Source organism: Lycorma delicatula, chromosome 7 (assembly GCF_047948215.1).
Source record: "Lycorma delicatula isolate Av1 chromosome 7, ASM4794821v1, whole genome shotgun sequence".
Classification (NCBI taxonomy): Eukaryota; Metazoa; Arthropoda; class Insecta; order Hemiptera; family Fulgoridae; genus Lycorma; species Lycorma delicatula.
In genome coordinates, this window is record NC_134461.1 from 45,712,469 (window position 1) to 45,933,662 (window position 221,194).

The window sequence follows — 221,194 nt, forward strand, 5'->3', positions numbered from 1 at the left end:
TTTCATTAAGTTTGTAAGTTCTTCTACGTTTCATTTGTAAGTTTATATTTCGTATATACATACGATATATATATATATATATTTCTTTTGTTCCACCACTTTTTAATAAATAAAGTTTTTCTAAATTTTCTCCACTAAGTAAGGAAGCTCCAAAAATTAAAAATGTTTATTCAGAATGTGGAAATTTTGATGCTTAAATGTTGTTTAGGTAATCATGATTTGATCGGCATGGCCGGGAAAGCCAACATTTTAATTTAATTTTGTGCTCAACAATTATCTAAACGTCTTTTCACTATTTCTACAATTCAACTCATATTACACACAACTGCAATATGTCCACCTTATAATAACATATGAAATATACTACCTCATTAACAAATGGGCAACAGATAAAATTTACAATCATATTTTTAGATACATATATACGCGTAAATATATATATATATATATAAATGAAATAGCAGTGTACTTTATTTTGTTTAGAATACATAAAAAAGTGCGTGCAATACACTTTAAATAGACACAGATATATAAAACAAGATTAATCAATTTAATATATATCATGCGAATGTTAATGGACTCTAACCGACAGAATAGATTTACTAGAATCGTTCAGAAAGTTCTCGGCCAGCCTCAGAGATGGCGCAAGAACGATTATGATGATATTTTTCATGTATTATCTTTTAGTTTCTTGATAATTGTAGGGCAAAATTGTTGTTGCTGCGATAAACAATTCAAGAGGTATTAAGATAAAATTTTAGATGTTTATATTAGACTCAAATCTTACATATAAAGCCGAAAGTTTGTGTGTCTGTTTGTTTGTAATAACACAGCATTACGTGACAACCCACCCAAACAATTACTTTCAAATTTGTAGCGTACATTCGTGTTATTGCTGGGAAGGCTTTAAGTCTTAGATTGAGGCTCTAGCCCTCTTGGCGGTAAAGTTGTAAATTAAAGACATTCATTAAAGAAAAAAAAATTATCCTTCATTATTACATTTCTTTCACCATGAATGACAACATGGGAACAGAAACAGATTATGAGCCTTTCGTCGTCAAAGGTGTGTGTACTTTACCATAGTTACTACTATTTTATCTTTTGTAATTTAGTTTCATTTTCAGGTTTCTATAAAGCCTGAATATCCTAATTATTATTTAGCAGTATTATTCTCACAACCATGAGGGACGTACAGTAGAGGAGTGGAGCCCTCTGGGTAGATGGGAATGGCGAACGAACGCTGGGAATTCACGGTCCACGGGGCGAGACCTCTGATTTGACGGTCAGGCAGTGTAGTGAGCCCCATCTGCTAGTTGATTTATATATGCAGTCTACCATTGAATTTATTTGGTGAATAATTATTTTGTGTTTGTCCTTCGGTGTTAGAGTGAGGTGCAGGGATCGTGCATCCGCGAAACGGTTACATATTTGAGAGGGCTAAAAATTGGAGTAGGTGAACGAAAATGTTTTGGAAGAAGCCTACAGCGCAGGCGATAGTAAAGTTGAACTGAAACAAACTGATGGAAATGTTTACTGAAGCATTTGCATCGGTGAGGGAGGCCGAATCGATGAGTGATATGTAATGAGATTTAGAAGGTCTATAACACGACCTCCGGTAAAGCCCATCAGGTCTACGAACGCAGGAGAAGTTATGGCGACCGAAATCATCACAAAGTGACGATTCCGTAGAGGAAGGTATCTTCCTTTACGGAAGATACCTTCCTCTACGGAATCTTCCTCTTTCTCTACGGAATCTACGTATCTTCCTCTACGGGGGTCAGGATGCTTGTTTTCGGCGATCGTGTAAAGCAAACAAATTTTGACGTTTTCTGAAAAATGATTAAAATTGAAAGTCAAGCTAATGTAATTTATTTTAAAAGATTTAACCCCAGATGGACATACAAAAAGTGTTAGATTCCACTTTAATGGATTCTTCCCTTCGTTTTCGATGGTAAAAAAGTGGACTGCTGATTTTCAAATTCCAAAAATCGCTGCGACCTACGAAAGCATCACAGAAGTCCACAACATCGTATTAAATCACTCCTTCCAACTGAAGGAATGCGAGCTCGCTGACAATGCATATATCTCTCTATAGACCACGTTTACTACATTTCTTATTTATGATGTTTGGGTAGGAAAAGCTTTCTTTTCTATGGGTACCGTATTTGTTAACGATCAACCAAAAACGCACTAGACTGAACACTTGTCGAGGGTGTATAACATTTTTAAACTTGATTCCGCTGAGTTTCAGTTGATGAAACATAGATTCTCCATTACATGCAAGGACCAAACAGCAAGTCAAACAGAAGATGGGAGGAGATGAAGTTACTCTAAAGAAAGCGAAAACATTTTCCATCTGCAGGAAAAGTCATGGCTACATTTTGTTGGGGATTCTCGTGGTGTGTTACTGTTAGGTACCTGGAAAAAGCCGGTACCCTCATCAGGGAGTATTACATTTCACTAATGGACCAAGCTGAAGGTGATATTCGGGCTAAACATCCGCATCTGGCCAAAAAGAAAGTGCTTTTTGACCACGACAATGAGCCTGCGCGCACAACTCAGACTGTTGTTGCAAAACTTCATGATCTACTCTTTGAAGTGCTTCCATATGCGCCGTATTCGGCGGAATTGGCTCCTACCGATTACTTCCTCTTCCGAAACTGAAGAAATAGTCGCTGGATAAATATTAACTTCAAATGATGAGTTCAGTGCTGAGTCAACCGCTTATTTTGAAAAATTGGACACATACGTACTATTGAGGGTATTAAAAAATGGAAAGTCTTCGGTCTAAATGTACCGAATTTCAAGGTGACTACGTTGAAAAATAAAAAAAATTGTGAAAAATCCTATGTATTCTTTGTTAGGCCAAGAACTTTCCGGCTCTCTATAGCTCCGGTAATCCCTTATTCGATTAGTTTCTCTTAAAATTAAGACTAAGTAAAAAAAAAAAAAAAAAAATATTTTATTTTTCTAAGTCGTTTACCTATTTATGTTAAGACATAACTAACATTTCAATAATCTTCAGTAGTGGATTAAAACTTTATCTGGATTTATCTGCAAGATCCAGGAAATGAAAATTATACAACTCGCTAATTTTCTTACATTTTATTTATTCATACGCACGCGCACTGTTTTAATATGCATTGCTAATACGTGTACATAAATACATAATATAACAAGCTTTTTATTTATTTTTAAATAAAAATATGACATTTAAAAAAAGAACATGTTGCAGATTTTTGTTAATAATGGAAATTAACTCAGATGAATTACGCTTACAGATGAATTATGCTTCATTATCTACTGTAACTAAAAGTATGCATGCACGCATGGAAGGAAGAGTAGTTGTAAATAAGCAAGTATATGAAAACAATATTACTATATTTAGCATACTTTCAGTTTTCTCATGTTGTAGTAAAAGTGGATATATACTCGCTTTCTTCAAAAATATACACAAATTGACCTACGACCTCATGCATAATATTTAAACATCACAATTTTTTTTTTTACTACTAGACACCAAACGAAATATAATGTGTTTGATAGATAGTATATGGATATATACAGAACATACTTAATTCTCAACCACTACTTAGAAATCTGAAATAAATTATTAACCAAATCAAGAAAAATGTATACAACTAAATCGACTAATAAATGTTAAAGCGCTTTTCATTTCTCTAGAGAAATGTTCAAACACTGTAAAAACAAAAATCACATAATGTGAAAACAAATAAAATTACAGGCAAGGACTTACATCGATGAAAATAAAACTTTAGAAATAATGTAGTTGTAATACAAACCGGCAGATTAAATGAATGAATAAATACGGATTGATTTCGACTCATATAATGCAACCAATTTATTATTAATTTTTACTGTATTCCACACTTCCAAGAACTACTTAGCATATAAACCAAAATATAAATCTTTACATACAAAAAAGGTTCTCATGATGAAAAATGCGATAGCCATGGGATTTACAGAAAAAAGAAATATAATGATCTGTGATTTAAAGTACGTTATAAACAAAAGTATTTTTGGATTAAACGCTGATTTGAACTCGGGATCTTTCATCCGAAAGATTTCAGTTCAAATCTGAAAGATAGAGTTCAGATCCCTGTCAGGCATGCCAGTTTTCTTACACTATGAAATTTCCATTCTGTAATTCCAAGCACAAGAACTTATGTGGTTAATTTAATCATAAAAAATCTCAGAACACTTTTTTTTATTTATAAAAGAAAAACTAAAAAAAATTTATTTCATAGATGAACTATTACAACGTTAAACATAACATTATGAACTATCATAGTAATGGAAATCTTGACATATGCTACGATGGCTAAATTTAAAACACTGCTGGAGAAATATTTATCATAAATTGAAACATATTTAATCAAATTAACAACTAGATAATTTTTTTGAAAACGACCCACCAGTTTTTTAAATTTATGTTGGTAGCATTACATGAGTCCGTAATAAACACACGTACTATTATTTATTAACCGGCCAATGATGAGTAATTTAAAGTTTTATTTTTATTAATGTGGTTCTTAAACGTACATAATCTTTATGTATAAAAGAAAATGTCTGAGTGACTCATAATCAAAGCCCAGCATAAAGATTTGAAGATAAATTGATGGAAATTTGTATACACGTTCTTCTAACGGTGTAAGCTCACACTAAAAAAAAACATTTTTTTAAATTCTGAGTTAAAGAGTTAAAATGGAGTAACAATGAAATTTACTATTTTTTTTTTAATTTCTCGGTTACAAATGGAGATAACCTGATTGATGGTTTGCATAGTCTTCATGTGAATATTTAAAAACCAATTTCTAGATATTTTTGAAATTCGACTTTAAAAGAGGTAAAGTAAAATAAAAAATTCGAAAAATAATAGAAAATTTTCCTCGTTTCCGACTATACCAAACGAGATATTCATTCAGTTTGAGCTTACAAATATTTTTCAAATAGATTACTAAAAACCATTTTCGGTTTTTAAAAAAAATATTTAAAGGGGATATGAAAACATAAATTGTTTTTTATTTACATTTTTACCGTTTTATGCTACCACTAATTAATGTTTATGAGATTCGATAATATTGTGATGGTAATTTATGTTTGTAATTCTGATTATGTATTTCGTGACTGAAACCGCGGCGGGAAATTTAAAAACCAATTAGTGGGTCCTGTACTGACTAAACTGTTACTCAGAAGAAATTACATCATTACAATGATATTTTTTTATAAATTGAACACCATTTAATTTTAATTTAACATTATTATCCTCAAAAGTATAAGTTTAATGAACACAGGGGTCCAGAGAGCAGAGATCCCTAGCTACACAGGCCTGAGCCCGATGGGAAACGCAATTAATCTAAACGAGGATACATACTGTCGCGTGTTCGAAGCTTGACAAGGATATTGAGAGATTAACAATTGAAAATGTTTATATAACTACAATTTATTACTTTAAGAACATAAATAAAATAAAACAAATCAATAATAATCATGATAACAACAATAATAATAATGACAACAGTAATAATAATAAATTAAAATAATAAAACAAATAACAATAATAGTAATCACAACCATAACAATAGTAATAATAATAACGTCCATGCAATCATCTCTACGCACACGTCCGGGATGAGCAACGACATGGTACTTCGGTACCTTCACTTTTGTCGGCCAACGGGGAAATGGTTTTTGCTCAGGAGGTCCTCATGGAATACGGGATTGGCGATCCTGGGCTGTCCGAGCTGGCTGCGGTTGTTCTTCTCAGTTTCGCTGTTCGCAGCGGTGGTGGAAGGCATGACTGTGATCTGTTTGCCGACGCTGGGGGGCCTACCCCTCTTCTCAGTTGTGGTGCCGAGTTGAGGGTGAACTGCTGTGAGCTTGATCTGCCGAAGTCTTGCGCCGTCCAGTGTGTCAGTTGCTTTGGTCCTTGTTGATTGTCCCATGGGTAAGGGTGTCGGAGCCCTTCATGCTACGTGCGAGCCCCAGGATGTCGGTATCGTGGGTCAGGCAGTACCTGACTCCCCGGACTGTGGGAGGCGGCGGACTGGGGGAACCCAGGCAGGATCTATGATCCGGAGTACGCCCAACAGTCTCTCCTTCCGCACCTTTTGACATGTCGACTGGCAAAAATTTAGATTTACGGATTTTTCAACTTCCGTAAAATTCGTGACAGAGGGTCCACAAAAAACCCTCGTTCTGGAGAGCATCTGTCTTCACAGGCGAAGAGGAGGAAGAATGTCGAGCTTAGTGACAAAGAAGAGTTTATGGAAGTTTCGACCGAAAGACAATGTGGTAATACCGAAATATTTGGTAATTAAGAAAAGAGAAGGAGATTTTTAGTAAGACAAGTCCTTTTGTGGTAGCCCGAGGCATCACGGAAGCTGCTGGCGGACCAGTAAAGGATGTAAGGAAGACTGCAGTAAGACTGTTCGTTGAAACGGTCAAGACCTACAATCATCACGGTTGTTAAAGGCGAAGAAGATTGGATTATTGGTCGTTGAAGTATCACCATGCGGAACACTAAATACGTCGACGGGTGTAGTTGTATGCAGCGAATTGTTGAACTGTACCGAAGAGGAGATCGTCAAAGAACTCAGTGATCAGGGAGTTACAGCTTGTCGTCGATTGAACACCCGCGTAGTGGAGAAGTACAACCCTCTGCGTTGCACATATTGACTTTCAACAGGCCAAAGTGCCCGTATAAGATAAAGACCAACTTTCACAAGCTAGATGTTCGTCTGTTCGTCCCGATGCCATTGCGATACTTCGGATGTCAACGGTATGTACACATAGCGGCACGTTGTACTAGGAAACAGATCTGTGTTTGCGGTGAACCGCTCCATCCTGACGACCCTGTGGCCCTGCGACAATTGACGCAGGGATCCACCTGTCGGCGTCAATTGTCAGGGGAATTATTCAGCGCGATCTAGAAATTGTCCAATATATAACGAAGAGGTAGTAATTCAAGAGATCCAAGACCGAGTGGTCTTGAAAAGGTGAGCTACGTAGAAGCAAAGAAAATTGTAAAAAATAGATCGCCGAAGACAATTTTGTATGCACAAGCTGTGTCATCTCCTGCAGTTTTCTTCAATGGAAAGGATGTGATTGCGGAACTGGTTCCAGTATTAGCAAATATGGTTGAACGTATCATCGAAAACAAGCTTAGAAATCGTCCAACCACAGAAGTTAGTTTAAAACGAGAGAAGAACACCAGTTGTTAAGCAAAAGAGTTCGTCTCCTTTGAGGAATGAACCTTTGAAGAAGAAGGAAAGTAAATGCAGGCAAGAGAAGAAGGCTGAACCAAAAGTAGAAATCACCGAAATCTCCGTTCAGGGAAGTGACAAGATGAGGTGAAAATCCTAGAAAAGGAAGATTTACAAAAAACAAAAATGGAGCCCTCAAAATCACGGAGGCCTTTAATAGAGAGGGCGAGGACTTTGGACGTCCCACATTTTTTATCGGTGAGTGCATCCAGTTTGGACTGTGATATACTACTCATCGCACCACAGAAGCCGGTGTCGTCTGATACCGGCAGCAGGAGATACTCCGCGATTTCCGCCGGAGGAACTGAAGGATCGATCTCGGATGTATCAGATACCGCAGAATTTGACATACAGGCCTTCAGAAAAATGGAGAAGAAGAACAAAAAAGGAGCAAAAGGGAAACCAAGGAAATAGAATGAAGAAGAGAACTATTAGAAGTTTTCAGGTGAAATCTCTTAACTCACAGAGTTGACAGGGTCGTCTAGTATTGACTCGTCATCCCAAATCAGCTGATTTCGAATGACGAGAGTTCTAAGATTCAAATCCTAGTAAAGGCAGTTACTTTCATACGGATTTGAATATTAGATCGCGGATATCAGTATTCTTTGGTGGTTGGGTCTCAGTTAACCACACATCTCAGGAATGGTCGACATGAGACTGTACAAGACACTTCATTTATATTCATAAATATCATTCTCATTCATTCTTTGAAGTAATACCTAACGGTGGTTCCGGAAGCTAAACAGGTTTACTCTTGCAAGCCATTCAGCATTCTATCAAGAAAATTTTTCATGTTTTTTATTAGATCCAGTTTTACCCAATAAAATTGTGACCAACTTGAAATATTAGTTAATTATGTTCAGGCTCTATATCGAATTGAAATTAAATTAACATGAATTTTACTTAAAATTTCATTATAATAAAAAATTTCATAGTTCCTGAACGTGATATTTTCTTTAAAAGTATTAATCAACAGCACTAATTGAATTTCGTCTTAGTTGATGAATTTAAAGCATATTAACTGTCTTTTATGGTGATAGTAAATAACTGGGAGTTAGCCAACCTTTAACTGTTAACATTAAACAACTTTATTTCAAAATTTATTTTTTTTATTAAAAAACTAAACAAAAACTATCAAAAGCAGCGATTTTGTAATACTATCAAATTAACTTGAAAGAAAAGTTCTTCGTATTAATTGACTGATAATCTTTTATCATTGACCTTACAAATTTGGAGGTTTTGTGATCAACAATTTTCAAATTATTACGGATTTTTTTTTTATAAATCAAAACTTTGGAAAATTTAAATCAAAATATTACAACAGGAAAACAGATGATATTTGAATAAAAAATTATTTTAAAGTAACTGGTAGAAGAGAGGCAAGTACAATGTACAATAAGGAACGCATTGTGGATAAGACTAAATATCTCTAAATTCATAAGATAAAGATCCACCAATAAATAATTATGTTCTAGTCAATGTCCTTGTGTACTGTTCGTAATGACGGGAAATATTTAATCATAATTTTATTTATAACTAGCTGACGCGGCAATGCTTTGCTGTTGCTAAATTTGAGTATATATATATATAAATATATTTAATTATATAAACACAATTGAAAGTTAGATAAAACATTACAAAATTGAACATTACGGAACTTCACAAAATTTAACCTTTCACTTTTAACCTTTTTCCCTTTTTCCCTATTTCCTTTATTCTTATTTCCCTGTTCCCTACTTCCCTTTTAACTTCCTTCTTTTCCCCCAATCCGATTCCCCTTTTCTTTTCCCTTTTTCGATGTTCCCTTTCTCCTCTTTCCTCTTTTCCATGTCCTTCTTTCCATTTTTTTTCTTTTCATGTAACTAATATATATTCTGAATATAAGCCAAATTCGACCACAAATGCAATTTTTCCAAACATCTCAACCCCAGCGCCATCTAGCGGGTCCATTTTTTGCATAGGTATTTTTTTCCATGTAATACACATTCTGACTATGAATATATTTTTTCGAAATATCTCGAACCTAGCGCCACGTAGCAGGTTCAAACTAATTCAGAAACCTTCGCGGGCGTGCCCACAACAACTCACCAAAGTTTCATCGCAATCGGATGATCTGTATGAATATGTGTGTATATATATTATATATATATATATATAAAAGACAGATATACATCTGTACCTATAAGCAGACACGTCCTGACTGACTGACTGATTTATCAAAGCTCAGGAAAAACTACTGAAGATAAATTGATAAAAATTTGTACACATGTTTTTTTTCGATGTAAGTGTACACTAAGGAAGGATTTTTTTTAAATTCCGAATTTAAAGGGTTAAAATTGAGTAACAAAATGAAATTTACTATTGTTTTAATTTTTCGATAACAAATGAAGATATCAACTTGATTGTTGGTGTGTATAATTTTCATTTGAATATCTAAAACCTAATTTCTAGATTTATTTTAGTTCAGTACCAAAAACTGAACGGAAAAGTTGGAGTAGGGAAAAGTTCTCAATGAGATTTCCTATGACCATACATGATAATGATTGTGAAAACCACTAACAAAGTTTTGGCCGAAACGAAAGATTTTAAATTTGAACGATAAGAGAAAAACGTCAGGAAATAACGGTTCAATTATTTGAAATATTTATTTAACATCTTTAATTCGATTATTATATTTAGATTTTTAAACGATTTTAAAACCCCCACGGTCGAGCGATCGAAATAATTTCAAAAATCGCATCGGCTAGAAAAATGCAAATAAAACAAGTGTGGGAAATTGAATATAAAATAAAATGGGTAAATTTAAGAGGTTAAAAGTGCAGTGAAAAAAAAAAAATTAATTACGAGACTAGATTGAGTAGAATAAGCAAATGAAGTACGCCAGCTATTTCGGAGTCAGAAACGCACTGATTTATTGATTACAACGCCCTACGTATGTTTAATTAACGAGTACCCTAAGACACAAACATCAAGTTTCAACTTCCTGCATCACTGTGACTCACTGCATAAGCGCGTATGAAAAATACACCACTACACAGTCAACATAACGTCAAATTGAAGTTATGTTGTCTGTTATAAATTGAGCGTAACTGAAGAACAACTCGACCAATCTTCATCAAATTTTCACAAGCATAACGTCAAATACACTACTACAGCATATCTAAATTCGAGTAGTTTTGGAAATTTCGAGCCACAAAATGTTATTCATGAATGGTATTTTGGAGATTTTAGAACTACAAAATTTTACATATGAATGGTATTTTCGTACTTCTCACACCTCAAATCGTAAAGAAAATTAATTTTCACTCCCAAATTTCACCATACGACCGAAAGTTAAACGGTAAACCACTAAATCCCTCCTAAAAAAAAAAATCATTTATATATTTAAATTCATGAAAAATACACCATTACACCATACTAAAGTTTCTTCGTTATTATTTTTATCATTACCCATATGAAGCTCTACTGATGTAAACATTGTTGCACAGTAAAGTGAATCACAAGTTTTTACGTGAACAAATAACTGCACGCTCAAAACTTTATACAAATACCACAGCCAACTCACGTACAAAATGTAGTAATTCAGAAGACGGTATTACAACACAACACACAATTATAAATAAACTGACAAACGCAATGCCTTCAGTTTCTTGGCTATTTATGAAGTTGTCCTTAACCCAACGGCGTGTGCCGAAGCGAGAACATGCATTTCTCTGTTTATTTGTCCATATATCTGTTCCTTTATAATTTATTAAAAGATACATTAATTTGGGGAATGCAATTTTTACCTATGATAAGTTTATTTTGTATTTATATTCATTCAAATTTACTAATAGATAATTTGATAGCACAAAATACTCATCTTATGAGTGATCGGTCCTTCTGTACTCAAACGAACCTTCTTAGTCATGCCATTATCAATATTCATATGTATTAAATATGTTATTACTGAACATTTTTGTGATTATTTGAACACGTAACATAAATGTTCAATATATTATAATATAATGAACATATTTATTATAATAACATATAATAAAAAAAGAATAGAAAGTTATAGAAAATTAATTTTCACCACAATCCCACCATGCGACCGAAAGTAATACCATACTTTTCTTCAAAAAGTCGATATTTCGAGATAAGAAAAAAATCACAAACTCTGAGATCAGGAGATCTAGGAGGCCATTTTAAGAGCGCTTTATCATCTGCACATCGCCCGATCAAGCGGGGTGGGAGTTCTTCGTTCAGGAAGCCTCGTACTTCAACATACCAGTGAAGCGGAGTCCCATCTTGTTAGAATACAAATTTATTGGAGTTGTCTTTCAATTGAGGAAACAACCATAACTGCATCATATGAAAAAAATTATAGATTTTTTTATTTTTTCGACTTAATTTCGAAAAAATTATCGAGATATGAAATACCCGTCACGGTATTCTCCGAGAAGAAAAACGGTTCTTACACCTTTGTTTTAGAAATTGCGCTGAAAACATTAAGTTTTGGGGAATCACGTTCACGTTCTACTAAATTAGGTTGTTGAGTGCCCCATATCTTGACGTTATGGCGACTTATCTCTCCATTCAAATGGAATTTCGCCTCATCACTAAACATCAAACGGTCAGCAAAATCGTCATCCTCCATAGCTGTTTCATCCGAAACGCTTAGGCGTCCGGTGCTTTTACCTTTGCACAAACAACCAGTGTCTTTTAAACTGTCAATACCATTTTAGAATGCTTTAATGGCAGGGTGGTTCTGTTTCAAACCGTCCCGAAATAAACGCTGCTTGGTAATAACAGATAAATATTTTTCATACTCTAAGAATGTTTTCTGTTGCATAGACGCCATATTAGAAACTGCTTTGTGCTGTGCTTGGCGAACACTTAAAGTTTAATCTGAAACTTGAACAGTTTCTGTTTATTTTCATGTATTATTCATAATTTTATGGGTACTACGATTTTAGATACATACATTTAAAATCCTATGAATCATTTGTAATATCTCTATATATTAACATAATCGCTCCCAACAGTATGAAATCTACAACGGCCGTTTACAACTCTATTCTCTGAACAGGATACTATTTTTTTTTCTTTATACTTGATTAAAGTTTTAGTTATCCCTTATTAAAATAATTACAGGAACCCTCGCAATTTTCTTGAAAAAAAAAATTGTACTCTAACATCTACTGGCTCATGATTAACGTTACAGAAAAAATTTAAATAAAAATTTGTGATAAAGCAAATAAATTTACAAAAAAAAAATGTATGACTTTTTTTAACGAATGGTCATCAACTCTGCTCTAGCAGAAACAGGTTTTTTTGAATTATTAGCGGAAAATTCATTCAGAAAAAAATATTGTAAATAGATCAAATTAAATTAAATTTAAAGAAATTTTATAAAATCATTTATTTTTTTGGGAAAGGGAACTTTTTTTCAAGGAATAAACACGAAAGAACGTTGATTATATCAAGAGATATTTAAATATATATATATATATATATATATATATATATATATATATATATATATATATATAAGAAATGTAAAGGAACAGGAAAAAGAAATTGCCGATGTAAAAGATTTATTTAAAGATAGTTATCTCCTTGATTTGAGTGTTATTTTTGCCCTTCCTAGCATTGTCATTCTAATATTCGTAGTTGACACGTTTCGGTGTAAATTAATTCCCAAACTACTTTTAGCACTTAGTCTTCCTGCGAAGACTAGTGCTAAAAGTAATTTTGAGAATGGAAATACCCCGAAACGCGTCAACTACGAACGTTAGAACAACAGTACTAGGAAGGGCAGAAAATAACACACAAATATTATGATAATCCTAGCGGAAATATAAAATGTAGTAAAAAAAAAAATAGTCATCTCCAATCATTTAAAAGAGAAAGAGTCACTTAAACATTTTTGTTATCAGGTGCTACATTTAATTTGATTGTTATAGGCCAATCTGGCATGAAACATCAATAATCACCGAAAACGATAAAGCCATAAGGATAAAATGATCCTAAATCAGACTTGTTAGAAAACATAAGAGTGATTTATTTCCCCAATTTTTTTTTTCATGATTAGGCTGAGTGTACTGTTGAAACATGGCAAACCAAACAATATGAAAATGAGATTAAGCCATACATCTAAGCCATACATCATAAATCTTCACTCATTCACCAGAAGAAGTAACTATATAATAATCATCAGTAATCTCAGGGAAAGAACTTTGATATTCATGTCGTAGTTCAATTGCTGCAAATTATTAATTTATCATGCGTAGCGGCCATAAGAGAGAATACAACAGATAGAGTACCAGTAAGTCAACAGTAGTTTTTCTACGGGAAATAATTCATCTGTTTTTGAAAAAGGTATTTGTTTAGCATAAAAATTGTGTAATAAAAGATGTACGTAACCACAACCTATTAATTTCTTTTATGATTAAAAAAAAAAGCAAGAAATCTTACAAATTCCATAATATTTTACATTAATTGTTAATTATCTATCATTCAATTTTAAAATATAAATAATACATTAAGTAAGGAATAAATTCAATTATGACAAATAAATTTTACCTCAATTAAGCAGTAGAAAAACTATAATATCCAGTCAACCGCAATTTAATTAATTTTATTTTGATTTGTTTTTTTTTTGGGGGGGGGGAAGGTAACCTTACGGGAAATAATATATCTTTAGAAGTTTAATACAATTACAACATAATAATCATTTAAAAGTTTTAAAAAATTTTGATATCGTCTGTTACTAATAAATACAAAAAGAGGTGTATCTTAAGACAGCATACGGTGTATTCCTCTTTATAGTTAAAAGATATGAGGAATTCTCCGAAGTCTTCATAGCCGCATTCTAATGGAGAGAGGGGGTACTATCTGGTGTTGTGGGGTGCACGTGGAGTTCGTCCAGTAGCCGTTTAGCCGTTACGTCTTCGCGCACAGCTGACTGACCGACCGACCGCTCATCTGTAGGTAAGTCTCGTATTTTTTCGATTTTTATTTATTTTTTCTCGTAAAACATAATTATCATGTAACATAAACCAATCTTTTATTAGAAAATAATATTTTTTATAAAACATAGTTACGTAAACAAAGATTATATAATTTAAATGTTGTCATCAAACGAAGAATTTTTTTTACTTCCTTAACTAATAACTAAACTTATGTAAGTTGTATTTAAATTTAAAATCCAAAAAAAGTCATGTTTTAAAATTTTGATGAATTAAAACTTCCTGTAATTCCTTTGTCAGAAAAATAGTTTTTCTTAGAAAATACCAGTTATTAATGACGCTTGAAATAATGTCCATTCGCTTGAATATACAATGTATTATAGAATAGCATAAAACCACTGAAAAATTCCTGTGAAATCCTTTTTAAGAGAATTGTTGCTTGGGGTAATATCGAATAAATTAATGAATGCTCTTCTCAAAAATATTGAGTAAAACTAAAATTTTCGAATAAAGAATAAAGTGTATGTTATTAAAACATACACTTTAAGTAGGGAATCGCACACTATGGAGGGAATCGTGTGCCCTCCATTAATAAATAGAATATACTATTTAACTATTCATTCAACAACAAAAAAAGTAATTAACGTCTGGAAAATCTTTGCATCTTCAAATATTAATATATTCTATAACCTGAACTATTTTATTTATGTATTCTAATTTTTATCTTCTGTAAAAGATTTTATCCACTATATTGCCATCTATCATCTAATTTACTAACCCTAGATTCTTAATATACGGTCTACTGACCTATTTATTCTCTAAAAGATTTAACCACATGCTTTTCTCTTCTCCAGGCCGTCTAATGAATACTTCAGTTAACCCTTAATAAGAAGATTTTCTTTAATATTTGTACATAATAAATTTTTGTGAAATTCTTTTCTAAATGACTCTACATCATCAATATCGTATAAATAATATTTATTTAAAATAGTGATGCTTTGATGATGACTGTGATAATCTATTTTCAAATGTATTGTTTCACAATCATTTTCTAAATTATTAATAATAGAATACAACGAATCAATTGCAGATTTAATTTTAGATTCTACCGCCGTTGGATTCTGTTCATCATAGTCTAGCAGGAGAGAATATTCAATTCGTATTTTTAAAATTAATAAAGAACAGTAATGATCTTTAACAATACGTACGTAATAAAATAATATCTATTTTATTTTTGAGCCGTTAGATGCTGTAAGTAACGGTCATAAGCTGATTGGCACGAGACACGAGTAATTCTGAAAGTGACCCGTTCACTATCAACAATTATCTGGTTTAATACGGAAGATGAGAAGTGAAGTAGTTTCCCTTCTTCTTCCCTGCGCTAAATAAGAATCCCACATGACTAGGCAAAACCTACTGAAATGCAACTAACATTCATCTCTAAAAGCCAGTTTCATTTTTTTTTATCTGTGGGGACGAGCAATAAAGAACATCATGACTCAGGAAAAAGCATTTCTGGCTTCTTGTATCTTTGGTGCTTAACAAACGGCACAGTCGTAAAATAAATATTGTAAAGCAAACAATTTTTTTTTTAAATTTCTTAATCTGTGTATTTTATTAATACAATATAAAACTGACTAACTGGAAATTGTTGCAGTCTTCCACAATAAGAGGGCTTTAAAATATATTTTAAATGGTTTATTTTTCTTACGCAACCAAATAATTCACTAAAGAATTATACATGACTATGTATAACTTTTTGATGTTTGGAAAAACATTGATTGGGATTCTAATCCAGAATTTTCTGGTTAAAATACAGCAATTTTATCACTTCACTACAGGCAATATTGATTGATTAGAATTTTTTTTCAGAGGTACCATTAATTGAAAGTCAGCGGAAAACCACTAATAACAATTATTATTCTAAAAACCCTAGCATAGGATGCTTCTTATTCTAAAGAATGGTTACACCGTTTTCGGATGTAATAGAAATTAAAAAAGATAATAATTTGACATCTAAAAAAATCAGACTTTTTTTAAATGTGAATATTTTTACAAATTGTTGGAGGGTTTTTTTAAATTAAGGAATTCACAAATTCAAAATAAAGGGAAAAGTTTTAAGGAAATTTAAAATAACAAAAGAGAAAGAACGCTGAAGGGATATTTTTTTAGTTAGAACTAGGTTGACATATTTACATATTTTAAGACATATATAATTAGTTAATTTGAGGAATTTTTTAATACAGGCTTATGTAGAAGTTACAATTTTTATATAGCGGTTAAAAAATTGTAATAATTATGAGGTTAAAAGATTAGCATAGAGCATTAAAGAAATGGTAAAGGTAACATCAAACCAGTTAAACGACTGATGACCCACAAAAAAGAAAAGTTTAACTACGTTCAACTTTCTTACCATTCATGAAAAAATTTACTTTGCGTTCATTACTTGAAGTTTAATACCTCACAGCAAAAATAATTTTTTTCTGAAAGAAAATTTTTATTTAAACTTTTTTTCTCAAAGAAAATTTATTACTATAACTTTTATTTTGCAAGAACACTTTGGTGTTTTGTTTTATTTTACGAAATAAAACACAAAAAAATACAATAATTTACATAACAACTCTTGGCAAAGATATGAAATTAAACAAGTTATATAATAATCGCTATAAAAGTAGAAGTAGCCCTTGCATCATTTATTAAATTAAAATAACCGCAGTAATAGAGTAAAAAAAAAAAAAATGTAAAAAAAAAAATATATATGTAATATATTTAAATAAAACAGAAGGATATTCATTATTATTCAGCTTTCAAGAAAAGATTTGGCACGGAAGTTAAAAAAAAATTTAACGTAGATTTATTAGAAGATATGTAAAATAAAATTGAAATTCAGCAAAAAATACGGATTAATAATATTCAATTGCACGATATAAACTGAGACATAATTTTTATTACTCGTCTGGTGTGTTTTATCTCAAATCTAACTTCCTAATGCAATAAACAATCGTTTTATTTATAATAGAAAACAGCAATTTACATACAACTAGTTGTAATAATTACGTAAAAGTCAGAATGCAATAAACCTCATTAACTGTAGAGTCTTCCGTCAGACGGTACTTTACACTTTATTCATATTATATTTTATTTATCAAGATCTCAGAGGTATGTATGGAATGTAAATGATTTATTAAAACGTTAAGGCCAAACGATGTTCGTATAAACATTCCGTTTTAATGAATACTGATTACATTACGTTTAATTAAAAAAGAAGAGTATTGAAATTCCATTACGGCGGAATACACATTAAAGAGTGTAAATAATTCTATTAGTTTTGAAAAGGCGTAATTTTTTTTGGGGTTGTCACTAAACTGATTTCCTATTCTTGTTGTGAAAATTAAAAAAAATAACCGAGTGTTATTTAACCTTGCGTGGGTATAAACACGATTATTTTTTATTTTTTTAATAATAATTTCAAAACAAATGTATAGTAAAATAAAATGTATTATTCTAATCCATTTCAATGTATTGGGATCAGAAGTTTACAATGGAACAATGTAAACAATTACAATTGTTACAATGGAATAATTGGTTCGGAAATCCAATTTCAATTTCGAAAAAATAGTAACATTTTCACTATCTTTGGATTTAGGATTTGTATGTCCATTATACTTTTTACTTTCCCGTCTAGCGGTATAGTTGTAGAAGGGAAAGAATTGTAATCAGTCCAGTTTGGGCATACACGATTTTCACCGGATCTTGACGTTTTGAGAACTAAGGAACCCAAAAAAACCGGATGGAAATTTTCCGGATGTTCCTATGTACTTGTATGCTCGGTGTTAGCCTTTAAATCATCTTATATCTCCAGAACTACTGGATCGATTTTGACCAAACTTGGTCAGATTACTTCTATATATGGGGCATTGATGCCACTCAATTTTTAAAATAAAAGGTCAAGGGAGTAAGGATTAAGGTCACCCTCAGGATCTCGAGATTTCGCCTAATGAAGGTCATATATTTTCTTAGGTACATTTGTTAAAAATTAAAAAACAACGTCTGCAGAAAAAAGTTTTTCCAAATCGCACCCCCTCACCTCAAAATATGATTTAAACTAGTAATTAAGTGGTCATACTGCGTCAATAGTACCCTTTGTCACCACAAGGAGTGCTAGTGTAGCACTGACTTTCGGTATGCGCACGCGCTTTAATAGAATCATTAAATTAAATAAACAAAAAAATATTATATTTAAATAAAATGATAAATATTTGAAATCAAGTTTTGTGTGTGTAAATCGTGCATCAGAAACAAACCACATTAGCACGACTTTCCCGGAAAGTGACTTAAGCCGCGTGGTGGGAAAATCCTACAACTGTGTTGTAAGCTTTTCTTTTTCTGTTTAGGCTCCGGAACCACCGTAAGGTGTTACTTCAGAGGTAAATGAGGATTACAAGTATGAATGTAAACGAAGTGTAGTCTTGTACAGTTTTAGGTCGACCATTCCTGAGATGTGTGGTTAATTGAAACCCTAATACCAAAGAACATCAGTATCTACGATCTAGTATTCAAATCCGTATAAATGTACTGCTTTTACTAGGATTTGAACCTTAGAACTTTCTACTTCAAAATCAGCTGATTTACGATGACGAGTACAGCATTGGACAACCCGGTAGGTCATACCTATTATACTGGCCCATTCGAACAGTTAGAATTAAATTAACGGAACTGTCTCAGGAATGCTTGAAATCAGTAAAAATTATACTAAATGAAATCAACGCAAGGGTTTTATTAAAAAAATAAATAAATAAACAAAAAATAAATATTTACTACAAAATAATTATATAACTGATTTTATTAATTAATGAAAATAAACACGATTTATTGAAGCAATATTTTTATCAGATAATCACAGAAGCTTTTACATCAGAAAACTAAAAGAAAATATACTGTGTTTTGTATAAGAATGATCGTCTGTAAAACAAAAATTCTCCTTTTATAATAAACTCCTGCCACCAATGTATGCCCAATTATAAAATATTAATAATTAGAAAATAATTTTTTTCTTAAACATAAGCGTATGTACTCGTACATCCATTATCATTGCAGAAAGAAGTTTTTCAGATCGTGCTCAAATATCAATAAAACACTCATCAGTTGCCCACCATCAAATCAATACACTAAGGCTTAATCGCAAACCTTACTATTCCTATTTTAATGTTATTATATCACGAAGCGTTCGTGAGTTATTAAATTTATGACTATCCATTTACTCCACGAATCATAAGCACGTCACGAAGAACGGTTAGATCAAAGTCATAAGTTTCAAGCTTATTTTAACGGTTTAGCTTTGTTTAACGGTTACGGTTAAATAAAATATGTATTGTATTCAACAAGCAAAGCGAGGTTTTTTATCTCAATCCATTGATATTTTGTCTGTTTTTTAACGACGTAATTATAGATACGGTTTTCAAATTTTTATGAAATTTTGTAATAAGCTTCTTTCATATGAGGACGACGAATGTACGTCTAAAAATCTCATAAAACTTTGCTACCTTTTTTGACAAGGTGATGGTAAGGCGTAACGGAGGGGAAGTTAGCGCTACCAAGCCACCGCTGCTGACAGATTATACATATATTTGCCCCCATCACTTTTGATGCAACCTACTCCTGACATCACACACAATTTCTAATCTGTTAACGGCTGTATATCGTTCTAACAGGTTTTAATTCCTCTTCAACCGTAACACTATTTTCCGAAAATGTTCTTTATTGCTGTATACTACTGTGCATATCTCATTTCTACATTAAACACTTCAACTTTCTTGGTTTTTGATAAAACTTAATTTGTTATCATTTTATCTATCTATAATTATTTATTAAAAAATAATAATAAACGAAATTACAATAAAATTTAATACAAGAAAGCCAGTGATGAATATCATTGTATCCATTGGCTTATTAATTATTTTATTTATTTATATAGTTTGTAAATTTTATAAAATTTGTTCAATAAATTTTGTTATTATGTCGTTACCAGTTAAAATTATGTCCTTGAGAAATAAGAAGGATTAAATTAATGACCAAAGTCAATTAAATGATGATAATTCTCTGAATGGATTCAAGAAATTGTTTCGGTAGGGTCATTTGCATAAAATTGACTAAAATAGATATTACCTGAAAAATTTATTTAAATAATAATTTATATACTTTTATTTTCAGAATGTGAGTGTAATAAATTATTAATTAAGATATAAACAAAACTGAACTTCAAAGAAGTAAAACAAACACAAAAATATAAATTAATGCATTTTTTTATTGGATTTTCTTATTTTAAAGAGAAATTAAAAACAAAGTACATTTATGATCGTTTAATAAATCTGCATTTTTCAGTGTTGAATACAGGAAGGAAGGGCTATATTTGACTGAAACAAAATATCTCTTCTATTAGTTAACGTTCTCACACAATGAGAGCAGTATGTGCATCTTACACAAACTCCTACACTGCGGTAAGAAATTATTGCGCATGCGCAATGATTTGGTAATCTTGCATTTGATTGGGTAGTATAACCAATCCCACTGTGAAGTAAAGGCTCCCTCCCAGCCAATTCTAGCTTTAACTCTGAAAAATACGTAAGTAGAAACGTTATGTATTTTCCAACAAGTTTAAATACTGATAATTATCTTTATAGTAACAGTAAAAATCGAGAGTCCTGGTTTACTTTTCAATTACTTTTCTTTTGACTTCTATTTTGATATTTTGCTTAAAATAATAGAAGAAAAACTAAATATAAGTATCATTTTTCACTCCTTTTTAACCATACTTGACTTTATGTCCGCATGATACAAAAAAAAAAAATCCTTTCACATGTACAAGCCTAACTTGGACTTTTTTTAACCATCTTTGAGCAAACAGTTTTTTATTTTTTGGTCATTTTTCAGGTAACATCTATTTTAGTCAATTTTATGCACATGATCCTACTAAAATAACTTCTTAAATCAGTTAAAGGAAACATCATTATTCAATTGCCTTTGGTTATTAATTTTATCCTTTTTATCTTTCAAGGATATAATTTTAACTAGTACCAGCATAATTACAAGATTAGAAAACTGTCATTTTTAACTATATGTTAATTTAGATTTTTATTTCTGCAAAATAAGTAGTAATATTATACGATAGAATCGCATTAATAAATTATAATAAATAAAAATAGTTATATGTAAATAAATAAGAATTTTTATTTTCAAGTAAATTATTTTAATTAAAAATTACTCAATCTTTAAAAATAGACATGAATTGCAAAAATCCTATGCAACCGTTTTAAAATATGAACTACTTTCCATTATGGTGATTCGCTTCACAGAACATGAACCGTACTCATTATCATTGTACAGTATCTGTCATTTCAATTGTTTGTTATAAACAGTTACGTAATTACAGTTTATGAATAAATTATCAGAAACAAATAACATAAATATAAATAAAAATTACTATAGCTTACTTAAATTAGCAGTTTAAAATAAGATTATCTTTATCCGCCTACTCCAGGAAGAGGCTAATGTGTTAAAGGTAATATATATTTGTATTTATACCCTCGTAACTCCAAAATGTCCGGGCTAATTTTCTTGAAATACATGTCAAATGATACGTCTAAATCATTAAAGTAACTCTAATTATATGAAAATTTGAATAAATTACAATGACGAATGATAGAAGGCCATTTTCTTTTAAACATGAAAAAATAAAATTAAAGTTATTGAAAAAAAGAACCTACAAAAATATATACATATAGAATTAGGTTTAACTTAGAGAGTTTATATTTAATATACCGTTTCGTAACAATATTATACATAAAATAAGTTACGAAGTAAATTTTAAACTGCGTAAACGCTCAAAAACCGTTTTCAAAAACAATTTACTTATCTATTTTTTATTTTATAAACACAGTAACAAATAAATTTTTTATCTTTCATAAATATTGTTTACTTGTCTAAATAATATTTATTATTATCATTTTTTCATATATTTATTTATTTTCTTATGCTTATCGGGATCTACTGACGAAAACTGTTTAAAAATCGAAATGTTCACCTAGTTTTAGATTTCAAGTAAATTTTCTGGATCTAGTTTCTCATTTTCCCATTTTTATTTTTAACTATCTTTCTTCCTTTAAAAAGTTATGAAAGTAAAAACATAGTTAATTTTTTTACGAAATAATCATAAAGATATTAATAAAAATTGTAGATAAATTTTCATATTAATAACTGTAATAATAAAATAATTATTAAAAAACAAAAAACTCTACTATTAACTGTTCACATTTACCTTGAATAATTATGAAAAACGAACAAAAAACAATTAAAAAAGTGTTTCTTTATTTTCTTACAGGTATTTTTTCAGGGTACAGTAAGTTAATCAGCGATGAGAAATTTAATATTACTTCTACATTTTATGTTGTATTCGAGTGCTTGTTAGTCTTAACAAAGTGGATGACATTAATTCCAATTTAAGTCATCATCTCTTATAGCCTATACACCCGACTATAAGATAAAATGTAGATGAAATATTAAATTTTACGTTGCTGACTAACTTACGCGTACTCTATTGTGAAAAAATTCCTATAAGAAAAGAAAGAAGAATTTAACTACTTTTTGGCTCATTTTTCATTATTATTCAAAGTAAATACTGAAAATTACTAATCAGGTTTTTTGTATTTTAATAATTATTTTATTTAGCGCTTTTTTGTTGTTTCCATAATTTACCGTTCAACCTTATAACATATTCAATACTGGTATAAGTTTTTCGTTTTTTAGAAACGTTGTGCTACTTAAATAGAAATTTGAACGTTAATGTACATGCGTGTAACGCATACATCGCGTACCTGCGATGAAATATGTATATCGCGGCTAGTATGTAATTTTAAGGTTAATTTTTAATGAAATTAAATTAAATGATTTGAAATTTCTCTAAAAAAAAATAATTCGAAATTAATACTTAGCATAAAGAAAATTTATCTACGTTTCTTTAATATATTTCATTGCAAACAAGATATTCTATTCTATTTTATTTTATTCTACAACAAACTGACCGGATTGTTACAATACTTTTAACTCTATATCTGGTATATTGTATTAATAAACAGTCAATAAGGGCTGATCAATATCAAAGCTTTCATGGAAGCTTTACTACAGGTTAATTGTTACATTGAACGCAGTATAATTGTTTATTAATTATAAATTTTAGCGTAAGAAACAAAATGTATACATTCTAATAATTTAAAAAATACACTATCATTCCATTTTATCATTCTTTTTTTAGGTAGATTTCATAAGAAAGCTACCTATTGTAATGGGTACCATGATTCGACTTCTGGATAATTTCAACATATCTTCGCGTTTCACATTATCCAGACCCCAAAACCACCGTCAGTACAAAAGTTTATATATATGAAATATATATATATATTTCACTTTCTTGTGGACACGATAACTGCCATAATTTTGAGCCAATCACTTTCAAATTGATACATAAAATATAACGACCCAAAATCTCAGTCGAGTTTGTTAGTGGGCAAAATCGGACCATAGGAGTGGAAATGAGAACGCTTCTTGGAAAAAACAAAATATCGCTATAAATTTCTTATCAAGTAAAATATCGAATTCGTTTAATGTTCCTACTATTCTTTGGATAAAGGCATAAAACTTATCTAAGTAAAGTTTTTTGATATCACCAACCACTGACCCAGGGGGTGGAAAAAATGGAATTTTGAAAAAAAAATCATACCTCCCTTAGGCAAATTATCGAATCGTTTTAAATTGGTCGTTACTCCTCTACACATTACCTAAAACTTTTATCTTGTACTATTTTTGATATGACAACCTTTACGGTAAGAGTAGACCAAAATGTTGCTGGAATTGTAAGAAGATGGGGCTTGTCGTATGCCTAACTTGTGAAACGTTTTTCACATACAACCATTGTCGTATTGAGTAAATTTGAAGTTTTTCTTAACTTTAAGGTGGAAATCTTTTTACCCCCTACTTAGCACTGGTGAAATCTATCTCCGCCTTCCGGGGTGCCGTAAGGAATTTTTTTTATTGTTTTAGTTTATTAAGCAATCTATTACATTTCATAATTTTATTTTAATAGACCAAACCACCGTGTTGTTTTATAAATATGTATATTTATTTATAAAATATTTAAGATATTTTACGTTGAAAAATGTAACAGAGAATATCACCATTTACATTTATTTATTTAATTTGAAATAAGATTATTTTTTATTTTTCCAGTTCAACGGATACACAAATTACATTATATAATATTATATAATGAAATCACTTTTAGACTACAATACTACGATTATTCGTATTAAAACATTGAAGATTAATAATATAAAAATGTCAGTACACTTCAGTGAACAATAAAATGAATTTATCTATTAAATGAAAATGGATGGAAAAAAGTGTTTGATGTGCTTTAGAAGTACTAAGAAATGGGAATGATTTATGACTGCTGACTGCTTCATCAACGGATCACTAATTATCCTTCTCGATACATCCTTAGCAGTGGTACTAGAACGACAAATATTGAACTAACAAAATTCCTTTTAATGGATTCCTTTATTAATACGATTACTAATCTTGTAAAGGAAACATGTTGGTCTTATTAAAGTAAGGATATATTGTTACAAAAAAAAGAAGTAATGATTTCAAAGTTTTTTTTACAATTATGACCTGCCGATACATGATTACACAAATTATATAATTAAAATTACAGCTTAATAAAATTAATGTTATTTATTGGTTAATGCTTTATTAGAATTCTAAACAATTTTGTTCATGACTCTCGTACAAGAAAATCTTATAAAATAATTATATTTTAAACGTGCAATAAAATAATTTTTTAACGCAATGTTTTATATTATTACTATGTTTTTTTTACTTATTTTTCGAAGAAAAGTACGGGATTACTTGCGGTCAACGGTGTGATCGGTGGGTGAAATTGAATTTTCTTTAAGTTTTGAAATATGAGGAGTACGAAAATACCATTCATTTAAAATGTAATTTCCTTATTTATATATTTACGTTTAGGCCTATGTAAAACAATTTATGGCTAGAAAACTTCCAAAACTACTAAATGAATTTCATTGAATTTTTGATATGCTGTAGTAGTCTATCTGAAGTTGTGCATGTGAAAATTTGATTAAGATTGGTCTAGTCGTTCCTAAGTTAAGCTCAATTTAACGTCGACTACAAACAGCATAACCTCAATTTGAGTTTATCTTGTATCTTTCATACGCGCTTATGCAGCGATAGTGGTGGAAATGAGTTTAAACTTGATGCCTCGTGTAAGGTCTGCTTGTTTATTTAATTATTTCATCAAATTACAGTTATAATGATTTGATTTTATTATATATTTTTAATATTAAATAAAAAAATTATACCTCTTTTAGTTTCTTATTTAATTTACACTTTTCTATATTTCTTGCGCAAAAAATTATACAAAATAAAATAATGAAAAGTTGTTCATCTTATACAGAACTGCGGAAGAATCTTTTAACTTCATCTGCTGATAAAAAAATTAAAAAATGTGTTTGAAAAATACATTAAAAATTAAAAATACAATTTATTTATTTTTAATTACAAAGATGTATTTTCTTTCTAGAATATTTTTTTCTTTAATCGCTGTGTTCACACAGACAATATTCATGAATCAATGTAAATTTAAAAAATCTGATGTGGGCACCACATAACTTCCTCGTACGCCTATTAAATTACATATACACATTTTTTAAAATGAAAAGTACATAAAATTTTATTTCTTTAATAACTTCTGATATTTTTTCATTTCTTTTTTTTTATTGTTATTATTGAATTATTATTATTTATAGTACATTTTTTTACTTCCTTTACTTCGTACAAGAAAGTAAAAATCTATCTTTTTCTTATCCTAAGTTCAATAAATTTTTATTTTTGTCCGTTCTGTGGTTCAGAAGACAAACAAACGGTATTCAATTTCTTCATACTTGCTTTTCACCATATTAAAACTTAATGATTGAATGGTAATGACTACATGATTATCCCATCTTACAGATGGTCAAGATTATGCGTCCATATAAAAAATCAATGGTCGTAATGTCTGGAATTCGAAGTGGTACACGATCGGTTCTCAATTCATTTCGCAACTAACGCAGCCCGGTAATGAGGTGGAACATTTTTTGTTAAAAATAATAATAAATCGTTTTCTGCTGGAACTGTAAATTCTGACTTTATGACTTTACTTTTACAAATACAAATACAACTTTGAACCTTTTTCTTCGTTGTCTTCTCCGTTGAATTCATCGATTTTTTAATCGATGAATTCAAATCAACGATTAAATAAGAGTCAAAAATATTAAAACTTGTTTAAAAAGTATAGAGAAATCTTATTTTGATTTACATAGGAAAAAATTTATCTTAAGTTCATTAAATTTGTAGATTAGCTTTAAAGAGAATTAAAAATAAATTTTTGAAAAAATAGCTTACCAAAACATAATATCATTGTATTATTTTTAAAAAACAGCCAACCAACCGCTAATAAAGTAATTTTTTACATAACATACAGTTCTTTTAATTTTTCAAACTATCAATTTTTTTTATATATTTTTTTTCTCTAAACAAAACGTTACGCGTTATCATGATGGTAACATTTTTCAACCCCTAATGAAGGAGTAGGAAAAATAAAAGTAACAGAAGGTTAATAAATGTAATTAAAATAAAAATAAAAGTTTTAATATAAACCTAACTTTAACTATTTTAATTTGAAACATTTTTCATTATCTTTAACTTAAATGAGACATTGTAAAGTTTGAAATCGTTTTAGAACTTTGCAAAATGGGATATGCTTATTTTTTATGATTTTTAAGAGTAATTATTTACTCAAATACCCAAAGATATTTTTAATTCCATTTTATAATGCGTAATGACATATTAAAAATTAAACGGTAGTAGATTTTTGAATTTTTATTACTTTTCACTTTTTTAACACATCAATTTAGATGATTTACATCAAAAGTATTTTTATTTAATTAAGAAAATAAGTAAATAATAATAAAACAATAGGAAAATGGTAATATTAAATGTAATTTTTAATTTTATCACTGAGAAGTTATTATATTTAAGATTTTTAATATTTAAAAATATTAATACAATGTTTGTACGTAGACCTTCGATAGCACAACAAATTTTTAGATTTTTTCGCTTTGTTTCAAAGTGTATTCCCCATGATTGAACAAATGAATCAATTTTAATAAAACTTGAGGTGAAATAACGTAATAAATTATAAGATATTCTAAAATAAAAAACAACCTAACTTTTTTGTTGGGGGAGAGGCTTGATGATATCGCCACATAAGCTTGATACTTGTTCGTGGAATCTGGAAATGGAATTTTTTAGCGTATGAAAAATGTCATACCACATCGGAATTCGAATCCGAGACCTCCGGATGAAAGACCGAGACGCTACCACTCTGCCACGGAGATCGGCTTACTATTTGATTTAATATTTAGTAACATCTCTGATTACTCTTTCTAGTGGCGTTTAGATATAATAAATTAATATTTTTTGGGCATATTTTCATAAAATCGGTGAGAAAAATAATTATTTCTTTACACATTTTTAAAATATTAAATTTCAACATTCACTGATCAGCACTTACATTTGTGTTGATATGATATATAAATACATACATATTTAGCATTTACGAACACTTTTAAAAAATGATTGCAAAAAATCTTTTTCATGTTAATAAAAATTTAATCGATCTCCTTGACGAAGTTGTAGCGTTTCGGTCTTTCATCCAGAGGTCCTGGGTTCAAATCCCGATCAGGAATGCCATTTTTCATACATTACAAAATTCCATTTCCATATTACCGTGTGTAAGCTTTAAAAGCTTCTGTGGTGAAATTAATGAATAAATTCATCGCTACAACAAAAAAAAGCTGATAACACAGTTGTAGGGCTTTCCCGTCACGTATTTTCTAATGCCCGGCTTACATTTGCATACACACACAACTTAATTAAAAATATTTATCATTTTATGTAAATATAATAATTTTTGTTTATTTAATTCAATGATTCCAACTAAATCACGCGTGCATACCGCATTTCATTCGCACGAGTGTGGCGGTACTAGCGGCCGCTATAAATACTTTTTTTACACTTTAAATATTATTCATTCATTTAATTCTACCGCTCACCTGTGACGTTACAACATATTAAAGACTACAGCAAACCCACCGATTTGGTCTAGTGGTGAACTCGTCATCGCAAATCAGCTGATTTCGATGTCAAGAGTTCTAAGGTTCAAATCCTAGTAAAGGCTTTTATACGGATTTAAATACTAGATGTTGGATACCGGTGTTCTTTGGTGGTTGGGTTTTAATTAACCACAAGTGTCTGGAATAGTTGACCTGATACAAGACTATACTTCATTTACATTCATGCATATCACCCTCATTTATCTTCTGAAGTAATACCTTACTGTAGTTCCGGAGCTAAACAGAAAAATAAAAATAAGAAAGACAACTATAACAGCTGTACGTCAGTGTTACTACTAGCGCTCCTTATTGTGAGAGAGGGTACTAATGACACATTATATCTACTTAGCCAGTAGTTTATTTAGAGCATTTTTGAGTTGTGGGTGGGATTTTGGGAAGATTCTTTTTGGAAATATTACTATTTTTTAATTGTTAACAAATGTGCCTACGAAAAATATGACCTTAATTAGCGAAATTTCGAGATACAAATGATGACCTTGCTCTACAGTCTCATCCCCTTGACCTTTTAAGTTGAAAATTTAATGGCATCAATGCCCTGTATATAGAAGTAATCTGACCAAGTTTGGTCAAAATCGGTCCAGTAATTCTGGAGATTTAGGGTGCGACAAAAAAATCGAGTACAGACAGACACGTACAAATGAATATCCGGAAAATTTCCATCCGGTTTTTTGGGTTCCTTAAGTGTCAAAAGGCAAAGATTTAGTAAAAACCGTATATGGCCGAATCAATTACCATACTTTTCTTTCTATAGCTATAGTGCTAGGCGGGAAAGTTAAAATTCAAATTATATTTGTCATCTCAGAAATATTAAATCGAAGGAATTCCAACGATGGTTTATTCCTATAGAATAAAAAATATATTAATTTAATATAATCATGAAAAACAAGTTGACATACACATATATATACATGTATGTTATACATTGTATAATATATATAAATACAATGACTACAGAGTACCTAAAAAAAAAGCTATAAATCACTCGAAACTACTTCACCACCCCAAAAAAGTTCTCTTTTTATAAACCATGATTACATAATATACCTAACGTGTTAAAATAATCTAATCTATAAAAACCAGTAAAAATAAACAGCTATTATAAGCTATATTTTTAGAACAATTTTTTTATTGAAAAAAATTACCGGATTTATTTCATAAATAGTGAACAATAAATGTGTTTTTTTACAACCTAAATAAGAACAAAAGTTGTAATTACTCAATAAACATTGTATTATTCCTATCTGCCTGTAGATATTTTCAACAGATAAAAAATACAATCAACCAGTACACGAATGATATATAAATAAAATTATACACATACATTAAATTACTGCATAATATACAATTACACATAAATATTTAAATTAATTTCATTCATTGTAGCTATAGAATAGAAAATCCTATGTGATAATTTATAAAACTGACACTTTTTTTATTTAATTAGAAAAATTCAAGTGAAAGGATACTGCGACGTTACGTACACACCTTTTACAAATAAAATGGTGGAGAAAGTTCTTAAAAATATAAGTAGTACACACGTTAAAACAATTTGAGACCTTATAAGACATTATTAATATTAATAGAGATAGTAATTAACAAAGAACTATTATGAATGTTTTTCAACGTTTACGGTATCATTAATTAGCGGATGAATAGTATTTTCATACTGTAAAATATAAATAACACATTTGAAATGTAAATAATTATTTTTAATTCAGTGTATTTATTTACATACTAATGAATATATAAATGCTTATTTTGCGAATTTATAAATGCTTATATGTAAGTATTAGGAGACTTGACTTTTCCGACAAGTCTTTCCTAAACTTTTACTACAAAATGTTAATTTTGCAACTTCCCGTGCAGATGACAGTATAGTAAATGAACAGCAGATTAACACTCACGTAACACTTCCAGGCTTTTTCGTCTTGTATCTCGCCGATTCAGCCTGATTGCAGCACCGCGAAACCCTTTGAGTAAAGTCACTGTACTCGCCAACATCACTATTCCTGTTGAATGGAGTATCTGCCGTTACCATGGGAGATCTCAGACTATTTTCCTTCGATTCAGATGTCGCCGTGGGTTCTCAGAGATAAGTAAAATAAACCATACTTCAGGTATGCTGACGCCGAGAGCAAAGAATTTTTATCCGGAGTGGTCTTGATTCGGGGCTTATTAATGAAAGCAAGCGGGACAAACCTTATCGCGGTGTCATTACTCTATTCCAGCTGCCAATCTCCGAGAAAACCGTTTCTCCGCTGCGCAACCAATTATTGGAACATGATAAAGCCGGGGCTCATCCGCTTATATCCTGTAAAAGAGCAAGTCCACCATTGACAAATTCAAACTAAAACACGAGAGATCCTGTAATTCCAGAATCTGCTACTGGTTTGAGTACAGGTTTTTAAGAGAACATCTTGTTAAGAAACTATCTCGTATATATAAAACAAATTCATAAACAGACACTTCTCTAAAACCAGTCGACTAATACGAACACAAAATTTTACTGTATGCATCAGAACCTATCAATAAATAGGTGGGTTCTAGCCGGTGAAAATCCTGGAAAGAAAAGGATGACTGGTTTATTTATTTATTCATTAGGTTTAACTACAGAAAAAGCATTTAAGAGAGGAAAACTTAAATACATAAAATTCAAAATGACAGTGGAAAACTCAGTGGTCAACATTTTTGATCGGGAGTTCTTTCAAGTTAGATAATTCAACTAAGTCATATTCGAATATATGATAAAAATTGACTCATAGAAAGTCAGAAAGTTGGTACTACACGTACGTACACACAAATAATATAAGGATTAAGGATAAAATAAATTTTCTTTCCTTTTCAAAGTAAAATTCTATTTATTTTTCCGTCCTTGTACGAAGTAAAGGAAGTATTGTAATCGCGAAAAATTTCAGATTTCAACAGAAATATCCATTTTGATCATTCCTTGAATCTCGTTTGACTAGTTTCGACGTGACGTCTATACGTACGGTACGTATATGTATCTCGCATAACTCAAAAAGGATAATCTGTAGGATGTTGAAATTTTGGATTTAGGACTTTTTTACCATCTAGTTGTGCACCTCCCTTTTTGATTGCAATGGACTAAACCAAAAGTGTCCAAAAAAGCCCAAAATCCAAAAACATCTGGATTTTGGACTTTTTCTTAACTCCAATATTAAGCCCTCATTGAGATATTTTCAACGATATATCATAAGTGCTACTTATTTTCACTGGTTCCAGATTTACAGCCAAATGAAATTTTAATAAATTAAATATTTGGATCTTAGAAGGAAAACGCATATCGGTTCGAATCAACTTTATCTCCTTTTTATTTTTTAATTTAAATATATTGATTTATTATTAATTATTAATCCGTGATTGTAAAAAAAAACTTTTACAATAATTAATAATTAAATAATAACAATTAAAAAATATGAAAAAAAATCAGAAGTTATTAGTGAAATAAAATTTTATGTATTTTAAAAATGTGTATATGTAATTTAATAGGCATTATTATATATGTGTGTATGTAATAGAGTTGGTGAAACATCTGATTATTTAATATTAACTGAAAATTATAATTTAGAATCATATTATTTTTGGATTTTCTAGTTTAATTTCTGTTTAATTTTATTTAATTATTCTGAAATTTCTGTTTAACTTTATCTACGAGTACATTAAAGTTAACTACGGAGTACTGAAAAATAGATCCTCACAAGAACAATATACTCGTATAAACTGAGGAATGCATGCCTATCTTTAAAAAATTGCAAAAAATTCTTATCTTTTAGTTCATTACTCCTCTGATACTGTCGGACAATATTCTCCCAAGTCTTAATAGAACATCAATTCGTTTATTTGTTTTCTGTAGTCAGTCATTTAATCGCTCTTTGGTTTGATGAAATTCTTCTGATCTTAATTTGCGTACACGTTCTCTAGTTTTCAAATTTTCTTTCTCTTTATAATCATCATCATGTCTTAATCTTTTTATTCTTTCCTTGGTCTTAACGTCTTCTTCGTCTTTGTATTTATCATCTTCTCTTAATCATTTTATTCTTTCTTTGGTTTTAACATTTTCTTCCTCTTTTTATTTATCGTCTTCTCTTAATGTTAAAAGAACTTTTACTCAATCCTAATAATATTTCATGTAAGATTTTTGACGTAATAATTGTCTATATATTTGATGTTAATAAAAAATAATATTTCAGCAATTGTATAACTGTCCAGTTTATTAAATAAGTGGAATAATGTATCTCACTTTCAAATGAAATAAGTTTAAATGAAGTGCACGAAAAAATGTGTATATGTAATTTAATAGGCGTACAAGGAAGTCATGTGGGGTCTACATCAGATTTTTAATTATTAAATTTTAAAATTATATTTTCATAATATATCAGTAAAAAAGAAAGAAAAATATGTAGTGATCAAATTTTTTTGTATATGTTAAGATAAATTTTATTAATCCGGTGATTATGCATAATTACCGGCGAATTAGATTAATCGCCTACAATGTTGGAGAATTTAATAAATATAAAGCAATTTATTAAATATACCCATCATTTTACATATTTTCCATATTAATAAATTTTACCTATTACAAATAACAAAACTCAACTATAAGCAGTAATTACTGAATTTATTATTTAAATAATCTAAACATTACTGTTAATAGTCGAAGTTAACGAGCGTAGCATTTTATTGGTTAATTTAACCTACGCTCGTTAACTTTGTCTTATTAAATTAAATATACGAATTACGAGATACATATTATTCTGCAAAATTGAAGGGAAATAATCATATTCACTGGTAATTATGCATTATCACCGGATTAATAAAATTTACCGTAACACATACACCAATAATAATTTTAAAAATACTTTACGTTAACTGTTTAACCACCAAACATACAGACGCGTATCGTATTTTTAAGATGCATCTTCAGTAAAGAAAATTTATAAATTTAATATATTTAAAAAAAAATCGTATTACTAAATAAATATTTACTTCATTGCTGTTATTCTCTGAAGAAACTTTTAAAATAAGAAACACATCTGGATAGTTGATTGTTAAACAAATAATTTTTTTTTAATTATGTAAATATATATGTATATTTTTTAAATTATTGTATATATATATTTTACAAGTAATAACATTTTTATTAAAGTTTCTTGTAATAAAATACATACTGATAAGGTAATAATTACATTGCATTTATTGTTAAAATAGTCTTATTGAAAACTGACTGCAGTAGTAATATATGTTGTCTTGAATGTAATATATTATTTATTTGATACATATGAATGATAAATAAAACAATAATGATGAATTAAAATACACACTATAGTAAATAATTGGCTAACAACAGTAGGCAACTCATTTTATTACACATTACAAACACGTTGAACCATCATGTATATTTAACTATAAAATACATCTTGCAGCATTTCGCACTATAACAAAACTCGTCTACGACAGCTCATATCTTAAACATATTTAAGTGCATGAGCTCGTCTATGTACCTTAGTTTTAATCACTTTCTATGAACCTGAAAATTTACCTAAGTCGAATTATATAGTTACATTGAACAGCGCCTCCCTTCATTCCCGCACTAATCCACTGGTACAAAGGTAATTATATTAAGAGCTCATTGATTAGGACATTTTATAAAAGACGAATTGCACACCGTTTACCCGAGTTAAATAAATAAATACTAATCTACGTAGTATAGTAATAATTACATTTGCGTTAATTAATTTGCGTTCATTAAAAAATTAAGGCAAATTATACAATTTACTTATAAAATTTAAGACTCAAATTTAATTCATACCTTTAAAATAATTGTTTATTAAAAAATCTCAATTATTTCACATTCTGCAGTCTGCCCATTTGATGATATTTATTTATTTTGTTTTTTAAGAAATCATTTTAAAGTCTGGTATAAGATCCTTAATTCCAACAGGTTTGTTTGCTCTTTCAATTTCATATAAGTAATCTGTTTAAATAGTTTGGTAATTTTTTTAAAAATTATTTAAAAATGGTTGAGTTTTATGAAAGCTTCCGTTAAATTATGAAAAACGATTCGCAGCAGTTAGTTGTCCTTTCAAAATTAACTGTGATTTATGACATGGCCCATATCGTTGATGGAAACATTGAATTTTCCGGTACGTATCGAAGTAAGCAAAATATAAATATAAAAATATTTTTCACGTAATAACGGGATAATAATCAATGCTAGGCTTGATACGCCATACGTATTGTTCTCTACAGGTGCACCCAGTAGGAGTAAAAAGGGATTAAGCTAACGAACAGTTCATGGACGCTCATTTTGACTCGTATAAAGAATAATTTTCAGAAAAATATTTTTTTTTAATTCAAATTTTCAAAATTATTTTTTCACATATTATCGATTTATATCTTCGGCAGGTAACGTAGTAAATTTAAATAAATCTATACGTGCAATTGGAAAAAAAATCACTATTTTGTATTCAATCTACCTGCTGATCTTCCTAGCACGAAAAATATAACTTTCGTTCTTTGCTGATTACACGGTGATTATGGCGGTTAACATAACTGGACAGTAACGTCGGAAAAACTGCGATCGAAGTTACACCTTCTCAGTAAATGGCTAGTCAAATGGAAAGGCTAGTCAAATGGAAAGTACATGTTAATACTGCAAAGTCGTGTCATGTGACGTTTGCAGTGAGGAGGGGAATTTGGACACGAGTCTGCCTAGATGGAGTTCACATCCCTCATTTGGACAAAGTACGTATTGTACATTGTCCTAGGTATCTTACGACTTCATTTGGACCGTCTCCTAATATGTAAAAATCATGTGAGAGAAAAGAGAAAACAATTAAATGTATAGCTTAGACGGTTGAACTGGAAGGAAAGTCCGTGTTATCGTTAAATAATAAACTGCTGTCGTTCAAGGCGTTTGTAAATTCAATATGGGTCTACGGGATACAACTTTGGGGTACGGCAAGCGACAGCAATATAGATATCATCCAAAGGTTTCAGAAAAAAGTACAGAGGAACATTTCGGAGGTGCCATGGTTTTCGAAGAACAAGAAGATCCACGATTACCTAGGGATGCCATCTATTCGTGAAGAAATCTACCGGCTAAGTTCAACGTATGTACATATAGCTTAATGAGCACTAGAACCATCTAGCTGTTAAACTTCTGGGTAATAGTGAAGATGTGAGACAATTAAAGTGTCTGCGTCTATTGGATTTAGAGGCTGTTCTACGTTGAATATCATCCTTTTGTTACTGAAATTTTGCTGATACTACTTATGAATTATTTCATTTAGTAATAGTAATTAATTTGTTTTTATTGTTTATGAATTGTTTAAGTTTCGTAGTTTCGACCTTGTTTCTTACATCTGACCAGTGTTAACTTGTTATATGTCTTCTTTTTTTTCTCATACATGACTTGTGTCAATTTTGTTTCATATTCAATTGTTTGTTCTGTTTTGTTAAGCATTTAATTTTATTGTACTCAATACCTTTTTATTTTTTTATTTTTCCTGTTTAGCCTACGGGAATTACCGTTCAGTATTACTTCAGAGGATGAATGAGGATATGCATGAGTGTAAATGAAGTGGTTTGTACAATCTCAGTTCGACCATTCCTGAGGTGTGTGATTAATTGAAACCCAACCACCAAAGAACACCGGTATCCACGATCTAGTATTCAAATCCGTATAAAAGAACTGCCTTTACTAGGAATTGAACGCTGGAACTCTCGACCTCCAAATTAGCTGATTTTGGGAATTCGTGTTTACCACTAGACCAACCCGGTGGGTGTTCTCGTGAAACCCGGCTACGCTTATCGGCACTTGATGATCGTCCTACATTGGATCTCTTCTTAGAGGGTATAATGAAAAGCAGCTGATTTGGGACGACGCGTTCACTACTAGAACAACCCGGTGGGTTGTACTCAATACCTGTATTAAGTTATGTTACATTTAACTTCTTTTTTTGTTCTTAAAAGTTAATAATCGAATCGTTTGTACTTAGTTATATTTTTATTCGTTATACGTTTTATTGTGTATACTGTGTTTAAAACTTTATATTGTCTTGGAAGGTATCACTGGATGCCTCCCTTTCACGTTATTATAACTGTACAATTTACTTAGTTTCACTGTTCAGGAAACTGATTGTAAATAAGGCAATACACAAAAAAAAATATTACTATATTTTTATGAAGTAAACTTTATAATTTAAAAATAAATTTCACTTATTAACTTGAATTAATTTTAAAATATGGTAATAGATTTAATGTTGGGAAAATATGATAGAAAGAAGTTAAACTAACTGATTTTAATATTTTGCGTAACATACATTCTATTTCTGCAAAAAGTATTATTTTTTATCGGTATAATTACTGAAATCATATTTTTCAAACATCTTAAATTAAAAATAAAACATTATCACCTAAAACAAAATTAAATATAATTTACAAAAAAAAATTACATGGACATAATTAAAAAGGAATTAATGACTTCTAATAAGGCAAAAATTATTACAAGGTTGTATATTAAATTACTAAAATATAAATAATGATGAGTTTTTTCTTTTACTATAACTAAAAAAATTTATTTTATTTATATATACATTAAATTCATAACTTTAATTTTATTTTAATCATGTTAAAATGTTTATGCTATGTAATGTCACGAATATGAAGGGAAAACTTTACTGTCACATAACAATACAACTATTACTATTATGATTATAATACAGTATAGCATATACTATGCAATATTGTGTAATTCACGAGATAGATAATATATTGTGAAACATTTTATATCGTGGTTGGAAGACTAAATCATTTCACTATGAAATCAAGTGAGGACGGTATTCAAGTCATGTGTTTTCATGTAATTCAATTTGTAATATACATATAGCATGACAATTTTCTTTTTTTTTAGGCATGACCAAGGTTAGCAGGTTTAATATAAATAGACCAGTTATTAAATACAAATAAATATTTACCTACATTTTTTTAAAAGTAAAATAAATATTAATAAATACTGTAATATGTAAATTAATGGAACTGGTTTAATGAACTCGCTTTTATAGTGTAATCGTATACTTTTATAGTATAAATAAATGTAAAGAGCACAAATATTGATAAATTTCCAACTGTTTTATAAATACCTATTAAATATTTTATACTTACCATAATGAAAATATTATATATATATATATATAATATGTAATCAAAACAAAATTCAAAATTAAATAATTCATTCCACCGACCTTCGAGAATAAGTGGTTTAATAACCCTATTTTCATTTCAAATCCCAGTCAGACATTGCAATTTTATAATAATAAAAAATGTTCAATAACACATTACCATGATCAAGCCTTTCTATGGTGCATTACAGTTAAAAAAAGGGCTATTAATAAAGTAGGGTTTCTTCTTCTTTATCTTTCATTTTGTGCCGTTAAGTATCGGGTAACTAACCATTTCTTGTAACCTTTTCGATCCGTTGTCAATCTTCCCCCCTGCTGAAAATGTCATGCTCCAAAAGTCAATATTTCTTCGTCCATTTCAGGGCGATTCGTTTTATATTCTGTCCGACTACTTCCCTTTGTTTTCTTTGAATTCTTTTAATTCGTACTACGCGGGTAATTAGGGCTGAGGTAGAATGTCCAGATGAGGGGCTACCCTCTTAAAGCGGCGTCCTGGCCAGTCTGATAGTGAATTATCTCCTTTCCTCACTTCACAACTTTTATGGTCTAGGATGTTACTGGCTGAAATGTCTTTGTTGTGTTAAGATTATCAAGTTATGGGGATGTAGGTCTGGAACTAAATAGTCACCTCACGACATTTACCTACTCATCGATCCGATTTCCCGCTATGATTGGTTACTCAATCTTACACTGATTGATCGGCTTAACAGAGGCACTAGGTGTAGGTTAAGTGTTGAGATTGAAGAGAGAGAAACTAAGAGAATGCTCTTGTGTACATTCTTATTTCACGTGATGCGGATGGGACGTACCATTACGCTTCATCACTTCCATTTGCCAGAGCCAAAGCCATCCTGTAGGTCTATTCCCAGGACCCAAGTAAGGTTTCTGAGCAACGATAAAAGTTTCAAAAACTGAAAAAAAAAATTAATCAATTAAGGTGAAAAATATCTTTACCGGTGAGTGTGATAATTTTTTTCTTTCCAACGTTTGTTTATAGTTGCATCAACGATGATAGTCATTAGCGACTTAAATAAAGCTAAATGATTATAAATAATTAGACAATAAACACCAAGCATTGAATAACAAACGGGTAATAAATATAGGAACATCACCACTAGACTATTTTCACTACGAACACAATATTCCGTGAGGGATCTTAAATAAACAAAACCGCTAAATTAAGTTCTTAATCCCACTTTCACACAGAAATCGCAATGGTTTTTTTGTAATATATTTCTTCCAGTTGAGTAAAGGCTTCACATCTGAACCCAGGTTTAATTGTTGTCGAATAGACCCAAATATTGGTCATTCTATGAGTACGTGGTTTACGGGCCATTTTGCATTGCACGTCTCACAGTTCTGCTGAGGAGAGCCAAATATATTGGTGTGGGTTAGATTTGTGTGTCCAATTCTTAGCCGAGTTAGAATGACTTGGTCTCTTCTGTTGTTTGAGATAAAAAGTTTCTCGAAGACGTTCTTCGGGATGCCATGTAAGGCCGTGCGAGGACTCAACAGCCAGAACTTATTCCACTGAGTACGTAGTTTGACACTGACTGTCTTCAAGAAGTAGCTCCCACATAATCGGAGACCATTTGTTGCCGCTCTCTTGTCAGCCTGATCAGCCCCTTCGGTCCCGAGGATACCGTAATGGCTCGGAACCCACTGTCTTTAATCTTGAGAGGGTGTCATAGATTATTTGAATTATGGACTCAAACTGTCTGCAGCTCAAGCTATCAAGTACACTCATAGTGTTAGTTATCATCGGGAAGCTATTATCACTACGGATTTCAATAACTCTCAAGGCAAAGTAAATTGCGTAGGCCTCGCAAAAGAACACAAACGAATAGGCACTAAGCTTGTATATTATCTCGTTATCAGGGAATATTATTGAACAGCCACACCCGTCTGCCGAGACAGAGCCGTCTGTATAGAAGTGTGTGTAACCGTTCTACTTCTTACTCATCTTGCTAAATTGGTTCTTAGCAGATCGTAATGTGAGTCCGTTTACGTCTTTCAGATGGTAATTATTCAATCTGTAAAGATACGCGTAATCAAGGAGCGCCGCATCCTATTTTCTTTCCGATAATCCTCGGAACAGACAGTCCTAATTTCTGGAGATAGCAAAGCAGTCTCTAGGAACATTTATCATTTCATAACAAGGTTAAAGAAAAAAAATAAATATATATAACACACACACACAGTGATCCACGTAGTGTTATCGATGTTTTCTGAACTCATTCTACTAGTAAAAATAATGAAAAACGTTCACAATGACAATCCAGTATGACACCAATTAAAATAAACACACACACACCCACACAAACTACACTATTCTGGCAACAATTCACAACAGTAACATAAAACATGCACTGCACTGATGACGTGATATAAATTGCTTTGTTAGACATTGATATCTGTGTAACCAACTTACGAAATCACAATTTCTCAAATTTCCAGTTTGATAATGAATTCGAGAAAAATATATAAATTTTGTTGTTTGATTAACATTAATACTAGGTTTTTTTATTATATTAATTTTTTAATCTTTAAAACAACACTATTTTTTGAATCACTGCACTTTGTAGGAAAGCAAACGGGCTAAAATCCCTTCGTTTTCGTAGGGTAAATGTTAATAATAAAATCAGATTTCTTAAACTTGTATTTGTTTTTTATTGGGTTATTTTACATCAGTTCTCTCGTAATTAAATTCACTATAACGTTTAATAATAAATTTTACGCATTTACTAGTGATTTAACAAAGTTTTTGTTTTACAAACGTAAAAATACGTGTTTTTTTAGATAACAAACTTTGTGTTTTACATCGGATATTATGAAAACTACTGGAAATATGGTTCTGAGACCTGTTTTATTCAATTTATCAGGTCAAAAATCATAAGAAACCATCAAGTTTATCCTTTAATTTAGTTTCCTTGAATTTCAATATGGTTTTATTTCACTCTTTGCCCAGGAATCAGGGCGAAAATTTTCGCTAGCCGTACATCGCTAACAGAGCGTTTTCAGATCCATGTATATTTGTGATTTTTTTCGTTATTTTTGCTAATAGAATGAGTTCAGGAAGTGTCGGTAATGCTACGTGTATCACCACGTAGCATATTACTTCACTTCGCGTTGCCTGTGTGTGTGTGTGTGTGTGTGTGTGTGTGTGTGTGTGTGTGTGTGTGTGTCTGTATGTCTGTATGTGTATGTGTGTGTGTCTGTATGTATGTGTGTGTGTGTGTGTGTGTGTGTGATCATATATATATATATATATATATATATATATATAAGCAAGACCATATATATATATATATATATATATATATATATATATATATATATATATATGATCTTGCTTTATTACAAATTAATGTCAAATTTTTAATCTAATTTTTAAATAATAGCGATTTTGTTAGAAATATAAACTTAAAAAATATTGTACTCATTTTGATAAGCAAAATGAAGAAATGTGTGTGGTAACAAAAAACAACTATTTTCAAAGGTAACTACACTCGTAACTGAGAATATAAATTTAATAAATAATTCTTGTGAATACAGCTGATATGGTAGAATAATTATCCACTATTTACCTGACCTGAAAATTAAAAAAAATAGATCCCAGAACTGTATTTTTCGTAGTTTTTCAGAGATTTGATGCGTAAAATAATTTTGTTAAATGGATAATAGACAAATAAGAGTTTTTAAACAAAACTTGTAGAGAATTTGATTCCGAGTATGAATAAAGACCACAGAAACTTAATACGAAGGTAAGATCTTCGAAGTTTATTAAAAACAAATCACAGCAAAAAAGTGGCAGATTTTAAATACGTATTAAACGAAAGAAATTTTCATTTTGATATGTTGAATAAAAAAAATTGTGTAAAATAATTTTTTAAATAATCATTATTGATAGAGCAAAATATTTTTGTTTTTTTCAAGTTATAAACTAATAACTCATATTACGAGCAATGTACTAATGATAAAGTAGTAAGTAGTATCATTATTTTCCCGAAGGTACATCGCCTGCAATGGCATTAAATATTTAATTATATTTTATTTATAAATATCATTTCAACAATAAAACAATAATATTTTTGAATCGTAATTACATATTAAATATAATGAATCAACAGCGCGTTTTTATATAGTAATGTTATCAACACAAGATATCATCTATTTTATCGTATGTTGGTTAAAATTACCAATAAACGCTTATAAAATACGTAAAAAATCCACTACATTTATTTTACAATACTCTTTCTTTTTCATGATTGTACTTGAATATACTCAATTACTCGTTACGCTATTCGATACTCAGTACGCAGTTAATGTAACAAATAATTTTATTTATATGTTTTGTTACATAAAATTTCGTCGTTGTCTTAACTTTGATTATTTTTAATTAATATATTTTTCATTTAATTTATCTTACCAAAGATGTCATTTTTTTAATTTAAAAAAAAATCACTCGTTACTGAACTAGGGATTATTTAACATCAACTGATGAACATCAAAAGTGTTGATCAATCCTAATCCAGATTGGGATTAGTTATTGGCCATAAAAAAATGCCCTGATAACTAATAGGGATTTTTTTAAATAAATTTCAATAGGTTGTATATTATGTAATTTAAATAAATAATAGTACTTTATTTAAATAAATTTGGTACAGAAATAACAATACGATTTTCTGTCTATTTTAGTCTGTTCTGCTTTAATAAATAACCGAATTTTTTTAAGTTTTTATTTATTTTTTATTGGCTGTATTACATTAATTTTCTCAGAATTAAATTCTCTACTAGCTTTGATACTAAATCTACATTTTTTAGTAATTTAACAAAGCTAATGTATTACAAACTTAAAAAACACTTGCTTTTGGTTTTACGTCGCATATCTTAGAACTGAAGTTACAGTCTTGGATCTGTTAAATCCTACTTTCCAGCTCAAATTACATAAAAAAAAACCAATTTTACTCCGTAATTTGGATTTCAAAAGTTTCAGTAGGGTTTCTTTTTATTAAAAGAGCTGTAATCCGGGCGAAATTTTTCGAAAACAAATCTTTTCCAGACTTTTTCATCTTTTAAATCTTTTATGATCTTTTTTCATTATTTTATTCAGTAGAACACGTCCTAAAAGTTTTCCCTTTCTTCGTAAAGGGAAATTCTGTACATATAAGTACTAATTTTGAAGTCGGTTTGTTTATTTTCTTTAAATAGTTTAATTATTCTATTTTTATTGAAAACGAGTATGGTTACAGATAACGTTGCCTTTATGAAAAAAAAACATAAAAAGATGAAAACGATTTCAATTAAAAAAGAAGGGGAACAAAGAAAAAACTGAAGGCTACCAAATGTGAGATATGAGCCTGGAGTGCAGAATTATATACTTTCTTATTTCTGTTTAGCCCCCGGGAATTATTGTTCAGGTATTGCTTCAGAGGATGAAATGTATGAGTGTAAACGAAGTGTAATCTTGTACAGTCTCAGTTTGACCATTCCTGAGATGGGTGGTTAATTAAAACCCAACCGCCAAAGAACACCGGTATCCACGATCTAGTATTCAAATCCGTATAAAAATAACTGACTTTACTAGGACTGGAACGTTGGACCACTCGATTTCCAAATCAGCTGATTTGGGAAGACGCGTTCACCACTAGACCAACCCGATGGTTAATGGAAATATATACTGTATTTCTCGTATATTTCCCTTAATTTTATAAGTATTAGGTCTATATATTAAGTTCGATAACCATTATGAATTTGGGTGACCTGACATGAGTTACTAATAATTCCCGAAAGTAAACTCATTCGCAAGAATAACAAGCATCCCTAGCCAGGTTTCCCAGGAAAGTCAGGTATCTTGTTTTCATCTTCACTGAACCGAATATACAGTTGCCATATCAGCATGAAATATAAATCAACCAACCCAACTGTACAAGTTATACACTGTCTCTTTTTACCATAAAAACCTGTTATATAGTGAATATCATTACCGTTAAAGAAAGCAACTTGGACTTGTCTCCATCTGTACTCACTGTTTTACAAATGTTACACCCATAAGAAATACTGGGAGAGATAATATAAACCAAAAAATGATCTCTCCGCCTTTCTGTGAGACAATTTGTTATATACGCTGTTTCAACTTGAAAATGCAATTTAAACACGCATATTTATATGAAATTTTAAGTCAAATGAGTTTTTTTTCAGTTCGACTTTTCATATCTTTTAAATTCACTTTTTATATTTAGATCATGTTAATATTTTTTTAATTATTTTTGCTAGACATGATTTCCCAGGCTGCAAAATTTAATTAAGTATTTTATATAAACCTGGCTTGTGCTTTTCTACTTTTGATGTCATGTTAAATTCGTCCGTCCTTTGTAATTTTATGATCTAGATTATTATTAATACGAGAGCTGTCCAGAAAGCAAAAACCATTTTTGTTTTATAACATATTTATTGTACTTTAATATATGCATCATAATTTACTTTTTTTTTAGCTATTTTTCCAATAATTATTTCTTAAGTTCAAACATTTTTCAAATCGTGACACTAATTTTTGTATGCCATCTTCAAAAAGTCTGCCGCGAGTCCATTAAACCACTCACGTACAGCTGTCTTGATGTTGTCGTCATTTTCATGTAACAAGATCGTGATCATACAAGAGATTTATCACTAAGTTCATCTATCGTGAAACGTCGATTCTCTTTAAATGTCTGTCAATCTGCGAACACCTTGCGCATTCAGAAAACGTATGACCGAAAGTACCTCACTGTCGGCGGGATATTCAATTATTTTATTTGTTATAAAACACTCAAAGATATTCCGTGTCACAATATCGGTACGAAATTTCGTATAGAGCTAGCAGAACAGCTGGCCTTGGCCCACTGTTGTTAGTGAAGCTGCGCGCATGTGATGCGCAAACGGTTCTTACTTTCTGAACGACCCTCGTATAATATTACATAAATTTTTATACATTGTGTTTTATTTCGATATTTAATTTTTTCATTAACTTCCCTTTCTATCTAATTTCATCAGTTTCATATTAATCTTGTTTGCTTTCAAATTGATTTTCTTCCGAAGAAATGAATCCACAGCATTCATTGCTTTTTCAATCACGATAATTATAATCAGCCGATCTTAACATTTTAATTTTTTCCCCCAGACTTTTTCTTTCGCTTTCAATTGTTCTTTAGTTGATTTATTATTGCTCCCTTAATGCCTAGTACTTAATTATTCGGCGAATTCTTTGTATATAGTGGTGCCGGTTACATAAATGGAAAATATACAAAAGTTTTAAAGTGAAGCTATTATTTATTATAATTGATATTAGTATTATGATTAGTTATTATATAATATTAAACTGAAGATATGAGCATGGGTCTTACTACATTATATATACAATGACACTATTTATACAATGAAGAAGTTCACATGATATCAAGCTTGAACAACCGAACTTTTACTAAAATCTTAAATATTCAATTCCATTTTATATTGTTAAGATATAAAGTCAAGCAGTAGACAAACTGGAATTTAGTACGTTGAACTCAGGGGATCTCAGAACGTAGAGAAAAAATAAAAAGGAAAATTATTTATTGACCGATAGAAATTTCTTTTCCTCTGTTATATACTTAGTACATCCAAAAAAGTAAAATCGAACATTACTACAAAAACATTTTTTAACCTTTTTTTCTTTTAATTGTATCAATCCATTTTGAACGCAATAGAAATATTTTCCAGCTCCCTCCTTTTAAAATCCATTGTGAACATGAACTGCACAACATTATTTAATTTTTTCAAAATGTTACTGTTTTTTATTATTATTGTTATTTCCTGTAAGGTTTTGTGTTTGTTTTCATTTTATCATTACTATCAATCTAAGGATTTATATGAGATGAAAATATTATTATATTTCTTAACCATTAAAAAAGATTAATGATGACAGTAAAAGTTTTATATTAGATATATGTACGAATTTCATTCGAAGAAGTATATTCATTGTAGTACTTTATCATTATAGGATACAAGAACTTCTTCATAATAAGTGATCATTTAAAAGGAATAAGAGAATATAACAATGATTATAAAACAAGAAACAGAGAGAAGAATGTTATTATTATTATATAACGAAGCCGCCTTGTCCAGCTTGTTAATCCAGATACTATCTATGACTTTTCTTTTATATAAATGAGTTCGTATTTATTTATAAATGAACGACTAAGTAGGTAGATATTTAAAAGTGAAATGTTTTTTAACATAAAAATATCGAATATTTCCACTGATAACATTTAAAGGCGTTGTGTCCGACGTTTCTTTAGTGAAAAATGTTTTTAGTAGTAAGCTCAAAATCATGTAAGAGAAAAAAATGATGTAACAATGTAACAACAATGCTTGTACTTTTAGCAACATCCAAATCCAATCCTCCATCTTATAAATACTGATGGTGTTGCGTGGAAAGGGTGTATTAGGGGATGTCCCAACCTGAATATTTAAAAGAAGGAAATTCCATCGAATTAGAATATTAAAAAAAAATTGAAATTCAATATTCCCGATCTCTATTTGTAAAATAATCGTTACAGTTATAAAACTAGGGGTTTTTCTTTTCGAGAAAATTGAAAAGAGGAAAGTATATGAATATGATGTTACATATATATATATGAAATAACATGTTGTGAGTCATTCATAATCAACGCCCAGAAAAAACTACTGAAGGTAAATTGATGTAAATTTATATACACGTTCTTCTTACGGTGCACGGACAGACTAAGAAAGGAGTTTTTGAAATTTAAGAGTGTAAAAGGATAAAATGAGGTAACATTAAATTTTACTATATTTTTTTTAATTTCTCCGTAACAAATCAAGATATTAACTTGATTTTTGTTTTGTGTAATCTTCATGTGAACATCTAAAAACTATTTCGAAATTTTCTGAAATTCAACCTTGAAAGGGATGAAAAAAGGAGAAAAAATATTTAACAATGATTGCAAATTTTCTCCATTTCCGACTATACTAAACGAGATATTCAGTAGATTTGGGCTCAAATACTCTTCAAATAAATATCTAAAAACCATTTTCGGGTTTTTCTGAATTTCGATTTTTTAAGGAATGTGACGGTATACAGCGTGGAGGTTCAAACAAGATAGCCACTACTACTGTTACTATGTACGACGCGATTGGCTGCACCATTCTTCGGTTCTTGACTTTAAAAACACAAAACAAAAAAAAAAATTGACCGCGACGGGGAACACAAGTTACCATATAGAGCCGCGAGGGGAATGCTAATATATATATATATGCAGAAGTATATATACGACTGGCTTTATTATTTACAGCAACTGCCTTGAATTAATATAAACATGAATAAACCACTTATTTTCCAAATATTTTAATAGTGGTTACCGGCACATCTTAATAAATCAATTAGCCTACTACGCATTATATCTTTTCCGGTGAGCTTGATGCTGAATAATTCACTTCATAAAAACTGTAAAAATGTAGCTTGATCTTTTTTTTAACCTCCGGCAGTACTGTTAGGTATTGCTTCAGAGGATGACATGAATTATTTGTAGCGTGTGTGAAAATACCATGCCTGACCGGGATCCAAACCCAGGACCTCCGCAAGAAAGGCCGAGACGTTACCACCATGCGCCATGTAGGCCGGCATTTATTTTATGCCTTAATTTCTTTTAATTTAACTGAGTCATAAAAATGATAGAGAATACTTAAATAAATCATCGTCCATAAAATACAGAAGCTTTTTAATTAAACAGTCGTTTTCAAAGACGTGTGAAATTTTGCTGTTTAGTGGTGGTTGACAGCTGATGATTATATATCGAAATACCAAACTGTCAAGTTTATCTTTAGAATAGAGCAGTTATTTCGCAGATAATGTAACATTTGAAGCGCATCTAGTCAAGTAACAGTTAAATTTTAATTAATACTTTTGTAATTTAATTATAATTTTAAAAAAACAGATAATATATGTGTATACAAACACTTAGTTTAACCTCATCCCATATTTACATTGTTTCTTACGTTATAACGTGGGATATGCAACCATTTTGCAATTAATGATCCGTGTGTTTCATTACTGAGCCAATTGCTTCAAAATTAGCTTACCTGAAATATGTTTCATAGAATGAATAAATGTGCCTCAATAGGCAAATCTACATAGATTTAATTTACAAAGATAAATAGGAAGTTTTTGCTTCATATAACGAGAAACTGATACGTGGAAATTTTCATAGGTGATACAACATTCCGAAGAAGAGTATGAAATAGAAATTCTTAATGAAAGGAAGTTAACTGGAAAAGAAATGTTTACAACTTTTCACTTTATCAATGAAATATATATTTTAGCAGGCAACCGTAATCGAGAAGCGAATTCTAAAGTGAAATGGGTTCACACGGAGAACCTAAGATGATTCAAACTGTACTTTGAACAGAGAAACAGCTAAGGACGATATTAAATAGGCATCACTAGAGAGTTACTTTAAAAATCTTTTTCAGTAAATTTACTTTACTTATAGGCTTATTTCTCATTAACATAAATAACTAATAAATTTAAGTCAATATAATTAAAAATAGTAAATTTCAGTTAATTTTACGGTTTTGAAATATTAAGTAATTTATAAACTAAAAAGATTATAATAAAAAAGTACCTATAAAACTAGCGTGTATTTTAAAAGGAGTAACTTGTATAGACCCGATAACTATGTAATAAAACATTTAAAATATTTCATAATATTATTACATAATTATAATTTTTTTTAAATTGTGTGCTTAAGACCGCACGGCCGAAGTGAAAACTTGTACGGGATTGCAATCGTTTCGAATTAATATATATTATAAGTAGAATATAATGTTTACATTCAATAGCCACTTTAACCTTTGACCCGTAGAACCAATTTGACGCACATTTGAACGTATGGTTTCCACGGTTATCCCCTGTATGTAGTTAAATTTTTCACGCTGAAAGAGTGGATTTACTGCAAAATACATAGGAAAACACGGGTTTGAGATGCCCCCAAAATTACATCAAAGAACCAACAAAGAATGTGGCTATTGAACCTCCACGTCTCTTTTCACGGGTTTATTCGAATGCATTAAATAACGGCTACTTTCAATGATGAATGTGAATACACATTCATCATCGTTATATTCATCATATTTATTTTATTCAGTTACACAAATAAAATGTAAACAGTTGATTTATTGAAAAATTCATAGTACTACATATGTTTTAATTGCAAACAGCATGATTAATTTTAAATTTATGACTACGATGTAGGTCATCATTACTTTCAGCGATATGTGTGTTATATCATTGATCGTAAAATAATTTACGTTTCAAACTTCAAAATAATTGTTGGTTTTTACAATCTAACAGCTACTCATTTAACGCTGTAAATTTATAATGATGTTCTGCAACAATCAGTCATCATTACTTTCAGCGGAAGCAGGGATTGTGGATTTTTAATTTTTTATAGTTGTATAGCTAATTCCTGACAACCGATGTTATTTTATTTATATTTTACATAAGAAACGGGATTTTTCAGACATATTTTTCATTAAATAAAAAAAGGGCGTATCTCGAAAAAGGTGTGTCCTAGAGCATTTTTAAGGCGATTTTGAAAGGCTTAATCAAACCAGGTATGTTGCGATTACACGGAACGATAGGTCCTAGCGGCCTAGGTCCTAGGTCCTAGCGGCCACTCCAGCAGTGGCCGCTAGACGCATGTAGTATTCTCGAGATACTAGCGCGAGCGAAATTCGCCCCCACAGAATTGCAGGACCAAAATATTTTATATAAAGTAATTTTTTAACAATAAACAGCAATGTTTACCGACAATATTTTCTAGGTTAATGATTTTTTAATGTATATAAATTAGGTCTTGAAAAACTTCACATATGTTATCCATTATCAATAAAAAGATTTAAACAAACTTCATGTTGATTAAGAAAAAATTAGATGAATTCATTAATAGGATAACTTTTTCTTAATCTATATAAATTTTTTTTAAAGATTTTACATAATATTATAACGTATGTGCTTTTTGAATGTGTCATGTGCACACGTTATAACAAAAAATACAAAATATAAATATGAAATACATTTTTGATGTCCTCACTTTTTTATCTAGTATTCTTCACAAATATTATAATATATTACACTTACACTGAATTTAAATAATTATTTTATTATTATTATTATTATTATGAGTACGTATTGAAATATTTCATATAAACAAACAAACACTTTGACATATAATAAACAAACATTTCAATGTATATATGTATACAAGCACAACGGAGAAGCAACGTGGTACGGCTAACTATAATTCGCAGTCTATCTTCACCGTATACTAATGTATACGCATACGCGTGTATGGGCATGTATATTGAAAGAGAGAGAGATAGTGAGGGAGAATTATTGTGAATCACCGGCAGTTTTTTCTCCCACCTCTCATCTTCTGCTACTATATATTATGCTATACACTCATACATGTGTATATATATTCTCGCTCTATGCCTTTTTCTCTTTCATATATATTAATAATTAATTTAGTGGATGTTTTTAATTTATAATTATATTAATAAATATATAATTAATAATTATATATTATAAATATATAATAATTTTAATAATAATAAAAGTTTATAATTACAATAGAATTTCATCATAATTCACCACAACCCCCCAAAAAAAGAAATGTTAGGTAACTATTTATTGATAGTATGTTTTAGTGGATTTTTTATTAGTTTCTTCCATTTAATATAATAAATAGAGAAAAATCAAAAATGTTCTTGGAATGTGATTTTGGAGAGGGGAGCAGAAAAAAAACAATTTTTTTTGGTTTATTTAAACAAATTTAATAATTTTAAAATAAAACTTCATCATAAATTACCCCCACCCCAAAAAGAAATCTAAGGTAATTTTTTTCATGAATAATTATTTTTTCACTATATACGAGTAAGAATAAATAACCAATGCCAGGAAAGTATTACAAATTTATTGTCAGACTTTTTATTAATCATTTAAAAACCCAATTTTTATAATAATGATGCAATATGAATTGTAATGATCTCACTGTACTTTGTGTAATAGGTCACACTAAATTTTTATTAAATATCAGATACCATACATTCAAAGGTAGAAAATATTTAAAAAATGTAATTCAAGTTATTACTAATATAATTTATTTACAATTATTAATACTACCTACCTATCAATTAAATTTTAGTACTGTATTATTATATTTTTTTTACCTTTATAAAACTAAACATCGTTAAAAAATGGAATCAATAAAGTATGCTATTACGTAACGACATTAATCCGTTATACTGTTTGACCAGTTAAGAGTGATTTTTTTTTTTAATGATGATGAATTAGTAAAACGTAAACGTAAAAAATTAAAATAGATAAACACAATATAAAAGAAATGAGAGAATTTTGTTATTTAAAGAATAAAATTACAAAAGTGAACAAGGTAATACCGTAATCAAAAGCAAAAACAGATTTCACAAAAAAGAAGTCACTAAGTATGAAATATAGATTTGAAAATTATAAAAATATCTTTTGAAAATATTTATCTAGAGGGAAATGCAGTAGAATAACTCGGGACAATATGAAAAATAGAATGACAAAAAATATTTGGAATGTTACCTTACAAAGAGGATTTTAAAAATTAAATGGGTCGTAAAATTCAAGATAAAGAGATGTTAAAGCGAATAGGTGAGAGAAATTTATGGCAGAATCTTTTATAGGAGACAACTAGGCTATACAGAGTGATTCAGGAGGATAGGGCAATACTTTGACAACTCATTCTAGAGGCTAAAAATAAGAAAAAAGTTCATATAAACATAGGTCTGAAAAAAACTTCGTTAGCGAGTTATACAGGGTGAAAGATTTCGCCCGAGTTTCAGTTCCTCCGAGTAAATTAAGGCTTTCTGAAATTCTGGGAAGGTCAATTAAGGGGCAAATTCAATTTTTTTAATGTTTTTTGAGCTGGGAAATTGAAAAAATAGGTCCCAGAACTGTATCTTTCTTAGTTTTTAAGATATCCCAAGTAAAACGCCAAAAATAGAATCAAAAAACACATTTTTTTACGTTTGACGTACAATAACGTTAAATTGGCAATAAATCATACATTTTTTAAACATAAATTGTAAAGAATTTAATTATAAGAATATTGATGTAAATAATGTCAACGGAAAAAAAATAAAATTTTAAACATGTCGACTCTTATTAACAACAGAACCGACGAAAACGTAGAAGACAATGTTAGAAAAAAATAAAACAGATGTGTCTAGTAGGTACAATAATTTTAGACCTACGGAAAACAAGTTGGCAACACTGATTTTTTTCATCACAATTTGTTTTTAAGTACTACTCATTGTTGTCAGTTAATTGTGGTAATGTGTTAAATAACCTTTCGCTGATCAATCGTGTTTGCAGTATTACGTCGAATTCTTATCGTAAAAATTTCAGAAAACTGTTAAAAAGTGTAATTTTGTATTCATTTTACAGTGCATAAAAATATTGCTGGAAAATATCCCCTTAGCAAAACGAATTGAAATGTATTACCAACTTGATGGAGCTCCTACAAATTTCACTAATGAAGTAAGGCAATGTCTTGATGAAAAGTTTGTTTGCTGGTAAATGGATAGGACGTGGAGCGCCGGTTAATTGGCCACCGAGATCCCCAGACCTCACTCCGTTGGATTATTGTTGGTGGGAATGGTTGAAAAATGAGGTTTACAAGCAAAACGTAGACACACACGATGAACTGATTGCTCGCATTATCAACGCTGCAGCTATAATCAAGGAACGCAAAGATACCGTTAGACTGGCAACACAAAATCTAATACAACGCGTTGAAAAGTGCATTGAACACAACGGTAGCATTTTTGAAAGTTATTAAACCACATGAAATACTACTTGTAAGCAGCATTTTATCATTATCATTAAAAAAAAGTAAGTATTCTTTCTTCCTCCAATTATTTTCTACTGTACATAACGAAAATGTTTTTTCAATCTGTTAAAAATTAATCTGTTTGTTGTTAATAAAAGTCGACATGTTAAAATTTTATTTATTTTCTGTTGACATTGTTTACATCAATCTTCTTATAATTAAATTCTCTCCAATTTATGTTTAAAAAATGTATGATTTATTGCCAATTTAACAACGTTATTGTACGTCAAACGTAAAAAATGTGTTTTTGATCCTATTTTTGGCGTTTTACATGGGATATCTTAGAAACTAAGAGATATGCAGTTTTTGGACCTATTTTTTTCGATTTCCCAGCTCAAAAACCATAAGAAACAATTGAATTTGTTCCTTAAGTGACCTTCCCAGAATTTCAGAAAGCCTTAATTTACCCGGAGGAACTGAAACTCGGGCGAAATCTTTCACCCTGTATAACTCGCAAACGAAGCGTTTTCGGACCTATGTTTATATGAACTCTTTTCTTATTTTTAGCCTCTAGAATGAGTTGTCAAAGTATTGCCCTATCCACCTGAATCACTCTGTATACATACATGTAAAGAAGTTTATTTTAATAAATTTTCCGCGCTGTACGTAGATAGAATAGTGACCGGCTTACACGATAGAGGAGCTAAGGTTAGAAAAAGCCACGTGTGGATTGAATGTAATCATGTGTCATATAAAGTGAAAATAAATTAATTTACAAAGATTGTTAAAAAAAATTGACACAACAAAGAATAAACTTTAAATATCGTTTCTTTCTTTACAGGTGAGACTTTGCGTAAATAGTGTAAATAAAATTTAGGATTAATGAAATTAAAACTTTGTTTAAAAAGCAACGTGTTTATTTGTTTAAGTCGATTCCTGATAGAAGAAAAATTAAAGATTAATCTTATATATATATAATGTTGACTATAGTGCAAGATTTTTTCTCTAGATAAACAGAAAACTGATTTATCACATTGTTAATTTAGGCCAAGGAAAACAAGATGGTCTCTACGATAATGTGTAAGCAATGTAAATAATAATTATGATGAAGTTAAAATATGTTGTTTTAATAGCACAAAATATTTTACATTCATAAAATAAAGTAATTTAATCCTTTAAATTAAAAATTTATATACCGATCGCTTACGGAATGTTTATAATATAAACAGCAGTAAAATAATGACATTAATTGTAAATTTAATTCGTTTACTTCAATTGCTATTTTAATAAAGAAATTTATAAATATAATACGTAGTATGATAAACAAAAAAAGATAATTTAATGGCAAAATTGTTGTTAATTTTTGCCATATTATAACAAGAAAGAGAAAAGAATTTGTATTATAACAATTATGAAAAGTTATTAAATTTAAATTAATTATTTATTTTGTATATGCAGAATGATACCAAATTGGACGGCAATCTCTGGGAAGATGATTCTACCGCCAAAAATAAGAAAAAAAATTCATATATACGAAGGTTAGAAAACGGTTTGTTAGCAAGTTTCATCTCGCGAAACATTTAGCAGCCCTGCTTTCTGCTCCCTCTGTGAAATTAATCCGTTCTACAATTCTTGGGGTAAAAGTCAAGGGGTAAATTTGGTGCTTCCTAATGATTTTTGTAATGATAGTTCGCAGATCACCTTGGCTAAGTGGTAACGGATCAGCTTTTCATCCGCAAGTCTCGGATTTAAAACCCGGTCAGGCATAGCATTTTCATATATGTATGTCACAAGATTCCATTTTCATATTCCTACGTTCAAGCTTTAAAGCTTCTGTAGTTAATTAAAAAAAAAAAAAAAAAATGTAGTATATATATATATATATATATATATATATATATATATATATATATATATATATATATATATACTTAACTTCTGAAATGACACTGATGGATTATAATAAATCCTTAGCGCCACATTATACTTAACTTCTGAAATGACACTGACAATAATCCACAGATGGATTATACATAATCAATATCACATGATAAATGATATATTATATCACATATCAATATCACATGATTTTCTAAAATATTAAACCTTTTAGTTTGAACAAAATGACATTTCATTTTTTTAAATCGGTTAACAAGTAGTCGAGTTATAGGAGAAAATTGATGTAATTTTGTGTCATAATTATTAGGTGTATTATTGTGAGAATATTATTACTTAATCTGATACTAATTTACAATACTAGAATTAACAATAAATAAAAAGAATATTTATCAAATTGAACGTAAAGTGGAGGATATGAAAACAGACACAAAGTTTTTTTTGTTTACTTTTTTACAAGTAGAATCCCATAAATTATAGCCAGCCTACCATTTTAGAAACACTCTGTATAATGTACATATCAATAGTGTAATAGTATTATATTGTCTACTAATATACTGTTGCTTTACTATTGCATCAGTTAGTAAGCAAATAATAACCCAACATTTTACTGATTGGCAGCAAAGTGACTCATCCATCTCATCCAGCCAAAACTCTCTCTTCTCTCATTTAATACGTGAATTCCAACAAAATAAGGGAATAAATAAGGTAGGCAAAATACATAACTCTCTGCCCGTAGTGAAATTAAAAAAAGCCGACTAATAAAAGTTGTTGCTTTTAATTCAAAATTAATAATTAAATTTTCAAGTCTCCATTCTCCATATATCAACAGAATTTTACTAAATAAAAGTATTGCCTTCTGATAAAAAAAGAACCTTCCCTCTGGAAATATGTAATTTATCAACGTTTTGAGGATACCTAGTACAGAAATATGTAAGTAAAATTTTCTTAAAAGATTTATGTATTTTTTACCATAGACGTATGTTAGACCTGAGTTGCTTTGGTTGTCTTCTGCAATAATTAAAACTGGTTTGATGCCATGTAGAATATATATTAGAGAATTTTATTTTATATATGATTTTATTAAATTTTGGAAGGGAAAAAAAGATAATCGGTAGGGAATGTTTTTAGGAAGTACCTCTCAGAAAGTAACTTTCAGTAAGATATCAGGAAAAAATACGATTTTATGGTTTACTCATGTTTTTCTCTTTATTGAATCTTATCAAAAAGTAATAAAATTGAAAATTCAACTGAAAAAATCCTTACCCTCTAAAAATAACATTTTTTTAAAAGATTTTTTTACGCTTTTTACTGTTTCAACCAACTATTTTTTTTAAATTATTTATTTTTGAAAAAAATTTTGCACAGGGATAATTAGTTAATACGCTCCACTCTTGTTAATGTGTGTTTCACGAATAATTTTCTACAGTTCAAATTAGTAAAATACTTTTTTTTTAAAGAGATTACGAGCTCCACTGCTATGGTCATTAGCCTAAATGGAAATTTTTATTGTAATAAAAAATGCCATGCCTAACAGGGGATTCGAACCACGACCTCTGAATGAAAGACTAAGACGTTACCATTCCGCCACAGAGATCGGCAACTACTTTTTTAGTATTTTATTCTAAATTAAAATTTGAGTAGGGAAAATACTCTATCTCTACCCTTCTCTCTTTCTTATTTTTTAGCCTCCTAGACCACCGTTACGTATTGCTTCAGAGGATGAGATGAAATGGCAATTTTTTTGCGTAAGAAATTGCCATATTATATCGGGATTCGAATCCGGGACCGCCGGATAAACAGCTGAGACGCTACCACCACTCGTAACACGGAGGCCGGAGAAGTGATATATATCACAAGAGCAGGGATATGTTTTTTTATAATTGAACAATCTTTTCTTTTCTTTTTTTTGTTACAGGCCAAAATATTTTTTATTGAGATATTTTTAAATGGATACTACGACACTTTTAAAGAGTGATTGCTTCAACAGAGTTGAATTTGTACAATTTTTGTAATTTTTTAACAGATAAATTAACAAATTTTTTTTAGATAAAAATGAAATTAAGATTTGTAGGTTAAAAATAATTGTCAACCAGGTAATAATAAGTAAAGCTTAAAAATTAAACAATTCGCTGTTCCCTTTTAGGTCAGCAATCTTTTAGGTATAAATTCAACTAACACTAATTTTATACTCGGAGAAATCCTCCATTTTTTTTAATAACAAAAAAAATTTCATGATTTTATTTTATTTGCTGCCGCTTTTTGGACCAAGGCTATGAATAAAATTTCGACATTCAAAACATCTGAACTTACTAATTTTGCGGTGAAAAAAAAACGAAGTATATTTTATACTGTAATAACTGAAACTATAAAATCTCTGCAAGAAAAATCAGATTGATAATTTTTATGAAAAAACTATTAATTAAAAGTACGTATATTGTTTTAAAAATTTGAAATAAAAAACTCTTTTCTTACATCAAGGATCATATATCTGGTACAGTAGAAAGTAGAATAATTTGCTTGATAAAGCACGTAAATAAATTTTTTTTTAAATCGTGTATCTAACTAACAGACGCGCAAGTTCAATCACACACACACACAGACGCGCGCGCGCGCACTGGAATTTTCTAAAAAACCACTTATATACCGGTAAAAGTTAAATAATTATGGATCCGGAGGTCTACAAATGCCATTCTCATCCTCTCACTGTCGCATTTTGCGTGTTTACTTACAATTAGACGTGATGTAATATAATATATATTATGTTACATACATTTATGAACAACATTATAATTATGTGTGAACGTAATTTACATGTTTTTTTTGTTGTTTTACTTTTCCTAGTAAGTTATATTCTACCATCAACTTAGAAAGTCTAATTAAATTATGTTAAATGATTATAAGGATATTTATTTCAAAGTAAACATACTTTGATTAATACAAACTGTTCCAATTATTATTTTTTAATTAATTTAATAACGAATAATGGATAATTAAATTAAGTTAAAATGATGAAAGTTGAGATTATTATTATTACCTACCTCTATTGTTATTATTATTACAAAATTGCAGTACAGTTATTTTCATTAAAGCAAAGAAAAAAAAATTGGTAATTTGCCAAATATAAAGTTGTCATAAATATGAATACGATATAGATATAATGCAACCGTGTTGGCATACGCTTTTTCAAGAATTTATAAATTTTACGTTTATAATATATATATATATATATATATATATATATACACATATTTGTTTATACACTCATAAATGTAGACCTATACTAATCTTTTTTTTTTTTTTAATTTTATGTATCATACCAACTATGATATTTTAAAATTCTCATAAATTTGTTTCTATATAAAGTTAAAAGTTATAGCAAATTGTTATTGAAATAAGTACAAAAATTGAAAGAAAAAATACCAACAGGTTTTTGTTTTTCGATTTTGACCACTTTAGGACCACGTTCCAATCTCAATCAATCACTCTTTTCTCTTTGCTTTTTTCTGTCTTCCCAGAACCTCTTCTTTCTTCGCATGTTATTCTTTGCCTTCTTTCGACCATATTATTTTTATTAGAACAAAAGATCTATCCTGATCTTTTGTTCTTGGAATCTCTATATAATTTTGGTTTTAAAGGTGTCTCTGTTTTTACAATCTTTATCTATTTTATTTTAAAATTTTTTTAACTTTTCAAATTCAGTTTATTTCTGTTTTTCTATTATAAAAGAAAAACAAAATTTGCTTAGTTAATGTGTTTTTACTCGTTCTTTTAAGGTGATAAAGGAACACCAATCTTAGCTTTTTTGAACAGCTTTTAATTGTTTTTTTTTAACTCCGAAATCTTTATAAGTTTAATTTATCTTTATATATATTTAGTTTATAAGTCAACAACTGCTTATAAAAATTAAAGTCATAATATAAAACATTAAACTGAACAAAAGATAAATAACGATCCTGTTGATCGAAAAGAAGTAAAATTCCTTCCTTCCATAAAAAAAAATAAATAAAGAGGTTCTGAATATTTTATAATGATTATTTTTTAATTTTCTATACGACATTTTAGGAGATATATATTTTGAAAAAAATAACAACAAAAACACAAAAAATATTTATCAAAATGTATAATTTTGCATCGACTTTCTGGTTCTCAATAAAATAAATAAATAAACGTATATACAGAATATTACTTGCATCTGTTTTTAAGATAAAAATTTATTTTTACAAACCTTAATAAAGCAGGCAGAAAACGGAACTTTTTCGGGCATTTGTTAAAAATAATTCTTTTTGCTTATATTAATGCCCCGAGTAACTCTCAGACATTATGTCATTTATTACGTAGCACTCTTTATAGTATCCAAGATAGCATAAGTGCATACATATGCATCAACTTGTTAAAAGATAACGAAATAAAAGAATTACATCAGTATTTAAATCCGGTAAAAGTAGTAAATCTGCATTATTTTTAAAATGACCTACTTAAAACTTAAGTAATAACAACAAGTTGCAAAAGTGCACGTTATTAGGTTAAAATTTAATGATAAGTAAAAAGATAAGCAATATTAGTTTAAAAAGACAGAAGGCAAAGTTCCAAAGCGAGTGGTGAGGAATTTTTATCAGTTAATTATCTCTAAGGATAATGAACAAATACCATTTTATTTATTTATTCTTTTTATAAGTAAACTATTAGTATCATAATGTAAGTTATGTTATAACTGGCTTTACATTGTAATGCAAGAGGACAATTAATTTTAAAAAAATATACAGAATTTTACATAATGTAATAAACCTAATACTACAATAATGGAAGATAATGAACTCGACAACAAAAACATTGCTCGACATAGTGGAGCTGTTGCCAGACTGATGTTACCGGTACAGTCAAATGTCTATTTTATAATATAGTGTTGATCATTGAACAGTAAACACATGTTTTTTTAATTTTATTTTTACTTCCTTGTACGAAGTAAAGGAAGTACTTTTATCACGAAAAATTTAGGTTTCCAGGTTTCAACGGAAATATCCATTTTGACCATCCCTGAATCCATTTTGACCGGTTCGGCGTGATGTCTGTACGTACTTATGTATGTACAGCTTGTCCAAGCCGAATTGGCACAGATCGGATCTAGACGAAGGTTGCCTAGCTACCGCGGGGCTACAATGTGCTACTTGTGGAAGACATACGGTATAATAAATTTTACGGTTTATATACAGTATAATTTTTTTTTTACCACTCATATTAACTCGCTCTTGGACTATATATGTGAGATTCACGGTACGGAACTTTTCAGTCGAATTTTAAAGCACTCCGCTTATTCATTCGCTCTGAAATTTTGTATACAGGTTTGCTCCTGATGACAACACAATTTAGCAACATTTTCAAGTCGCTAAGATGCGTTAATTAGTGGAAAAAAAAATTCCCCTTGAACTAATGCAACCTCGTTTACATGCATATTTCCTTAGCGAAAGAGATAACCTAACCTTCTTTTTAAGGTTTTATCTAAACTTTCCGACCGAAGTTTTGAGAAAATTTAGTACTGTTTAACCGGATCCAAATTTTTTGACGAAAATCAATAGTGTGAATTTTTGGTGAGGTTGTCTATCAGGAAGGGGAGAGGGATAAAATACTTAAGATTCTAGGATGTATTGTAGCGGGACTCAGCGGTATATTGCATGATTTTTTTTCGTTTATAAAGAAGTATGATATTGTTTGTTTGAGTGAGACTTGGGTGGATGATGAAAAAACTGAACGATTTGAAAATTTTTTTCAGGAGTATAAAGTTGTATGGATTCCAGCAATTAGAAGTTCACCCTCCGGGTTGGTCTAGTGGTGAACGCGTCTTCCCAAATCAGCTGATTTGGAAGCCGAGAGTTCCAGCGTTCAAGTCCTAGTAAAGCCAGTTATTTTTACACGGACTTGAATACTAGATCGTGGATACCGGTGTTCTTTGGTAGTTGGGTTTCAATTAACCACACATCTCAGGAATGGTCGAACTGAGAATGTACAAGACTACACTTCATTTACATTCATACATATCATCCTCATTCATCCTCTGAAGAATTATCTAAACGGTAGTTACCGGAGGCTAAACAGGAAAAAGAGAGAGAGAGAGAGAGAGAGAGAGAGCAATTAGAAGTTCGAAAATTAGAAGATTACGGAAGGTCTAATGGTGGAATTATACTAGCCTATAAATATAATTGCGGGATTTAAATTGTAGTTTTTTCCAAGCTGTGTGGGGGACAGCGAAGACAGTAAAATGAGATGATTGCTTTGTGTAAGTAATTCAGTTTTCTTAAACAGTAGTGGGACGTGGGAGAACGATTTTAGAAGATTATGGAAAACATTGGTGAAAATTGTTACTTTGTACTATTAGAGGATTTTAATAGTAGAACTGAGGATCGACGGTACTGCCAGGTAAAATAATGGAGAGTGAATGAAATTTAAATGCAATTAGGTGTTCTAAGGATGAGGCGGTTAATATTCGGGAGCGGAAAGTGATGGAATTGTGTGAGAGGTTTGATCTATGTGCGATGAATGAGAGAACAGGGAGTGATGAGAAGGGTGAATGGACTTTTATTGGGGGTATGGGAAGTTCAGTTGTAGATTTATGTTGCATATTAACAATGCTGTTAAGTACAGCTAACGATTTTCAAGTTATTTCCGCAGATTTCTCGGTTTTATATGCTCACTGAAGTTTATCTATTGTAGAGTACAATAGAAACGACCATTTAAAAATTATAATTGTTTTTTGTCCCTGTTACCGAAGCTTTGGTGGTCTGCGGCGGAGACAGAAAGGTAGGGAAGCATGCATTGGAAAATTTAACACGGGACGCGGCTTTGTCTGGGGAAAGTGATCAGGATGGGGAAAAAATTGTAGGTATGATTTATCAGGAAACCGGAGGGAATCTAACAAATAGAGAAAACATTAAAGCATTCGGCAGGCAGAAATGGTTTGACTGGGAATGTCTTAAGTCTACGAAAAAATGGTTTGCTTGTTTAAATTTATATAGACAACTTAATACAGAACAAATGCGCCTTATTTATTTGGAAATAAGAAAGAATTATCATAGTCTCCGTAAAAAAAAGAAATCTGATTTTTTTAAAGGGGGTAAGGGAAAAATTTCTAAGAGTTCGGGATTCACGGAACTTTTGGGAACTAGTTAAAATATTTAAAAAGAGGGGATTTAGATGTATGGAAGAAATTACAGCAAGTGAATGGGTGCAGCATTTTCGCTGTCTATTATCTGTGGGGGCGGGGCTGTTCCAGTCGCATATGCGTTACCGCTTAGACGGATAAAACTTTAGAATCTCCAATCGATGGAATAAAATTAAATGCTGTCTTGCAGAAAGCAAAAGAATATAAAGCCTCGGGTACAGATGGGGCTCCCTTTGAATTTTACAAAGCTGCATTGAAGGATTTCAATAAAATATTGGTTAAATTTTTGAATAATATTTTAGAGACAAGTATCCAGTAATTTTTCAAAAGGAATTATATTCCCGATCAATAAAAAAGATCTGTCGGATGTTAAGAATTACAGAGGTATTTCGTTTATTAATACAATAGCAAAACTATTTTCGGGCGTTTTATTAAACAGGCTAATAAAGTGGCTAGAAGACAATAATATTTTAAATGTTTATTTTAAATATTTAAATGCTATAACTTCCCTAAAGTAAAATATCGAATTCGTTTAAAGTTCCTACTATTCTTTGGGTAAGGGCCTAAAACGTATCTAAGTAAAGTTTTTTGATATCACCAACAGTGGCCCAGAGGGTGGAAAAAATGGGGTTTCGAAGACAACAAAAATAAAGTTAAACCTCCAGTAATAGGCACAATATCGAATCGTTTAAAGTGGTCGCTAGTCCTGTAAACCTTACCTGAAACTTCTGTCTGAAATAATTTTTGATATGATCAACCCTTTCGGCAAGGGATGACCAAAATGTTGCTGAAATTGTAAGATGGGGCTTGTATGCTAAACATGTGAAACCTTTTTTTCACATGCAACCATTGTCGTATTGAGTAAATTTGAAGTTTTTCTTAACTTTAAAGGTGGAAATATTTTCTATCTCCTACTTAGCACCGGTGAAATCAACCTCCGCCTTCCAGCAAGCTGAAAGGGATTTTTTTTCTTTATTCCTCTCATCACGAAAGTTTTATTTGCTTTTAATTAATTCCCTGTGCTTTTGGATGTATCCCATATGCATATGTTTATACAAGTACCAGCATGTATATATGTAGATATTTGTTATAATAATTTTATTTTATTTATTCCAGAAACAACAGATTGATGCCTATTACAGTTTCTTAACGTTAGAACATTTTTTTTTAAGAATAAAAAATTCTAAAGTTGATCAGGATTCAAACCTAAAACCTTTCAGATGAAAAATAGAAACACTACCACACCGCTATGGAGGTTGACTTTTTTTATTATTAGTTTTATAATTTACATTTATATTTTACACGTCAAGACTAGTTCACTGTTTTGTTTCTTATTGAACATTGTAAATGAGCACAAGCCGGTTGAATTTAGTATAAGAAATAAAAATATATAAATAAAATTTCAAACAATTTTAATTTTTTGTTTTTGGATAATATGGTGTGACGATTTTGACAACATTTTATTTTCTCTAAATGCCACTGTGATTAAAGAAATCATTTGATAATTATCCATAAAATAATCGATGGATGAAGCCTTTACTTGATGAAAATCCATCATAACAAAATAAAATGAACAAAATATAAATTACAGAGAGATTTTTTAGTTTGTTTTTAAGGTTGCCTGAGCGTTTTTACTGGTTAGAAATAGTTTTGGGTTTTAAATGTATCTTATATATAAGTGTGTATCATTAACCGATAAAACTTGAATTATTTATTCTTAAAAGAATAATTTTAATTATTTTTTTTATGAATTTTATTATATGTAAGTTTGTTTGTTTATTTTCTTTATATGTAAAGAAGTTTGTTTGTTTTGTATATATTTTTTTTTATTTAATAAAAACCGGTTCAACATTTTCACGGTCTTGTAGATACAAATAAATATATCATTTAAACACAATAAACCCCTCACAGGATAAACAGGTAAAATATTTTTCAAAAACCTTTTTTTTAACTTATCATTTTTCATAAGAAAATAAATTAAAAATCTAGCAAAATTTAGAGTAGGAAAAACTGTGTTAATTTTTTTTAATCATATAACCGAAATTGTAATTATTTGTACAAATCCAACACTAGCAGATAAGAAGGGTAGAAAATATATTTTAAAAAATAAGCCAACGCCTGCTTAAAAAAAACGGAAGTATATCGTATAAAATACAATATATTCATACAAAAAAAGTAATCAATTACTTAAGCGTAACAGTTTGTACGATCTATGCGACACGCTTTTTTTTAATCGCAGATTTTTTGGAAAGTTTTATTTTCAATGATTGCAAGATTATAAAATCCGCGTGTCTAAAATTTCTAAACGAAAAAGAAGTTGAGTTACCATTTTCCAGTATGGTAGCAAAGAGTCACCGGGTTGGTCTAGTGGCGAACGCGTATTCCCAAATCAGCTGATTTAGAAGTCGAGAGTTCCAGCGTTCAAGTCTTAGTAAAGTCAATTAGTTTTACACGGATTTGAATATTAGATCGTGAATACCGGTGTTCTTTGGTGGTGATTGGGTTTCAATCAACCACAAATCTCAGGAATAGTCAAACTGAGACTGTACAAGATTACACTTTATTTACACTCATACATATCATCATCATTCATCCTTTTAAGTATTATCTGAAAGGTAATTACCGGAGGCTAAACAGGAAAAAGAAAGTATGGTAGCAAAACATCTAACACTTTTTTTTACAAACATTCCTCTTAAATATGATGATACATTTGAAAGTTATAAAAATAAAGCAAAATACAAAAAAAAATTAAATCCCAAAATAGCTAAATTTCTTTCCGACTACGGACTACGTCACCATCCCTTCATTTACCGGACACGGCTGTCCTAGCTATCGATGTTAACCCAATTCTAACTGCAAGTAAACTACAATCTTTTCTTTCTTTCTTTTTCCTGTTTAGCCTCCGGTAACTACCGTTTAGATAATTCTTCAGAGGATGAATGAGGATGATATTTATGAGTGTAAATGAAGTGTAGTCTTGTACATTCTCAGTTCGACCATTCCTGAGATGTGTGGTCAATTGAAACCCAACCACCAAAGAACACCGGTATCCACGATCTAGTATTCAAATCCGTGTAAAAATAACTAACTGGCTTTACTAGGACTTGAACGCTGTAACTCTCGACTTCCAAATCAGCTGATTTGGGAAGACGCGTTAACCACTAGACCAACCCGGTGGGTTAAGTAAACTACAATCTGTATTGGGTCAAATCAACTGTGATTTGATAGTCAGTCATCGTTACGGTGTTCTTTGATGGCTGGGTTTCAATTAACCACACTTCTCAGGTGTGGTCGACCTGAGATGTACAAGACTACACTTCATCTATATCATCCTCATTCATCCTCTGAAGTAATACTTTACGGTGGTTCCGGAGGCTAAAAAGAAAAAGAGAGAAGATGGAAGAAAGGTTAATCAAGCGAAGTCGAGTCATGTGACATTCGCAATGAGGAGAGGAGACTGTCCACGGGTCCATCTCGATGGCGTTCTCATACCACGTGCTCAAAGTCTACGGTGTCTTCATATTGATTATCCTCTGACGTGGAATGTCAGTGTAAGAGAAAATAGAAGACAACTGGATATTAAGTTTAAGGAAATTTACTGGCTGCTGAGCAAGAGGTCACAGATTTAACTATCCAACAAACAATTATTGTACACGACGATCTTGAAACCGATTTGAATCTATGGGATCCAGCTTTGGTATACAGCAAGCAGCGGCAACGGCGAGATTATGTAGAGATTACAAAACAAATTACTGAGGAGCATCACAGAGATGCCTTGGTTCGTTAGAAACAGTGAAATCCACCAATATCTTGGTTTACCGTTTGTTCGAAAACAAATACAGCAATTTGGTACAAAATATAAATTAAACAACCAAGTGAACTATTTAGCTATTAACATTCTAGACATTAGCAAAGATATTAGAAGGTTAAACGTCTCCACGTGTTGGACATTGAATTAATATGATTTGAGATGGAACTTCATCAACTTAGTGTTACCTATCATACCATTATTTCACTTCGTTCAATTTTAGTTATTGTTCTTTCATTACTAATTATTATTTTTTTCTCTTTTTTATGAATTCTTATGATGTTTTTATTTTTTGTTGAAATACCATTGCTCTCTGACCTAACCTTTATATATGTACTTACACTGAATATTCTGTATAGGAATACTAGCAGATCCGTCGCGGCTTCGCCCGAACTATATGGTTACTTGCGTTCCTGTCGCGATCAGGGATGTTTAGCCAGTCAAGGCTCGCTTCACTTACCTTTCCCGTCTAACCAGGCAGCTCTGCACCCTGAGCCCCTCTATATCCATTAAATTCATTAAAAAAAACATAAAAACCTATAATTCATAAAAGATTAAAATCATAAAAAACGCATACCTAAACAACCTAAAACTTCTTTTACTGCCGGCCTCCGTGGTGCAAGTGGTAGCGTCTCGGCCTTTCATCCGGAGGTCCCGGGTTCGAATCCCGGTCAGGCATGGGATTTTTACATGCTATAAATCATTCATCTCATCCTCTGAAGCAATGCCTAACGGTGGTCCCGGATTAAAAAAAAAATTTAACTAAATTTAATGTAGTTGTACATATCGAGAGATATCGTCTATATCGATTATCATTGTCTATATCGATCGTTGTCTATGTTAATATTGACTTTCTAAGACAGTTATTATGTGATTAAATTTTTATAAAATCTCAACCCCAACGCCACGTAGCGGGTCCATTTTTCGCAAAAATATTTCTTTTCGTGTAACAAATATATATTCTGAATATGAGCCAAATCGGACCTTCAACTTTTCGAATTATCTCGACCCAGCGCCACCTACCGGGTCCAACTAATTCAGAAACCTTCGCGGGCGTGCGCAAATAACTCACCACAGTTACATCACAATCGGATGAATGTTATAGGAACGCATACGGTATACACAAACAAACAAACATTCATTTTTATATATATAGAAGATTAGTATGTAGCTTTTGAGGAGTTTCGACGAAAGTCTCTCTACATGTGATTGTGTATGTCATAATATTTACTTATTGTTCCTGTAATAGTGTAATGAACTGTAAATTTTATTTTGAAAAAAACAAACTTACATGTAATAAAATTAATAAAAGAAATGAATTTAAGTTATTTGGAAAAAAATAAGTCTTATCGATTAATGATATATTTATTTATTCCCTTACGTTTAGAATGGAAAACCATACCTAACCAGTGATCATTAACAATTAAAATCGCTCAGATAACAATAATAACAAATTATAATCGTAAAAAATTTCTCTGTAATACTATAATAATAGTAATAGTATTTAACTGATTTAATGTTTATAAAAGCAAAACAAGAAAGCGTTCTAAGAATAATTAAAACATTTCTGCAACTACTAAGCAATACTAAATCATTCTTTTATTTTATTTATGGCATATTCGTGTGACACGTTACAATTATCAATCGATCGCCAATTGACCGGAAGAAGGTCAACTAACTAATAATTGTAGATTATTGGATTTTTGTATATAAACCAATAAATTACCTTAAGGGTATAATACTGAGAAGGTGAAAGTGATCAGACAGAAGTAGTAAGAAAAGATATAGATGGCAGTAGTTTAGCTTTCTCCTTGACCAATGTCCCTCTCATATCCCAACCCCTGGTCTTGTAATACTGGGCAGCCGTCCAGTGAATGTATTCTCAATTTAAAGACTAAATGGCGCCTTCCGCAATGATTTTTTTTTCAAAGCTAGTTTTACTTGTAAGCGTTAAATTCAATGAGTATCTGTTGTAAAAAAATAATAATAAATAAAAATGTTTATAAAGTTAAGATTTATATATATATAAAACATATACGCGCAAAGTTGTAATGAATAATCCTATCAATACAAGAGATTAAGCACGACTAAGTTTATTTTATAAATAGCATTACAAACATTTTTCAACATTTTTAAAAACTTGCTTTATACTTTTTAATCATACGTTAATCAAATTATTATCATACATTGCATGCGTTTAATTAGTACGTTAATTTGTATTTCAAGAGATAACATCATATATTGAAATTTCTAATATATTTATAAATTAGCAAACAAATTTTCAATTAAACATTTTCTATACAAAGTAACGAAATAGTGAAGTTATTTCATTTATTTAATTAACCATCACAATTTTCGACAAAAGCTTTTATGAGTTTTTGTAAAAGATTTATCATTCGATCCATCTCTGTTAATGCATCATTATTGCAAGGTTTTCTTCCTGTAACTACATCGAGAGATCTAACTCGGCTAAGGCTGACATACGCTTCAGTAAAGAGCTTTGGAGCCAGATAAATAGATACGGACCCGAGTGAATCGTCAGGAGTTGTTCTCAACATACTGCCCGCCAAAAATCATATATATATATACATATATATGAGTGATGACGAAATGTTGAAAACTCCCGTACCAATTTTTTGTAATTTTTTTATATCAAACGGCTATCGGATTTGTCATCTACGATCCCAAACACCCCGCATACCCGTTTTGCAATCTTTTACATCAACACCCTTAATTTACCCCCATACGAGAGGATGTTTGCAAAATTAATAGTGAAATATTGTATTGTCACCCGACTTTAGTAACTGTGTAAAATTTCATCAGTCGGCAATGTCAGAAAGTATGTTAAATTAAGGATGCAAAATTTGAGGACAAACATGAAAGAAAAACATTATGAGTTAAAGAAAAGCAAGTAAAAAAATTCAATTCCGTCCTGTAATTCCTACAACCTCTCACAGATTCAAATAATTTTTTTACTGAAACAAACACAACATTTAGCAATTGACACTAACATACAAAAAATACATAAAAACTGAGGACCGAAATTCAACATGTCCGATCGCAGCGATTACAGTTTATATATATATATATATATATATATATATACAGACGAGGCGAGTTATCTTTGATGAGGTAGCGACTTCTTTCAACATCAATCATGGTTCTCCCCATTAAATCATCCATAACGAGGTCGGTTTCTGTTTGCGGGATGGGTATCAAGACACGGTCCTCACGCGGCTCGCTACACCATTTAGAACATAGACCAGTTGAATTTTGAGGTACTGAAACCTTAAATCCAATGATACTGGAATCACCTACAGCCCAGATCTTGCTCCGCCAACTTTCACCTGTTTGGCACGCTCAAGAATGCTTCGCGAGGTCATCGATTAGACACAGATTTAGACGTGCAGGAAAGAGTGGAAAAGTTGCTTCGCGACCAACCGAAAACCTTGGAAGGAATATGTAAGCTTATGGATCCCTCGATCAAGTACATCGGCAAGGAAGGTGACTATGTAGAAAAATAATGAACATGTTGAATCCCTACAATATATTGTAATAATTTCTGACTTCTCTTCGTATATACAAATAAATTTTAAAATACCATGCAAAAATTTAAGAATGTATTCTTACACAAATATAAATTCCAATCCGATTATATATTAAATAAACCATATTCCACGTAACTGAAGGCTCCTTCATTTAAACAAATTAATTACACATTTTCTAAAACGCGTGAAATAATTAGCCTCTTTAATAACGGTTGGCAGACGATTGTAAATCGCTATACTAGACCACACTAAAGTTTCACTTTAGTATTACGCCGGTTTGTATGCAACATTAAGGCATGTCTAATGGAGTAACAGTGAAATTTATAATCGTTTTGTATTCTAAAATAAATTTTCAACTCCTACCTTATTATTCAGTAACTGTAACCAATAACTCAAAACAAATTAAAAATAAGCATAATAAATAACGTTTTTGAATCCAGAATTTATGTGATTAATTATTGCAAAATAATTGAGCTCAATTTATTAACTAAAAATAAAATAATAAATAAATAATGCATAAATGTGACTCCGGACAGCTGGACGGCTATCAACAATTAAACCGAGGAACCTGGTCAGGCTAGAAACTCCTACGAATTACGTCATTTAACTAGGTACAGTATTAGAATCAAGCGGAGTTATTCTACAGCAAGTACAAGCGGTTATTAAAGTATATTTCGTACTTAATGATAACCTATTACTTATGTCGAAATGAAAAATTGAATTGAAAATTACGTTTCATTTTAGTGTCAAAACAAAATGAAAAGTTTACTTGTATAAAAAAAGCAGATATAAAAGTTGATCAACTGAACAAATCAAACAACGTTGCGTCACCATGGAATGATTTTAAAAAAATAATTATAAATAAATATTAAAAAATCATTATTTCAACTTTTATATTTTAGGACTGAATATGTAATTTGAATCCGTCAAAATAGAATGTCTCATATCTCTACGAACCGTAGTTAGCGGTAGTGGTGTAGTATAGTATTAGTAGTAGTAGTGGTGGCGGAGAGGTAGCGTTTCGCCCTTTCATCCGAAGATCCCGGGTTCGAATCCCGGACAGACAAGGCATTTTTCATACGGTACAAAATTTCCATTTCATATTCCCATGCCCAAGCTTCCAGCTTATAAGGTAAATTAATCATAAAAAAAAAAAGTAGCTGCGGAAGTACATACTGCTGCTATGTGAACAGTAGTCTACACAGTTTTTAAAATAAATTTAACTAACTGAGCTCTTCAGCGAACTTTTTAATAGATATGAAATTAAAAAACTAAAATAAAATTGTGTGCTAGATGAAATACCAAAAAAATATTAAACATTTAATTGTGTAGTTAAAACTTAACTACACAAAAAAAGGAATGTCAGGAGTAGGTCGAAACCTGATTAGGGGGAAGTCCAGGTGTTCAGTCTTTCGTAGCGGTAGTTTGTTGATAGGAAATTTTCGAAAACTGCACTCTCCGTAAAGCCCTGACTAATAAACATTGCAGTCACCATTTTGAAACGGAAAATTTTATCAAAAATCGATACAAATAAGTTATTCCGCCTACAGTACTTAATACTTTATTGAAAAATTCAACCAAAATTGGCGTTTAAACGTAATTGAATCACAAATAAACGAATTACTAAAAGATCCGGTTGAAATAGAATTTAGCTTTGCTCGGTTAAAAAAAAAGAAGAAATTGAAATATGTATATTAAAAGATTATATACAGTATACAGTAAATATACATAAAAATGGTATATTAGATCAGGTCAGAGCTCTAATATCAGGATTTGTTTTTAGATTTATCTACAAGAAAACATATTTTTAAAGGCAATTAAAACACTTAAAACTGAACAAGCTAAATTTTTGTAAAAATCTACTTAAAAATTTGGTTTCTATTTCTGAGGTATATCCTCAAATTTGGCCAAATATATTATTTAATGAATTTTAAATAAATTAATTAATATAATCCACCTTACCAGCACGTTGATACGTTCTCTAGATCTTTCGGCTTACTTGGAAGCCATCATCAAGAGTTAAAATTAATGCATATTAAAGTCAAAGTTTAACAATCATAGGTAAAATTATAAACAGTCATGACTATCCCTGTCCTACTAGTACACTACTTAGTATCTTTTAAATTTTTTTATTAAGTTTTAACTATGATTTTTAAACTTTGACTTAAACGCATTAATTTTAACTCCTCATGATGTCTTCCAAGAAAGCCGAAAGATTTAGAGAACGTATCAAATCAACGTGCTGGTAAGATGGATTATATTAATTAGTTTATTTATTTAACATATCAGCAGTACCATATTTGAAAAATTAATGAATTTTGTAGCTTTAATTGTAATAATTTCGCAAAGGATTCCAATTTTTCTAAAAACTAAACAAAAGTAGCTAATGAAAAAAATAGTTAGGTATCTTACGACATATTGAATTAAAATAATGTAGCATTGTGATTTTTAGTTGTTGAACGAAGTGAACCTGCAAATCATGTAGATTAATATATAAAATCGAATAGTGTAAAGATAATAATAATAATTAAAATGTTTAATTATAGAATTTCTTTCTTAGACGGTTATGAAAAATTAGTCCGATTATTGTTTATTATTAAAAAATTAAACAAATATTATCTAGTATAAGAAGATATCTGTAGTGATTAAAAATAATTATCTAAAATTGTCAAAACAGAGGATGTTATTAAGATATATTTATAAAATTTTCTGGGTATTTCATATAATCATAAATATAAAATAAATTTAAAAATGGATCAATCTGTTATTTTCCTGCGTTTTTTTCATTAAAAAACTAGCCGATCAAGGCTCCCTTCGCTCCACAACCGTGTAGCCAAGGGAGCTCTGCCCCCTGGATCCCCGACGCGTTCGTTTTCCTCATGATTGTGAGAAACTTTCGCATTTACATGCTCGTTCAACTTCCAGGCGTTGATCTCTTTCCTCTTTGTTTTCTTGTTCTCGTGAAACTCTTTCTTTTTCCTGTTATGCCTCCGGTAATTACTTTTTAGATAATATTTCACAGGATGAATGAGGATGATATGAATGAGTGTAGTCTTGTACAGTCTCAGTTTCACCATTCCTGAGATGTGTGGTGAATTGAAACCCAACCACCAAAGAACACCGGTATCCACGATCTAGTATTCAAATCCGTATAAAAGTAACTGCCTTTACTGTGATTTGAATGTTGGAACTAGACTTCGAAATCAGCTGATTTTGGGAATTCGTGTTTACCACTAGACCAACCCGGTGGGTGTTCTCGTGAAACCCGGCTACGCTTATCGGCACTTGATGATCGTCCTACATTGGATCTCTTCTTAGAGGGCATAATGAAAAAGATTGAAAGAATTACGCGGAAGGAAGAATAAAAATGAATAATGAAAGGGGACGTTATGAACAAAAAAAAAATAAGAGTAGAGGAAACGACTCTAGGCTTTTTTAATAATTTTTAAATTTTTAAGGAAATAAATAAATAAGAGGATAAGTCATAAAAGGAAAAAATTAACTTTGTCTTCGACAACATTTTTTTCCGGTATGTCGGATAAAGTAAAAAATTGTTTTAAGACATTTTAACTTAATCTTGAGTTGATAAAATCATTATATAAGCAAAGAAAAAATCTGATGTGTACATCACATTACTTCCTTGTTCGCCTATTAAATTACATATACACATTTTTTTTTAAATGGAAAATACATAAAACTTTATTTCATTAATAACCTCTGATATTTTTCCATATCTTTTTTTATTGTTATTATTGAGTTATTACTTATCGTAAAACTTTTTTTACAATCAGAGGTTAATGAATAGTAATAAATCAATATTTAAATTAAAAAAAAGGGAAATGAAATCTGATTCGAACCGATGAGCCTTCCCCTTATAAGATCAAAATATTTTATTAATTAAAATTTTATTTGATTATAACTCTGGAACCAATGACAATAAGTACCACTTATGATATATCGTTGAAAAGCTCTCAATGAGGGTTTATTACTGCAGTTAAGAAAAAGTCCAAAATAAAAATTCTTCGGATTTTGGGCTTTTTTGGATACTTTTGGTTCAGTCGATTGCGATAAAAAGAGGAGATGCACAACTAATATTACAACAGTACTAAATCCAAAATTTCAACATCCTACGGTTAATCGTTTTTGAGTTATGCGAGATACATACGTACATACATAAATACGTACGTACAGACGTCACGCCGAAACTAGTCAAAATGGATTCAGGGATGGTGAAAATGGATATTTCCATTGAAATCTGGAAACCAAAATTTTTCGCGATCACAATACTTCGTACAAGGAAGTAAAAATTCGTGTAATTCAAATTGGACTTTTTTCTAGTGATGGGAATTTTTTTTTTAAATTTGACTTACTTTCGTCCAACTGGATTTAACTGTGTTCGATAACTTTTTTCTTGTTTTTTTTTTTTTTAGTATTTTGAAATTATTGGAAGAACTATTCATTTTACATAAAATTACTATTTATCATTCTGTAATGTTTACGGATTAATTAATTAATTCAAATACTATTATAAAAAAATGTGATAAATTTCACTACAAGAAACATAAAGGAAAAAAGAATGCACATTTAAGACAGTTCTAATGGAATAACGAGTAATATGGGCAAAAAAATACTGCATTAATAAAATGATTAAAAAAATAATTATATTTTAGTATATATTTAAGTTATCTTAATGTACATGTTTTCTTGAGTTCAATCAGTTATTGAGCTTAACGAATAGAAATGAACATTTCTGATGTATCTTTACAAAAGCGATTGAATCGCTATGTTGTGGCAGCTCTGTCGTTCATATACAAAGCAATATTCTAAGCAATAATTAACGGTTCAGTAGCTGATACAATTATAGTAACTCGTGTAAACAATTATATAACTCGTGTAAAAGTAGCAATTTTTTTTATTTTTATTTTTACCGTTAATCTTAAAAGTTCAATTCATCAGTTTTAAATTTTCATAACATACCGAGCATAAAATTAATGGTATTAAATTCATCGTCTAATTTATATAAAAATAAAACGTGAGGTGAAAGGCGTATAAAATGAAGACTAATTTGGGTTTAAAAAAATTACGGTTATAAGGAAGGCGATTTTAACTAAATTTATAAGGTAGGCTGAAAGTAAAATGAAGCTACCTACATGATTAATAGCATTTACTAATCTTAAACTACAATAGGAGTAAAAAAAAAAAGTTAAAACATTATTTTTTCAAATATAAAATTGAAATATATACAAAGAACGGTTACTTGAAACTTATAAAAACAAGTTTTTGTGAATAGATTAGAAGACAAAGAAAGGTTAGCACCAGAAAGTAAAGGAATAAGACAAGATTTAATCCGTTCCCCTTGCTTTTCAACTTATAAAGATGCAATGAAATAATTTTTTTCCTCACAACTTATTTATACAATCGGTTCTGAATCAGGAACCATAAGTACATCGTATTACAAAAAGAGCACATTGTGAGGGGTTTACATAAAACACTCTCAATAAATCATACATGTACATAAAGATAAAAATAAAGTATATAAAGTTCATATGTATAAATACACTCTCACTAAATAAGACCACGTAGGCGAAAGAGATCACAAAAGTCTAATGAAAAATATAAAAAAAATTATAACATTAAAAAATAGACAAAAAATTCATTTAGGTAATTGGAAAGAGGCTAGCCTCCTCATCAAGGCGTAGAAATATTCTCATTACATATGTGATATTGAACCAATTAAAAAGTCACTCAGATTCAGCACATGTTGGCGTTTCAATCGCCGGATATCCTCGGTGTTGTGTAGGAGATTAACTGCTAGAAAATTCACATGATTATCTAACCGCTGTTTATAATTTGAACCAAAATACTTTAAGGTATATTGGTTTGCATGGCATTTCTCCCGCCACCATTCGATCGCCCTAAAGCATAAGACCGAATGTCTGCCACAAACGGCTACTGAGCCTCAAAACAGTTAAGTGAGCAGTCCTAACTAGCTCCTGGAGCTAACCTAATTGCGTGAGCGAACTAAGCGTGGTGCTACACACCACTCGCTTTGTGACCCACCTCTCACTTGTCATATATTATTAAAAAAAAAATAGGTAGGCGCACCCTAAAACTAAAAAGCCTAGGTCACTGAATACCAGTAAATAACTGTCCACCATATTAAAGTGCTTAGAGCTTAATTGGCTGGTGGCCAGCCATCACTTTCAGGTAGCATCCCACAGCAGCAGGGTAGGAGTCACTTTTCCCCGAAAAACCACTGATGCCGATTGAACAACGCAACGGCATCAAGGAACGCTCACACGGTCCGACAATGGTTTGTCCTCTTTGCGAACGTAAGATAATAGGTACTCATGAATTTAGCCATTCCGTGCAAACCATGGTGCCTTTGCAACGGATCTCACCGATTTATTCTGAAAAAGTTGTATAATCTAATTGTTACTCTTGCTCGTCCCACCACATAGCTCTATGCCATACACCTAAATTTGAAAATCGCTTTGCATATTAAAAGTTTGTTGGACAGCGACAAGTATGAATTCCTGCCTAACAAGCAATAAAGCTTCTTATACCTCGTGTTTAACTGTTACCTTTTTTCTCACACGGTACTTCCCCGTCAAACGACGATTAAGATGGAGCTCAACATACTGTACACGATCAGTGTGTGGGATGATGAAAATGCCATCCCGGTAGACCCGGGGACCAGTCACCTCTTCTCATCACAAACGAATATGATTTGACTCATTCTGATACACCTTTATTTTTCAGTTTGTTAACCATATGCCGTTGAAGTCTAATACCGATTGGAGCTTTGTTGATGCTAATCGTGGGTCTTCGTCAACTGCCAGGATTGCTGTATCCTGAAAAAATCAGAAAAATAAAATAATTGAAAAACATTGACAAGAGTAAAAAAACCAACGAAAAAGATTAAAATGTTGTAATTAAAAATTGACATTGTTTAGTTGGTCAGAAAGAAAAATAATGATAAAATCTGACGAAACGATAGGTGTACTGTATAAAAACCTATTTAATTTCAGGAAAAGCTGCAAATACGGGAAGCACTTTCAGCTTTAAGATTAACTTGAAGCTAGCTATGTATCTTCTTTTATTTTAAAAAGTATTTGATAATTACAGTAGAACAGAATTTTTAACGATTCAAGAAAAATAAGATTCAAATAAAGAGAAAGAGGTGTTATAAATAATTCTCATGGGAATCAGCTAGTTATGATAGGAACAGAAAATAAAGACACGGAAGCAACAGTGCAGAGAAGAGCGAGGGATATAGCGTATTCCTATTCTTTAATTTTTTACACGGAAGAAATAAGATTTAAAAAAAAGATAGATTAATAATCGAGAAATTAAATTTCACTGATATTTTGGCTGAAACCCAAGAATTCGTTACAATTAACGTATTGATTCATTTCTGGAGAAGTAGATAATTATTAAGATCTGAAAAAAATCTCCATCACAAATCGAGTAAATTTAATTATTTAGGCAGTAAAATTACAAAGTATGGCTGTTGTAACAAAATATCAAAAGCAAGCCGATCTCCGTGGCGGAATGGCAGCGTCTCAGCCTTTAATCCGGAGGTCTCGGGTTCGAATCAAAGCATGGCATTTTTCGTACGCTACAAAATTCTATTTCCATATCCCACGCACAAGCTTCAAGCTTATGTGGCGATTTTCATCAAACAAAAAAAATGTTAGCCAAAAAATACAGACTTTATGTATCGAAAACATTCTCCATTAAGTATACGTTTAGAAATTTCTCAACAGCGAAATAAAAAGCAGAGAAAAATCAGATTCAAAAATGTAGACTATGGTTATGTAATCTTACAAAAAAAATTTGTTATATTGGTGGGTATCGATATAAAATTTTTTGTATGAATCGGGAAGAACGTCTGACACATATTATAAAAACATAGGTAGATCATATATTAAGAGAAAAGTAATTTAGTAATGAAAGAAGGGAAGAAAATGAAATCTGAAATGGAAAGCAGAGGTCGGAATTTACAGTGTTGAAATATAAATATCCATCCAAAGTAAGAAGGAATTTAGAAAAGCATTAACAGCTAGCTGTAAACCTATGTCAGCAGGGTAGCTAATCATAAAATCTAAAGGCGGGTCGGTTCTCCCTACAAGCTGCCTCTACTTGCCTCCAATAATCCACTTCTATAATCCGGCATGCGGAACACGTGCTACAGGTTGCCAAAAAAGTAAGACCTCCAAATGATACAGAGTTGTATTTATTATTAATATTTTTATTTTATTATTGTTGTTAATTCTACCATATACGTTTATTTTTGCTATTATTTATTTATTTAAATTTACCGTTTAATTATTTTTTTTATTGTTCCCCCTTTGTTTATCCCCCCTGGAGCCGGATCTGCAACTATGCTTGTACACAGCTTCAGGGGGTACCATCGCCTCAAACTACATCGGTCGGAACTAAGGTTTAAAACCGGGATTAAAGACCGAGTCCTGGCTACCTAGCCAGGACTCGATCTTTAATCATTTGCCATGCCTCTAATGAGGGGGTTGCCCTGATTCCGGTCTTGACGTTATGCCACGCCTCTAATGGGGAACCCCAGAGGGATCCCCCACCGGAACTACGGTCTTACTTTACCGCCCCTCCCCCACCCATCATGAAGTTCCCCGTCCAATCACCGAAAGTAGGACACCTGAGTGTCCCACCCCTCCTGGACAAGGCTGTCCCAACTCTAGGTAGTCTCCAAAAGCAAAGGCGGACGGGTCTCATTCCTTGCTGCTGGTTCTACAGCCACGGCCCCCTAGTGAATGCCCTCGAACTTTACATAAGGACCACTTAGCCTCAGTTTGACAGTCTTTCCGAAGATGTCCGTCAGTTCCACAATTACAGCAATGCTCCCTTTTGTCGGAACCGCTGCAAGACCCAGCCAGGTGCCCTACCCCCAATACCAATAATATCGCTCTTCGGCGGACCTTTTCGACACTCGATAGGACACCCAACCGATGCGAATTCGCCCAACCTTAAGCAACTGATCAGCCACCAGATGCGGAACTGCCACCTCTCTCCATATGTTGATCTCAGGGAGAGGACATCTATCATTACCGAGTCCCCAGCGATCTCCCGCATGTCATTCACCAATTCTTCCTCCTTGGTAAGGGCGTCAACGTCCTTTATCAACAAATGGACTCACCGCACGTCCCTACCTGCCGTGACTATCGTACCTTCAACTTATCCATTATCTGGTGCCGAAGCTTGGCAGAACCCCGTATCGTGGACACTTATATGAAGGTCCTCCCTCTGACCCCTGTTTGCGGAAAGGATGTCCGCCTCACCCGGTGACAGAGTGTCCCTAACTGTGCAGAGAAGAAGGTCCGCATACGACCAACCCGCTGCCTTAACAACCACAGTCGCAGTTGGGGGCCCTACCGGCTTTCTCCCCGGAGCCCGACTCCCATCAGCACCCAGCGACGATTTGTCCATATAGATCTGGAGCTTACTCCAGATCAAAATCTCCGTACCAAATATTCGGCCACCCGGTGAAGGTAAAGCGTTTACTTACTAATTATTTCATCACTATATTCTACTATATTTATTTATTTATTTGAGTTAATACTAGTATATAAATTATTTTGTATGAAATCATTTTATGTTTTATTTTTATAAAATACAGTACGAATTAACGTTTTAATTAATTAATTTTACGTTCATTATAGTAGAACTTAATATCACTGTAGTATTCATATTTTTTTTATAATAAATTTAATAATGATTATACTTATATTATATTTACTCACGTTTCTTTAACGCTTTATTTATGTATTTTTTATAAAATTTAATATTTTTATTTTGTAGTTTTGTAGGTTTACAAAGCTCAAAAGAATATTAATTATTGAAGCATACGTGCTATTTAGGAATAATTTTCGATAATAACTACGCCTTGACAAAGAAAATAATAACATTAGAGTCTATAATAAATAAACAACTCATTTCATATACTTTTGTATTACGTCATTATTACTGTTTATTTATAGAAAAACATTATTTAACATACTTGAAAAAATCATATACTTTCAAGAGATAAATAAATTGTTTAATGTACATCTTGAAAAAAATATTAGGCATAAATAATTTTATTTGAAGTAAAAAATTACCAGAACATATTTCGTTATGCCTAATTCGTTACTTTAATAGCGACGTCATAATTAAACACAGTGCAAGTCACTGGAAATTAATTGATGTGACTTTTGGAGAACACTACTTTGGCTGCTGGTGTGAGGACAAGTCGCTGAGTGACGTTAGAGCAGTGGAGGGGATGCCACAGCGCGCTATGGATCCGCCTAAAAGGCGGCGTATAGCTGTGCACTTGCGTGCGAGAGAGATAGAAGATAGGATGGGTGGAACGGTTAGAATGTCATTCCTTTACGAAAACATCTCGTTTACTTAAGTAGTACGGAGTACATTGTTAGAGTTACCAGGACAGTTAATACCGCGGTAAGCCAGCTGTCAACTCATGTGCACAGCATTATGCCGCCCGCTTTATTACATGCACTATACCAATATATGCAGTATTCGTACTACAGAAATTACTTCTCAACTTTTAATTAACACCAGATATTACAGTGCAATTCACTGTAATTTTATTTCTTGTAAAACATTGTTAATATAAACCTATTCGATAACTACAGCATGGTAAAATAATTAATTAAAGCTTAGACTCGGCCACTGTAAAGGAATAACTACGCTACTAATGCTAAAAGTTTAAAGAAAAATTGTAAATATTTTATAGTGCGTTTTTAAAAAAAAGAAAGTCGTTAAAAAACTTAACTAATTAAATTTACAATAAAAAAAATAAAAAAAGACTTGATAGAACAAAAGAAAAAATTTAGAATAGACAAAAAAAATCAATTCACAATGAAACAATTAATTACGTAGTGTTATTTCCTATCCATTAGGATTTAAATTCAGTTAAAATATTTACAAGACTTTTAAGAATTGAATACTTGTAAATAAAATAGTAAGCCTAGTTACTTCATTAATTCATACATCTTGCAAAATTAACAAACAATGAAGAACACGGATAGAGAGAAAAAATAACTAACTTACTTGTACGAATGAATAGATAATCAGAAAGAATGTAATTTGACTTAAGATAATTGATTTCTCCAAACGAAAAAAAATTAAAATAGCTTTTCCAATTTTTAAAATTATAAGTAATATTTATGCATTACAAAAATAAAAAGAATTAAATAATTAACAATGTTCTAAATCTAATAAATCAATATATATATATATATATATATATTGCTATACGGCTTAATAATTTACTGTTTTCTTTTACAGGAAATTGAATGAAACTGAAAAGCTGACAAAATATTTCATAACTTCATTAGACTGTATATGCAAGTAAGTAAACGATAATTTAAATAATCCATTCAAATTAAACAAGGCTCAAATCTTCCCTAAGTATGGTGACCTCTCAGCAATAATTGCTATCAGATGATAATAATCTTTCACGTTATTTTTGCTTAAAGGTTTTACATAGTTTACAAACACTAACTTATTAACTGCTGTTGAATATATGTATAAAATTTCAGAAGTCATTCAATCATTATTAAAAAAATGGAATGTAAATGAGAATTAGAACAATATTCAATATCATCAGTTCTCATGAAAAAAGGTTAGGTTTATTAGAATACTAGAGCGGTCCAAATAGTAATACAGTGATTTAGATTTAATTTTCTAAGCATTTGGCACCGTTGGTATTAATATATTTTGTATAAAATAATATTTCCACTTACTAACAGAGATTGATTTCCACTTCTGTTAACTGACTAATGAAGTTTGTTAAAACAGCATGATAACGATCACTATTAACTGAATTTAAAAAAAAAAAAATTGGACCCACAATGCCCTTTCTACTCACACCGACCCAGACTCCAATATTCGCTTCGTGCAAAAATTGTTCATGTAATTCATGGGGATTAGTTTTCGACCACAGTCGTGTAGTTCATTAATTAATATAACCTCCCTGAAGAAACCATTCTTCGGCTGTAAAAAACGTAATGTCGAGGATATCTACGGAATTTTAGTCAATAAAACATGTAAACCACTGACAATAATCTAGTCTTTTGGCATGGTCTGCAGATTTTTTAGTTCTTGAACATGCATTACTTTGCAGGGGATAAGTTTCAGTCTTCTTACAGTTTTATGCACTTTAGCAGGTCCGATTTCTTGCTTTCGATCATAGTCTTTAACAGAGCTTTTTGTTCGAAATTTTTCGGTAAGAGTTTGAACTGCATTGAGGCGAGGAACGGGAGCATTTAGTAACTTTTCAGAAAACTTGTGTTTCACTAAATCAGTATACTTGTCACCTTCACGAAAGCCGTGTTCAAGGAGAAAAATGGTTTTCTCTACCGAAAGAACCATTACGTTTCTCGCAACTATTGATTCCGTTAAACGAAACAACACGAAACGAAACGAAGCACGTTCAATCACAATTCAACAACTGTGGTCTTAGTTTATTACTGAGCAACGCCCAACGAACCCACAGGACAGCCAATCTCTCTCTTTTCCTGTTTAGCCTCCGGTAACCGTTTAGATAATACTTCAGAGGATGAATGAGGATGATATGTATGAGTTTAAATGAAGTGTAGTCTTGTACATTCTCAGTTCGACTATTCCTGAGATGTGTGGTTAATTGAAACACAACCACCAAAAGAACACCGGTATCCATCCATGATCTAGTATTCAAATCCGTGTAAAAATAACTGGCTTTACTAGGACTTGAACGCTGGAACTCTCGACTTCCAAATCAGCTGATTTGGGAAGACACGTTAGCCACTAGACCAACCCACCGGGTTGGTCTAGTGGTTCTTTCATCTATTTGCTGCAATACCTCTTCATTTGCCACTTTATCCACCCATCTGATTTTTAACATTCTCCTATAGCACCACATTTCAAAAGCTTTTAATCTTTTCTTCTCAGGTACTCCGATCGTAAGTTTCACTTCCATATAAAGCTACGCTCCATACATATACTTTCAAAAGAAAGTATATGTAAACAAATTATATTTCTGTCTGAAGGGCTCGTTTCACCTGTGATATTCGACATTTTATATCGTTCCTACTTCGTCCATCTTTAGTAATTCTACTACTAAATAACAAAATTCTTCTACTTATTTCATTATGGCGTTTAAAATTCATTAAATTTAACTAAATGAAATGTTTAACTCTTCTCTTTCCATTTCGTAAAATGTCATTTAACAGCAAATGATCGAAACAAACTGAAAGGGAACATCCATCTCCTTTTGATATAGATAAATTACCCACAGTTGTCTGAACAAAAACGTTTTTCCTTTTTTAGGTGATCAAATCAAGATTACTCTGAAAATAAATTGTACAAGTATAACAACAGCATTATCAGCTACACAAAAAAATGCAAAAATTAATCAAATGAATTCAGAAATAGGCCGATACATGTGGATTGATATCATATCACAACTTTAAAATATAAATAATCTATTTAGAATAGAAAATAACTAGATAAACTTTTTTCATAATTTATCGAATTTTTTGCCAAATATATATTCAAAAAATCGAATAATTATTTTCTAATCCATGCGATACTCAAACTACGAGTTAATTTTAGTTTTTAAATATAATAAAGTATTTAAAAAATGTAAATGGAATTATTAATGTAGTCTCTAAACGTGCGCGTGCACGTACACGATCACAATCACACATTAACGTATCAAAGATCAATTTAAATATTTATGAAATTACTTTAGAAGTTGATTCCACTCATGTTGACATCAATTTAGACTTGAGCATATATAAATATTCAATAACAGAAAATGAAATAAAAAAACCGTAACAAGTAGCGAGATTAATGAGGTAAACGGCCTTCAATATATAAAGCTATGATATATTACATGATTGAATGCATGATAAATGTATGACTACAAATTTATAATTTGAATAATGATTTATTTCATACTAAATAAAGTTGTTACAATATTAGAAACTTAAGTAAATGAATAATAATATTGATTATAGAAAAGGATGAAATAAAGAAGCAATAATTACAAACACAAATAAAAGTTCTAGATTTTAAATTCAGGATTTTTATAAGTAGAAATTTTTAATAATTACGAGATGTTTATTTATCCCTGTTAAAAATACAGTAAGCATTTTCAAATCATGCAGCGAGATAAAATAAAAGAAGCGACTAAAACACCGCATTAAAACCTTTTCGTTATTGTTGTAATAATTTATTGTAAGAATTACGTATGATTAGTTAAGGATAATAAGTATCCCGTTTATTAGTTATTTCAAAGGTAGTGCAATTATAAATCCCATATTTTCGTTATAAAATTACACAATAGTAAATTAGGCATATTAAAAACAGGTTTTCATCTATCGTTTTGTAAAGTGAAAAATTTTTTCCGATAATCGATTTGAGTACAATTAATTTTAAATAAGCTGCTACTCTGTTTCTTAGTAAGGAAAGGAATTTTTATTTTGTAATGAACGATGAGTTTTAAATATATCAGCTGTGATAAGTAGTTCACTACAATAAACTACTAATCAAAGAATATTTGGTTGATTTTATTTTTTTATCTTTGAGAAAATTACTTCATCTAAGCATTAAATTTTATTGGATTTCATAACTTCTTGAATAATAATAATTTTAATTAATATAAGATTTTTATTTTTTGGAAAGTAACAGAGAACCGAAAGATACATCGCAGTTCCCGACCAATGATTGTAACCACTTAAAATATTAATATATTAAACGCTATTGGTTTGATGAATTTTGATCAGTAATTGATTTCTGAAGTTCTCTCCATTTTTTATCTACAGTTTTACAACGTATTTTAATAAACTGGGTATGTGGTATATTATTAAAAATATTTTTATTTTTATAATATATCCTCTGAACTACTTTACAATTGCTTCTTTTGCCATTGTACGACTGACGTGGATGTATGACAGTTCCGAAGGAACTATTACAGAAACATACGAATTAATTTTCAATTTACTGCGTTCACCATTTCATTACGGAAGAAAAACTGTCTTATGGACACATTTTTCATTTATTTAATAATATACTATACAAAAGTTCTTTTACTAAAACAAGAAGAAAAAACCATTGTAATCAGAGATTTCTGTTTTGGATTATCGATGACTCTTATTCTTCTGATAGTATGAAGAAAATCAATGGCAATTATTAATATGTAATAAAAATAAAGAACAGTAAGAATAGAATAAAAATAAGTATTATTAGTTTTATTAAATAAATTATTTATTTAGATCAATTATATGTTATATACGGCACATCAAAATGGTACAAGAGCTCTATATATAAAGGATTACCCTAGTACTCTGATAAAATAATCAACGGATTCTTTAAAAGAACTTAGAATATATAAACATAATATTTATATAATAAAATCATTTTCGGACAAACTGGGAAAGATTGAAAAACAGATTCTACGACGATGCATTGGGAAAAACATTAAAAAAAACGGGATTTGGAGAATTATTCCAAACGAATAGATTTACAAAACGATCATCCATCCTGATAACTAATAAATTTAGAAACAAGAGAATTTCCTTTCTAGGACATATTTTCAGAATGGAAGAGACCATACTTATCAGACGGATAATCGAACTTTTCTGGAACAAGAAAAGCAGACCGAACTGGTAATACGAAGTACAGAAAGACATGGAGGAATTAGACATAACCCGTGAAAACCTAAAAACCAAAACCGGAAACTATGAGAAATTAAAAAATAAAGAAACAAGATTCCTATCAAAACCCAAGAAAACAATAAGCCGGGTGTACTCTGAACAAGAAAGGGCAAGAAGATCTGAAACCCTTAGAAATTACTGGCAAAAAAGAAAACCTGAAAAACAACAAATCACCAAGAAATGAAAGAACTTGTCAAAAAAATGAACTAAAGTGATCCATTATGGTCTTAAAAGTAAACAAAAAAAATAATAAAATCATTTGAATTAAACCAAGGAAAAAAGGAAACCCATATAAACAAATTAAGGCAACAAAAATATATTAATACAAAAATACTGCTTAACAAAGTTACTTATAAAACAAATATTCTGTTAAAAATAAAGAGAATTAAAATTAGTATGAAACAATAAATGTAAAAAACGAAACAGTATAGAACCTAGATAAAGAACAAAATTATAAATTCTGTCTAATAATCATTTTTTTAATAATTTTTAACACATTCAACTAAACCAGATTAAGCGAGAGTAATTAAAGAGACAATCATCAAATAATACGTAATCAAAGTAAGAAAAAAGAAACAAGAATAGGAAAACCTTATCACAGAACAATTACAAACTAAAAACTTGAAATAAAAATAAAGTAATTTTTTTGTCTATTATAATATAAAAAAAGACTAATATAATAAATAATAATACGAGAAATAATTAAAAAAATATATAACTTTAAACTGGGATAACAACACAGTGCATAACAGTGTAATACAGTGCACTGTAATGCACTAATTGTCTTCTTTACACTTAAATATTAAGTAGACAGTGAACAAGTTTACCTTATAGTAAATTCAGGTTTCTCAAAGAATCTAATTATCATAATCTAAAAATTTATCAACAGAAGATTATTTCTATAAAAGGAAACTTTTAATTTTAATAATTTAAAATTATCAGAAGATTTTTAGATGTTTATATAACTTATAAAACACGTAATAAGTAAGTACAATTACAAAGACGTAATAAGCTTCTTTCTTTTGCATCGAAATATTATATACGTAATCCTGACCCTGTAGGAACAGACACCCACCATGTAATAGTTGCGGTCTCCACACCCCCCCCCCACCGGACGGTATCTAGCTCTTATGGGCTTTACCGGAGATCATCTTCAAAACCTCGGCAAAAAGATCTCTCAGCCTTGTTCTTGCCTCAGTCAGGATGCCAACGGTGCGAATGCCTCATGTGATGACATTCCCGTCGGTGTACTACTACCCCTAAAAAAAAGAAAACTGAGTAAACAAAATATGGAAAGGAACTCAAATCCACTACCTACCCGAAGGTAAATGAAGCGAGTTCAACACACAATTACAATAAAACAAACCAAAAACAAAACTTAGCAATTACAAAATAAACAAAAGAAGAATGCGGGTAAGCCCAGCCGGCATCTTAAATGCCCTCGGCAATCGCATTATATATCTAATACGAAAATTTGCTATCTGTTTAATTTTCACCGTGATTTCTGTGCTTTCAGTAGAATTAAGCCAAACTGTAATTCTTGGGATAGAAATTAAGGGGAAAATGTAGTAGTTTAATATGAAATCTGAGCTGAAAAATAATAGGTCTTAGAACTATACTTTTGACAAAAGACAAAAGATCAGATTAGAAAAAAAACTACATTATGTTTGACGTAAAATAACTTTGTTAAACGAAAATAAACACCTAAAAGTTAAAAAAATTCGAATACAAATAAAATTGTGTGAATAAAGTTCACACAAACTAAATACAAAGTATAATATTCGAAGTTCATTAAAAAACAATACAACAAAATGTTGCAAATTTTAAGTAGGTATTAAACGAGAAAAAATATTTTCAGTATTACAAAACACGAGAATTAAATGTTTTAGAAAAATAGCAAATATAAACACAAACATTAAAACCAACTTAAAACAATGAAATTAACTACTGCGAATGTCCGCCACAATGGATACAACAGTCTGCCCGACGAAAAATGTTTTTGGTGACTTTCGACAGAGTTGCTTTACATATTAGTTTTACCGTATAGAAAACTGTAATAACTTACTTTTCCCTTGTATTATACTTTTTTCATATACTAATAATTTCAAGTAGGGTCGCATATTTATATGAACTTCCTTCTTTATATTCGCCACTAGAACATATCCTGAAAGTTTGTTATATTTTTGGTGAATCACTCTGTATATATGGTACCGGAACGTAATGATTTTTTTTAACCTCAGGGACCAACGTTAGGTATTGCTTCAGAAAATAAGATGAATAATTTGTAGTGTGTGTGAAAATGCCATGCCTGACCGGGATTCGAACCCAGGACCTCCAGATGAAAGGCCGAGACGCTACCATTCGCGCCACGTTGGCCGGCAGTTTTAGATGATCTAATAAGATATAAAATCACTTTTAAAAAAGTGGTATAGACATCACCCAAGATTCTAACATCAAGTTTATTAAAAAGGATACACAAAGAAGTGGTTTTATGTTGACCTATTTGTTGAGCCAAATGCATAGTATGCATTTGTATAGTATGCATGCTATGAAAAGGATATTCCACCCTAAAAATAATTTTTTTTCTATTAACCACAGAAGCTAACCGTATAATGAACATTATTATTTTCAGAGAAAGCTATTATAATTAGTACCTCCTGAACTTTAATGGTTTACAAGCGTCACAGTCATAAGACTAATGGATAGTGTAAAACAAAAATAATACATCCCTTTTGATAGGAAAAAATATACGTGTATTAAACATCAGTAAAAGTAGTGAAAAACCCAATTTATTGTTTGAAACATGGAGGTTGTAAAACATTTTACTTCATGGAAACAAAAATACAATTAATTTCATAAACGGAGTATTATCCACGTGATTAAAATTATATATCTACCTCAGTAGTTTAACGTAATGGTTTTATCCATATCATGACGTACCAAAATTACAAAAATATGTATAAATTTTTTTTAAAACTGCTTCCGTAGAATTTTCTTTTATATTAAATTAAATAACTGTCACATGAAACACATAAAGTGGTACTATCTGCGAAGAGGGTAATAATGAATAATTTTTTTTTAATAATGGTTTTATATAAAAAATTATTATCGTTAAAAAAGCAATGAGAAAAAAATAATTTCTAAAAAAAGCTGGTTGTGAATTCCTCAATGATGCTATGTGGAAAGACAAGACTGTATTACCGAGAAAATTATACTTAATAAGTAACAATAATAATATTTCTTTAATTCGAGCATAAAAGTATTTATACTGAAATAGATCTATTTACTTCACGAAAAAAAAAATAAAAAACTTTAGAACTAATTATGTAACTTATATAAATGGAATATTTAATTTAAAGAAATAAAGATAATGTAATATTTAAAATGAAAGCTATAATATTTTACATCATAACGATAAGAACACGATGCCGAATCGTCAATAAGCTAAAACAAAACAAGATGATAACAAACAATCCGTGTTCTGGATTTTAAATTTTAAAAAAAGAAACGGAAAAAGATGACGGTTGGCATATTTCCCGTATCACGAATGGTTCAATGGTAGCTTAAACTTTCTCCATAACCGATATAGAATTCTGTACAGTCGGTATTCGCTGATAGTAGTGTACTTGTATATGACAACATTACGAGTGTCATGCCGGTTTATTATTATAGAAGGAAAGTCGCCCTCAAGTTTATTTTAACGTTCTAGTCACGGCCTACTTGTCGTTTTCAGATCATGTTAACAGAAATGATATAAGCGATTACCTTTTCAGTACACCCTTTGTAACTTATCTGATACACGTATTCCTATATAAATACAGTTGTTCAGTTTAACGCAATTACTTTAGTTTTCGTGTAGACACTAATTATATATATATATAATATTAATAGTAATAATAACAATAATAATCGAAAAGAAATTAATAACGTAAAACTGTAATAAACGTTGTATTTTATAATTAAAAGTTTGGTATTCGCGTCATATATTTTATAACTGGATGTAACAGCCATTACAATAGATAATTTCTCCTTACATTAAAAAATATATATAACTGTATATATTGTTTTACGAACCGTTCGGTAGGAAATCTCTCTGGTCAGCCTACGGTATCAAAATCGTTTGGATCGGCACTCGAATTATTTGGCGGTCAATTTATTGGCTAACACGATCAGAGTGACTTTTCAAGATTGCTAAGGAACAATATTTTTGGTTTGTCTTATCGTTTCAATTAGGTAACTTTTTATGGTCTGGATGTATGGAGTGCTCTTTTATTTCATTTCGATGTTATCGTTAAGTCACCCAGCCGCTGGATCTGTGACTACTTAATGTTAGTTCAAATATAGATCTTATTTACTTATTGTTCAACTAGCAGACCCGGCAATGCTTCGCTATTGCTAGATTTGAGTGTGTGTATGTATATATATATATATATATATATATATAGATTAAATGAACACAATTGAAAGTTTGATTAGACATTAAAAAAATGGACATTAAGGAACTTCAAACAATTTAATCTCCCCTTTTCCTTTCCTTTTTTCCTTTTCCATTTCCCCTTTCTCGCATTTTCAATTTTCTCTATCCTTTCCCATTTCTCTTTCCATTATTTCCCCTTTCCCTATCCTCTTTCCCTTTTTCTCTTTTCCCCTTTCCATTTCCTATTCCCAGTTTTCTTTTTTAAATTTTCCCCTTGTTTCCTTTTACCTTTTTCGAATTTTCCCTTTCTTCCTTTTTCCCCACGCGTAAATCGGTCCAATAGTTTTTAGTTTTTTAATCGGGAACACTGAAATGGAATCGTAAAATATTTACTATAGCGTATGTTGCTTTTACGTCCAACAGATAGCGCTGTTTTTTAAAAAAAAAAACATATTTTTACCTGTCACAGGTGTGACATCTTAGGTATATAAATAATAGGTATATAAAAACACGCGCGTATTCGAATGCAACGTTACGTCAAAATTTCAAAGCAATCGGTGAAGAACCTTCGGACATTTAAGATTTTGAATAAACGAACATTTACATTTTTATTTATATAGATTATCAAGCTGAACAGATTGTAAAGTTGCTGTGATGTTATTATAATTAAAATATATATATATATATATATACTCGTATATTGTTTTTCTTATTTAAGCATTGAGTTTGAAAGACTTTCCTCTCACTTCAAACTATTTATAAATTCTGCAAAATACTTGTAAAAAACACTGATTTATAGATTGATATTAATTCGAGGTTGTAAAAAAACAGTATATCGACGTGTAATGAACAATTCTGGTTTTAAGCACATCAATCACAAGTTGGATTTTAGTATATATATATATATATATATATATATACTAAAATCAAGTATATAGTTTTTTCAAGGTCAAGAATATCGTTAGCGATAATCAAGTGAATATAAAATTAAAAAACATATCAGCTAGGGAAGAAAGACCATGGTTAAGAGGGAGGTAAATAATGAGAAAGGGCATTCGGTTCTTCTCCAGATGTATCCAATGCATCCACAGAGTGCCGGGAAACGAAGTTTAACTATCCCAACCAAAGGAATATTTTAAGTCGCCATATAGCAGTGGACACCTACACGCTACTTATGAAATCAGGTTATCAATCTAATGTCTTAAATACAAATATATCAACTATAGAATGGTTGATATATTTGTATATATTCAACCACCTAAGGAACCCAAAAAATCGGATGAAATTTTTCCGGATGTTAGTTCGTATGTACAAGTGAACTACTGGACCGATTTTGACCAAACTTGGTCAAATTATTTCTTCATATGGGGCATTGATGCAATTAAATTTTCAACTTAAAAGGTCAAAGGTCAATGGTTGTAAAGCAATGTTACTCTCAGTATCTTGATTCGTCTAATTAAGGTCATATTTTTCTTAGACACATTTGTTAACAACTAAAAAGAAACAATATTTACAAGAACAAAAATTGCAAAATCGCACCCCCACCTCAAAAAATGCTGTTGTAGCCGTCTGCGATTGTATATATGTTTATAATAATCTCTTCTATCCCTCCAATGAGATTATTAAATACTTTGCAAGCAGAAAGATTATTTCGGATAATTTATTCTACACATTATGGTTTTTTTCTTTTTTTCTTTAACTATCACTGGGCGCCTAAAAATTTCTTCACTTCTTCAATCTTCTTTCCCTCTCAGTATAATATTTTCATACTCTACAAAATTTCTACATCATATTCCACCGTAAAAGTTTTCAGCTTATAAAATTACTACGGGAAAAAAGTTAGTTTATTTTAATCAACGTCGGAGGATTTTAATGTTTTAAACCTGATTATTGGATAAAATAATAATGAAATTACTATTTCAAGGTTAATAAATTTAAAAGAAAATTAATACTTAGATAATAATACTAAACAGTGGCTCCTTGCTGCTCCAAACCGTTGTTATTATTACTAAATAATGTTTATATATTTTTAAAAATCGGCTAAAAACCTATTCCATTTACAAAAATTCTTACCCCCAACAGCATTCTTTTCTCTCCTTTCTACCAAAGCTAAAATTCATGCTAAAATCTTATTTTCAGTCCGTCCGGGCGTTCTGCTAGACGGATCGGGCTGATTTTTTTTTTAATCTGCTCGGAATGACCAGTAGATATATCATCAAGCATCGACAGATCTTCAAAGTGATTTTCCTGAGAGTAATAACTTCGGAAATCTCCTCAATTAAGGAATAAGCGGGGATCTTTTGAGGATTTTTCAGAGAAGACAAGTTTGGAGTCCGATGACGCTTGATCTGTTGGTCTTTACGAACAGAATAAAAAAAAATCTGACCAATCCATCTAGTAGAATGCCCATAAGGACTGTAGATAGGTTTTCAGCCCAATTTTCTTAGTATATAAGATATGAATAATTTTCTTTGTGCTATAAGTTTGTAATAAACATTAATGACATTGTCAGTTGCACTGATAAAAGAGTTTTACGCTTTTTACCACTGTTAATTTAGAAATCTACTCTTTGTCTATTACTGAAAAATATTATAATGTAATGTACCGATCTTGAATATAGATAATCTTTCAGTCGCAATAAAAAAAAAAAAAAAATTAGGCCAAAGCAGAGAAAAATGTCTACGGTTAAAAGTATAATTACTTACAAAATTTTCAAGGAGTATTCTGAAGATCACTTAAAAATGGACTTTAAAAAAAACACGAAATTTCAAGTTACCCGAAATCTGCTGTAGTTACTAAAAAGATATATTATTATATACGAGTGTAATCATCGTATGTATTCATTTTTTTAATATCTCCTTTAAATTAATCTTGTTTTTTCTTGATCAAGCTTTCTTCATCAATATAAACTGTATATCGAACAATATTTTTGAAATGGCAGCAAATAATATAACTGATGTAAGTTAATTTTTTTTTTTTTTTTAGAAAACAGCAGAAGCTTAAAAATTAGGGAAGTACACAATAATCTAGAAAACAATAAACATATAAAAATCAAAACAATGAAAATATGAATATCATGAATTGTGGGCAGCCATGAGATGTCAATTTGTTTTCTTTACATAGGAGATCTATTTTTATATTTTTACGTTCTGTTAAATAAATTTTCAGGTGATTTTGACTATCAAATCTTATCGATATAATTTTTTTATGATCTATAAATTAAAAATTCATTTAAAGAAAACTTACAAGATAAAAATATTAAATAGTAATGTGATTTTAAATTAGGAAATATTTTTTTGAAATTCAAATGGAGAATCCAAATTTATCCGGTAAAAAACTATTCGTGCTCTATATAACACTTCATTTTTTTGATAAAAGATGTTCAAAAAGAAAGTTAAAGATGATAATATAATTCAATTATTTCAATACCTTAACAGTAATTGATAACTGTTAATGGAAAAATTCTGCTGTTTTATATTAAACAAAAGGGAAAAAAGAAAAAAAAGACAAGCATAGTAAGTTATAGGTATTATAAGTTTATTCAATTTGACCATGAAAATAATGTCGAAATGAAAACAATACTGTACTTACCAGTGTACATACATCATCAGTTTATAGTGGGCGAAGAATATCTGACCTTTTAATACCGATATTTACAGTTTTTTATAATAATTATTCACGGTAAAAATACCTACTGTAACAGTTATCTATTGAACTATGACAAAAATTATGACACTGATAATAAATAATATTTATGAAATGTCACTAAGAGTTATAACTTTACTTCTTTGCAATAAAAACTGAAAATACATCATTTAAAAAAAAAATCATGAATTTCTTCTTTTTACTTTTGTGAGATACAAAGTTTATTATGTACTTTATAAATAAATACGTATAAATATTATGAAATATACATTATTTATAAGAGACCTTATTGCTACAATATCAAAGAACAACAATATAAATTTCACATATAAAATCGCAGTAATAAAAATCCTTATTTTCAACCACGATAAACTAGTTCAGTTTTATTAAAAATCAAACAAAGAATTATCACAATAGAATACTGTTTTTACGCATGAATAAAGCACACGCTGACTGTTTAATAGGATATCAATAATATATTTACTTTTTATATAAAGAATGAATTATTCTAAATGGTTATTGGAATAAAATAACAAAGAGATTGCTAAATAGCCACATACATAAAGGAATAATCTAGAATAATGCCAACTAGTCACCTTGTATCGTTACTGATGCGTTTAAAGAATCCAAACTCCCTTCACAACAACGATAAAAAATTGAGGACATTTCATAATAATTTATCTGTTACTAAAGCAAATCAATTTTACTATTAAAATTTGGCATCAAAAACTTATAGAAAACTTAATAAGAAGTTTTTGACTGTTTTATTATTACTATAAATCAATGATTCTCAACCTTTTTTTGTCTACGACCCCCAAAAAGTAAAATAATATTAATAATGAATATTTTGCGACACCCCAACCACAACCCAATGAAACCTATTTAAAAATATTCAGCTACGTTGATAGGATGGGTATGAAGCCATGAACATGGGTATGAAGCGACATAAACATGAGCAATTTACAGATTTCAACTTGATATCTACGTGCTCCTTATAATTTGATTTGCTTGTTTAATATTCGCTGTGACAGTGTAATGTTCGAATATTAAAAAAAAATTCGATTGGCCGAGTATACCCCGGAAGATAAAAATGATTTCTCGACGAGATGGGTACTAAATCTATTTAGTGAAAACGTTGCAACTGCTGCCACTTGAGATTCACAACCAGCTCATCGAATTGTCTGCCGATAAAACGTTACAACTACAATTCACATCTGAAGGTTCAGATACGTCTTGGCTTGCTCGTCGAAATGATTATGGAAGTTTATTCACAGAAGCATTGAAAATATTAATCCCTTTTTCCACGTCTTACCTCGGTGAAAAGGGGTTTTCGTCTATGGTTGCGCTGAAAACTAAAAAATACGAATAGTCATCACCTGAAAAGAATTTGTTTTTATATGTATTTAACATAGATTCACGTTAAGGAGAAACTTTTAAAGGAAAAGCAAACGGACCATCTCATCAATTATTTCTTTTACATGTGTATTTATAAATGTAAGTAAAATAATAAATTATTATGTTTATAATAAATTTTTTTCCCTCATAAACTGATTTCGTTATTATTTACGTGTATAGTTGAAGGCTAATTTCGGGAACCTCCTTTCTTATCACCGCGACCATCAGGTTGAGAAACGCTGCTCTAAATAGTCATTACGACAAGTAAAGATAAAAAAAAATGTTTACATCACTTAAGTGCTTGTAAGAAAATAGTTCTCAATGTTCTTGCTTAAAGTAATATTTTAATTCCTTTGTAATTTCAAACAGGGAAAAAAGGCAACAAAAATTGTTATGTTTGTTTTGATAAGTAGAATACGTATAGTAATTAAAATACATCATTATTATAACATGGATGAAGATAATATATAAAAAAATTCTTTTAAAAATACCGTTACATTAACTGCTGTCAAGTAGAACCAAGTCTAACGATCACACATTAATAATATTAACTGTACTATACACTGTAACTCATCATAAAACAAACATTCGACTAACAAATTTTTTACGAAACCAGTAATCTAGGGAAATATTTAACCATATTTTATTAAAAAAGTTAAATTTAATTCACAAATAACAAACAAAAGCCAGAAGGTCGAGCGTTACACTGACTGCATCGTTAATTTAAAATCTTAGCTCAACAAGATCAGCAAGCAAAGATGACATAAATCCAATCTTTAATGAAACCCCAGAAGAAAAAATCTAGCAGGTCAAATCTGAGGAGCGAAGTGACCATGCAATTGGACCTTCACGACCGATATGTCGACCTGGAAATCGAGTATCAATAAAATTTCGGACTTCTAGGTGGTAGTGAGCTGGTGTCCTGTCTTGCTGATAGTAATGACAATCATCTTCGTCATCATCTGAGTAATTAGAAAATTTTGATACATGTCCAGATAAACGATAACATTTACGGTTACTTCTTGGAAGAAGAACGGGCCTTTCTCTCTGAAAGAAGAACTATTTGTCTGAACCAAGGTTTGGTGTCAAGAGTAAGTTAAATGCCTACTAGGAGGCTCCTTATCATACTCTACGAAGATTACGTTTAACTGCAGTTGTCGACTGCAAATCGTGAAATCAAAACAGTGAGCACGTTCCGCACCAGTAAATGTATCAATTTTTAACAACACTGATAACAATGCTAGTGTCGAATTCGGTACTAATGAACTACGTGAGTCAAAACTTGATGTGTTTTGCTGCAAATGAGACCTCAACCGAATCTGTACGTTATCTCAACTGATTTTAAATGGTTTAAAAGGTTGTCAAGACCTTTGAATCACCCGGTATATAAAAAAATAAACAAAGAAAAAATAAAGGAGACATCATAATAATAAATAGCCAATTAATTGACAAATAAATTATTGGCGAACAATGAAACGGATTTTAATTAACTATTAATTAAAAAGTGTATTTTTATTTACATAGTTTTTTTATCTAAAAAAAACTTAGCTAAAGGACGGTAAAAAAGTTGTACAAATTCTATAATTTTGAGTCTAGATTGCCGCCAACAAACCCATTATAACACGATTGTTTTCAATTCCGAATTGAAAAAAGATATAATTTTTAAAAACTAAACGCTTAAAGTTTTAGTTAATAAACAATTACTTCCTGACATTAGTCAATCTTGATTTACCGTAGAGAAAAATTTAAAAAAAATAAGATGATATCCATTTTTAAATCTACGAACACAGAATTTCCACATTATATTTATTTCGTAGAAAATATTACTTTAAGAACATATCAAGCATTAACATAGCTTGTACGTTCTGAAGATATGAATTTTATTTAAAAGAAAAAAATAATCAGCAAAATAACGGACAGATGCATAAAATGGTATTTCCAGATCGAAGTTTTTTATGTACTGATGTTAAGAACATACTATCAAAATGTTGGGACGTTTTTTTTTTTTGTATAACAAATACATAAAGTTTTAGATTATAAGTAAAATATGCGTAAACTGTTTCTGGAAGTTTTGCTTTCTAATTTCTTTAATCTTGCTATTTTTTTGTTTGTATTTTACTTTTTTTAGCTAAATTTACTGAAATTAGTATCTATAGTTAAATTTTTAAATTATTTTTATAAAGATACAAAAATAAATTTAATAATTTTTAGTAACTTGAGGAGGCCATAAAAATATATATATTTAATTTGACACAAAAGTAAGTACCTTGAACTTAATCTTGCACATTCCAGATCTTTTTCATTTATCGCTATCGGATAACTTAAATATACATTATTTAATATAGATAATGCTTACGTTGAAGACGGCGAATTAGTCTCAACCAGGAGCTCGGACCGACAACTTAAAATTCTACTCCTTTCATTTCTTGACATTTAGGATATAGCACTATTATTTTAATTTATAAAGAAAGCCAGTTATAAGCAGAAATTTTAATATTCATTCAAACAAGTTTCTCATAAATAAATAAAGCTACCAGTTGTTTTATTATGGTCTTCTAAATTTATTATTAATAATATATTTATGATACAATCATATTCAATAATTTTAACAATGTTTTAAGAATACCCATATTTTTCCTTGCATTTTATATTAAAATAGCAAATACACTGTTTTAACTGTTTGTTAAATAATTATATTTATTATATTAAATTATAACTTAGGGTTTACATTGTAAATTATTTAAATAAATTAATAACTTCAATGTTTTTGAATGGTATATGAAGTATCCTTAATTAAAGATGTCTACTGGCCTGTACTATCTCCTATAAACCGACACGTTTGGTTTACGGACTAGAAAAAAAAAACCTTCATTTTATTTTTTTCTAATTATTCGTCACAATTCTTATGTTATTATGATATAATTTTACATACATTGTAATTACTCAAAACTGTTATTGTCTGTATTAAATAATCTTTTGTAATTATTGATACTATCTATAACTAACTAAATAAATTAATGAATTAATTGAGACATTTACAGTAATTTAAAAGCCTGTCAACAACGAATTTTTTTTTCTCAAGAAAAAAACCATTGATTAGGACATAAATTAAAAAAAAAAGTTTATGAAAATTTTTTTCGAAATTTAAAACGAGCACTCGACTCCTCTACCTTTTTGTGTTTTACTCATTAGAAGGTGATTTTATCACAAAACTTTTATCGTCAATTAATAAAATAATAATTATAATAATACAATTTTTAACGATTTAATATAAAAAATTTTGAAATTTCAAACTAGAGTTCTGTACTAAGAGTAGAAATGTTGAAAAGTCTTCTTTTTTTTGTTTTAATTTAATGATTACTTTATGTTCAAAGATTAGACAAAACGAATTATTATCATCTATTCGTTGAGGATATATTTTAACCAAACTATTTTTCAGAAAAAAAAAACTGAAGCTAAAAGAATCAAGTAGATGGGTGATTGAGTAATCCACCAATTCACACGGGCGTACTCTTATCTCTTTCTCACCCTCTCCTTTCTCTCCCACAGCTCTCTTTCTCAAGTAGCTTGAACTGATAGAACTCGAGCTCTTTTACAAACATATATCGGCATATACTATTCTTGTGCGTATTTTCATCGTTAATATGTCATTTTTAAACTTCAAACCCTTTTGGAAGGCCCCTCGATGTTTTAATCAAAATTTCCCGAAAGACATTCCTCTAATGTTTTATGAATAACCCAAATTAAGTCTTAAAACCCAAAGGGCGAATGGTACGTATTCACCCGAACTGTATTTGTAGATTACTTGGTATTAAAACAATTTTCATTATTATTATTATTTTTTTTAATTTCAAAGAAGAGTTTTAACCAATTACTTTCCCAATCGAATTACGAATTAAGTTCAGTTAAAAAAATATAATCAACATATTCTAAGTTTAATATAAAATAATTAAAAAAATAATAATTAAAGAAGATTAATGCGAACGACAAAGATACTTTAAATAAATAAAAACGAAAACGACTTTTTTCTAAAGTTACAAGCGAAAATTAATTTTTTTTTAAGAATAAGAAGTAAGTTCTGTACATTCCTTAAACTAAGTGAGAAAATAATTTCCGGGATATTAATAGCATTATATTACGAAATAACTCATCATTTTCGTTTTAGTACTACCCTACTTCCTTATTTTATGTAATTATGCATAATTTTATAGAATTTATATAGATCGCATCATTATATCGATTTGAATACTGAGTGAAATGTAATTTTTACCTAATTTAATTTTTTTTAAATTAATATTCATCACTCAGAAGAACCGATATGTGCATTATATAATCAATAACAAAAAAATAAAAATAAAATTTCGTAATAACAAATTAAAGGCATACAACCACACATTATATTATCATTATAAAATCACGATTTCATGAACGAATAATAAAGGTAAATATATTAGTTAATAGTAGAATATGATTAGCATATCGTCACTTTTAACAGTAATAATAATAAATAAACATAGTAAGAAGGTGATATAATATAGACTTGAAAAACCTTGATTACTGCTTCAGCGTACAATATTATTATTGAGGGTGGAGATAAGTACTGTAAAGGTAAACAAGATTCATCACAGTCAAGGTCTTGGCTTACACTCCTTGAAATTCTTGTTACATGAGCAGGATAGCTGTATAACTATTGAAGTTTAAATCATTTACTACATTGAACTGTAGGCCAAACAGATAGATATTAATCCTCTTTGCAACTTTAATAACTTAAACCTAATAAACTTACATTTTCCTTCATCCAACACCCTTAAATAAAAGAAGCACCTTTTTTAAATTTATTCAAGTTAAAAACACAGTCATAATATTGCGTTTTAGCTTATTTCTAAATAACAGGATGAAATATATGTGAAGTTTTTTTTTGTACGGAGTAAACTCAAAAATATAATGATTGATTACTGGGTACACAAATCTTATTTAGGGACATCAATGGACTCCTCCGCCTGTCCGTTTCGATCGGCAAATCAGGATGTGTTTTTACTCATCTTCAGATACAGGATAATGTATTTCAAAATCTAGTAAATATATTATCATATAAAACATAAATTAGTAGTATAGCTGTGCTGATTTACACAGAATAGATATGAAATTGCTATAGTAGTTATGACATTTTTTTAAACTGAAACACTAAAATTATTTGAAATTAATAATTTGTGGAGTATCATATAAAACTGCTACAAAAAAAAATTAAATAAATAAATATATAGGTACCAGTATAAATAGTAGTTAGGGTTTCGTAAAAATATTATATGTAGAACATTAAGAAAATAGAAGTAATAAATTATATATAGTGAGTGCTTGACAAATAATCATTAAATTATTATTAAAAAATATATTTAAATTAATTTTAAAGACGCTATAGTCCTTCTGTAATATTTTGAAAATCATTAAATAATCCGTTACATCGTCGGTATTCAAACAACTCTTCAATTAGATTATAAAATAGAAACTATCTGTGTAAAATCCTTTTACAAAAAATTAACTTAAAACTAAGTGGTCATTTCAGCTTTTAATCAATCGTCTTTGGATCAATTTGAGATATAGGTTTCAGTAGTTTGAAGCTAACTACAAGTGTATGTTTTAGGCCATTTAAATCGCTTTCGTTTGGGATACCTGAAACGACAACAATTTAAATTTTTTTTTTCTGTAAAAACTAAAAAAATAGATTCTTGTTTTGTTTTTGATTAAAAAGTACGCGGAAGTAAACTTTTTATACAACCTAATCCTTTTTGAGGTAATAGTACCCCGTCACTTCAACCCCTATTCCTACTCTAATAAAACTTCATACATTGAAAAGTTTTAACAAATAAGAAATAACCCACATTTAAACAACAAAGAATTAAAAATGTTTTGTAAAAATTGAAAGTATGAAATTTGAGGAGAGATTTTTCCCAGCAGTTTTTAACTAGTTCATTATTTTATTAGATGAAACTACTTTCCACGTTTCTGGTCACGTTAACCGTCATAATTGTCGGATTTGAGATAGCGTGAACCCTGATGCCGTTCGACGAAAATCTGCATCCAGACGACCAGCAATCAGCCCGTACTGCTGGGGGTTTCCCGCTGAAGACGGGACCCACTAAAAACCCTCCTCCTCCCACCAAGCGGCGATGGAATCACCTATACCTTCATATACCTTCATTACCACGCGTGTCCGAAACGGGTCTCTTGTGCTGTCTTCGAGCGATAGCTTCAAACGTCCCCCGAGAGGTCCCAGCAGCGACGATTCTGTAGGACCCTCGCTGGCTACCCCAGAGGGCTAGCCTTCCATATCAGTCTTCAACTAAACACCCCGCGTGTCTCTGCTCTTATCGACAAACACAACCTAATAGCCCAAAAGCTAACGTTTGGTATAAGTTGACTGCTTATGAAGTGATCGGACCACTTTTCTTCACCGAGCCAACGGTAATTAGCGCTAGTCATGTAGATATGTTGTAAGAGTATGCAGTACCATAAATTGAACATCGGCAATCCAACGTTCACTTCCAACAAGAGGCCGCACCACCACACTGATGTTTATACGTTAGGGATTACCTACGTGTATAATTACCTCAATGTTGGATTGGCAGTGATGGACCAATTCCCTGCCAACCTAGATTCCCTGACGTTACGCCAATCGATTTCTTTCTTTGCGGGATTTTAAAAGGCAGGGATATACGCAACGAAGGTTGTCAACATCAATGAACTAAAAAGAAGAATCGAAGGTGTAATTAATGGAATATGTCACAGAGATAATCTTCGTAATGTTTGGGGTGAAACTGAATAACGGTCTAGACATTTTACGTACAAAAGGTGCTCATGTGGAATTTGACGTTAATTAGGGATAAAGCGTTGTAAACAAAACTGTTTGCTATTCTCTGTAAAATGCGCTGAATAATTTATGATCATTATGTATAATTTATATAAGGAGGTCAAATTTGTGACATAATTTTATAATTACTTCTAAATTGGGAACTATAGTTAAAAAAAAAAAAAAAATAATTTTACCTACATACAAAATTACTGACGACTACACAAGAAAAATAATTAACCGATTTAAAATTTATCCCTACTTTGCATAATGTAAAATCTTAATTTATAATAATTGTTTTAATTTAATTTTTGTGCGTAAGTAATCAAATTATAATTTACTCCACATTAAAACTAATTTTAATACAACCTTCCAATACCGCACCTATATGCATTCGCTTACTTAACAATACGACGTCAGTAAACATGACGAAGCATATACTGTATTCGCTATATCAATATGTACTTTACTGGTCGTCCTCTGAATTAAGCCCGCGGGCTTGCTATTGACCCAGTTTAAGAGGCAAGAGGCAGCACCAACTAAGTCGGCCTCGGCACTTGCCCAAGGTCCAGTAATAATACAATCTTATATTTCCTGTCTTATCTTATCCCAATCTATATCCTTTTCAGCCTTTATATGCATATATATACACTGGATTACTTCCGCTTTCTGTAACAACGGAACGAATAATTTATTATCTATCAGATATAACAAAGGTGTGTGCAATTAACCTATAAATCTCCTCTACACTTTATGCCAGGGTTAACTACTCATACAAAGAGTAAAAGTATTGCCAGTAATCTAATCTATTATCTACACAATAATCTAATAAAATAATAATAAAAGAACTAATCACCTGTGTAAAATCAGTATGTCTAGTAATAAATCATTAAATATACATATATAAATATACTTTATGATTAGTAATCAACTTTACATAAATTAACAATCATGATTTAATACTTTCAAGGTGAATATAGTGTAAAATTCAAATATATGCTTAATATTTCAAAGAAGACTACATGAACTAAAAAAAGTGATAAACTTTTGAACTGTATCATTTATTATAACCTATAATCAGTAACATATTTTTGTAAAAATATTAAAATAGTCAACTAAAATATTTTAATCAGGTTGTACACGTAGAATAAGATACAAAAAAAAATTATTATTGATTTTATACATAGGCCAGACAGGTATATCTTTTAACACTTAAAATATAAATAAAGATTAAACTATACATGAATAAACATTAGCAAAAACTTAGAAAAATCGCCTTTTATACGAGTATATTTATAACTATGAAAATCTCCCATTAATTTTAATGGGAAGTAGATGTTGATGTACTATGAAAAAAATGTTAGTCTCAAGTCGGGAATCAAGCCAGAAACTAACTGATCTGAAATCTAATACGTAATAAATTTAAATAAAAACTTCAATAAACAGTTCCAGAATAGATCAATACAATATGACCTTGCTGTAACGCAGATACGGTTATAACGCGGGTAAAAAAATGTACCGCAAAATAAGATCTATCAGATAAAAAAAATCTTTTACTTTTTAGTATGTAAACAGAAATGCATTTTAAGTACGTATACGTATCTAGTAGTAATTTTTATTATGAATTCGTTTATTTACAATCAGCTTCCATATTGAAGCTATAAGTAAGTCGTATGATTGGCTATAACTTGAAATAGAATCATCCGATGATAATAATCCTAACGAGTATAAAAACAACTACTATGAATTAATACAAGAAAAATAATGGTAAATATGAAGTAACGAGATAGTATTTGATAGTGTATGAGAATATAGTTAAATATCTTCACACCATTAATCAAGTCGGGTACATAAATAGAACAGCAATAAATGAAACATTCATTTTAAGATAACTATAAATAAATAATAAATGTAAGCATCCATAAATTTGAATATCAGAGAATAAAAAAAAAAATTATAAGAAATGGTATCTCCCACAACCCGGATCATCATAACGATCCATCAACCAGACCAACCACATGGAGTCTTTTCAGCCTCCTAACCTCCACTTTGCTGTCAAGTAAATTCAAAGTTAGATGATTAACATGCTTCTTCAACCTGGACACATACCTCGAAACGCGTTACTTCTTCTCCAACGTATGCAATTCCTATCTAATCGTTAATCTCAGTATTCTTTGCGAACCACGGCGCTTGTGTTATGTTCTGTAGTAATTTATTCTGGAACCGGTGAATGATCTCCACATTGATATTACTGGATGTGTCCCAGAGTTCAATCTCGTAAGTCCATACCGGCTTCAAGAAACCCTTATAAAGCAGAACCTTATTGGACGAAGAAAGTTGAGAGCCCTTACCCAACATCTAGTCCACCTTTTTAAACTTAATGTCAAGCAACTACTTGATCTTTCTAAGTTAAACGGCGATCAAGGTAAAGGCCCAGATACCTTACCTTACTGATATGAAGTATTTTGACACCGTTTAAATGAACTTTACAGCAATCTTTTTTCTTCTCATCGTGAAGGTTACGTAGCAGGACTTTGTCGGATTTACCTTTATTCTCCATTTACGTAGTCAAAACACTGACGGTATCCAGTGCAGATTGTAATTTTTCTGAGGCTATATTCCGGTTCATTAATAGACAAAATTGTCGTGTCATCTGCATATGATGCAAGTGTAACACTGCCTGGATTAGATAAGTCAGCAGTGTAGACTAGAAACAGAACCGGTCCCAGAACTAAGCCCTGTGGAACTCCTGAGTTATTGTCGAAAAACTTAGACAAAAGAATAATAAATACGCTAATACATTTAGTTCTGTGAAATTGCAGAAGCTGTAAAAAAAAATGTGAGCACGAAACAAAAATAATAATAATATGAAATTCTAACAAACAAAAATAATTTCCTCCTTTTTCAAATAACTGTCTTAAATGTAAGTGTTAAGTTATAAAGTGGTAATTTGTTTTAATAAAGTAGAACTACAAATTACTTTACGGTATTTTGAATTCATATCAGTTAGACTTTTACGGAAAGTCCTGTACAATTAGCGTATTTTACTGTTCAGAAAAAGCAATGAAAATGAAATTCAGCTACAAAAATGTAAGTACGTACAATATATAATCAGTACCGTATTTTGTTTTTTCTTACGTTCTATTTTATCTCATATCATTCTAATTTTTTTTCTGTCTCAATATAAGATTTAAAATCGGTTACACTATTACAGAAACTATAAATAAATATGATGACATATTCAATCACATGTAGAGGAAATTTCATCGAAGATCCTAAAAATTATGTACTAATATTCGTATATAGAATGTTGATGTAAGTAAAATATGTAAGGTTAGAAAACAGTTCAAATCAAAATAAAAACAATCCCCTAAGAATTCATAAACAAGAGAAAAAATAAAACTATAATTAATAATGAAAGAATAATAATTAAAACTGGACGAAGTGAAATTAAATATGATGGGTTTCACTTAGCTGATGCAGTTCCACCTCAAATCACATAGTCATCAAGGTTTAACACGTGCAGTCGTTTTAGCCTTCTATCGTCTTCATTATAGTTTAAAAGGTTAATTCTCATTTTCAACTGTAATTTTCTCTAATATTTTAATTATATAACAATATTAACTCAATTGGCACTGTTTTTTTCATTTATCACTAACGCCTTTCGAAATAACGCGGTTAGCCAATAATGCGGGTATATCTCCGGATGGCCGCGGGTAATACTGTATTTCAAATAATACTTAGTACGATGTTTTCAAAACTGTAATCCATTTTTACCCCAAGTTATGCTATGCGTACAAGCTGGTCAATGAAAAAAATCTTAAATAGAAAATCCGGTTAATATCAAAAGTAAAGTTATAGTTGTTCTTTAATCTCACAAATTTAATGTCGCTTCTATTTAGTTGAATTGAGAATTATTTTTTTTATCTTTTTGTTAAAAACGTTTTATCTTTCTAAAGGAAGAGTCATAATTACAGATCGGCCAAAACGATTCTAATCTGATTTTATAAATCTATAGTTTTTTACTTAAATATAAAAGCGCATATTGAAATGAGATATTATAAATATAATTTAGTTAATATATAAAGGTTGCATAAAAGCCAAAAGTTCCTGAACTGTAAAATCTATACAACAGAAATTTTTAATTCAATATCAAGGTCTCAAAGACCTACCATAATTTCTACAATTTGAGGTCTCTCAACGAATATCTATCGGTTTGAACTCTACATATTATATTACCCTTCCTAAGCTATCTTATAACCTTATGATAAAAAAACTATCTATAGGGTTATATCATCTGTTTTCATTAATGAAGCTTTCTACCTAAAAATAATAAATTAAAATAATACATTTTTAAAATAAAATTATTTTAAATATTTTTTAAAGTGCTTTTAGTTTTACAATTTACGTCAAACTGAAAACAACACTTCATCATACGCAACCTAAGCTGCGATATGCACAGCATGTATATTTATGTTTGTTTTTTTTTCTCTTTCCGTAGTGGGAGGAAAAAGCTCTGCCAGCCGCCGTCAAACCGGCACTGATGGCAGTGCGGGGCTCTCACCCGCTATAAAACCTTTCTTCCTATCATGCAGGCGATATAACACATTATGTGTTTAAAATACAACTAAATTTATAATAAAATTATGCGATTAAAAAATGAATTAATGAATAATATAAGCATCAAAATTTTAAACCTTGACAATATATGATGAACATGCTTAATAAGTAAAATAAATGAAATAAGTAAAATAAATGAAACAAACATTTTAATAATACTTAATTATAGTTGAGACCTCAAATAAATGGACCAGACAAACTGCCGAACTATAATTACGCTTACAGCCTGATGTAAGGCAAAATAATCTAGAAATTAAGGTAAAATAATAATTGCCATTTCACATAAATGAAGGGTTACAATAATTACACTCTTTTTTTCAATAGCCTAAAGGTAAAACAAAATTGCGTCTTCTTTATTAAGAAAATAACACTTATTAGAAAGTAGTAAGAAAAATGAAGTTATTTATATATTACAATGCTAAATAACAACCTATAATTTAATTAATCTATCTTAAAAAAAAAAAATAATTAAATTAATCAAAATGTATAAAAACCGAATCAAAAAAGCGTACTTTAATGCCGTTATATAAAAAAATAAAAAATGATAGATTATAAATAATAATGTAATAAAAATTAAGTCTTCTTTCAATTAAACCTGTTCCAAAAGTTTAAAAATAAATATCGTGCACGTGTTATTTTTTAAGAAAGTATGCTTCGGTTCGTTTTCTCCGAATTTGAACTACAAATAAATACAAAATAGCACGTACATAAAAACACGATTATGTATTTTAAAGAAAAATATTATTTGTACTAATGTAACAACTGCCTTTATTATAATAGCCAACAATACTTAAAAGTTTTATGGAATATACTGTTGCAAAGCAGGGGTTAATAAAGTAAGGAAAAATTATGAAGAGAGAACTGCGGACTGAGTAGATAGTGCCTAGAGGAGGGTAATGGAATAATGTTAAGCAATTATTCAATTATAAAAGCGGTTCTACCCAGATTGCGCTCACCATTACGTAATTGTGAAATGTATACGATTAGCCTAAAGACATTAACTGCTTCAAATACTGATATAATTTGCCATAAATTTTCAAATTATTTGTCATTCACGTTATATTTTTTCTAAATGAGAAGGTTTGTTAACATATAAACTTAACACACTATACTATGCAAAATCTATACAAACCAGCTCAGCCACTTTTAATATGGTTTATCCTTTTTTTCGTAAATGTATCCATAGACTAAGAATGTATTCAGTCATAGAACCAATTTATATTTCTACAAATATTTTGATTCTAAAAAAAAAATTGACAAAAGCGTTTGATGGTAACGAAGGATAACGCACTACCTTTAAGTTTCAATAATTTTAGAAATATTCGGTCAGTTTTCTTGAAAGAAACGGTAAAACATGCGATAAATAGTTTATTAACAGTCATAAAATAAATTTAACAAAAAAGTAATAATAAATAAACGAAACTTTGTAAATTATTTACAATAATTAAAATATTTCACTAAGTAGTCTACAAATACGTTTATCAAAATACTCATAAATACGAAGTTTGTAGCGGTTCATAAGTTTTTCTTAAAAAAAGCGACTATTTATGCTAGACTCAGGTTTCATTTCCTCAGTTTTTTATTTTTACAAATAAAAGAGCAGGAAATGAAACCTGAGTCTTTATGTTTCATATTCAATTTACCAAACAAATTATCGTAATACGAAACTAACCTTCCGACAAAATATAAATGGATTCTGATGACCAAAAATGTCGAATAATATGCCGCCTTGGTTCAATACCTAAGTTAGGTTTAATTATTCTAAATATTTTATTATTCGCTGATCCATTCAAATAAATAAAAGTTTATTTCGTTTATAATATAAATTATTTTTATTATGTTGTTTGAACTTGGCATTCATATGTATAACGTTATTGTATTAATCAATTATACATTCATAATAAACACATTTTGAATCTTTAAAGGATGGAACAAGACTAACTAACAATAGAGCATTAGACAAATTCATTTAAAAAGAGTAAGAAAAAAGTGAAAAATTTTATTTTTACAAATAAAAACTGAGGAAATGAAACTTGAGTCTAGCATAAATAGTCGATTTTTTAAAGAAAAACAATCACATAAAGAAATATAATAATATGTGTTTATATTTGACATTTATATTATTTGACATATTATTCGACATTTTAATTTATCGATTTATCGAATTGTTTTAATTTATACATAAAAAAAAATATATATATACAATTTTTTTTAAGGCAGCACGAAAATAAGAGTAATAAAATTTGTATTCAATTAAGTTAGGTTCTGTGGTTAATCCAGCTCCTTTTTTTTAAATATTACTTTATTAAGTTTTATCTAAAGTATTTATAATGAAAATTATACTCTGAATTCTCTGAACCATCTGATTCAGCTAATTTTTTCGGCTTTTATTTGAAATATAATAAAATTACAAATTATTTAATAGTTTAAGTTTTATTTGAAATAATATTTAATAAATAATCTTACACAAGAATTAGTATTATTTACCGTATTTTTTTTAATTATCTTGTATGAGTCTTTAAAAATAGGCCAAGTTTTCTGTATGTTCGTTTCTTCATTATAAACAAAATGTTTTTGTGTCTTTATTACTAATTACAATATTTTTCACATTATTGTTTTACTGTTGAGATCCTTGAAAACGCTCATTTAGTTATTGATTCACTTCATATCCCAGTTCCCCGAATTTCAGTTCAATGAAAGCTTAAAAGCACAATTAGTTATCGAAACAGTTATTGTCGTTAACTAAATCCATATTGAGATCGTAGCTATATGAAATAAAATTCAAAAAACTGAAAAAGATAAAATAAATTAAAATTTTCTTTCTTAAGGTTCTTAATACATATATTATTTAACAAAGTGTATGTAATAATCTATATAACATTCCGGCTACATGGAGACGAAAACGAAAATAATGAGCGCGGCCTTCATTACAAGACTGGATAGGTTACCGTGATTGTTTGGTTTGATGGTTGATCTGAAAAAATATGATATTGCCTCTAACAATGGAAATTCGCTGTGATGGTACGAGTATTAAAAACTTTTTAAGAATCGCTAGTTCTGATTTTGAATCGTTGATGACAATGACTGGACCGAAAATAACGAAATATAAAAAAAAATAACTATAAGTAATTACTACAGTGAAAATTTATTTTCATATTTCTCATCTGATTAATTTCTTGCTAATTTTCTCCGTTCACACCAGTTTACCGAGAATGGCGTTGAATATTTTTATCTTTGATGAATAGTAGCATATTATATTCAAACCACCTATTTTAAATCTTCTGTACCAGGTACATTCATAAGTTTCTTAGCTTCTCTTTGAAATTTGCCTATCAGACATTACATCTCCTTTTCAAATTCAGCGTTATTTGTTCGCATTTCTCAACCAAGTTCATGAGTTGATTTTAGATATTATAGCTTCTACTTTCTTTCCTGTTTAGCCTCCGGGAATAACCGTCAGATATTACTTCAAAGGATGATATGTGTAAGTGTAAGTGAAGTGTAGTCTTGTACAGCCTCAGATCTACCATTTCTAAAATGTGTGGTTAATTGAAACCCAACCACCAAAGAACATCGGTATTTACGATCTAGTATTCAAATACGTATAAAAGTAACTGCTTTTACTAGGATTTCAACGTTGGAACTCTCGACTTCGAAATCAGATGATTGCGAAGACGCGTTTACCACTAGATCAACCCGGCGGGTCATATAGCTTGTACTTAGCATAATACTAACATGTTACGCTACAAGAGTCGTCCTGTAATTAAAGAGACAAATGACAAAAGCGGAAAAACTATTTAATAGAATAAACTGTACTGACTGATGTTCAAGATGGGACACCTGAAAGTATCAGGTATTCGGAAAATATTTTCAATGTTATAAACCTCTGTTTTTACAAAATGCCGACTCCGCTTGAGGTAACTACCGCGGGAGAACAGCATGCTGTGATAAGATTTCTATTTTCTGATGGTATAAAACCGGCCAAAATTCACTTGCGTATGCTAAAATAGTACGGTAAAAAGTGTATTACCAAAATTGGAAGTTTCGAATGATGCTCTGCAAATTATTGAAATTTGTAGTGCGAGTATCAGAACCGACAGTTTAATTATCTATGATAAGCTGAATTACTGCAAATCATGTTCCGAGACCAACTCAAATCACAGAAATCCGAATTCACATGTGTACGGAACTTAAACAACGGTATTTAGCGGAAGGTAATACTTTTTTAGTTTTCATAGCTAATAATTATTTTGAGCTGGAATCTGAATATTAGAGCATGGAATGGAAACATTCAGTTTGCACGCTAGAAAAAATTCAAAACCTACGCGTCAACCGGTAAAGCGATGCTAACGGTGTTTTTGACATCAATGAGCGAGTCATAGATGACAAACACCAAGGTGAACAATTCTTTATTACTGGAATAAGAATGCTCACAGAAGACTGAACAGTAGAGTTAGTTACATTATCATCGAATAAATAATATTTTCTCGTCATTTGCTTTTTAAAATTTTTAACGGTCTCCCACATAATATAATCCACCTTAACAATCATTCTGTTTTAAGACTGCTATCTACCATCCCGAACTGAATCTGACTGAAGATCTGGTCACTAATGAAATGCCATGATGTGAAACTTCTATGAGAAAAGTTTAAGAGCATGACTCCTTTAAATTGGAAACTGATATGAGAACTAGTTAAAATGGTGGGAAAATATTTATTACTAACAGAATTGATAATACCGTAATAAATGTTGATGGGAATGAAGATATTCTTTGAACGGTGTGAAAATTAATAAAAACTTGCTAGGAATTAACAATGGACTATTTATGTTGGCCAACAATTAGATAGTCGGGTACAATTATCAATATTGTGTCAGTGTCAAATAAATTCGCTTTGATGGAAACAATAATGCAGCAAGTCTTAACTGTTAATTTCTATAGAAACGCAATTAAGTTTTCAAAGCATTTCTTTGCGCTTTGCTAGTATTTTCTTGTTCCATACTAAGCTTCTGACATTTTGGTAAAAACTAGAATTCTTAATTTTTTCACATTTTCTTTTTTTAGATTGTCATCTTATACATTTATACCAAATGATATAAATTCCTCCACCTGTATCTACTATTACTAATGTTCGTTATAAAGAACAAGCAGCATTAGATAAATTGTCTGCGGTCAAGAGGTGTGGAGATCTGACCAGTTCCTTTCTCCTTTAGAACCATAAGAAAAATTTGTAATACTTACGATGATTTAAAAGATAATGCTTACAGATACAAATACTTAATTTTATTACTAATTTTAAATATTATATAGAGCTTGAACAATTATAATTTTTTATATTTATCTGTTTTTCCTTTTGTAGAGCTGAAATTAACGTTACTGTAAAGGAATGGAAGAAATTCATAATTTAAAATTCAAGTAATCTTTAAAATTAATCAAAACCGTCTTCTTCCAAAAGTAATTTTCTGCGATTTTGTTAATATTTAGATTCAGTAAAGCTTAAAAATTCTCTACTATGAATATTTTATTATTTTTTTGAGGTAGGGCCCTCCCTACCTCACACAAACCCGCTGCATCATAGACTGAATTTTTAAACGAAATACGTTACTAAGGTACTGCATTAACAATATAAAATGTATGAATTGTTTTTTATTTATTTTATAATTAAATTTCTCTAGGCAATTTTTTAACAATTAAAACATTTTACAGCAAATTTGTATATACTTAATTTTAAAATGGATTTTTTTTAAGGGTTTACAATTGTGAACGTAATTCCCATCTTAAGAGAATTACAATTTTTAGAACTTTTCTTTCTTTTCCTGGTTAGCCTCCGGTAACTACCGTTTAGATAATTCTTCAGAGGATGAATGAGGATGATATGTATGAGTGTAAATGAAGTGTAGTCTTGTACATTCTCATTCGACCATTCCTGAGATGTGTGGTTAATTGAAACCCAACCACCAAAGAACACCGGTATCCACGATCTAGTATTCAAATCCGTGTAAAACAATTTTTAGAACTATGGGATTTGGTCATAACTTAATGAGTATAAATTTACAATACTACAAAAACACGCACGCGCGCATATGTGTATATGTATAAACATAAACCCGGTGAGCAACTTAAAACCGGACCGACTATAAAAATTAATGAAAATATTTCTTATTTGTTCTGTTTCGACCAAAAATCGTAATTTTCTATACAAAAATAGTAACTTTTAGCAATTTTTATACAAGGGAAAGAAAACATCTGGCAAAATATTGCATCATTTTCCCACCTTTATTTTTGTTGTATTAAATAATTCTTTTAATAAGGTTAATATTCACAAAAGTTAGTTTTTTACGTCGACAGAAAAAACTAAAAAAAAATTTCCGATTTTTTTAAATTTCCTTATTCTGTGAGGAAAATATACGAAAAAATTATTTATAAAGAAGTGATCTCTAACAAAAAAATAAATTAATTTCAAACAGAATTGTTTAAAAATATTGAAAAAAATATGACTTTTTTTGAAAGTAATGAAAAAGAATTCTCATTTTGGTTCTGGAATACGGTATAATATAAATTCCAAAGCTACTTTAATTTTAATATCCCATTAAGTGATGAATAAAAATACAAAAAAAAGGATTTTTAATCAAAATTAAAAGAATTAGAGCCAAAAACGAAACAAAAGAATAAATACATTTTTTTAGAGATGGGGAATAAATTTTAAGAAAACTTTTCTAAAAATATTCATGTGTCGGTTAAGCGTAACAAATTTTTATTCTAAATCTAACACTCCTTCAACATAGGCGAAAATAAGAAAAAGAGAATTAAAAAAATTTTTCTGCATTTTAGGTCCCAGATCTATAATTTAGAAAAATTGAAACTTTCAAAAAATCGTTGAAAAATATTTTGACCGAAGGGAGATAGAACGAAGAACAAAAACATACATATCAATTTTAAGAAATGGTGTTGATTTTTGAAAAAAAAAAAATTTGCATTAATAAAGGAGAGACAGCTAGATTAAGGAATTTAATCTTCTGATCTCGCCTACCAATTTAATAAATGGATTATCTAATTTTTTTCTTCATGATAGATAATATTATTTATCGTGCAATATTAATAGTTACGTACCTACGAATAGAAAGGTAAAAAACTTCGAAGACAAGCGTGTGAAATTGTAAATATGTATGATGAAGAAAGAATCTTTAGCTATAAGAAAATTGAAAAATGACAAGCATTCAATCGCTATACAGAAGTATGAAGAGAGAGAACTTGCAGCTGTCTGTGACATTTCCAGGACTCAGGTTCAAAACTACGAAAAGAAAAAATAGAATTACATTGAAAAGGTTAAAATAATCGAAGATGAATATTGGAGCTAAAAATCGTTAATAAATTCTGTGACAGAATCTTTCATTGTCTCTTTATGTAGACAGTGATAATAGTGACAATTAGACTGAAGATAATGAGGAAAGCGATCTAGCTAAGGAATTAAACGTATAATTTATTTTCAAGTAAGTAATTAATGTTACACTAATTATCGCAATATTTTACGTGTAATTAGTAATAGATAATATTTTGTCACCCATTAATGCATTTTAAAACGTACAGCTCAAATTAGCAGACTGTATTTCATTTCAAAATTGTTGCATTTATTTGTTAAAGATAGAACAATTATTTGGTAAAGGGGAATACTAAGATCAAGGAACATGTTTTTATATTGGGTAGTAATCAAGTAATTGGGTAGTAATTTTTATATTGGGTTGCCACACCAAGCTTGCCGTTACTTGACGGCAACTATACAACTATTAAAAATGTATCACACGACACATAAAAAAAAAAACCTTTACTTATATATAATACACCACGAAATTATAGCTGTAAGAAAAAAATATTTTTTTTTTAAATATTCAAATTAATAATTTCTATAAAATTATAACACATATAGACAAGGAAACATAATTTTTCACCATAATATTTCTTCCTTATATCAAAAATTATAATATAAAAATTTGATTACGTAAAATGAAGCAATACTCATTATTAGTCAGAAAGAACTGTAATCACGAAAAATGTGGTGTGCAAAATTGAATGAATATATATCAACCTACACTACGCACCTACACCAAGATTCTACAATTTCACTCATGACACTTTTATATATGTACTTATTACTAATATTATGTTCTTTACCACACAACTAACCAGTAAATAAGCTTTAAAGCTATCAGTTTTATATTAAAGAAATAATAAAAACGTAAACTGCTAGATAATTGTGTACATTTACAGTAGTCCTGCTCGTCAGTATAAAAAAAAAACTTGTTTTACATGTTACTTCATTATCATCTGGTTTTTTTATTTTTTTTTTTATTAAATTGTTTAGTGACGCATAAATGGTACATACGGTTACATTATCTACAATAAAGAACGGTGGACAAAACAGATGTAAAATATTCAAATGCAAAAGAACCGAATATGGTAGAGTCACGGGTTTGGAACGGTGCAGCGAGTGTAAATTATGCCGAATGCACGTCATATAGATATTACATCATACATAGTTAAGGGATATGATGTAACAAATACAAACCGGAGACAAGAAACTGTTGCGAAATACTCCATTAAGTATGTTATATCAACTACCCGAGGTCTCTCCCTCTGGTCATAGCTGTTCCGGTCAGGACAAATAATATTGTTGGCGATAATTGAAATACTAAACATTTTTTTTTTCATTCGTTGGCCTATAATTTAGTATAAAGCAGGTTCCTTTTTTATGAGTTCTCGCACATTTTGTTTTTTGTACGAGTAAATCATAAAACCAATAGCTTTATGAACAATAAACATTGGTCATTTAACAAACTAAGTTTACAACGTAATTGAATTAAGTAAATATTAAAATGAAATGGAAAACGAAAATGTTGAGATTAATTGACAGCGGAAAGTTTAATTAGCGCAAAAAAGCATCTTGTATTATTATCGTAACCATTGTTTTCAGGGACGCCGGACCTCACTGACTGTTGCCTATTGACGAGAAACTCCGCCATATTCACAAAATATTTTTTTTCAAATTAACTACAATATATACAATATATATATATATATATATAATAAACTTAATACTTACAAAGTGCTACGATGTACTCGGATGCATAATTTTGGTTTTTAATTCTAAAACTCTCTCTCTCTCTCTCTCTCTCTCTCTATATATATATATATATATATATATATAAAACTAACCGTTGGAAAAAAAATCAATTTAGATAAGAGAATCAATTACAGGTACCACTTTATAAAGTTATTTTATTGAAAATTTAATTTACTAGACTGGAAATGAACTTAAAAAATTTTCAAATCATTATTAAAATCGTTATTTTTCAAATTTGAGAACTATTCATTTTGAAACGGAAAATTTTATGAAAATTCGGTACACGTCATTTAATAGCAAGAAATCTTACTCCGGCAGAATTTCATAAAAATTTGATAACGCTTTCCGTAACTACCGTCACAAACGTATAAATGAATGAAATTCCAAAAGATCGAGTTAAAATAATAAATCGCTTAGCTCTGTCAAAAAATCAACTTAATATTTTCAATAACATCAACGCGCATTGAGTTAAGTATCAAAGTTAATTTTACAATACTGAAAGCTTGAATTTATTTTTCTAAACAATTTAATTCTTAGAATACACGATAGAAGTCTTTTGTGATAACTCATGGTTTGTTCGAAAGTCCTCCATAATATCTAAAAATAGAACTGGAAAGAGGGTTGAAATTTCCACTACCGAAAGTTCAAGAAGCTGTATTTTGAGCCTTGGGTTCTTTGAAAATACTGATAACACTGTTAGTTTCGTTGAATTCTCGTCAGTTTCCACAAAAATTGACATCACTTATGCTTGATACCAACCACATCTGTAGCCCCCTATTATCTCTGCATTACTTCTATTACATTTCTAGCAAGTCTAGTATATCTTTTTTAGAGGCAAGATCAACTCGAAGTATTTTTAGCCTCCTCAGATTCGGATTTTAACTCATCAAATTTCTACAACAATCACTTCAACGGAAAATGGATTGAGAATTACGACCATGCAAACTCTAACAATACTGAAATTTGACGAAAGTGCGTAATACTAAGCATTTTACGACATTAACTAATGAACTGTTTAGGACTACAAGATGCATTTTATATGAAATCATTTTCAACATCTTTTACAAATTTTTCTATTAATCTGTAACGTAATTATTCTGTAACGGTTTATTATGGTTTTATACGAGTAGAATAAAACTAAGTGCATAGGGGCTTTCCGAACGTACTATAATACAATCTTATGAGGAATCGTAAATATTTTCTATATTTCAAAAAACGAAGATAATATGGAGATTCCGGGTTTGATTCCCGATCAGGCATGGCTAAAAATTCATTATCATTCATCGGTAACTGTAAGTGGGTGTAATCCTTTTGTTACTATATAAATAAATAAATACTATATGAAAAATCAATGAATAGAAAATGAAGTACTCGAGGAGTGGAGTGGAAATAGGAGTGGAGTTGATTAACACGTACTGATTACAAAAATTGATTACATCATTTACAACCATTATGTTAACATCAATCATTAGTAAATTAACAATCACTTTAATGTATAGTTTTGTTGTATATTAGGTATCATAAATTGATCTCAAATCATCTCTTACTGCAATAGTAATTGAGTGAAACGAAGAAAAACTGTGAGTTCCTTCCTGGGAAACGTAAGTTAAAAAAAAAAGATATCTTACTATTTTAGATCCCGAATATGATAAAACCTTTCTCCATATCAATATATGTTCTACATACAGAATTCCGTATCATACAACCTGAATTTTAGCACTAAAATTAATAACTCGTTGTAATTAAATTTATTTAAATAATTAGCAGACCCAGTAATTCTTCGCTACTGCTAGATTTGAGTATATAAATAGATTAAATGACACAACTGAAAGTTTGATCAAATATTAACAAAATGAACATTACGGAAATTTACAAATTAACATTTTCCTTTTCCCCTTTCTACCAATTTCCCTTTCCTTCCCCATTTCTATTTTCCTTGTTTCCCTTTCTCTTTCCTCCTTTTCCCGTGTTTTCCCCTTTTACATTTCCCCTTCTTCCCTTTTACCTTTTCTGATTTTTCCCTCTCTTCCTTTCGCCCTTTTTCCCCGCGAGTAAATCGATCCAGTAGTTTTTTAGTTTACAGCAGACACACATCTCGGAAACATTGAAATGAAATCGTAAAATATTTAGTAAAGCGTGTGTTGCTTTTACGTCCAACATTTAGCGCTGTTTTTTTTAAAAATGCATGTTTTTACCTGTCACAGGTGTAACATCTTAGGTATATAAAAACACGTGCGTATTCGAATGCAACGTTGTGTCAAAATTTCAAAGCAATCGGTGAAGAACTTTCGGAGATTTAAGATTTTGAACAAACGAACATTTACATTGTTATTTTTATAGATTATTATCTAATGATAACCATTTATCCCACCCTGAAACGGTCGTAATAGACCCCACAGTGAATATATTCCTATTTCAGTTTTAAAAACGATACAATACAATAACAATACGATAGAATTTCTCTGGATATTATCCCATTTGAAAACTGCATCAGTTCATGGTCCTTGATGGTTCTTATTTTGTTTAGAGTGAATTAAATTCGGCTGAAAAATTTAAGCCAACCTGGAATTCTGATATATAAAAGCGAAATAAAATTTAGAAAAATTCTTGGTTTTCTATTTTGTCGCCATTCTGTTACGTCAAATTTAATATGTAAATAAGTAGAAAAAACGTATAATTTAGTTACATCACGATCAACAAGAATGGATTTTAGTAAGACACTACACGTAATGATTATTTAATTGAAACAACAGGAAATTTGTAACAAGCACTCGCGAAAATAGAGTTTAATTGTCTAAGAATGTAATGCAATTTCGCAAACAGTATCAACACATTATCTACATTAAAATAATTTGGGACACTGTTTCACTGTTTAATGAATTAATGAATATTAGTTCATATTAAACTAGGTCTATTTATTTAACCCACCGGGTTGGTCTAGTGCTGAACTCGTCATCGCAAATCTGCTGATTTCGAAGTCGAAAGTTGTAAGGTCCAAATCCAATTAGATATAAAAGTACCTTTATACGGATTTGAATAGTAGATTTGGATACCGGTGTTCTTTGGTGGTTGGGCTTCAATTAACCACACATCTCAGGAACGATCGACCATTTCTTTTTTTTAACCTCCGGGACCAACGTTAGGTATTGCTTCAGAGGATGAGTTGAATGAAAAGTAGCGAATGAAAATGCCATGCCTGACTGGGATTCGAACCCGGGACCTCCGGATGAAAGGCCGAGACGCTACCACTCGCGCCATGGAACGGTCCATCTGAGACTCTTCGTTCCATTACATTCATACATATCATTCTCATTCATCCTCTGAAGTAATACAATATGGTGGTTCCGGAGGCTAAACAGAAAAAGAAAGAAAGCCCACTTATTTAATATAAATCTCTAAACTCGCCTTACCGATGCAATCAATTTGTAATTTATTCAGATGAAACTTTTAAAACACAGCATGCTTAAAACAAATTTCGTTATCTTCTATGAAATGTTATCAGTTGTACTGTACCATTCTTAGTTTTCACTATTTTTCTTTAATATGAATTTGTTTTAAAAAAAGGCTGGATACTGTGTTGTTAAACTTTTCTGGGTTGCAGATGTAACTTAAAATTTTATTCATTCTCTAAAAAAACAAAAAAACTGAATATTTTATGCCTTTTCTATCTTATTTAATTTGCAATTTTATTATTTACTAGCCAGTAAGAGCTCGTTTCGCTTAACCAGCGGGCTCCGCCCCCTGAACTCCCGACAAGTTCATTATCTTTATGGTTGTGAGAATATGAAATATTTTATATATATTCATTAAAAAAAATATATAATTACTCATTTTACTTCACTATATTTCTGTTGTTATGATGACAGAAAAATAATGAAGTAGAAGGATTAATTTTTATTTTTAGTGAAAATCTTTAATATCTTAACCTCCACGGGAGCTAAGGCCTCGATCTATGGCTTGAAACCTTCCCTAGGATAACACGAATGTTTTCTCAAAATGTTAAAGCAATCGGTGGGTTGATTCTCGCGTGATGATGTTGCAAACAAATAGATAAACTTTCCTATTCGCGTATAAGATTAAAGAAAGTAAATTAAAAAAAAAAAAATTATATTTGTTATTTAAAAAACGTTCATCCTGGATTGTCATAAATATACTTAAAATACATCAAAAGATCGGATTTTTGGTCTTTTGAAAAAGGGAATTATCCGGTATTTTTTTTAAAAAACTAAAAAATTTCATCCTACCTTTATAACGCTTCATTTAGAAAATAATAAATATTTCTAGTGATTACGTGTAGGCAGAAAAATATTACAAAATTCTATTAATTTCTACTTTCAGGGATCGAAATACTATGACGTGTTCTATAATAAGGTTTAAAAAATGTTCTCGCACTGTTGCAAGAACATTTTCATGATCAACATAATGATGAAACTATGAGAAAATAAAAAGTAAGAAATCTTTAGCGAATTTCTTTTTTTGGGTTGATAAAGTTTTTATTTTTATCACGGCATTATTTTTTCATAAGCTCAAAAACACATCAAGTAAACTGTTTTTTAAATTCCTTTCCCTTCACTATCTAGCGTCACTATAATGTAGAAGGAGTATCTCCTCCCATCCACCTATTAGAAATTGTATCATTATTTTCTAATAACAGACATCTACACCGGATGTAAAAGTGTCTGTAGGTTCCTGATATATGAAGCAAAGTAGACGTCATTAGGCATACAAAAATAATTGAAGAATTTTGCGACAAAATTTTTTTTTGTTTATGGATTCAAAGGCCTCAAAACGTTCATAATTATTTATATTCTTACATCTTCAAATTCCATACAAAAAAAAAGTGGCTTACTTATACAGAGCGTTCGGAAAGTTGCTGTGCACTGGAATTATGGGAGTGTAATGACGAAACTTTCTTAATTATTACTTAATATTTTTATTTCATTATTTTACAGAAACGGATATTACAATAACTGGAATACTTTATAAAAGGTGTTGAAAATGACCTCCTCCAACATCAATACAAGACTGCATATGTTTCAATTTGTTTTCAAACACTTTAAACAGCTGATACACTTTTTTTTCTTTTTGTTGGTGAAAAACATTTTTATGTTATCATCGCCAGGAAAACAAAAATATGAAATATAAAATCTAATAAAACAATAACGAAATAAAAACTTAGAGAAGAAATTTTAAAACAAAATTACTAAAATATTAAAAACAAAGTAAAAAACTTAAACTAAAATATTACACACCAAAACATACTACTCTAAAAAAATTTAACAACACTATTAAAAAGAACGAGTACGAAAACACTAACACTTCGGAGAAATGAAAACACCCGCTCCAAACTTCTTTATTATTGCCCAGGATTTGACGAAAATTCCTGGGCAATTTAAAATTACGATAACACCGCATAACATATGCAATCCATGAGGATGTTCCGCACAGTCAAACGGCACTTGCATCGTACGCATATCGGTGCATTTTCTGCTGACATCAGATACCTGTGAGTACCTCTCGTATGCACAGCGACTTTCCGTACACATTGTATTAGACTGTTCGAGTCAGCCTGAATAAATTTTATTTTAAAACTTACTGTCCCTTGATATTGCATTCCGGCTGTTATTTTCTTGTTGACCTATCTGGGTCTGCCAAGGTAGGAAAGTAAAAATTTTTACTTACAATACAATGAAACATATTTGTCTAAGGGTCCTGAATTAATAAACCCCAATTAATTAAAAAGATCTGAAATCTTCCAAAATATCATATGATTCGATGAATCTTGCCAATTTAATGCGATTCTTATTATGCTAATTTAGTAGCAAGCTGCATGGACTATTGCCTAAATCTCAAAAATATGAGAAGAATTTGATCATATATTAATCTAACCCTATAAAAAATATCATGAATTTTTATGAGGTTGATTTAGTTTTTCATATACCTGTACTCAAAAATCACACATTCACCACGTTGATCTACATTGACATTTTTAATTTCAAAAACTTGATATCATTTTTCTAATATTTTAAAAGTACATCCAAAGTAAGAAAAACTTATATACGAACTTTTATATCTTTATAACTTTTATAATTTTATGAACTATCTTATCATTTCTGATTCTATATGTACACATATTTTTTATGCTTATAAATTTCCATTTATTGCGCTTAAACGATTAAGCAAACTTTCATGAAAGATGTATAAAATGATTTTTCATAATTCCAAGTGTGTTGCTAACTGTTATCATTTACATGTCTAAACACTTCTGCTGAAACTCTTTTACTTCTAAAAAAAGAAAAAAAGAGTTGATCGAAGCGCACAAGTGAATTGAGGCTGAATCGTACGCATTATTTGACAAAAGGTGATTTTTGTTAAATTTTATTATTGTCGAGGTTAAACCAAAAAATTATCTTATTCCTCACGTTCTTACTTTTATTTGTTTACTGACTTTTCTTAAATTTTTGTTTATTATTTATTAGGATTTACTTCAATAATCTACTAAACAGTGTTCTTTTCATATGGTTTACGGATTTGTAAATGTTAATTCTAAAATGGTTATAGATAAACCAGAACAACGGGTATGATTATTATTCTTTCAAAATGGGTAACAGATGAATGATACCCAACAGCGAATAGAGACCAATCACGTATTATAATTTACGAACAAAAGTAAATTTAAAAGATCTGATGTCGATACCACATGACTTCCTTGTACGCCTATAAAATTACATATATATATCTTTTTTAAAATGAAAATTACGTAAAATTTTATTACCGATTCTAAATGATAATTCTCAATTAATATTAAATAATCAAATGTTTCACCAAATCTGTTACAAATACACATATGTAATAATGCCTATTAAATTACGTATACATATTTTTAAGAGTATATAAAATTTTAGTTTACTACTTCGGATTTTTTAATTTATTTTTTGATATTATTTAATTATTAATTATTGTATTTTTTTACTATCACGGGTTAATAAATAAATAAATTAATAAATCAATATATTTAAATTAAAAAAGGAAAAATTAAAAAAGTTAAAAATGAAAAGCAGATGAAGTCTGATTCGAACCGATGTGCCTTTCCCTTCTAAGATCCAAATATTTCATTAATTAAAATTTCATTTGGTTATAACTCCAGAACCAATGAAAGTGGAACCAATAAGTACTACTTACGACATATCGTTGAAATGCTCTCAATGAGGGCTTATTACTGCAGTTAAGAAAAAGTCAAAAATCCAAATTTTCTTTTTGAATTTTTGGTCTTTTTTGGACACTTTTGGTTCAGTCGATTGCAATCAAAAAGGAAGGTCCACCACAACTAATGTTACAACAGTCCTAAATCCAACATTTCAACATCCTACGGCTAATCGTTTTTGAGTTATGCAACATACGTAGATACGTAGATACGTACATACATACATACATATACATACGTACAGACATCACGCCGAAACTAGTCAAAATGGATTCAGGGATGGTCAAAATGGATATTATTGAAATCTGAAAAACGAATTTTTCGCGATCACAATATTTTCTTTAATTCGTACAAGGAAGTAAAAAAAGCACTTAAATTTTAACAGTTGTATTCTTGTATGTAATATAATACTCTGTATTATAGTACAGTTATATACAAAACTAATTTTTATTTTGTTATAACAAAAAGGACATAAATAGTGCACTTCAGTCACGAAGCATAACTTATCTACGCCACAACTATTGTGAGCTTGACCCACGTGCGCTACGACCACATAACCGTACATAATATTTTATTTTTTGTTCATACAGATGTTTATTATTACATCCGTTTTAATTGCGCATAAAAAAAAAACCTGTGTAGATTAATTAAGAAAACTGCTAGCCCCTTTCTCCAATAAGATATATTACATTATTTTTGGACGTCCATCAAATAAGGAAATAGTGAATATACTATAATATAAATTATCATAAATAATTCATTTAAATTTCTTCATTCTAATAACAGTAGTAAAAATGTAGATAAAATAATAAACTTAATACATAAAGTAAAAGTAATAAAATAAATCAGATAAAGTATATTTATTGGATCATCATAAAAAACCAACGAAATTAATTTGATTTATAATTAGTTTTAGTTTAGTTCTAACTTAAAAAATAAAAGTGTAATAAAATTTAAATAATAATAATTAGTACATATTATTACCGTATTTTAATGCCCACGAGAATCCTGTTTCAGAATGTCAAGGTGGAGTTGCTTGCAATTAAATCCCTCTCTATTAAAATTATTGTAAAATATACTTTCACGGTCGTGCAGAATAAATTCGTTAGATACAGCACGTACAGATATTGATGAGTACATCGGTAAATCCTGATAAAAACAACAGATGTGCAATTATTTAAAATGGAAAATAATTTTATATGCCTAATAATAATCATACATCAATTTACTTCATTGTATAAAGTAATTTTTATATTAATAATACATTTTTTATGTCAATAATATTAAACATTCATTCAGAAGATTTTAGATTCGAATCTCGGTTATGTTTGTCATTTATCACACATTTTTAAAAGTTATTTTTTGACTTAATATTGAAATGTAAAACCTTTACGTTAAATGTAACCGACATGGAGCTCAGGATATGGCGATTTAAGTGAATACAAGAATAATCAAATATTAAAGTAAAAGACTAAAATAAGAATTGTACAAAACTAATAATAATTTATTATTAATATATATCAAGGAAGAGTGGTTGGCAGGAGCATAATAGAAAGGGGCAGAAAGTATGAACAGGAGGGTTCCTTTAACTCAACAGACAGCATCTTCCGGATTGATGTAATACGAAAACGGGACCGCTTTTTTCCCGTGGATAAAATAAAGGTATTTTTTTAGTGATAAGAATATCAGACGACCAGACGATACCAACACGTCTGGTGCCTTTGGAAGAATTCCCTCCCTCGCCCACCTCCCCCGCCAAAAAAAAGATCTGAGTTGAATTAATGCAAGAAACCTGTACCTCTATCACAAGCTTACAAGCTTAAACGTTTTTTTTCCAATGAAACGCAGAAATAATATAAAAAATATTTTTTGAAAATATATGGGATCAGATAAAAATTAAACATGACAAAAATAGAATTAATGTATTAACCAATAGATTTAAAAGATTTTCCGTAATATACAGCAGCTATTGTAACAAAAACTTTATCACTTTCCCATCAAAAGCTTTAAAAAGGTACAGAAATTATGTATATGTTTCTCAGATGTTTCAAATTTTTGGAGGAAAAATAATTAATTACCTTTTATAGAGCTGTTATTTAAGTTGGAAAAAGTAAAATTGATTTGATCAGTACTGGTGCTCATCTATTTAGGTGAAATCACCCGATTTTCCAAAGGATCACGATCAAGATAGGCTCCTACTATTTGAAAATTCTGAAAGTATTTATTTTCCTGAAGATAAAAATAAGTACTTTCCTTTGAAAGGAATATTTATTTCGAAATTCCTCCGTACATGGATAGTCGTTTCTCACCACATACTACGTTTTCTGTATTTTGACCCTACTACTGTAAGTTCAAAATACTATATAAACTAATACCGTAGGGTTCATACTGTAGAAGACGGGGGAACTGTTTCTTGTCCAATGATACATTAAGCTACAACGATAGATTAAGCTTAATAACTGAAGTGCAGACTGAATAAAGTTGGGCCTCTTAATCTTTACTACATAAAAATCCAAATGTAACCGAGAAAAAAAGAAATAGGAATATATTTATAATCAGGTCCGCCTTGAGGCCGGACCTGATTTTATATTAACCCAACCCCAAGAGGATTCAGGAAGAATTATTCATACCAGCATTTCTTCCACCATCTCTGTAGGGATGATCTTGACCAACATTGTGGACACAATGGCCCGTTCGGTCCGCAGCATAGTTCAAATGATAGTATCTGCAGAAAGCACGCCAATTCTCTCCAGCATGCTTCCCTTTGCTGCAGAAACCGATCGCACACGAAAACTGTGTGTTCTGCGGCGTCCTCCTCCCTGCAATAGTCACATAATTTATAATACAAGTATCTAATTTATATTACAAGTAAATAATTTATATTATATAAGCATAATTTATATTACAAGTATCTGGTTGAAAAGAAGTTCTGAGACCAATTTTTCTTAATGAAATGTTCTTGTATTGTCAGACTGTCGCATAGGCATAAAAAAACTATAATACTTTGTAAAAATCCCTTAAAGCCCTAGCAATATAGCCATAATTTTTAAAATTTCACAAATTTTGTATGGTAGCCAAGTAATCATAGTTTTCTTTTATTGTCATTGAATGAGCTAAAGGAAAAGATGGTCTTTGGTTTACATTATGTAGTAAGACTGTTTTTAGGCTGTACTTAGGGGAATCTATGAAAATACGCTACTCGGAAGGGATATGTTACATATTAAGTTCATTTATTAAATCACCAATATCGCAACAGACTGATAGCGATTCCTTTATAAAAACGTGAAAATGTAACAATCAGTTTTCGGTAAACTGAAAGACGTGTATTTTTATCAAATTAGGTTCTACTGTTGAAACCCACCGGGTTGGTCTAGTGGTGAACGCGTCTTCCCAAATCAGCTGATTTGGAAGTCGAGAGTTCCAGCTTTCAAGTCCTAGTAAAGCCAGATATTTTTACATGGATTCGAATACTAGATCGTGGATACCGGTGTTCTTTGGTGGTTGGGTTTCAATTAACCACACATCTCAGGAAGGAGAAGGAGAAGGAGAAGGAGAAGGAGAATGTACAAGACTACACTTCATTTACACTTATACATATCATCCTCATTCATTCTCTGAAGTAATACCTGACGGTGATTCCCCCCCCCCCCGGAGGCCAAACGAAAAAAGTTCTACTGTTGACGTTTCGAACCTTTATGTTTTGACAAACCCAGGCCATATACCAAATCACTTAATTCGTTTTGGGTTATTAAATGAGGCTCTCTGGTGGTTGATAAAAATGTAGGCTCACTACTAGTGATATCAGGAAGTGGTGAATCAGATCCTGATGAAGAATAAGAATCACCGGGAAACGTAACGTTGTCCAAATTTAAAGGAGCAATCGGCACCGGTAATACCTGGGGTTGTGAGTAATGGGCCTTAGTGCTGAAGGCAAATTTGGATACTTAATTTTGCCTTTTTGGGTATCCCTCTGTTTTAGTAGCATAGGAGCTGTCATAGGAGCAGCAAACAGCATAGAATTTTTCTTGCCATGCATCCATTGCACTAGATTCACGTGACAACTCACACAGCAAACATGATGAGCCCAACGTTTATCTTAATCTCCAACATGGCACTTAAAATATAAAGAGCAGGCTTTTTTGACTTCCTGATAAATAGTTCTAGACTGTGACTTAAGTAAACTTTCCGCATGTATAACAAATGCAACTTATCCGCTGAATTTTTTCAACTAGAACTTGCCATTTTATATAAAATATAACAAAACTAATAAATTACACTTGACTCTACGCAAGACAGAATCAAATTAAAATTTAAAGAAAATAAGTCTTTAAAGGCTGGTAGAATGCGGTCGGAATACCCCCACTAAAGCCAGGTATAAACAATTACAGGTAATTCAGAAAAGATTAACAGGTAGGAAGATCAACCGATACTCGGAAATGGGACATGGTAGAACATTTATGTGAATAAATATTTTAATAACTAGTAAAATGAAACAAAAAAGAGCGTTTTGTTGCAAAAATCACGTCAGCATTAGCGACACCCTCCGTAAAGGGGAGCGCATTGCATCCTTCAAATACTACGGCCCCCAAAAGGCGCATTCCTGCTAAGCTGTAAGGCTCTAGCACCGAAAGGACTTTAAGGGACGGACTGTTGGGGAATTACGCCGGGGAAATGAAGCTCATACGCGGCTAGTCTCCCAAGATTCAGACACGGTCAAATAGTTCTTCTTGGTCTAAAGGATCGGGACGCAGCAAATAATCCCGTCCATAAATAAAACAAAATAAATATAACCGCCACTAAAAAAATACTAACCTACCCGTTAAAAGAAAGATACAGCAGCAAGGAACTTTTTCCCAGGTTCTGAGATTAGTACGGAGATACATAATTCTCCCGCTATCCTTGCATTCCGTTCTATTTCGTTAAAAGAATCATGTCAACCAGTGAAAAATTGTTATGATGAACAATTAAGGTAAGAGAAACTTTCGGCTAATAAAATAATTTATAATGAAATAAAAATATACATAAAAATATATACTAAAATGACTACACGAATTAAACATTAAGGTACTTTAACACAGAATAACTTTATAGAAGTAGGTAAACTATTTTTAAATTGTTTGAAAGTAAAAATAAGTAATAATACTAATAAAAACGTATAATTTAAAGTAAGAAAAAATTATAATCGTGTTTACTTGGTGAAGGGTAATAAGGTATAATAGTAATTTTACAAAAGCCTTCGTTTCATAAAGATGAAAATAAAACAGCATTATATCTTGCAATAAGTAATTTAATAATGCCATTTATAGTAAAAAAAAAAAATTGTAATAGTAATAATTTTAGATAACAACATGGCTACATTTTTATGTTACCTGATAACTATTTTTTCTCATCCTTACTAAATTTTTAAATATTTAAATATATGTTTTCTTTAGTTTTTAGTTTATATAAATTAAAATCCAGAAAATTAAATTTAAACTTTTCTTAATTAAAATAAAATAAAATACCTGATTAAGATCTTTCTATATTTATTAATTTTTACAAATATATAAAAATTTAAAAAAAATAAGCTAAATGAACTAATTAATTCCCATTACGTAATCAATTTAATTAGATGAAAAATTAAATTATTTATATAAATTTAATTTAAATTTAATTTTCTTTTAATTGTTAAATTCCGAATTAGTTTATTCTTAAATAGCCGAGGAAAAAAAACCAGTTACGTAAAAATCCTAATATCGTAATTCAGGTATATTTTTATGAATCAATGTATCGGATTACATAGAGCATCCTACACATTGTTATATTCCATCAGTTTAGAAAGTTGTCCTTTAAAATGCTCATTTATGCATTATATATATAAAAAAAAATTAATGAAATCATACAAATAATAAAATGCAACAATAAATACAATAAAAATATACATTGTTGAAAGTAAAATTATTGAATCATATCAAAATAATTTATTCAAATGCAACTTTTATTTTTTAAGAATAAATAATATTGCAGAACACCTATTTTTAATTTATCTAATTATTGTTGACATGAAATTACAAATTCCACTTTTTGTGTAAGATAATGTTTTTTCCTGTACAAATAAAAGTAAGAAATATATGCAACTGTATAACAGAAGTTAAAAAGAATGATGAAAAAAAATATTAAAAAAATCTTGGAAGTGCTTTAAACCTAAATTATACTTAGAAATACATTATTATGTGAAGACTATGCGAGAATATCTCAACAAAAAAAAAAATACTATTATCAATACCCATTTTATATGTTATACATCAGTGTCATTTGCTAACAGAAATCATTTATTATTAGAATCTTTAAAACCTTTGTTATAACACTTACCAGGAAAAACTAGTGTTTAATTTTTTTATTATGTGAAAGGAACAGCATACGTACTTAAAAGTATGATGACACACTGTTACGTATGTCATCATACTGTTCATTTACATCCTTAACAGTACAGTACTTTACAGCATATCATACTTAAGTGAGAACGCAGTGTCGTAAGTAAATATGCTTAATTTTATAACTTCTATTTCCTTTACATTTTACTAAAATCATAAATTAACAAAAGATTTTAAGACTGCATGACTTTTTTCATTATCTGTAGGCTTGTAAATCCATCATAAATTTACGGTATGGGAATGTTTGTGTTCAAAGTGTAAGTGTGTTCTAGTGTAAGTGTTCTAGTATTACTAGATTTCGATATACGCCGGTCTCCGTGGCGAGTGGTAGCATCTCAGCCTTTCATCCGCAGGTCCCGGGTTCGAATCACGGTCAGGCATGGTATTTTCACACGCTAAAAATATTGTCATTCATCTCATCCTCTGAATCAATGCTAACAGTGGTCCCAGAGGTTAAAAAAAAGCTTCGATAAGCATCGCAAATCAGCTGATTTCGAAGTTAAGAGTTATAAGGTTCAAATCCTAGTAAAACCAGTTACTTTTATACGGATCTGAATACTAGGTCGTGGATACCGATGTTATTTGGTGGTTGGATTTCAGTTAAATCACAAATCTCAGGAATGGTCAACCTGTACAAGACAACACTTCATTTACATTCATACATATCATTCTCATTCATCCTCTGAAGTAATACCTTACGGTGGTTCCAGAGGCTAAACAGGAAAAAAAGGCTTCAATATGAAATTCAACAGGTTGGTCTAGTGGAGAACTCGTCATCGCAAATCAGCTGATTTCGAAACCCAGAGTTCTAAGCTTCAAATCCTAGTAAAGGCAGTTACTTTTATACGGATCTGAATACTAGATCGTGGATACCGATATTATTTGGTGGTTGGATTTCAGTTAAATCACAAATCTCAGGAATGGTCAACCTGTACAAGACAACACTTCATTTACATTCATACATATCATTCTCATTCATCCTCTGAAGTTATACCTTACGATGGTTCCGGAGTCTAAACAGGAAAAAATAAAGAAGGCTTCGATATGAAACACTGATACGGATTTTTAGTCGAATAATGAATATCACTTTGGTTTTTTTGTAATATTTTTCCATTATTTTCTTCTAAAATATTTTTTTAGAAAAAAAACAATTATTTTACGGGCTAAAATGGGCTCAAATTTTATACTAATTGTACTAAGCTAATTAATTATTAAATAAGACTACCAGAACCAGAGCGGGGTAAGCCGCACATTACATAAAAATTATCAGTTTAAAAATACCTCGGTCAGTATTGACGTTTATCGTGCGATAAAAATTTAATTTCGTACTATCACAAAAATGAGTTGACCTACGAGTTGCTATATTTGTAAAACTCGTTATCGTAAATAATTTGATTTTGAAGCCGCGGATTCTATCTTTACAAGTAAAAATCTGATGTGAACACCACATGACTTCCTTATAATAACATATATTTATTATTACATATTTAAATTTTTTTTGTTGTTATTATTAAATTATTATTTATTGTAAAAGAATATTTATAATCAGACGTTAACAATTATGAATAAATCTAATATTTAAATTAAAAAATAAGGAAATGAAATCAGATTCGAACCGATGTGCCTTCCCCTTTAAGATCCAAATATTTGGTTAATTAAAATTTCATTTGGCTATAACTCTGGAACCAATGAAAATAAGTACCACTTATGATATATAGTTGAAAAGCTCTCAATGGCTTATTACTACAGTTAAAAAAATCCCAAAATTCAATGTTTTTTTTAATTTTGGGCTTTTTTGGACACTTATGGTTCAGTCGATTGCAAACAAAAAGGAAGGTACACAACTAGATGTTACAACAGTCCTAAATCCAAAATTTTAACATCCTACGGGTAATCGTTTTTGAGTTATGCGAGATACGTACATACGTACGTACAAAAGTCACGCCGAAACTAGTCAAAATGGATTCAGGGATGTTCAGAAGCTATTTATTTTCATTGAAATGGGAAAACCGACATTATTCATGATTACAACAATTCCTTGCAATCAAGGAAGTAAAAATGGTCGCTTTTATTCTCAGTTGAATACTAGATGTGGATACCGGTATTGCTTGGTGATTTCTTTTTCCTGTTTAGCCTCCGGTAACTACCGTTCAGATATTACTTCAGAGGATGAATGAGGATGATATGTATGAATGTAAATGAAGTGTAGTCTTGTACATTCTCAAGTTCGACCATTCCTGAGATGAGTGGTTAATTGAAACCCAACCACCAAAGAACACCGGTATCCACGATCTCGTATTCAAATCCGTGTAAAAATAACTGGCTTTACTAGAACTTGAACGCTGGAATTCTCGACTTCCAAATCGGTTGATTTGGGAAGACGCGTTCACCACTAGACCAATCCGGTGAGTTATTTTTGCTTGGTGATTGGGGTTCAATTAACCACACGTCTCAGGAATGGTCGACCTGAGTCTGATGAAGATTATCCGTTTAAGGGTTCATTTATAGTTACATTCCAATCGCTAATGACTTTAATTGTTAATGCGACTATAAGGAAAAAAAAGAGTAATTAGTTAACAACCTGTAATTTGTAATTTTACGTAAAATATGAAACAAACAAAAAAAAAAAAAAATACTTGGATATATTGTCGTCTGTTCGTGGTTCGACCAAGATATTGCGAGACTAACAAACTAAAAATTTCTTATAAATACAATTTATTACCCTAAAAAACATATAAACAAAATAAATAATAATAATAACAATGATAATAATAATAATACAAGATAATAATGACATTTCATATATATAATATGAAAAAAAGGACAAGATTTGTTTAATGACAGTTAAATTATAAAAACCAAAATATAGTCAAATTCATTAAAAAGGTTATAATAACCGCTAGAACTTAATATGGCATTAACAAGATAATATTAGAAAAATCTGAAGTTCATACAATTCAATTTTTGCAAGTATTATTACTTATACGTTTACCACAGAACTACTCTATACGTTATAGCACCCGCCTCATCCCTTTAATTGTTGAAGCTTAAAAATTTTCATCTTCCGCACCCTTACGTTTTTCTATACATTTTTATTCCGGTCCGGTAACCCTTCTGGTCGAATAGCAAGCTTTTGCAGTCCTCATTGTCTGTATTACAAAGAACAGTTGTTAAACTAACCTGTTACTCTAAGAAAAGAATCCCTTTTAGTTCCTTCTGGAATCTTCTTTTCATTATTATTTTCTATTTCTTTCTTCTTAATAGGAAGAAACTCGTTGCTATGGTCCGTTATACTGGTCTGCTAGAATACATATAAAATACTACTAAAACAGTAAACCTATTTCTACGTAAACGGTTAAAACCTCTACCTAAACTCGTTATATCTTTGTTGATAAGTTTGAAATTTAATAATTAATTTTATAAATGGAAAAATCAAGGGTAGTCTTATTTTACTCCCTATTACTCTTTCTGTTAACCCACCTAATATAAATTACGTAATTACAGTAATTTTTCTTTAAGAAAGAATGAATAAAAAAATAAGAAAAATATAAAAATTACCTTTTTAATATTAATAAAGTAAAATCCCGATTTCAAACCTATTACAAATACGCAATAAAAATTCTCATAATGTATTCTATTTTTGGTTAACAACTAATCTTTTCTCTTTGGCTAAATCATATTTGGCGAGGTTTTTCGATCAACGAATATTCAATTATTGATATTTTTTAATTAACAATTATTTATCAGGAATTTTTTTAAATTAAAAAACAACAATAATAATAAAACTAGTACGAGGTTTTGATAAGTTAAATGATACTACATATAATAGAGAAATTCTTCGACGAATCGTTTATTAAGAAAGTTATACAGTACACCTCCTTGTATGCACTATTATAAAACAATTAATTAAATTTACATTTACAAATACCACCCCATCCTTAATGTTATTATGGTTATATTTATTATATCCACTGCCTTAATTAATTGATAAAAATAATTGTTATTTATTGCAGGACTGCCAAAAAAGGAGTGCAATGTATTTAGGGTTTATGTTATGTATGTATGTATGTTTAGCCACCGTAGCAATTCAACGGCTGAACCGATTTAGATGTGAGACCCCGCGTTGGAATCCTATAATCCTAAAATCTGGGAATGTTATAGGCTATATAAATGTATATATATGCAGGTGATCCAAAATGAAAGCGAAATAATCTGGAAACTGACTTTAGAGCTTAAAATAAGGAAAAAAGTTCATACAAACATATGTCAAAAAACGCTTTGTTATCGAGTTACAGCTAGCGAAAAATTTAGGCGGATTTCAGTATTCCCGATGAAATTTCAGTATATTAGGAATAAACATTATGGTTTCCTATGTTCATTGACCTGAAAAATCGAAAAAGACAGGTCTTTGAACTCCGTAATTTTCTTGATATCCAACGTAAAACAATAAAATTCGGTGATGAAAAGCATTTTTTTTAGGTTTGAAGTACAATAACTTTGTTAAATGACTAATAAATGCGAAAATTTTATTAACAAATTGTGTCGATAATTTTATTTTGAGAAAACTGATTTAATAAAATCTATGAAAAAAAATTAACTTTTATTAATAACAAACTTGAAAAAATCTTACGAATTTGTCAAAATTAAAAACAGATGTTTTCAGTACATTAAATTTAGACCTTTGAAAAATTAAAAATACTCTCTATGGTTTACACTCTAATAATTTCTTAAACGACTGCACCAAAAAGAGTGTAATATATTTACGGTGTATGTATGTATGTATGTCCAACCGTAGCAACTCGATGGCTGAACCGATTTAGATGCAGTCCGCGTTGGAATCTTTATGTTACCGGGAGTGTCATAGGCTCTCTCTCTTTCTATATATATATATATATATATATATATATATATATATATATATATATATATATATATATATATATATATATATTAAATAAGTTTAAAAACAAAATTATAATATATATAAGCTGTTACTCGCACGCTCTTTAATTATCCTATATTAAACAGCAATGTTTATTTTTTGCAGTCGGTTTTTTTAATTTTTAATATTTATCTCTTATTTATTTAAACAGCTACTCATGACTGAAGTAGCTGTAACTTGAAAAATTTTCGATAACTGGAAAACGGTTAGTCAAAATTTCGGTATGGGAAATAAGGAAATATTGATTATTAAAATTGAATTAATTGGTATATTTTAAGATTGAGTGAATGTTTTAAATAGGTCTTAAAGAGATAAAAAATAGAGTGTACAGAAAGCCGCAAAAATCGAGTTTTCTACGTTTTCCCCGGAAATTTAAACGTCGCGTTTATTGTTGTTTGAATACATTTTTCATAATTTATGTAAAAAGAAACAGGCTTCGGTTTGTAAAAATATTTTTATTTTTTTTACGTTGATTTATTAACAAATTCTTGCAATCTAAGTTTAAGTGAATTCTTTTATTTGCTAAATTGTAGTGTCGGCTTGCTTTTAATTTTAAGGAAATTACGTTATATCATTTAAACAATTTTATGAAAAAAAGATTTTCTAGTTACACTTTATTATTCTAAAAAAAATGAACATTAAAAAGTACGTAGATCATTAAATTTTGTTAAGATGATGTTTTAATTTTATTCTTTATGTGATGTAATGTATAAAAAAAGTCTACACAGAATGATAAGCTATAATAAATTTCTCTGATTAAAGTTATTTTATTAAAATAAATAAAATGAAAAAAAAAATTTAAGTAAAATATGACGTAATTTTTATAAAAATTAATAAAATAAATATGTAGGTTAAGGATTTATATCTTAATAAGCTTCATAGTACAGTAATATATTACATAAATTGTAAGCCTACATAACTTATTATTGTTTTATTACTGTTATTATATTATTATCATTAATTTATATTTTTTAATTAACTATAAAATTACAAAGTATATTAAAAAAAAAAAACCATGGTCTAAACTATTACATAAAATGATGATTCACTTAACTTTTTTCTATACATCACACCTCCACAGTCCTTACAAAGTTACTGTTTTAAAAAATATATATGTCCGTTTTTAAATAAGATTTTAATCTTATCGTAAAAATATTTATTTTTAATTATATATATATATATTACAAATACATATATGTTTTGTTATTGAACTCATAAATGTAAATAGAAAGATTTTTTATTTATTTAAAAGGAATAATTACAAATTATTATAATAATTCACTTTTAAATTCTTTAATAACTCAAATAAAAAACTGCTAATCCAACAAAGAGATAAATATTGCCAGATCGAACGAGGGAAAGGTGTATAACAATGGAAAAAAAGACACAAGTATATCTGTCTCCCTTTGACAAATTATACTTTTACTTTCCTGGTATCATAGATTTAGAGCTATGCTGCAAGAAGAGAAGTTCAGTAATCAGTGAAAAAATGGGGTACGAGTTTTTTTACATTTGTCGACGTCTCATGGCCCAGGAACCCCCCTCCCCAACACCAACAAAGTGTCGCGGTGGAGATAATGTTTGTACGTACGTATACATGTGTTGGCGTGTTTGAAGGTTAATAAATTTTGACTGGATAAACCGATTTTGATGAAATTTAACACAGAGACTCGTGCATATGGGTAAATTTGTACATAAACGTTTAAGGTCAATATCTCCAGGGGGTGGGATAGATAGTTTCATTGGGATCAATTTTCTCAAAAGTTTACAAACATAATCCCTCTTTATATTTAAGCTCAATACTTGCATCATGCTTACCATTTCAAAAAAAAAAAAAAATTGTCCTTAAATTTCCGTATTCCCAAAAGATCGAAATAACTATCTTTTTATTAACTGCATATTTTTCAATCTAATTTTTTATGTCTTCCTAAGCATATTAATGGTGCAAGTAGCCAAAAAAAAACTTATTTTTTTAAAATAAGGGGGGCAATATTGTGGGTGGAGAAGCCGATAAAATTTTTAAAAATTCGACCATTTGAATTTTAAAAAAAATTTCATGTATCATTATTTATACACTATATAAGAATAAACCAATGCCAGGAAAGTATAAAACTTTGTTGTTCGCTTTTTTTAAAAACATTACATAGCAGTACAACACAAACAAAACCAGACAAAATTATCTCATAAAGCTTACATCAGAAAGATTTTGATAACTTATTTTTTTTAAAATAAGGGGGGCAATATTGTGGGTGGAGAAGCCGATAAAATTTTTAAAAATTCGACCATTTGAATTTTAAAAAAAATTTCATGTATCATTATTTATACACTATATAAGAATAAACCAATGCCAGGAAAGTATAAAACTTTGTTGTTCGCTTTTTTTAAAAACATTAAATAGCAGTACAACACAAACAAAAGCAGACAAAATTATCTCATAAAGCTTACATCAGAAAGATTTTGTAAGAAGATAAGTAAATTATCGTATAAATAATAAAAACTTTTGCGCAGTTAAGTGCAAGAAGACTTGTTAATTTAATTTGATTTTAATATTTTTTTAAAATTTGCTTTAATATTTTTAACGATAAATATTGCAAATAAGAAACGTCAACGTGCCAACTTGTAGCATTTTCGACCTAGAGAATTTTCGACCTTAAATTGAGTGTAACTCAACAACGACTCAATCAATTTTCATCAAACTTTTACATGCACAGCCTCAAATAAAGTACTACAACATATTTAAATTTCAATGAAATTGATTTAGTAGTTTTAACGATTTTTGAACCACAAAATTTTATACATAGGCTTTCTTTCTTTTCTTTTTTTCCTGTTTAGCCTCCGGTAACTACCGTAAATAACTAGTAAATAACTGGCTTTACTAGGATTTGAACGCTGGAACTCTCGACTTCCAAATCAGCTGATCTGGGAAGACGCATTCACCACTAGACCAACCCGGTGGGTTATACAAAGGCTTATAAATATATAAGGAAACCCCAATTTAAGTGAATGGTATTTTCGTACTCATACCTCAAAACGTAAAGAAAATTCATTTACATCCCTCACTCTCATAATGCGACCGTAAATAATACCGTACTTCTTGGAAAAGTCGGTACTAAATATGTTTTTTATAAAGGTATAAATCCATGTGTTTTACAAAGTAAACATATAGACTTCTCTTTCATTCTTTGGTAGACGTTTTAAGGAGAAAAATAAAATAGCAAACAATAGAATAATGGTTGGAGTGTATAAAAAACCTACTTATACGTTTAAAACACTTATTTTTATCAGTGATTTATAACGCAATTATAGATTGTAGCGTTTCAGTCTGGAATGATAAAATTTATTTTTCATAAATTATTCATTGTTTACTGTTTATTGCTGAATAGAACATTTATTTTTTTACATTTGGAAAAAGCAGTAATTATTACTGAAATCTGTTATTACATAATAGACAACATAACGCTACAACTATTATTAACAATAATTTATGAAATGACATAATACGGGTAGCGTATATTACTTACAAGTATTATTAACACCATATTTCTATTATGAAACTTTTAATCAGCATTTTATCAAGCCCATCTGCCGGAGAAAGCGTTAAAATAAGGACGTACATTTTTTGATAACATTTATAAGTATAAAAACATGAATATCGTAGCAAATATACTTTTCATTGTAATAAAAAAATAAATAAAAAAACTTTGATGGGAACATAAATTTAATAGGGTAATAATTTTTATGATAACTCTCAAAGAACAATAAAAAATAGTAAGCCTTTTTAGTAAATCATTATTATTATTTTTATTATTATTATTATTATTATTGGTAGTGAAATAGCCACCACGATGTTCATGGACACCTAATTTAAAACCTTCACGAGATTTTTTTTTTATTCACACCGAAATATAATTACAATAAATCTTTACTTCCCAACACTGACAAAAGCAGAACATTATGGAGAAAATCAAACTAAGAAGAACAGTTTTAAGAAGTAATAGAATTATCTTTGGCACATTAAAATTCCTTTTCTGAACAATCTTCGGTACTCATAGACCGAAGAAGAATATGGTGTTATTTTTCGAGTTGGTACCAATCGATTCAGTAAGATTATGGAATGATCGATAAAACATTAGGAAAGTAACTATTTATCTAGCCGATATAGATTATAAGTTTAGATACTGATGATGGATTACCTACAGTTTGGTATTTGGTAAAGTATGTTTATTTTTCATGGAGGTTCCTATTACTGTAATCTTTTAGTTTGTTTTCTTGGGGGGGAGTCATCATTGGATGGTCTCTCTCATGTAATATCTTGACATATTTACTTCTGATTACGTCAGGAGAAACCGATTGTAAATTTTTGTTCTACAGCAAAAAAAAAATCAATAAGTCTTATTAACAGTTTCATCATTTTTAGTAAATGCTTAGAATTAACATTAAATCCAAAGATTTAATTTTAAAAAATCCATATAAAAAATTGTTAACTTCAGTTTTGCAAATGGCCTCATAAGTCCTTCTAAAATAAAAACAATTTTGAAATTTTGAAAGGAAAGGTCGGTCGAAATTCCCTCAAAAATTGTATTTTTATTAAATCTTTTCAAATTTTTTGTTAAACTACGAGGGTTATTTTTTTTGAAGGTCCGATCGATCGCGAAATAAAAACCCGCAAAAATCGGATGAACCTTTGCGCATATGTGTTGCGCAGCGTCCCTAGTATGGCCTTCAATCACGCCGCGTCACTTCGTTTAGTTCTGAACACGCAGCTAGCACGTAAACATGTTTACAACAATAGCATATCTCGCCAAGTGTGAAGTGCGTGCGGTAATTCGATTTTTTCAAGCTGAGGGGTGTAATGCAGCTGAAATTCATCGACGAATAAGTAATGTGTACAGTGGAACTTTAATGAGTGACAGCAAAGTTCGACAATGGTGCAGGAACTTTAAAGCAGGACGTACAGATGTTCACAATGCAGGCGGTCAGGGAAGGAAGCGAGTGTCAACTGATGGCCTCGTTGAGCGAGTGGATGAAGCAATTCGAAAAAATCGTCGGTTCACAATTTCTGTATTGAGTGATTCGTTTCCTGAAATTTCAAGGTCAGCTCTACACCATTGTGAGTGAGAGACTTCAGTATCGTAAACTGTGTGCGAGATGGGTTCCCAAGAACCATCCGACCATCACAAAACAATGAGAATGGACGCCTCCCTAACGTTTCTCCAGCGCTACCACAATGAAGGAGAAGATCTTTTGAACAAAATTGTAACAGGGACGAGACATGGGTCCATTTAGAAACTGAAGAAACAAAAGAACAATCCAAACAGTGGATGCATTCTCATTCTCCCAGTAAACCAAAGATGTTCAAGCGAACCTTCTCCAACAGAAAGTGTATGGCTACTATGTTCTGGGACCGGAATGGAGTTCTCTTGGTTCAGTGGACCATCACTGCAGCCTCATACTGCGTGACTCTTCAACGTCTACGAAGGGCAATTCAGAATAAGCGGAGAGGAATGTTGTCATCAGGCATTGTCTTTCTCAATGACAATGCTCGGCCGCACACTGCAGCTGTAACAAAGAAGCTCCTGCAGCGTTTTTGTTGGGAAGTGTTTGATCACTCACCATACAGCCCGGACTTGGCTTCATCCGATTTTCACCTCTTTACTCACATGAAACGCTGGCTACGACATTTTGGCACAGACATCAAGCTGCAGACCAGCGTAGAAACATGGCTGAAAACACAGGCGGCTCCGTTCTATGACGAGGGTATTGGAAAGTTGGTACCACGCTACGGTATTTATATTTCAAAAAATATTCTTATAACAGTTTTTTATTATTTATTTCATTTTTATTAGTAAATTATTTTACAAAAATAACTTCTACACAGTAAATCATAAAAAAAGCAATTCTGATAAAATTTTAGATAAAACAAATTGATACCGTGGCTGGATACTAGTTAACCCTTTCAACACCTTTTTTTTGTAGTATGAAACATCTAATAAAATAATATGAAACACAAATTAATTAATGTATTTTAATTGCACTGCATCAGGGTACTGAAATTTAAAGAGTAATTTTATTTTCAAATAATGTACAGTCACTTTCCGAATACGATATGTAAAAAGAATAAAAATATAATGCAGTAAGTTAAATAAAAAAAAAAAAAAACGTAAATAATTTCCTAGGAAGGTTAATCATATCTTTATAGGCCAATTCTAAACCAATTATTACTCTTATTTTATACATGATTATAAAGTAACTTATGTCAAAATAGACGAGTAGGCTATAGGGTAAAGTACAGAGATGACCTTGACTTGGTTATTGGTTTACAAGGTCAAAGAACTAAGGTCATTTCACTGACTGTCTCTATATGTAGTGGTATAAAAATATGTCTTGCTACTTGTATGCAACCAGTCTGTATGTTGTTGAGTTAGAGTGAACATATATAACATTAACTTATAGGATAACTTCCGTGCTAAGTGTCTATACTTATTTGTAGTGAATCAAGTGTGTCTTCTGCAATAAAAAAAATCGAACTGGTTATCTTTGTTTTATTTTAAGGAAATAGCTAACAGGTACTTACTTTTAATCTTTTATCAATTTAATCTAAGCCTTTTATCTATTAAATTAAATATTGTGTCTGTATTAAAGTAATATTGCTCATAAAACTAAATTAAGGCAATGAACAATAATTTTATATATTTTTTTAAGTTACAATTTTTAACTTATTGGGCTTGAATCATCGATTTCAAATAATATCTATTACACTGATAAAGAGTAATATATTTGTAAATATATATAATTAAATTTAAATTAATTTAATTATATATATTAAATTAAATTAATAAGTTTTACAGAAAAAAATATACTTAAATGATCATAATCAATTATTTTATACAAAAAGAATACCTTTTAAACTATAAGATACAATGAAATTCTACATTTTATGTTAAATTTATACAATTCAAACATGGTTGGATTCAGTTGAAACATTATAAAAGTCCCACACTTGTTGTTGATTGACAACTTAAAATTATAACCAAAATTATTAAAATACTTAAGGGGCTCAATGTATCTTTTAAAATAGATATATGTAAGTAAAAACTATTTTACTTTTAGTAGAATAAAGATAATATTTTTAGTAGGATAAAGATATTGTGCTGCTGTTATAGTAACATTAAACAAATTTATTACAAATAAATGACCATGGTTTAATATTTTCTCTAGAATTCGCCTGTTATCTCCTTCTATATACAGTACAAATAAATTCCATATTAAAACTATACTTTTTTTACTTCTATAAAGGAGTTTGAAACATTACAACTGTGAAAAATATGATAAATATTCGTATTTTTTTACAGTTTTTACAGAATCCACTTAAGTTAATTTTGAAAAAAAAAAATTCTGTCAGAGAATTTATACCATAGTATACACAGCCCAGTTAGACTGAAAGTGAACTTAATGTAGTATTACGAAGTCAGAAAATATTATTACACATAGTAAAAATATTACACACATTTTGTTTTAGTATTAAAAAAAAAACAAAAAAAAACATGCTGTAAAATAATAGAAAATCATTAAAAGGTAAATTATTATAAACGTGATATAAATTATAGGTTAAATTATTATAAACTAATACGAAAAACAATCACGAAAAAAATCGAAAAAACAAAAAAAAATCACTTAACTGTTGAGTTAAATTGGGCACTTGTATTAAAATAAAAAAATCGATTTAATGAAATTTAAGACTGAATATATCTTTTTCAGCTAATTAAATTTTTATGATTATATAAGATTCAATTTTACTTAAAAGTTGAAGAAATATGATTATTAAATTAAGGACCATAGAGACAATATTAAATATACAAGTTTCAGCAAAAAAAAAGTTAATTCAAAATTTGGTTTAATATTTTAATTTATTTTTAATAATGTTTAATTTTCAAATGAGCAATTAACTAACAACGTTATTATTGCATAAATCATCAAATACAGACATTATTAAACATTTTTTATTTATTTTTTAGAAAACCAAATGAATGACATATCGAATAAACCAAAATAAATAGTATAGTATAACAGTAAGGCAATAGTGAAAAATAAAGGAAACAAGTATGGTCATAATTAAATTTCCTGTTGACTGGAGACGATAATATACAACATACAGTTTCTTACAGAAATTGAAAGTTAATTTGTTACTTTATATTGACACAGCCTTTCTTATGACTGTGTTGCACACAAAGAATCTGAGTAATACTATTGGGAAAATAGTGAAGGATACGCCACTTATAGTATCAAATATTAGATCAAATGGACTTTCATGCTAAAATGTAACAGTTTCTTCGACAAGGTGAAGATGGCAACAGGAGTTTACCCCATTTTTCTTTGTAAATCTGCCGAGGTACAATTATTTAAAAAGATTGCTATGACGTTCTCAGCAGCGGTTTGAATTTCATTCATGTTAGAGTATATGCAACTATAAGCTATTTAATATACGCATATAATTAAATAAAACAAAATCCAAAAAAGTGATACAAGCAGGATTGTAAAGTTCGTTCATCTTAGTAGAGAATCCTTCCAACGAAGCAAAAATATTAAGTCAGAATTTTAATAATATTAATAATTTCTATATTTTGGCCATTACATTAACTAAAATTATCGTTAATTCCATATGGAATGAGAGAATGTGCGGTAGAATGTCTCCGCAAATTTATAATCATAAAATGATACGGAAAGAAGAAAGGAAATTCGATATGTTAATGTAGTGCATCTTAAATATAGAATGACGAATTCTTCCGGATGATGATGATGACTGACTGATAATTTAAGGAAATATCAATCAAAGATATTTAAGGGAAATTAACTTCCCCATTCACTTAAGATTTCTTTGGTTACAAAACGTTTTCATTACAGACTAGAACCCGAAAGATTATCATACAAAGAAGATATTAAAAGCAGACTGGTATATTCTGATGATAAATTACAAAAAATAAAAAAATGAAATCCAGTTTCAAATAATTCCTTCAATATATTTGTATAGAGTCTAATACTTCAGAAAAAGCAAAGATATGAAATATAGGAAAGTTAGAAAAAAGGAGAATTTTTAAATGTGGGGTACTGTTGCAGAATTTTAAAAATTAGTTGGTTTGTTATGCTGTGAAGTAAAAATTATCGTTGTGAAATCTTCAAAAAAAAGAAGGAAAAACTTCATGTAATGTAGGAGGATTAATAAATTTACTAAAATATTTAAAATTATATAATTGAGGATTTAAAATGTAGAACGTAAATAAAGATAGATAGATATTGTCTCTCATAAATAATATTATTATATGGTCAGATGAATCAACCTATAAACATTACATTACAAAAATAATAATAGTAGAATATATTTTTCTTTTTAATAATCTAAATTCTGTATTTAATGAAGTTTAAGTTTTTTAACATGAATCAAGTTGCGTCGTAGGAAATAAAATTGTTTGATTAATTTTTTGCCGTCGATTTCATCTAAAATTATTAACATTACAAGAACGACATTTATTAATTTTTATAATTAAAATTCCACCTTAATTACAATTATTAAAAGTAATAATAGTAACTGGATATCCTCCAGTTTTCTCTTAAACACGTTCCCTCCAACCTATAACACAAACAAAGGGAACATCTTTCTGAATGTGTGCGTCAAGAGGAAAAAAAAATTATTTAGTCGAGAGGATCATCAGCAAAGCAATTAAGTCAGGGAGTGTCTAGGCTGCAAACTAGCCGGGGTGGTCGTCAAAATCTACAGTACAGTATTAAAATTAAAATCACGAATATAATGATTAAAATCAGAAGTAAACAACTAAAATAGTTTTATAATATATTAACTTTGACCTCTTATGTTAAACAGGTAGCACCGCTGCCTTTCATAAGGAAGATCCTGGGTTTAAATCCCAGTTAAGCTTGACATTTTTATAAGATATAAAATTCATCTTTCATTAGCGGCTGTAATTAAGCGGTTAGTCTATAACTCCTTGAAAAAGTAAATTTAATAAATAACAATATTAAAGGATGGTTTCTTATAAACTTCTCCTCCTTTTTAGGCAGATTTCATAAGAAAGCTACCTATTGTAATAAGTACAATGATTCGACTACCGGAAAATTTCGACATATCTTCACGTTTCACGTCTTCCAGACCTCAAAACCACCGTCAGCTCAAAAGTTTATATATACATTCATATATATGTATATTTCACTTTCTTTTGGACACGATATCTGCTGTAATTTTGCGCCAATCACTATCAAATTGTTCCTTAAAAATAACTCGTCCCAAAATATCGATCGAGTTCGTTCAAAATCCACCGTTCAATTTCGTTCAAATTGTTGAATTTCCACCATCAAATGTGGTGGAAATTGGGGGGCTTTTTCGAAGAAACAAAATACCGCTATAATTATCCATTAAGTAAAATATCGAATTTGTTTTATGTTCCTACTATTCTTTAGATAAGGGACTAAAACTTATCTACGTAAAGTTTTTGATATCACCAATCAGGGGTTGTAAAAAATGGAGTTTCCAAAACCAAAAAAAAACACTACACCCTTAATAGGCACAGTACCGAATAGTTTTAAAGTGATCGTTAGTCCTCTAAACATTACTCTTATCTGTAACAATTTTTGATATGACTAAAACCCTTACGGCAAGGGATGACCAAAATATTCCTGAAATTGTAAGAAGATGGAGCTTGCCGTATGCTAAACATGTGAAACTTTTTTCACATGCAACCATTGCCGTATTGAGTAAATTTGAAGTTTTTCTTAACTTTAAGGTAGAAATCTTTTTTATCCCCTATTTTTTTTTAACCTATGGGTCCACCGTTAGGCATGCTTCAGAGGATGAGATGAATGATTTGTAGCGTGTATGTAAATGTCATACCTGATCGGGATTCGAACCCGGAACCTCCGGATGAAAGGAGACGCTACCACTCGCTCCACGGAGGCCGGCAAGTGGCGCGAGTGAGTTTTAGTTAGTTTTATCACCTACTTAGCACCGGTAAAAAAGGGATTTCTTGTATTACATGTAAAAAGGAATTAAATGAAGTATATTATATGAGAACATATCGTTACACCATAATCTATTTGACTTTCATAAAAAATTTGTATTGTTTTTCAAACATTTAAAATCTCAAATGAATACGTGGATTGTACCCTATAAACAAGCAATATTTATAGCAAAATATATCAATAAAATATATTTCTAAAGCATAATATAAATTGTTAAATGGTAGATAAATGTAATAAATATAACTACGTTAAATGAATTAACTATACTGGTAGCAACTAATAAAAAACATTAAACTATAAATGCAATAAAGCAATAATTAATAATAATTATAAAAGCTAATAAATTACAAACATTAAAATTTTACAATTAGACGAATTAATTTCTATTTCTTCCTGAAGATTTCAAGGCAATCGAGTGAAATAAAAACTAAAATGATATTATTTATTTATCCATATAAGTCCTTCAAACCCCTTTCTCTTAAAAAAAAATAAATAATTAAATTTTTTACAAAAAATAGTTGTACTCGAGCTGATTAAGCTGTAATACCTTCTGGTGTACTTTTATTATACCTGTGTGTTACAACACTCTTACGAAAGTAATTATAAAACCTTGAATTATTTTCTTAAAAAAATAATTGTTTTCTCGAAATTATAAATCTAATTTTTATTAATAAAAATTACGTAACATCCATTGTTAAAGAATGTTATGTAATATCCATTAACAAAATGTCATAGGAAAAAATAGTTTTATTAGAATATACCGATCAGGTGATTTTACATGTAACGATGGTAGCGTAAAGCTGACAAGTTAAAATGAATTTTTAACATTACAGAGTTCGCTTTAATTTAACAATACATTTTTAAAATCAACCTTCTCCATCAAAAGTGGATATTAATTATAATTGAAAGTGCTTTTAATTATAAACGGCGACTAACAGTATTTTCATATTTAAATATTACAATTTTCATTCAAACATTATAATTATTATTGAAAGCGGTGATCATACTTTTAATGAATTTACTTTCCTGGCATCAGAGCTACGCTGGAAGAAGGGAAGTATATTAGTCAGTCAAAAATTATGATATAGCATAATTATCAAGAGAATATACTAGTAATAATACTAGAGAATAATCGTAATTTTCAACAAATTTATTTTTTAAATTTTGATCGAAAGAGATGACTTTTTTCTGATGTGTACGTTGCAATTTGTTCAACTAGTGAATAATAAGCAACCTTTCCATAGCTCAATGAGATGTGGATGATATATATGACATGTACATGAGATGTAATCTTGTAAAGACTCAGGCCGACCATCCCTGAGAAGTAAGGTTAATTGAACCTCGATCACCAAATTACACCGGGGTACAATGTCTAGCATTTAAATCCGTATAAAACCAACTAACCTTTACTTGGATTTAAATCTCAGAATATTCGACTTCGATAATCAGCTACTGAAAAAACAACTGATTTGCGACGACGAGTTAACCACTAAACCAGTTCGGTGGGCAGATAAAAGAAAGATAAATATTTTTATTTTAGTGATAAGCTTATCATGAAAATTCACAATTTTATACATTTTTTTAATTTTTTTATTAATATCATTGTAAATAGTATATCTTATAATTTAATTTCTAAGATCTAAAATCTGTTCTAATTCATTCTATTTAAATTAAATGATAATATACAGAGTGTCCATAAAGTCTTTCCATGATTACAAAAATTTATTACCAAAAAACTATTACAATTACAACTGTGCAGTTTGTGGCAAAAGAATGAAAAAAGTTATAAGGTTTTATACAATGTCAATATACTTCAACGTGTGCGCCTTTTGTCTCGTAGAATATCCAACCGATAATCAATTTCAGGCCATGTGTTGATCAACATTTCTTCGGTAACACTAGCAACAGCTTCAGTTATTCTGCGCGATCGTGGTGACCAGAGAGTGGGACTGTCGCGCCCAATCCATCTGCCATGAAATGATTCATTCAGAAAATCTCCAACTAGTAATACCCAATGTGATGATGCGCCATCCAGCTGGAAATCCACTCTAGGTTGCAAGTCATTTAGTTGAGGTACAGCAAAGTTTTGCAGCTTATTCAGATAAATTTTCGCTGTTATTGATTGGTCAATGAAAAAGAAGGGACTAATAATTCTGTTGTGCATCAAACCGCACCACACATTCACTTTAGGGGAATCTCTAATTTTTTCTCTGGTAAAGTACGAATTTTCTGAGCCCCGTATTCTCATATTATGCCTGCTTACTCAATCAATCCTCAGGTGCGGAAAAAGCCTCGTCTGAAAAACACATACGCAGCAGGTACTAATTGTCGTCATCAATCCGCTGAAAAATCTTGTCGCAAAGGCAGCACGACGAGGGGCGTCATCTGGCTGGAAATGTTGTAATATCTGAACTTTGTACGCGTGCAACCTTAGTTTCTCGTGTAAAATTTTATGCACTGTTGACCGGGGAATCCCAAGTTCACAAGACGGGTAGATTTGGAGGGGCTATGTAGAAATCCTTACTGCATAAAAATAATTTTTTCTTTCTTTTGCCACAAATCGCACAGTTTTTTTTGTTGTAATTATTGAAAGACTTTATGGACACTGTATTTTAATTAGAAAACTACTCTCATCGGGTTGGTCTAGAGGTAAACAATTCGTCGCAAAATCAGATGTTCAACAGCTGATTTGCGAGTCGAAGGTTCTGAGGTTCAAATACTAGTAAATGCAGGTTCCTTTTTACGGATTTCAATTTTAGGCAATGGATGCCGCTGTACTTTGATGGTTGTGGTTGAATTAACCACACGTCTCGGAGATGGTCGGCCTGAGTCTGTACAAGATTACATTTCATTTATATCTCGTTCACATCATACTTATCTCACTGGGCCATAGGATTATTTATTGTTCACAAGTTGAACAGATTGCAACGTACAGATTAGGAATAGATAAATAAAACAACTATTGTACACTTTTAATGTTAGCCAGTCAATCTATCCCTCCTCAGAGGCACTTCTTGCATGAATTACAACAAAAACTATATAAGAGTTTACTTTGGTTTTATTTTAAACCGTAGGAAATATTTATCAGAAAAATTTACCTAAGACTTTATTCCTGGGACTTTTGTTTCCAGAAACCACGGAGAAGCCATATATATGTTATACAGGGTTATCATAAAAGAATGGTGCAGTTTTGAATATGATTTAAATTAAAACAGAATTAATTACAGTTTATGTTTTTTATTTTTCAAATTTGTGTTTCAAACATCTTTTTACACAATTAATAAATTTCAATATGTGCGCCCTTAGTCGCTCGACAAATGTCCAAACGATACTCAACTTTTCTCCAAACATTAGTTAACATTTCTTCGTTAATGGTTGTCATTGCTTCATTAATCCTACTTTTTAAGCGGTTTAGGTCGCGAATTTTTTGTGTATAAACAACGCTTTTGATGTACCCCACAAGAAAAAATCGCTAGGTGTCAGGTCTGGACTTCTTGGAGGCCAAAGTACGGGTCCTTGGCGGCCTATCCATCGATCTCCAAATTTTTCGTTCAAAGCGTCCGTGACCGATGTACTGAAGTGCGGGGGAGCACCATCTTGTTGGAAATGAAGTTGATGAATGTTTTCGAGTTCATCCGGCTGAGGAAAGCAATAATCGGTTAACATGTCAAGATACACAACTCCATTAATTGTTTTTTCAGCAAAGAAGAAAGGCCCTATCTATTACACGATTTTTCATCGCACCACCCCAAACATTAACTTAAGGCGAATCGCGTTGTTTCTTAATAATTGCGTGTGGGTTTTCAGAGCCCCATATTCGTGAATTGTCTGTTAACACATCCATTCACATGGACTATAGATTCGTCTGTAAAAATTTTATCGTCTAAAAATGATTCGTTTTCACTTATTCTGTCCAACATTTCAACAGCGAAATTGTAACGTTTTACACCATCATCGGGTTTCAATTCCTGCAGTATCTGGATTTTATAAGCGTGTAATTTCAGTTTTTTATGTAAAATTTTGTGAACTGTTGATTTTGGAATACCTAATTCGACGCTTCGACGGGAGATGGACTTCCCAGGACTTCTAATTGCCGATTGTCTAATTAGTTCAACCGTTTCGTCTGGTACACTTGGTCTGCCGGTACACTTGGTCTGTTTCTTAACCGATCCGGTTTCTTCGAATTGTTTGAACCAACGTGTTATGTTATTTTTCTGTGGTGGATCTCTTCCGAATTCACGTCGAAACGCACGTTGAACTAAAATTACGGATTTTAATTCGGCCATCAATAAAACACACTTTGCTTTGTCTTTATCCGAGAACATAGTAACTCACCGCGACAACAATACAAGAACTGACGTTGTGGTTACAACTGCTGATAAACAAACTTTAGGGTTGGAGGCTTTCAGGGATACCAATATAACATCTAGAAATTTCCGTACAATCTTCCTATGAATTACTGAAACCGCACCATTATTTTATGATAACCTGTATTTTTTGTTAAATTTGAACTAATGTATGTTATTATTTTTTCTATCACCATAAAATTTTGGAAATATATTTCTGTATAACACAGAAGATATATATCAAGAAATCCTTGAGTTAATTATGCTACATTATTTGAATCGTAGCTGTTACTCATTAAACTATATATGGTCTATTAAAACGTTCATAAACAGAAGAATTATAAACTATAAAGTAATACGAAACAAAAATAAAATAAAACTTTAATTAATTAAGAAAGTGGAATCATCATACCATCTTCCAATTAAAAATTATACAATTCATTTAATTATTTCCTGAAATATTAAAGGAAGAAATGAAATAAGTACATATACAAAGGTAGCACGCAAAGAATGTCGGTAAATGACATCCCCGATAGAATAACAGAATGAGAAACAACTAACGATATAAGCAAATGGATATATATATATATATATATGACTGACAAAACAATTACACAGATATAAGAAGGATCGAGTAAATAACAATGTGCGCGTCACGTGGTCAGCACATAGTATAATTTATATCCTGCATATTAAAGTACAGGAAGGAGATCTCAACCTTGTCGGGGCAATCTTTTAACTTGTTTTCATGCCATCCACTTTCACATACATGTCTTGTTTTGGATTCTTCCTACTTCTTTATAATAATATATTGTATATTCCTGTATTACCTTCTCCGCGTTTCATATTAAAATTTAAAAAAAAGAAATCATTAAAATTCAATCAAGTTGTACCAATTTTTAGACTGTAGATGTAATCAATTTATATAACATCAAATTGTTCTGCAAGAAGTTGTAATTATTTTCTAAGCTGAATATTATTATATTTATCGTCCTTCATATTTAAATGTGAATATAAAGGAAAAGAGGATTTTTTTTCTCAAAGCAATTTCCTTCCAAAATATTTTGACAATACGATTTTCGTTCTGTTAATGAAAATTTTCAACTTTTTTTTTTGTAAATTGCCCAGGTCAAGTATATCTAAAAAAATATTTGGAATTTACAACGAAGTAAACAGTATAAGATAAGGTATGAATTTTTTTTTCTACCTGGAAGTATTGGTAAAAAAATACTGGTAGTTTTTTCTGTACCGGTAAAAAAACTACCGTTATATTTTTATATGTAATACTGAAAATGACGATGAAATTGATAACAGATACACAAAACGCAGCACTATTGTTTCCCTAAAAAAAAAAGAGTATAATATTTAATTACATATCATGATTATGATTAAAAAAAATATTAACAAAAAAAAAATGAAATGTAAAAAATAAAGTAAGAATGGAAGAAGAAAAAACGTAGTTGGAATCAGAGATATTTTTGTTATTATTACAAAATCATATCATAGAATAAATTTTATGTTGATTTCCGTGGAGTAGGAGAGTTTCGACCTTTAATCTAGAGGTCCCAGGTTTGAATCCCGGTCAGGCATGGCATTTTTCAAACACTACAAAATCTTCATTTCATATTTGAACGGCACAAGCTTCGAACTTATGGAAAATTCATCATTAAAAAACCTTCGCAAAATAACAACCGTAATCGTACTTTTCAACAGCTGTTAGTTAAAAAGAATTTATCTAAGCACCGGGTTCAAATAGGTTATAAATCGGAAAGGAACCTTCGATCAATAGTCACAAAAGATATTCTCAACGAAAATTCTTTCAATTTTAATTGCGTCTAAAGAAATCTTATAATTGTTTTTTGGGGTAAAAAAAAAAAATAGAGAAAAAAGAAAAAAATCCTTGGAAGGAAAAGGAAACATCTGTTTGAAATTTCCTGGTCTTTTTTTTCTTTTTTTTGTTTTAGCGCTTCTATAATTATTTTAGTCAAAACTGATCAGAGACTAGAACAAAAAAGGAATAGCTTTGAAATCTTCGTGAACATTTTAAGCAATTAGATTATATTTTTCCGTTGAAACATTTTGGTAAAATTCATCTTAAAACTATTTCGGGATGGGTGGGAATCCCTTACGCTAGTTATGAAATTATTAGGATAGCTACCTTCTACGGATCTAAAATGTACGTGTGGGTTCCACCATGTTCAAAGTACAGCTGTATGCTTGTTCAAACGAAACAGCATATCAGGGCTGATCATTTCAAATGATGAAAAATTTCATTGAGGCGTCTGCGGACATTCAAAGCAAAATGCGCTGGCACCGTCTTTCTGAAACAATGATGTCAGCGATCTCTTTTGCCGTTAATTCTAGAAAGCAACTATTCGTCGATCTTCTCAAATAACTGTGCTGATTAACTACGCCATCGAAAATATAAGAACCAAGGAGATATTCAGCAGTCAACCCAGCCCAAATCATAATATGAGGCGAATGGTGTTTGATTTCCTCAAAAAGTAAGGATTGACTTTCGTCCAGAAAAAACTTTTAACGAAAAAATAAAATGTATTTAACATAAATTAAATTAAATTAATTTATTTATCGATAAATCGTACACTAGTCTAAGAAGATAAGATTCTTTTTATCGTTGGCTCTCGGAAAGCGTTCAAGCAATAACTGACATGCTTAAACACGTCGATCAAAGTCATTGTCTCTCAATTCATTAATTGTGGCTGGACGAAAACATTTAATTTTCAAGTCCTTCCGCATATGGTCTCGCATTGTCGATCTTGGAATTCCTAACTCGACAGAAGGTTTGCGCGTTGATTTCATCGGTAATTGTTGAATCGATGCCTCCACAGCAGTACATGTCTCAGGTCGAGTGCTCAGCTTCCCACTGCGTGGCGCTTCATGAACACTTACCGTAGCGAAAGCCTTCTATCCCACATCAGTAACGTTTGCCGTGATAGTGACGGTTTAAAAAAACTCACTGAGAAGTCATTTATAATGTTCTCCAACGTTTTACCAGTGCGTGGACGTTCGTGGACCCACACACAAGCTAACAATCGCTCTTCGACAGTGAACGCACTCATATCCGCCATCATTTCACACTCGATTACGATTAAGGTCAACCCAATACAAATGAAAACACCACACGATCCCCACCACGGCTTATCCATCCCACTATTTTCAAGAGCAATGTGCGATATCAGCGGTGAGAATTGACAGTAGTAGAGCCCAATTAAAATGGATTTATTTCAGTGAAAAGAGACTTCCCGCCCACTCCGTACAAAGAATAAATATCTCTGTAAATTAAAAAAAAAAATTATATAGCAGCTACCCAAAATTTTATTCTTTCTTTTCTGTTTCTTGAGATAATTTTTTAAAAAGTAAAATTATCTCAGCATATAAACAGAAAACCGTATTTCTATCAGAAAAGAAGAGTCAAAGCCTCTAATAAAAAAAGTTATCAAAGTTGTTGAATATTTTATTGCACTTATTTTTAGCCTATTTTTCTTAATAAGAACATCTTGAACTATTAAATGTATAAAAAAGAAATCAAGAACGGGCGCCGCCCTCCTTGGAATAATTTGTTAAAAAAAAAATAATAATAACTACGTTAATAAGGAAAAGGGTAATTTCATCTTGAAAGTTTGATTGACTTCATTTTACCTTGAAAACAAACTAACATGTAGAAATGCAAATCGAAATAATTGGTTGCAATTTTAAATTAAAAAGTATTATAAACACAAAAGTTTAAAGGTAAAACTTAATATTTATATATAAATATAATATTAATAATTATATATGTACTTAATATTAATTATACTATAGTAATAATAATATCATATTATACACGTACTATTTATTAAAATGCATCATAGTAGCAACTTGTAGAATCATTAGAAAAATATTTTATTCACTACTATTTGTGGTAACTTTTCTTTATTATAAATGTTCTTGTAGTAACTACTACTTCATCAGTTGAATAAATATACAGTGCGAGAGAATTAACTCCCTACTGAAAATTGTTTATAAGGTTTTTAATACTTAACTAATGTTCATGAAACAAAAAACATTTTGTTCCTTACAATGGTAGAATTGTTATGAAATGCTAAAATTTCTTATAAACCCCATCATTATCCACCAGTCACCGTAAACGGATGAGGGTGTTTGCGAGAGATTTCTGCAGATAATCCAGCGGTACATTTCCAAGAACTTGGCGAATTCGCTCCTCCAACTCATCAAGATTTTTGGTTTTGTGCAACTTCCTTTTTCGCCCCCCCCCCACCTTAGAGGAAGAAATCGCAGGGCGTCAGGTCAGGATTCCTTGCTGGCCATTCAAGGGGGACACAACGTCCCAACCAGCGTCCTGAAAAATTGGTGTCGATCCACGCACGGTCAGGAATTGCGAAGTGAGGCGAAGCCCCATCTTGCATAAAGGTTAGATCGTTGCAATTGTCCCACGCGGATACAATACCGTGAACATAATCTTCAAGCATATCAAGGAATTCTGTAATCATTGTGTCCCGAATAAGATATGTGCCCCACAACTTTCGTGGATGTCATGACGCACCACACTGTGACCTTTGGGCGATGTTGAGTTTTTTAAACAACCACCCTGGGATGCTCTGTTACGAAATAATAACAATTTTACGGCTTCATCTGACCACAGAATTTTACCGAAAATATCAGACCAGTCCATAACAAGCAAGCATCACGTTCCCATATTCCAACCGTTGATCACAGTCTTCCGGCGATAATTCTTTACATTAATGTGGTTTCCATGGACGAAAGTTCAACCCTTTCTTCAGAACAGTTCGGATTGTGTGTGGATAAAACAACTTTCCTGAGATGCCTGTCTTTGTGATTTCTGAGGACTTCAAATGAACATTTCCTGAACCACTTGCACATTTTCCTCAGTCCTGGATGTTGAGGGGCGACCGCGTCTCCTAACATCTGATACAGAACCTGTGTTTAGCTTCGAGTGGCAATTCCTTATGGTCTTTGACCAACATCTATTTTCCTATTCATTTTATGATAAAATAACTCACACGTAATCAACGATACTTTTTTCTTTTTCCTGTTTAGCTTTCGGAAATTACCGTTCAGGTACTACTTCAGAGGATGATATGTATCAGTGTAAATGAAGTGTAGTCTTGTACAGTCTCAGTTCGACCATTCCCGAGATGTGTGGTTAATTTCCGCCCACTCGGAATATTTAATCCAAAGACTGAAAAACGTATGTTCATTCTTCTTGTTAAAAAATAAAACATCATTAAATGAAATATCTGATTAATAATAAATAAACAGAATGATTTTTTGACGATTTTTTTTAAGTAAATACTTATTTCTTTTAAAATTATATTTTTAAGTAAGACTGAAGTTCTACTTTAAGAAATTAAACGTCGTGATTAAAATAACTCGTTTTTTAAATGTAATATATAATTAGTTGTCTGAAATGATAATTATGTATATCAAAATGATACTTGGAAAACTTATTTGATTTACACATGCAATATAGCCGATCTAAAAATATAATGCAATAAAACGAGTAGGAAGACTTAAAAAAGAGTAAAATGATACATACTCCGCATATAAAATGGATAATAATGTAATAAAAATAATAATAAAATATAATAACATATGCTTTATAACGTAAAATCATCAATCGTATTTCCTCATCAAGGTTTACTTGTCTATTTAATGAATATATATATATAGATAGATATATAGATAGATGTGTGTGTCTGTGTGTAAATATAAAAAAGAGAGTAGGTATTATTTACACAAGTTTACAAATGCTAAAACATTCAACATTGGTTTACCTTGAATTTAAAATATAAATATTAACTTATTAGAATATCTTTTTCCTAACCTTAGTTAACTATGCATATTTATTACTATAATAAAAAAAAAGTTAAATTACGAGATGTTATCTCTTAAGTAAAGACAGTTTCATTGTAAAAAAATTTTGAAAACTTATACTACTTATGTAATATAGTACTTATACTACTCTATGTAATCGCCACTTGAATTAAAGACATTTATAGTAGCGATTCACCACCTTCAATATACCCTCGTATTTTTCTGTCGCCAGTCCATTTAGCCACTGATTAACAGTATTTTTAAGTTCATCGTCACCCACAAATTGCATACCACTAGGTGATTCTTTCAATTTCCCAAACGAAATGTAATTAGAACGAGCTAAGTTCGGATTGCATAGTACGTGATCTTCAATTTTCCATACAAATGTTCTCGGTAAATCACGTGTCGGACCTGCAACAAGTAGACATGCATTATCGTGCAGCAGGACAACGTCGTCTGTCAGCCGCCCACGTCGCCGATTTTGAATGGCGCACCATAACTTACGTAGAGTTTCGCAGTAGACTTCTGCATTTATAGTTGTTCCACGTGGCATAAAATCAATCAAGAGTATGCCAAACAGATCCCAAAAGACTGTGACCATCAGTTTGCGTCCAAATGGCTGTAGATTGACCTTTGTTGATCTGGTTGGTGATTGAGGACGATACCATTTTCGGGAGTTTCCTTCATTCATTACATTATCACCGTACACAGCAACTAACTGCCTATTATTTTCAGTTGGCTTAACGTTTTAATAGTTTAAAAGGTTGGTCTAGAGGTGAACGCGTCTTCCCAAATCAGCTGATTTGGAAGTCGAGAGTTCCAGAGTTCAAGTCCTAGTAAAGCCAGCTATTTTTACACGGACTTGAATACTAGATCGTGGATAACGGTGTTCTTTGGTGGTTGGGTTTCAATTAACCACACACCTCAGGTATGGTCGAACTGAGAATGTACAAGACTACACTTCATTCACACTCATACATATCATCCTCATTCATCCTCTGAAGTATTATTTAAACGGTAGTTACCGGAGGCTAAACAGGAAAAAGAAAAAAAATTGGTATATACTTATACCTTGTATATTATGTATACTATATATACATAAGTATATTATGGTATATACTTAGGTATACGAAGTTACTCACTCGTACTTATATTAAGTGTCATTATAATGGAAATGACATAAAATAGTAAATAATATATTTATTTAATTTTAATGTAACAATTCTTCTTTAATATCTGAACACTTAAAAAATAATTAATCAATGTATTTAAAATTCACACACATAAAAGAATAAATTATATTTTTATTGCTTGGAAAAAAATTCCATAATTATGGAAACATGAAAAAATGTTAACTGCATCATTTACACGTGCAATATATTAATTAAACTACATGAATTTATAAAAAGACTTTGATTAATAGTAACTTAGCATTTGGTAGTAATATTAGATTTACATTAATTATTCAATTACATTTACTTCACTTCAAAAAATTAGAAAGGATATATATATAGTACATGTATAAAATTCATAGAGAAATGCAATCGCACATGAAATTATTTTTCGGTTTGGGGTTTAACCATCCAATATTTTGAAATTTAAAAATTACTCTATCTTTTCCATAGAGAATGTAACTAAGCTTTTCTAGACCACCCTTTTCCTTTTCCTTTTTTTTAATTTAACCTCCGGCAACACCTGTAGTTATTGCTTCAGAGGATGAATGATTTGTAGCGTAGGTAAATGCCATGCCTGATCGGGATTCGAACCCGGGACCTCCGGATGAAAGGCCGCGAGACGCTACCACTCGCGCTACGGAAGCCAGTTATCTAGACCTTAAGATATATATATATATTTTTTTTTTTTTACTAATAATAATGATATGTAGAACACGCTACCGAAATGTTGGACTATTATTGATTTATTTTCTTTATCCTCCGCGGATTGGCCTTCAAGGACCAATTAAATATCATTCCATGTAGTTTGTTTCTTTTTCTTCCAGAGGTTCTTTATTCTTTCGCACTGTTTAACTCTTTTTCAGTCTATTATCCTCGTTTCTTTATTTATTATCCTTTCTTTATTATCCAGTCCATTATCCTTTCTTTATTATCCAGTCCATTATCCTTTCTTTCTGTGTTTTTTCGATCTAGACAGTATTTTTCTGTAATGATGACCCGTGTGAGTTCTGTTTAACATAGTCACCTTGAAATTTGTCGTTTCAGAAATTATTGAAAATCTGTTTATTTAAACTTGATTGGTTCATTCGGTTTCATAGAATTTTAGTCATAGTTTTCTTATTGTTACTTTCTGGTCTTAATTTAATAATATATCTCTTAATTTGGTCACAGTCTGTAGTGTTCTTCTTGGACCATACATCCTTCTTAGAACTCTTTTTTCTATCTTGAGTAGATTTTTTGTTCTAAAATTTGTAGATTTTTCTGTAGTTACATCTGTAGTTTCCATGCTCTATAAGATAACCGATATTAAATAAATGCTAAAATACCTTAATTCTGTATTTATAGAAAGGTTCTTTTTGTTGTAATTATTTTTTGTGTAAAAGTTTAGTTCTTCTAATTTGTGTGTTTTGATCTCGACCACTAGTTTATCTGTTCCGTTTATAGTAATTATTTTTCTAAGATATTTAAAATGAAATTATTAACTGTTTATGATATTTCTTTTAACAAAAAACTATTCTTTATAAGCTTCTGTACTAATTTATTTATTTATTTATTTTTTCAGATAATATGATGAAGCACGCAGCGATCGCTTTGCTTACATTGGGTCTAACCAACATCGCATTAGGACAATTATTCGTCCAACCATTTGAAACGGCATCAGTCGGACAACAACCGAAATCATTATCATTCGCTATTCAACCCCCACCATTAAATCAACCGGTTCAATCATCTCCATTTGTTAATACACCTCCATCAAGAAGTTATGCTCATCGTGCTGTAATCGCTAATGCAGAAAGAGAAGCTCAATTACCTCAACATTTATTGAATCCATTTTATAAAAATCAAAGAATATCTGAAGCATTAGCTAAAGAAAGTTGGTTTACACCTGGAGAAATGGTCGTTTACGATCGCGAAGCAGAAAAAATATCACGACAAGAAATTTATTCAGTATTAAAACACGCAGGTTTTGTTAATAGAAGACGTAGATAAACTTACGGAATAGTTTAATAAATAATATTGTTATAAAATAAAATAAATAAAGAAATAATCGAACTAAAAAAAAAAGTTTTATCTGGACATACAAAATAAAAATATATACTTCAAGCAAGAAGTGGAAAGAAATAAAATTCATAAACTTTAAGCTTCTCGCTCAATGTTATTTCATGAGAAAACATAAACGTTATTATTTACTTTGTTTTTTTTGTTGCAATTCTTTGTTATATATAAATAAATTTTGAGGTAACAAAAATTAAAAAAAATACAGTGATAATTTTTTAAAAACTATTGTTTGTTAAAACTTTATAAGAATCAAAAGTAAAACAGTACAATGTGTATATAATAAAATACACACAAACGGTAATTTGTATGATTTGCAAAATTAAAAATACTTATATAACTAGATAAATTTTGTATAAGGAACAAATCAAACAAGGAACTCAACCTCAGATACAAAAGTAAAAAAAAATATTATAATAAGTAATAAATGAATTATTATTACAATAGCTAAATTATCAATTTTCATTTTTACAGAAAGAAAAAAAATAATGCAGTACATATGAATTGAGATCTGTAGTATAATAGTCTAATATAAAAACAGAATAGTAATTTAAAAATTAAAATTTAATGTTAATAAAAGTCTTTCATAATATTAGCCGAATTCGCTTTCCGAAGAGTTCTTTAAAAGCGAATTGCAGGTTACGAGAAATAAACAACGCATTACAAACAAATTGTATATTTATATGACTGAACATTTTTATTAAACTATATAATGTAAAATCAAATTTCTATACATATAAATATAAAACGCGTAGTAGATATTTCAAACACACCGTAATGGATAATAGACATTTTTAACAAACGCAAAGACTATGTTCACAGTCGTGAACATATGACTATGCTCATGAGTCGTTACTGATCGTATTATAAAAGTGAATAGTACAATATAAGTACAATATAAGATGGAAATATTAGTTTGTGTACTTTATACAATTTTTAATTGGATTACAAAAATTATATAATAAAAATCAATTATTTCAGAGCAGTAAAACATTATATTCTGATTCTATAATTAACTTTTTAACTGTATTACTACTCGGAAATAAATTAATCTAAACTTTTAAAATGAATAAAAAAAATAAAACCAGTAAAATTAAACATTAAATTAACGGATAATTTTTTTACGGATATACAAGCTGTAAATCAGTAAATTTTGGGTACATGAAACCTTTCGCCCTTTAGTTTTTATGAATATTATAAAATGTATTTAATGTATCATTCTATCTAATACATGAATTAGTCAGGGAAATAAGAAAATTAGGCTAAAGTGTAAATACGATGTACAATAAAAAGTACAAGAAAAATCAATATCGAGAATGTACAAGAAAAATCGCTAATCGATTTATTAAAAAAAATAAAAAATAAAAAAAATAAATAAATAAATTACCATGTAAATAACTAGTCTAATAAATTAAATAATAAATATTGTACATAAATTATTTGTAAATATTTATTATAAATAAATTTTGTTGTTATTTTATATATAACTAATTAATAAATTAGCGGGTTAGTATTTTATATTTATATTATTATTTTATACGTTTTGGTTAATGTTAATTATTATTGTAAATAATATAGATCTATGTAATTAACTATTTTTTTTTAAAACGTTGTTATAAATTTATAAATGTTAATAAAACAAGTGATAATTCTTTTTTTTAGAAATTTAAACAATAAAATTATGTTAATTAAATTTCATCATAAAAGAAGATACTCAAACCATAATTTCATTATGTAATCTGTTATTACAAATTTGTAAATATTTTATTATTAAAATGTTAAGTATATTTTTAATTTATTTTCTCTAGGTGTATGTACCCATTCCATATCTCAATAAATCCCTTAATTTTTCCTTGGTTATTTAACATTTTTCTTTCCTTACATAATTCCTAGTTAGATAATCGTTTATATTAAAATTTAATAATAATGATATATGTTCGTCTGATATTTACTATTTTTGGACCATTAGTGAACATATCTACTCCTTAGATACTTAAACTATTGATAAGAAAGCAAAAGATTTCCTACTGGTTTATTATATTTCTCAACAATATTTCATTTTTTTGGGGTTGTGATGAGAAGATTGTCAGGTTAAACTAACTATTATCTGGTTTACCAGTTATAGTATATATATATATATATATATATAAATTCGTTACTACTTCTTCCAAAGAAGACTGTCTCTAGAACATAGAGACATCTAGTAGTACATCAACAATTGTTGATGTACTACTAGAAACGTTATAGTTAATAAAACGGTCGGCTTCTAAATTATAGGTAAACAAATAAAGGAGCTTAATTAAGTTAATATATAACTAAAAATTATTAGAGTAAGTGTGTTCTTTCAACTTTTACTTAACTTTTCCTTTTTGAGGCATCGACAGTTTCTTTATTTCTTTTATGATCTGAGCATCCAATGCTTTGTAGTGTTATACTCTTATCTTTTAGTAATTAAATATTTTAGGATTCTGAAAATCATTCCTCAAACTTACTGGAATTTATTCACTTAATCTCATGAGTATTAAAATTGAAATTAAATAACTAAAGTATTGTTGAAATTTTTTCGATACAATTCTATTTTAATAACTCTTTTATTTAGGGGCGGATTCTTTTTTTTAATACAGATCTTTATTTTGCATTACAGTTTTTTTTTAAATTACTGCAATACATTTCACAAAAAAATACTTCTAGCAAGGTAATAACTGTAATAAGGAATAATTTAGTAGCTCAACAGTTAACTAATAAATTGTTAGCGCTCACTCATTGGTCCAGACATTAATGCAAATTAAGCGTAATTTTGACTGAAAAAAAACATAATTTTATCTGACGTAAATTTCGTTTGAAATCTTACTTTTTCTGAATAAATGAATGTCAATGCAAATTATTTTTTCAGGTGTAAAATTCAGAATAATTCTTCTAAAAGCATATTTCCATAAATTTAGAAAGTAAATAATTGATTACATTAGTTCATTCAAATTTTTAAGGTCATATAATTAATATGGGATGTGCCAAGGTTAATAATTATTATAAGAAACCAACATCAAGGGCAGTTTTTCTTTTACTTTCCCGTCTAGATAGCGCTATAACAGTGCTATAGAATGGAAAGTATTGTAATCGGTCCAATTTTAGTATATGCAGTTTTCATCGGATGTTGATGTTTCGATACTTAAGGAACCCAAAAAACCAGATGGAAATTTTCCGGATATTAATGTTAGTATGTACATGTGTGTGTGTGTGTGCTCAGTATTAGCCTCTAAATCACCTTAATTATCCAGAACTACTGGACCGATTTTGACCAAACTTGGTCACATTACTTCTATATATGGTGGATTGATACAATTACATTTTCAACTTAACAGATCGAGGCGGTGAGTCTGTTACCCCTTAGTATTCTAAGGGTGTCTCTGTGTAACATTAATAAGTATCAAATACATCAGTGCTGAGATATTAAATGCATAAAACTCAAAAAATATCTCTCGATGTTTACGATAATGCAAAAGGATAAAGGGATGTCGGACGATCAAATCGTGCTGGCTTAAGTGTAAGTCCATATTTTAGTATTTTTTTGTTGAATAGTTTGTAGTTCATTTGGATAATTTTATAAAATTCTGGTGAGGAGTGGGAGATTTCTCTAAGGAAGTCTGAGTTTAATCTCGAGTGACAATTTACTTATTTACTACCTAGATGCAAATAATAAGCAATTTATTTTGATGTGTACGTATTTAAGCTGGTTAATAGAAAATCAGCCTTAATATCTCCAGATATCGCCTAATTATAATCATATTTTTCTTAGGCACATTTGTTAACAAATAAAAAATAACAATATTTGTAAAAAAAAGTTTTGCAAAATCGCACCCCCACCCCAAAAAAATTTCTAAACTACTGCTACGTTGGACGTCACAGGTGAGTGGTAGAATTAAATAAATGAATAATATTTAAAGTGTAAAAGCCTAATTCTGTTTGGCTGGGTCTCGAACTCGATCGTCCGACTGACTCGGTATCTGGTGCGTTAAGTCTCGCAGCTACAACAGTCTGCCGAATGTACAAAAGAAATTATTTTAATATAAGTTGTGAAATTATATTTGTTTAGTTAGTGCCGCCACACCCGCGCGAACTAAATACGGTATGCGCACGCGCTTTAGTTAGAACCATTAAATTAAATAAACGAATAAATTGAAATAAAATGATAAATATTTTTAATTATGTTGTTTGTGTATGTGTGTGTAAGCCGTTCATCAGAAATAACCCATTTCACGCGTGACAGGAAAGTCCTACTTTTTTTTAACATTATAATACTCCTTTGTAAAGCGATGAAGTAATCCATTACTAAATAACATATTTTTCTTTTTGTCACTGGATTAGGCTGATATGTAATAATATGAATTATGAAAGCCAGCATTATTTGATATACTGTCCGGGTCGGAGTTGGACTACTTGTACAACCACCAGGAAAACTCCTTGGCAATAGGAGAGTTAGTTCCCACTAATCCAGAAAATACTAGGATCTCACAACTTAGCACGGATCCAGTAGACGTCTAGTCGAATCCCAAAGAGGAAAATTAATTGGGGAAAAAGCACTGAATAAAAGGAGAGGTTGGACAAAGTAAAGGAAAACTTATCCACTGAGGGATCACAAAATGAAACAGATCCAGCCTAAGGGATAATTCAAGATGTATTTAAAATAATTGGAATCCACATACCATCGAAAATTCCTGAAGAAATTATTAGAAAAAGCATATTTTTGAAGATGGTAACATCATCTTATTAATCAATTTTTTTCTACTAACCAGCTTAAATACACATCAAAATAATTGCTTATTACTCGCATCTAGGTAGTAAATAAGTAAATTGTCAATCGAGATTAAACTCAGACTTCCTTAGAGAAACCTCCCACTCATCATCAGAATTTTGTAAAATTATCCAATTGAACTGCAAACTATTCAACCAAATAATACTAAAATATGGACATACACTTAGGTAAGCACGATTTGATCGTCCGACATCCCTTTATCCTTTTGCATTATCGTAAATATCGATAGATATTTTTTGAGTTCTATGCATTTAATATCTCAGCACTGATGTATTTGATACTTATCAATGTTACATAGAAAAAATTATCTGTTAATTCTGATCTCGTGTTGTTATTAAAAACTTGAGAGTTTAAATGCAATATTAAGATATGTATGTACATAAAAAAACTGTAGAAATAAGAATATATAAAAATTGAAGTAGAACAAGTGAATAAAAAATAAGAATCATAATAGTAAAAAAACAGACAAAGAAAAGAAAATAATGCAGATCTCTGAATAAAGAACAAGGATAGCGGCTAGCAAGAGGCTTTTCTTGCACTTACAAGCCGCAATACAAACTTTTATAAAGGAAAAATACTGAAAAAAGATTGAAAAAGAATGGACATCTTTAAGAATAAAAAAATATATTTTATAAATGTTAAAAGGCGTCATAAAATTAAAGAAAAACAGAAGTGGAAATTTAATAGGATAAAGTTATTTACTGGAAGGTAGATTATTTACTGAAACAGGATTAGTGGAAGGAGATATAAATTAATAGATTATATTAAACACAAAGAGAAAACAATGAAATTAAGATAGCGGTGGATGACCCTGTAACTTGGAAATTGCTAATATTCAGAAACCTGCTGTGATATTAATGATGACTCTTAAAAAAATAAAATCTTCAATTAACATATTAATCAACAAAAAGTTAACAATTTTTTTCAGAATATACGCTTTTTCATATTCATTTATCGATATCTTTGTAACCGATAATATTTTCATATATAAATGCTCAGAACTATTCATGAACATTCCATCGTTTCAAAATAATTTAATTTCATGTGTATATCAATTTTATTCTAATTACCACGAGATATTTTAGAAATTTATAAATAATAAATTGAAGTAACATAAATCATTAATTATTAATATGCCGGCTTGGTCTAGTGGTGAACGCGTCTTCCCAAAACAACTGATTTGGAAGTCGAGAGTTCCAGCGTTCAAGTAAAATCAGTTATTTTTATACGGATTTGAATACTAGATCGTGGATACCGGTGATCTTTGGTGGTTGGGTTTCAATTAACCACACATCTAAGGAATGGTAGAACTGAGATTGTACAAGACCACACATTATTATGAATCTAGCCTATAGTTCAAAACAACTAAAAAATTAATGGAATAAAGAATTGTGATATATTTCCAACAATGATGACATCAAATAACAGTTAAAATTAAAACAATCAAGGTTTAAATTCTATTAAATAAAACACAACTTCATCCGTTCTATAACATGAAATAAAAATTAAATAACTTCAGGATAGAGTAAATAAAAATTTACGGTATAAATAATTCCTATGTAACGTCCTTTAAAAAAAAATGTGCAAATTACATTTAAAAATACAGGAAAAAATCATTAACAAGCGTTCCTTATATTGTATTATATCTATTTACATTTTAAAAGAAAGTTGTTTTGAAAGTGATAAGCAAATGGTACAGTTAGCGAAAGCTGTTTGCTCTATTCATATATTAAGACTTCTTTGTTTGTGAAAGGGTAAGTTTTTAATATATACATATAAATAATACTTTATACAAAACAAAAAAGGATCTAATACCGTATGATTTTGTGTTATGACATAAAAATTACAACAAAACCACAATAGAGTTAATTATGCTTTTACTACCTACAAGATATACAATCGGAAAAAAAAAGTTTATTTGTTATATATATTTTCTATTGAAATAATATATAAGTTCAGTAAAAAAAATCCAATTCCTTAAAACTCTTAATTAAAATTATTTTCTTATTTCGTACTAGTCTAAGATCCTGCAGCTGATTTCTGCAGGTATCTGTTTTTTTAATGAAACTGGATTTAAATCATAATTTAATATATTACTGCCGGGTTTCCTAGAAAAATTTAGCCGCAATTAACTTTAATTAAATATATTGTAATTAATTTATTTTAACAAATTGCAACCATATTTTTTTTAGTGAATTAATTATTATTTGAAAGAAAATGATATGAAGAATGTAAAAAAATGGTTAGCAGCTCTCAGTCAGCCGCAACCTCCAAGTCGCCAGGTGTAAACAGGTATGTTATTGTTAATTAATTACGCTCAACGTGTTTTTCAAAAAAATTATATACTAAATTGAAGTTTAATTTTTTCTGTACATTATAACATATGGTTGCCTGTAAAAATATGACTGTAAATAGTGGTTGCCATTATTTTAACTAATTACAATTACATAATAAATAATGAAAACAATAAAATAGATGAGAAGTCTAAAATTGACTGTTAATGTCTTTATTCGAAATGAAGCAGCGCGCGCATTCCTTCTCTCTAGTTCACACTTATCCAGACTAAAACTAATTAGTTCACATAATGGCAATCACTACTTGCAGCCATTTTTTTTACAGCAAAAAAATTAAACTTCAATTTTTTATATATAGTTTTTTTGAAAAATATGACGAGCGTAAATAATTAACAATAACATATCTGTTTACACCTGGTGACTTGGAGGTTGCGGCTGACTGAGAGCTGGCAACCATTTTTTTAAAATTCTTTACATAATTTTCTTTCAAATGACGTTTAATTCACTTAAAAAAAAAGTTGCAATTTTTTAAAATAATTTTATATTTAATTAAAGATAACTGCAGCTAATTTTTTTTAGGTAGTAATGTATTAAATTATCATAATCATTCATTTAAATCGAGTTTCATTAAAAAAATATAAAAAAACATATACCGTTAATGAAAAAAAAAAAAAAACATTTTAAATCATAAGTTATGAAAAATTATTTTGATCATGTTATATGCTACATAAAAATAAATGAAAAAATTCCAAGTAGAGAGAATTCAAAACTACTATAAAAAACACCAATAAGAAATCTGAAGAAAGATTTCTTATCACAAAGAAATTTTATTAAAATTTTCATAAAATTAAAAATCCAATTTAAAACAAGAAAATGTTTATCTTTTTTTATAAATAGATAAAATAATAGTAAGGAAAATTTTACTATAATGTTACGTAATAAAAACAACGGATAAATAAAAATGAATTACTAAAAATAAAAATTATTTATTATATATATATATATATATATATATATATTTTTTTTTAAATAAAATCTACTGGAATTATATAGTAAATAAAATAGCATCTCGTCTTTTATATGTTTTTATGGAATGAAAATTCAATGTTCTATAACTTCATAAATATATTATATATAAAACCAATAATCACGTTTTTAAATACATTTAAAAACAATTTTTTATATGTATTCAAGATTTAAAAAAAAAATTCCAATAATCGGTTACAAATTTCGGGTCTCGATAAAGATAGAATTTTTTTTTAGATTTAATTAGGCACTTTAATATTATAACGGCAAGTACTATGAATTCAGTTTACAGCAAAATGAAAAAAAGTTGTGAAGCAAAGAAAAATTTCAATTAAAACGGATGGGAACTTCCGTTGATTGTTTGGAGATAGTACGCGTATATTGCTTCACGTGGAACGTGAAATACATTGACGGCATTGCACTTATTTTGACGTGAAAAATTTGCGGTAATTGTACACCTATTCTTTTAATCAAAAGTCAAAAATTCAACACGATTTAATTGAAGATTTCCTTCGCAAACCCTTTATTCATCCCTAAAATTATTTAATTATATACATACAGTAGTAGGGTTATTGAAATGTACAGTCTAGTATATATAAATAACAATGTCTTATGTTTACTGAAATCCTAGGTAGAAATCACAGGTAGGTAGTAACCAATAAATGGTCATTACACTGAATCAGAAAATTCTGAAATCTTTAACAATAGGTTTTTATTTGAAGCTAAATACTGAACTTAAATGTGCTTAAACACTAAATTTTATACAGACCTTTATTTAAGCGATAGAAATGTTTTATTACTATTAACGAATTTACGGAAGGTTGAAAGGAAAATGTATTACCACAAAAACATATAACCAAGATCCCGAAATAAAAGAATATTTTTTAAACATGTAAATATATAAAAGGGCAAGTGTAATAAAAACAATCTTAAAAATATATACTCGTATTTAATTTCTTTGGAAATAATGGACATTATAATGAAAGTACGAAATTTTATCAACACCGTCAGAAAAATTTATACTTAATCTTTCAATTGTTTTTAGTTTTTACTAAAGAACCGGAGGAGATTACGAATTGGAAACGAAAATTTTGAGTTGACGCTACAAGCACATCCCGACCGAGTGGTCACTATTTTCGATACGTTTATCAAGCGGGACCAACAGGATAAAGATATAGTCTTACTTGGTGATCAGTCAGTAACAATTAAAATAGAATACCAAAGCAGATTTTTTATTAGAAAATTTACTGTATAATATTTTGAAAATCGTCTCGGATTTCAACATATGAAATCGTTTTAATATATTAATTAAAGTAGAAATATGTGTATGTCAAACGGTATTTGAATATTAATTTACTCTTTTTCTTCAATGACTAATAGGAAATCAAACTGTATCTTTTGTAGTTAAATTGTCGACATTACAGCAAATAAAAGTTTAATACTTATATTTTTTCACGGTTAAACTTTAATTTACATATCAATTTCTATGATTATGGAATTTAATGACCTGTTTATTTTATTTTGCGGTTTCTCATTTTTTTATAGATTATATATTAGTTCATATTTAGAGGGTAAGAAAAACAGGGCGGCCAATTTAATTACATAACAAAAAAGTAACGATAATTATTTTTATTACTGCGTGTCGGTTTGTGAACGCACGGTTTTGTAGCTTGATTATCAGAAGTCTCTTTGAAAACATTTCTCTTTTGACAATCTTAAAAACTGAATGACTTAAATTTAAAAAGATTAAGAATATATGAGACAATTACATATGACAGCTTGAAACAATTCCAAGCGATTAGCTGATTATAGTGTTACGATGTCAGTCAAACATACTAACGTATCTAAGGTTTTTAAAATTTGGCTTCAAATAAAACGAACGGCACAGTTAATAAGACTATAATACACTTTTGCTAATAAACACTCTGACAGCAAACAAAATTGGTTAAAATACACTTTTATAAAAGAGGCCATAATACTCGGGAATTATTTAAAGTCATAAATAGCAGGTATTCCTAACTTTTTAATCATGTAAAGAGCAATAAGTTCGTAGAATTAATGACTAATATGTACAGAGTGTCCCACGAAGAAACATGTTCTACTGCTGAAAATAATGAAAAGGTTCATATAAGTCTGGAAACGCTTTGTTCTAGAGTTACCGCTAGCGAAAGAATTCCTCTTCTAATAACAATAATTAGACAATTTATTTCTTTTTAACAAACAGGCATAATAAAAAAATATCAACCAATATGAAAACGAGGAGGGCTCAAGCTGACCACCATACAGTTATTAAGGGTAAGTAGACTTAAATAATTCTTTAAAAAAATCACAGGATGGCCTTGTGTCTACGGATATTACGATATATTCTTGGTTGTAAGGGACAGTCATAACCGCCTTCAGTAAAAGTCAGATTTGTAATTAAGTTTTATACTTCCATACGCCATAAAATTTCGTCTGTAAACGAAGATGTCCCTTTAAGCCCTGGATGTTCTTTAATCTCTGAAGGAAAGGCAACATTTAGTAACAAGTCAACATAAAACCGTTGATCAGCAATGTACTTCTCTCATTCAGTTCGAAAGTTCTCTGATCTCTTATGGGATTTTGGACAGAATGGGCAGAACTCCTGCTTAGAAGTGTGCTTGAGTTATCCTTTGAGAAAGGTTAATTATTCAGTGCTGTGATTCCTCTGTAGGTAGATAGATTTTTCTAACTATCTATACCTTTTCCTTAGCCTTTATAAGAAAACAGAACTCTTCGCTGTTCTGATACTGCTGGTGCCAACATGTCAGTCCACTTTTGTGAAGACAGTAAGATATGTTGAGTCAATATTCTTTCTTTTTTGTTTATTCTTCCCCATAAAAAAGAAAATTTTGTGCCCGGTGGCTGCGCATTTAGCTTAACAGTTTATATAGACCTGGACCTACTAATTTTTCTAATCACAATACAAACGTAATAAATACATATGTAACACGAAAGCTGATTATTTACAGAGTATAAATTTTAAAATTTGAATTGAGTAGTTAATCGATTTAGCTGTAATAGCTGTAAAGGGTATCTTATCTTAACTAATGAGGAAATTAAGTATGATCGGACGTATAGCTTGGAGCATATCTTCCTTGTATACCGTTGGCTCTGGAATGAGTTTGCTATAATGCATCACTTCTATACCTCGCTAAGAAGTAACATCCTTGTACAAGGAATAATTTTAATCCTTTTACATTTGAAAGTTTTATTTTTTGATGATACACTAACACATTTTTACAAATCAACTTTCTTTTCTTTCTGGATGATATGAATGAGTGTAAATGAAGTGTAGTTTTGTACAATCTCAGGTCGACCATTCCTGATATTTGTGGTTAATTGAAACCTAACCACCAAAGAACACCGGTATCAACGATCTAGTATTCAAATCCGTATAAAAGTAACTAACTGCCTTTACCAGGATTTGAACCTTAGAACTCAAGACTTCGAAATCAGCTGATTGATTTGAGATGATGACTTCACTATACGACCAACCCAGTGGGTTCACAAGTCGACTATCCCATCTTCTTCAGCCTAATTTCAATTGCATCATAATGATAATTGAAATTCCTACTAAGAGGGAGAATACTGTCGTGGAGCGGGCAGTATTGATGTACTGTCAACTTTACAAATGACTTTTAATTTAAATACTATGTTGTAACAAAAAGGGGTAAAAACATAATGATAAATTTAATATGAATAAAGAATTTCAGTTTAAATAAAGTACTCGACTACAGATTTTGGAAACTTTTTTTTAATTATTATTAAAATACTTATAAAGTACATTTTTTGAACGAATGTCAAGGGTGTAATACTTGCAAAAGAAAATCAAAAGTATGTACACGGTATTAAAAATCGTATGAATTGAATAGAATAAGGCGCCTAAGATATATGTCAGCAGGTCTGACCAGTAAAACAACGAGCCACCGCAACGTCGACTTCCGAGAAGAAAGAAAGAAATATCAACCCGCTGGCCGTCGGCCTCATTCCTAGCAAGGACGTGGAGAAACCACGGAATGCAACCTCACACCGCCGTAGTACCGGTGTTGTTATTTCACAAGCGGGTGCAGTCTTGCTCTTCTATTACACGGTACATGTATAAAATAACGTATTTAAAAAGTAATGAGCAACGAACCACTTCATAACGTATTACAATTTTTTAAACATTAAATTGATATTTTACTACGATTAAAATGACTTTCTCTTTTAAGAATAAAACTGATATATTATTTCTATAAATTTATTCTAGTCGTTATCTCTACGAATACATAATACATACATGCGAACATAAACAATATTAAAAATAGTTCCTTCAAAGTTATCAAAACAACACTGTTTAAATTACATCTAATTATAATGTTACTGTTATATAAAGTCAAGAATGTTTATTTATTAATTTGTTTGTCCGGAATAATCTCAGTAACTATTCAACGAATTAGAAAATTCCTCTATTATTTAAAATTTTACTTCCTTAGGTTCACGAAGGACATGCAAGAAATTATTTCGTTTCATCCTACCATCTTACTCTATATTACATAATTTTTGGCACCACTTCTTGGTAAAACTGATTTATTAATAAAGCAAACTTCAGTAAAATTTATGTTATTAACATACGGAAAAAATTGATTATTTAGACGTTCCATCGTTGTTTTTCCAAACAATTTCTTACTTATCGAACAGGTTAAAATCGGAACAATATTAAACAGGTTAAAGCTTCGCTGTCCCAATTACGCGCTCTTCCTGCCAAACAACATTTTAAAAACATTGATATCAATGTTTTATAAAATCTTCATATTTCAAATTCAATAAATAAAATAATTATTTTTTAATAATACGTCCAGTTTTTTTTAAAGAACTAAAAATTACAATGTGGTACTTTTTCAATTATTTCTTAAACTTCAATTTTTAGAAGTAAGCGTCAAATTTAAAACTACCATCAATTTATTTACTAACTTTGGTAATGACTTCAAAAAGTGAAATTTAAAGAACAGACATAGTATAATATTTTTATTTTTAGATCGTTTTTACTTCCTTGTACAAAAAGTATTGTAATCTCGAAACATTTCGGTTTACAGATTTCAACAGAAATAACCATTTTGACTAGTTTCAGCGTGACATCTCTAGTACGTACGTATCTCGCTTAACTCAAATACGATTAGCCGTAGAATGTTGAAATTTTGAATTTAGGACTGTTTAAAATCTAGTTGTGCACCTCTCCTTTTGACTGCAATCGAGTGAACCAAAAGTGTACAAAAAAAGCCCGAAATAACTGCAATAAGCCCTCATTGAGAGCTCAGATTGAGCAGACTGGTGTAGCTCACGGCTACACCAGTCTGCCAACCGCATAAGCGAAATTTGTTCTATGTTAGTTGTGAAATTACATTAGTTTAGTTAGTGCCGACCGTCACCGCTAGTACCGCCACACCTGCGCAAATTAAACACGGTATACGCGCGCTTTAGTTACAATCATTGAATTAAATAAACTAAAAAATATTATATTTAAATAAAATGATAAATATTCTAAATTAAGTTCTGTGTGTAACCCGTGCATCAGAAACAGCCCACAATTGTAACGGCGTGACGGGAAAGTCCTACAACTGCGTTGTCAGTTTTTTTTGTTGAAACTTTTACAATTTTTATGATAAAAACTTTTAAATGTTTAAAACTATGCGGTTTCAAATCCTAGCTTGTACCAAAGGCTTAGCACCATAATGAGGATCATGGTGGAGAACTGTATGTTCACACAAAATTTTATAACTTGTTTGGGATGAAAAATCTTGATAACAATTCACATCTGAAAAAAATTGATGTGAATATTTGTGTTACCTTGTATTTTTCAAATAAGGGTTCAGCTAAAGGATCAGTCGGCCTGATAATAACAAGATAATACCCAATTTAAAAAAATAAATAAATAAAATATATACATATATAATTTTTATTTCAAAATCGTACTTTCTCATAATAACCTCTAACTCAATTACTGTACTCCGGTAATAGATAATTCCTGAACAGTTTTAATTTTAACAAAATTATGTCGGTATTAAATTAAATTTAAAAATACAGTCTGTAATGTACAATGGTATCGTTATGTAGCGTTTATATTTCTGAAAGAGCACGCGCTAAATATCTAAAATCTTATAAACAATAATTTAACAGGAATTCAATAAATAAATCATTATCACCGCATAGTAGAATACCAACCAAGATATATATATATATATATATATATATATATATATATACACACACACATTCTCAAATTTGCCTGAAGCACGAACTATGCAAAAAAGCAGAACCGTACTTTAATGGACGGACGGACACACACACCAATAAAGATATAACACATACAACCTATTCATTCGTTAGTCTTTACGGTAGTTATTCGCTTTTATCATTGGAATCTGTTCAGTTAAGATGGCATGGCATGTAATTTGATAGGATAATAGCTGTTTAAACAACGGTAAGCTAGTTCTATGAGCTTGTTTATAAACAGCAGCAGGAAAATAACTGACATAAGTATTGGTTAAATTAATTATCGCCCTTAAGGTTTATCCCAAAAGTGAAATCGTTAATTGCAAATACGGGATAAAAGAGAGAGTAACTTGGGTGACTAGAACAATGATCAGTAAAATAATTATTACAAAATAGAAAAAAATTGAATGAAAATAAAATAAATTAGCAAACCAATAATAATAATAATTTTAACTTATTTTATTAATAATATAATTAGCGTAAACAAAAATAATTCTAAAAATAAAATTGAACTTTTGAAGTTAACTAAAACGTGTTTATTTAGTTTTTTTTTAATACATTAACTTTATCTTTCTTTATTAATACTTACGTAACATTTTTAATTAAAAGAAAAGGCTTTCTTAATTAGATGAATCTAATATATAATAATATATATCGTTTATAACATTTTCTACCGTCAAAAATATTTTAAAAACCATTCTACCTATTTGAATGAAGCATTTTACAAAAGTTTGTAAAACCTTTGTAAAATGCCATGCATTTGCATGCGTGGCGCGCCATCGTGTTTCGCGCTACACATGATTATAAAAAAAAAGTATATAGATAACGTACACGAGCAATGCTTTGCTTCTTGGCAAATGTATTATTAACCACCCTAACACTATATTATTCTGTACACATGATAATATTACAATTTTATGTACTAGCATAAAATTTGAGACCTGGAATACTTTTAGATATTCGAGGTATTAAAGAACACACATAGAATTTTCATCCATTACCATTTTTGTGATAATTTTTCCACCTTTAAATAAGGTGGAAAAATTTACTCACCTTTAAATAAAATTCTATTCATATAACATTTCGATTCTAGAACTACCATTTAGGTCATTTTTTTTTTTAAAGCTTCTTGTGGGTCATGGGGTCACATAGAGATGACGCTTATCTTTACGTGCTGAAGGTCATACATACTCTTCAGCATGAAAGGCTTGAATCATTATTATTCCAAACTATGTTGAAGCAGTCGTTTACGCTTCGATTTCATAGTGCTCGAAACCGTCGTTCTTGTCGAGTTTTAACGAATAATTAAAAATCGAAAATAATGGCTGATTTCGTGATTTTTATATTAATACTTTCTTTATAATTAAAAAAACCTCCAAGACAGATAAGTATTTGACAAAATAAAGAAATAAAAAGCAGTCGATTTAAACAATCTACAATCCTAATAAAAAAATAAACATATTTATTATTACTTTCAATATTCTTACAGTTTATTTAAATAAGTATTAAAATATGATAGTTTTCTTGTACCTACATATATCTTCTAATAACAGTATATTTTTGTTAAGAGTCAACTAATTAAAAAGTTCATGACTCCTTCTGAAAGAAGAAATAGGAAAATTATGGAAAATTAATAGGAAAATTTGCTCTTAAAAGAAATCAAGAATTAAAGAACTGGTCAATAATCCTAATTGTGAACAACTGTCAAGAACTTTATTTACAAAAAAAAAAATAAAAAAATTATTGTATTAAGAGGACATTAAAAAATAACTCCCGACCTCCGTGGTTCAGTAAGTAGTGTCGCGGCATTTTATGCGGAGGTCCCGGGTTTGAGTCCTGGTCAGACATAACATCTTTTCATATGCTACCAATATTCACCGGGATAATGACCGCAGTTGTTAATGCCCGCTTTTTGATAACAAAAAAAGATAAAAAAAATAATTGAAAATGAATCCTAATAACTAAGAAATTAGCAATTATCTTAATAATTAGTAATATCTACTCGTACAAGAACATGGAATAAAGTTTATTTGAAACATTCCTAATACGTTCGCATGTATTTCGTTTTCGAATGTATTATGTCTACTTTGAAAAGCAGACATAACTAGAATAGAGTTTCTTTCTTTTTTCCTGTTTAGCCTCCGGTAACTACCGTTTAGATAATACTTCAGAGGATGAATGAGGATGATATGTATGAGTGTGAATGAAGTGTAGTCTTGTTTTCAGTTCGACCATACCCGAGATGTGTGGTTAATTGAAACCCAACCACCAAAGAACACCGGTATCCACGATCTAGTATTCAACTCCGTGTAAAAATAGCTGGCTTTATTAAGAGTTGAACGCTGGAACTCTAGAGTTCCAAATCAGCTGATTTGCGAAGACGCGTTAACCACTAGACCAACCCGGAGGGATAGAATAGAGTTTCTAACAATAGAATACGTAACGTTCATGAGTTTTAGCAAATTTTGGCTATCAAAATAATCTTTTGATCCTTGTGAAAACTCTTGATTACGTCTTGGTAGTGCAACTAGTCAGATTACGGGCTATGTAGCAAGTAAAGTTCAGCCTTTTTTGAGTATTATAAATGCATCTCTTCTCATGCTCCACACGTAGACGGTTGTAAATTTTCTGACTAAAGGTAAGTTAATCCATTACTGAGCAGCTCAATTAACAGGTAGTATGATCTATCTATTTGTATACAAAGTGATAGAAAACGGGTGAGAAAATTATATTTGCTTATATAAAAATTAAATGCCATTTCCAAAAGGATCACTCTGGAAATTATGAACGTTAAAGTGAAGTAGGAATTTAATGTCGACTCAGATCACTATCTCACAACAATTAAAGTGAAATTCATTCCTCAGAATAAGAAGACAACGACCCAAAACAGAATTCGCAGGGTAGATACTCATAAGTTGCTAGAAAATAAGCGACAGTTGCAAGAAAGACTGAAAAACGTCAACCCCCAAAATTGCCAAGACTTGAAAACATATAGTAGAAACTGCACAAGAGATAGCATACTCACCAAGAAAAGGCACAGATGGTGGAATCAGGAGTGTGACGATGAGTAAACCGATTGAAATGCTGAATTGATACGCCAATAAAACATAAGAAAACCTTGTTGAATTTACACTACAAAGGAAACAACAGCAAAATTCCTAAACAACGCATGAATGATACGTAATTATAATACAATGATACCCTACAAACATACGCTAATGATGTCACAAGATGGCGGAGTGGTAAGGGCGAGGGGGCGGGACCTTATGTCACGTGACCAAACTCCTTTGCTCTGATTGGCTCGCCACGCAGAAGCACTATTTTCCTACAACTGATATGCAATTTCCGAATTACAAAATTGCTTTCAAACCATTTTTAATTCTAGCTAGCGAAAAAATGCAAGGAAATAACGACTATACGCTCCTAATGTTATACACTTGAAATTACTGACAGTTCTTTCGCTGATGTTCACTAGATGAAAGGGTTGTCTACATAGCAGTGAAAAATTATTTTTTAATAGTAATACAAAGACTTGACAAAAAAAATCTGATGTGGACACTATATGACTTCCTTGTACGCAGATTAAATTATATATATATATATATATATATATATATATATATATACAAAAAAAAATATATATATACACACATTTAAAAAAAATTACAAGTACATAAAATTTTATTTCATAATAACTTTTTATATTTCTTCATATTTTTTTTGTTATTGTTATTACTGAATTATTATTGATCGTAAAACTTTGTTTACGATCAGCGGTTAATAGTTATTAATAAATCAATATATTTAAACTAAAGAAAAGAGTTAAAAAAAGGAGATGAAGTCGGATTTGAATCGATGTGCGTTCCCCTTTAAGATCCAAATATTTCATTAATTAAACTTTCATTTGGCTATAACTCTGGAACCAATGAAAATAAATACCATTTATAATAATCGTTGAAAAGCTCTCAATGAGGGCTTATTACTGCAGTTAAGAAAAAGTCCAAAATTCAAATTGTTTTGGATTTTGGGCTTTCTTGGACACTTTTGGTTCAATCTTTTGGATCTTTTGGATAGCAATGAAAATGGGAGGTGCACAACTAGATGTTATAACAGTCCTAAATCCAAAATTTCAACATCCTACTGCTAATCATTTTTCAGTTATGCGAGATACATACGTACGTACAGACGTCACGCCGAAACTAGTCAAAATGAATTCAGAGATGGTCAAAATGGATATTTCCGTTGAAATAAAAAAACCGACATTTTTCGCGATCACAATACTTCCTTTACTTCGTACAGGGAAGTAAAACCCTTCAAATATTTCACATCACGCACAACCGGAAACTATTACTCGTTAAAGTTGAGGAAGCTCATTTTATAAGGTTGGGATGGATTGCTAACTGGCGAATAGTTTCTTGTTACCTAAGATGTACTCACACGGTACACTATTACCTCAACTGTACGATTAGCAATGTCAATATTACTTCAGATACTCCAAGTAGAAGTACTGCACATCTACGTGTTTACGCTTTCTAAACTGAGTAAACTGCCCTGTATAGAGGCGGATAGGAGACCTATTTACAAAATCTTACATGTCAAACAATACTGGAACTCATCGGAGCTTGTAAAAGGGATATGTAAAAGATCACAAAGACACCCTTCATAAATGATTTTTAAATAAACAAGATGGAATATATATGACAATGAATCAGTCTGATTCTACAAATGATTTATTCTAAAATTTCATCCAGGCAATTACTCATTTTTAGTCAATAAATAATTTGATAATAAATAAAAAATATTAAAAAAATCTTTAAAACACCACTCTTAAATTAAACGCACTTAAAGGTAAAATATCATTTTCAGACGGTACCTCAGAATTGGTTTGACAACAGGGTTTGATGGTAGTATGTAAGATTATGTGAAAGTCAAATTAAAAATTTGATGTTTTCACATAATCTTACATATAACCATCAAAGTTTGTCGTCAAATCCATTTTGAGATCCTAAAATTATTTTTTACCTTTTAGAGCGTTTAATTTAAAAGTAGTATTTAAAATTTTTTTAACATATTTTTATTTTCTACTTGTTAGTCTTCATAAGTTTATACTTTACAACTGCGCTAGCGCACATGTTTGAGCGTATTTAGCGAAAGATCGGATTGGTACGTTTTACGTTGGGTGAGTGCAATCAAAACATACGGCTAAACGCTTTGATTTCCGGATAACCAAGATCCGGTCGATCAAGAGTGTACCCGATGCGTTAAACACTTAGCGCTCGACCTGTTGATACGTATGTCGTTGGAATCGTGAAAATCGTTCAAACGGTTGGCGAGATATTACGGTGGTATCCCATCCAATCCCCTCCCCAATTTCCAAACGGCGCCCCGGGGGCACTTGAAAATATTATTATCCTACGAGTACCACTGAGAGCGGATGGGGTGTAACCGCAGGAGTCGAAAAAATTTTCAGAGCGCTAGGACCGACCGTTTTCGAGATATTTGAATTTTCGTTCGAAAATTCGGATCCGTTATAAAGCACTAAATTTTCCTAAAACTTCGGTCACTACTGTACAGAATTTCTAGTAGCAACTGTACATTTCACTTGTTTATAAAACTAATAGCGTTATCATTTAGCTCCAGTCGGTTGTTATAGTAGGTAGCCCCTACGTTTAGATAAAATTATGTATTTCAAACGTGTAGAAATTTTAGATCCAAACTGAAACAGGGTAAGTTTCAGTTGATCTTTTTTTTATTAAGAAAATTTCTAAGAAAATATGCATGTAAATGAGGTTTCATAAGTTCAAGGGACATTTTTTTTCACTTAGCAACTTAAGGCATCTTAATGACTTTAAAATGTTGCTAAAAGGTGTTGCATGCATGTTGTCACATGCATAGTCCACCTCACATACATTGTTCAAGAGCAAGTTAATAAAAAATGTTATGAAGATTAATAAAATTAAAGAACAGTTAAAAATTGTTAAAGTAAATAAATGAGAGAGTAACAGTTAATTACAAAATCCATAACTAAGTTTAAATGCCGGTAGTGATTTAATGATAAATTTAATTTAAAAAAAAGTAAATAAATTACATTCGACTGGTTATATTGTGTCAAAACATCTTACGAAAACGCATTAGTTACTCTATTTATTAAAATACTTATGTAAAATCCAATGTAATATTTTTATTTTTTCTACAACGTAAATGTATAAAAACATTTATTTATTATTATTATGAATAATAAATTACATACATAAAAAATTATATGAAATTAATCAATGGATTATGTGGTTTTATAATATATTTAAAACAGTTGCAGATCAAAAAAATAATAAAAAAAATAAATAATAAAACCAGTTAAATAATAAGTTTTATACGTAGGATTGATTAGTACTGTACAAAAATCTTAATACTACGCGTATTTGAAATGTAATTTTAGAACTATCTTTTATTCACAAATTGTTATTTACCTACTTTAATCCTGAATACTACAAAAGAGTTTAATCCTCATGAAATACTATAAAAAAATTAAAATATATACAAATTAGCACCCCGTCGCGGCTTCGCCCGCGCAATATGTGTTAACTTGTGTTTCCTGTCGCGGTCCGGAGATGTTTAGCCGGTCACGGCTCTGCCTCCTGGACCCCCTGTGATCATTAAACTTATACTTATGAAAATAATAACGACAAATAAAAGTTAAAACTTGTTCAATTTATAAAAACTATATGGTAATTTCTTCAAAGACACAGTATGGTCAGTACAGGACCCATTAATTATTAAAGGCAACCACTTTTATACGCATTTGAATCCTAGATAGTGGATACCGGTGTTCTTTGGCGGTTGAGTTACAATTAATTACACATCTCAGGAATGATCTACAGAGACTGTGCAAAACTACACTTCGTTTACATTCATACATATCATCCTCTGAAGTAATACCTTACGGTGGTTACTAAGAAAGTAGGCTAAACAAAGAAAAGAGGACCAATTAATTGGTTTTTATATTTCCCGTCACAGCTTCGCTCGCGAAATACATAAACAGAATTACAAATGTATATTACAATCGCAATTTTACCGATTCTCTTAAAGATTTATTCAACAGCGAAATCATAAAACTACAAAAATATTTTTAAAAAAACAATTTTTTATGCTCTAAAATATTAAAATTCAAAAAATCGGAAAATGGTTTATCTGAAGAGTATTTACAAGCCCAAATCGAGTGAATATATCTCGTTTAGTATAGTCGAAAATGGGAAAAATTTGGAATAACTGCCGAAATTGTTTTTATCTTTCTAGTTCGAATTTCGAATAAAATTAGAAACTGTTTTTTAGATATTTACATGAAAAATACACACACCAAAAAAATATCCGGGTTTCAAAAAAAAAAAATTCAAAATCTATTTTAATCCTTTACTCTAGGAATTTAAAAAATCTAGAAATTAGTTTTACGATATTCATATGAAGATTACACCGCCAAAAATCGAAATGATTTAAGAAATTTAAAAATAAGGCAAGGAAAAAAATAATTACCTTAATACTTACATTTTTATCTGGTTACAATTTTATTGTTTTTGCTTTCTGAATTTCATTTTTTACCGAGAAATTAAAAAAATTGTAAAAATGTCATTATTACTCCGTTTTAACCCTTTGAATTCGGAATTTCAAACAATATTTTCTTAGTATGCACCTTAAGAAGAACCTATATACAAATTTTCATCCATTTATCTCGAGTTGATTTTGTCCGGGTTGATTATGAATCACTCACGACATATTCCAAATATATACTAGCATTCCCTGCGCTAAATGGTTACTTGCGTTTACCGTCGCGGTCAATTTTCTTTTATTTTTTTGTTGTTTAGTCAAGCAACCGGAGGCAGGTGCAGCCAATCGCGTCGCACAGACACTAATCAGTAGCAGTGGCTGTGTTGGTTGAACCGCCGCGTCGTACACTGTAAAAAATCGAAACTCGAAAGTGGTATTTAAATACTCGTAAATATCTGAAGAATACTTGCAAGCTCAAAAAAATATATCATCTCCGTTGCAGCTTTGCCCGCGCTATATGTGTTACTAGCGTTTCCCGTCGAATTTAGCCGTTCGTAGTTCACTTCGCTCGTCCTTCCCGTTTAGCCAGAGGAGTCTGCCCCTTTGATCCCGAACTGTTCATTGATCTCACGCTTGTCAGAATAATGATGATATATAAAAATTAAAGCCTCAATTTATAAAAAAATATCAGTGTATTATAATTTCTTCAAAACAACAGTTTGGTCTGTACAGAACCCGAAACTGATCCTTAGAATGTGGGTTTCAAAACAGTCAGCCTCCATCTTAAAAATAAGGGTTATAACTCCGTACAAATGTATTTTGCCGGTTCTTAACGTTACCCGACAAACACCTCTAGGAGGTAACTGTACTTCGTTTCTCTTTTTTTTTAACTTTTAAATTACTTTTATTTTTTTAGACAAGTAACCGGAGGCAAGTATACCCAGTCGCGTCGTACATATAGTAACAGTAGCTGTGTTGGTTGAGCGGGCGCGCCGTACACGGTCGTTCCCTGTAAAATATAGAAATTCAAAAAAACCCCGAAAATGGTTTTAAGATATTTATCTGAAGACCATTTTCAAGCCTCAATCTAGTGAATATCTCGTTTAGTACAGTCGGAAATGGGGAAAATTTGCAAACTTAGTTCAAATGTTTTTTTTTACCTTTCTTCACACTTTCAAGGTCGAATTTGAAAAATCTAGATATACGTTTTTAGATATTTACATGAAAATTACACACACCAAAAATCAAGCTATCTTTATTTGTAACTGAGAAATTAAGAAAAAAAAGTAAATTTCATTATTATTTCATTTTAAACCTTTAAACTCGAAATTTCAAAAAAGTCTTTCTTTGAGTGCACGTACACCGTAAAAAGAACATGTATTCTACTTTTCATCAATTTATCTTCAGCTGGGCATTGACAAATCAGTCAGCCAGGACAAGTTGCTTTATAGCATTCGTTCTCAAAGTGAGCGATAACGCCCCCTTGTGAGCGCTGGAGGCCTTCAGGGGGGTGGCGGTAGAGAGCCCACAGAAAATTGAAAGCGTTCAGGCGGTCTAGGAAAGCGATGGCCGATTGAAAAAAAGGCAAAAATTATGTTTTCTTGATATTTCAAACTAAAATGTAAGTTTCAACTCGGAAATAGGATATGCCACGTTTAATAAATAAAACAATAATAATAAATAATTTTATAATTCTAGGAGCGTATCTTTAATACCATATCTTAAAAACAGCAATTGCAATTACTATTTTCAACAGATGGTAACTTTAAAGATTTTGGGGGCGGTAGAAAATTTTTGATTCTCAATGTGGGCAGTGGGCGAAGTTTGAGAATTAATGCTTTATAGGTATATAGATATACCTATAATATATTGAAATAAAATATCTATTTTCATTCAACTCACTTAACAGCTGATAATTGGACAATTGATTTTAAATACTATCACTTAGCGGGACTATCCGACAAAGAATTAAGAAAGATTAAATTTCAAATCTTCACAACATTAATCTGGGGCGAGCGATTTATTTAAAATATACCTTTTATGGAGGGGGAATGGAGAAGATAATGTGAAATTGATTTTTATAAATAAAAATTCATTTAATTTTATGTACTTATGTTAAGAAGAAAAATTATAAATTACTTTACGTGGCTGATAATGTTAAATAAATATTTCTGTCGATAAAAGTACTGATGTAAAGAAAAAAGAAAACTGAATAAATCAAATAAGCAAAATAATATAAATTTATATCTACCGTAATTTTTGTATTAATATTTATAATAAAGTAACAAGATGACAGTATTGATTTACGAAAGCTACTCACTTACGTCAGCAAATGTACACAATTCTTGGAGAAAGTTATCACGAATAAGAGGACGATACCGTGCATCCATCGATGACTAGTTAACAGATTATAACGTAACGTGAAATACATATATTATATTAAGATGTAAAAAAAAATGTTTAATCTCACCAAAACGACTTTAGTTAAAAAAACACACATTTTTCCTAATGATTAAATTTATTGGAAAAAAAACTTCTAATATATTACTAGTCTAATTTCTTATAAATATTGTTTTATGAATAAAGAATATTATATAAAAATTAAATTACAACAGCAGGTGTCACACAATATTCACGGATTCATAACAACAGGAATTTCAATGGGATAAAATTTTTATCATTCCTCACACATCCAGGGGTAAGAATGGTCCGACTCTCAGCATTCATTATAGTATAAAAGTCTATAATCTAAATATATTCTCAACAGTAAGTAAGCGTCTAGATTAACGATTTTTATTTCACATGAAAAACTAGTAATTTCCTTCAGAGATCTAGAAATACGAGAAGGTTTTTCTAAAAATCTAATCTATTGTCAGGTGCATTAGGTAGATTTCATAAGAAAGCTACTTATCGTAATGGGTACCACGATTCGACTTCGAATGTCGAAAATTTCGACATATCTTCGCGTCTCACATCCCCGAGACCCCAAAACCATCGTTAGCTCAAAAGTTTATATGTATATATATTCCACCAAAAGTGATATGTGCCAATCACTTTGAAATTGTTCCTTAAAAATAACTCGTCCCAAAATCTCGGTTGAGTTTGTTAACGGAAAAAATCGGGCCATGGGGGTGGAAATGGGGGGGCTTTTTCGAAAAAACAAAAATATCGCTATAACTTTCTTATTAAGTAAAATATCTAATTCGTTTAAAGTTACTAACATTTTTTGGATAAATGCCTAAAACTTATGTAAGTAAAGATTTTGATATCACCATGATTTGAAGGTTTTCTTAAGGTGGAAATCTTTTTTATTCCCTACTTTTTTTTTCATTTTCCTGTTTAGCCTCCGGTAACTACCGTTTAGATAATTCTTCAGAGGATGATATGTATGAGTGTAGTCTTGTACATTCTCAGTTCGACCATTCCTAAGATGTGTGGTTAATTGAAACCGAACCACCAAAGAACACCGGTATCCACGATCTAGTATTCTAATCAGTGTAAAAATAACTGACTTTACTAGGACTTGAACGCTGGAACTCTCGACTTCCAAATCAGCTGATTTGGGAAGACGCGTTCACCACTAGACCAACCCGGTGGGTTTTTATTCCATACCTAGCACCGATGAAATTTACCTCCACTTTCCGGCGTGCCGAAAGGTATTTTTTTTATTGTCTGGAGGAAAAATAATTTTTTCAGAATAAAATAATTTCAATTAAGAATAAAACTGTAGATAAAAGATATGCCTATTTATTTAAAGAGGTCTTGGAACATTAGATTGGATTAGGCTATAAATAGTTTTACAGTTTCTCTATGGATAAATTTTAACCTTTCTCACGATTCATCTATTTACCTTACCCCCGGCAGACTATTTCTTTTCACTACTGCAGAATGAGTTTTGTTTATGTGTTATGGATGAAAACACTTTTATAACCTCCATGGATCTAGGATTTAACTATAAAGTTTTAACCAGAGAATCAATCTGGGAACTCACATTAAGGAAATCACTTTTACGTCAACTAAGTGATAGTTATTTTTGTACTTAGATATTACATTACAAATATTTAATGAAACCTATCAAGCACAAAAGATATATAGGTTTTAAAATCTGCAGCAGGGATAAGTTTCATAATTTTGAAGGGAGATGTATCTGCTGAATTTACATCCGGATAAAACGGATTCGAAAGTATAGTTTTACCACAGACATGTTTATTATTTGGCTTACAATACATCGACCTGGTAGGGAAAAATTGTTATATCGCTGAATCTCTCACCAGATTACACAAAGGACGTACTGATTCTAAAGTCCGAAGATCCTCAGCAAGGAGAACACAAGCAGGATCAGTTACATACTTAATAAACCAAAAATAAAGAAAATTGGATTAAGGATAAGAAAGATTATGTGCGAGTAAGAAAGAACGATCCAATCGACGGTGAGTCTTAACATTTAATCCCAGAGAATTGCTCAAAACAGGCGTTCATCCTCCACTTATGCTTACGAAGATCGATCGAAACCTGAGCGGAAGCAGTACGTTACTGATCAATTATCTGCGTTGACCCTCTTAAATACAAGTGCAACAAAGATTATTCTTTCTCTGTAAAATGAAGACAACCACCGGAAAACGGAGAAATGATTACATAAGGAATTACTTCGCCTACCCCTGGAATTTTGTAGCATGATAAAGTATTCAACTGATCTATAAATCGTTTAGTCAGACTCCTGATTCAGAATAAAAAAATAAATAAAAAAGCTGTTTTTAATAAATCTCCAACAATGGAGATTTTTATATTACTATTATTTTTTTATTACTGATATTTTTTTGATTTTTTTTATATATTACAGAAATTTATATCTCAAATAGGAATTGAAATATCTTAACAATATATGCTGTACATGACTACACTGATATAATAAATGAATAAATATGATGTTTTTACTTTCCTAATGTTAGAATCATGCTGCCATTTTAATTATTAAATTCCTTGGTAATTATTAGCTCTCTCAATGTATAACTGAACACCTTCAGTTTTTTTTATTTCAAATTTAAGAGCTTTAATATGAATAAAATGACTCCTCATTTGTCCGAATACAATTTTAAATATGCGAATTCTTATCAAAACCGTTAGTTTATAATTGGTTCATAAATTCAATTCTGAAAAAAAAAGAGTTTTTTCGATTCCTCCATTAAAAATCAAAACTAATTAATACTGAAAAAATATTATACGTTTTCCGTCGATACCCGTGGGACTCCGCTGAGTTCCTTGCCGCCCTTTTCTTACAGGCGATTCTGCGATTTCCATCGGAGACTGTGTTGTGTTTATGGCGGGTCCGATCTTCTCGTGTTATTCAGGGGAGGGGCTTTAGTCGCTGAGGGCCTGACACTATCACATGTGCATGTGTCTGATAGAGATTTCTCCTCCGATGTGTTAAAAAAAACTTATCGCTGTAACAAAACGACAACACAGGTTTATGTTGTACCTGGTGATTCAAAAATTACCTCGCAATTTTAAAAGCATACAAAAGTTTTCTGAGATATCTTACAGATTAAGTTGAGGTCTCATTTCATAGAAAAATACAACTTTATCACTCAAGATTCACTTTGGTTCGATGTGGCTTCCACGTGTAATGCGACATACAATGCACCTTAAGTCGATTTCATTCCATAGTCCAGCGTTACATTGGCTGCAGCGTTAATTCGAAGTCTTAGCTCAACAAGATCAGCAAGCAAAGGTGGCACATAAATCCGAACTTTAATGAAAACCCAGAAGAAAAAATCTATCGGGGTCAAATTTGGGGTACGAAATGGCCATTCAATTGGACATTCATGACCAATACACAGACCTGGGAATCGAGTATCAAGAAACTGTCGGCCTTCTAGGCGGTAGTGAGCTGGTGTGCCCCGTCTAACATCAATGGCGACCACCTTGGTTATCATCGTCTAACTGAGGAAATACAAAAATTTTGAAGCACTTCCAGATATATAAACATTTAAGGTTGCCTGTTGGAAGAAGAACGGGCCGTACAGTCTTTGTTTGCTTAGGGAAAAAAAACATTGACCTTAGGGCTATTACGAATGTGCTGCAAAGTTTCATTTGGGTTTTCGCTACCCGATATTCGGCATTTACGGGTATTCACCTTGCCACTGATGTGAAACGTTGACTCATCTCTAAAAATTACATTGTCTTAAAAATGCATTGTCGTCTTCAATTCACATAAAACTGCAATCATAAATTCAATCCATCATTTCCATATAAAACTGCAGCGGAGCAACTTTGTCGTCATCGGAAATGTGTTGAACCGTGGTTAGTTTGTCACCGTTTACGTAATAAGCACCAAACATTCGTTTGTGGAATGCCAGTCTCATGTGACGCACGTCGAGTTGATTTCTTCGGTTTACGTGTAGAGCTTTCTCCGAATTGTTCCACACCAGTTTCAGCGTGAGCGAAATGGTGATTGTGTATGTTTAACAAAACAACTTTTTTTCTGCTTAGCCTCCTGGAATCACCGTCAGGTATTACTTCAGAGAATGAATGAGGATCATATGTATGAGTGTAAGTGAAGGGATGTGTAGTAAATTGAAACCCAGCCACCAAAGAACACCGGTATTCACATCTAGTATTCATATCCGTATAAAAGAAACTTCCTTTACCAGGATTTGAACGTTTGAACTCTAGACTACGAAATCAGCTGACTTGCGAAGAGGCATTCATCACTAGACCAACCCGATGGGTTAACAAAACCCGGTGGGTGTCTCAACGAAGGTTCCAAGAGTAAATTGTACGTCTACTAGGAGGCTCCCTACCGTATTTTCTACGAAAATTACTTTTAACTGCAGTTGCTGATTTAAAATCGTGAAACCAAAACACACAATAAGCAAGTTCCACACCAGTAAATGTATCCATTTTTAACAACACTGGTGACAGCTCTGGTGGCCGAAATCGGTACTAATGAACTACAGGAATCAAACCTTGATGTATCTTACTATAAAATGGACCTTAATCAAATCTGTAAGTTATCTAAATAAATTTTTATATGCTTTTAAAGTTGTGAACTCCTTGAATCACTCTGTATTATGTATGTGTACAATCAGAAGAATTTTTTTTAAAGTTCAATCTAAGGAAAAAGGAGTAATTTTTCACTAGCCTAACAACCGTAAAATAGACCTATATTGTACACCTATTAAGTTCTGAAATTTTGATTTCAAAATTAACATAAATATGCTTCATATTTTTAATTTTTTTCTATCATTCTAAATAAATTTTGTGGGCGATTTTTTTATTATTGCTATTATTATTATTAATAATAATCGTTACAACACAACTTCTCTTTTCATTTAGTTGACCTCGTATTTAGTGATGAAAGACAGCTTGTGACAGCTTGTTTAGAAGACTACATCGTTCTGTTTATTACTTTTATGTATACATTTATATTGTGTGTGTTTCCGCGCGAGCGTTTGAGTCCAGAAAAAACGAATTGCAACCTTTCACACCTACAACGCTCAACTTTTTGTCATCGATATGTCCTTATACGTTCGGTTAAACGCAAAAAAAAAGTATTTATATCACCTTGTAATACTTTTCATGTTTATTTTCAAAAGACTCTAAAAAGATCTTAATTAATACAATATTATTCACTAATATTATTATATTATTCAATATTATTTGAAATTGGCTACTTAAATGATTTAATACATGGTTCGCTTTTCAATATTTTATTTTGTTGAGATCCGTTATTATTAAAAAGATTTGCCTTTAATAGAACCTTTTCAAATATTTTTCTTTAATTTTTATAAATATTGCATAATTTAAAAGAAAGGTCAGAGTTTAATATTAATTCAGCCTATAAGTTCTACAGTACTCCTTTTCTTTTATAATTTAAACTCTTACAATTATTTGTAAATTGTAAATGTTTCGTAACCGATTTTTTTTTAATCAACTACACTTGCTAAAATATTATACTGCACAAATTTTAACTAAGTAGCTACATATTTTGTACCAAATTACATATCAGCGGAAAATTTATTTTAATTGTATATACGCAGATTTCAAACAGTATTTGCAAAGTAAACAAGGCATTCTGTATATATAATTTAGTTTGATTAACTGGGAACCAAAATGACCCCATCCGTTTTGCTTTTGAGCTGAAATGTACAGTCAAACAGAGTTGTAAAAAATGAATGATGGAAACATAGATACCAAAAGATCGTTACACGTTTTCCCAAAAAAGTGGTATTTAAAAAAAAAAACGGGAACGACCAATTGTTTTAGATGTAAATAAGTGGACTATGGCTAATAAATAATATTGGAACTATCAATGCAAAATAAAATAGATAATAAAAACTCTAACTTTTTTTTAATGTTGATCATAATTATTCCTATATATTACCCAAAAATTTTCTACGAATTAACTTCCTTCCTTAAAGGTAAGTCGTGTATTCTAATTAAAAAAATATAAATATGTTATTTAAGACAGTAACATGCTCATCCTTAATTAAAATTATAAACCATCACATAATTTTATTTGTTTATCCTTAAATAGGTGACAGGTAAGCATTTAATAAATTATTATCATTTCAAAATATACTTTTCAATTTAATATTTTTATTAATTTGTATAAATCGATATTAAATTTAAATAAATTTACATCAAAATGTATTAATGAACATGTAAGTAAGATGTTAATCTGTTAAACTTGCTGTTACATATATGAAGATAAATAAATACACTATTGTATTGAAATTATCATTCGGTTTATCACATGTATATAGAATTATCATCCTGCTATTATAAATTATATATATATATATATTAATAATATATAATAATATATATATACAGTAGCAGACCCAACAATGCTTCGCTATTGCTAGATTTGAGTATATATATACTCGATTAAATTAGAATAATTGAAAGTTTTATAAAACATTAACAAAATGAACATTACGGAACTTCAAAAAATTTAGCCTTTTCTTTTTTCACATTTTCCTTTCCCCATTTCCATCTTTCCTTCTCCCACTTCTCTTTCCCTTATTTACCTTTTCTCCTATCCCCTTTCCATTTTTCCTTTTCCCCAATTTCCCTTTTTTCCATTTTCCCCTTCTTCTCTTTTACCTTTTTTCATTTTCCCCTTTACCTTTTCGATTTTCTCTTCTCCCTTTTCCCCGCGCGTAAATCGGTCCAGTAGTTTTTTTAGACTATAGCGGACACACACACACATCGGAAACATTGAAATGGAGTCGTAAAATATTTAGTATAGGATATATTGCTTTTACGTCTAACAGATAGCGCTGTTTAAAAAAAAAAAACATGTTTTTACCCGTGACAAGTGTGACATCTTAGGCATATAAATAGTAGTTAAATAAAAACGCGCACATATTCGAATGCAACGTTGAGTCAAAATTTCAAAGCAATCGGTGAAGAACTTTCGGAGATTTAAGATTTTGGACAAACGAACATTTACACTTTTATTTACATATAAATGTAAATAATATATGTGTTGGTTGTTCAACCAACCAACATTTTATTTTAAAGCTTATAATAACATTATGTTTTATATCATTCATATGATCTTCTCGACTTTGCTTGACGTAGCTATCAATAAAATTTTACGTGACTCTTTCTCATAAATCAGCTTGAATTCCACTAATAATGCAACGAATATCTGCTTTTAAGTCATCAATCGTTCGTGGTTTGTTGCTAAAGACTTGTGACTTAAAATAGAAAAACATCTAAGGGAGTCAAATGACACGATGTTGGTGGCCAATTGACATTACAATTTGGTGAAATTATCGAATTGTCAAACTTCTGACGCAATAACTTAATTGTTTCAGCAGCTGTGTGGTATGTGGTGGCAGCATACTGTTGAATCACGTCTCATTCAAATCAAAATTTTCCAAATTTGCAAACTAAAAATCACGAATCATATTTTTATAGCTTTTACTGTTTACTTTAACAGCATCTCTTTGCTCATTTTCGAAAAAAAAGGGTTCAATGATGTTGCCCGTAATCCATACCAGTGATTTTTTTTCAAATGTGATAGTCGCTGCTGAATTAATTTTGGATTGGAATCATCCCAAATCCGGCGGTAATGTTGCTTCTTTACAAAGTCATCAAGCTAAAAATGAATCTCGATCAAAAAGATAATTTTTTTTTTAATAAAAATTTGGATTATTTCGAGCTTCTCTACTGTTCATTCAGCAACCCGTCGATCCAAAGATTGATCCCATGGTTTTAATTCTAGAGTAATTGAATCTTATACAGATATAGAACAGGATATTTACGCAAAATTCGCCATTCTGATATTGAAGAAAAGCCCAATTCTTGTGAACGATGTGAAATTGGTAAATTTCGATTTTCACAAACACTTGGTGATTAACTGTGATTTACTGTTTCACTTGGTTTGAATTGGTGGTTTCAACAAGTACAGAAAAATCTTGTTCAAATTTGTTAACACAACGATGAATTGTGCTTTTGTTTGGCCGATTATGCACACCTGAAATATCACAAAGCGCACGAATACGTAGCTGTAACCTATTCCATATTTCGATAATTAATTTTTACGATATGTAAACGTTGTTGAGGTATGTAGCATTCCACGTGATTTGTCAAAAACTACTGAAAACAAATGACTGTGGAAAAAAATCAACATCACCACCACAACTGTAAACTTTTCTCGCTCAATTTGAAGCGAGAAAAGTTTATATACATAAATAACAAAAATATATTAATTTTAGTTAAAATACGCGATAACCTTAAATACGGGGCAACATTCGCTGAAAATGTTTAGTTAAAAGTATTAAAACCATAAAATGGTAAAAGATTTTATATAATTTATTTTATTCTTTATTAAATGTAATTCAAAAGTGTATTTATTTATATAAAATCTTATTTACGCTGGTAATACCAATATACAGATACGTTAATCAGATATCTCTTAAACTTTTAATAGGCTTCTCATTAAACTGGTTTGGGGAAGAGTTACGTGAACAAAAATGTCAAAATCGGTTAGCTTTTTTATATTTTCATTGGTATGAGAAATAATTGTTGAAGATATTTACAGGTTTGTAGAACTTAAAGCTAACTAGTGAAATTATAAATGCCCGTAAAACAACAAAGTTACTTATACAGTCACTTTTATGAGCGTTGAAGAGTATTATGGAAACATTGAAACGATTACAAGGTGCTGAGCTAAAATACATCAATCATAAGTACTTGTGTATGCGTGTATTTACGTCAAAGAAGAATTAAAAGAGTCTTGGGAAAAGGTACAAGAAACTTACAAGTAATATAGTTAGGTATAGACATTACGATAATGATCGTGCAAACTTATGCACGACAATCAAAAAGCGTGATCTGATTTGAGGCAATATATAACGAACCGCGGGTGATACTTATACTAGTCATGCATTTGGAAGCTGCACCATGAACTGTGGAAGAATAATCTTACATCAAGTTATAGTTTTGTTAGTCGTATTTTTATTCTTCGATAATCTACATATTAGCGAGCTTCGACCACAGGTAGTGGTCAGTAGATTAAATATTTTTACTGTTTTATTTTATTTAAGAAAAAAAAAATCTAAAACATTTTTTAATTATATTTAGAATAACCCTTTTTTTCAAAATCAAACAGAGTTGTAATCAACCATAATTCGCATAATCATACAGCACATAAACAATAATTATATAATTAGTAATGCAGTTAAAACAGTTTGTATTTTTTATTAATTTTGTATTTTTTTTAAACATAAATATGTATTTTTTATTTGTATAAAACAAAGTTCCACTTACGAACAATTTTAAAAGTATATATCCGAGTACTTTCGGAGCCGTTACTTCATTATCAGGGATTTCTCAAAAGATGTTAATTCAAATTCGAATGAATAATTGTATTTAAATTAAAATTTTTATGTTCATAATAGTCGGTCATCAAGAAATAAAATTAAATTGTACGTCAATAAGGCCGTAACCGTCATGTTAATAGCATAATAGTCGCAAACATCTTACGAACATGACGTTACGGCCTTATTGGCGTAAAGTTTTATTTTATTTCTTGACGACCGACTATTATGAACATAAAAATTTTAATTTAAATACAATTATTCATTCGTTTGAATTTGAATTAAAATCTTTTTGGACATTCCTGATGATGCAGTAACGGCTCCGAAAGTTCTCGGATATATACTTTTAAAATTGTTCGTAAGTGGAACTTTATTTTATACAACTGTATTAATACCAACGGTGCCAAATGTTTAGTAAATTAAATCTAAACAATATATTTTATTTCTTTATTATTTTAACATTACGAAATATTAATAGCAGGTATCAATAGATGTAGAGTAATTAAGATAAATCTGAAAATCAATCAATCAATTAATCAATCAAGATTAATACATAAAAACAATTTTACGTTAATATATATAAAAAAAAATTAATTGAACCACTGTAAAGCACTAGGATGTTTAATGATGTTATGATCTTCGTCTACCAGGAGATTACTTCTGTTACATAGCACACAATAATGCTTTAATATTTGTTCAAGCTGATTATCTATTGTTATTCACTTAATTTGAACAGTCCTTACAAGAAAAATAACATTTTTCTTTTTTAAATATTATAAATAAATGGAATAAAATCATTATTCAACGAAAAATATTTTAAAATTACATTACACTTTATAATTTTTCCTTTTTTTAAATTAAATATTTGATCGCTTTTGATTAAAGGGGGAAAATTCTCTTTAGGCACTGAACGATGTTATTATAAGTACTTAGAAATTATAGAAAATTAAACATATATTAATAGACAATCAGTTTGAAAGGTCATTAAAATATATCAGTATGGAATAAAATCTAACAGCAGATGAAGGATTGTAGTCGCATTCAGCTACTGCAAATACCTTTAAAAAATATTTCGAAATTAGTTCTGAGAAAAATACATATGTTGTTTTATACATAATTACATTGATAAATACAGTAATATGCAAATTTACTCGTTTTTATACGTAGCAAGAATGGATGCATTTTCAAAAGCTTTTCTCTCTATCTTCAGCTCTATTTATAAATATAATAATCTATTGCAAAAAAACATTTATTCCAACAGTCCTTGAGTTATAAAAATGATAGAATACTTCATAAAAATTCTATTTTTGTAATAAAAAATAAACAATTCACAGGTTCATGAAATAAAGAATAGAAAATTATAAATCGGAAAAACGTTCCCCTCAACAAAAAAAAATACTTTGCGTATAACACTGTACTAAATAATTAATTTAACAAACTGAAATAAAGAAAATAAAAAAAAACAAAATATTTAAAAATAAAAAACCAATGAAATTAAAAATTTAAAAATCATACAAACAAAATAATCTTTTTTTAATTACAATAAAAATATAAAATCTTTAAAAAAATCACTTTTTTTTTACTTTTAAGGCTGCAAAGGACCACTTTAGTCAGAATAATTTAAGTCTTTTTTGCCGATCTTTTGGCCTTTAAGTTCTTAGCTTTTACTTTCTCCCCATATTTAGTCGTTCTTAATGATCTTGCTTTACGATCCTCTTCTGAATAAACCCATTTTGTATAATTAAAAGTTCTTACTTTAAAGTTGGTATTCAGATCTTTAATTTTTCGGATTTATTAAGTAAATCTTCGTAAGTCAAATTTAATTCTTGCATGTCTTCTTTAATTTCTTTGATCCATAATGGCGGATTTTTTAAATACCAAAACTGATCGATAATTCTCTTAGTAATCCTATCCTGCGGTAAACTTAAAAAGTGTGCACAGAATGAAATTCGCTTCTTTTTCATGGTATCAATTAAGGATTCCAAGTTTTCGTACATAAATTTATTGGGCAATAATCTGTACTGATTTTCGTGTTTATATTTTTTGTTTATGCAGGTTCTAAGAATCCTGCGTTCAACTTTAAGCAAAGGTTCGGTCCTATTTTTCTGATTTAATCTAAATAAAGTCTCGCTCGCGTAAGTAATTACTGGTTTAACCACAGTTTTGTAATGTCTAATTTTAGTGTTAATCGAGAGCGATTTTTTTGTTGTAAGTATTTTTGGTTACTTGTAGCACTTTAAATAATTTATTAAGTCTTTCAGTCCAATTTTGTTTTTCGTTACAATTACAAGTAATGATCTCTCCAAGATATTTAAATTTTTCTACAAGTTCTTCTTTGTTTCATTATAAAGTGTTAAAAAAACACTTTATAATGAAGCATTTACAATAAATAATACCCAAACAAATATTTAAAAAATTTATCTATCGATAAAAATATACTCTTAAAATGGTTTTCCCAGGTAAAACTTAAGTGCTCTAATTAAATGTAATTACACATGTACAGAGCACATACTGTTAATTTTAAAATCATCATCATTATAAGGCGTTGAAAAAGAATAGCACATAATACGTAGAATCTACTGCATATTAAGATGTTTAAAATAAATTTAAATAATTATAACAGTTGGGAAATTCGGTTTTTACATTAATACATAAAATAAATCAAACTTGGAAAAACTTGATTAAAAAAACAATACATTTTGTTTAACTGTACAAATATTTATTTACTTGTATATGAATAACAGAAGATAGAGTTTCTATCATTCTCCCCTAATAAACCGGACAACGGAACTGTATTCAACATAATACTTGGCCTTACCAGAAAGGTTTTATTATGCTTCCTTTACCATTTTTAATAAATTACGGAACTTTTTAAAAAACTTCCCACCAATTAACTTAAAATACAATTAAAAGATTTATTTTTTATGGAAACGGCATTAATTTGTCGATAAAGTTTTAGATAATACTAATTATTTTAAATTAATTATAATAGTTAAAAACTACCGATTTTCTCCACCCCCTTTAACGTGTACACAACAAATATATGCTCAAAAAGATTTTCAATACAGCTTTCTGAATTGTCAATCACTTTGTAGTAATTTTTTTTTATGTTTAATATATTTAACTTAATATTATTTCATGTGAATGTATTTAAATGGATTTTAATCACTTAATTTTTTATTTATAATCTGTTTTTCTTATAAAATCATGATCTACACAATGTATTATTATTACACACTGATCTTCTCAGTAAAAGATTTATTTATTTACACGTTAAGAAATAATTTTATCGGAATAATACTTAGTTATAATTATAAAAAACTTGTTTTAATATGATAAACGTTAAAAATTCTTCAAATATTACCAGTAGGTTGCAAATTTTTAATTTATTTTACAATTTAAAAACATATCTTAAACTGATGATTCTCTACCATCAAAACGTGTATTTTAATATTATACAATAAAAAAATAAATATGCTGAAAATATCTAAAAAAAAATCTTTTTTTAAGTAAAAGGTATGCTTATAAATTTATTAATAAAGAAAATATATTTATACGACCAATTCTCGGTGGGAACACGTATGAATTTCTTTAAATTTTTTTATGATAATTAGATAGATTCTGTAAAAGCACAGATTCAGATGAATATTTATTTTAAAATAAATAATTACCTTTCCCTTAACGAATTCGTATCCGATATTATAAAAACGCTTATTTAACGAAAGCTTATGTACTGTAACAGACAATTTGAAGATTTTTTTTCGTTAAGCGTTCTCATCCTTTATCGTTTGTAAACGATTTTTACAGTGAAAAAACATAATTTACGAAGATTTTTTAAAACCCTCAGATATTTAAAATGTTTTGCGCGAAAATTTAAGAAAATTATTTATAAAATTTTACGTAAAAAAATAACATTGACTCCTACATTCGTTTACATCACGCTAAACGTCACTTAATTTTTTAAATTCCTTTGCTTATTTTTATTAAAATGCAGATTTCTTATCTTTTCCGTTTTCTAGGAATTGTCAATTTTTGTGAGTTTGTTCCTTTTTCTTAATGGAATTAGAACTAAAATTCTAAAGATAAATTAAATTTAAATAAAATAATTAAACCGATTTGGGGGAAAAAAAAGAAAAAAGTGAAAAATAATACTGTACATCTTTTAATTTAATTTTTTTGAAGTTGAAGCTACATTACGAATTAGGTGTTCGTAGGTTTTTTGATGGCTCTAAAAATAAAACGTCAAAATTTAAAGAATTTATAAAAATTATTCTTTTCTTCTAAATTTTTTATTAGAAAATATTTATTATTATTTTTTTATATTTAAATTTCGTTAAAAAAAATACAATTTCAGTATCCAGATAAGAAAAACTGAATTGATTAAAAAAATTATTTTATTTTTTTAAATCAGTTTGGTAAAAAAAAGTAAATTAAAAATCATTGAAATTCTGAATGGGTTCAGACCCTCATTCAATAAGAATATGATTTACTTCCTCAGAATGGATTTAGGGAAAAGTTTTTACGGGATAAGTTAAAATAATTTTTTGAAATTTAAAAAACTAGTAAAAAAATTTTTTTAAATTGTTTTTATTACACACATTAATTTAAACCTAGATTTCAATGGACAAAATAAATCACATAACATTTAATTAACCTTCCAAGAAAAATTTTTTTTTAAATTTTAGATGTGTAAAAATATGAAGCAAATAGAATTTTTTTAAATTCTTGCGCAGAATTGCGCAAGAAGACCGACTTTCGTTATTTTATTTTGTATAATTTTTTGCACAAGAAATACACAAAATATAAATTAAATGAGAAAACTAAAAGAGTTATAATTTTTTTTAAATTTAATATTAAAATATTTCTGTTTAAAAAAGATTAAATTATTATAATCGTAATTTGATGTAATACGTAATTAAAAATATCAAATAGACCCTACAAACAACCACCAAGTTTAAACTCTTTCACCATTATGACTCGCTGCATAACCGCGTATGAAAAATACACCACAGTCAACATAACCTCAATTTTTTATTTTTTCTGTTTACTCTCAACGAATTACCGTTCAGGTATTACTTCAGAATATCAATGAGGATGATATTTATGAGTGTAAATGAAGTGTAGTCTTGAAAAGTCTCAGTTCGACCATTCCTGAGGTGTCTGGTTAATTGAAACCCAACCACCAAAGAACACCGGTATCCACGATCTAGTATTCAAATCGGAATAAAAGTAACTGCCTTTTCTAGGACTTGAACGCTAGAGCTCCTGACTTCCAAATCAGCTGATTTGGGAAGACGCGTTCACCACTAGACCAACCCGGTGGGTTACATAATCTCCAATTTGAGGTTATATTGTTCAGGTCTGTTTTCAACCTTAAATTGAGTGTAACTGAAGAACGACTCGACCAGCCTACATCAAATTTGCACATACACTTTTACAATATATCTAAATTTCAGTGAAATTGATCTATTAGTTTTGAAAATTTTCGAACCACAAATTTTATATATAAGCCTACAAATATATAACGAAACCTCATTTTAAGTGAATGATATTTTCGTACTCTTCACATCTCAAAACGTAAAGAAAGTTCATTTTCACCCCCTCCACCCCGCACTGCTCCAATGCAACTGAAAGTAGTACAGTACGTTTTTCGAAAAGTCGGTAAAAAATTATAAAAAATTTCAAAACGGTGCTCTGCCCCTCTGAAGGATATAAGTTTTCGTTGTAATTTGAATCCTCTTCAAAACGTAGATAAGAACTGACATACAGAAGAATGATGGATTATTTACTAACTTAAGAGAGGTCTCAAAAAATTAAATTAATTCAATAAATTCTTACAAAAAATATTCCAAAGAAATTAAAAAGAAAAACATCAATAGAATTACCACAGACAAACCAACAAAACCATTTGTTTTTTCAAAAATGATTTACCTACTTACTTAGAAGTTAATTTGTTCGTCACAAACATCTACCCAATTTAACTACCAATTACTTACAGATTATTAAACAGTACGGACCCGTTATAAAAAATCTGGTATGGACAACACATAACTTCCTTGTACGCCTATATATTCTTTATTTTTTGTTATTGAATTATTATTTATTGTAACTTTTTTTTTTGAAATGAGAGGTTAATAAATCAATATATTTAAATTTAAAAAAGAGTTAAAAAAACAAAAGAAATAAAATCGGATTTTCGCCGATGTGCATTTCCCTTGTAAGATCCAAATACTTCATTAATTAAACTTTTATTGGACTCTAACTCAGGAACGAATGAAAATAAGTACCACTTATACCGTTGAAAGGCTTTCAATTAGGGCTTACTACTGCAGTTAAAAAAAGCCCAAAATCCAAAAAAATTGGATTTTGCAGTTTTTTGGGTACTTTTCAGCCATTCGATTGCAATCAAAAGGGAAGGTGCAAAACTAGATGTTACAACAATCCTAAATCAAATACTTCAACATTCTACGGCTACTCCAACAGCAACAATGGCACCTTAAATTTTCTGATTCCTAAAACAGTCACAGACTATTTTTATTGAGTTCAAATAAATGGATAAGAAAGAATTATGAATTTCAATGTACAGTGAATTGTCAAACAGCCGACCTCCATGGTGGTGTGGTAGCATCTCACCTTTCAATCAGTACATCCTACATTTGAATCCTGGTCAGGCAATATCATTTTTCAAATGGTACAAAACTTCCATTCCATTATCCCAAACACAAGCTTAACGCTTAAACAGTAAATTAATCATCTGAAATAAGTATAATAATAATTTATAATAAATGAACAAGAGAAAAATATTAAACAAAAAACAAAAAAAAAGAGAGAGAGAGTGAGAGAGAGAACGAGAGAGAGTTACGTGACACTCCCGGTAACGTAAGGATTCCAATACGTGGTCATACATCAAATTGGTTCAGCCGTTAAGGTGCTACGGTGACACAAATGTACATACTTACATATACCAACAATAAGAATTACATTCCTTTTTGGGCAATCGTAAAATTGATTATTTGATTTATCAAATGATAAGATTTAAAAAATCTATCAGGTGAATGAGTCGTTTTTTAATAACTCGAATCTCAACGTTTCATTCTAAACGATTCGCAAACCTCGTATCTCATATATAAGATTAGAATTATTCAAAAATGACTCATTCAATTGATATTTTTTCAATTTTTTTAAAATTTATTTAACTATATATACACGTATATAAATATTAATAGTCTATGACAGTCTTAATATCGTAAGGATTCTAACGCGGGGTCATATATCTAAATCGGTTCAACCGTTGAGCTGCTACAGTGGAAGACACTTACATACACCCTAAATACATTACACTCCTTTTTGGGCAGTAGTGTAAATAAAAAAAAAGGATTATTAGTTAATATTTAGCAATAAAATCGTGGCGCAACGCGGACCAATGGTGGTGCGCCGGGCGGCTGCGCAAGGCTCCTTCCACGACTCTCTACCACTAGAAGCAATCCGTTGTCAATTAATTTACAAATTTAATTTAATTTCTAAGCGTAGATTATTTTTATTTATATATTGTATTTTTATTAATTTATTATTTATTTTATTAATAAATGAAGGGGATTATTAGTTAATATTTAGCAGTAACAACAACGTGATTACATGATCGAACACACTGCCCGTCAAAAAATCATGAATTTTTTTGCTTAAATATTTATAAACAATAAGTAAGAAGAAGCAACACCAACAAATAAGAGCACAAAGAAAGAACATGTTTACATGATCGAACATACTGCCCGTCAAAAAATCATAAGATTTTCTCTTAAATGTTTATAAACAATAAATAACAGTAATAAAATTACAAAATAAATTAATAAATTTTACTGCCGTAATTCATTCCTTCAGCATCGTAGCAGATCTTAAAACAAAATTATTTTCGATACAAATAAATCGATACTGAAAAAAATACTATCGAATATAGATTTAAAATCGTTTTTTTGTGGCCTTCTAATTACAATTAAACATGCACATATACATATTTATATAGCCTGTGACACTCCCGGTTACGTATGGATTCCAACGCGGGGTCATACATCTAAATCGGTTCAGGCGTTGAGCTGCTACGGTGGAACATACGTACACTCTAAAAACATTACACTCATTTTCGGACAGTCGTGTAAAAAGAATCGCAAAGTGATTATACAAATTCGGAGTCATTCCTTGCGGGGACGTGGCTGCAGGGCCCCCATCCGGCAATTGAGGCCCGTCGCCTGTACCTTGAAGAAGACCTGTGTTGGGACAGTCCCGTTCAGGAGGAATGGGCCTTCGAGAGTTCCAGCGTTCAAGTTCTAGAAAATTTTAACAAGGATCTGAATACTAGATCGTGGATATCGGTGTTCTTTGGTTGTTGGGGTTTCATCAATTAACTACCATCTCAGGAATGGTCGAACTGAGACTGTAGAAAACTACACTTCATTTACACTCATACATATCATCATCATTCATCCTCTGAACTATTATCTAAAAGGTAATTACCGGAGGCTAAACAGAAAAAGATAGAAGGAGGGGTGAGCCGCTTAGGTGTCCCATGCCGTTGATTGGGAGGGGACCCCCTGGGAATTTCTTGGAATTTCGTATTGTGCGATAAATTTAGACCGCAGTCCCGATGGAGCATTCCTTTGGAGTTCCTCACTTGAGGTGTGGCGTAAAGACAGAGTCCCGGTGGGGAGATTCCCCTGGGATCCCCTCATTAGAGAGAGGCATTGTCCATAACTTAAAGAGTCCCAGCTACCTGGCGGGAACTTTGGTTCTCGGTGAGGTAACTTGAGGCGATGGCACCCTCTGGAGCTGTGTTTATATTTAGTTGCGAGTCCGGGTCCAGGGGGTGGGGATAAAACATGACGAATAAAAAAGAAATAGAAGTGATTATACGAAGATTATTACTGGATAGGAATCAGTTTTTTTCTACTAGAAGCATATACATATCAATTAATAGTTTAATCAGGTAAAAATTAACTTCACAGATACTTTCATGATCTGATAAAAAGTATGTCTTCAAGATTACTGAAAATATTTATTAAAACTTAATACAAATTTTTATATAAACAGTTCTAATAAAGATGTTGAAAAAGAAACATTATGTTAATCAAAAAAATATAAACAGTATTTGCAAAATTTAAGTCGGAACATTTTGTCACAAAATTTATGTCATAAATTTTACATTATTGCAAAAATTCCAAATATGTGGCTAATAAAAAACTAACAAGTAGTGGCTAATTATAACATTAGTCATTAAAAATTGGTGTATATACAAAACAAGAAAATACTTCATTAAATATCACAACTTACCTGAATTGGTAAAAGTAAAATTCTTGGTCAGTAATGTACTACTCCAATCCTATATAATTATACAGTAATCTTAGTGGAACTGAGGGACAGAATAGGTATTTGTTCCTTAGAGGGGCTAAACTATGAAGCACCCTTTTGGTTGGGTACTGTGTCTCATGGTTCATCTGTGGGTAGATTATATATTTTTTGCTATTCACCCCCTCCCCCCAAATTTATATATTTTATATATTCATCTGTCTTTTTTTTTTGTAAATTTATGGTTACATGTTCATAGTTTTTATTTTAATGATGTGGATCTACAGACCTTTAGGGGTAATAACTTCCTAATGCCATATAAAAGGTCAACCTGAAGGTGAAGGATTCACAAACAGGTAGTGAAGATCAGATACAACTTGGTTTCCTAATCTCTCCAATCCACCTACAAACAACTAATCAACTTTCATTATATATACATACCATCTCAGAGATAAGATATTCCACTGCAATACAGGTTCCCAGATGGCTCTCTAAGAAATACTGAATTAGCTTGCACTAAACTACTAAAAACAAATTTCAAGTACACAAAGAAAAAAATAAGAGAATATAAAAAGATGAGAACTCTGATAAGAAGCTCAATTAATGTACTGGTGTTTAATTTTACTTAACTAATTAACAAAGTTAAATTTTTGTATTTATTTATTTCAGCATCCAGATCAATTTTCTTCAGGAGTATTATATAATCTTCCAGACCAATCCACACAATTTTCAATAATACCAGAAAATATAGGTCATCCGATACCTTTGGATGATAATACAAGAGACATAAATCATTTTAACAACTTTGATACTAATGGTAAGTAGAAATGCATAGATTTATATTCATATATTTTAGTTAATATAATAAAGTAAAAAATGCATTACATTACATTCTTTTATGTTTCTTAAAAATCAAAAAAAATAATTTGTTAAAAATTATAAACAATTCTGTATAGCTTATTGGTGAGACTAGCAAACATTTAACCTAAAATTCTTATTAGATTATATGACCATGAATTAAGCTAGAGCAGGTTGGTTAATTTGGCACAAGTGGTAGCATCTCAGCCTTTCATCCAGAGGTTTTAGGTTCAAATTCTGGCCAGGCATGGCATTTTCACACAAGCTACAAATCATTTATCTCATCCTCTGAAACAATACCTAACGGTGTCCCAGAGGTAAAACAAAAAAAAAAAAGATTGGTCAGTTGGCAATGTAGTAAGCAAGTGAACTACTATATCAGCTAGTGTTAGGATCAATTCTTAACAAGTCTCATGTTTTTCAATATCATCATCATATCTTATCTTTTCATTAAAGTACAAGCAAAATTGTGCCTGGTAACTAAAAAATAAAAATAGAAAACCTACAGAATAAATAATATTTTACGCATTACATTCAAATTTATTTTATAAACATTTTTTTTCTCTAAAGATGGAATTCAGTTAAGGGCACAAAGTGACACCCAGATCAATTTCAATAGCTTACCAAGCTCCTCAGTGATCTTGAAATTAGGGGAACCTAAAAGCCTGTTAATTTAAAATTTTAACCAAATAATATTTATAATTTTTGAAAAGATGGAATTACCTATATTAGGGAAATATATATATATATATTAATTAGTAATGATGATAAAATTTTAAAAAATGGGATCCAAAAACAATCTAATATTGTTTTTCAGGTATAAGGAAATTTGGCATCTCTCATACTAATAAAGTTGAAAATTATTACTTCCCTAATGACTTGCTTATTCTCTAATCAAAAGATATAAAAAAAGATTCAACAACGATTTATTCCTTAAACAAGTAAATAGATTAAAAAAATGCAAAAAATTTAATCTTATTCTATATTTCAAAATCCAAAGTAATTTTTAAAAAATTGATGACATAAGGTGGAATAACCTTTTAGTATATTCCCTCAAAAAACTTGACAATAGAACGGCAAAACAGATTTAAATGACAAGGAAAAGAACAAGATGATCAGACATTGTTTGAACCTTATAGCATATTGATACTTAGGTGTAAGATAATATTAAATAAAAGAGTTTTTTTTATAAATGCAGATTATTTTTACATAATGTACCTTAGGAGAAGAGATACCAGTAGCAGTTATAGAAAATCATAAACAGCGTGGCCATGTTTCATATACAAGCAGTTTAGCTGAAGAATTAGAATCAGCTAGTATAGAAGATACAGATGATGAAGCTATACCTGGTGAACCTCAACATGATTATCCTGTATATGAAGGAATTCCTCAAACTGCATTCTCATGTACGGGAAAACATGTACCTGCATATTATGCTGATGTTGAGGCACGCTGCCAGGTAATATTTCTTTATAATTTCTTTTTTAATTTTTGTTTATGATAATTTTCTATTCATTGCTGGATAGAGCTTATCTTTAAAATTCATATTTACTAAATACAATATCCTTAACTACCTGCTGAATGTATTAAACTATGATTTTTCTTACAAGTTTACTCTTAAAACTTCCTCAAATTTCAACTGAAAATGTATAATAAAATTTGAGAATACACTGATATTGTAGATTTACTTTACTGTTTAAAACATTAGTTATTCAACAAAAATAATTATGTCAAGATCTGTAAAAAAAGATTGGCAAAATAATTTTTCAACCAAACATAATTTTACTACAAAAAAGAAAAAACTTAGCAAATCAGTGCTTTCAATTCATCTTAATTTAATGACCTGCAAACAAGCAGGCCTAATATTATCCAAAACAAAAACACTAGTACATAAAACCTCAGTCTGACTAGCTCTGGGAAAAGAGAATGTATGGAAGCAGTTTTCTAAGAATCTCATAGTTGTCACATTTCTAACAAGGTAACAATTACATTTATTTTTTTTTTACTTCTGTGGATACATCTCCAGTTTCATAAACTGCAATATTAATCTGTATAGTCCAATCAGTCCTGCTGCTCTTAAACAGGAAATTATATCTATATTTCTCTTAGTTTTTTCTTCTCTATTATAATTATCATTTATATTTCCTCTACCAAAACCTCATCTGAAAATGTTCCCCCTCTATATATTCCTGCCACCTGTTACTCTTTCTTGTTTCCCTAACAATGATTTTCTATCGAACCTTGTGTTACTGATATGTTTTGGTTTCATTTCTCCAAAGTGTTTTATTACTTTTCTATATGGGTCCATCTATCTTCAAAGAAATCATATCATATTTTTCCTTTGTTGCTTTTCCACTCTTAATAATTTTATTTCTAAATAGCCTATACGATTACCTGACTTCAAAAAACTTAGAATTTTATCATTTCTTTTCATTCATCTGTTTAATATATCTTTTGTTATCTATGTTTTTCCAATAACATTTAGTTTTCTACAAAAATGTCCTCTCTACTTTAATTATTCCCCTTTAAAATTTAAATTGAATTTACTTTTGTATATTTATTCCTGCGCCTATGATTTATCAAACTTTTAACTTCATATTATTTTCCTATATTCAGCTTGTCGCAACAATTTATTCTCATTCTTTTCTTTAGTTACTAAATTTCAACCTACATTTTATTACAACTAAATTTTAATCAGAATGAATATCTGTTTCTTGGAATACAGTTTGTAATTTGATTTTAAAACCCTGCAAAAATAAATAAACTATCTGGTATCTTTTTGTATATCTTCTCTAAGTGAATCTGCGGCAGATGTTCCTTGGTAATTTAAATTTACAACATACGGTCACATAACATAAAAATCCACAAGGATGTAGTGCACAGTCAGGTGGCAATAACATCTTACACAGAGTGGTGTGTTTTCTGCTGACATCAGATAATCATGAGCAACTCTGATATGTCCTAATCGTAATCAACAGAGAACCACTTTCTCTCGATGAATTTTTCTGCATGAAGATTTCCATGGCAACACAGTATTACACTGAGATACTGAAATAATATACTCTGATACATCAAAGGACGTATCGGAGTATATTACCCACTGTAGCAGCCAAGTTACCTTGCCACTTTCCTTGAAAAGTGTGTTTTACACAATTAATACAGTAAGAAATAGTAACATGAGTGGTGAAGGACAATTGACTATATGCGTCTTTACAGCGGAATCTCATGTTCATTACTCAGAATTCCTACATGGGTAGGGATCCAGCAGAAACTCACTCTGTGTTGCGATGGTTCAACTTAGAGATCTCATTGTAGATTTTGGAGATGATAGGATGTCTAGAATAGAAATCTTGTAAAGCTTGAAGTGCATTACACGAGTCGCTACAAAAAAGGATATCATGATACTTAGGGCTAATGATATTTAAACCCTTATTGATAGTGCACAGTTCAGTAGTAAAGACACTTGTAATTTCAGATTACAAATGTATGTTTGGTTTCAGACCAAACATACACGTTCTGCCACTAACAACAAATGCGCATCCAATGGTATCCATTCTGTTTTGGTCCATCTGTGTATTTTTCTGCGTCTGAGTTTGCTTTGGAAAGAAAATGGTAAAAATTTGCTGAAAAAGAAAATGAGATGTTGATTTTTTTATTCTATGTAGTAAGGTCAAAATGGTCTAGGAGAAGAAAGTAGCAACTATGCTGGAAATCCACAGTCGAATTGATCAAGCAACCGCAGCATTTGCTTCTCTGAAGTAATGCTTGTGGAAACAAAGCAATACCTCACTGAAAACCAGTTCCTCTTTTCCACACCCTGATCCTACTAATTTTATTGTATGGAACAGAAACGTGGACACTACTTAAAACAGACCTGAGCAAACTTTACGTGTTCCAAATGCAATGCCAGATCATCAGATCATCAGAGTCTCACTTTGCAATCACATCTGAAATGAGGATATCCACCACGCTGCAAACAACAGCCAACAATCAAAGAACAGATTCAAAAATGAAGACTGTGATGGTTTGGCAATGTCTGCAGGATGGGTGGAAACTGATTACCATACAAACTCCTCTGACAGGGAACAACTCACGTGGATCAAGCAGATCGATGATGATATAAAAAACCGTAGGATAATCCTTAATGAAGCCCGGAGAACGGCCATGGATCGCCATGCATGGAAGTGTCTTGTTAGTGAAATCAAACAATCATTGGCATCCAAAACAGCATAAGGACTTATGAGTCAATTCAATAAAAATTCCAGCTACGGATCGAAAGAGGAAGAAAGATCAAAATAAAAATGTATGGGGTTCGTCCTCATCTAGGGAAAGGTCATACTAGAACCAAAGGTAATCTACTTTTACTTTCTCCAGTGGTACAGGAAGGTTGAATGTTAATATAAGGGAAGGTGTAGGTTTTTCCATTCCACTCTGGTGATGTATTCATTTCACTTCTACAACACTTAGGGGATGAAGCTCATCTGCTATTTCAGTAACATTAATATCAAGAAGATCCCGGCAAAATATTACACCACAACTTATATTTAAGATTTTGTGACATGTGGTATTTACGTTTATACCGCCCATGTTGGTGAGGCGTAAAAGAAACTAACTTTGCTCATCATTAAATGTTTTGATTAGTATCCATCTCTAAATTTTTTGATGTTTTTCTGTAAATTACTTGATTCTCTTACCGCTCTGTTGATCAGGAAAAGTGAGACCTTATGAAGGGAAACACCTTACAGATTATTTCGCATAATTACGAATCAAATATTTTTAAACTGTGGACAGGATGCATCACAATTTAACAAACCTGATCAAAGCCTTTCCGCAAGACTATTTTTGATGGTTTTTCAGATGGATCACCAATTGTCATAGTGTTTTCTTATGGATTACTAAATTTGGTCCCACGAGTATGGGGAAATACAGGGCCACCTCTGCAGAGCCCATGCATACAGAAAGGCTAGAGCAAAATACAAGTGGATTCGCCCACGTTCCCAAGGACATCGTTCAAGACTCACTATGTATAACCACCCACCCATTGGCACGATAGTTTCCACCTTAGGTTACAGTTGCATTTCATAATATGTTGCAACATCACCGAGTATAAATGTAAGAAGAAACAGTATGGGATGTTATTGTGTAAAGATATACGTTGTAATTGGTGTAGAATATCTATAGTGTAAACAATTCAGCAGCTCAGGGTGTAGTAGGAAGAAAAGCTGCATACGCTAGGGTCGTGGGGATGCCAGCCCCCAAAGTCTTAAAGAGTAAGACTCCCCATTGGCGACGTATTTAGTTAAAAAAAGCAATTAGTACAACATTGTCTATTATTGTCATTATAGATAATGACCATTCTTCATACATAAGGAAATCTTTTGTAGCATATGGATAAATAATACAAATCCTTTGATAAAGCTAATATTATTTGTTCATAAATTGTATAAACTGAAATAGTGGCAAGTCTAAAGAAAAATTATTAATACAACTTTTTATAATTTGAATAACTAAATATACAGATGAACAATAAGAAAATATCTGACTTAATCGAATAGAAAGTAAACTGGTCAAAAGATGTTAATGAAATAATGAAGTTGTCAAATAAAAATAAATATTATGTTTTAAAATTAGTTTTTTATTTATTTTCCTCTTTAATTACAACTATTGGGATTCCTTTGGAAAATATAACGATTAATCTAACAAGAGGAATAAACATTTTGTAAATGTATCAAATACATTTTTAAAAATTTTATATAGTAATCATACTATTTAAAATAATCTAAAATTTAACTTTCTAAGTAACAAACTGTATGTATCACATATATTTTAATACTGACTTAGAGAAAATATTTTTAATTGACTGCAGAATTCTCCATAAACATTTATACATTTTTTTTTAATAAATTTTCTAGGATTAGAGAATCCTATAATAAATAAATTTTATTTATTCTGTATTCTAGTGATTAGAAAAGTAAAAATTACTAGCAAAATTTAAAAATATAAATAAAAATTTATATTTAGGAAAGAGAATAAATAAGACAATCATTTAGTTGAGGCTTTTTGCACTGCACACCACAACAAAAGAAAGAAGATTCTAAACCAACTGAAAAGAAACACTATAAGTTATTCCTGAAAACAGCACAGTCATTCTTCTTAACAAAAAACATTCTATGCCTGCTTACTAAGGAAAGTAAAGAATGAAGTAATTCCTGTTGACTTTTTCACTGAGCCAAAGTAACTAGAGAGTTTGAGAGGATCAATTTTGGTTTTTATCTGCAAGTTCAAATATAACCTGAAAAATTATATTAAATTACACTGAAAAACTGAAAAGGAATGGAACATAGTTGCTGACTTCCTTATATTCTTAGCCCTGTGGATGATGGCTGAGGGGGTCTGATGCTGTTATAGATGAACAGAGAGAATAGCAACCCAGGTGGTTAGGGGCTTGCCTGGGTACTTACTTTGCCAAGATAGGCATTTTGACATTGAGCCCCAGTTAGCTTAGATATTCACTGTTGGGATGAGATGAATGTGTGGAGAACTCTATGATGGAGGACTGGTGTGGGAGGATGTAGGCATTGACTTCACTCCCAAAAGTGGATCAGAGCAGAGGGATAGGGTATGTTTTCATTATAGGCTAATTAAATTTGTGAATCTGTTCCTTGATTTTTAAGTAAATTAAGAGGAATTGAGTAAATTGAATTGTAGAACAAAATTTTCATTGTTGCTATCAACACTTATTTTCTTGATATGAGGATAGTATTTTTGGTGTTTAAAGACTCATTCAAGTAATGATCTGAGTGCATGGTCTAATTGAAGTTAGATACAGGAAGATTTTTTGTGTAAAACCTTCAGTCTTAGAGGAAAGCAGGATTCGTTTTTCCAAATCCCCCAAAATTTCCACTACTCATGATGATTAATTTCATAGTTGAAGGAAACTGAAAACCAATCAACTACCTAGAAACATAACTAATGTCTCTCATATGTCACTTACTTTACATCACAGCCATAACAAAGGCTGGGAATGATAGTCTCAATAATCCAAATAAATGTATACTTCTTTTGAGAAAAGAAGTGCACGACTATCCCCTTCTAAAACATAAATATAAAGCATAAATATATATATTTGTGAAATTAAATGGCCAGGGGAAGTTATATTTACATATATATATATGTGGAACCTGCAGCCAGATCCCAAGTTTAAAAAGAATCAGATAGATTCAAGTTTTCTGACTATGCTTGTTTAGGGTTTATAAGGATGAATATGTAAGTATGAGGAAAGAAGGGAAAATTACTTTTTAATATTATGAAATATTTTGATTTATTATTATTATAAGAAATAAAAGCTGAATTTTCATTAGACAAATTATTATGAATAAATTGGATTCAAGTTCATTATGCCAATAGGCAATCAGTTGCCTGTGACCAAGTCAGCAGGAGACCAAATTCGCAACTCAGAATTTATTAGTATTTTATAGATCAGTCACCAGAATGGACTTCAAGGAAGTAGCTGTAGTTATTAACAAATACTTAAAGAATGAAAACAAAAAAAAATTCTGTATGCATTCATTTTTAGAGAACTGCTGAAAAAAGTAACGTATACAGTATTTTTTACAAGACAATATGAAGATAAATTTTTTAATCTTTTTCTGAATTTATATAAAATAATTTGAGGATTTGTTAAATACATTGAGATAAAGAGTAAATAGCAAAAATACAAATAATTAAAAAACCCACTAACCAACAATTTTTTTTATATGTATGTGTTCAAGTGCTTTTGGAATAGAATTACATCATCAGAAACTTAAAAATGTATATTATATTTTTAATAAAACTAAAACTTCATTGTCATATATAAAGTTGTGATTATGTAAAGTGTATAAAATATAACAGTGGTCGTCTTGTGTTTAAAATTATGTTGACTTAACATCCTGTCATTATGAATGTCAACACCGTTATTACATTATATAGATAATGGTGGAGATACCATTATCCTGTTATTAAGTTATTTATATGTTATTTAGTTTTATTAAGAATATAATAAACATTTTTAAGTTCCTTATAATAGAACTCTATTTTGAAAGCACTTGAACACATAAAAAAAGTTGTTGTTGGTAAGTGGGTTTTTAATTATTAATTATATAATCATACCAACTGGTCATGATTGATAAAATTATTAAAAATACAAATGTTAAACCTGGCATTTCTCCTGTAAAAATAGGTTATTCAATCAGCTAGTCACTCAAATTATTTTGGTTGCCAGAAACCTGTTAGTTGCCATGAGCAAGTGCACATATACTCAAATTAAGAGGGTAGTCAACCCAAATTTTTTTGTTTAGTTTTTGGATTCTTTTTCTGTTCTGGTTTGAAAATGAACTAGTATCTAAATGAAATTTATGCTAGCTTAAGTGGAGATAAATAATCATAATTTAAAGAAATGTTATATCTCAGCTATGATTTATCCTAGAAACCTAATTCTTTCACCAAAATAAACACAAGGTTTTGCTCTGTGATCTGTACAGACAGTGTTTGTACCAGTTTTCACTATGTCAGAAAAAACGTTTCTGCGAAAATTAACAAAAAATGATAACATTTCCTAGAAATTTTTTATTTAATTTTATGTGAATTATTTAAGGATAATCTCTTTACAGTTCACAGATCAAGATTTTATGAACAATTATCAAGCATACTAGTTTAGTTGTAACGTTTCTAGCGTTTTAAAATCCTGGAAAAGTTTTCGGATAATGCAAAAAAGCATTTTTGGTAACAATTAATTGATAAATTGCGGTCCAACATAATGAATTTCTGAAAGTTCTGACTTTTGAAAACCAGACAGCCGTAGACTAAAGTTTTCTATTCTAATTTCAACTGTACTTACATGAGAAGGCCCAGCCTTGGCGTTCATTATCGTGAATACAGAAGCTACCAGGACAACTAGATTTTTTGCCAAACGTTTTTCATTCGTAATTCTGATTTCGTCCTCTTACATTTGTTTATGTGCAGCACGTTGTTTTGTCGGTCCCATATTATAACTTACTTTATACACTAATAAACTAATCAAATAAAATTTATAACAAACGTAAACAAAAAAAAAAAAATTAAAAGTAAATGTGTGTAAAACCAATACATAACCTAAATACTACAATCACAGTGAACAATATTTTAATAACAGCTTATTTATCCCAAATAACTTCACAATGTAAAATAAAAAAACAGTAATTAATGATACAATGTAAAAAACTTACGTCACAAATCCAAAAAACCGAAAAACCCAAATGAATTTGTCAAAATATTATAGACTAAACAAACGCGCACGACACAAAAAAATTAACTATCTATTCAAATTGTAGGGCTACTATCAGGTGGAAAAAAATTGTACTAAAAGAAGAAAAAGTAAGATTTAAAATGAGTAAGTGAATTACTTATCACTACAGAAACCCGAGAAATACATTTTTAAAAATCGAAAAATATCATGTTAAAAAGGTAGAAATTTCGCTAGAAACGACTTATAAAATATCTTCTTTTTTTTTAGTATTTAGAATTAAGATATAGAAAAATAATGTATCACATTAAAAGCAGATTTTACAGAATCAATAAATAAATAAAAAATTATTTAATTTTTGCCAAAATTTGGGTGACTGTCCCCTTAACCTTTGAGTTTAGTGATTGGTACCAACTTGGTCTATGGCAAATGATTTCCTAGAACGTAACACGCCATAAAATCAGAATTTTTTATAAAAATGTAATAATTAGATGAAGCAAAAATAAGGGTAATAGTGGAAAATAAAATAAAGATAAATTAATAAACATAACTTAAATTCATATTTAATAAATCTTCTTGTCACTGTATTCCTACTTTTATGCTATCCCTGATATCCAGGTTTACACTCTGTATAGAAAAAACTGCGAAAATAATAAACAAGGTCATCAATAATTAAAGGAATAAATGCCAACTGTAACAATAACTGAAATTGCCTGACTTTCAAATTGGCATAAAAAGTATCAGCTGTTAAAACTAAAATTCAAACTTCAGAGTATGGAATCAAATTATCTGAGTAAAATATTCAAAAATTGCACATCAGCTAGTAAAGCAACTACAATGCTATGTTTATTGCAATTATTTGGAAAAACAGTGTACAATCAGTGTATAATAATATTGTGACATACTAAAAAGTAGAGTGAAGTCCACAGTAAAAAAAAAAGTCTTACTTCTCTCAAAAGGCTAGTTTCTCTGCATAAAAACACTCCTCCAAGCACCTCAAAAGTCAAGTAGGGTGATGTTGCCTTACTCACCTTGCAGTCCCAATCTAACACCATCAGATATTTTCTTATTTGGTTCTCTCAAAAATTTTTACATTGGACAGAGTTCAGCAACAATGAGCAGATCAAGAATGCGCTACAAAATTCATTAAGACATCAGTGAACAATTCTTTACTATTGGAATAAAGCTCACAGAAAGATGTAAAAAGTGCCTAAATGTAGCCTGAGATTATGTTGGAAAGTAGCATTAGTTTCATTGTCATTCAATAAATAATAATTTTTCTACAGTTATTAGTTACTTTTAATTATTGAACAACCTTCATAAATTGCTCAGAAACATTTATATAAAATCTGGATATCGTAACACATAATATAATAGCCTGACGTAATTAAAAATTGCAGCAATTTAATAGTGGTATGTATCAAATTTTAATAAATATAAATTTTGTTCTAGGTGTTTCACATATGTGATGTTGGAGGACAAAAACATTCTTTCTTATGTCCAAATGGAAGTGTATTTAATCAAAAATACTTAGTTTGTGATTGGTGGTATGATTTTACATGTGATAATGCAGAAAATCTTTTTAATAAACAAATAGTACCGACTGAAATAAATTCTGTACCACCAAAAATTGAAAACGATAAAATATTTGTGAATAACAATAATGAAGGATTTTCTTCACAAGTACCATCAAATGAATTTAATAATTATCAAAATAATAATGAATTTTTTATTAATCATGAAGCAAATCAAAATGGTTTTGAATTTCCTAATACACAAATTGATACACCACAACAAATTTATACAGACAATAATGCATACATCCCACAAAATGATATTTTTCATGGAGCTGAAACTGGGTTTCCAGGACGAGATTTTATACCACAAAATACCAATGGAAATAATAATGATAATAAGAATGAAAATTCTGATGATAAAATAAATAAAGACAGGAATGATGGTTATAATTCACAAAATCAAAAAAATAAATATACTGAAGAAAATGTTGACAAACTAATAAAACCAAGCAATGACAATATTCAAACAAACTCAAACAATAATATAAATGATAACGGTAACAGAAAACAACAAAAAGCTGGAAGAAAGGGAAATGATTTTTCCCCTCAATACAGGAATAATGCTGGAGGCAATTTTCAAAATAATGAAGAAATAAATAATCCAAATAGGCAAAGTGATGCAAGAAATAACAATAATAATATTAATTTAAATTTCCCTGTTGCATATCCCAATGGTCAAACACAAGGAAATGAGAACATTGATGTGAGCAGGCACCAAAACCAACCACAAATAAATTTTGCACCACATTATAATTAATATATAAAATATTCATTACCACTAAAGTTATAAAATTGACCACAACTTCCATAACCAAATTTAGGTCAATTTTGTTTATGAATAACATTTAAGTAAATTTATTTTTACTTTATAAGTCATCTAGTATCCTTAAATAACTCTCTTCCTTTTTTTAATTAGAAAACATTCAATGAAAAATTAAAAATACTAGTTGCACATTTTCCTCTAATTTTAATGCTAAAATTTAACCTTCAGGTTGGTAGCAGTCAACAAATGAAGAGTTTTAGATTCTTCAACACTACTATGCATCATGAAATTAAACAGCACACACAAAAAAAAATTATTTTTTTCGCTTCATGTAAATAAAAACATATTTCAATATTCTGGCTTGTTCTGTCCTAGAAAATTTTGTCTTAATTCATTCTATCCTTTATTGTACTCACTAGGAATTCTCTTTTATTTTTCTTTCCAACATCTGAATAATTATACTTATTTTATTACATTTTTTCCAATATTTTATAACAGTTAGTTATACATAAAAAAATGTATTATTTATCAGCATATGAAATTTTTTCATATAAAAATCAATTTTCTAACATTTTTTTAAGAACATAGACATGTTTTAATGATTTTTTTAATATTAAATTGTAAATAGTAAATTGTAAACTTGAGAATATGTATATTACAGATAATAAAATTTTCTTAAGTTCCATCATTAGTAAGAATGAATGTATGTTTATTTAAAAATTTGCTATGAAAAACAGAAAACATTATTAAATATTGTCTACTTTCAGTGGATATATAACAATTACAGTTTCTATTGACAGACTGTGTCACTGTATTCATTGCACAAAATACTATATTTGATAATTCAAAAGAAACAAATTAATGCATTTTTTGTCTTCATGAAATGAGTAGCTTTCAATGAACTATATGCTTACAAATGTTTGAAAACTACATAAAAGGCTTTTTAAAATGCAAACGAAGATGATGCTTTATTAGGAGGGATGTATATATTTTTTTCATTTCATTACTGCTATTGTTATTAATCTTTTAAAGATTGGCATTTATAAAGATATTCATGTTTTTATAAATAAGAACAGCACAACTGGTACGATTTCAACTACACCAATTTTTTTTCCAATCCAAGGATGAATGGGAAATTATTTTCTTCAAAATAACTTCTGTTGGGAAATGAATGTTTGATAATAGACAAAATGATATTGGTAATAATAATAATTTTATTTGTAAAAGACAAATAGACAATCATGTTTTTGCTTACTTCTCTGTATTGAGTAATACTATGAAAAAAATGTATTTATATAGTAAAATGTAAAATTATATATATATATATATATATTAAACTAGCATCCCCATGCTAGTTTGATGCTTTACTAGGGTTAAACCAGTCTTGATCAATTTTTGTTATTTTATGTTTTTTAAGTTAAGTAACAACAGGAGGCAGATGCAGCAGTCACGTTTTCCATGGTGTAATATAAAAAATAATTTACAAAAAAAATTAAAAAATTATTATTATATTTGCTCTCGCTATACACTGTCGCACCCCTCAAAAAATCCGAAAACTGTTTTTAGATATTTATCTGAAGACTATTTGCAAACCCAGATATACTGAATATCTCGTTTAGTACAGTCGGAAATGGAGAAAATTTACAATCATTGTTCAAAATCTTTTTACCTTTATTTATCCCTTTCAAGGTCGAATTTCAAGAAATCTAGTAATTTTTTTTTATATATTAACATAACAACTACCACACACGAAAAATCAACTTGATATCTTCATTTTTTACCAATAAATAAAAAGTAGTCGGGTTTCAAAAAAATTTAAAAATTAATTTTTACTTTTTAAACTCGGAATTTCAAAAAATTTAGAAATTTAATAAAACTTTTAATAAAATCTTATTATCTTAATTATTATGCAACCGTATGCATGTTTGTTAAACACTTTATTTATTTTTTACACTTTATTCACTAATGCATTTTTCACAGTCCTTTTTCTGACTACTTAAGAAAAAGTGTCAGAGCTTACATACTTTTGTCTGCGAGATGTTCAGGTTTTTTTCTTTTTGCTTAGGTACTTTTTTCGAGATCTTCGGGACGAATTTTAAAAAATGTGTAATTTTGTAATATGCATCTTCTCCGCGCGGGTAATCTTCTATATATTCTAAGAAAGTTTGTAAATTTGTTTCGTAAATATCTCGACACTAGCGCCACTTTGCGGGTCCAAACTAATTCAGAAACTTTCGCGGGCATGCGCACAACTGACCAAAATTTCATCGTAATCGGATGAATGGTAAAGGAACACATACGGAACAACAGTTATTTTTATATATTATTATTATTATGCTTTTACGGCCAACATGGGACCACTTAAGTCAATTTTAGTTGGATCTTTTCTGAGAAAAGCGTGTTATTTTACTCTTTCGAGCTGCCCAGTATTTCTTCATCCGTTCAGATCTTGCTTTCTTTTCTTCATCCGTAAACACCCTCTTCGTTGTATTTTGTCGTTTGTCTGTCTTTTGTTTAAATCTAATGCTTTTATCTTTGTAATTTTTCCAGTTTTATTCTGTAGGTCAGTCAGGGAAATTCCCAATTCTTTCATATTTATATATATATATATATATATATATATTTTTTAAATTTATTTATTAAATATAATAGAAATGTATATGTTTATTAAAGGGCTACCATTTTACAACTATTTCTATTGTTTCCTAGTTTACTTTTCTTTTTGTACAGTTTTTTCTAGACTTTATTTGGTAAACAGTTAAATATTTTCTTAGCTTTCATTATCAGGTCAATACAGTTAATTTTAACCTAATACAAAAATTAAAGTTAATGCAAAAATTAAATCAATGAACAAATTAATTTTTTAAATATGATAAAATTAGAAAATGAGTAATATAAATTACTCAAATTTATATTTTAAAAATGTATTATTCAAATTATAGTACTAAAAGTGATAGTTTCACTATTTATCAACAAATTTTAATATCAGAATACAGAATAGTTAAATTTTAAATCAGTGATGAGATGGTAAACATACACCTCTATATTTTTATATTCTGAATCAAATGTTATAAATAATATTTTGAAAAGCATAGATCTTTGTGTATGTACTACATGTGTATAAAAAACAATCAGGACATGAAAAGAAATTCAATTTTAATAAATAGTAATAGGCTACATGAATTTCACTGTAAATATATAAAGATGCTTCTCATTTCACTAAGAAAAAATAGATTTAAAAAATGTAACTGAGACTTTGAAAATACTAATAATAAAATAAAACAATCATATAGTTATTTTTACAATTGAACACTTTTCTCCTCAAAGTGGATAACTTATCCCTTCATGTAAAAAATGTTGTGTTTAAAAAATACCATGAATAACTTCATCTAGTTATAATTAAAATGTAATGTTTGTAGTGTGAGGCAAATTTTGATTAAAATATAAATTAAATCTATTATTATTACTTACTCATTTTATAACGCTATCACTAACTAGGTTTCAATCCTGGTCAGGCAAAAATTTCTTACAGTCCATCATAGTAACTATTATTGATCAGCTTGTAGATGCTTTATAAATAAACACAAAAAAATATCAACAATATAATTACTTTATGATTTGTAAATGAAAAATAATTTATAGATACTATTTTTTATAATACACTAATTCCTAAAACATATTTTTTAGGATAAAAAATACATTTCTAAATATATGTAAATGTTCTATTTCATTTTAATTTTGTAAAAATTAACACAAATAAAAAAAAAGGTAAAACAAAAATATATTTTTTTAAATTAATACATTTACTGTATTTTAATTATTTTTATCTCTTTATGAAATATTACATACTCGTACGTACATACTTAGTAAGTACTGTATATATTTTTATTTTTATATACTTATAAAATGAAAAATATCAATATTGTTAAATTAAATTTATTGCTTCACTCATTTTACTTCAAAAGTCTTGATACTCCAAACAAATAAATGAACTTCAAAAAACTGTTGACTACTAATCTTTTATTGAGAGGCTTGTTCAAACTTCATATTTCTATATCATGTTTCAGAAGGTGCAAGTATTTCTAAAATATGAGATTAATTTTTAATGTAATAAACATCTGAAATTTAGTTTAGATATGCCATTACAGTTGTTATAAGTAGATTAACATAAAACATCATTATCATTCAGGATCTCAATGAAGCAGTGAAATTACCTGTGAAATCACTCATTTGTAATTTCAAATTTATACTGATTGATATGTGTTCTTTACTTTTTACATTAGTGTTTTAAGAAAAATGCCTAAATAGTCTAAATGCATGGTATCAATCAAAAAATTGTTTATTCTCTATGTATCAGTTTAAGAGAACTTGTGCAGAATAAACCTACACTACTCTTAATGAACTATTTGCTGTAATTCAACAGGTAATGACAGTCATGTCTTTGTAATCAGAGTGACATAATTCAATACTTACAAACAGTGAATAACTCAATGCAGTACAAACATACAGCTTTGTACTGAAGTTGATCAAAGTACTACATCTGACAGTGAAGTGTAATATGAACTGCAGTTAAATGCATTAAAAGCAATTGAGGGGAGCAGAGCAAATTTAGATAATGACTACCAAACTTTAAAAGGTGTGAACTTTTCAATTTAATCTTACCATGATTCAATAACTTGTTACTTTAGTAATAGCAAGTGCAATTTAGGATACTTGTACCTCTGGTAGACAATGTTCAGTAAAGGCCTAATTGCCAAAGCTAATTAATGCTGATATGGAAGTTGAAATAAGAGAAGCACAGGAAATAATGCTAAGAATTTTAATGAGAACTCTAATTGTAAATGGGGTAAGTTACCTTGACTTTTTAATGAAACACAATCTGCAGAGCAATTAATAAAGTAGATGAGATCAGCACCAACTATAGGTTTACATCATCATCTAATTGTCTTCAAGTGTAGGTTAAACTATGCAACATACCAAGATATACTAACTCAGAAGACAAGCTAGGACAACAGGTAGTAAGGATTGTAAGGGAAGGTAAAATAAGCAGATAAACACAAGGTAAAAGAGATGTGAAAGATAAAAAGGTAGTTTGTTGTAGACCTGCCAGAATCTTCTGCAGTTGGTTGGTGAAGGCTAGTTTGTTCAACCAATAATGCATGCTGCCAATCACTTTTAATTCATTCTTAAAATTTTTTAATATTTTCTTGCGCTGCTGTAACTTTTTCATTAGTTCATATAAGTAAACTAAGATTCTGTTTAATTATTTGTCCATGTTTTTATGAATGTATACTACTCTTCAGAAAAAGTTATAGACAGCTTCATGAACAAAAGAAAAGGGTTTTCTGTGATATTAAGATTTTAGATATTTTACATTATTCACGTCATTAATTCATTAATCTCTTGTTTGAGATCCTGATTTTTCATTCATTTTTTTTCTTATATTCATTCATTTTCTTTTACTCTTATAGGTTTCGACCATTATCCTGATTTTTTTTAATCATTTTTATCTTCTTAGGATTCTGTTTCCTAACAAAATTCTTTATATTACACAGAGACTTTTCTTCCGGACTTAAATATTTCAGAAATTCAAATTATCTATGTTACATCCCAGAATCTACCTGGCCAAATTTCTGCAGTCTGTCCCTAAAAGCACCATGGCTAGAAAGAAACTGTCACATATTTATTAGGGTATACCCAAGAGGTGTCCCACAAACCAACAACATTTGGAAAGAGATCATGTGTATAATGCCCACCATCAGCCTCATCCCATCTGGCCTGACACGAGGCATTGCCATGTTGTTCAATTTCTCAAACTTTACCCAAAGTCAACTCACCAGACATCTTAGCAACATACCACTGCTGCCTCTCAGTTACAATCAAGTCTATGGTTCATGCCTGCGGTCACCAAGACTGCCTCCTGTGAAATAGTACAGTAACCACCCGTTACCATTAAAAACATTAGGCGTTGAGTTCTTAATAACATGTCCTGATAACTTTTATATTTTAGCCTATCTGCCCAAACAGGTGCCACATATACCATAATAGCCTCACACATGCCTTTATACAGAATGGTCATGGTCTTAAAATGAAGACCCCAATCAAGATTGACCACGTGTTGAATATTGAAAAAGGTATTGCAGGCCTACTCCACGATGTAAAGTGCCTCTTAAATTGCATTTTCTCATCAAGAAACACCCCGAGGTACTTTTGAACCTGAACATACTTTATATGCTGGCCTGTCATTGAAACCCGGACTCACCGACTCACTGCCTATCGGCCTTTGAGCAGCATCATCGTGGTCTTTTCTGAACTAAACATCATCTTGTGATCTTGTGTTGATGACCACAAAGCTCAAGCATCAGGCAAGCTTGACTGGCTTGGAGTTCAAGTTCCCTCCGCGAGCTTCCTCTGACCAACAGGAGCTCATCATCAGCATATGCCACGATGCAACACCCACTGGGCAACCTTAGCCACAGGAGAGAATCAAACTCCACCATCCACAACAAAGGACGTAACATGTTGCCCTGGGGACATCCCTTAGACAGCATCTTGCCAACCTCATGGCTGACCTTGCGAGCAGCATCTCTTGACGACTGAAGTAACTTTTCATAACTTGTAATTCACTTACAGTACATTCTCTTTTTTGAAGTTGTTAATAAGCAGAAGGCCACCATAAATTATTAAATGCTCTGGAAATCTCCAGTAAAATCCCCAGGACATATTCCATCTCACTGGTTGTTACCACACTCATTACATGGAGTATGGCGTCCTCAGTTCTCTTTCCAGGATGAAACACGTACTGATTCTCCGTCAACAATCTTTGCAAGGTTAACCTTTCATTTATACGCAGATACAGAACCTTTTCAAAGACCTTACCAATAACTGGAAGCAACGTCAAGGGCATATACAAAGAAGTAATGGCAGGATCCTTGTCACCATCTTTAAACAACAATTTTACAATCCCCTTCTTCCAACACACAGGGAAGTATCCACCAAACAACAATTTATTAAAAATTTGTGTGACAACTCTCACACTCACTCCAACTAAGTGAACAAGAAGATCCGGTATGCATTCTCTCCAGCTTCACTATCATCAGGTACTAAATCGTCTAGCAATTAGTGAAAAATTTCAGAAGTATCCGAAATTACACCAAATCCGGTCCTTTTATCATTTGTGTCCCAAGACCCTATTGCTATACTACGCCTCAGGGATCCCTATTCCCTTCCTCATGAAAAAAGGAATGCCAGGAGTTCTTTTTTGCAGTCCGGTCATTATAAAAGTAATGAGTCCTCAGATTTCTGTATTCAGCAACAAGTACTGCCCATTGTTACCAATCACCCTCATGTTGAGAAGCTCTCTGCAAATGACAAACAGCCCTCTTCTTGCTGGATGTTCCCTATTCCACCATGATGCAATCCTCTCTGACCAGAACTTTGGGAAATTGAACACTTAGCAGCATCAAGAAAAGCCATCGACAATCCAACTGCCAGATCTTTCAAATCCAAGACATTCAGACTGTTCAAAAACTCGGAGCCTGGTCGAAAGAAAGTCAACAAATTTCTTCCAGTCCGCACGCTTGTGCAGGGGTCAACCCTGCTGAACCCGAACATTACATCAGTAGCACTCACTCAAGCCACCAGCAATCACATAGACAATTAATCAATGATCACTCAACCAATCATCAACTACCTGTCAATTACAAACATTGGCAGGGATAAACCTATCAACAGTAACATTGCTGTTCATTCCACCAAACAATC

At 30.1% G+C, this 221,194-nt stretch overlaps 2 protein-coding genes and 1 long non-coding RNA gene across 7 annotated transcripts; 2 read left to right on the forward strand and 1 right to left on the reverse strand.

Annotated features, from left to right (window-relative positions):
* The first annotated feature begins 14,165 nt into the window (after window positions 1-14,165).
* LOC142327840 (uncharacterized) lies at window positions 14,166-159,515 on the forward strand. 3 transcript variants are annotated; one of them, XM_075371181.1, is made up of 3 exons: window positions 14,166-14,261; window positions 80,391-80,453; window positions 157,365-159,514. In XM_075371181.1, the coding sequence occupies exon 3, from the start codon at window positions 157,370-157,372 to the stop codon at window positions 157,790-157,792; it is 423 nt and encodes a 140-aa protein (XP_075227296.1). In that variant the 5' UTR covers window positions 14,166-14,261; window positions 80,391-80,453; window positions 157,365-157,369; the 3' UTR covers window positions 157,793-159,514. The 3 variants fall into 3 exon arrangements, with proteins under 3 accessions (XP_075227296.1, XP_075227298.1, XP_075227299.1); XM_075371183.1 differs by lacking the exon at window positions 14,166-14,261 and adding an exon at window positions 62,949-62,967 and having other exon boundaries at window positions 157,365-159,515; XM_075371184.1 differs by lacking the exons at window positions 14,166-14,261; window positions 80,391-80,453 and adding an exon at window positions 139,812-139,967 and having other exon boundaries at window positions 157,365-159,515.
* On the reverse strand, window positions 30,412-211,167 carry LOC142327841 (uncharacterized). 3 transcript variants are annotated; one of them, XR_012757107.1, is made up of 5 exons: window positions 175,287-175,419; window positions 124,677-124,865; window positions 123,031-123,195; window positions 75,653-75,922; window positions 30,412-30,856 (listed from the first exon to the last, which is right to left on the reverse strand). It is a non-coding gene; the product is annotated as an uncharacterized LOC142327841 (long non-coding RNA). The 3 variants fall into 3 exon arrangements; XR_012757108.1 differs by lacking the exons at window positions 30,412-30,856; window positions 75,653-75,922; window positions 175,287-175,419 and adding exons at window positions 108,234-108,515; window positions 211,074-211,167; XR_012757109.1 differs by lacking the exons at window positions 30,412-30,856; window positions 75,653-75,922; window positions 175,287-175,419 and adding exons at window positions 119,860-119,990; window positions 211,074-211,167.
* On the forward strand, window positions 191,210-213,716 carry LOC142327839 (uncharacterized). The gene is made up of 4 exons (XM_075371180.1): window positions 191,210-191,314; window positions 201,640-201,787; window positions 203,052-203,287; window positions 212,543-213,716. Exons 1-4 carry the CDS (start codon window positions 191,219-191,221, stop codon window positions 213,422-213,424), a joined length of 1,362 nt encoding a protein of 453 aa, XP_075227295.1. The 5' UTR covers window positions 191,210-191,218; the 3' UTR covers window positions 213,425-213,716.
* Window positions 213,717-221,194: the final 7,478 nt, after the last annotated feature.

Coding starts and splice junctions, on each gene's coding strand:
- LOC142327840 (XM_075371181.1), top strand. CDS start 157,370: ATGATGAAGCACGCAGCGATCGCTTTGCTTACATTGGGTCTAACCAAC.
- LOC142327839 (XM_075371180.1), top strand. CDS start 191,219: ATGAACTGTGGAAGAATAATCTTACATCAAGTTATAGTTTTGTTAGTC. Junction 191,315..201,639: donor TTAGCGAGCTTCGACCACAG/GTAGTGGTCAGT, acceptor TATTTATTTCAG/CATCCAGATCAATTTTCTTC. Junction 201,788..203,051: donor TAACAACTTTGATACTAATG/GTAAGTAGAAAT, acceptor AATGTACCTTAG/GAGAAGAGATACCAGTAGCA.